The 288,358-nt window shown below is 37.3% G+C and overlaps 3 protein-coding genes and 1 pseudogene across 16 annotated transcripts; all 4 read right to left on the bottom strand.

The window, feature by feature from the left end:
* Positions 1-80,538: 80,538 nt before the first annotated feature.
* On the bottom strand, positions 80,539-82,135 carry LOC100661530 (ATP synthase subunit g, mitochondrial-like). The gene is given in 3 exon segments (XM_064291849.1): positions 80,539-81,340; positions 81,343-81,508; positions 82,124-82,135. Coding segments are annotated over 3 exon segments (333 nt in total). The 3' UTR covers positions 80,539-81,185.
* A 1,764-nt stretch (positions 82,136-83,899) lies between these two features.
* On the bottom strand, positions 83,900-84,105 carry LOC111747591 (guanine nucleotide-binding protein G(I)/G(S)/G(O) subunit gamma-5B-like; annotated as a pseudogene).
* Positions 84,106-106,341: 22,236 nt separating this feature from the next.
* SCFD1 (sec1 family domain containing 1) lies at positions 106,342-196,489 on the bottom strand. Of its 4 annotated transcripts, none has more exons than XM_003408670.4 (25): positions 196,366-196,489; positions 192,168-192,238; positions 189,183-189,271; positions 187,207-187,297; positions 182,839-182,961; positions 181,210-181,297; positions 177,952-178,041; positions 176,184-176,239; positions 175,050-175,135; positions 172,505-172,604; positions 161,121-161,260; positions 157,040-157,130; positions 154,078-154,151; positions 153,313-153,394; positions 141,750-141,846; positions 136,891-136,961; positions 134,840-134,919; positions 130,717-130,779; positions 128,694-128,769; positions 122,069-122,122; positions 118,027-118,079; positions 115,754-115,787; positions 113,027-113,092; positions 111,471-111,539; positions 106,342-108,033 (listed from the first exon to the last, which is right to left on the bottom strand). In XM_003408670.4, exons 1-25 carry the CDS (start codon positions 196,418-196,420, stop codon positions 108,010-108,012), a joined length of 1,923 nt encoding a protein of 640 aa, XP_003408718.2. In that variant the 5' UTR covers positions 196,421-196,489; the 3' UTR covers positions 106,342-108,009. The 4 variants fall into 4 exon arrangements, with proteins under 4 accessions (XP_003408718.2, XP_064148442.1, XP_010586867.2 ...); XM_064292372.1 differs by lacking the exon at positions 196,366-196,489 and adding an exon at positions 190,666-190,901 and having other exon boundaries at positions 192,168-192,229; XM_010588565.3 differs by lacking the exons at positions 111,471-111,539; positions 113,027-113,092.
* A 5,874-nt stretch (positions 196,490-202,363) lies between these two features.
* G2E3 (G2/M-phase specific E3 ubiquitin protein ligase) lies at positions 202,364-286,619 on the bottom strand. Of its 11 annotated transcripts, none has more exons than XM_064292367.1 (19): positions 286,171-286,619; positions 261,062-261,188; positions 260,802-260,924; positions 258,885-258,989; positions 253,755-253,835; positions 252,681-252,721; positions 243,548-243,645; positions 241,077-241,178; positions 240,681-240,805; positions 239,311-239,476; positions 235,368-235,474; positions 234,594-234,710; positions 232,898-233,022; positions 232,661-232,793; positions 229,885-230,192; positions 228,028-228,209; positions 209,919-210,091; positions 204,312-204,502; positions 202,364-203,605 (listed from the first exon to the last, which is right to left on the bottom strand). In XM_064292367.1, the coding sequence occupies exons 6-19, from the start codon at positions 252,715-252,717 to the stop codon at positions 203,349-203,351; spliced, it is 2,121 nt and encodes a 706-aa protein (XP_064148437.1). In that variant the 5' UTR covers positions 252,718-252,721; positions 253,755-253,835; positions 258,885-258,989; positions 260,802-260,924; positions 261,062-261,188; positions 286,171-286,619; the 3' UTR covers positions 202,364-203,348. The 11 variants fall into 11 exon arrangements, with proteins under 11 accessions (XP_064148437.1, XP_064148440.1, XP_023401832.1 ...); XM_064292370.1 differs by having other exon boundaries at positions 260,831-260,924; XM_023546064.2 differs by having other exon boundaries at positions 260,802-261,188.
* Positions 286,620-288,358: the final 1,739 nt, after the last annotated feature.

Below are 288,358 nucleotides of genomic sequence, written 5' to 3'. Positions count from 1 at the left end.
GTATGTGCATATAGATTTCTTTCTTACCAGAACAGTGGAAACACTGCATGCAGCGAACTGCACTATTTTTATTTCACTTCTTGACATGCTCTTGTTCTACTGACATTTTATCTTTAGCTTAATGAGGAGTAAGGAAAGACTGAAAGAAAAGGGAACTATGGGTTGCCCTGTCTTTCCCTTTCCTGCTGGGTCCCCATTTTCAGCATAAGTGGTTGGTTACATAAGGAAGTAACATGAAAAAGAAAGGATATGATAGGTTTCCTTGGTTGGTCTTGTTTCTTAGGATGCCATCGCCTTCTTTTCTGTGTTTGAAGCAAATTCTAGTTCAAACAGAAAATGTGGCCTCTCAGGGCTGTCAGTGCCCCACTTACTCCATTGTAGACATAACACTCTTACCTTTTACTTGTTTTGAGTCTTGCTGAACTCCCATGCATTGTGGTCCACTGGAATTCTGAACTCATGGGGCATTGGAATGATATACGTGAATGGGTTTGCAAGGAACACTGGGCAAGCATATTGTACATATCTCCTCTGCTCACATGTATGTCCCATTGTCCTATCGGACGTTACTTACAAAACACAACTTCAATGATAAAATGATTAAGAATTTCAAGATGACAGCAGAAGAGCATTAAACCAAGTGATGGATTTTCTGAGCCTGGGGCCCTGTGTTACTGCACAGGTCACATGTCCATGAAGCCAGCCCTGCCTCCATAAAAGAGCCACTTCCTTCCGTCTTTATTTACTTATACATTTATTTATTGGTATAGACTAATGCATTCCTTTATTTTTTTGATGGGTTATGCTCTATTAATGTCCTCATTATTTTGATGATCAAATTATCTTAGATTTGCCCAGTGGAAGCCCCTTTAAGCCGACTGCTATGTTGTTTTGAAATGCCTAGATTAAAAAAAAAAAATTTTTTTTAGCATATTGTTACTTTCTGATAGTACAAGATGTTCCAAGCTAATCTTGTACCTTTTCTGTCCCAGTCCTGGTATCAGCCTTTTCTTCAAAGAACCTTTGTTCCTTTTAGTGAGGGATGATGTTTAGGAACCATGACCTGGATCATAGGTTTCCTTATTGTCTCTGAGATATCATTGCTTCTACGCCATTTTACAGAGTGAGCTAGGGAAAAAAAAGAAACATTTTTTTTTCTTGGAAATCATGAGATCACATTGATACTTCCAATCTGCCTCCACAGGGCTCTTCTTTGTCTTTCCCCTTCCATATTTGTTTCTTCCTTCTTTCATAGTAAGAACCCTGGCTTCCAACAACACCAACACATTTACCATTTGTTCAATCCTGCAACATGCTACAGCCATACCACAATGAAAAACAACATTTCAAGGTTAGTTAGCAATTCTTTTTCTGTTCCTTAGACTGAGGGTATATAGTCAAAGTACTGTGTTCAAAAGTTTCTTGGGTTAGCTCTTTCACTGCAGTATGGTTATGTTATTTATTTGAAACACAGTAGGAGTCATTTGTTTTATTTACCAAAGTTATCACTTGTTTACTATCTATTTAATAATTTCCCCTCTCTGGCCCTTTCCTCCCGCATAACTATCAAAGATTGTTTTTTCTTTCGTGTAAACCTTTTCTTGGTTTTTTATAGTAGTGGTCTCATACAATATTTGTCCTTTTGTGATTAACTTTTTTTACTCAGATAATGCCCTCCAGATTCCTCCATGTTGTGAGATGTTTTGAGGATTCATTGTTGTTCTTTTTTTTATGTACTATTCCATTATGTGTATGTACCGTAGTCTGTTTATCCGTTCATCTGTTGATGGACATTTGGGTTGTTTCCATCTTTTTGCTATTGTGAATAATGCTGCAGTGAACAGGATATACATATATCTATTTGTGTGACAGCTCTTATTTCTCTAGGATGTATTCCTAGGAGTGGAATTGCTGGATCGCATGGTACTTCTAACTTTTTAAAGAGGTGCCATATTGTTTTCTATAGTGGTTGTATAACTTTACATTCCCACCAGCAGTGCATAAGAGTTCCAATCTCCTGGCAACCTCTCCAACATTTGGTATTTTCTGTTTTTTTGATTCGTGTCAGTAATGTTGGGGTGAGAGGGTATCTCATTGTATTTTTGATTTGCACTTCTCTAATAGCAATTTAATTTTATTATTTGAATGTGTAGAAAATTTATGTGCTTTCAAAAGTCAAAACTATTCAAGGAGTTATATGTAGAGAAATGGCTTCTTTCCCTTCTCCTTTCTGCTCTGTTGCTCCCCATCCACTCTGTTTCAGTAACCAATTTCATTTTTTTAATCTTTTCTATATTTCTCTTTGCAAAAGTAAGCAGTTATGTGTTCGTTTTCTCATTTCCTCTATTTTCTTATACAAAAGGTACATACTTGACATACATTTTAAAACTTATTCTCACTAAAGACTATCCTGGAAATCTCTCCATATGAGTATACATATTGTCCGTGACTTACAATGGGGCTCTGTTCTGACAATTCCAGTAGTTTTCTTTATTACTGCTTTTTATTATTAGTATCTTTATAAATCTGATCTTTGAACACCCCACGAGTGAATATCTGAGAATGATAGCACCAGCAAATCATGTGCTGCAGCATTGTATGTACATAATACTAACAATAAAGGTACAAAAAAAAAAAAAACAGTCATGAATGTGGTTCATCATAATTCGAATAGGTCATAAGTTGGGGACTACCTTTCTCATTATTCTTTAATAGTTGCACAGTGCATGTAATAAAGTGTGTTTACTATAGCTTATTCAACTGACATCCTTTGTTTAGTCATTTAGATAATTTCCAGTATTTACAACTGCAAATAATGCGTATGTATTTCATATTGCTAGAATTTTTTTTTTTTTTAATTTCGTATTGCTAGAGTTGTGTCTTTAGGATAAAAATCCAGTAAGTAGGATTTCTGGATCTAAGAGTAGATGCATATGTGGTTTTGTTTGATATTCCCAAATTCTCCTTCACAGCCGTTGTACCGTTTTGCAGTCTCACTAGTGCCTGTTCCCCAACAGACTGTATAGTCAAGCTTTTGAACTTTCAACAATCTAATGGGTAAAAATGGTATTTCAGTGTAGTTTTAATTTGCATTTCTTCTGTTATGCTAGACATTGAACATATTTTTAAGGGATGTATATATATTTCTTTATGAATTATCTGTTCATTTCTTTTGCCCATTTTTCTATAGGGTTTTTGGGGTTTTCCCTTGATTTTGAAGTTCTTTTCGTTTAAGTGTGTTAGTCCATTATTTGTGATATATATTGCAAAATTTCCCCCAGTTTGTCATTTGTCTTTTGACTTATGATATTATTGTCATGCAAATTGAAAATTTTTAGGTAGTCAAAATTTTTATCTTTTATTGCACCTAGATTTTGAGTTACAGTTAGAAAGTCTAATTTTTTTCACTCAGTTTTGAAGAAACTCACCTATGTTTTATTTTAGTATTTTTAGCACAGTTTTATTGCCTTATTTTTAGACTTCTGATTCATTTAGAGTTTATTCTTGTGTATGATATGAGGAATGTATCTTATTTTATCTTCTTCCAAGTGGCTATACAATTGTATCAATACTATTTATTGAAAAGTCCATCTTTGTCCCAGTGATTTAATATATACTAGATTTCTATATGTAGTTGAGTTTATTTCTATATTTTTTGTTCTATTCCATTAATCAGTGTGTCTATTCATTTTAATTACAAAGGCTAGTTCCCCTCATAACCCTTCATTTTCAGTATTTTCCTAGGTCTTCTTTCTTTTTTTTTTTAAATTGTTTTAGGTGAAGGTTTCCAGAACGAATTAGTTTCTCATTAAACAATTAATACACATATTGTTTTGTGATGTTGGTTACCAAACCCACAACGTGTCAACATTTGCCTCCTCGACTTTGGGTTCCCCATTTCCATTCGTCCAGCTTTCCTGTCCCCTCCTGTCTTCTCGTCCTTGCCCATGGGCAAGTGTGTCCATTTAGTCTCGGACACATGGCTGACCTATGTATATTATTGTTTTTTTTTTAGGCCTGTCTAATCTTTGGCTGAAGGGTGAACCTCAGCAGTGACTTCAGTACTAAGTTAAAAAGATGTCTGGGGGCCATGCTCTTGGGGTTTCTCCAGTCTCTGTCAGACCAGTTAAGTCTGGTCTTTTTTTGTGAGCTTGAGTTTTATTCTACATTTTTCTCCAGCTCTGTCCAGGAACCTCTGTTCCAATCCCTGTCAGGGCAGTCATGGTAGTAGCCAGGCACCATCTAGTTGTGCTAGACTCAGTCTGGTGGGGGCTGTGGTAGTTGTGGTCCATTATCATAGCTCTTTTCACATGTCTATCTTTTCATATGAATTTTAGTATCAGCTTGTTTAGTTCCAGCTTCTGAGAAAACAAAGCATACACGTTGCATAGCGACCAAATCTCTTGCCTGATGGATTTTGAGCAGAGTTGGAAACAGCAGTGCCCCACTCAAAGATGGTGGCCATCTACGCAGCTTTGAATGTGTGTGTTGCTCTCCATGGTCCTGCCAATAATCCTTTCTCATGTATGAGGCTCCTGAAAGGGTTCATTGTACCTCTTCTGAGTCCCTCATTCCAGGCCTTTGGCCAGTAATTTTTCCTGTTCCGCTTATTGTTCCACATCATCCAAATTGTAAAAGTTTGAGTCTGTTCTGGCTTCACTTCGTCAGCCATGACTGAACTTGTTCAAACCGGTTCAAAGCCCTTGCTTTAAATGTGTCCCATAGACTCCAATATGCAGCACTTTCATCATCATTTTTAAGAAATTCCATAATGTATGTTTGTATTTCCCATTTCACCTAAGAGTGGCATAATAGAAGGCTTATTTATTTCCAACAGAAGTGCCTTTGATTTTATGATTTCATTTTTTAAACTTATTTTATTTCATTGTAATGAAATAGTGTTGTTTATTTCTATTTTGAGATAGAAAGAGACCACTCCTGGTAACCACTAATAAGTTTTGGTCTCTATACATTTGCCTGTTTCTTGTAAGTGGGACCATACAATATTTGTCTTTTTGTGACTAATTTCACTCAGCACAATGTTTTCAAGGTACATCCAAGTTGTAGCATCTATCAAGACTTCATTTCTCTTTATGGTTGAATAATATTCCATTGTATGTGTGCACCATATTTTGTTTATCCATTCATCTGTTGACGGATATCACAGGTGGTTTTATTTGTACTCCTTGTTGGCCTTTTTTTGGGGAGGGTGTGTGGAGAAGTTTGAATTCAGGTTACTACCATTATCCTCCAGTTCATACCTCTGATATGTACATTTTACAAAGATGACTCTTGATGCTGAGTGGCAAATGAATTTTCAGAGTCAATAGTAAAAGCTGTTGTGGTAGTTCAGGTGGGAGATGTTGGCTTAGTCTGGGGGTGTGTCATTGGAGATGAACAGAGTTGACAGACATGGAATATGATGTAGACGTAGAATTAATAGACTCAGTCATGAATCAGATGTGGGATCGAGGGAAAGAACAATCAAGTCTTTACCTCGAGTTGTTGGATGAATAGATGATGAAGATTTGGGGACAAGCACTTTTGGAGAAGAAAGCAAGAATTATGTTTTGGTAAGATACATTTGTGATACTTATTGAATAGCCAAATGTTGATGTCAAAAAGGCAGTTGGCTATATGAGCCTGGAGCGCAGGTGAGAGCTCAGAGTGAAGAGGTCAGTTTGGGAAACATCAGCATTTGAAATCATAGGGATGGAGTGTAACTAGAGAAGAAAAAATTGGTCATAGAACCAAACCTGGGGCCATTTCAATGCCTTTTTCCTAGTGGTGGAGCAGAAAATAAACCAGCAAAGGAGTATGAGAAGAAATGGCCAGTAAAGATGGAGAAAAAGAAGGGCAGGATGATACCATGGAAATCAAAGAGAAGAAAGTGTTTCAAGAAGGAGATAGTCATCAGCTGTGTGAATGCTGCTAAGAGGCTAAGTAAAATGAAGATAGGGAAGTAATGATTGGATTTGGCAACATGAGGTCATTAGTAAACTTTTAAAGACCTGTTTTGATGAATTGGAGGTGCTCTAAACCAGATTAGAGTAAATTGAGGGAGGCAAGATCATGTAGATAATGACTGTAGAAAACTTTTTCAGTACTGGAAAGAGCCTAAATGTTTATGTGTAGGGGATTAGTTAAATGAATTATGGTACATCCATACAATAGAATAGTGTGCGTCAATTAAAAAGGCTGAAAAAGATTTATAGGTGTTGATGTGACAAGATGTTTCAGACATCATTTCATTGTTAAAAAAGCAAGTTGCAGAATAGTAAATGTAGTATAATCCAATTTTTTATGTGTGTGCATGTGTTTTTATATACATACATACACACATGCACATGCACACACAAAACCCCACTCAATTATGGAAACTTTCAAAGATTGATAAAAATAGAGAGTAATATAACCACATCCCATTGTATCCAACATTTTGCCAATATTGTTTTCCTCCCACTTTTTTTGTTTTTGGACTATGTTAAAAAAAAAGTACCAAACATCATATCACTTCACTTGCAAATGCTTTATGCTATATGCTTAACAGGATTCAAGAGAAGTTCATATATTATATTTGGTTGAGGAATTTCTTGTTTCTTTTAATCTACAACTGTTACCCCCCCCCACATTTTTATGCCTTTTATTTATTGAAGAAAGAGGATCTTGTATCCTATAGAGTGTCCACATCCTGTATTTACCTTCATGATATTGCTTATCTCACAAATGTCCTATAAGCTGGTAATTAGATTTAGAGGATTGATTAGGTTCAGGTTCAATTCTTTTATCAAGAACACTTCACAGGTGGTGTTACTACTGCTTAAAATAAGAAGGCATATAATGTCTGGTTTTCCCACTTTCGTTGATGTTAGGATTGGTCAGTGGGTCGAGTGTTACCAGCCTGATCCACCCACAATAAAGTTTCCCATCAACCAGACCCCTAAGGGTTTTAGCATCCATTGATGATAATTGCTTCTAGATCTATTATTTGATTAGGGGTTGCAGAATGCTGATTTTTAAATTCCGTCATTGCTTCTCTGTATATTAGCTGATGTTCTTTTATAAACAATAGTTTCCCTAATCATCTCTTTATTTACCCTGAGGTACAGTTTAAATAGAAGGATAAATACCTGGTTTTCCCCTTTATTTATAGGTTTGTCTAGACTTTGCTTTATGTCTACATTCCTGGCATAATTATTGATAGTACTCTGTATCAGTTGAAGTCCTTCAATATATAAGCACATATATTTATTTTAAGGAAATGGCTCATGTTATTGTGGAGGCTGGCAAGTTTAAAACCTGTGGAGCAGGCTGGCAGGCTGGAAACTCAGGCAGGAATTGATGTTGCGCAGTTTTGAGTCCAAAATTTGTACGGCAGACTGGGAGGCTGGAAAGGTAGGCAGGACTTGATGCTGCAGTCTTTTTGTTTGTTTGTTTGTTTGTTTTTTGATTGTACTTTAGATGAAGGTTTACAGAACAAACTAGTTTCTCATTAAACAGTTAGTACACGTATTGTTTCATGGCATTGGTTAACAATCCCACGATATGTCAACACTCTACTTTCTCAAACTTGGGTTTCCTATTACCAGCTTTCCTGTCCCCTCCTGCCTTCTTGTTTTTGCCCCTGGGCTGGTGTGCTCCTTTAGTCTTGTTTTGTTTTATGGGCCTGTCTAATCTTTGGCTGAAGGGTGAACCTCAGGAATGACTTCATTACTAAGCTAGAAGGGTGCCAGGCAGCCATACTCATGGGGTTTCTCTAGTCTCAGGCCAGCAAATCTGGTCTTTCTGAGTTAGAATTTTGTTCTACATTTTTCTCCAGCTTTGTTGGGGACTCTTTATTATGATCCCTGTCAGAACAATGCTGCAGTCTTGAGGCTGAATTTTTTCTTTTCTGAGAAATCTCAGTTTTTGCTCTTCAGGCCTTCAACTTATTGGATAAGGCCCACCCACAATATCGAGGGTAAATCTCCATTACTTAAAGCCAGCTGATTATAGATGTTAGTTAGCCACATCTACAAAATACCTTTGTAGCAACATCTAGATGGCGTTTGATTAAATAACAGGGTATCAAAGGCTAGCCAGGTTGACACATAATTTAACCATCACATACCACCGATTACTCTCAACAGTGTCCCACTTATGACAATAAATCATGTGGTCATTCTGTTTATCAGTTTTTGGAATAATGAGTTGGTATGCTAGCAACTTTCCTAGGTGTCCAATGAGTTGTTTACTTTTTATTTGTTTTTCATTATGAACTCATGGATTTTATGTTGAATAAAGAAATCATCTTTAACCTCAACATATCCAGCTACTATTTTAATTTTGACATTTTTTTCTGATTTTGTCCATGGGTTTATATATTTTTACCTAACTGTAATTAACAAGAATATTTAGTCTTATATTCTGTCTAGTATTTTGGAATGTGAATTCATTGACAGTGGGAATTTTAGTCTATTTTGTTTACTGATATATCCCCAGTGTCTTGAAATGTGACTGACACATAGTAGGTGCTCAATAAAAGTTTATTGAATGAACAAATGAAAAGTTTTTTGTTTTAAATATTCTTTTAAATTAATCAAATATATTAAAATACTTTGGAATGGTTAAAAAGTACTGTTGTTTTTTCACCACAGTAGTTCTATTAATTCTTCCGAAACTAGCATTTACCAGTCTTTGAAAAGTGACATCCTGGAACATATGCACTCTTACTTGCCTGGAAGTAATTAAAAATGTTTTTGTTTGTGTCATGTCAATCTTGGAGGAACATAGCAAGTGATGTTTGAGAGGTCTTGTTTTTAAACTGTGTTTCTTGATATTTTTTGTGAATGTTTGGAATGATATAATGGAGAGACCAGCATAAGCTGAGTGTGGTCAGGTAGTACCTAGAAGGATATAATTAGAATCCAAAATGAACTTAGTAATTGAAGGAATGTGAGATGTGGTTAGAATAAAATTTAGCGTAGTTAATTGTTGCTAGGAGCTAAAAACCAGACTATCCTAAAATATAAGGGGAACTGATAGACAAATGGAAACCCTGGTAGAGTAGTGGTTAAGTGCTACGGCTGTTAACCAAAAAGGTCGGCAGTTCAAATCCAACAGGTGCTCCTTAGAAACTCTATGGGGCAGTTCTACTTTGTTCTAAGGGTCACTGTGAGTTGGAATCAACTTGACGGCAATGGATTTGGTTTGGTTTTGATGGACAGATATGGCTGAAAAAACGTAAGGGTATGGTAAACATAACTTGAGCAGGTAATGTTAGTAGGATGTGTTAGGAAGAAAAGCACATGATATTAAAAGACATGATGGCAGAATGTCGTGTAAGTGTTACGACCAGATTAGTGTACTAGGTACCGGACTTAAATTCTAAGGCAGAGGTTATAAACTCACAGGTTACAAAAACCCCGATGTGTTTTGTTTGAGCTGCAGAAAAAAATAATGGAATTAGTTTCTAGCACTAAGAAGTGAGAGATTGGATATAAAATCCAGATTTCCAGTGTCTCTTGAAAAGTCATAATTTGGCAATACTGGGTACTCGTTCCTGCTTGTCAACGATATACTGCTGTTGAGTAGTAGCTGCCACCTTAGGTTGGGGCAAACCCAGTCCAGTCCTCCATGGTCCCTGACACTTCCTAGCTCCAGAGCACTAAGGCTGGGTGTCATTGCAGTTCTTCCCCTGGCAGCTGTTTTTCCCATACCAGGTCCATATGCTCTGCCCATGTAGATATTTGCATGGCGCCCCTGTATCTAGGAGGAGGACTTTTTCTGTCAAGTTTATGTGACTTTGAAGTACATCTGCAAGGATAGTTGCATAGTTTCCTTCTCTGTAGATTGAAAAGAAATATGATGAACAAAAACCAAGAAACCTTTTTTTTTAATACACTTCTGTCCAAGAGTGAGTAGCATCTAGGATCTTTTAGGGATTTTCTATACATATGATGGCATTTAAGTTGGTATTAAGAAGAGCTTCCTAACAGAGTTGATAGTGAAATAGGGTACCAAGGAGTTATTTATTTATTCAGCCAATATTTTCCAGTTATTCCAAAATATTTATTAAGCACCTACTGTGTCAAGTGTAAAAAGAGAAAAGCCATAAAAACAGTAAGACTGATTTTCTTCCCTCAAAGAACTTATACTTGCCTCAAGAGCTTGGAAGGTCAGAAGACTAAACTAGCAATTTCTGTTTAGTATGGTAGGTGCTATCAAGGAGTAAGTAAGGAGTTCAAAGAATGGAAAGGATAGCATAATATGCTTGGAGGGATTAAAAAAAAAAGATCATCGAGCATCTGGGATAGCTCAACTGTAGCCTTGGGGTGGGAAAGGTCATGTTTTAGGGTCTTCCCAAGTTCAGTGTTTCTGAAATCTTCAGTTCAAAAATTAGTACTTTAATACCTATTGCAGGTCATAAAATGAAACAATTCAAATAATTCAGTAGCCTTCATGCTCTTTCTCTCTTGTAATTTATCTCTAGTTCATCTATCTTCATCCAGTAAGGGTCTTGTAAGCTATAGAAGTTAAGACTGCATATCTATGATGCCAACCTTCCTTGGCCCTGGAGTTGATGTGTGGGCCAGGCCAGGTGCACAGTGTTATGTGTGTGTCGTGGGAGGGTGACACCACGTGTGCCCTTGCCAGCATCAAGCAAGTGATTGGCCATATTTTATCTGGACATTCTTAGAAATTGTATAGTGGCATACGTGTCTTTCTTCTTCTTCTATTTTTTGGTATAGATCAGAATTTTCGTAAGTGTATTCTGTGGAAACTAGTTTGCCCAGGTGCCCTTAAAAGGGGGTGGGGAGTTCTATGATCTAAAACATCTGGAAAATGCAGCAAACAAGGTATAAATAGCTTATCCTCTTTTATCTAGTGTTTCTAAGATTTTTTTGATAGCTTTTTTTCCTTTTCAAAAATTTCTAATGTATATATTTTAACATTATGTGTTAGTTACCTAGTGCTGATGTAACAACAACAAAAATATCTCAAATGAGTGTTTTTAAGGAACAGGGATTTATTGTCCCACAGTTTTGGAGACTAGAAGTCCAAACTGGGGCATCAGCTCTAGGGTAGGGTACTTCATTTTTGGTAGCCTGGGGAGGGAGTTCCTTGGCATTTCTTGGCGTCTGTTTTCCATGTGTGTATGTGTCTACTCTCTTTTTATAAGATATAACTCAGAAGTGACTAGGTTTAAGAACACCCCCCTCCCCGTGAACTCATTAACATAACAAAAAAACCTCTATTTCAAACATGGTCATATTTAAAGGTACAGGGGTTAGGTCTTCCACATTTCTTTTGGAGGGACATAATTCAATGTATAACACAATAGAATTAGGATTCTGTGGAACCACTTTGAGAAATCAGGACCCTGGTAGGAAACAGATGGGTAATTTTAGGAGAGTTAAATAAAGACATGATTTACAAACGTGTAGGCAGAATTCAGGAAAATCACAAGAGTTTCTTTAAGTAAAATTGAGAGATTTATTGAATGTAAAGAAAAGAGACAGCTTGAGACAGAGACAGTCCGAATTCCATGCGGTGGATCCCAGTAATCCATCACAAGAAATGCTACAGTACTCTGGAGCTGGCCAGCAACTGGAAGACATCACTGCTGTTCTAAAGGGTTAAGAGGAAGAAGAGGTTATCAGAACTTGAAGAGGGAGAGCTGTGTGGAGAGTACCTCCTGATAAGAGTTGTGGCCTTTGAATCAGTGAGGTAGCCAGCCCGTGGTAACCCTTTCTTCACTTTGATCTCCTGCTGGAGTTTTTCTTTGGCTAAACCCAATGGGAAGCCAGAGGGTAAGGGAGCTAATTGATTCAGTCAATATAGTCAGCGTCCTGGGGTACAGAGAAGAATGGAGAGTAGATCTGGAGGGGCAAACAGATGATATTCGACCCACAAATAATTAGGAACTGATTGCTAGTATATTGAAAGAGTAAGCTAGTTTTGAATTCTCATGACTTAAATAGTAACTGGAAGTGATTATGTGAATTCCCTGTGAATAAATAGTTCCCTAGGTATGTTTTCATTATATTTTTTATGCCTAATGTTTCCTTTTTCTTTCTTTTTTTTTTTTTATTGTACTTTAGATGAAGGTTTACATAACAAACTAGTTTCTCATCAAACGGTAGTACACACGTTGTTCTATGACATTGGTTAACAACCTCAGGACATGTCAACATTCTCCCTTCTCTACCCTGGGCTCCCTATTACCAGCTTTCCTGTTCCCTCCTGCCTTGCAGTCCCTGCCCCAGGGCTGGTGCACCCCTTTAGTCTTGTTTTGTTGCATGGGTTCCATGGATCTGCTCAATCTTTGGCTGAAAGGTGAACCTCAGTAGTGACTTCATTACTGAACTAAAAGGGTATCTGGGGACCATACTCTCAGTGTTTCTCCAGTCTCTGTCAGGCCAGCAAGTCTGGTCTTTCTTTTTGAGTTAGAATTTTGTTCTACATTTTTCTTCAGCTCTGTCCCAGACTCTCTATTGTGGTCCCTGTTAGAGTAGTCAGTGGTGGTAGCCAGGTGCCATCTCACTGTACTGGACTCAGTCTGGTGGAGGCCGTGGTAGATGTGGTCCATTAGTCCTTTGGATCTTTAGTTTTCTTCATTCTCCCTTGCTCCCAAAGGGGTAAGACCAGTGGAGTAGTCTAGAAGGCCGCTCACAGGCTTTTAAGACCCCAGATGCTACTCACCAAAGTAGAATGTAGAACATTTTCTTGATAAACTGTTATGTCAGTTGAGCTATGGTTCCCACAGCCCTCAGCCCAGCAATTTAATCCCTCAGGGTGTTTAGATGTGTCTGTGGAGCTACCATGACCTTGCCTTGTACAGGTTGTGCCAGCTTCCCATCCTTTTTCTTTGTATACTTTTTGAGAACATGGATTGAAAAAAGACTTAACTTCCACAACCAAATTATTATGGAACAGAATTGGTACTGTTGCCTCTCATAAAAAAATGGTGAGAGAATTTTTTTTTTTTATTCCTTAGGTGACAACTTACAGAGCAAATTAGTTTCTCATTAAACAATTAATACACATATTTTTCTGTGACATTGGTTCCCAACCTTAACAAGTGTCAACACTCTCCCTTTCTTGACCTCTGTTTCCCTTTTTCCATTCATCCAGGTTTCCTGTCTTCTTGTCTTTGCTTTTGGGCTCATGTGCCCATTTAGTCTCATATACGTGGTTGAACTATATGTGTTATTATTTGTTTTATAGGCTTGTCTAATCTTTGGCTAAAGAGTGAATTTCAGGAGTGACTTCGGTACTGAGCTAAAAGGATGTCCGGAGACCATACTCTCAGGGTTACTCCAGTCTCTGTCAGACCAGTAAGTCTGGTCTTTTTGGGGAGTCTGAGTTGTGTACTATATTTTTCTCCCACTCTGTTGGGGGCCTTCTATTGTGATCCATCTCAGAGCAGTCAGTGGTTGTAGCTGGTCACCATCTAGTTGTGCTGGACTCAGTCTGGTGACTGCTGTGGTACTTGGGGTCTGTTAGTTCTTTGGACTAATCTTTCCCTTGTGTCTTTTGTTTTCTTCATTCAACTTTGCTCCATACAGGGTGAGGCCAGCAGATATAGCTTAGATGGCTGCTCACAAGCTTTAAAGACCCCAGACGCTACTCACCGAAGTAGGATGTAGAATATTTTCCTTATAAACTATGTTATGGCAACTGACCTAGATATCCCCCAAGACCACGGTCCCCAGCCCTCAACTCAGCAACTCAGTCCCTCAGGAAGTTTCAATGAGTCTGTGAAGCTTCTGTGACTTTGCCCTGGTTAAGTTGTGCTGACTTCCCCAGTATTGTGTACTGTCTTACCCTTCACCAAAGTTACCGCTTTTCTATTGTCTGGTTAGTGTTTTAACCTTCCCACCACTCCCCTCCCTCGTAACCATCAAAGATTATTTCTTTTCGTGTGTAAACATTTTCATGAGGTTTTACAATAGTGGTCTCATACAGTGTTGTTTGGATTAACTTATTTCATTCTGCATAATGCCCTCCAGACTCATCCATGCTGTGAGATGTTTTACAGATTCATCATTGTTCTTTAGCATTTCATAGTATTCCATTGTGTGTTTGAATCATAGTTTTTTTTTTTTATGCATGCATCTGTTGATGGGCACCTAGGTTGTTTCCATCTTTTTGCTATTGTGAATAATGCTGTAATGAACATGGGTGTGCATATGTCTATTCGTTCCTAGGAGGGTAAGAGAAAATTTTTTATTGCTATTGAATTATGAGCTAATTTCAACCCAGAGTGTTATTGTTGTTGTTAGGTTCCATCAGGTTGGCTCCGACTCAGAGTGAACAGAACAACAGAATGAAACACTGCCTAGTCCTGGGCATCCTCACAATCATTGCTATGTTTGAACCCATTGTTGCAGCCTCTCTGTCAGTCCATCTTGTTGAGGGTTTTCCTATTTTCCACTGACCTTCTACTTTACCAAGCGAGATATCCTTCTCCAGGGACTGGTCCCTGCTGATAACATGTCCAAAGTAAGTGAGATGAAGTCTCACCATCCTCCCTTTTAAGCATTTTGGGGTTTTTTTTCTTCCAAGACAAATTTGTTCATTCTTTTGACAGTCCATGGTATAGTCAATATTCTTTGCCAGTGCAACAATTCAAAGGCATCAGTAGTTCTTCAGTCTTCCTTATTCATTGTCCAGCTTTTGTATGCGTATGAGGTGGTTGAAAATACCATGGCTTGTGTCAGGTGCACCTTAGTCCTCAAGATGATGTCTTTGCTTTTTAACTTTATAGAGGTCTTTTGCAGCAGATTTCCCCAATGCAATACATCATTTGATTTCTCGACTGCTGCTTCCATGGGTGTTGATTGTGGATCCAAGCAAAATGGAATCCTCGACAACTTCAATCTTTTCTCCATTTATCATGATGTTGCTTATTGGTCCAATTATAAGAATTTCTGTTTTCTTTATGTTGAGGTGTAACCCATACTGAAGGCTGTAGTCTTTGATCTTCACCAGCTATCCATAATTTGTTATGATCCACAGAGTCAAGTGCCTTTGCATAGTCAATAAAACACAGGTAAACATTCTTCTGGTGTTCTCTGCGTTCAGCCACGATCTACCTAACATCAGCAATGATAGTCTTCATTTCATGTCCTCATCTGAATCTGGCTTGAATTCCTGGTCATTCCCTGTTGATACACTGCTGCAATCATTTTTGAATTATTTTTAGCTTAATTTTACTTGCGTGTGATATTAATGATATTATTCAATAATTTCCACATTCTGTTGAATCTCCTTTCTTTGGAATGGACACAAATGTGGATCTCTTCCCTTTGGTTGGCCAGGTAGCTGTCTTCCAAATTTCTTGGCATAGACTAGTGAGTGCTTCCCAGAGTTGCATCTGTTTGTTGAAAATCTCAATTAGTATTCTATAAACTACTGGAACCTTGTTTTCCCCAATGCCTTCAGTGCAGCTTGGACTTCTTCCTTCAGTATCATCGGTTCTTGATTATATGCTGCCTCCTGAAATTGTTGAATGTCAACCAATTCTTTTCGGTACAGTGATTCTGTGTATTTCTTCCATCTTCTTTTGATGATTCGTTCATCGTTCAATTTTTGCCCATAAAATCCTTCAATACTGTAACTTGAGGCTTGAATTTTTTCTTCAGTTCTTTCAGCTTGAGAAATATGAAGCGTGTTTTTCCCTTTTGGTTTTGTTATTATATTTGTAATTGTCACATATTCAAAAAAACACAACAAAATGAAAACAATAAGAAAATCTTGCATTTGGATGATGGCAGCAGAGACCTCTGGCTGCCTGCAAATTCTTTCTTTTCTTCTTATATAGTAACGGGATTGTAGTCAGTCACCGGATGAAGAGAAGTGACGTGTGCCACTTTTGGACTGGGGCTTTTGGAGACTAGGAATTCCTCTTCCACATCCTTCTCTTGTGAAAACCCTGGTGGCATAATGGTTAAGAGCTAACAAAAGGTCGGAGGTTTGAATCCACCAGGTGCTCCTCAGGAACCTATGGGGCAGTCCTACTCTGTCCTATAGGGTTGCTATGAGTTGGAATAGACTCCGTGGCAGTGGGCTTGTTTTTTTTTTTTTTGTTATCCTTCTCTTGTACTGGTTGAATGTAGATGATGACAAGGCCATGGGAAAGTCACAGAGTGGAAGGAACCTGGGTCCCTAAATCACAGCATGGAGAAAAGTTGCCTGCTGACCTGAACATCTGTTCTGAACTATTACATAAAAAATTAAATTCTGTTGTGTTCAAGACACTATATATTTGGCTCTATTTGATTTAATAGATTGTTTAACCTATACCAAAACTAATACAGATGCCATTTTAAACTTTAGTTTCAAACACTTTAATTATTTTTTATGTGTATTTAAAATATATTTTTAAATGTGTATTTAAAGCTCCTATATGGTAAGCACTATCCTATTTTATAGGTGAAACAGTGGCATTTATTTCCAAAAAAGACTTATTGGCCATTAGGAACATTTATTGAAAACAATTTATGAAATTATTATTTTAGAGGTACATTCATATGTTCACTATACAAATATTTCTTCAGGGCTTTCAGTGTGTACCCCAGAAACTCACAGTCTAGTGTGAGAGACAAACACTAAATAAATAATTTTTAAAAATGATAATTGCTACTTTGATTAGTACTTACGATAGTAACATAGTATTATGAAATCGTATAATAGGGGATACGACCTAGTCATAGAAGTTGGAGAAGGCATCTCTGATGAAGTGGTGAGAAAGAGGAAGGAACATTTCTGACAGAACAAAAACCCTGAGGTGGATGGAAGGGGACCTGGTGAGTATGGGGGACTCGAGGGAGGTCATTGTGGTTGGAACTCAGGTGGTGAAGGAGAGATGAACCTTGTGGAGCTCTACATTTAAAGCCAAGGATGAGGAGGCTGAGCCTGTACAGGAGAAAGAAAAAGTGGGCAGAGAGGTGTGAGAAAACTGGGAGAAGGTGAGGGAAGAGAGTGTTCAAGGAGAGAATGATTACCAGTGAGGATGGAGGTAAGAGGTTTGACCGTGAAGAGGAGAGAGCTAGAAAATTAGGAGTGTAATTCGAGGAGAATAGGAGTCAGATTAGTTGTTGTTAACTGGATAGGCTTGAGCATTTGAAAAAACGAATGGGAAGGATCCTGTTTAACGGGAGAGGTTAAATTTATAAGAGTGAGAATGAATAATTAGTAGCAAGAGCATATGGTTCTTGAGAAGATTTGAAGGATGTGATCAAAATATAGGTGGAGGAATTCATTTTGTCCAGGAGGACAGAGAGTTCTGGTGATTTTATGGGTAAGAAGAAGATGTAGGTAAGTTTATATATTTAGGATCAGAACATTAAGAGAGTTCTATTTTCTCTGAAAAGTTATGACAAGTTTACCTGAAGAGAGTGAAGAGGAGTTAAGGGTAGGGTCAGAGTTGAGAGGAGGTTGGAGAACGTTTGAAACAGTATTGAGTCTTTCAGTGCATGAGCATGGTATATCTCTTCATTTATTTAGATCTTCTTTGATGAGTCTCTTATAAATTTTAGTTTTGTCATCTTCTTAGTTCACTGGTTTGGCAAGTCTTTTTCTTAGAGTAAGAATTATTTTTGCAAGAGAAGCTTTGTATCATACAACAATATGGTTATTGATAGTAACTTGTGTGGATATGGATCTGGTGAGACTTGGAGACTGAATAAGTTGGCTTTTCCACATACAGTTAATCACTGATCTTGATCTAAAAATGAAGATTATTACTGTTTTTGAAAATATTGAAATAATGGTAACACACTAACCAAAATACACCAAATAGCAGGATATACTGGAATACTGTTGTAATCTCTAGTATTGTAATTTATATATATAAAAAGATATATGCTTGAGTGTGATGGAGGGAAGGCATGTTGTTCCAGAAGTCAGGGAACCTAGGATCTCATCCCAGCTCTATGACTAACTTGTTTGGTATCAGTTTTGTCATATGTAAAATGCAGAGTTGTGGTGTTGGATTAGATAATCTCTGAAATTTACATAATGACCCATCTCTTCATTCTACCATTTCCCTTCAGTCCCTCTGGCCACTCACCTTGTTATTAGCAGTTCCTTGAACCATCCAGGCCTGTTCTGTGTGGTGCTTCTGGTCTCTCTGTCTGGAGCACTCTTACCCCATGTTGCCACATATCTTGCTCTTTCACTGACTTCAGGTCTTTACTCTGTGCAACCTTTCCAATAACACCTTACCTGGTCACCCTATTTAAAATTAGACCTCCCATTTAGACTTTTTTTTAATGGAAATTTTTATTGGGATAATCATAGATTCACATGTAGTTGTAAGAAGTAATGCAGAGAGATCCTGTGTACTCTTTATCTGGCTTTCCCCAATGGTAGCATCTTTCAAAACTATAGTATAGTATCACAAACTGGGTGCTTGGCGTAGATACAATTCACTGATCTTGTGCAGATTATCCACTTTTTTTTAATTATATTTTTTTATAGCAGTTCTTACTTTCTTACCATTCAGTATATTTTTTATTTTACTTATTGTCTGCTCTTCTTCTCTAGAATGTAAGCTCCAGGAGGGCTTTTTTTTTTTTTTTTTTTCACATCACTATCTCAAAACCTGGAAACCCTGGTGGTGTAGTGGTTAAGTGTTACGGCTGCTAACCAGAGGGTCAGCAGTTCAAATCTGCCAGGCGCTCCTTGGAAACTCTATGGGGCAGTTCTACTCTGTCCTATAGGGTCACTATGAGTCGGAATCGACTCGACAGCACTGGGTTTGGTTTTTTGGTTTTATCTCAAAACCTAGAACAGATTCTGGCATAAACCCCAAAAGCCCAAACCCTGTATTGTCGAGGCAATTGTGACTCATAGCGACCCCGTAGGACAGAGCAGAACTGCCCTAGGGTTTTCAAGGAGCAACTGGTGGATTCAAACTGCCGATCTTTTGGTTTGCAGCCGAGCACTTAACCTCTGTACCACCAGGCTTCATTTAGTAAGTTTTTGTTGAGTTAATGAACTTACAGTAGAGTCTCTTATTGAACTTTACATAAGACATAGATACAGTGCAGCAAACACCTGGTCCTGATTTGACTTGGTGCTGTGATGCTATACATTTGAAGAGGAATAAATGAGTCCCCTTGAGAAATACTGTTTGGGTTTGTGATGAGTTCTGTAGCCAGCAACAATCATCTCAGAAGAATGTAAGCTCTGTATGTAGCCCAGTAAGAGCTTAAGAAGCCATTGCTTCTTTGCACAAGAGGCTCCCTGTCATCTTAAGCCGTTACAAATGGCTAAGCTGGTGGCAATTCTGGGAACCCAGATTCATTTTTACTAACTAGCATTACAGCCTACCCATTGCTGTCAAGTTGATTCCAACTCACATCAACCCTATATGATAGAGTAGAATTGCCCCATAGGGTTTCCAAGGATGTAATCTTTACGGAAGCAAATTGCCACATCATTCTCCCTTGGAGTGGCTGGTGGGTTCAAAGTACTGACCTTTCAGTTAGCAGCTGAATGCTTAACCACTGTGCCACCAGAGCTCCTAACATCGCAGCTTAGAGACGTTGAACAGTACATCAGATCCAAATAGTCAAGCTGGCTTGTCATTAAAAGAAGGAACTAATGACACTGTGCAGTGAGGGCCATCCTTAATTTATATTCTCAGGACCTCCAGATGTTGCTGATGTCCATCCAGGGTCTGACGTCAGTTCCTAGTGAACGTGAGGGAAAGCATAGTGATGGAACTACACTTTCTTCAAACACTTGTTTGGCTAAAAGCAGTGCAGGGAACAACGCTTGACTGACTTCTTAGAATGTTAAGGAAGCAAATAGAAGAGTTGATGCTCTGGATCAAATTCTGACTATAAGTTAACATTTGTTGGTAAAAAGCAAATAATGAGAAACTTTGAGAAGACAGCCAGCACATAAAATCTCCTTGGAGGGTAGTTTGACTGTACTTGCCAATTTGTGCATGTATTCTCTGAATTAGCAATTACACTTCTAGGAATTTAACAGACTTGTTTGTGCATTTGATGTTAGTAGAGCTGTTGACCTTGAGTTCTTTTGGTTGACATCTCTAAATCTGTGACTAGTTTGTCACTGACAGAGATAGATTGCTAAGGAGAAGAAATGTTTATATCAATTTTTTTTTTTCTTATTTCATGGGCTCTGCAGAATTCTGTAACCTGCCTGATGCTTTGTTTAGGCAGCTCTGATACATCCTATCCTCACAAGGTTAGAATCACAATTAATGAAAATGGCATTTTCTCATAACCTCAGAGTTGTTAAGGATGATATGTGTTTTTGCTATATCTGTGATAAGAAAACTGAAAATAAGTTTCCCAAACTTCCAAAATATATGATATGTGGAAACGGGACACTATAAAATTATTGATGCACTGTTGTTTTTTATATACTATGTAAAATATGTATATATGAGGTAAGGGTATTTATTGCAGCATGTTTGTAATAACATAAAAATGCAAATATCTGGTCCCCTGTCTAGACCATAAATGTGGCATTGGTGAAATAAATTAGAATTCAGCCATACAAGGAGAATTATGGAGCTGTGAAAAATATATAGTTATATGTACTGACATGAAAAAAATCTTGAAGGTATATTGCTAAGTAAAAAAGGGATTTGTAGGGCAGTGTGCATGGTATGATCCAATCTGAGTTTAAAAATATGGTATATACACTTGTATATGTATGTGTCTTAGTCATCTAGTGCTGCTGTAAAAGAAATACCACAAGTGGATGGCTGTAAGAAAGAGAAGTTTATTCTCCCACAGTCCAGTAGGCTGGAAGTCTGAATTCAAGGCTCCGGGTCAAGGGGAAGGCTTTCTGTCTCTGTCGACTCTGGAGGAAGGTCCTTGTCATCGGTCTTGCCTTGGTCTGGGAGCATCTCAGCACAGGAACCTCAGGTCCAAAGGATGCACTCTGCTCCCAGCACTGCTTTCTTGGTGGTATGAGGTCCCCATGTCTCTCTGCTCGCTTCTCTCTTTTATATCTCAAAATAGATTGGCTTAGACACTGCCTAATCTTGTAGACCTCATCAATATAACTGCTGCTAATGCATCTTATTACATCATAGTGATAGGATTTACAACATATAGGGAAATTACATCAGAAGATAAAATGGTAGACAATCATACAGTCATACAAGGGAATCATAACCTAGCCAAGTTGACAGATATTTTGGGGGACACAATTCAATCCATGACAGTATGCAAATACAAATGTGCGTGAAAACGCATAGAGTACATCTGAAGGTTACACAAGATATGTAATAATGTTTACCTCTGGGAGAGGAGGGTGGTTTGGTAACTTGTATTTTTATATTCTTGTGTATGTCATGTATGTCTTTATTATTATTATTATTTAGAATGGAATAAAAAGATACAGCTTCATCTTAGTTAAGTATAGCTACAGAGGATGAAGGCTGGAATGGTTCCATAGGAATCTCAGCATGTAGAAAGGTTGGTCTGGAAAAGTTCATACAGAAGATGGGGATGATTCTGTGACATGAGACTCAGAAGAAAACATGGTACAAGCAGGACAGGACTTCTTACGCAGTGTGATTCTGACTTTTTAGTCACAAATGATTCAGATTGAAAAAAAGGAGGAAAAGAGGTGGCTTTTCTAGAAAGCTCCCTGACAAACCCAGATCTAAAAAGGACATGAATAAAAGATGAAAAAAGGGCTCTCCAAGAGTAAGTGTTGAAGAGTGGCCCAGAATTGCATAAATGATGTCAGGAAGAGCTGCACCACCCAGGAGGCAAGGCTAGTAAAAGGGTAGAGGCAACAAATAGCTACCATTGGGTGAGCATGTACCATGGTGAGGCTTTACTGTGCTTTGCATGGATCATCTCATTGAATCTTTATGGCAACCGCAGGAGGCGGGCACAATTACCATCATTCTTATTTTACTGACAAGAAAGGGAAACGCAGAGAAACTTAGGATCTTGTTCAAAATAATGCAACCAGAAGGAAGAAGACCGGCTGTGCTCTTGTTACAGTATTCTTCCTCTAATAGCCAAACATATGCCACCAGACAGAAGTGATGGCCCTCAACTAGGAAATACAAATTTTAATGGGGTTAAATGAAAGGTCCTATATATTTTTTTCATTCACAAAGTAGAAGATAAAATTTTTTGTTTTTACTGAGCTCAGTGAGTGTAACATGGTGACATGTGGCTACTCCTATAGCTCTTGAGATCTTGCACTGCATAAACGGTTGTTGTTGCTCTTGGGTCACTCATAGTGACCCCACGCACAACAGAACGAAACACTGCCTGGTCCTGTACCATTCTCGCAATTGCTGCTATGCTTGAGCCCATTGTTGCAGCCACTATGTCAGTCCATCTCATTGAGGGTCTTCCTCTTTTTTGCTGACCCCCTAATTTACCAAGCATGATGTCCTTCTCCAGAGACTGGTCCCTCCTGATAACATGTCCAAAGTATGTGAGATGTAGTCTCACCATCCTTGCTTCTAAGGAGCATCCTGGTTGTAATTCTTCCAAGACGGCATAAATTGTAGTAGAATACAAAGTATAAGGAAGGTGATGGACTTGCTTAATATGGCAAGTTAGATCACACTTGGAACACTGTATAAAAAATACCAAACTTTAAAAAATGATCCTGTAGTAGTGCTAAAGAACAATTTGAAAAGGAAAACTGCTTTAAATCCCACCACTGCAATAATTCAGCTTGTTTTCAATTATTTTCAGTACAGTTTTAAAAAAACATATGTGTTCTATTGTATGCAATAATTTTGTTTTCTATTTCCACCAAAAAAAAAAAAAAATACCCTACTGTCAAGTCAATTCTGACTCATAGCAACCTTATACCATATATAATCATCTTAATTATGATTTTTAGAGGCTGAATAATTTTCTGTCATGTTGATGCACCATAATTTACTACACCAAATTGTTGGGAACTTAGTCTGTTTACATTTCCTTTCAGTTATAGGAAAAGGTCATTTTGTTCAATTGGGATTCTGTCTTTTGTGGGTAGGATATATTATGGTTGTCCAGACAGAGCTCCAATACAATGATAGAACTTTTCAGAGCCAATAGAATGAAAAAGGCGTGATAGAAAAATATCCCCTCCGGGGAATGAAGAAAACCAAAGATACAAGGGAAAGATTAGTCTAAAGGACTAATGGACCACAACTACCACACCCTCCACCAGACTGCATCCAGCACAACTAGATGGTGCCCAGCTACCGCCACCAACTGTTCTGAGAGGGATCATGATACAGGGTCCTGGACAGAGCTATAGAAAAATGTAGAACAAAATTCTAAGTCACAAAAAAAGACCAGACTTACCAGCCTGACAGAGACTGGAGATACCCCAAGAGTATGGCCTCCAGACACCCTTTTAGCTCAGTAATGAAGTCACTCTTGAGGTTCACCCTTCAGCCAAAGATTAGACAGGCTCATAAAACAAAATGAGACTAAAGGGGCACACCAGCCCAGGGGCAAGGCCTAGAAGGCAGGAGGGGACAGGAAAGCTGGTAATAGGGAACCCAAGGTCGAGAAGGGAAGAGTGTTAACATGCCGTGGGGTTGGTAACCAATGTCACAAAACAATATGTGTACTAGTTGTTTAATGAGAAGCTAGTTTGTTCTGTAAACCTTCATCTAAAGTACAATAATAAAAAAAAATCCCCTTCCTTACTGACAGCCATCCCCAAAGTTGTCTTAATATATGAAGAAGACTAAACTACAGCATTGTCTTTGCTGAAACAGATAAATGCAAGTTTCTTTAGATTAGAGCAACTGCAGCAATAATACAGGAACTGAGTGATCCAGTGATGAACTACCATTATATATTAGATGGATCTATGTAAATCAGTAAGTAGCAAAAACACTTTTTCTCCTGTTACAGCATCTTGCATTCATGTGGCGCATCTGTTAAAATTGATGAACCAATATTAACACTTTATTATTAACTAAAGTCCGTAGCTTACTTTAGGAGTCACTGTGTGTAGTGTAGTCCTATGGATTTTGACAAATGCATGTCATGTGCCCACCATTACAGTATCATACAGAATAGTTTCGCTGCCCTAAAATTATCCTGTGATACGTCTGTTCATCCCTCCCCACTCCCACTTGCCCCTTGGAAATCACTAATCTGTCTGCCTTTTCATGGCTTGATAGTTCCTTTCTTTTTCTTACTGAATAATATTTCACGGTATGAATGTACCACAGTTTGTTTATCATACTGTTTCAAAATAAACGACGAGTTCCTTGGGGTGGGGACTTTGTCTTGCTCATCATTCTAGCTCCATTGCCTACCATACTGTCTGGCACGTAGTAATGTTTTTTTAAAAAGTCTATTTAGTCAGTGCTTGTTGAATGCATTACAGAGTGAACAATAAACATCTATTTCCTCTGTTGTACTTTGTGCAATAACTTAAATGCTGAGGAGCATGTCAGTTCTTAGTCTACAGCAAACACACATACATGCACATGTTCACACACACAGACACACTTGCTCCAAGGGAGGAGTGGAAAGAGATTTTTTGGCTTATACGTCCTCCTCTATAGAAGAGGAATATGGGACGGAGGAGGAGGTATTGACTGGTTATGGGCGTAGGTGGGCCGGTCATCCTGCAGTGTCTGCCATACCTTCTTTCATAAAAGTTCACGCTGGCACCTAAAACAAATCTGGTCACCTCAGGCTTGCTCAGCACCTCTTCTAGAGTATGTTACTTTGTGCATATAGGAGTCTCTTCATTTTTTAAAGCCATGCTTCTCTTCCCACGCTATCTGTACCTTTGTTAAAGCTGAAAAGGATGTTTATTCATTTTACCACTCACAAAGCCAAACTGTTTGAAATTGTTTATCTTCAGAAAGTAATAAGAGATATAAGGGAAGGGATCACCAGGGCCTGTGTATTAAGAGGAAGGAAGTTCCAGACATGCAGGGAAATTCCTAGCCTTAATGCCAGCTTTTTTTTTTTTTTTAAACTCCTTTATTCACTTTTCATTTGACTTTCTAAATCTTCCATCATGTCCAGACATCTATTCTTATACTAAGAAATATGCGTGCCCCAATTCTGCCTTTCCAGCTTTATTTCAGAGTTAGATTCCTTTTTCCTAAATAGTCAGCAGCTTTGGAATCCCTTCTTTTCCAAGTGCACATTTTAATTTCTACTCTGTTACTGTACTAACAAACTCCCGGCCCTTATCATATTAGCTTTTCACTTCTCTGATCTTAACACAAAAACTGCCTGTTGGCAACTGTAATTGTCTCAAGACCATGTAAGACCAAGCTACTAGCAAGTATTGGAGGTGTCAAAACATCTAATTAGAAGTTTTAGGGTTAGGTGTTTCCCAGGGCATCTACTCTTAGAATACTGCTTTATTCATACTGAACCAAGATTTAGCATTCTTGTTGTTTTTAGTTGCGGTTAATTCTGACTCATGGCAACCCCAAGTGTGCAGAGTAGAACTGCTCCATAGGCATTTATCATGGATTGAATTATGTCCCCCCCCAAAACGTATGTCTCCCACATGTCTGTCAGTTTGTCGTACTGTGGAGGTTTGCGTGTTGGTTTGTGGTGACTGGAATGTGAAAGTTGGAAACGAAGGAGGATAGGTAGTTGGAAAATATGGCCTTGGTGATAGAAACGATGCTGGAGATGGCATGACAGAATTTTGTAAGACCAGTGACTTCGTCATAGCAAATACTTTTTTTCACCACCATACACAGTGACTATACACATGGACGTCACCAGGTGGAATACATGGGCCTCAAATCGTCTATATCTGTGCAAAGAGACAGTGGAAAAGCTCAATATCATCAGTCAGAATAAGGCCAGGGGCCAACTGTGAAACAGACCATCAATTGCTCATATGTAAGTTCAAGTTGAAACTGAAGAAAATCAGAGCAAGTCCAGAGAGCTTAAGTATGACCTTGAGTATATCCCACCTGAATTTAGAGACCAACTCAAGAATAGATTTGACGTGTTCAACCCTAATAACTGAAGACCAGATGAGCTGTGGAATGACATCAAGGACATCATACATGAAGATAGCAAGAGGTCATTGAAAAGACAGGAAAGAAAGAAAAGACCAAGATGGATGTCAGAGGAGACTATGAAACTTGTTCTTGAACATCAAGCAACTAAAGCAAAAGGACAAAATGATGAAGTAAAAGAACTGAACAGAAGATTTCAAAGGGCGGCTTGAGAAGACAAAGTATTATAATGACATGTGGGAAGACCTGGAGATAGAAAACTAAAAGGGAAGAACATGCTCAGCATTTCTCAAGTCGAAAGAACTGAAGAAAAAAATTCAGTCCTCGAGTTGCAATAGTGAAGAATTCTATGGGGAAAATATTAAATGATGAAGGAAGCATCAAAAGAAGATGGGAGGAATACACACAGTCACTATACCAAAAAGAATTAGTCGAAGTTCAACCATTTCAAGAGGTAGCATATGATCAGGAACCGATGGTACTGAAGGAAGAAGTCCAAGCTGTTCTGAAGGCACTGGCGAAAAACAAGGCTCCAGGAATTGATGGAATATCAACTGAGATGTTTCAACAAACGAATGCAGCACTGAAAGCACTTATTTTTCTATGCCAAGAAATTTAGAAGACAGCTACCTGGCCAGCCGACTGGAAGACATCCATATTTATGCCTATTCCCAAGAAAGGTGATCCAACTGAATGCAGAAATTATAGAACAATATCATTAATATCATACACAAACAAAATTTTGCTGAAGATCATTCATAAGCGGCTGCAGCAGTATATTGACAGGGAACTGCCAGAAATTCAGGCTGGTTTCAGAAGAGGATGTGGAACCAGGGATACCATTGCTGATGTCAGATGGAACCTGGCTGAAAGCAGAGCATACCAGCAGGATGTTTACCTGTCTTTTATTGATTATGCAAAGGTATTCAACTATGTGGATCAGAACAAATTATGGATAACATTGTGAAGAATGGGAATTCCAGAACACTTAGTTGTGCTCATGAAGAACCTTTACATAGATCAAGAGGCAGTTGTTTGGACAGAATAAGGGGACACTGCATGGTTTAAAGTCAGGATAGATGTGCTTCAGGGTTGTATCCTTTCACTATACCTATTCAATCTGTATGCTGAGCAAGAAATCCGAGAAGCTGGACTATATGAAGAAGAATGGGGCATCAGGATTGGAGGAAGACTCATTAACAACCTGTGTTATATAGATGACACAACCTTGTTTGCTGAAAGTGGAGAGGACTTGAAGCACTTACTGCAGATCAAAGACCACAGCCTTCAATATGGATTACACCTCAACATAAAGAAAACAAAAATCCTCACAACTGGACCAATAAGCCACATCATGATAAACAGAGAAAAGATTGAAGTTGTCAAGGATTTCGTTTTGGCTCCACAATCAACACCCACAGAAGCAGCAGTTAAGAAATCAAAACATGCATTGCATTGGGCAAATCTGCTGCAAAGGACCTCTTTTAAGCATTGAAAAATAAAGGTATCACCTTGAAGACTAAGATGCACTTGAACCCAACCCAAGCCATGGTATTTTCAATAGCATCGTATGCATGTGAAAGCTGAACAATGAGTAAATAAGACTGAAGAAGAATTGATGCCTTTGAATCATGGTATTGGCGAAGAATATTGAATATACCATGGGCTACCAAAAGAACGGAAACCCTGGTGGCATAGTGGTTAAGTGCTACAGCTGCTAACCAAGAGGTCGGTAGTTCAAATCCGCCAGGTGCTCCTTGGAAACTCTGTGGGGCAGTTCTACTCTGTCCTATAGGGTCGCTGTGAGTTGGAATCGACTCGACGGCAGTGGGTAGTGGGTTTGGGTACCAAAAGAACAAACAAATCCGTCTTGGAAGAAGTACAACTAGAGTGTGTCTTACATACTTTGGACATGTTGTCAGGAGGGATCAGTCTCTGGAGAAGGACATCATGCTTGGTCAGCAGAAAAGCAGAAGACCCTTAATGAGATGGATTGACACAGTGGCTGTGATAATGGGCTCAAGCATAACAATGACTGTAAGGATGGCACAGGACCAGGCAGTGTTTTGTTCTGTGGTACATAGGGTCGTTATGAGTCTGAACCTAAGAACAAAAATGTGTTTATTTTGGTTAGGCCATGATTCCCAGTGTTCTGTGGTTGTCCTCCATTTTGTGATTGTAATTTTATGTTAAAGGGGGTTAATGTGGGATTGTAACACCCTTACCAGGTCACATCCCTGATCCAATGCAAAGGGAGTTTCCCTGGAGTGTAGCATGCTCCAACTTTTATCTCTCAAGAGATAAAAGGAAAGGGAAGCTAGCAGAGGGTGGGGACCTCATACCATAAAGAAAGATGCTCCAGGAGCAGATTGCGTCCTTTGGACCCAAGGTTCCTGTGCTGAGATGCTCCCAGACCAAGGGAAGGCTGATGACAAGGACCTTCCTCCAGAGTTGACAGAGAGAAAACCTTCCCCTGGAGCTGGCCCCCTGAATTTGGACTTCTAGTCTACTAGACTGGGAGAGAATAAACTTCCCTCTGTTAAAGCCATCCATTTGTGGTATTTCTGTTATAGCAGTACTAGATGACCAAAACAGCATTTCAAGGCTGTGACCTTTCAGAAGCAGCTTGCTATGCCTTTCTTCCAAGGTGCCTGCGGTGGATTTGAACTGCCAAACTTCCGGTTAGTAATCCAGTGCTTAACCATTTGTACCACCCAGGGACTCCTTTAGGATCCCTAGAGGTCCTAAATAATTTTGTGGGGGGTGGCACCTCTAAGGTAGAAACATTAGTGTGCGATGCCCATCTATCTCCACTAAAGAGAATCATTGCTATCAAACTCATGGCACATATATGTACAAGTTTCCAATGGGATAATGCATAGGGATATACCAGAGTCATCAGAGAAGGGCAAGTAGTAGCCTATAGCTAGAGGAATTCTCTCCCAAACATTGCTGGATTAATAAGCACTCCAGGTTTTGGACAGGGATGAACACTTTCCAAAAGGCAGTTCCTGGTGGGCTTAATGTCAATTCGTGTCAAGATTGTGGAATGATTAATTAAAACAATGGATTTTTTTTCAGCATATAGGAAAGCTGCATGATTTCTAGGAACATATTATGTCAGATTAATTACTATTTTTTAGCTGTGTAAAAACAGTGCAGGGGCAGTTTCTGACCTCCTGTAACTTCACTGGGGGAAAGAGAATCGAGATCGACAGCCCAAGGCTGATTCCTATGAGACAGAGGTCAGACAAGCCTCCTCTCTCCACCATCTTTACTAATTCTGACACCAACTGTCCCTCCCATGGTACTCTCTACTTCTCTGCTGGATTCGATAATTCATTGCAGTGGCCACACAGAATTCACAGATAATACTCATGATTATGGGGTTTATTAGGAAAGTAACAGTTACAACTCAGACTCAGGAACCCTCAGGATACAGTTCTTCCATTAGGACAGCCTCTTCCCAGTGGTACTCACAGGCATGCCTCCTCCTGGCCCTGGGCCTCTGCCCAAAGGCACTCAGCCTTGCCCACTGCACTGTCTCCTGCTGCTGGGTCTCTGTTGCCCCGCTTCTCGCCGTCTTCAGGGTTACAGCTCACTCTGTCCATCTCCTGCTTCCAGGAGCTTCTCAGCTCAGGGATACTAGGTTCAAAGGATGTGCCTGCTGGTCCTGGCTGTTCTTCCTTGGTGACAGTGGATTCTTGTTTTTCCCGCCTCTGAGCATGGCTCATTTCAAGCCCAGAGGGATGTCAAAACTGACCAATCCCCTTGTTGTTTTTGTCGTTAGGTGCCATCAAGTTGGTTCTGACTCATAGCAACCCTATGCACAACAGAACGAAACACTGCCCTGTCCTGTGCCATCCTTACAATTGTTGTTATGCTTGAGCCCATTGTTACAACCACTGTGTCAATCCACCTCATTGAGGGTCTTCCTTTTTTCCGCTGACCCTGTACTTTGCCAAGCATTATATCCTTCTCCAGAGACTGATCCCTCCTGATAATATGTCCAAAGTATGTAAGATGCAGACTCGCCATCCTTGCATCTAAGGAGCATGCTGGTTGTACTTCCAAGACAGATTCGTTCGTTCTTTTGGCAGTTCATGGTATAGTCAATATTCTTCGCCAACACCACAATTCAAAAGCACCAATTCTTCTTTGGTCTTCCTTATTCATTGCCCAGCTTTCACATGAATATGATGTGATTGAAAATACCATGGCTTGGGTCAGGCGCACCTTAGTCTTTAAGGTGACATCTTTGCTCTTCAACACTTTAAAGAGATCCTTTGCAGCAGATTTACCCAATAAAATGCATCTTTTGATTTCTTGACTGCTGATTCCATGGCTGTTAATTGTGGATCCAAGTAAAATGAAATCCTTGACAACTTCAATCTTTTCTCTGTTTATCATGATGTTGCTCATCTGTCCAGTTGTGAGGATTTTTGTTTTCTTTACATTGAAGTGCAACCCATACTGAAGGCGGTGGTCTTTGATCTTCATTAGTAAGTGCTTTAAGTCCTCTTCAATTTCAGCAAGCAAGGTTGTGTTATCTGCTTAACGCAGGTTGTTAATGAGTCTTCCTCCAATCCTGATGCCCCGTTCTTCTTCATATAGTCCAGCTTCTCAGATTATTTGCTCAGCATACAGATTGAATAGGTATGGTGAAAGAATACAACCCTGGCACACATCTTTCTTGACTTTAAACCAATTAGTATACCCTTGTTCTGTCCAAACAACTGCCTCTTGCTCTATGTAAAGGTTCCTCATGAGCACAATTAAGTGTCCTGGAATTCCCATTCTTTGCAATGTTACCCATAATTTGTTATGATCCACACAGTCGAATGTTTTGCATAGTCAATGAAACACAGGTAAACATCCTTCTGGTATTCTCTGCTTTCATCCAGGATCCATCTGACATCAGCAATGACATCCCTGATTCCACGTCCTCTTCTGAAACCGGCCTGAATTCCTGGCAGTTCCCTGTTGATTTACCACTGCAGCCATTTTTGAATGATCTTCAGCAAAATTTTGCTTGCATATGATATTAATGATATTGTTCTATAATTTCCACATTCGGTTGGATCACCTTTCTTGTGAATAGGCATAAATATGGATCTCTTCCAGTCAGTTGGCCAGGAAGCTGTCTTCCATATTTCTTGGCATAGACGAGTGAGCACCTCCAGCACTGTATATGTTTGTTGAAACATCTCAATTGATATTCCATCAATTCCTGGAGGCTTGTTTTTCTCCAATGCCTTCAGAGCAGCTTGGACTTCTTCCTTTAGTACCATCGGTTCCTGATCATATGCTACCTCTTGAAATGGTTGAACATTGACTAATTCTTTTTGGTATAATGACTGTATATTTCTTCCATCTTCTTTTGATGCTTCCTGCATCATATAATATACTCGAGGCTTGAATTTTTTCTTCTGTTCTTTCAGCTCGAGAAACACTGAGTGTGTTCTTCCCTTTTGGTTTTCCACTTCTAGCTCTTTGCACATGTCATTATAATACTTTACTTTGTCTTCTCGAGCTGCCCTTTGAAATCTTCTGTTCAGTTCTTTTACTTCATCAATTCTTCCTTTTGCTTTAGCTGCTCGATGTTTCAGAGCAAGTTTCAGAGTCTCCTCTGACATCCATCTTGGTCTTTTCTTTCTTTCCTGTCTTTTCAATGACCTATTGCTTTCTTCACATATGATGTCCTTCCACAGCTCGTCTGATCTTTGGTCACCAGTGTTCAATCCGTCAAATCTATTCTTCAGATGGTCTCTAAATTCAGGTGAGATATACTGAAGGCCATATTTTGGCTCTCGTGGACTTGCTTTGATTTTCTTCAGTTTCAGCTTGAAGTTGCATATGAGCAATTGATGGTCTGTTTCACAGTTGGCCCCTGGCCTTGTTCTGACTGATGATATTGAGCTTTTCCATCGTCTCTTTCCACAGATGTAGTCAATTTAATTTCTGTGTGTTCCATCTGGCGAGGTCCATGTGTATAGTCGCCATTTATGTTGGTAAAAGAAGGTATTTCCAATCCCCTTGGTGGGCCACAATTATTCTATTGCAAAGTTCTGCCCAATCACCTGGGTGGGAGTTACAAGACCATGGCGAGAAAGGCCACACAAAAGCAATCTGTTACACCACAAACTGCTATAATCTTTTATTTTTTTTTAATTTTATTGTGTTAAAATACATATAACAGGACACTTGCAGTTTTAAGCATTTTTGAATGTACAATTCAGTGACATTAACTACGTTCACCATATTATACAGCCCTCATCACGGTTTCATTTCCTAATGTTTTTATCACTCTAAACAAGAAACTCAGTACCTCGTAAGCAATAGGTCCCCATTCCCTTTCTCCCTGCCCCCTGGTAACTACTAATAAAATTTTGTCTCTATGCATTTGCCTATTTTAAACATTTCATATAAGTGGGATCATACAGTATTCTTTTGTGTCTGACTTACTTCACTCAGCATGTTTTCAAGGTTCATATCTGTCCTTGATACATGATAGCATGCATCAGAATTTCATTTCTCTTTATGGTGAAATATTCCATTACATGTATATAACACATTTTGTTAATCCATTCATCTGTTGATAGATACTTGGGCTGTTTCCACCTTTTGTGAATTATTGTGCATAATTACTGTGAATAATGCTGCACTGAACATTGTGTGCAAGCATCTGAGTCCCTGCTTTCAAGTCTTTAGGGTACATCCCTAGGAGTGGAATTGCTGGATCATATAATAATCCTGGAGCCCTGGTGGTGCAGTGGTTAAGAGCTATGGCTGCTAACCAAAAGGTCGGCAGTTCGAATCCACCAGTTACTCCTTGGAAAGCCTATGGAGTAGTTTCTACTCTGTCCTATAGGTTGCGATGAGTCAGAATCGACTTGACAGCAACAAGTGTGGTTTGGTTTATAGTAATTCTATGTTTAACTTTTTCAGGAACCACCAAAGCGTTTTCCACAGTGGCAGTATCATTTTATTTTTCCACCAGCAATGAATGAGGGTTGCAATTTCTCTATGTCCTTGTCAGCACTTGTTATTTTTTGATAATAGCCATCTTCGTGGGTGTCAAGTGGTTATCTCATTGTGGTTCTTTTCTTTTTTTTTTTTTTACAGATTGCTAGACTGATAGGTAAGAATGGTGCCTTAGATATAGTGCATTCAGGTTTTATCAAGATGTTTAATGGTTTCCTGTGATATTCTTTGAAATAACTTGGAGAAAAATGAGCTAGATAACAGTAAGTTTAATGACTCAAAATTATTGAACAACTTTGCCCCAGAAATGTCTATTAATTGATCCGTTTTAGTTTTGGGGGAGTCCTTTAATGCCAGGTTTCAGGATTCTATACCTGTTCAATTCACTATTTTTCTAAAATGTAACCGCATTATTGGCTGTTCCAATATTCTTCTTTCCACCGTGCTTGCATGGTGACTCATTATCTCTTGGAATTTCACTAAAGAATCTCCTCACCTCAGACATTAGTGAGCAATATAAATTTTGCTGAAGAATTCATAAAGCAGGGGAGATGTTTTACATTATGAAGTTAACAACTCAATTTCTCTGTTAGACTTTTCTGTGTTTTATTGTTCCTTCCTGCTGTGCCACAGCTGAAGATGTTTTTCTTTTCAATTTTTCTGATGCTTTCCCCAGCATTTTTGGTTCTTATGTCTCCTCCTGCCTCAGTTTCCTCAGGTATTTCAAATTCCTTTTTCCTTTATTATGTAGAACAATTCAACTTGTGCCTACATTCTTCTTCCAGTTCCTACCTCCAAATTTATATACTCAAATCCATCAAGGCACTCATTAAAACAAAGAACTCCTCCAGTTTAATGGGATACACCCCTTTTTGGAAGGCAAGCTGGATCATAAATAACAAGAAGAATATTTCTATGACAGCAGTGACTTAGATGACAAAAAACTAGAATACGTATAGAGCAGAACAATGAGTATGGGGAGAGGCTCAAAACCATGTTGTTTCGGTTATTGCTGTGTAACAAACATCCCAAAATTTAGTGGCTTGAAACAATAATTTTTAATTTTCTCCATGGTTCTGAGGGCTGACTGGGCTCAGCTCAACAGTCCTTTCTTGGAGTCTTTCATATAGTTGCAGTCAGATAGTGGCTGGGCCTGGAATCGTCTGAAGTTTCGACAGGGTTGGACAGTCAAGATGCCTTCTTCATGCACATGTCTGGACCTCAGTGCTTTTCCACACACCTATTGCTTCAGAAGACCAGCCTGGACTTCTTACATGGTGGCTCAGGGCTCTAAAAGGGATGTGCTGGGAACAAATATTCTTTTTATATCCTATATTGGGATATCCTAGAGCTTCATTTTCACTGCATTCTACTGGTCAAGTTAAGTCATTAAAGCTATCCCAGATAAACCAAACCTATTGCCGTTGAGTCGTTTCCGGCTCATGGTGACCCTGTGGGATGGAGTAGAACTTCCCCATATGGTTTTCAAGGCTATAATCTTTATGGAAGCAGACTGCCACATCTTTCTCCTGCAGAGCAGCTGGTGGGTTTGAACTGCCGACTTTTCAGTTAGCAGCCAAGCACTTTGACCACTGTACCACCAGGCCTCCTTTCCCAGATTCAAGGGGAGGGGAATTAGACTCCACCTCTTGATATAAGCAACAGCATGGATGTACAAACAGGGAAGGGATTGATGGTGCCATCTTTGATATTCTTTCACAGTCAGCCCACTTGCTACCACAGTTCATAACCTCTCTACATGCAAAATACATTCATTTTCTCCCAGGTCCTTTGTGTGCCACTTCTTGAGCGTGGTTCTCCTTCAGTTGAATACCTCGGCCAAAAGAGACAAGTTTATCTGTCCCCTGCACATCCACAATGCAATGATGATACTTGGGTGTGCAGAAAGGATAACTGTGATATACACTCCTATTCAAGATGGGAAGTGAGTGATAGGTGAAACATAGTAGTCATTGGCCCATAGCAATTCTAAAAGTCAGCTGGGGCACACATCACCTGTTCCTTGAAATAGGCCCAGTCTTACTACCTGGGAATGATTCTCCATGGTTCTTGGCTCTGAAATGATTTATCCTTATCTACAGAAATGGCTCATGTTTGCAACTGAGTTGTTTCCTCAGCCTGCTTCCTCACAGAAATTTGGGTTCCAGTGGCTTATTTTTGCATTTATATGCAGCATAAATGAAATTGTATGGCATATGGTCTCCTGCGACTTGTTCTTTATCATTCCACCACCAGCAATGAGAGTTCTCAATGCTTCATATCCTCATCAATCCTTTATATTGTCAGACCATGAAATTTTTGCCAATCTAAGGATGCAAAATGATATTTCATTGTGGGTTTAGTTTGCAGTTTTCTGATTACCATGGATACTAATGAGTTTGAGCTTTTTTAAAATGTTTTTTTCTTCTGTGAAATGCCCATTTATGTCTTTTGCTCATTTTCCTTTATTGGGTTGATTAATAGATTTGTAGAAGTTCTTTGTATATTCTGGATTAGAGTCCCTTTTAGGGCGTATGTGTTGAAAATACCTTTTCCCGGTTTGTGGCTTAACTTTTCACTTTCTTTATCATGTTGTTTGAACAGAAGTTCTTAATTTTAATGTATTAAAACTTAGCAGATTCTTCCTTTATGGTTGTGCTTTTTTTCTTGTTTAAGAAATTCCTCTTTACTCTGAAATCATAAAGATATTTTCTTTGAAAAGTTTTATAGTTTCGATTTTCATATTAAAGGATAAATTTTAATTTAATATGAGTAAACTGTGTTTCCAGACTCATGTATTTTATGTCTTTTCAACACTAATTTGTAATGTCCGCTCTGCTTTAAATCATATATTCATAGGTTTATTCCTGAGCACTCTATCTGTTAGATCTCTGTGACCGATACTGCACTGGTCTGTGTGATCATTACTGCATTTTGTAAATTACTGTATCTTTATAATACATCTTGATACCTCTCAGGCAGGTCCACCAGCCTGATTCTTCAGGACTGCCCTGGCTCTTCTTGACCCCTTGTTCTTTCATACAAAGTTTAGAATCAACCTGTCAGTTTTCATAAAAACAAAATAAATAACCCCATCCCCATTCACATTTTGATTGAAATTGCAGACTATTACATTTTCACTGTCACTTATCCTCATGTTTTCATTTCCGTCCCTACCCAGCTTGGATTTCATGTATAATTACTTCCTTGCAAATACCCTTAACTCCTTCTCTCTCTTCTTTATACTTCTACTACGTAATTGCTTATTCTGTGCCTATACTCAATCAGCTAAAATTGCTGGAGAAAAACAAATAGTTGTACTGAATGGTTTCATTTAAAGTTCATGGCCTCACATCTTAAATAGACACTCAAAACTGTCTAACCATTCTCTAGAATTACCACTGTCAAACCTTTCCCACTCTCTTCAAACCTTCTCCTCCTTTCCCTCCTTTTCTCACTCTCAGCTGATGACCTTGCCTCACACTTCACTGAGAAAGTCAAAAGTTTTCTAGTTTTAGAGAAACTCTCATATTTTCCTAGCTCCAGATCTGCCTACCACAGTTTTTGGCCTCACTGAAACCCTGGGGGCACAGTGGTTGAAAGCTCACCTGCTAACAAAAAGGTCGGCAGGTCGAATCCACCAGGCGCTTCTTGGAAGCTGTATGGGGCTGTTCTACTCTGTCCTGTAGGGTTGCTATGAGTTGGAATCGACTTGACTGCAATGGGTTTGGTTTGGGGATTTTTTTGTTATTACTAAGAATGAAATTCACAGCTCTTATCAAAGACCACTCCTTCACAATGTTCTGGGTCTCATTCCTTGTCATCTTTTTTTTTATTGTGGTTTAAGTGCAAGTTAACAAATCAAGTCAGCCTCTCATACAAAAACTTATATACGCCTTGCTATATACTCCTGGTTGCTCTCCCCGTAATGAGACAGCACACTCCTCTTCACCCTATATTTCTGTGTCCATTCAGCCAGCTTCTGTCCCCCTCAGCCTTCACATCTCCCCTCTAGACAGGAGCTGCCCACATAGTTTCAAGTGTCTATTTAATCCAAGAGGCTCACTCCTCACCAGTATCATTTTTTTAATAGTCTAGTCTAATCCCTGTCTGAAGAATTGGCTTTTGAAATGATTCCTGTCTTGGACTAACAGAAGGCCTGGGGACCACAACCTCTGGGGTCCCTCTAGTCTCAGTCAGACCATTAAGTCTGGTCTTTTTACGAGAATTTGAGGTCTGTGTCCCACTTTTCCTCCTGTTCCTTCAGGGATTCTCTGTTGTGTTCCGTGTCAGGGCAGTCATCGGTTGTAGCCAGACACTGTCTAGTTCTTCTGGTCTCAGGCTGATGTAGTCTCTGGTTTTTGTGGCCCGTTCTGTCTCTCGGGCTCATAATTACCTTGTGTCTTTGGGGTTCTTCATTCTCCTTTTTTCCAGGTGGGTTGAGACCAATTGATGCATCTTAGATGGCTGCTTGCTAGTGTTTAAGACCCCAGAAATGCATCCATTTCTTCTAGGTTTTCAAATTTATTAGAGTACAATTTTTTGTAGTAATCTGATTTGATTTTTTTAATTTCAGTTGGGTCTGTTGTGATATCACCCATTTCATTTCTTATTTGGGTTATTTGTTTCCTGTTTTTCTTTTGTCGTTTTGGCCAGTGGTTTATCAATTTTGTTAATTTTTTCAAAGAACCAGCTTTTGGTCTTGTTAACTCTTTCAGTTGTTTTCCTGTTCTCTCTTTTGTTTAATTCTACTCTAATTTTTATTATTTGCTTTCTTTTGGTGCCTGAGGGTTTCTTTTGTTGCTCTCTATTTATTCAAGTTGTAGGGATAATTCTTTGATTTTGGCCCTTTCTTCTTTTCTGATGTGTGCATTTACTACTATAAATTGACCTCTGAGCACTGCTTTAGCTGTGTCCCAAAGGTTCTGATAAGAAGTGTTTTCATTCACATTGAATTCTATGAATTTCTTTATTCCATCCTTCATGTCTTCTATAACCCAGTCTTTTTTGAGCAGGGTATTATTCAGTTTCCACATGTTTGATTTCTTTTCCCTGCTTTTACTGTTACTGATTTCTACTTTTATTGCCTAATGGTCAGAGAAGATGCTTTGTAATATTTCAATGTTTTGGATTCTGCTAAGGCTTGCTTTATGACCTAATAAATATGTGGTCTATTCTAGAGAATGTTCCATGTGCACTGGAAAAGAAAGTATACTTGGCTGCTGTTGAGTGGAGTGTTCTGTACACATCTATGAGGTCAAATTGGTTGATTGTGGCATTAAGATCTTCCATGTCTTTATTGAGCTTCTTTCTGGACGTTCTGTCCATCGCTGAAAGTGGCGCGTTGATGTCTCCTACTGTAGTTGTGGAGCTATCTATCTCACTTTTCAATGGTGATGGAGTTTGTTTTATGTATCTTACAGCCCTGTCATTGGTTGCATAAATATCTAATATGGTTATATTCTCCTGGTATATTTTCCCTTTAATCATTATAGAGTATCCTTCCTTATCCTTTGTGGTGGATATAAGTCTATTTTGTCAGAAATTAATATTGCCACTCCTGCTCTTTTTTGGTTGTTGTTTGCTTGATACATTTTTTCCCATCCTTTGAATTTTAGTTCGTTTTTGTCTCTAAGTCTAAGGTTTGTTGCTTGTAGGTAGCATATAGATGGATTATGTTTTTTCATCCATTCTGCCAGTTTCTGTCTCTTTATTGGTGCATTTAGTCCATTTACATTCAGCATAATTTTGGATAGGTATGAGTTTAGTGCCGTCATTTTGATCTTTTTTTGTGTGTTGTTGACAGTTTCTTTTTCCCACTTAATTTTTTTTGCTGAGTAGTTTATATATTGTCTTTTCCTCTTAATTGTTGTTGTTGATTTTATTTCTGCTGAGTCTTTTTCCTTGTATTTTAAATGATGAGTTGGATTGTTAGTCTCCTTTGTGTTTTCCTTAATATTTACCCCTATTTTTCTAAGTTTAAACCTAACTTTTGTATCTTTATATTGCCTTGACTTCCTCTCCACAGGAAAGATCTGTGACTACATTTCTTAGTCCCTCTGTATTGTTTTAATTTTGTCTTCTCTTATGTAATGACATCACTGTTTCCCTGCTTTGGGTGTTTTTTTAAATCTTAATTTACTTTTGTGATTTCCCTATCTGGGTTGACATCTGGTTGCTCTGTCCTGTGTTCTAGTCTTAGGTTGATATCTGATATTATTGACTTTCTAACCAGAGAAGTCCCTTTAGTATTTCTTGTAGTTTTGGTTCAGTTTTTAGTAATTCCCTAAACTTCCATGTATCTGGAAATGTCTTAATTTTGCCTTAATATTTGAGAGACAGTTTTGCTGGATATATGATTCTTGGTTGGCAATTTTTTTCCTCCCATTGCCTTCTTGCCTGCATGGTTTCTGCTGAGTAGTCTGAGTTTATTGTTATTGACTCTCCTTTGTAGGTGACTTTTCATTTATCCCTAGCAGCTCTTCAAGTTCTCTCTTTATCTTTAGTTTTGGCATGTTTGATTATAATATGTCTTTCTTTTAAGATCTACCTTACGTGGAGTTTAATGATCATCTTGGATAGATATCTTCTCACGTTTCACGATATCAGGGAAACTTTCTGCCAACAAATCTTCAACAATTCTCTGTGTATTTTCTGTTATCCTTCCCTACTCTGGTACTCCAAGCACTCATAGGTTATTTCTCTTGATAGAGTCCCACATGATTCTTAGGGTTTCTTCATTTCTTAAAATTTTTTTATCTGATTTTTCTTCAAATATATTGGCGCCAAGTGTTTTATCTTCAATCTCACTAATTTTGGCTTCCAATTCCACAATTCTGCTCCTCTGACTTTCTATTGAGTTGTCTAATTCTGTAATTTTATTGTTAATCTTCTGAATTTCTGATTGCTGCCTCTGTATGGATTCTTGCAGCTTATTCAATTTTTCATTATGTTCCTGAATAACCTTATTAATTTCTTAAACTGCTTTATCTGTGTGTTCCTTGGGTTGTTCAGTGTATTGCCTGATCTCCTTCCTGATCTCGTTCCTGATGTCTTGAAGAGTTCTGTATATTAATCTTTTGTATTCTACATCTGGTAATTCCAGGAACTCACCTTCATCCAGAAGATCCCTTGAGTCTTTGTTTTGAGAGCTTGTTGAAGCGATCATGGTGTGCTTCGTTTTGTGATTTGGTATTGACTGTTGTCTCTGAGCCATCTATAAGTTATTGTATTAGTTTATTTTATGTTTGCTTTGTTTTGTTTTGATATGCCCAAATAGGCTTTTTGAGTGAGCTAGCTTGATTGATTTTTTTCACATTTGAAGCTCAAACATCCTGTCAATAGGTGGCTAGAGCTGTTATCAGGTTTATGAGCCTAGGTGTCCTTTCACTTTTCTTGTATGGATTTAGCTCAGGTGTCCAGGTAGTTGGTCATCAAGTGTGTGGTACAGGCTCTGTCCTACAGTCTTAGAGCGGCAGGGGTGATTGGTATAGGTACGGGTATCTGGTTGCAGCAGGGGGTCACGCTCTGAACAACGCAGGGAGCTAACAACTGTCCCCCAAGTGTCTGTGAGGAAAGCACATCCCTGTTCCCTAGAGTGCACAGGTGGGTGGGTTCTGCAGATGGACCATGGGCACCCAGTGCTTTTGGTTGTAAGGACTGGGAGGTACCAGTTATCCTTGGACCCCTGTCACAGGTGGCTGGGTGATGTGAGTGGAGCCACCAGTCCTTAGGCCCCTGATGTGGGTTGGTGAGGTTCCTTTTTAATAGGCAACACAGTGTTAAACATCAAACTCCCACAGCTGAAACAGTTGGAGTCTCCCAACGAGGGTCTATTCTCCTGAAATAGTCCCACACAGGTCCATGCAGGTGGGAAAGGTATTCAAAGTCCACGGATTGTTTATGCCTGGACAGGAGCTGCTTCTGTCTTGAGCTCCCTAGGTTAGTGGATCTGGCAGATTATCTTTTCCCTCAGTTGTGAATTTATTCCTTCTCCAAGGCTGGGAGAATGGCTCAGGGCACTCAGCAGAGCCTATCTCAGGCCCAGGGAAACTGACAGCCACTGAAGCCAGCTTGGGGGCTGGGGGCATGGTAAAATATACACAAGTACTTAGCTTTTGCTGAGAGTGCCGTTCTTCTCTTGTTTCGGAGGTGTGAGTAGGCTGTGCGGCTGGCTGTTTCTCCCTGAGGAAACAGCTGCCAAACGCTACCTCTACCCTGCCACAGCCACGCTTGAGAATGGTGCCTGAGGGTTCCCAGTGACTCAGGTCCGTCAGTTCTTCTGAATCGTCTCTCCCTTCCCCTGCTGCTCAGTTCATTTTCTAGCTTTGCCATTGTTGTTGAGGGCTCCTAGCTTTTCATGAATATAATTGTTTCACTTGTTATTTCAGTTCTTTGTTGTAAGAGGGATCATTGGAAGCATCTGACTACTCCACCGTCTTGGCTCCCCTTTCATTAGTGTTTTTTGAGAACCTATTTTGTGTGTGTTGTTGTGCTGGGTGTTGGGGATTATAGAGAAGACAAGTAAGACATGGATTTTCCTCCCAGAGTCCTGCTGTCTTTGTTGAGATGATAATACATCCTAACATGAAGTGAGGTAGCATATGATTATATGTTGAAATGAAGAGTAGGATTAAGTCCTATAGAAGCACAGAGATAGAGTATATAGAGTCACTGGAGGAGCTGGAGAAGACCTACCGAAGGAGGGGGAACTTGAAAGGGTGATATATGGATAGACAGAAAGAAGGTTAAATACATTCCAGGCTGGGAAACCATTATTTGCTTAGGTTTGAAAGGGGTCAGTAAAAGTCATCCCTAGAAGTGAAGAGTTTCTTAGGAGAAAAAAATTGAGTAAGTACTGTGGGACCCTGAGATACAGTACCTTAAGGCCAGGTCTAGAAATTTAAATTTTATCTGATAGGTAAGTGGGGGAACCATTGACAGCTAGGAGTAACTGGAGTAACATGATTGATTTGATTTCTTTGAATATTAATATGTGGCACACAGGCTAGAGTGGAATAAGGAAAGACCAGAAGTCAGCTAAGTGGCTGTTTTAGCAGTCTAAGAGCTTGAAGATGAGGGGCTCAAGTGAGGTGGTAGTAATTAAAAAAAAAAAAAAAAAATTTTTTTTTTTTTTTTTTTTTTTATAGGGAGAAGAAAATAAAGAATGACCATTTCTCAGCAGGGTACATATTATTAGCCACATATTACAAAAGAACAGAGAAGGTAATTCGTCCTAAATTTTCATAGCTATGCAGTGTCAGGTTCAGGATTAAACTCCAGTTCTTTTTTTCTCTGAAGTTTGTTTTGAGATTTTGAAAAATAGTTCAAAAGGACTCGAAGGGTAATTGAATTTGGAAGATACAAGGGAAGGAAGGATAAAAGAACAGTAAGCTTTTGTCACCCTTCAGCCAAAGATTAGACAGGCCCATAAAACAAAACGAGACTAAATGGGCACACTAGCCCAGGGGCAAGAACGAGAAGGCAGAAGGGGACAGGAAAGCTGGTAATGGGGAACCCAAAGTTGAGAAGGGGAGAGTGTTGACATGTCATCATGGGGTTGGCAACCAATGTCACAAAACAATATGTGTATTAATTGTTTAATGTGAAGCTAGTTTGCTCGGTAAACATTCATCTAAAGTACAATTAAAAAAAACTAACAGTAAGATTTTGAATGCCAGAAAAGAGGCTGATGGAAACTGGAAATTTGCAAGGGTAAGCTGGTTTGGTGGAGAACAAAATGAGTTCAATATGGAAGATGGAAATTTTGAGTTGATGGTGGGCCATTCCAATGCAGATGGTTTGTAGGCTGTTGGAGCTCTGGTGGTTTAACTTCTCAGATCTCAAGTGTTGAAAATAATCAGCATGGAGGTGGTAATTAAAGTCTGAAGACAGCAGTTCCCAGAAGGAATGAGTGGAAATAAAGAGAAGAACAAAATGTCAAACGCCCACAGTTAGAACTTTTCATTTGTGAAATAGAAGTGGTCAACAAAGAAGGCAGTTGAAGATCAGTGAAGTTGAGGAAGAAAACTAGGTTTGTTTTGTGCCACTGAAGCCTGTTCACTGAGAAGTTTTTAGAAGAAGGAGGTGGTTGAAAATGTCAGACATAATAATGTTTGTTAAAGAGGATGACAACTGGCACAAGGGGATTGTAAAATTCTGTGATTCTGTGAAAAAGCCATAGGATTAAGAAGAAACCTAGAGAGTGTGATTGCTAGAATTTTAGACTTCACAGAAATTCAGTAATTGTTTTAGGGTTTCTCCAGAGAAACAGAACCAATTATATAGATAAAAATGCAGATATAGACTCTGAAGGAGACATTTGTATGTCTATATATATAGAGAGAGAGATAGAGCCCTGGTGGTGCAGTGGTTGAGTGCTTGGCTGCTAACTGAAAGGTCAGCAGTTGGAATCCACCAGCTGCTCTGTGGGAGAAAGGTGTGGCATTCTGGTTCTGTAAAGATTACAACCTTGGGGTAAGACAGTACACAATACTGGGGAAGCCAGCACACCTTGACGAAGGCAAAGTCATAGAAGCTTCATAGACACATCCAAACTCCCATAGGGATTGAGTTACTGGGCTGAGGGCTGGAGACCATTGTCTTGGGGTAGCTAGCTCAACTGACATAACGTAGTTTATAAGGAAAATGTTCTGTATCCTACTTTGGTGAGTAGCGTCTGGGGCCTTAAAAGCTTGTGAGCGGCTGTCTCTGATACGTCTTCTGGTCCCGCTCCATCTGGAGCAAGGGAGAATGAAGAAAAGCAAAGGCACAAGGGAAAGATTAGTCCAAATGGCTAATGAAAGACAACTACCGCAGCCTCCAGCAGACTGAGTCCAGCACAACTAGGTGGTGCCCAGCTAACACCACCAACTGCTCTGACAGGGATCACAACAGAGGATCCCAGACAGAGCTGGAGAAAAATGTAGAACAAAATTCTAACTCACAAAAAAAGACCAGAGTTACTGGTCTGATGGAGACTGGAGAAACTGAGAGTATGGCCCCCAGATGCCCTTTTAACTGAATACTGAAGTCACTCCTGAGGTTTACCCTTCACCCAAAGATTAGAGAGTCCCATAAAACAAACAGTAAATCATGTAGTTCACCCATGTATACGAGGCTAAATGGGCACACCAGCCCAGATGCAAGGATGAGATGGCAGGAGAGGACATGAAAGCTGGATGAATGGAAATGGGAAACCCAAGGTCAAGAAGGGGAGAGTGTTGACGTGTCGCGGGGTTGGCAACCAATGTCACAAAACAATATGCGTATTATTGTTTAATGAGAAACTAATTTGCTCTGTAAACTTCCACCTAAAGCTCAATAAAATTAAAGATTACAGCCTTGGAAACCCTATGGGGCAGGTCTCCTTATTGTAAATAGCTCATAGGAACATCTAGACTAGTGTTTGGCCAAACAACTGGGCACTGTAGCCTAGCCAAGTTGACACATAAGATTAACCATCACAGTAATATTCAAAAAATATGTAAGGCAACTAAATAAAACCATTAAAAACACCAAAATCTGATAGGAAACTTGTCAATGATAGATGATGGTTGCATAACATGATTAATTATGCATCTGAAAAATATTGAATTGGCAAATATTGTGTTTTATATGGAAACCCTAGTGGCGTAGTGATTAAGTGCTATGGCTGCTAACCAAAGGGTCAGCGGTTTAATCCGCCAGGCGCTCCTTGGAAACTCTATGGGGCAGTTCTACTCTGTCCTATAGGGTTGCTATGAGTTGGAAGCGACTCAACAGCACTGTTTTGTTTTTTTTTGGTGTTTTATATATTTATTTATTTATAAATGTATATAAAATATATATATATTACAATGTCTTAGTTATCTAGTGCTATCACAGAAATACCACAAGTGGGTTGCTTTAACAAACAGAAATATATTTTCTCACAGTTTAGGAGGCTGGAGGTCCTAATTCAGGGTTCTGGCTCTGGGGGAAGGCTTTCTCACTCTGTCAGCTCTGGAGGAAGGTCCTTGTCTCTTCTGAGCTTCTGCTGCTGGGTGATCTTCACGTGGTTGGCATGTGTCTTCCCTCATCTCTGTTCTGCTTGCTTGTTTAATCTCTTTTACATCTCGAGAGAGATTGACTCAAAATACACCCTACACTAATCCTGCCTCATTAACATAACAAACACAACCCATTCCCAAATGGGATTACAACCACAGGCATAGAAGTTAGGATTTGCAACATGTACTTTTGGGGGACATAATTCAGTCTATAATACTACAATAATTAAAATAAATTTAAAAAAAACAGCAAAATCTCTGATAAATCTCATTTTCATAAAATAAAAAGATACCTTTTTAACATAAAGTTAGAAGGTCATAATGTTAGATAAAGGATAGTCCATCCTACGAGCAACATTTATGATGTGAGCTTGTGAAACTCCATCCCTGACTGGAGCAGCTCTGAGTACCTGTATTTGAGAATGGCCCCAGTGGAACCATGACTGAAATGTCAATTTGGAATCCTGGTAGTAACCAAAAGGTGGGCAGTTCACATCCACCAGCTACTGCTTGGAAACCCTGTGGGGCAGGGCAGTTCTACTCTATCCTACAGGGTCGCTATGAGTCAGAATCAACTAGACAGCAATGAGTTCAACAGGAGGTGCCTCCTATGACTCACAGTCTCAGTAAATCTGGTGTCTTGTTTTCAAAACAAATTTTTGTTTATTAAGCATCTTCAGAGCACCAAAGAGGAGGTTTCAGGAAGTTTAGTAGATCCCTGTACACATAATAGAGGCAGATTAAAATAACCCAGTGGTAGAGGTTGTTTGGGGAAATAGTCTTCTGTGTGAGAGCAGCCTCTGTGTTGAGGAGAGAATGATGTTGTAGAATAGTTTACTCTATGAACTTGTAGTCAAATTATCACACGTAGACAGGCGGAAAACCATGGACTGTTTATTCTTTGATGTTTCAAGGCATATTCAGTTTCCAAAAGGAATCCAAGAGTCTGTAATTCTCCAGGCCCAATTATCCTAGTTCTGATTTAACCCCCAAGTCAAACAAAAACTGTCAAGTCGATTCCAACTCATGGTGACCCCATGTGTCATAGAGTAGAACTGCTCCATAGCATTTTCTTGGCTGCAATTTTTTAATCTTTATGAATATGATACGGATTGACAATTGCTGCATTCGGTTAGATCACCTTTCTTGGGAATAAGCATAAATATGGATCTCTTCCAGTCAGCTGGCCAGGTAGCTGTCTGCCAGATTTCTTGGCATAGATGAGTGAGCACTTCCAGCTCTGTGTCCGTTTGTTGAAACATCTCAGTTGATATTCCTTCAATTCCTGGAGGCTTGTTTTTCGCCAGTGCCTTCGGTGCAGCTTGGACTTCTTCCTTCAGTACCATTGGTTCCTGATCATGTGCTACCTCTTGAAACGGTTGAACATCAACTAATTCTTTTTGGTATAATGACTGTGTATTACTTCCATCTTTTTTTTTTTTTTTTTTTGATGTTTCCTGCGTCATTTAATACTTTCCCAAATAGAATCCTTCCCTATTGCAACTCGAGGCTTGAACTTGCATCAGTGTTCAAGTATATCCTTTCAAGGTATTCTTTCACCATACCTATTCAATCTGTATGCTGAGCAAATAATCTGAGAAGCTGGACTATATGAAGGACAGGGCATCAGGATTGGAGGAAGACTCATTAACATCCTGCTTTATGCAGATGACACAACCTCACTTGCTGAAAGTGAAGAGGCCTTGAAGCACTGATGAAGATCAAAGACCACAGCCTTCAGTATGGATTACACCTCAACATAAAGAAAACAAAAATCCTCACAACTGGACCAATAAGCCACATCATGATAAACGGAGAAAAGACTGAAGTTGTCAAGGATTTCATTTTACTCGGATCCATAATCAACACCCATGGAAGCAGCAGTCAAGAAATCAAAAGATGCATTGCATTGGGCAAATCTGTCGCAAAAAAAAAGGACCTCTTTAAAGCATTGAAAAGCAAAGATGTCACCTTGAAGACTAAGGTGCGCCTGACCCAAGCCATGGTATTTTCAATCACATCATATGCATGTGACAGCTGGACAATGAATAAGGAAGACCGAAGAAAAATTGACACCTTTGAATTGTGGTGTTGGCGAAGAATATTGAATATACCGTGAACTGCCAAAAGAACGAACAAATCTGCCTTGGAAGAAGTACAACCAGAATGCTCCATAGAAGCAAAGATGGCGAGACTGCGTCTTACATACTTTGAACATGTTGTCAAGAGGGATCAGTCCCTGGAGAAGGACATCACGCTTGGCAGAGTACAGGGTCAGCGGAAAAGAGGAAGACCCTTAACTAGACGGATTGACACAGTGGCTGCAACAATGGGCTGAAGCATAACAACGATTATAAGGATGGCGCAGGACCCGGCAGTGCTTCGTTCTGTTGTATATAGGGTTGCTATGAGTCGGAACCGACTTGGCGGCACCTAACAACAACAACGAATCTTTAGGGAAGCAGATCACCATGGCTTTCTTCCACAGCCTGGCTGGGTGGGTTCAAGCTGCCAACATTTAGGTCAGCAGTCAAGTGCGAACCACTTGTGCCACTTCAAAAAAAGCCTGTTGCCATCAAGTTGATTCCAAGTCAAAGCAACCCTTTCAGGACAGAATAGAACTGCCCCATAGGGTTTCCAAGGCTATAATCTTTATGGTAACCAACTGCCACATCTTTCTCTGTGGAGTGGCTGATGAGTTTGAATTGCCTGGTATTTGATTAGCAGCTGAGTGCTTAACTACTGCCCCACCAGGGCTCCTTTTATACCACTTAGGGACCCTAAATCCGTGAGATAGCTCTTGAAATACAATGATTTTCTACCTTTTCCTTTAAACGTTTGCTGCCATAATGAAAATGGAGTATTGGAAGGAGAGCTTGCCTTGATAGCCAAAGCTAGCCCCAGAACTGGGTAGACCTCATGTTGGGCCTGGCTTGGAGCCAGGTCGGATGCAGAAATAAAGAATAAAAAGGCAGTATGCTTTGATCCACTGCAGCACTGGCTCAAATGGAATATTTACATATAGAACCTGATGGTTTATTATACAAAAACAGTTTTTCTGCTGGTTTAAGAAAGAATAAGAGACTAATTATTCAGGTTCAACTAACAACAAAAAATGTATTATGCATTAAAATCTGTTTTGTTTTTTTAATTAAATTTCTCTTAGGCAGACACTGAAATTAACAGATTTCAGTGCCAAAAAAGATCAAAATTTTGCATCCACTTGCCGCAAAATATTATCATTTATCTATAGTGTATGTTTCTGTTAGTTCTGCAATTATATGTGGTAGTTACTTTTTCACCAACTGTTTTCTTAATTCTGAAAATGCTGTCTTTGGTCAAATTTCTTCATTTATGTGACCTACAAGAAGTGGATATTTCTGAGTTCTGGGAAAATCTTCCACAGGTCAAAATAATACTGTGATGATGCTAATGCAACCACCAAGATGATAAATATTTCACCAGGAAGTACTTTTTGTCATCAAATGGTCTCTGAGGAAAAACGAACAAGTACACTTATAAAACATGTTTTACAAGGCACTACTTATTTTTTCTCCTTTTATTGTAAAATATGAAATCTATACAGAAAAATATATACAACACGTGTATACAATGTAATGAATAATTATAAGGCAACCCCCCCTCAGATTATGAAATTGAACACTGCCAGCACCAAAGATGTCCCTGTGTGTCCCTCCCTGATCATGTCCCCTATTCTCTCTAGATATAAGAGGTATTTTCAATTTTGTGATGATAATTTCTTTGGTTTTCTTTAAATTTATACTACCTAATTATGCATCCCTGCAAGTTCCTGGTTGGCTCAAATGGTTAAGTGCTCAGCTGCTAGCCAAAAGGATGATGGTTCAAGTCCACCTAGTGGCTTCTCAGAAGAAAGGCCTGGTGATCAACTTCTGAAAAATCAGCCATTGAAAACCCCATGAAACCCATTTCTACACTGATACACATAGGGTCTCCTATGTTGGAATCGACTCGACGGCAAGTGGGTTTATGCATCCCTAAGCAATACAGTTTAAGTTTGCCTGTTTCTGAACTTACATCTCTGGCTGCTTTTAAGATTTTCTTTTTGTGTTTGAGTCTCAGCAGTACGGGGGGTTGGTTGCACTTCCTGAATCTCCTCCTGGTTTTGGAAAATTCCCAGCCATTCCCTCTTCAGATATTGCTTCTGTCTTGTTCTCTTTCATCTTATTTTGAGCTACAATTATACGTACATTAGACCTTTGTACTGTTTCCTGTGTGCTCTTATGCTAATTTCTTTAATTTCCATTCTGAGTATTTTTTCCTGACTTATCTTCCAGTTCACTACCTTTTTCTTGAGCTGTATGTAATTTCCTACTAAACTCATCCATTAATTCTTAACTTCTTATGTTGTATTTTTTAATTGTAGAATTTCCATTGACTAATCCTCTGCTGAAATCCTCCATCTTGTCACCTAATTTCTTGAACATATTAATTACAGTTATTTTAATTTCATATTTGAGAACACCAATATCTGGATTTCCTGTTGATCTGTATGTGTTTTCTACCCTTCCGCTCCCCCCCACTCCAGGTTTTTGATCAACTCTTTTTGATTGCATGCTGGGCATTGTATATAAAAAAATTGCAGAGATTATTTCAAGTTTTGGAAGATTTTTTCTTCTAGTGAGAATTTATTGTTGCTTTTGGCAGACTTTTAGGGGCCTTGGTTGTGCAGTGGTTAAGAGCTCAGCTGCAAACCAAAAGGTTGGCAGTTCAAGTCCACCAGCCACTCTTTGAAAACTCTATGGGGCAGTTCTCCTCTGTCCTATAGGGTCACTCAGAGTCAGAATTGACTCAAAGGCCATGAGTGTTTTTGGTTTTGGCAGGCAGGCTAGGGATTGAGCAACCTGATTAACTATTGAGCTGATTCAAAGCTAGGCTTCAGTCCTTGTTAGAAGTCTATTTCTTGTTGATCTTTACTCCTAAATCCTAAAGCGTATATATATATATACAGAGAGAGAGAGAGAGAGAGGGATTTATATCAAGGAAATGGCTCATGTGGTTGTAGAAGTTGGAAAGTCCCAAGTCCATGAATCAGGATAGAGGCTTCTCCTATTCACGTAGCCACAGGGTCTGGCAAACCCAAGATCAGCAGGCAAGACCAAAATACCAGTAACCTGGTAGCTCAAGTCCCAAGAACCGGAGGTCAGATGAACAGGAGCCAGCTGCACGATACAGAATGAGAAAAAGCCCCAAAGCCTTGGCAGAATGTCCGTTTATATTTGTTGCAGACCACATGTCCAAGAAAACTCCTGCTCAACTGATTGGCTCTTCACAGCAGATCCCATCATGGGGGTGATCACATATCAGATCTCAACAGGGAAGTGATCACAACATTATATAACTGCCAAAACACTAAGAATCATGGCCCAGCTAAGTTGACACACAACCTTACCCATCACAGGAGCATTCTGGCTGTACTTCTTCCAAGACAGATTTGCTCATTCTTCTAACAGTCAATGGCATATTCAGTATTCTTCACCAAAACCATAATTCAAAGGCGTCATTTCTTCTTTGGTCTTCCTTATTGTCCAGCTTTCACATGCATATGAGGCAATTGAAAATACCATGGCTTGGGTCAGGTGCATCTTAGTCCTCAAAGTGACGCTTTTGCTTTTTAAAACTTTACAGAGGTCTTTTGTAGCATATTTGCCCAGTGAAATATGTGGTTTGATTTCTTGACTGCTGCTTCCATGGGTGTTGATTGTGGATCCAAGTAAAATGAAATCCTTGACAACTTGAATCTTTTCTCCGTTTATCATAATGTTGCTTACTGGTTCAGTTGTGAGGATTTTTGTTTTTTTTATGTTGAGGTGCAATCCATGCTGAAGGCTGTGGTCTTTGATCTTCATCAGTAAGTGCTTCAAGTCCTCTTTGCTTCAGCAAGCAAGGTTGTGTCATCTGCATATCTCAGATTGTTGATGAGTTTTTGTCCAATCCTGATGCCCTATTCTTCATATAGTCCAGCTTCTTGGATTATTTGCTCAGCATACAGATTGAATAAGTGTGGTGAAAGGATATAGCCCTGACACACAACTTTTCTTGATTTTAAAACACGCAGTAACCCCTTATTCTGTTCTAATGACTGCCTTTTGGTCTATGTACAGGTTCCACATGAGCACAATTAAGTGTTCTGGAAGTCTCATTCTTCACAATGTTATCTATAATTTGTCATAACTCTCACAGTCAGATGCTTTTGCTTAATCAATAAAGCACAGATAAACACCTTTCTGCCATTCTCTACTTTCAGCAAGATCCATTTGATGTCATCAATGATATCCCTAGTTCCACGTCCTCTTTTGAATTCAGCTTGAATTTCTGGTAGTTCCCAGTTAATGTACTGCTGCAACTGTTTTTGAATTATCTTCAGCAAGATTTTACTTGCGTGTGATTATGATATTGTTTGACGATTTTCACATTCTTTTGAATAACCTTTCTTTGGATGGGCACAAATTTGGTTCTCTTCCAGTCGATTGACCAGGTAGCTGTCTTTCACATTTCTTGACATAGACGAGTGAGTTCTTGCAGTATTGCATTTGTTGAAACATCTCAATTGGTATTCCGTCAGTTCCTGGAGCCTTGCTTTTCACCAATGCCTTGGGTGCAGTTTGGACTTCTTCCTTCAGTACCATCAGTTATTGATCATATGCTCGATCATCTCTTTTTGGTAGAGTGATTCTGTGTATTCCTTCCATCTTCTTTTGATGTTTCCTGTATCGTTCAATATTTTGCTCATAGACACCTTCAAGGTTGCAACTCAAGGCTTGAATTTTTTCTTCATTCTTTCAGCCTGAGAAATGCCGAGGATGTTCCTCCCTTTGAGTTTTTTAACTCCAGGTCTTTGCACATTTCATTATAATACTTTACACTTTCTTTTAGAGCTGCCCTTTGAAATCTTCTGTTCAGCTCCTTTAGTTCATCATTTCTTCCATTTGCTATAGCTACTCTACATTCAAAAGCAAGTTTCAGAGTAAAATTCTGATGTCCATTTTGGTCTTTTCTTTCTTTCCTGTCTTTTTAATGATCTTATAGCTTTCTTCATGTATGATGAACAGTTAATAACAATTAAGATTTCTTAATTTGTGTCAGTCTAGTCAGACACAGTTGTGGTTTTAATTTTTCATTTACCTGACAACTAATGAGGTTGAGCATTTTTCCATATGCTTATTGGCCATTTGGATTTCCCCTTTTGTGAAGTGCCAGAGTTTTGGTTAGCGGCTGAGACTTTAATCATTGCACCACCAGGGCTCCTTCTGATGAATAGAGGTAATAATTTCAGTATAGTTGAATTCATTTGTGTTTGCCTTTATGGTTAATTCTTTTGTGTTTTACTTAAGAAATATAATAGCTTTATTCTTTTGCTTCTCATATTTAAGTCTAAATTCACCTGGAATTGGGAGACTTAGGGGTTCAATTTCATTTTTTTCTTTATTATTATTTTTTAGTATGGATAATCAATTGTTCCAGTACCATTTATTGAAAATTCTTCCTTTTCCTCATTGATTAGCAATGTAACATATCTGTTATATAGCACATTTGTCTATCTTTCCCTAGACCAATACTATATTACCTAAATTATTGTGGATTTAAAAATGTTTTTATATTTGGTAGGATCATTTCTCCTATCTATTCCCTGAAGAGTGTTTTGGCCGTTCTTGGCTCTGCACTGCCATATCAATTTTAGAATTAGCTCGCCAAGTTCCCCGAAAACAAAGCAAAGCAAAGCAAACCAAAACAAACATGTTCACATTTTTATTGGTGTTACATTTAATTTAATTGCAACTGTACAATATTGACTATCATATATTCCTCTAATATATAGGTCTCTTTACTATCTTTCAATAAGATTTTATAATTTTCTCCATAAAGGCCTTATATGCCTTTGGTTAGACTTGTTCTTAGGTATTCCATATTTTATGATTCTATTGTAAATTCTATTTAAAATTTTTAAAGTTTTTTGCTGATATGAAGATATAACTGCATTTCGTATATTGATTCCAAACCTCATACGTTTTCTGCACCCCCCACGCCAATAAAATGCTGTATAGATAATTGTTTTATTCCTAATCTCAAGAGAAAAATTTTAAGATTGAGGAAGATCTCTTCTATTCTTAGGTTGCTTAGGGTTCTTTCCTTCTTTTTATCATGAATAGATGTTGTATTTTTTTAAATTTTAAATCAAACTCAGTTTTTTGTTTGTTTTTATTGATATTTTTCTCCTTTAATCTGTTAGTATGGTGAATAACATTATCTGGTTAACTGAAGTTAAATAAATCTTGCATTCCTGAGATAGATCCAACCTGATATTGATGGATTCACTTTGCTAATGTTTTGTTTAGATTTTTTACACCTATGTTCAGAAGTAAGATTGGCTTGTCATTTTCCTTTTTTATCATCCTCAATTTAGGCATCACACAAACTAGTTTAGGCTAGTTTGTAAAATGAGCAGAGTAATATCCCCTGCTTTTCTACTCTCTGGAATAGTATGTGTTAGATTGTTTTTTTTCTTGAATGGCAGAACACCTTATTACAGCCATCCGGGCCTATGTATTTTCTTGTCTATACATTTTTTACTGCTGATTCAATTTCCTTAATGTTTATATGACTATTCAGGTTTTTCTATTTCTTCTTTGAGTTAGTTGTGTTTTATTATTAGAAAGTAAGTTGTTTCATCTAAATTTTCCAATGTAATAGCATAAAGTTGTTTAGGATAGATTTTAATTTTCTTTTATATTTACAGGCTTTATAGTGATTTTCTCTTTTTTAATTCCTGATATTAGTTGTGTGTATCTTCTTTCTTTTTTTGTTCTCATATCAATCTCAGTAGAGGTTTATAAATTTCATTATCCTTTTGGCCTTGTTACTCATACTCTGTGTTGTATGTTTGCTTTCTATTTCATTAATTTCTTTACTTTATTCTTGCCTTTCTTTTATATCCTTTGGGATAATTTTGCTGTTCTTTTTTAAATTTCTTAAAATGCTTATCTCATTCATTTTTACCTTTATTTTTAATATTATTTATTTAATGCTATGAACTTCACTTTAAGCACTATCTTAATTATATCCTGTGGTTTTCATTTATAGAGTTCAAATGCTATAGCAATGTCAAAATTTTTTTCCAAACTGGTTTTGTCAGTTTATTCTGTAGATATAATTCATCTAAGTTTCTATGGCTCTAGCCAGCACTTGAAATTGCTACTCTTTTTAATTTTAGCCATTCGCGTGCATGTTTATTAGTATTTCATTAGTATTTTATAAGTTTATTGGTTATTTGGATATTTTCTTTTATGACGTACTTTTTCAAGTCTTTTGCCTAATTTCCTGTACAGTTGCGTACCTCCTCCTTTTTTTTTTTTTTTTTTATCTCTTTGTAGGCTTTTTTTTGTGTACTCTAGATGCAGTTCTTTTGTCAAGTTCACTCTGCTGTATACTGTTTCACTCTCATAATAGAGACCTTTGATGAACAGAAGTTAATTTCAGTGTACTCCAGTATATTGATTTTTTTTTCTTTCATAGTTAGCACTTTTGTTGTTGTTATTGTTGTTTATCCGCAGGTAATGGAGATATTCTTCTATATTATCTCCTAGATCTCCTACTGTTTTATATTTAACATTTAGATCTGCAATTCATGTGGAACTAATTTTTGTTTACCTTATGAAGTAAGCATAAATCTGTGTTTTCTTTTTGGTTTTCCAATTGAACCAAAACCATTTATTGGAAAACCTTTCTTTCTCTGTTACTCTGTAGTGCCACCTTTCTTGAAAATCAGTTCTTTTCCATTGGTTTTATTTGTTTCTATATTTTTTATACCAATATAATAATGTCCTAATTACTTATATTAAGTTTTGATATCCAGTAGAGTAAGCCTTCCCACCATAATATCTTCTATGAGTTTGTCTTGGCTATTCTTGGACCTTTGTATTTTCATATGAATTTTAGAATCAGCTTGTCAGTTTTCACACACACACACATGCATACACAGCTATTGGGATTTTGACTGGCATGTTACTGAATCTCCAGATAGATTTGGGAAAAGTCAACATATTTACATTATTGAGAATTCTAATCTATGGACATGGTATATACTTTATTTGGGTTTTCTTGAGCTTCTCTCAATAATTGTTTTATGTATTTATTTTTGTTTGTGTATATGTATAGAAGTCTTACATATAGTTCATTAGATTTATTTTTAAACATTTGGTGTTTTAGATGCTATTGTAAATGACATCTTTTTAACTTTTAATTTTCTAGATATTAGTATATGAAAATAAAATTGACTTTTATATATTTACCTTATAACCAGCAACTTCGACTATTTACATATTAACTCTAAAAGTGGGTAGATTGTTTTGATTCCACAGCCTTATAAAATCTACTTATTAATTCTAATAATTTATCTGCAGATACTTTAAGTTTTCTGTAAACACAATTATGGTGTTTGAAAAAAAAAAAAGATTTCTTCCATGCTCATCCTTATGCATTTTATTTCTTTTTTCCTTACATCACTGGATAAGACCTCCAGTGTATTGTCGAATGGAAGTGGTGATAGCAGGCATCCTTGGCTTGCTCCTAATCTTTTAATATTTCACTGTTCTGTATGATGTTTGATGTAGGGATTTGGTAGGTATCTTTTATCATATTAAAGAAGTTCCCTTCTATTCCTTGCTAGGAGCTTCTTTTACTTTGCTAAGAGCTTTTATGTTTGTCTGTTTACATGTTCAAATCATGAATCATTGTTAATGTTTATCACATGATTTTACTGCATCTATTGAGATAATGATTTGTTTCCCCACCTTCCTTTATTCTATAAATATGGTAAATTTCATATATTGATTTTTGGATTTTCAAACCAACTTAGTTAGATCTGTTGTTCTTTTTACATGTTTCTGGCTTTCGTTTGTTAATATTTTTCTTTGGATTTTTGTATCTATGTTAATGACATTGATCTGTAATATATTTGTCAGATTTTAAGTGTCAGAGATAGACTGGCCACACAAAATGAATTGGGAAGAGTTTCTTTTCTATTCTACTGAAAAACTTATGAAAGATTAGTGTCATTTCTTAAGTGCTTGGTAGGATTTGCTTGTGAAGCTCTATGGACTTTGAAGGGTAGGGTTTTTTCCTTTATTTTTGTAAGAATATTTTAGTTATAGATTTGGTTTCTTTAATATTTATAGGACTATTCAGATTCTATGTTTCTTCTTATGTCAGTATTGATAGTCGTGTTTTTCTAAGAATTTGTTTATTTCATGTATATTTTCAGGTCCATTGGTATAAAGCTGCTCATACTATTCTCTTATTATCTCCTTTAATGCCTATAGGATCTATAATGATTTCAGATTTTCAAATTTCTGATACTAGTTTTATTTCTATATTCTCTCTCTCTCTCTTTTTATTAATCTTTCGGGGGAGTTATCAATTTTATTATCTCTTCCAAGGACCATCTTTGGGAGACATTTAGATTGTTTCTACTTTTTTAGCAATTTGAATAATGCTGCCATGAACATTTGTGTACAACTGTTTGTGTAGACATATGTTTTCACTTACCCTGTGTGTATACCTAGGAGTGAAATTGCTAGGTCATGTGTTAATTCTATGTTTAACTTTTTGAGGAACTGCCAGACTGTTTTCCAAAGAAGCTGTACCATTTACAATTCTACCAGTAGCATATGAAGATTCTGATATCTCCATATCCTTGTCAACACTTGTTGTCTGTCATTTTGACTATAACCATTCTAATGGGTGTGAAGTGGTGTGGTACTTCACTGTAGTTTTGATTTGCATTTCTCTAATGAATAATGCCCCCACCCATCTGTCCGTTTGTCATACTGTGGGGGCATGTGTGTTGCTGTGATGCTGGAAGATATGCCAACAGCATTCAAATACCATCAGGGACACCCATGGTGGACAGGTTTCAGCTGAGCTTCCAGACTAAGACAGTCTAGGAAGAAAGACGGTCTTGAATGTCGAGTAGCTAAAGCAAAAGGAAAAAATAATGAAGTAAGAGAGCTGAACAGAAGATTTCAAAGGGCAGCTCAAGAAGACAAAGTAAAGTATTATGATGACATTTGCAAAGACCTGGAGATGGACAACGAGAAGGGAGAACACACTCAGCATTTCTTAAGCTGAAAGAGCTGATGAAATAATTCAAGCCTCGAGTTGCAATATTGAAGGATTCTATGGGGAAAATGTGAAACAATGAAGGAAGCATCTAAAAGAAGATGGAAAGAATACACACAGTCACTATGCCAAAAAGAATTGGTCGACGTTCAAACATTTCAAGAGGTAACATATGATCAGGAATCTATAATACTGAAGGAAGAAGTCCAAGCTACTCTGAAGGCGTTGGCAAAAAACAAGGCTCTGGGAATTGATGGAATACCAATTGAGATATTTCAACAAACAAATGCAGCGCTGGAAGTGCTCACTCTTCTATGCCAAAAAATTTGAAAGACAGCTACCTGGCCAACGGACTGGAAGAGATCCATATTTATGCCTATCCCCAAGAGAGGTGATGCAAGAAAATGCAGAAATTATCAAACAATATCATTAATATCACATGCAAACAAAATTTTGCTAAAATCATTCAAAAGCAGCTGCGGCAGTATATCAACAGGGAACTGCCATAAATTCAGGCCGAATTCAGAAGAGGATGTGGAACCAGGGATATCATTGTTGATGTCAGATGGATCCTGGCTGAAAGCAGAGGATACCAGAAGGATGTCTACCTGTGTTTTATTGACTATGCAAAGGCATTCGACTGTGTGGATCATAACAAATTATGGATAACATGGTGAAGAATGGGAATTCCAGAACAGTTAATTGAGCTCAGGAGAATCTGTACATGGATCAAGAGGCAGTCTTTCAAACAGAACAAGGAGATACCATGTGGTTTAAAGTAGGAAAAGTGTGTGTCAGCATTGTATCCTCTCACCATAGCTATTCAATCTGTACTCTGAGCAGAATAATCTGAGAAGCTGGACTGTATGAAGAAGAACGGGGCATCAGGATTGGAGGAAGACTCATTAACAACCTGCATTATGCAGATGGCACAACCTTGCTTGCTGAAAGTGAAGAAGACTTGAAGTGCTTACTGATGAAGATCAAAGACCACAGCCTTCAGTGTGGATTGCACCTCAACATAAAGAAAAAAAAATTCCTCACAACTGGACCAATAAGCAACATCATGATAAATGGAGAAAAGATCAAGGTTGTTGAGGATTTTCTTTTACTTGGATCCATGATCAACACCCATGGAAGCAGCAGTCAAGAAATCAAAAGATGCATTGCATTGGGCAAATCAGCTGCAAAAGACGTCTTTAAATTGTTGAAAAGCAAAGATGTCACCTTGAGGACTAAGGTGTGCCTGACCCAAGCCATGGTGTTTTCAATCATCTCATATGCATGCGAAAGCTGGACAATGAATAAGGAAGACCAAAGAAGAATTGATGCCCTTGAATTGTGTTGTTGGCTAAGAATACTGAATATACCATGGATTGCCAAAAGAACAAACAAGTCTGTCTCGGAAGAAAAGCAGCCAGGATGCTGCTTAGAAGCAAGGATGGAGAGACTATGTCTCACTTACTTTGGACATGTTATCAGAATGGATCAATCCCTGAAGAAGGACATCAAGAAGACCCTCAAGATGGATTGACACAGTGGCTGCAACAATGGGCTCAAGCATAGCAACAATTGTGAGGATGGCATAGGACTGGGTAGCATTTTTTTCTGTTGTGCATAGGGTTGCAACATCAATGAATAATGATGTTGAACATAACCAGTGCTCCTTTAATCCTAATGAAGTAGAGACAGGAGTTGGGAAATTTACAGGATAGAAAACAATCCAGCAATGGCTTATTAGCATTTTGGAGCCTGTGCTTTGGAACCTGTACATCAAGGGTCTTTTCTGCGGTGAACACAATAGTGAGGCCCATTGATTTACTCACTTCCTCTAGTCCCTGTAATCTCATCAGCTTGAGTTCTAGGGCATTGTTTTTGACCTAATACACATATTATTCACATGTCACTACATATTAAGTCTCTCATACCCTGCCCAAAGTTATGAAAATGAGAAAGGCAAGAGAATTTGGTACCTCAGTAAGAGACTCCATAGAAGTTTAAGACTTGATTTGAAAAAATTAGGTACACACCTTTGTTATTGCAAAAATCCTGGATCTTAGGTTATGAGCCCCTTTTCATGGTCACTAGTGAATAAAATTCTTCTACTTCTGTAGAACAGGGATCAGCAAACTTTTTCTCTCAAGGGTTCGTGTAGTAAATATTTTTGACTTTGCGGGACATGTAGTTTTTGTTGCAACTACTCAACTCTGCAGTTGTAGTGAAAAAGTAGCCATGCTCAATAGATAAATGAATGGGTATGGCTGTGTTCTCATAAAACTTTAGTTACAGAAACAGGTGTTTTTGTAAGATTTGGCCCGCAGGCCCTAGTTTGCTGATCTCTGGTGTAGAAGAAAAGGGAGATTCTTGGGAAGATTTGTCTCTATGGTAACTTTAAAAATGGGCAGAAGAGGATGCTTTTTATTTTCCCCATACATGTGTTTTACAACAAGTCTTGGCTTCTCACTACCCTGGCTGGGTCAACTGATTGATTTTGCAGAGGTTATTTGTCTCTTTCCTTCTCTTGCTTTCTTTTAATCTCTAGGACAGCATCTTTGAGACGTTTAAAACTAGATGAGACAGAATTTCAGAGTCATCTTTGGGAACAACTTATTTTCATCATTGACTTTTTTTTTTAACTCTACAATTTATTTAATTATTCCATTAATTGCATCAATTATTTTCAATCAGCTTAAACCTTTTTTTTTTTTTTTTTTCTACTCTGGTTCCTGTTACAATAAAAAGAGCCCATGGAATGACACTGGTTGATAAGAGCTTTAATAGGACATACAACTAGGAAAAAAATTTTATACCTTATTTTTATGTCTAGATCATTACAATTATTATCTTTAGAAATATTCTTTAAGCAGCTTAACTAAATAAAAATTTAGGATAAAACAGAAGCAGGAAATGAGTAACTCTCTGGGTTGAGAGGCTAGACTAGGGCCTTGAGATAATGCTAAACCACATCTGTGATCTACCCCTCATCCTCGCTAGCTACATAACCCAATAAAATACCCTTTGGAATTAAACTAGTGTAAGATATTTTTTTAAGATATACTTCTGTCACTTGCAACTTAAGAGTCCTAGTTAATACCAAAACAAAAAACCAAATCTGTTGCCGTTGCATTGATTCCGACTTATAGTAACCATATAGGACAGTGTAGAATTGCCCCATATGGTTTCCATGGAGCGGCTGGTGGATGCGAACTACTGACCATTTGTTTACCAGAATGAGCTTTTACCCACTGCACCACCAGGGCTCCCCCTAGTTAATACAGAGAACTTTATATTGGAGTTGAGATTCAAAGAATGATGACTTGATGGACAAGGGAGGGAGTGGGCACCAAAAGGTCAGGCAGTGGGAAGAGTATGAGCAAGGCCCAGAGCATGCAAGTATGTGGGAAAATGGTGTATTCTGAGAGGGGCAAAGGATTTATTATTTCTGGAGACTAAAGTAAGAAGGGGATAGAGGTAGGAGATGAGGCTTTACAGGTAGACCAAATCACAAGTGGCCTTATGTACCCTTCTAAGGTGTTTATAGATTTTATCCTGTAGGTGGTGAGGGACCTTAAAGAGTTTTGAGTAATGGACCATTATGAGCAGATTTGTGAGCTAGGAGAATGTTTCCAATGGTGGCATGAAGGACCCAGAGTAGAGGCAAGATCACCAGTTGTCCAGGTGAGAGCTGATGAAGGCCTGAGCTAGGACACTGACAGTGGGAATGGAGACTAGGGAGAATGAGTGACTGGATGTGGGAAATAAGAGAAAAGGGAGGAATCTGGGATGATTCCCAAGTTTCTGGCTTGGACACCTGTATGGATGGAGGTACCAGTTATCAACATAGGAAATAAGGTACGCATGTATACAGGGGAGTGGAGAGAGGAAAGACAATGGGGAGAAAAAGGATGAGTTTAATTTTGGATATGCTGAGGTAGAACATGGGGGTTATCCAGTTGGATTTTCTGGGAGGCAGTTGGATAATCAGATATAGTCATGGTGGTTGAAGAGAGTGCTCAGAATTTGCATAGTGAGATGAGAGGAGATACTGACCCCAGTGGGATACGACCATTTAAATTGTAGTAAGGAGTTACCAGAGAGGGAAGAGAAAGTACCAGGGGAAATGTGAGCAACCAAAAATCAAGGGATGATATAATTCTAAGGAGGATGGAGAGGTTGAGGGCATCTGATACTCCGGAGAAGTTAAGTTTTAAAAGACTGAAAAGGGACCATTGGATTTGGCCACAAGGGATAACTAGTGGTCAGTACAAAACACAGTTTCAGGTGGCTATATGAAGGTAAGCCCAGACTGCAGAGCTGGGAAGAGGGAATGGAAGATGAAGACCTATAGGCAGCCAGTTTAGACTACTCTTTCTACATGTTTCTGTGAAGGAAAAGAGAAAAATAACCTAGAAGTTGGGAGCACACAGGCCTAGGGATGGTAGTTGGTTTTTCATAGGGAAGAACTGAAACACATTCATATATTATGGGGGAAAGAGTCACTGAAGAAGGAAAGGATGAAAATGAAGGAAAGCTAAAGAACAACTGATGTAGCAAGGACTAATAGGATGGAGTGGAGGACAAGATCCAGGGAACAGATAAATGGATGAGTAATGGATGATGTAACTGTCGTGGTACCTACCTGTTTCTTGTCACATTATTGTGTTTTTGTCCAGTGCCTATTATGTGCCTAGTGCAGTGCTATTCTGTGGGAATGCCAAGTAGGTAGAAAATACATTACTGATGACTGTTAACAAAAGTCACGTTAACTGGAAAGACAAACCTGAAACTGACCAGTGCTAAGCAATCAATAATGCATAATGAAGTACAGGAATGGCAAGACTATGGCAGTCTTATGCTTACTTGTCCCTTCTTGACCCATGACAAAAAATAGCTTATCATATTATCTTTTCTGTGCCCAGTCTTGGACTCAGAATTCATCACAGTGCTTCAGGCAGCCCCCAACAGCTTATGAGAATTGGTGCTTGAGTTGAAAGCTATTTGCCATCCCTGATTTTTGGTAAAAATGGTAAATACTATGAGAACTTGAAGGAAGTTATATTTTCTCCCAGAATAAATTGAATGCTTTTGAAGGAAAAAGACAGTATATTCTATTTCTTTATATGTAGTGCCCATACTCTTACTCTGACTAGAGACTCAACTAGGCCTTGTTGAATTAATTTCATAATTCTTAAGAGATCTAATCATAAGGAAATAAGTCAACTAAATGTGTGTTACCACGTTGTTTATAGCATTTCTGTAAGTGCTAAAGAAATGGCATGGTCTTTTCTAGTGTCCACAGCATTTCCTACCCTTGCCACTTCAACTCGTTTTCTCTGTTCTTATGGAAGATGGAAAACAGCTGGTCAGCATCCTCAGCTCTTTACTTCACAGATGCCTTCTTAAAATAACTCTTTAGGTATATAGAGAGGTATATCTTTCCTTGTGGGGATATCGGAGAAACCATTACATAGCAGCCTCATATTCTATAGGATTCTTTGCTCTATTTCCATTTGGTTTTCATCTCTTTGTGGCCCCTCTTTCCAGTCTTCCAGGAACTTTTGTTGCTTTTCTCTGGACCATCTTCAAGTCTTCCGCAAACCAGATGTGGTTTTGGAAAGATGGCAAAGCGAGGGTTGGGTACTGCGGGGAGGCCTCCTCAGAGGTGCCAGGAGCTTGTGCAGATTTAGGTTGCTGTGTGTGTTGACCACAGCACTCACCGCTTGTGATTTGTGCTAATCCATACATACAACCTCTGTTATTTTTCATCTGTAAAGTCAGGATGGGTGGACTAGATGAACTCTAGTAGAATTTACAGTTCAGCCTTATCTTTAGCTCTTTTCCATGAGAACTTATGTTAATATTGCTATCATTTTGGGCTTTATTTAATGAAATATCAAACATTGCTTTTTTCAAAATGATGACTTCAGTATAAGCTCAAAGCACCGAAATTGTGAATTAATTATGAAAAGAATATTATCAACCACTTCCTCAGAGATGGCCACTATTAACATTTTCATTGTGCCGGTCTTTTTTGTATGTGTACATTTGTATTTGTGTGTGTGTGTATGTATATATATGTATAGTTCCTCCAAGTCTTTTCACTCTGTTGCAGTGTTTTTTGTGATCCATAAGTTTTTTTTTTAGTAATTTTTATTGAGCTTTAAGTGAACGTTTACGAATCAAGTCAGTCTGTCACGTATAAGCTTATATACACCTTACTCCATACTCCCACTTACTCTCCCCCTAATGAGTCAGCCCTTCCGGTCTCTCCTTTCGTAACAATTTTGCCAGTTTCTAACGCTCTCTACCCTCCCATCTCCCCTCCAGACAGGAGATGCCAACACATTCTCAAGTGTCCACCTGATACAAGTAGCTCACTCTTCATCAACATCTCTCTCCAACCCATTGTCCAGTCCCTTCCATGTCTGATGAGTTGTCTTCGGGAATGGTTCCTGTCCTGGGCCAACAGAAGGTTTGGGGACCATGACCGCCGGGATTCCTCTAGTCTCAGTCAGACCATTAAGTCTGGTCTTTTTATGAGAGTTTGGGGTCTGCATCCCACTGATCTCCTGCTCCCTCAGGGGTTCTCTGTTGTGCTCCCTGTCAGGGCAGTCATCAGTTGTGGCCGGACACCATCTAGTTCTTCTGGTCTCAGGATGATGTAGGTCTCTGGTTCATGTGGCCCTTTCTGTCTCTTGGGCTCATAGTTGTCGTGTGACCTTGGTGTTCTTCATTCTCCTTTGCTCCAGGTGGGCTGAGACCAATTGCTGCATCTTAGATGGCCGTTTGTTAGCATTTAAGACCCCAGATGCCACATTTCAAAGTAGGATGCAGAATGTTTTCATAATAGTATTATTTTGCCAATTGACTTAGAATTCACCTTAAGCCATAGTCCCCAAACCCCCGCCCTTGCTTCGCTGACCTTTAAAGCATTCAGTTTATTCCGGAAACTTCTTTGCTTTTGGTCCAGTCCATTTGAGCTGACCTTCCATGTATTGAGTATTGTCCTTCCCTTCACCTAAAGTAGTTCTTATCTACTAATTAATCAGTAAAAAGCCCTCTCCCACCCTCCCTCCCTCCCCTTCTCGTAACCACAAAAGTATGTGTTCTTCTCAGTTTATACTATTTCTCAAGATCTTATAATAGTGGTCTTATACAATATTTGTCCTTTTGCCTCTGACTAATTTTGCTCAGCATAATGCCTTCCAGGTTCCTCCATGTTATGAAATGTTTCAGAGATTCGTCACTGTTCTTTATCGATGCGTAGTATTTCATTGTGTGAATATACCACAATTTATTTACCCATTCATCCGTTGATGGACACCTTGGTTGCTTCCAGCTTTTTGCTATTATAAACAGTGCTGCAATAAACATGGGTGTGCATATATCTGCTTGTGTGAAGGCTCTTATTTCTCTAGGGTATATTCTGAGGAGTGGGATTTCTGGGTTGTATGGTAGTTCTATTTCTAACTGTTTAAGATAACGCCAGATAGATTTCCAAAGTGGTTGTACCATTTTACATTCCCATGTTGCAGTGTTTTTACAAAACAAATTCCTTCACTTCTTGCTTAAGGACTGATTCCCATATAAAGCACCTGAATATAATTGGGCACTAATTAGTATGCTTCTCTCCTACCCCCCAAATTTGAAAGACCTTAATTTCCTGGTTGAAGGTTATAGGCTGTAGGCTTTACTGGGAGTGCCTCATCAGTAAAGTAGTTCAGCCTGATTTAGTTTTAAATCTCTTTCCTTTGCCATTATCTAGCAAAAAGCCTTTGGGTGAAATTGGGGAAAGCTGGATCTAAGTCCTTACTCTGTTTCGGTCAGGAGTGGATTAACCAGTAAGCAAGGTGCACAGGGGCTTACATTAAGCAAAGTATACCCAGGATTATTTGTGTTTACTTACTCATCTGTAGTGCACAATTCACATGGGTTTCACCACATCTTTTAATAATGAAGAATATATAGATAGCACTTAAAGAATTTTTGAATATATAGATAGCAATTCTTCTATAACCACTGGATTCCCTGGGTGGTGCAAACAGTTGATGCAGTTGGCCGGTTCTATTATCCAGAGGTGCCTCAGAAGAAAGGCCTGGCAATCCCCTTCCAAAAAAATCATCCATTGAAAACCCTGTGGAGCACAGTTCTGCTCTGACACACATGGTGTCACCATTAGGTGGAATCGAATCGACTCAATGGCAACTGGTTTTTTTTTTTATGTAACAGCAACTGTTTTTTTCTCAATAACTACCACCCAGAAGGCTCCTTCATGTCCTCTCCCAGTCAATAACCTCCTAAAAGTTATTGCTGGTATGATTTTATGTTGTGGCTGTCCAATCTCTGGACCTGTAGTATAGTAAATGTGTCTTCAAGCTTGGTAGACTGATCACATTCCAGGACTTAAGTGACTTAGGGTCTGTCCTGGTATTTAATCTTCAGGAGTGCTGAAAGGTGATACCAGCAGAACTGCTGAAGAAATCAGATGTGGCATGTGTGGTAAGTCCAAGTTTTCTCCTGCACCAGAAGAGGCTAGATGCTACCACTGATTTATAGAAGTTGACACTGGTCTGGGACTTGATGCCATACTGGCGCCATGCTGTCTGCTGGCCTTTCAAAGGGAATTCTGGCCTTCTTAATTTGGCTTCATATTTCTAGATGACCCATGTGTTTTGGACAGTATACTTACTGCCTGTGTGGCAGGGTTTGGTAGTGCTATTCAGCTCTGCATCACCAGTGAGCACTGCTGGCCAAATCCTCACATGAGCTGGGTGCTGTGTGACCATAGCTAGCTTTAGGCTTCAATCCTTGTTACCAATCTGACTGCAGTGAATGGGTCCCGGTCAGTCCTCTAGTCTGTGTCAACAGAACAGAGCAGTTGCAGAGTGCCTTGATTGTCATAGTAGGCTAAGAAGAAACTGATTTCCCCAGTGTCCAGAAATGTGCAATCAAACTTATACTCCCAAGGGAGATGACATAAACTAAACCAAACTAAACCTGCTGCCGTCATGTTGATTCTGACTCATAGTGACCCTATGCAATGGAGTAGAACTGTCCCATAGGGTTTCCAAGGAGTGGCTGGTGGATTTGAACTGCCAGCCTTTTGGTTAGCAGCCGAGCTCTTAACTACTGTGCCACCTGGGCTCCAGGAGATGACGTAGGGTTTATTAAATAAAATCTATCATACCACAATATTGTACAGAAGAAGTTAGAGGACATACCCTAAATTTCACACATGTAGTGAGCCAACGCTGAGGAAGGCGTTTCTGCTGACAGAAACATCATAGAGACTGTTCTTCCTGCCCCTAACACAGTGTACAGCAATGAATATGCTCTCAGAATATGTATGAAGACATGTGTGAACATGAACAAATTTAATTAGTTGCTCTCAGAGTCTAGTTCCGCAAATTGTGTTAAAACTTTTCCTAAAGCCTTGGGGTTGTTCCTTGCCATTTTACCCTACCTGTTATTAAAAAAAAAAAAAAGTTTTTTTTGTTATGAAGCAAATTTTCTTTCTCCTCAACTATTTTGTGGTCTGAAGCCACAGTATATTTCTCAACCACTGAGAACATTCGTTGAGAAATGAATCCAGGAGCTCTTTGCCTGGGATTTTGGGGAGAAAAGGAACATGGCTTCTAGTGCCTTCTGAGAATTTCACTGAGGTGGAAAGAGGACTACACACCTCGGCACTGCAGAAAATAGCAAAGTAGGTCTTGAGAACTCAAGAGAGTAGAACTCAGCAGGAACACACACATGGAAATCATCAGCCAAGAATTCAGTAGCATATGTGAATTGCTGCTAAATTCTACCCTATTGACATAGCAAGGAGGTTGTGATAGATTTTGAAGCTTTTGGGGAGAAGGGACACGGACAATTTTCTCTCAGTGTGAAAGGGCACAGCCACTTAAACAGTGTCAGAAAGATAATATGTTCGGAAGAGCTGTCCCCGGGGGGACATCCACTGCATTGGTGGCAATGTTGGAAAAAATAACGACCAAAACAAATATGAGAGGGCAGGAAAGAGTCAGACACACGCCTCCTCCCCCAGCAAAATTACTACACGTGAAAGGGACTCAGGGAAAAAACGTTAATCTTGAGCACTAGAGAAAAGAGTGACGCGGGTGATTTCAGATCAGTGTAAAACAGCTTTTCATAACCATGAAAATCTAAAATCCCTCATAGAAGGCACCTCTGCTTTAGACTAGAGGACGGTTATTCTTCTTCCTCCTTTTTTTTTTTTGTCTGTTTTAACCTATGTGATCTCAAAGAGTTAACAGGCTTGATACAGAGAGAAGGCAGTGCAGCCTATTTGTTTTCAGCTATTTCCTCTACAAGGGTAAACAAAACCCTTCCATATGCACATTACTAAGGATCTTATAAAAATCAAAGGGAACAGTGGGAAGTCCAGGTGACATGGAAATAATCAGATATTGTATCTGAAAAGCCTCTGGCCTCAGCAGGCGCATCCTGAGTTTCATGACTCTGGTGTCTCTCTCTGCCTTCCCTGCTTCCCTGTTTGAAGTGGCTGGGCGAGTTGCCTACACCTGGAAGCTGATAAGACACGCTCACTGCACTCTCATAACTTTCCAAGGAAAATAGCAAAGAACGCACTTGTGTTGAGGTACAGGAGTTGCTGACTGGCATGATCTCTAAAGAATCTATCTGCCCACATTTCTGCTTCCTCTCATGTTCCTGAGCTGATTCTCAGCTCAAAACTAATAAAAATTGATGTGTTTTTGTAAATCGACACATACAGATCCTCAGCTCATTCTTCAAATTCTGATGTGCCAGCCAATTTAAAAACATTCCTCTCTGCTCAGAAAATTACTCTGTTAACAGTGTTTGTGGAAGGGCATTGCCCAGAAAGTGTATGTACATAGTTGTAAGGTTATGGTTGTTTACTCATTCAAGTGGTATTCATCAGCCACCATTATATGCCAGGCTCTGTGGCTGGTACTATTATCAGAGCAGTGAGTGTGTCTCTATCCTTGAGAAGCTTCAATATTTAAGGGAAGGACTTGGTTATTTTTGAGGTGGTTTTTTTTTTTTTTATTGCATAGAAAAATGGAACAATGAGAGTGTGGGTTTGAGAACATTGTATGGTATTAAACATTACACATAATGTCTCAAAGATTTGGTTTTCATCTGTTAGGGAAGAACACTTACTATCAAATCACTATTCTGAGTGGCCATAATTAAAGAGAAAGAAAATTCAAACCACAGAGGCTTGTAATGTCAGCAAGAGAATGTTTTTCAGATATCTTCTTCCCGAAGAACATCCGTAGGATGCATCCATATTTGAAGGAAGCTGAGTTTGGTACCCTCTCTTAGAGTTACTTGCTTTGTATTTTTGGATTGAGGAGCATACATTTTTAGGAGGCATTTCTATGCTTATATTTCAAGCAGATTTACATAAACAAAGCATAAGCTTTATGCATTGTTCAAGTTCCCTTCTCACTAGGCTATATCCTATTCTATGTAGTTAGTAGCCAAGGACAGATTACCCAGTAAGTAAGGAAAGCATGTGCTTAGGGCATCAGCAGAACAGGGGCACCATTTGTCCAAAGCAAAGACCTATAGATGCCAAACAGACAGGACACAAGGAAAAGCAAGTGTCACAGTGGAAAGGAACTGACAGGGCACTAAATGAAATTGATACCAGCTCCAGTGTGTGAGAATATGCCAGCAGGAAATAAAGTTCACACAGGGTCATGGGGGTGCCCACATGCAAGGTTGTTTAAGCTATGAGGCCCCTACCACTTCAACACCTTCATCGACACCTGTCTCCTACAGGCCCCTCCAGAGTAATTGAAACTCCTTGTCTTGGCAGGTCTCTTGGGAGTATACTATTTCTTTCTAAAAAACAAGAGGTGGGCCTCTGAGTCTAACTCTTGCTACATTGACCCAATATGCAACTGGATCCAACATGAGTGGTTACTGGAGAAGGACAGATTATATTTAATAGGTAACAGGTCTCTGATCCATTCTGAGAGAACCGTCTTATACATCCATGTTTGCTGATCCAGTAACACCAGCCAGGAGGACCAGCAATGCACTTTACCATGATACAAATACTTGCGCATGTCCTGGTAAACAACCAATGAGAACTCCAGTCCCAGATCATGCACAAAAATGAAGGAACTTGAATAAATTGACCATTGCAATGAATTGCATTAAGTTAATTTTTAAGTATATAGTATTTATGTACAGAGTTATGTCCTAAGTTTTGTAAACAATATTTGTAACTTTAAAATATGTTTGGCATAAATGCAGATGTAATCTAGCATGCATTTAATATAATACTAACATGGGTAATAATTTAATATAATACTAACAGTAAATGTCCAAAAATACTGGAAATATTAATATTTATCTAACATGAAAAGATCTAATTTATATGCCAAGTGAGTTTTGTTTTTTATTTTCTGTTGCTCAGGTCACAGTGCTTGATATTACTTTCTATATGCTAATGAATGAGGTATTAGGTACATTAAGAAGACGCAGAATTCAATATTTATTGTGCAAAATGTGTCTCTGTTTTGCAACAATGTATGTGTTTCTTAATTTGTCTTCCAAGAAAGAAACAAAGGGTGTTTATCAAAACACATTTATATTTTATCAGAATATTTATCTCTGTGTAAGGAAATTGAGCAATTCCTCGAGGAAATAAATGAATATTTAGATAATAAAAATTGTATAAATGTATTTTATTTTTTATTTCCCTCCAGACTGATTTTCTTTTAAGAAATTGATTGATATTGTTATGACTACGAACCAAACTTGCTCAAGGAGAAGTGACTCTATTGTTACATCAATTATGTATGAATCTCCAAGTATGGGAATTCAACAATTACAAAGAAAAAAATGTACATTTTATAAATTTTGCATATGATAACAATTATATTTTCCTTTTCATTTCGGACCGATCAGGTATAACCTCGCATTCAGTTCTCTCTCGTTGATCACATAAGAATGTGACAGCGGCACTATAATCATGTGACTTGTGACGTATCTGGTCCTGTCCTATGCAAAACAAACCAAAATGAATCTTCAGGTTGAGCGTACCCTTGTACTTGCGATCACTCTTGTTCCGTCAGATATTAGCAATAGTCCAATAAACTGTGAAGACACAGCATCAAAAGACAGAATGTGAGTGCACAAGTTTTTACCTATTATGTCAAGACAAACAAACACTCGTGGAGACTTGCAAAGGGTCCACCAAGGAACATTGTATGACAAACAAATGAAATTATTTCCGAATGCCTTGTAAGAACTATTTCTTTTGACTGTCTCAGACCTGAAGAACAAAATCACATGTTCCAAACCAATATTGTTACTTACTAATTTTCAAATATAAATTTTTTTGTTAACACCCAAGTTTGAATGTAAATTTTATTTAATAAATTCTACTTGTTTTATAAATTTTTATTTCTCTGCAATTATTTGAATTTATGTGCTATGGTAGAACCAGATTTAAAAGGTGATATAATTTGTATCCAGGTAAAATGAAATGGCAACTAGTGGAGTGCAAAAAGAAAGCTTGTAGAAGATAAAAGGATTTGGGAATCCCTGAAGACAATTCCAAAATTAACTTCCTTTTTAAAGCATAGTGAATCAAAAGAGGAGACTTCTGTTGAATGCTCAAGTTTAATGGGTACAATTTGTTTTACTAGTACTGCTTGTGCTGAAATTACTGATAACGATAGGAATATAACAGAATTTATTTCAAATTCTGCATCCATTCCTTGCTGAGGTAAAAAAAAAAAACAAAAATTAATGGTGTAGAAAGTGAGGCTATTCTACACCTGAAATTGTCCCATCTGCAGACTCCATAAATACCAGAAATATAGATCCTGCTTTGTGGAATAATTTTTCTTCTGATGATGTAGATTATTGGATCAAAAGAGGGCCAAGTGATTGTCAACATCACGGTGAACCATTTGAAAATTCGTGTCAAAAATTACTGGATGGTAAACAAACACAGTTATGTAGCCAGAATGTATTTCTAGGGTGCAAACTTAATAGTGAAAATTATAAGAGGGAGTGGTTACTGTATTCTCTACCATTCAGCTCTGGATATTGTTTTGTTTACAAACTATTCAGTCCTAAATCATTTAATTCTCGATTTGCTATGGATGGGTTTAGCGAATGGTGCAACACAAATATGATTGACAAAGATCAAAACAGTTTAATTCACAGAGATTGTATGTTGTCATATTTAAACCGAAGACATGGTTTTGGCTTAACTCATGACCTGGAAACACAAATTAATAAAGACCGTGAGTATTGGCAAGCTATTCTGCAACGCATTGTTGCTGTCATAACAACTGCTGTTATGGATTGAATTGTGTCCCCCCAAAATGTGTGTCAAGTTGGCTAGGCCATGATTCCCAGTATTGTGTGATTGTTAACCATTTTGTGATCTGATGTGATTTATCCAACTGTGATGATGTTAATGAGGTGGGATTAGTGGCAGTTATATTAATGAGGCAGGACTCAACCTACAAGATTAGGTTGTGTTTTAAGTCAATCTCTTTTGAGATATAAAAGAGAGACATGAGCAGAGAGACATGGAGATCTCATACCACCAAGAAAGCAGTGCTGGGAGCACAGCATGTTTTTTGGACTTGGGGTCCCTGCGCTGAGAAGTTCTTCAGTCAGGAAGCTTGATGACAAGAACCTTCCTCCAGAGCCAACAGAGAAAGAAAGCCTTCCCCTGGAGCTGGCACCCTGAATTTGGACATCTAGCCTTCTAGACTGTGAGAAAATAAATTTCTGTTTGTTAAAGCCATCCACTTGTGATATTTCTGTTATAACAGCACTAGATATTCAAGACAATTGCAGAACATAGGCTATCTTTTTGAGGAAGAAATGAAGTGTTTTGGTCCCCACAAAATGGAAAACTTGGGGGTTTACTTGAACTTCTTGCTCACTTTGATCCATTTTTAGCAGGTCACATCTCAAAATATGGTAACTCAGGAAAGGGCAACCCATCATATATGTCTAATAACTGGTAAAGTTTGATCAACTATTTTAAGTGAAATAAGTACCACTCAATATTTCAGTTTGTAGAATCCACTCCTGATCTTTCACATACAGATCAGCTAAGTGTTGTTTAAGGTACGTATCTCCAACAGATGGAAAATCTGTCAAGCAATTTATCACATTTATTAGCTTAAAAAGTCATACCAGAGAAGAAATTGCAAATCAAGTACTTTATCATTTATATGAAGTTTGAAAAATTACTTTTTGTACATGCAAAGGCCAGTCCTGTGACAATGCTGCCAATATATCAAGACATTATAAAGGCATGCAACAGGAAATTTTAGAACATAATAAATATGCCATTTTTATACCATTTGCCACACATTCACTTAATCTTGTAGAACCTAGCATAGTAGACTGTTGTCTGGAAGCAGTTGATTTTTTTTTCTACTTGTTCAGTTACTCTCAACGTATTTTGCCACGCCATCTCACCGATGGGCAGTTCTTAAAACATATTTAGGCAATGATTGAGTATTAAAATGTCTTTCTAATATATGCTAGGAAGTGCATACTGTAGTAATGAGTGCAGTCCTGGAATTGTACACTTAGATTCTAGATGCCTTAGAAAATATTGCTGAAGACCAGACATAAAAAAACAAAAAAGAAAAAACCAAACCCGTTACCGTCGAGTCGAATCCGACTCATAGCGATCCTATAGGACAGAGTAGAACTGCCCCATAGAGTTTCCAAGGACCGCCTGGTGGATTCAGACTGCCAACCTTTTGGTTAGCAGCCATAGCACTTAACCACTATGCCACCAGGGTTTCCCAGACATAAAAAAGAAATACCAAAAGAGAAGCTGAAAACATCACCAACAAAACGCAAACACTACAGTATGTATTTATGCTGGTTATGTGGAAAAAAAGGAACTGAAGAAAAAATTCAAGCTTTGAGTTGCATTAGTGAAGGATTCCATCGGGAAAATATTAAACGATGCAGGAAGCATCAGAAGAAGATGGTAGGAATACACACAATCATTATACCAAAAAGAATTAGTCAATATTCAACCATTTCAAGAGGTGGCATATGATCAGGAACCGATGGTACTGAAGGAAGAAGTCCAAGCTGCTCTGAAGGCATTGGCGAAATTGGACTTGGGGTCCCTGCGCTGAGAAGTTCCTTGACCGGGAAGCTTGATGACAAGAACTTTCCTCCAGAGCCGACAGAGAGAAAGCCTTCCCCTGGAGCTGACACCCTGAATTTGGACTTCTAGCCTCCTAGACTGTGAGAAAATAAATTTCTGTTTGTTAAAGTTCCAGGAATTGATGGAATATCAATTGAGATGTTTCAACAAACAGACGCATTGCTGGAGGTGCTCACTCATCTATGCCAAGAAATATGGAAGACAGCTTCCTGGCCAACTGACTGGAAGAGATCCATATTTATGCCTATTCCCAAGAAAGGTGATCCAACCGAATGTGGAAATTATAGAACAATGTCATTAATATTATACGCAAGCAAAATTTTGCTGAAGATCATTCAAAAATGGCTGCAGTAGTATATCGACAGGGAACTGCCAGAAATTCAGGCCGGTTTCAGAAGAGGACATGGAACCAGGGATATCACTGCTGATGTCAGATGGATCCTGGCTGGAAGCAGAGAATACCAGAAGGATGTTTACCTGTGTTTTATGACTATGCAAAGGCATTTGACTGTGTGGATCATATCAAATTACGGGTAACCTTGCAAAGAATGGGAATTCCAGAACACTTAATTGTGCTCATGAGGAACCTTTACATAGATCAAGAGGCGGTTGTTCGGACAGAACAAGGGGAGAAATTAAAAATCTTACTTCTTTTGAAAAGTGGCATATTGCTTGCAGATGTGGGCCATAAGGTCAGTAAGAATGAATCGAGCATTTGTACAATAAAGCAGAAAGAAGCTGAAATTCGTGGAAGTGTTAACGCTGCCCCTATAATGGCAAAAATGGTCTCTGGTTAGTGATAAAGTGTTTGCAAAGACTGAGAAAGTATTAAGTGTAAGTGTTAACAACTACTTACATAGCATCTACATTGTATTAGGTATTATAAAGGTACAAAAGGTATTAAATCTAGAGATGATTTAAAGTACACAAGAGAATGTGCTTACATTATATGCAAATACCACACCGTTTCATGTTAAGGGACTTGAGTGTCTGTGGATTTTGGTATGGGAGGAGTCCTTGAACCAACCCCCGCAGATACTGAGGGATGACTGTAATTTGTTGTAATATTTGTTTTATGATCATTATTTTTTCTTTCTTGACATCTTTTCATTTGTTCATTTATAATTATAGCATTTATTGCATAACGAGCTATCAAAACTGAAGTATGAGCCATTTAAAGCAAAACTGGGGAAAGTCAATTTTTCATTGTGGGAGATCAACAGAATTTTGTGTTGATTGCTGAAACAATTAAGTTCACTGACTCATTTTCTTTGTTGTAGAATGTGTGGACTATTCTTTTTATAGAAAATGCAGTATATAGTAAAAAACCTAGTACCCTGCATCCACTACAAATTTTATAATACAGATCATGTCATTCCGCTAAAGTGGCATACAATATACTACTATAGTATACAGTATATAGAGCCCTGGTAGCACAATGGTTAAAAGCTTAGCTGCTAACTAAAAGATCAGCAGTTCAAATCCACTAGCCATTCACTGGAAACCCTATGGGGGTCACTATGGGTAGGAACCAACTTCACTGTCATATAGGGTCATTATGAGTAGGAACCAACTTGACTCAACACCACTTAAGAACAACAACAGATATATATTATATATTATGATAGCATTTAAAAAACGTTACATCATGGATAGCTAAGACACACACACGTGTGTATTAAACACACACACACGCATATATATATAATGCACATATCCTGTTCAAATGTGTGAGCAAGCAGAGGAGGGGGCACCACAAACTATGAATGTTTAGGGCCCTCACACGGCCTTAATCCGGCCTTGGTAGTAGCCATACCTCAGAGCAGCATTTACTCTGTAGCCATTTCCTCTGGGCTAATGGGAAACATCTCATTTGAGATTAAGTAGGGAATGTAGAAGTAGACCTAACCAGGTTCCTGTGGAATGTGCTTGTTTAAAACCACTGTTCTCACACATCTTTCTTCAGTTCTTTTGTTGGTGTGTCTTTTTACTGGAAATAATAACCTCAAAACAATTAGCTTTATCTTGGCCTGACAGTTTTCTTTTCTCTCATCCTTCCTTTCCTCTTGCCTCCTTGTCTCTCGACATTGTCAGGTTTTGTGTTCCTTTTTAATATATCATTTTCTTGGTCAGCTTACCCGTAAAGCCATTTTTAAGTGCCCCCTCCACCCCCAACCTTTGTATCCTCCTTAAGGGAGAACTTTGAGAAAACCTTGACCAGGCTAGTGCTCCTTGGGAGCCCAGAGCCATGCATCAGCTCCAATAAGCCCCACTCAGGTGGAACCATCTTCAATACCAAGAGCACGGAGGAGCTGATTTTCATGTCCCCAGCAAATGTGCATAATCTTAGGCAAACAAGCCATCCTGCCAAAAGGAGCATCCAACAGCCCCTCAAGACAGCAACAACTCTTGGCTTCCAGATCAGTAAAATTATCTGTTTCCAAAACAATCCTTTTAAAAAAGAAACCAACAAAAGGGATAGTGTTATTTATGTAACTTTTTTGTAAGGTTATAAAAAGTCTTTTCTCTGTGGGTACAAAATGGGTACGGTACGTGTTCCCAAGCCTAGAGAGGGTGTTTGGAAAAGCAATGATATCTCTTGGGATTTTCCTTTGCTAATAACTTCAGCATTTTTCCCTGGTGAAAAAAAATTTTTTTTTAACATTCTACTCTGAAAGTTCTTAGGCACGGTTGTTGGCAGCTGGGTAAATTGGACCATTTCTTTTGCCCCTGAGAGCTGTCTCAGGCCCACAGGGTGGATAGGCAGGGGTGATCTCTAGGCAGCCACCATGTCCATTTGTAGACAATGAAAGGAGGCACAAAGGGTGGTTGGGCAGTTACTCCAGCTCCTGACCTGGTGCTTTTGTCCTCTCTGTGTGCCCACCATGGCTCATTTCATCTGGATGAAACATTTCTCTTTCTGATTTCCCTTTTTATTACTTCTTGGTCATCGGCTTCTACTAGTAAGCTGTCAGTTAGTTGAAATTAGCATTAGTGAAGCCTGCCTCAAAAGAAGGCAACATACAATATGTCTTGAGGAGTGATGGACTTCTTCGCAGACTTCAAGAAGGCTTAAAAATGACACTGAACATTTTTGAAAAATCTAAAAATAAGGGATTCGAAAACCTTATGTGCTCAGAAGGCTAGAGCAGAGGAAAAACAAAGATAAAAGAAAGTAAAGGGCATACTGCCATCTTAAACAAGGAAGGCAGAATAAATTATTGTGAAGGGATCTTTTGTAGAGGAACGAATGTCCAAATAGATGAATACAAGGCAGACTTGAGGTCCAGATTAAGCGGAATTCACCACTGAATTCTCACCTACTAGAAGTAACAGTCACACAGCTTGGGGATGAGAAATGAGGGATAGTGGGATCACAGTGAGGATTCATGGGTTCTGGTAGGTACTATCCCCAGAGTGCTGGACCTCTGTTCCCTGGAACGTCCCCCTATTTGTGTCTCATGTAGTTGCCTGGATCAGTCAATGTGACAGAGATAAGACCAAGGCTTATGTGAGTTTCAGAGGAATGTCCCCCTATTTGTGTCTCACGTAGTTGTGTGGATCAGTCAATACGACAGAGATAAGACCAAGGCTTATGTGAGTTTCAGGTCGCCTGTATCCATTAGCTATATTACGTTTTGCAGGGAGTAATTTAGGATCCTCGGTCTAATTGTTGACCTTGCTAGTAATCAGTGAGAAGCATTTCACAAGTTTCAACTACATGCCATGTTCTCATCTCAGCTTCAGGCTTGGACTGGGTCTGGTTTTGGGCCCCTTTGAGATCTGAGGGTGTTTCATTTCTTTGTGTTTCTTGGCTTAGTGAAATTTTCAGATATGTCTTAATTTTACTCATTTACTCAGGGAGAATCTTCAGGTCACAGTGAGGAATAAGGATATTGGACCAAAGGTCTGTTGGTTCTGAATTTCCGGAAAACATCAAAAATTTTGTCACTACTTTTGGCTGTTTGAAGACATTTTTTGTTGTTGTTTAAGTGCATCTTGCTCTTACGAAGCACCTTTGATTTTGGCGAAGGATAATTCTCATTCAACAAGCATTTATTTATTTAGTACGTACTACATGCCACAGCTGAGCAGAGTCCAAAGAGGGCCTCATTCGTGTTACTGACAGATTTGGGCACAGCTGCACTGAGGTGGACTTTGACAAATGAGTGGGATCTCCCCAGAAGGAGGGGGATAGGAGGACATTTCAAGCATAGCATAGTCCCAGAGTAATGAGAATGAAGGACTTGAGAAGAGGTGGTCACACTTCCTGAGCAATTAGAACTTAGGGTCCAGCCAGGTGATATGGCAAGAGAGAGTCATTGAAGAAGACAGGTTAGGCTTAGGCCTTATATGCCAAGTAGAGTTCCAAAACATTTCATCACCCTAAAATAAAACCCTGTATCATTTAAGCAATCAGTCTTTATTTCCCTGTCCCACCAGTCCTTGGCAACCACCAGTCTACTTTCTGTCTCTGTGGATTTACCTATTCTGGATATTTCATGTAAATAGAATCATATAGTATGTGACATGTGAGAAAGTACATACAACTTTTTAATTGTTTTATGTTCCTTGTTACACTTCCCAGTGTTTTTTTTTTTTAACAGCTTTTTTGAGCTATAATTCTCATACCGTTCACTCTTTTAAATTATACTTTTCAGTGGTTTTAATATAAACCCATTACCACAATCTAATTTTAAACATTTTCATCACCCCAAAAAAGAAATCCCGTAACATTAACAGCCATTCCCTGCCCCTCCACCCTAGACAACCACTCCTCTACTTTCTGTCTCTATAGAATTTTCTTGTGCTGGACATTTCATATAAACGGATCATGTAATATGTGGTCTTTTGTGATTAGCTTTTTTCTCTTAGCATGATGTTTTCAGAGTTCATCCATGTTGTAGCATTCTTTAGTACTTCATTCCTTTTTACAGCTGAATAATACCCCATTGTATGGATGTATCAGGAGTCCCTGGGTGGTGCAAATGGTTTATGTACTCCAAAGGTTGGAGGATTGAGTCCACCCAGGGCCACCTCAAAAGAAAGGCCTAGTGACCTGCTTCCCCAAAACCAGTCATTGAAAGCCTATGGGACACAGTCCTACTCTGACATGCATGGGGTCACCATTAGTCAGAATTGACTCAATGGCAATTTTTTTTTTTTTAATGGACATAATCATAGTGGCTAAGAGCTATGGCTGCTAACCAAAAGGTCAGCAGTTGAAATCCACCAGGTGCTCCTTGGAAACCCTATGGGGCAGTTCTACTGTGTCCTATAGGGCTGCTATGAGTTGGAATTGACTTGATGGCAATTTTATTTTTAAATATCAAATTTTATTTATCCATTCATCAATTGATGGACATTTGGATTATTTCCACTTTTTGGCTATTATGAATAATGCTGCTATGAACATTTGTATACAGGTATTTGTATGGACTTACGTTTTCATTTATCTTGGGTATATACTGAGGAGTAAAATTGCTGGGTCAAATGGTAGCTCTATGTTTAAACTTTTGAGAATCTGCCAGACTGTCTTCCAAAGTAGCTGCTCCATTTTATGTTCCAGCCAGCAATGTATGAATGTTTCATTTTCTCCACATGCTTGTTATTGTCTGTCTTTTTTATTACAGCTATCCTAGTGGATGTGAGTGGTATCTTATTGTGGTTTCGATTTGCATTTCCCTAATAATTAATGATGTTGAGCATGTTTTCATAAGCTTGCTGGCTATTTGCACATCTTCTTTGGAGAAATGGCTACTTAAGTTCTTTGCCCTTTTTAAAATTGGGTTGTCTTTTTCATTGAGTTGTAAAAGTTCTTTATATATTCTGGATACTAGGCTCTTATCCAGATACAAGATTTGCAAATATTTTCTCCTATTCTGTAGATTGTCTTTTCACTTTCTTGATAATGTCCTTTGGTGCACAAAATTTTTTATATTTGATGAAGTCCAATTTATATATATTTTTCTTTTGTTGCTTGTGCTTTCAGTGTCATGTTAAGACTCCTTTGCCAAATCTAAGGTCTTAAAGATTTACCCCTATGTTTTCTTTTAAGAGTTTTATAATTTTAGTTCTTATACTTAGGTCATTGATCCATTTTGAGTTAATTTTTTGTGTATGGTGTGAGGTAGGGGTCCAACTTCATTCTTTTGTATGTGGATATCCAGTTGTCCCAGCACCATTTTTTGAAGAGACTATTTTTTCCCCATTAAGTATGTTCCTTTCTTTGTTGAATAGTATTCAGTAGTAATGTTATACTACAATTTGTTTATGCATTCACCAGTTGATAGTTTTTGGCTATTCGTATAAAACTGCTATAGACATTTACGTATAAGTCTTTGTGTGGACATATTTTTTTTTTCTCTTGAGTAAATACTCAGGATTGTGATCACTGGATCATATGATACATGTATGTTAAACTTTATAAGAAACTATCAAACTGTTTTCCAAAGTGGCTATACCATTTTGCATTCCCATCTGCAATATATGAGGATTCCAGTTGCTCTGTATCCTTGGCAGAACTTGGCATTGTCAATCATATTAATTTTAGCCATTTTCAGGTGAGTTTTGGTATTGCATACTGGTTTTAATTTGCATTTCCCTAAAGACTAGTAATATTGGACATCTTTTTTCATGTGTTTATTTGAGTCCATATTTTACCCCCTTTTTTTGTATGTGTTTTTTAATTATTGAATTAAAAGAGTTCTTTGTATATCATGGATGTAGGTCTTTTATCAGATACTTGCTTTACAAATTTTTTCTCAATCTGTGGCTTATCCATTTTCTTAATAGTATTTTTAGAACAGAAATTTTAGTTTTGATGAAGTGTAATTTATCAATTTTTAAAAAATTTATAGCTCATATTTTTGTGTGTATGTGTCCTAGCTAAGAAATTCTTGCTTAATCTAAGGTCACAAGGATTTTATCCTTTCCCGCCCCCTCTTTTTTTTAAAATAGTGTTACTGTTAGGTCTTATGCTTGGTTATATGGTCATTTTGAGTTCATTTTTGTACATGGTGCAAGATAAAGGTCAAGATTGATTTTTTTTTTTTAATATGGATGTGTGCATGGATTTATTCTGGATTATTTTAGTTTAGGAAAAAAAAACTATTCTTTCGCCATTGAATTACCCTGGCATCTTTGTCAAAATAAATTTAATGTATATATAAGGGGTCTGCTACATTGATTCATAAGTCTATCCTTAAGCCAATATTATACCATCTTGAAACCAGCTAGTGTGAGTTCTTTTTAAAAATAATTGTTTTGGCTATTCTAGATCCTTTGCATTTCCATATAAATTTTAGAATCCACTTGTTAATTTCTACAAAAAAATCCACTGGAATTGCATTGAATGCACAGATCAGTTGGGAAGAAATGTCATCTTAACAATATAGGATCTTCTGACCCATGAATATGATTTATCACTGTTTATGTAGGTCTCTTTAATTTCTCTCAGCATTCTTTTATAGTTTTCAATGTACAGACAGTGCACATATTTTATTGGATTTATTCCTAAGTATTTCAGTTTTTACGATGCACTTATAAATGGTATTGTTTTTCAAATTTCAGTTTCCAACTGTTGATGGCAAGTATATACAATTGATTTTTGTATATTGACCCTGTATTCTGCAACCTTGCTAAACTCACCTATCAATTCTTGTAGCTCTTTTTCATAGATTCTTTAGGATTCTGTATGTGGATGATCACATCATCTAGGAATAGACACAATTATATTTCTTCTTTTCTAGTCCATGCACATTTTTTTTTACACATTATTTTATTCAGATAGCAGCCTCGTCACACGTGGTCCAAGAACACTCAAATGGTCAGTCAAATATAATCAGATGTTAAAGATTGGTCTTCAAACATAATAGTCAATGATACCATGCTTGCCTATGATCTCGTTGATATAAAACCACATCCATACCTCAGTGATCACCAAACTATTCAGCAGAGCTTTCTTCACTGTGACACTGTGAGCTGTTTTGAAGCTGCTAGTTCGAGCACTATTGACTTTTTTTTCAGACTCTAAATAGATGGCAGGATCTCAGCAGGGGTTGAAGGAACCAGCTTCACCTTGGCATAGTGCCAAAATGTGGCCAACAGAGGCCTCAAGTAAGTCAGAGCAATGTTTATCATCACTGAAGCCTTCTCCACAAGGTTATGGACAAATTGTGCATAGCTCTAGAAGGGAAAGTGCATCACCCCCAATGGCTGACTGAAAGTCCTACACTTTTATCCCCATTTCTTACCTTATTCCTCTGACTAGGACCTCCACTTCAAGGGTGGTGGATAGAAGCAGAAACAGCAGACATCTTTCCCCATGTTCCTGATTTTAGAGGGGAAGAATTTAGGCTCTCATCATTAAACATGATGGTAAATGTAGGTTTTAATATGCATCCTTTACAAGTTTCTGGCATGCAATTTATACTGGTTTGTTGAGGGACTTTTTTTATTTTTTTGAAATCATGAATGGATATTGAATGTTATCAAATGTTTTTCCTAAATCTATTGAGATCATCATGTGATTTTTCTCTTTTATTTTCTGTTAATATAGGAAATTAAGTTAATTGACTGTCAAATGTTGAGGCAACCGTGCATCAACCTCATTTGGTCATGATGTATTATCCTGTCTTTATATTGCTGGATTCAATTTGCTAATACTTTGTTGAAGACTTTTCATGTTTAGTTTTCTTATAATATCTTTTCCAGTTTTGGTATCTGGGTAATGCTGGCCTCATATAATGAATTGGAAAGAGTCTGTGAAAACTAGGAATTTAAATGTTTAGTAGAATTTACCAGTGAAATCATCCGTGTCTGGAATTGTCTTTGTGGGGAGTTTTTAAATGAGTAGTTCAATTTTTGTGATAGATACAGAGTTATTCAATGTTAATGGTTAATTTTATGTGTCAACTTGGTTAGGCTATGATGCCCGGTTGGTCAGACACTAATCTAGATGTTGCTGTGAAGATGTTCACATGTGATGTACATTTATATTCAGCTGACTTTAAAGCAGATTGTTGTTGTTGAAACAACAGTTTCAACATGAATATGAATAAATAGATTGGAATAAAGGATTGGAGGGAGACTCATTAATAGCCTGCATTATGCAGATGACATAACCTTGCTTGCTGAAATTGAAGAGGACTTGAAGCACGTACTGATGAAGATCAAAGACCACAGCCTTCAGTATGGATTGCACCTCAACATAAAGAAAACAAAAATCCTCACAACTAGACCAATAAGCAACATCATGATAAACAGACAAAAAGTTGACATTGTCAAGGATTTCATTTCTCTTGGATCCACAATCAACACCTGTGGAAGCCAGCAGTCAAGAAATCAAAAGACTCGTTGCATTGGGCAAATTGGCTGCAAAAGACATCTTTAAAATATTAAAAGCAAAGATGTCACCTTGAAGGCTGAAGTGTGCCTGACACAAGCTGTGGTGTTTTCAGTTGCCTCACATGCATGTGAAAGCTGGACAATGGATAAGGAAGACAAGAACTGACACCTTTGAATTGCAGTGTTGGTGGAGAACACTGAATATACCGTGGACTACCAAAAGAATGAACAAATCTATCTTGGAGGAGGTACAACCAAGAATGCTTCTTTGAAGCAAAGATGGCAAGATTATGTCTTGTATACTTCGGACATGTTATCAGGAGGGATCAGTCCCTGGAGAAGGACATCATGCTTGGTAAAGTGGAGGGTCAGCAAAAAAGAGGAAGCCCTTCAACAAAATGAATTGACACAGTGACTGCCACAATGGGCTCAAGCATAACAACAATTGTGAGGATGGTGCAGGACCGAGCAGTGTTTTGTTCTGTTGTACATAGGGTAGCTGTGACTTGAAACTGATTTGAGGGTACCTAACAACAACAACATGAATAAATGAATATGAATGAATATGAATAAATCATATTCATGAGTCAGAAGATTCTATATTGTTAACATGACATTTCTCCCCAACTGAAAGTAGATTTCAACTCATAATGACCCCATGTGACAGAGTAGAACTGCCCCCTAGGATTTTCTAGGCTATAGTCTTTATGGGAGCAGATTGCCAGGCCTTTCTCCTGCAGCGCTGCTGGGTGGGTTCAAACTGTCAACCTTTCCATTAGCAGCTGAATGCTTAACCATTGTACCACCAGGGGTCCTTTTAAAGCAGATTACCCTCCATAGTGCAGGTGGGCCTCATCTAATCAGTTGAAGGCCTTTTAAAGTTGTTCCTGATTTTTCCTTATTATCTTTTTAATATCTGTAAGACCTGTAATGATGTTATTCTTCGTTTCTGATATCGATACTTTGTATCTTCCTTCTGTTTTCTTGGTCACTCTGGCTAAGAGCTTGTACTTTTTTTTTAATTCTATGTGGCTGCCAGTGTATGTAAAATAATTACCCTTATAAAATAGAAATTCATGAAAATTCAAAGAGGTAGATGTTAAAGGCTGACAAAAGTAGAAATTTGTATAGTATGGCACATGTGTTATAGGGATAAGCTTCTGTACAGTCTTCAAAGTTAGCTGTCTTTTGAATATTCACTGGTTCATGAAAAGTGAAAGATTACTTTTACTACAAAAATGAACAAACTTTCTGGGGTCTAAAGGGATTTGTACTTAAAGAGCCTCAGGTCAGCAGAGGGTCATGTGAGCATTCTGCAGACAGAATTGTTTCAAGTCTGCAGCTGCCTGGGTAACCTCGATGTAGTTGAGGCTGGCCTCCAACTGGAGCTAATGAACTACTTTCTTCATAGTGGCCATGCTGGAGAAGCCAGACATGGCGTGTAAGAGCGTTGAGCCTATACTCTGGTCTCTGGGTCGGTCTGTTGGCGGGTGCCTCGGTGGGGCCAGATGGCAGGAGTGTTTGTAAATTTGAACTGATCTTTTCAAAGAACTAATTTTGGGTTTTGCTTGTTTATTTTTTACTTTTATGTTTTCTATTTCAATGGTTTCTTCTCTTTTATCATTTCCTTCCTTCTGTTTGTTTTGGTTTGAGTTGCTCTTCTTTTCATAATTCTTAAGCGTAGAATTTTAGATCATTGATTTCAGACCTTTTTTATTTTTCTAATGTACATATTTAATGCTATAAATTTCCTTTTAAGTACTGCTCTTGCTGCATTCTACAAAATTTTCTGTTGTGTTTTCACTTTCATTCTGGTAAAAATTTTAGTAATTTATCTTGTGATTCTTCTTTAGTTCAAGGGTTATTTAGTAGTGTGTTTAGTTTCCAAACTTTAGGGATTTTCCAAAAATTTTCTGTAATTGTTTCCTCATTTAATTCCAGTGTATTCAGAGAACATACTTTGTATGATTTCAATCATTTTAAATTTGCTGAGATTTGTTTTATGACCCAAAATATGTTCTATCTTGATGAATGTTACATGTGCACTTGAACAAATGTTTATTCTGCTGGGTTTGGGTACAGTAGTCTATTAAAATCAATTTGGTCAATTTAGTTGATAGTGTTATTTAGATCACATCTGTCCTTGCTAATTTTTTTCAAATATTAAGAAAGGAGTGTTGAAGTCTGAAGGAAAAAACATTTTTTTTCCTACATTTACGTCTATTTTTATCATCTCCAAACAACAACAACCAAAAAAAAAAAAAAAAACCATTGCTGTTGTGTCAACTCATAGTGGCCCTATAGGGTTTCCAAGGCTGTAATCTGTATGGAAGCAGCCTGCCACATGTTTCTCCTGCAGAATGGCTGGTGGGTTCAAACTGCTGATCTCTGGGTTACTAGCCAAGCTCTTAACCACTGCTCCACCAGGGCTCATTTTATCATCTCTAAAAAAAACAAGCCAAAACCAAACAGTGCCATCGAGTCAATTCAGACTCGTAGCGACCCTATAGGACAGAGTAGAACTGCCTCATACAATTTCCAAGGAGCGCCTGGCAGATTCAAACTGCTGACTCTTTGGTTATCATCTGTAGCGCTCTTTAATCCTTTGTATAAATCCAGTTTTTCATTTGGTTTCGTAGTCTTTCTGCCTGAAGAACATTCTTTAACATTCCTATAATGTATCAATGTTTGTAATGAATCTTTTCAACTTTCGTTTGCCTGAGAAAACCTTTTTCATTTTTATTTCTGAAAAGATTTTTACTGGGTATGAAATTCTGGCTTAACTGTTTTCTTTCAGTGCACAAATAATGTCACTTTTATTGTTGTCTTAGTCATCTAGTACTGCCATAACAGAAATACCACAAGTGGATGGCTTCAACAAGGAGAAGTTTATTCTCTCACAGCTGTTAGGCTACAAGTCCAAATTCAGGGCATCGGCTCCAGGGGAAGGCTTTCTCTGTTGACTCTGGAAGAAGGTTCTGGTCATCAGTCTTCCCTTGGACTAGGAGCTTCTCCGTGCAGGAACCTCAGTTCCAAAGGACTCAATCTGCTCCTGACATTTGGTGGTATGAGGTCCCCCTGTCTCTCTGCTCACTTGCCTCTTTTGTATCACAAAAGAGATCGGCTTAAGACACTATCTAATATTGTAGATCTCATCAATGTAACTGCAACTAGTCCATATCATTTATCATAGTGATAGGATTTACAACACATAGGGAAATCACCTCAGATGACAAAATGGTAGACAATCATACAATATTGAGAATCATGACCTAGCCAAGTTGACAGATATTTTGGGGTGATGCAGTTTGATCCATGATAATTGTCTTTTGGCTTTCATGGTTTCTGACAAAAAGTTTGTTGTAAATTGCACATTTCTCCCATCTTATTTCTCCACCTGTTGTCTCTAGATTTTCTCTTTAACATTGGTTTTCAGCAGTTTGAATATGATGTGTCTAGGGGTGTGTGTGTGTATTAAATTTATTCATTCCACTTGGATTCTCTGAGCCTCTTGGGTTTGTGGTTTATTAATTTTTGAAAATTCATGGCTATTATTTTTTGAAATATCTTTTCTGTCCCATTCTATCTCCTCTTGCAACTCTAATTAATCCTGTTTGATATTGTTCCATAGCTCTTGGATGCTCTAGGTTGTCTTGTTTTGTTTTCACTCTTCTTTCTCCTTGTGTTTCAGTTTGGATAATTTCTATTTACCTATCTTCAAGTTCTCTGCTGTGTTTAGTCTTCTGATAGGCTCATTGTAGGCTTCATCTCTGATAGCAAGATTTTATTTCTAGGATTTTCATTTGACTTTTAAAAATTAATTTCCCTCTATCTGCTGAAATACCCCATCTGTTCATGCATGTTGTTCATCTTTTCCACTAGATCTTTTCCAGACTAACCATAAAAAAAAAAAAAAATCATAGGTATTATAAATTCTTTTATGATAGTTTCAACATCTGGTCCAAATATAGGTCTGTTTCCATTGGCTGCTTTATGTCTTGAAGATGGGTTGTATTTTCTTTGTTTTTATAATACTTACTAGTTTTCTCTGGATGTTTGACACTATAGAACAGCAGAGACTGTTTTAGAAGTGAACAAACTTTTTCTTCTGTCAGGCCATTACTATGGAGCATTGAGTCAATCTAGTTGGTAGCTTAGCTGGTGTTGAGTTTTTTGTTGCTATGGTTACCTTCAGTGCACCACAGACTTAAAATTCCTCTAATGGTGGGCTGCTGCTACCTTATGGTTAGTGTGTGGCTCAGGATGCTGGAGGGCTTTTCTGTATCCCCAGATTTTAGCAGGCCCTATACCCATGTGGGAAACCCTTGTGGCATAGTGGTCAAGTGCTACAGCTGCTAACCAAAGGGTAGGCAGTTCTAATCCACCAGGTGCTCCTTGGAAACTCTATAGGGCAGTTATACTCTGTCCTATAGGGTCACTATGAGCCGGAATTCACTCGACGGCAGCAAGTTTGGTTATACCCATATGCCACAGAGAGCATTTCTCTCTGTATTCTACAACCACCCCCTCCCAGTGGTAGATTACTATTGTTTGTTACTTGGTACCAGGATTTGGGGATGGGGTGGAGTTCTTGTTTATCCTGGTCAAGTCTCTGTGTTAGATATGCCCTGTGCCCTTGGAGGTGAGGTTTTCTCAAGGCAGCCAAACTTCACTTTCTATCTGTTCGGTGGGAGGGAGTTCCCTGCCCATCTCCCCATATTAGCCAACTGCTGTGTGGCATTGGTGCAGGATCCTTGTCCCAGGCAGATTTCCTGCTCCTTCCACAGGGGCAGATGGTTTTTGCGTTTACACCTCCCTCAGTGGCATTTTCCCCTCGCCTGGGACCAAGTAACTTGAGCATTTCCGCCCACTTTCTTAGTGGTATATGGCTTTTGCATCTGTTCCACCTCCCGAGGCAGAGGATCTTTGCTCAAGTCCCTGGGGCCCAGTGACTTTTATACAGTTCCCTCAGCAGCATAAGGCTTTTGCTTCATATGAGAGGAAGGTCCTGTAAATGAGCAGCGTGTCTTGCTTGGACAGCATTCAAGGGGGTTCACTCATGTTTCATGCCTTGCCCTCCTTCTTTCTTATGTGCACTCAGTACAGGCCCGCTGAAAAGAATTCATGTGTCAGTGCAGTCTCTTTCTGGGGCTCCAGCAATTCTAATCCACACTTGACCCTTAAGAATTTGTAAAGATTTTAGCTGTTTTTTTCTTGTCTGCTTTCATGGCAGCTGCCTCTTCTTCCCAGAAGTGAAAAAATTCATGTGTCCAGACTTTCCTTGGAGGGGTCTATTGCTTTTGGAATCCAATTTCACCTGATTTCAATGTGTATTAATTATCTATTGCTGCATAATATACTACCTGAAAATCTAGTGGCTCAAAATAACAACATATTATTTTACAGTTGTTGTGGATCAGTTGTTGTGGGTTCTGCAGCTCAGGAGCTGTCACAATGTTGCAGTCGAGGTGTTGACTGGGGCTGCAGTCATCTCAAGGTTCGGCAGAGCCAGTATCTGCTTCCAAGCTCAATCAGTGGTTGTTGGCAGGATTCAGTTTTTCATTGGCTGTTAGACAGAGGGCCTCAGTTCCCCAGACTGTTGGTTGGAGAACACTTTTAGTTCCTTGCCATTTCGGCCTTTCCATAGTACAGATGACAATATGGCATCTTGCTTTATCAGAGCAAGCAAGACAGAATGAGAGAGTGAGAAAAAAGAGAGCATGTGCAAGAGTTAATGGAAAGCAAAGTCTTTTGTAACCTTATCTTGAAAGTGCCATCCCATCATTCTTGCCAGATTCCTATTGTTAGATGCAGGTCATTAGGTCCAGACACGCTCAAGAGAAGATTATGTAAAGGTGTGACTGCCAGAAGGTGAGCATCATTAAAGGTCTGCCTGCTACACCTTGTGATCTCGTAGGCTCAAGAATAGTTAAAATTTTATAAATCAAACTACCCAGCTTTTCCATATTGTTTATATGGAAACAGCGTTCTCTTGTGGCTTTCTACATCCTTTTCTTTTAATAAACCCGTTTTCTGTTTATATCAGTTTTACACAATTAAAAATTTTGGCTAATAAAGGAAGTAATGTGTGGTAGTAGTTAAAGCAGACAAAACAGAGCCCAGACACTGGTTTTGAATCCCATCTCTTCTATTTACCTTATCACTAACTTTACTAGCTGGGTGACCTTGAGCAAATTATTTAACTGTCCTTCAGTTTCCTCATTTGCTAGATAAGGATTTAATGAAATAATATGTGTATACTCATTTGCAAGGTAAGAATTTAATGAATAATGTATGTAAAATGCTTAGCACAGTGCCTGGCCCATAGGAAATGTTCAAGGAGTAGCTGTTATCATCAGACTTGAATTTTATATGAATAAGCCTGGTGCAGAGTAGAAAGTAGACTGTAGGAAGGAGAGACTAGAGGCAGGAGGGCCAGTTAAGAAGTAGACTCAGGATATCAGATGCGAGTCATGATGGCTTGAGATTCAGCTGCAACAATGGAGATAGAAGGAATAGACTCCAAAAGGCCGTAGTACATAGATAACTGTCCTTTCAGGTTGTGTCCATGTACTCGTCATTCCATCTTCTCAGTACTTCTCCACCTTCTACATTAACTTATGTTCAGTCCAGTATCACACTACCTTATAACATTTGTTTAGATACCCTTCTCTCCCTACTGAATGTGAATCCTTTGAGGGATGGGCATTGTCTAACTTGTTAATGTATCCTTAGTGCCTCATACAGTGTCTAGCATGTAGTAGTCATCAACAAGTTGTTGAATTAAACTCAACAGGAAAGTTGTTCTTTTCTCTTTCTTGCTACTTTGGCCTCTGTGAAAATATCTGTAATTGAGTTCACAATTGTTGGAACATTTTGATCCCAGTGGCTGAGAAACCCATCAATTCTGATTCTAGCTAGATCCTAGATCTTGTGCTCTTGTCCTTGGTCTTGGTGTTCTATAGGGAAAGACAAGGACAGTAGAGGGGCTAGCTATGAAATGTGTTGTGGACCTAGACCTCAATCAAACACCTAGACTATCCCACTGCTTTGATTTGTTTGGGAACTTTATACTCTGTTTTCTTCTATTTATATCAGATTTCCAAAAGATAGTTTTCTTGATTTAGATCCCAATTTCATTGACTATTAGTATACAAATAAATTTTAAGTTGGTTACTTAAGGGGCAGAATTTAAGTTACCTGTGTTGCCAGTGTGTGTCTTTTCCCTTATCATAGGAAACCCATGTTAGTGCGTGCTTTCTGGCTTCTTACTTTATCAGCTTATAGCATCTCACCAGTTCTGCAAAGGTCTTATGTAACAAGATGAAGAAAATTATATTCAGCAGAATTCCTTTCACCAAGAGGATTGTTTTTGTTTAGAAGAATTTCCTTGACAGGCCTTCTTGGGGTAAAAAAAAAAAAAAAAAGAGAGAGACCTTAAGGGACCTCATTGGGAAGAGAATGCATCTGAGTGGAAAAGTGGAAAATCTGTCTGTGGCTTCTGCAGGAGACCAAGGCTCTGAAGGCAGAGAGATAATGGAAGGCAGCTCGCTTTGTAATATGACTCCTCTTCACTTCTCTTTATGTCCTCCCACATCATCAGTAAAGTTACCAACCTCATACCATGCACCAAGTGAGTGGCTTTAAAAAAGAAAAGTTAATGTAGAGGCTGGACTCTGAAGGCACATGGGTTGGAGAGGTTAGCCAGGGCAGGTGAGGGAATGTGGAATCAGTGAAAGGAAGTAAACTGCAAGAGCATGTAGAGAGGTAGAGGGCTTTTGACTATCTCAGGCTATGGCACTGGGGTTTCGGTTGAGGTTAACCACATCTCTGACAGTCCTGAGGAAGACCCAAAGGAAGGGATACGATTACAGAGTTTGTTTTTTAAACTGAATCATGTGTAATATAGTAAAACACGAAGTATATAGACCTTTATATTATTGTTGTTAGCTGCCATCAAGTTGGCTCTGATTCGTGGTGACCTAATGTGTAACAGAATGGAACAGTGCCTGGTCCTGTGCAGCCTTGATGATCATTTGTATGTTTGAGGCCATGTTGTGGCTATTATGTCAGTCCGTCTCATTGAGGGTTTCTCTCATTTTCACTGACACTCTGCTTTACCTTTTCTAGCAATTAGTCTTTCTTGATGATGTGTCCAAAGTAAGCAAGCAGAAGCCTTGCCATCCTTGCTTTTAGGAACATTCTGGTTGTGTTTCTTTTAACACTGACATTTATAGACTGTCTGTAAACATATTTTATGATATAGTTTAATATTGTTATAAGTGATTTTTTATAGTGTTGGTTGATTACGTGATCCGCTAACCATTATCAATTTTGGGTATGGTTAAGTCTGTTCACTGGTAAAATTCTCAGATCAAGTTAAATTTTGTGAATGTGAAAATGTCTTGATATCAGTTTTCATTACCATTATTGTAATTTTAACTATGGATACAAAATTTTAATAAGAATTAGCTTAATATAACACTTCCTTTACAATTAACTGTGAAGGATGATGCTGGAGACCCAGAAATACTAGAGAGACAGCCTGGGTAGCACAAAGACAAGGGACTTTGTCATTGGAAGATTTGCTAGGTATTCCCACTGACTAACAGATGTTGCAAAACCACTGATGCAGAACAGGGGTCAGCATCTTGCCCTTACAAAGAGCAGAGAAACGCTAGGATCGTTCACGTTTCTTCTCGGCCTTTAGTTCCAGTGACTCTATTGGAGTCCTGAGGGCCACTTGTTCTATAAACAGAGGCCATAGTGGCATAGCTTAAAAAAATTTTTTTTCAGATGTCGCATAGTATTACTTCAAAGCTTCATTTCTTTTAAGTCTTTGTTCAATTATGACCTTTTCAATGAAGCCTGTTCTGGCCTTTTAATACTGCCCTCATCCTTGACCTTGCAGTGCTTTTTTCCTTTTCCAGTAGAACTTATATGTAATTTATCAACTTTATTGTTTATTTTCTGCCTCCTCTCTCTATGATGTAAACTCCATGAGGGTGATCTGCTTGCCCTTTAGTTGCAAGGAATGGTGTGTTTCCTTTGCAGTGTAGATGATATTGGTCTTCTGACAACTGCGCTCATTAGACAATGAGCTTTTACCTACATGATATCATTCTGCTCTTAGTGATCAGGGCTAGTTAAAGCTCTCATCATTCACCTCACCAAGGTCATCCCTGCTGTAAATCCAGTTCAGAGACACCTGACCTCTGTAGAAACCTCAGTAAACATTCACATTTATTTTGCATGTTAAGGTTGATTTTGAATTTCAGTAAAATAGTTCAAAGTGTAGTGTGTACCGTTTTTCCACCACATTGGAAAAACCAGATAATGACGTTGCTGACTGTTAAAATAGAGCTTGCTTGGCTGGTAACAGTCACTTTTATTTTCTTTAGAAGTTTCAGCTATATAATTTAACATTCAAATTTTAGCTTAAAAGTAATTCATGTGCTTATTATAGTCAGAGTAGCTCTGTTCCAGAGTAACTCTCAACAGGGTGCATTGAAGAAGACACCCAGTAAGAGCACACAGTCCAGTGACACGTCCAAACATTCCCTTCAGAACATGAGTAGAATAGCCACATTGTTACAGCCACCAACAGGTTGGTTCTGGTTCTGCTTGGAGGCTGGGAACTGAACTTTGATGATTTAGAACTTTTTTTTTTTTTTTTTTACATCACAGAATTTACACATAACCTGGATAATTTGACCTGAAAGGTGACTGTGGTGGCCAGGAAAAGTCAAGGGCTAAGATAGGCAGCCTTGTGGCTCATGTCCTTTCACCTGGCTGTAGGTGTGCTTGGGAGATTTTATAGTGGGAAATTTGCAGTTTTGATGTATGGTCCTGTGATTCATTCATTCACCTCTCTCCTCTCTCTCCCTCCATCACTCCATCATTTTTTTAGCCCTTTTCGTGTGTGAGGCATTGTGCTACCTGGTGGGGAGACTAGGATGTATGAAACGTTGACATTATCCTAGAGGAGCTCATAGTTTAGTAATACCTTATGGTTTAATGTGTAGGCAAGTTTGCATACTACAAACATTTATCCTTTACATACTGTAACAGGCAAGGTCTGGTATGGTGGAGAGAGACTCTCTGGAATGATACTTTATTATTTTCTTAGAAACAAGAAGCATTATGCTCTTAAAAATAACATTTTGAATATTTTCAGGCCTTTCTAATAACAGCAACAAATCAGAGTCCAGACTAAGGGGGCACTGAAATTTCCTAGTCCCATAGCCATCCAAAAGCCCAGGAGTGAAGAAAACATAAAAAGATTATTGGTTAAGGTCAGCAGTGTGCCTTGGAAGTGGGAGAGCAGAGTTACGTTTGTTAAAATTCAGAAGAGAGTAAAAGCTTCCGTGACAAGGCTTTGAATAGCACGGGATGTTCTGCAGAGCCTAGACAGGAGGCCAGGCTACTTCTGCCTTCGTTTGATTGTAGATTGGGCCAGGGAAGTAGACAGAAGCCAACAAAGACATGGCAAAGAGATGGGACTAGAAGGCTCCTATGAATGTAATCGTTTTTTATAAGTGCTTTTTGCTGTCCACCTCCCAGGAGTGTCAAAGTCTCATTGTCACTCAAGGTCATGAGTGTGGGTAAATTGATGGCGATATGGAAACTTACAGGAAGTGCTCATGGGATTCAGGATGAGGACCAGGAATACTGATAGGAAAATACAGCATGGAAAAGCCAATCCAGAGGTGTTCCCCATAAACCACTGTGTCTGCAGCTACCATTTGCTTCCTGCTTTGCCATTGCTGAGTCTTGAGGTTGTATTGGAAGAAGTGACCATTCCCAAGACATTTTCATTGAAAACAGAAACTAACCCTGGTTGATTGTTAGTTTAACAGTATAATCCTTTTGATGGTTGTTAGCTGCATGATTAGAGACTGACTCCCTTAGGCCAACTCAAAGTGAGTGGCTTTAACGTGAGGATTCACATAGATCTGGAGTAGAGTCATGTTGCCAGGTCACGGGGATCTGGGAATAGTCCCATAGCCAGGCCTCATGAGTCAGCCCTTTTCAAATAGTTCAGTCACCAAAAGGTCAACCAGGATGCCTTGTGACTGTAGTGGTGAAGTCCTTTCTTCTTCCCTCTCTGCCAGGACTTCACTGAATCAACTCTAGTTCTCTGCTATCACCCAGGATCAGCCTTTGAATGTCATTCTGCTTTTGCTCCTCCTACTAACTGCTCCTTCTTTCTGTACGCCTTGCCTGAAATTCTTAAAAGACTCTATTGGCTCAGCCAATGCTCAATATGGAATTCCTGTATTGCTCTGAGATTTGTTCCAAGCCAGCATATAGATTGAGGTACACTTAGGGTACTCTATCAATAGGGTACTTAGGGTTCACTTGGGGCACTCTACCAGTAGGGTCTGTAGACATGACAGTCTCCCTCAGAAAGGGCAACAAGAGGTAGATATTCAGCGTTCTTACTGGAGCAGTTTCATTGTGGCTGGAAGGCAATCCGCCATGGTCTCATGGGGTGAAGTACATCACATACAAAGGATGGAGGGTAGCCACAAAGTCAGATCCCATCCTGCTATGCATAAATGCACTATGACAGCACAGAGTTTACATTAAAATATCACCTGTCTCCCTACACATCTCTGGACCTTCATTCTGCTGAGTAGATTGGCAGCCAGTGAGATGGAGAGCAGGGACTTGGGGACCACAGGACTTGACTTTCTAGGCCTGTGATGCTGGACAATCTCTTGAAGACTTGGTTTTCCTCACTTGTAAGATGGGTGTGCTAGTGCCTACCTCAAGGAGCCCTGGTGGTACAGTGGTTAAGTGCTCGGGTGCTAAATGAAAGTTCAGCGGTTTGAACCCACAAGCCACTCTGCAGGAGAAAGATATGGCAGTCTGCTCTCGTAAAGATTTACAGCCTTTGAAATCCTATGGAGCAGTTCTGCCCTGTCCTAGAGGGTTGCTATGAGTTGGAATCACCTTGATGGACAACTGGTTAGTATCTACCTCATGAGTTTGTTGTGAAGGCTAGAGGAGATAATGTGTACAAACTGAATGCTTCCAGCTTCTCCAATCCCGTTGTGGTAGAGTCAATTCCGACTCATAGTGACCCTATAGGACAGAGCAGAGCTGCCCCCATAGAGTTTCCAAGCGTGCCTGGTGGATTCGAACTGCCCACCTTTTGGTTAGCAGCTGTAGCACTTAAACCTCTATGCTACCAGGGTAAAACAAAGGTTCTGCTGCTCAATGCCTACTCCCTGTTACCTGGGCAGGCCCTTAGTCCTTCTAAAATTTCTGTGGCACTTTTGGAGTCCCCCAGTAGGAACTGAGGTTGTCTCCTACCTCATTTGGCTACTTCCTGTGACTATTTGTTTTGACATGATAGTTACCTTGGTGTGTTTGTATATGTGTGTTTTTTTTTTTCACCCCCCAGCAGCCTGGCCATCTGCCCACTTACTTCTTTGTCTCCAGTCAGAAGGAAAGACTTTTTTCCCTTAAGACTAGTTCCGTTTGGGGGTGAGGGGACAGAACCCACAGTGGTAACATAGCTTTCATTTTATCTACCTTGCCTCCTTGGAATGGGAATGCTTCCAAAGGGGTGGCTGGGATTTTACCCCCGGACCCAGGCTTCCCAGGAGCCCCAGATATTCCCTAGAGAGCTGGTTTTCTATATTTCTTTCTCAAATTATGGTACTTTTCCTCTTCAAGCAGCTTGTCTTGGCCCCCACACTTGTTCATCAGCCATATCTGAACACAAATTATAGATAGGAATTAAATTCTCTCTCATGTGGCTCTTTGAAATCAGAGGAGGTGTTCAGTACAGGTGAGGAGTTTTGGAGTAGTTTTAAAGAACTGAAATCGATTTTCTTATAGTTCTGGAGGCTAGAAACCTGAACTTAGGGCAGCAGCAGGGCTGTGCTGTCTGGTAGCTCCAGGGGAAGACCCTTCCTTATCTCTTTCAGTTTCTCTAGTTCCAGGTGTCTCTTGGGATTGCTTGGCTTGGAGATGTATCTTGACATGACACCCTCCCTGTCTATGATTCTTCCTGTTTCCCTGTCTGTTCTCTCCCTTAATAAGACACCTCTCAGAGGGACTAGAATTAGGACCCATCCTATTCCAGTATGATTTAGCTGATAATATCTTCAAAGAAAGATTTTATTTTCCCAAACAAGGTCAAATTCACAGATTACAAGTGTTAGGACTTCAACATATCTTTTTGGGGACACAATTCAATCCATAAGAGATGCAGCCTGATGCCTGAGTTTTCCTGTGCTGACAAAGCTTTCCTAGTGTTTGCCTCCTGGTGGTGCTGCATGCCTTTCATCTGGGCAGATTCTAGCAGGACTTCATACATAAGACCTATTTATTATATGAATATTTTTATGAATCCTATTCTTCCTGATATCTGTGTTACTCTACAAATGGAATGTTTTTCAGTAAGTTGATCTCATAGACACTGTGTCAGGGCCCACAGTAGCTCTTGAAGATGAAGACTTTTGGGGAATTAGTAAGACTTCCTTCTGCAGGAAGGCTCCTGCTTTTATATGGCCACCAGCAATTCTAGACAGAGAATAGCCTGCTCTCTGATGGCTGATTGTAAAGTGTTTCCTTCAAGGCAAATCATTATTTTTATGGTAACATGGGGAAAAGAAGCATGGTTTCAGAAGTTTGACTTGCTTGTGCATACGTGTAGGTGGAATTTCCTAAGCTTTCTTACAGTCTGGGGCTCCTGGCGTGGGTGGGGGCCGGGTAGAGGGGTAACAGAGGGAATTTGAGTAGTTAGACTGGGTCATTTGGGGTCCCGTTCAATCCTGAGCTTCTCTAATCCTATAGTTTCAGATGCTTTTACCTAAGAAAAAAGTGAGGGGAGTGCCTCCTAAACCTGCTTTAATGTTACCCCCAATGTGCTCCATTCACTTACTACCATTCTCTCTTTTTCCTTCCTTTCAAAATGAAATAATTTCATCCTAACTTTTGAAAACGAGACACACAGTACCAACAAGCAGAGATGGGGACATAGCCCCCAGGTCAAATGATAAGTTGTTCTGCCTCTTTGATGGGTATACATGGGGATACCCGGATTAGAAGGTAAATTAAATTGGGATACTTAAAAGCAGTTGAGAAAAGCTCCTACAATTTTGCTTTTTCCCTGGGCATCTCTTTTCTGGGTAGTTCTGGGGTGAATTGATCGACCTGTGGAGTACCCTGTCCAGATGAAAGGTGTGTGAGGAGGGAAAGAAATCATTGGGTGACAAGGGCAACTGCCTAAAAGGACAAAGGTCTCTTTGATATGGGAGCTTGTTTTCACTTTTTGAAAAATATCCTTATTTTTACCGGCTCTAGATTCAAAATGTTTTCCTTCACTCTTGCCTTAGGATTGCTTTCCCTCTAAACATGAGCAGTTTTAGAAACCTGAGCATCAAGCATCTGTAGCCAAATGATTGTTTCTGGGGCTGGATCAATTCTTAAGTGAGCCTCAGGGTCACTGACCACCAACATGTCTCTGAATTGGGGGAGCCTGGATGCCAGGGCTCATAAGGCTGAATCCTGGTCTTTGTTGAGACACTGGAGCAGGCTCTTGATGTCATGACAGGACTCAGAGTCCAGGCCAAGGCAGATACACAGGTTGTAGACACTGGCAGATGTGGCCCTGAGGGCAGCCAGGAGACAGCTGGCATGCACTGCCCACATGCAGACCACACGGGGGAGATCACATCAGATGCTGTGCTAAGAGGGAGGCAAGCAAATCATAGATGACACCTAAGGAACGAGAAAATTGGTTGACTTATTTCCTTCCCTTCCTGTGACCACAGCTTGGTGACAACTTGGAGTGTTTTGTGGTACTCAGAGATATTTGAACCACTGCCTGTATAGAGGGAGATCTTGCCTAGCTACTCGGGAGCATAAGATTGTGTACGCATCAGAGGGCTGCACCTTTGACCTGCCAGTTCTTCATTTCAAAGGGAAAAGGATTTGGATTCAGATCTGACTAGTTCAAATTTCACCACTTACCAACTGAATGGCCTGGGATAGGTCAGTTAGCTTTTATTTCCTCATCTGGGAAACAGGGATGTTGTTATTGTTAGTTGCTGTCCAGTCGATTCCTAGTTATGGCAACCCCGTGTGTGCAGAGTGGAACTGCTCCACAGGGTTTCCAAGGCTGTGACCTTTCCGAAGCCGATCTCCAGGCCTGTCTTCCGAAGTCCTCTGGGTGGGTTTGAATAATCATTTTGACTAGTAGTCAGTGCTTAACCATTTGCGATACCTGGGGAGCCTGTGAAACGGGGATAGTGTTACCCATTTTCTTAACAGTTTTTACGGGGACTAATGAGCTAAGGTGTAATGCACCTAACAAAGTCCCTGTCAGATAATGGCAGCTTAAGCTGTTAATCTCTTCTTCTTTGCTCTTCTGCATCTTAGTAAAGTATGACTCATGAAGCTGGTTATTGCTGATTCTTGGTATATGTTAACTTATTTTAAAAAATGGAATATAGGTTTAAAATGCAGTCTTCTGCGGATTTGGCTGGAATATTAGAATATTAATAATAGTAGGGCACTTGAGGATTGTGTAATCAATCCAAGTTTGTTTTTCTTTAAGTAATGGATACATGATTAGAAATTCATTGTGTGTAAACTGCATGATTTTTTAAAAATTACCAGAATTAGCAACTCAAAAACATTTTAGCAGCAAATGTAAAAAATAATCTAAGAATGGTTTAATTAATTTATTCTCACAAAAGTTTATAGTTATAGGCCTAATATAATTGGTCAAATATAATAAAAATTAATGAGAATTTTGGTATCTAAAGGACTAGGGAATTCTTGAACTGTGGCTTGTGTTCTTGGACACATCTCAATTCTCAATCTATGTCTGCATCACTAGTGAGTGTCAGCTTCAGTTTTAGTGGCTCTGTGAAAGAGAATGTATTTTCTCAGAGCTAGTTAGACTGATGTTTTGTCCAGAATTTGGCCATTATTTCATGACTGGTTTTTCGGCAAGTGGCATAAAGTCCTCTCAAATTGTCTTAAGCCAAAAAAGGGAATTTATGTAATCAGGTAATTGAAAAAGAGAGCTTCAGGCATGTCTTGATTCTGTCAGCGTAAGTTTTTTTGGTCATAAAAGAGATTATGTAGGAGCTACTTTTGTTTAAAAGGAGCCCTGGTGGCACAATGGTTAAGTGCTTGGCTGCTAATGGAAAGGTTGGCAGTTTGAGCCGAATGGTTGCTCTGTGGGAGAAAAGACCTGGTGATCTGCTCCCATAAAGATTATGGCCTATAGGCTTGCTGTGAGTCAGAATCGATTTGATGGCCCCCAACAACAACATTTTTGTTTAAAAAGTTAATTTTTGGTTCATTAACCCAGTTCTTAAACTTTAAGTTCAATTTACAAATATTATTATTATACCAATATATCTAGCAAATTTTTCATCTCAGACATTAAATTGTTTCATTTCTGGAAGTTCGGTCTGGGTCTCTTAGCTCTTCTACAGCTTTATTTAACATAGTCAAGCTTTCCTCTCCATTCTTGAATATATGGATTATAGTTATAAAATTGTCTTACGTCCTTGTTTACTAATTCTATCATCTGTGACGCTTCTGGGCCTATTTCAACTGAAGATTTTTCTCTTCGTTATGGACTGCGTGTTTTGTATACGGTAAGTTTTGGCTGGATTCCAGACACTGTGACTTTTACCTTGTTGGGTGCTAGATATTTTTGCATTCCTGTTGGGGTTATACTCTTGAGCTTTATTCTAGGCTGCATCAGTTAAGTTACTTGGAAACAGTTCGGTCCTTTTGGATCTTGCTTTTCAGGTTTGTTAGGTAGGGCCAGAATAGCATTTAGTCTAGGGCTAATATTCCCCACTACTGAGGCAAAACCCTTCTGAGTACTCTGCCCAAAGCATCATGAATTATGAGGGTTTTCACTCTGGTTCATATGAAAAGACACTATTCCCAGTTCCACATGAGCTCAGAGGACTGTTCCCTCTGATGCTTTTGGGTGGGTCTTTCCCTGGAAATAATTTTTAACAATTATTTCCTTACACACGTGCACTGATTAATAATCAGCTGAATACTCAAGAGGGAACCCTTGCAGATCTCCAGAACTCTCTTCCTGTGTAGCTCTCCTCTCTCCAGTTCTCTGCCCTGTGAACTCTAGCTGTCTTGACTCCCCTGTAGCCCTAGCTCTGTCTCCTGAGCTCAGGGAGACCTGTGGGCCAGCCCTGCCTGTGCTGCAGCCTGGAACCCTAGGCAGTAATCTGGGCAATCACTGGGCTCACCTTGTTTCGTTTCTCCTCTCAGAGATCATGGTTCTGTGTTGTCTGATATCCAATATCTGAAATCCATTGCTTCTTATATTTTGTATGGTTTCTTAGTCATTTCAAATGGAAGGGTAAATCCTGCCCCTGTTACTTCATCTTAGCCAAAAGTGGAAGTTCACATCTAGCCAATTTTAACAATTATTTTTTGAGGATTTTAATTAAACTTTCTTTAAAGAATTTAAGCTGCATCTATACATTTAATATATTTCATTTTCTTTAAAAATACATCAGTTGTTTGACTAAAACAAAAAGCTTCTTGGGTATTATTGTATCTTATGAAATGGTAATAAATTAAACTCATAAATATGATGAATTGTAAGTTCTCTTAATATTTGCTACTTTTTACAATGTCATTAAAATAGTTTCACGCCTTTTAGTTAAAAATCATAAATCTAGATCAGTTACACAAGTACATGCTTTAAAAATGGAATCACAAGGATAATTTGTTGATACTTAAGTCAGATTATAACATAACTATGGTACTTAAAGTATCAAGTACACAGTGAATATTTCTTAACCTAACACAAAAATATGAGTTCCCTGGGGTTCAATTTACTCCACTCTATTTCTATACTTTATTCAAAGTCTTCCCAGGGTTAAAAGACACTTAGCCACTAAGAAAACAAATTATTTCAAACAATTTGGGGTTGGCATTCCAGTGTCCGAAAGATACTTATTGACCAGAGAAATCCCTGGCAGGAAACCCAAATTAGATTCTTGCCTACAACATTTTATGGGATTCACTGAGCCCTTCTTACAATTGCTAAGTCACTGGAAACTCCACAGCTGCTCCCTCTAAAAGGATAATGTTCCTTAGAATAAAATTGCATATTATTTAATTCTTTCATTATGTACTTATGGCTGTTGTAACCCATATTAAGTATGTAGTTAACTTCCTTTGCTGCTTAGTTGGTTTTGCATTTCTTTGGCTCTTTTGTTGTTAGGTGCCATCTCGTAGGTTTCACCTCATAGCGACCCTGTGTATAACAGAACAAAACATTGCCCGGCCCTGAGCTATCCTCACAGTCGTTGCTGTCCCGGTCCTGAGCTATCCTCACAGTCGTTGCTGTTTGAGCCCATTGTTGCAGCAGCTGTGGCAATCCATCTCATTGAGGGTCTTCCTCTTTTTCACTGACCCTTTTCTTTACCAAGCATGATGTCCTTCTCCAGGGACTCGTCCCTCCTGATAACATGTCCAAATATGTGAGAAAAAGTCTCGCCATCCTCGCTTCTAAGAAGCATTCTGGGTGGCTCTCAAGATATTTAAATCATCCATTGGATTTTGCATCTCTTCAATGGCTTTGCCTGCCTCTGTGATAGCAACACTCAGGTTATGCTAATGATAGACATGGAGGTTCAAATGATGCCATTAGGATATCTCTGGGCTCTGCATTGCCTTCATTCTCAGACTTCCATGGATGACATCCATAGCCTAGACCTTCTAGTATAAGTCCAGCAGAAAAGAGAGTGGCCCTCTTGTGCCTCTCAGGCACTGACTTCAGGAGTCTAAGTGCCTCTCATTGACTGCGTTTGGCTACTTGTCTATCCCTTAACTAATTATACACACACACATACATACATACATACATAACTCATCAGATATATGGTTTCCCCAAATTTTCTCCCAATCTGTAGGGTATCTTTTTACTTTTTGATAAAGTCTCTTGATGAAGGTATACCCTTTTAATATGCTGTTAGAGTTGGTTTGCTAATATTTCATTGAGGATTTTTGCATCTATATTCATAAAAAATATTGGCTCGTACTTGTGGTTTCCTTGTTTGGCTTTGATATTAGGGTAATGCTGGCTTTATAGAACGAATTAGGAAGTGTTCCCTCCTCTTCTATTTTTTGAAAGAGTTTAAGAAAGATTGGAGCCAGTTCTTTAAATGTTTGATAGAATCCCCAGTGAAGTCACTTGGTCCTGGACTTTTCTTTGTTGGGATATTTTTGATTACTGATTCAATTTCTTTTTATGGAATTGAGATTTTCTGTTTCTTCTTGAGTCAATTTATGTAGTTAATATGTTTCTAGGAATTTGTCTATTTCATCTAGGTTATCTAATTTGTTGGCATACAATTGTTCATAGTGTTTTCTTGTAATTCTTATTTCTGTAGGGTCAGTATAATACCTCCACTTTCATTTCTGATTTTAGCTATTTGCATCATCTTTTTTTTCTTTCAGTCTTGCTTAAAGATTTGTTGATTTTATTGATCTTTTCAAAGAACCACTTCTAGTTTCATTTCTTCTATTGTTTTTCTATACTTCATTTATCTCTGCTCTAATCTCTGTGATTTCCCTCCTTCTGGTAGCTTTTGGCTTAGTTTGTTCTTTTTCTAGCTTCTCAAGTTGTAAAGTTAGGTTACTGATTTGAGACCTTTATTCTTTTTTAATGTAGGCATTTACAGCTATAAATTTCCCTCTAAGCACTGCCTTAACTGCATCCCATAAGTTTTGGTATGTTGTGCTTTTATTTTCATTCATCTCTATTTTCTGATTTTACTTTTTATTCCTTCTTTGACTCATTGGTTGTTTAGTAGTGTGCTAAATTTCCACATTATTTGTGTGATTTCAGTTTTCCTTCTGGTTTCATTCCATGAAGGCTGTAATGTTTATCGGTCCAGCAACCTCCTATTTTTCCAAAAATTTGCATGGACACCAACTCCTACAGCTTGTGCCCAGCTACTATTTTGAAACACTAGCTTGTACTGGGGGGTGGGGGGGGGTGGGGGGGTGGGGGGGGCGGTGAGGGTACCAGAAAAAAGCTTCTCCCACTCTTTAGGGATTGCTGTTGTCACTTAATGAAAGCTGCAGTCAATATTTCTCCTTTATTTTTGAAAAAAGTATTTCCCTGAGTAAAGAATTCTAGTTTGACAGTTTCTTTTGGTTCTTTAAAGATGTTGTTCCACTGTCTTTTTGCCTGTATGGTTTTTGACAAGAGATCTGCTGTTCTTTTTATCTTTGTACCTCTGTACTCAATGTGACTTCTCTGATTCCTTTTAAGATTTTCTTTTATTGATTTTAAGCAATTTGAATGTGTTTGGGGTTCATTCAATGTCTCAAAATTTGTGGATTTATACTTTTCATGAACTATGAAAAATTTTCAGCCATTATTTCTTCAAATATTTTTGTTTCCCTTTTCCTCTCTCCTTTGGCTACTTCAAATACACACATGTGTATTAGGCTCCTTGAAGTTGTTCTACTCCACACTGATACTCTGTTCATCTTTTACTTTTTAGTTTTTTTTTCTGTTTCATTTTGTATAGTTTCTGTTGCTGTTCATTAAATTTATTAATATTTAAATTCATTAATCTTTTCTTCTGTACTGACATTAATCTCATCCAGTTCCCCCCCAACCCCATTAAATCTCAGACATTGGGATAATGGCCCCCCCAAAGATGTCCATGTCCTAGTCCTCAGAATGTGTGACTGTGCTGTGTTAAATGATAAGGGAGAAGATGTTGCAGATAGAATTAAGTCAGCTGAATTTAAGATAAAGACACTGCTCTGGAATATCCAGGTGGGCCCAGTGTCCTTCAGTGTGGGCAAGGGAGGCATAGAAGTTAGTGTCAGAGTGAAATGATCAGAGAAAAACCTGACTAGCTATTGCGGGCTTTAAAAATGGAAAGGTACCACAAGCCAAGGAATGTGGGCAGCCTCTAGAAGCTAGAAAATGTATTCTTCTCCAGAGCCTCGACGAAGAAATGCAGCCCTGCCCATACTTTGATTTTAACCCAGTGAGACCCATTTTGGACTTTAATCTCCAGAATTGTAAGATAATTTGTGTTCTGTTAAGCCACGTTTGTGGTAATGTTATAACCGCAATAGGAAATTTATAGCGATATTGAAGGTTTTGCCTAAGTTTGAGTCTTTTTAATGAAATCTACCATGTCTTAACTTCAGTCTTTCCCTTAGCTTTTTGAATGTATGGAATAGTTATAATAACTAGTTTAATGTCCTTGTCTACTAACTTTATCATTGGTGATATGTTTGGTTTAGTTTAAATAGATTTTTATCCTCATTTTGGGTTGTTTTCCTGCTTCTTTGCATTCCTAGTAAGTTTAGATTGGATACAAAATGTGAATTTTACCTTGTTGGGCGCTGAATATTTTTGTATTCTTATATTCTTGAGCTTTGTTCTGGGATATGATTGTTTTATCTTTTTTTTTAATCTTACTTTTAAGCTTTATTAGGCTGGATCATAGTGGTGTTTAGGGCTAATTTTTCCCAACTACTAAGGCAAAACATGAATTTTTTATGCAGTTCTCTGTAAATTATTTTTTCCCATTTTGGTTGGCTCTTGATACCACATGAGCTCTGAAGATTGTTCCCTCTAATCCTTTTGGATTATTCTTTTTCCAGCCTCATGTAATTGGTTCACTCACTTGCATTGATCAATTAAAAAACCCCAGCGCCACTGAGTCAATTCTGACTCATAGCGACCCTATAGGGCAGAGTAGAACTGCCCAATAGGTTTCCTCGCATTGATTAATAATTGCTGAATAATAGAGAACCCTCTGCAGATATATATATATATGTAAATACTTGCCTACTGTCTGCAGATATTTTCTAACTTATCTTTGATGTCTGGACACCCTGCAGAACCTTTCTCCAGTTAAAGCTTTTTCTTGTAGAAAGCATCTTGGTTTTTAATACTCAGATTTCATAGAATTTACATATTTCTTGAGAGATATTTAGATGACATTTTTGTATGGAAAACTTATATTTATGTGTCCTAAACTCAATACAACCTTTTAGATGAAATAAAATGATGTCCAAATACAGCTGGTAGAATGTCAGAAGCAGTGTAGAAGTTTTGAAATGCATGATGAATGCTGAAATAGAGAATGTGTGTGTTGAATGTTCATGGTACTGAGAGGCAATGGCAGTATCACAGCTGGTGCGAACCATTCTCTGCCATTTTGTACTTGTCCTGGATATATTTCCACTGTGCCTTTTATTTTTAGCCTTTTCCCCCTAATATTGTATGAGTCTCAACAACAGCAGCAGTAACAGCCCTTTCTTAAAAAAAAAAAAATTGAGAATGTACTGAAGAAATTTATGGAGGAAACAAAGCAGTTTGAGAAAAGTGATTACAGTAGATAAAAATTTCACTGCTTACAAAACAGCTGTTAATAGTCACCGTTCAGTGATCAAGACACCATGTATTAAGTATTTCACATCCTAACATGTTAGTTGGAAACCCTGGTGGCGTAGTGGTTAAGTTCTACGGCTGCTATCCAAAGGGTTGGCAGTTCAAATCCGCCAGGTGCTCCTTGGAAACTGTATGGTGCGGTTCTACTCTGTCCTATAGGGCCGCTATGAGTTGGAATCGACTCAGTGGCACTGGGCTTGGTTTTGGAACATGTTAGTTGGTTATGTATGTTCATGCATTTTACTGTATCACTAATTCATGTTTTAGGAAATCTGCTGGGAGTTTTCACTTCACATTTAAGTGACTAATTTTCCCATTTGAAATAATGGGTTAATATTTCTCAGGGCTTAAGAATATTCTATTTTTATAAGCAGATTACTTACATAAAACAGGAGATACTTGTCTTATAATTTGAGATAAGTCTAAAAGCTGAGGTCTTTTAGTTTACTTCTGTTTTCTGATGTTTTAGCTTGTTCTCATTCATGGTATCTTCTTTCCTTGTGTGTTTAGTTTCTCAAGGTGAGCTCATCATTTTCACTTGAAAATCATTTGTGGTAATTTTTTGAGGACTTTGAGTGAAGGAATATTCTTTAGAGAGGATCTCCATTTCCATCTTCTAGGTATCTAGGGTGTCTACTGCTCTGGGATCCTTGATCAAAGCCCACAGCGTAAGGAATCTTGGACCAGTCACTTGATGTCAATCACGTAGCTTTTGAAGGGCCAGTTTTGGCCAACGCACCCTTGCAATTCCCTTGTTGGGAGGAGGAGACAGGTTTAGTTCTGGCTCACTTGTATATTGAGGTATACTGAGGATACAACACTTTGAGGTCCTTGCTTCATGGAAGGAGTATGTTCTATTGGACCCACTTTGGGTGAGTCCAGGTCTGTGTTCTGGAGCACATACTTATGTGCACCAAAACAAAAACACAAAGCACCTACAGTCAAGTTCATAGGCTTGGCAAAAGCAGCTTTAGTTCTTCATTTATTTCTCTGAGTATTTGCCTCCTCATATTGTCCTCACCATTTTGCCAGCTGTTTGATGCTTTTTAGATTTTAATATATGTTTCATCCAGCAATTTTAGTTTTTTTTTAAATTACTGGTAATGTAAAGTCCAGAACTTTTATTTTCGTCTCATTGTTTTCTGTGTAGTGGCCTCCCAAAATTTCCTGTAGAATCTCTGGAATTCAGGTAAACTGGACTGCTTATAGCTAATGTCTCTTGTCTTTTTAAAACACAAATGGGGTAATGCCTTAAAATACTATAAATTCTTAAAATGTTTAATGAGTTTTTTTTTTTTCCCTCCTTGAGGTAGATGTTTAGTTACATTTGATGTAAGAATTTTTCAGGCTTTAATTATTGGTACTATGGAATTTTGGGGTCCCTAAGTGGTGCAAATGTTACTGTGCTTGGCTGCTGATTGAAAGGTTGGAGGTTCTCGTCCACCCAGTGGTACGACTAGAAGAAAGGCCTGGCAGTCTACTAAAAAATCAGCCATTGAAAAACCCTATGGAGCACAGTTCTACTCTGACACACATGGGGTTGCCATAAGTCAGAGCTGACTCACTGGCAACTACTTTCCTAATGAGACTTTAGTACCCTGGTTACACTTTTTGTCTGTATTGAAATGTATTAAAATTTTTGTTTCCTAAAGAAAATCTGAACTCCAACCCCAAATTCCTTCTTTCAACCCATATTCAGGTGGAGGTGGGAGGTTTTCTGTTCTACGACTGTGTTCTTTTTAGGCTTTTCATTTTCCAGGCATATAGTTTTCCTTTTAACTGGCTACATAGGATAGATGTGTTCTACATCACTAAAAAAAAAGACCAAAAAACCAAAAAACCAAACCCAGTGCTGTTGAGTTGATTCCGACTCATAGCGGCCCTCTAGGACAGAGTAGAACTGCCCCATAGAGTTTCCAAGGAGCGCCTGGCAGATTCAAACTGCCGACCCTTTGGTTAGCAGCCGTAGCACTTAACCACTATGCCACCAGGGTTTCCCTCTACATCACTTACAGATACTTTAAATTTTATCCCAGGATTAAGTCAGATTAGCAGAGCACTCTCAAACTAGATTTTTCTTGACCTGTGCTTTGGTAGGTTGGCATTGGCTCACGGAGGGTGAGGCTGAAAGAAACAGTCCTGTGAATCACTGTTGATGTACCTGTTGTTAGCATGTTGTCTATAACAGTACAGATCCTTCTTGAAGGCGCTCATTAGGAGGAAAAGCTCCCTGGCCTGCATAATCAATCGGAATGGTTTTTTCTTTGGAGAAATTGGCTTGCTTTTACCTATTTTCTAGAACTTTATGGTATAAATGCTTTGTATCTGTCCATCCCAGATCTTGTTAGTGTGTGACTGTGACCACTGTATTAAGGAGGGATTTTACATAGGTGTGCCAGGGGAAGGGGGGACATTAAAGTGGCTCTAAAATCCACCTTAAAATCTAGAGAAACCTGGGAAATTAACAAACAATAAGGAGGTGGCCATGCAGTATTGATTAAAATGCATACAGGTAGGTGATCTGTGAACCAGTCGAGTCACCTATGTATTTCTATTCTTAACTTTTCACCAGTTTCAATCATAACCTATTGTTATTATATTGCTATTTCAGCATTATATTCAGATAGAAATTTCCTTCTTTCCAAAGTACTTTCTTACCCTGTTGTCAAACATAACAGGAGAGAAAATGTACAATTTAAGAAATTAATTTCTGAAATGCTTTATTCTTTTAATCAGTATACATTATATTAAGTATAGAATTTCCTGAAAAATTATCAAATAACTAAGTTTCACTGTTAGGACATTATTATGGAGAAGGAAACATCTGGCTCTTTTTACACTTATCCAAGTTCCAAGTAGATTATTCTCATATTTAGGTTCTTCTGTATTATTTCTGTCCAAGTTGGGACAACTAAAACAAAACAAAAAAATACAATCATTCATGTAACTTTTTTTTTGAAATCACAAAATCAGCTTATACACTCAAACACTGGGAACATTTTCCTCATGGTCAGCTTATACATTCAAACACTGTAAACATTTTCATCATGGTGGAACCGAGGTTTCCTATTCTATTTACTGGTTTCTATCATTATTCTAAAAAAAAAAAAAAAAAATTTTTTTTTTTTTTAGAATAATGATAAAAGTTTATTTAACGATCACTAGCTCAAAATCTTTTTATTTTTTAGCTCAAATGTTTAACATTCGTAGGTATTTTGAAACTAAACAGTAATAAACATTGCCATAGCAAAGAAATGTATAAACATCACAGGTGAAAGATACTAAGTCATGAAAACAAAAACCCTGGGAATAAGGTAATTGTTAAAAAGCATAAAGATTGGAAAGAAAGATGTAAAACCATTTCTATTTGTGGATGATATAAGTGTTTACGTAGTGAATCTTAAGGAATCTACAAAACTACTAGACTTAATAAGTGAATTTAGCTAGGTACAAAGATATAAGATTAATATACAAAAATCAATTGTGTTCTTTCTAATTAAAAAAAAAAAAAAAACAAAACCCATTGCTGTAGAGTCGATTCCGACTCATAGTACCCTATAGGACACAGGAGAACTGACCCATAGGGTTTCCAAGGAGCGGCTGGTGGATTTCAACTGTCAACCTTTTGGTTAGCAGCCATAGCCCTTAACCACTATGCCACCAGGATTTCCATATATCTAATAGCAAACTGAAAAATGAAATTAAAAACATTTTAATAATTATGTAAAAATCATAAAATGCTTAAGAATAAAATATTAAAGTACAAAGACCTCTATACTGAAAACTACTATCAAGGATTCTGAAAGGTCTGAGATTGTACCCTGCTTGCTGCAGTTTCATGGGTGCTGGCATAGGACAAGAAACTCCTGGGTCAGGGACACAGGGCTTTGTTACACACAGCAATGGCAGTTACACCAATTCCCTGAGTCCCAGTTCCCATAGGGCAAGATGAAGAGGGCCAGGTGTTGCCTGCACACATAGTGGGATGAATTACAGGAAAAAAATTCTGAGCTTAGAGAACTCAAATTTTTTTATAATAGGCAGTATGCCTGTCTAATCGTTGCCTTTTGCTCTCTTCTAAGGCTGCTTGTGATGTAAACATTCTCAAAAAGACAGTCTAGAACAAAGGCAGTCAGTGCCTAAGCTTGCAAGATGTACAGAAACACAAGATGATGGAAAATTGTCTCCCCCAAAATACAAAACACTGTTGAGAGAAATTAAAGATCTAAATAAATGAAGATATATACCATGTTCACGTACAATTTCAATTTTCCCCAATTGAGCTATACATTTCCTGCAATCCCAACATTAATCTCACTAGACTTTTTTTTGGATAAAAATTAGCCAAGATGATTGTAAAATTTCTGTGGAAATATAAAGGACCTACATACCACACTGTTCAATAAAGCAGTTCCTAATGACATATGGCCGTCTTAAAATGAAGCTAAAAATTCAGTGCCTCAGTCCTACAGTCATGTTTCAAGTGCTCAAAATCCGTACGTGGATAAATAGCTACCGCACTGAACAGTGCAGACATAAACCATTCCATCATCACACAAAGTTGTACTAAACAGTACTAACCTGGACTAGCCAAACAAATCTTGAAAAAGTTGACAAAGCTGAAGAACTTATACTACCTGACTTCAAGACTTAGACTGTATAGGTTTATACATTGTATAGCTTTATAGTGGCACTGGCAAAAGCATGACAAATCAATGGGACATAAAAGAGTTTTGAAATAGATTCACACTTATATTGTAATTTGGTTTTCAACATCACCACCAAAGCCATCCAATGGGGAAAAGAAAGTCTTTTAAATTAATGGTGCTGGAATAACAGGGTATCTGGATATTCATAATAGGATATCTGGATATTCACAGGAGAAGTAAATGAACCTTGACTCCCATTTCAAAGGATACTAAAAAATCAGCTGGATACCAGACCTAAACATAAAAGCTCAATCAACAAAGGTGTTTAGAAGAAAACTTCTCAATCAAAAGACATCATTAAAAAATAAACATATAATCCACAGACTTGGAGAAAATTTCTGCAAAACACGTATCTGACAGAGGGGTGGTATTCAGGATGTATAAAGAACTTCTTATAAACTACGCAATAAAAGAAATGGGCAAAAGATTTGTACAGACATGTCAAAAAAGAAGAAATACAAATGGCCAATTAGTGCATTAGAAAGGGTTTAGCATCATTTAAGTAAATGCAAATTAAAACCAGGATGAGATACCATCAGGCATCTACTAGTATGGCTAAAATTGAAAAGATTAATAGGGGTTTAGGTTACTCAAGTATACATATACATCTGGCAAAACTCAGGGAATGTAAACTTAAGATTTGTATATTTTATTGTTGTAAATTTACATCCAAGGGGGGAAAAAAAACCTGAACAAATAATGAACTCTATGATATTCATGCTGAAATATTAAGGGAGAAATACACTGATGTCTGTGATTTACTCTGAAGTTAATAAAGTTGGATTGATAGATTGATTGAAGGATGGATAAATGGAAAGGTAATTTGTAAAGTACAGTTAAATGTTAACGGGGAATGTACAAATGTTCACTAAAAATCCTCTTCAACTTTTCTGTATATTTGAAATTATAATAAAATGTTGGGGGGAAAGCAAATAAAAAAAAAATCATCTTAATAAGAACATAATGCAAAGTATCAGGACAGAATGCAGTATTCCTTGAAAAACGACTCTAACCCAGAGAAAAACTAAGTACAAATATCACTGGGTCACTAAATTACAAGGTTAAAGATAAAAGAACCCCATAATAGGTGTAAGGAAGTGGTACAAGAGAACGAATGGTCAAAACACTAAAAACAAGGACAGGCTGCAGCTGTGATTTTATGGCAGCCAAGGCAAAGGTGAGTGGACATTACTGGGCAGGCTCCTGGGCATCCCAGTTCGTCAAAACTGAAGAAAGTGAGGGCCAGTATAATTGAGAACATTAGCAGAACAAAACTAAAAGAATAGGTAGACTCTTTGTATGCCCCTCAGCTGCTGCTTTCATTAATTTTCAGGGTAAATGTAATACCACTGTTACCAGCTAAACACTTACCATTCCAAGAAAGTTGCTTAATTTCTCAGCCCCAGTTTGTGACATGCTTGGCAAAGATATACATGTAGACAGTAGATAAGGAAATGCTGAATTGAATTTTAACTAATGGAGTAAAATACTTTCATTTTAACTTTTCTGAAATTACCTTTTTCTGGAGGTTTAGGACATGATGTTATTCTTAAGAGTTTTCTTTACAGTTGTACAGGAAAAATATCGACAGCAACGTGAAGTACATCAAGAGAAACAAACTAAAAAAGGTACACTTCACCTGTTTTATGAACTGTGTAGCATTAAAAAGCTCACTGCAGCCATATAAAACATGTTTGCCTTGTTTCCCCTGTAAATCAGAGACAGAATTCAGAGACAAGTAATATTTTCAATATTCCCAAGAAGGTGCATTATACATAACAGGAATTTTTTGTTATTCACACAAAAAAATTTTTTTGGTGGGTGGGGAGTGGCTACTGGATTTTCAGTGTACATATGTCTATCCTAATTGCATGTCATAAAGGGGAGTAAAGTAGTGACATGGGCATAGGATTTTTTTTTTTTTAATAGCACACTCCATGGTGCTATTTCCTATTACACTAAAGGTAGAAATTATAGTAAAGAAGGGAAAGAAAGCATAGGAAAACATCAGGGGTGCAGCTCCTGGTTTCCCATCTCAGTCCACAGGACATGCTTCATCTTCTGATCCTGAACCACCAAGATCTATACAAGATACTGCAGCCTCAGGGGAGTCTAGTTATCCAATGAGGGGTCTTTTATATCCCTCTGGTCACACAGCCAAAACCAGCTCCATGACCGAGTCCTATAGCAGAAACCAAGAGGATAAAACAGAAACCAGGTGCAAACTAGCAATCTGCACATTTTCTATGCACAACACTGGTAAGCTAGTACAAGCTCTTCCCTGCTGTACCATGCCTCTTCCTTTATTAAAGCCTTATGCGAGTCCACCTTCTTCAGGCTCGAAGTCCTTGAAAGTATCTGACTGTATAACTGCTGCAGTTCATTTGCCTTCCGTTTACTGTACTTTAAACATAATTCAGCTGTTCTGATGATCCAAGATCGTTAACTTCAGTGATGTTTATAGAAACTAGTAAGTACCAGGAGACTGCCCCTACATTTTTATGGTGCATCATTCAATGTTAAAATAGTAGTTGTAATTTATTAAATTCTGAATGCCATAATGCTCATTAATGTAAAGTGGAAAAACAAGGATTACAAAATGTCATTCTAACAGCTAATTCTGCTGCCCCTACATTTTAAATGACCTCTTTGCTCTTCAAGCTACACTTTTTCCTTCACTATCAGTTTACTTAGCTGTCTGTCATTCCTGTCAGCTTGAATAGCACCCCACGTTTAACAAGCTACACCTCTAATGCTCCCATTTCTGAAAAAAGACATGCTAAGTTTGCGAGAAGTATGTTGTTGCTTTAAGTAAACAGAATAGGAATAAAGTATGTATTTTTCAGGTAAATGAGTTCTATAAATCATTTCATCGTGGAGACTTTTTTGGAAGAGGAGCTTATCTAATGTCTCTAAGTGTTTAAGTAAAAGCTAGATAACTGCAAAGTACATTCCAATAATATGTTATTTTCCAGATCAGGTGCAATTTTAGGTCAGAAATGACTGATCGGAGTAGGAAAAACAATGAACATGTGGGCATTTCCCTAGATGCAGAATTTTTTTTTAACTGCTTCTTACAAAAGAGGCTGGTTATATATAAGAACCAGGACAGCCACCAGAGAAGGCTAATATTCTAAAGACATAGAGCCACTGTGACACATCACATGATAGAAGAATAAAAAGGCCAAAATATACCTTTATGTAGTCAACAAGATTTTGATACTCAATGTAGTTGCCTCCTCCTACCACAAAAACAATTGCCTAAAAATTCAAATGGTAAAAACAAAAAAGGAAGGTTGAATCAGACAGTTAGATTGAAACAGTACTTTTACCTTTCATACAGGTCCCTATGAGTTGGAACTGACTCAACAGCAATGCATTGGGTTTTTAGTCTTGCCTGTTCTACATATGAGGTAGTAAGATACTAGCTAGTAAAAGGTGCCTGGTGCTACTTCAATTAAGAAATCTGTTTGCAAAAGAAGTCTATAATTTTTAATTTCTAACATCTACTCAGTGGTAAGGAACCCCTGGTGACATAGTGGTTAAGGGCTACAGCTGCTAACTAAAACGTCGGCAGTTCAAATCCACCAGGCGCTCCCTGGAAACCCTATGGGGCAGTTCTACTCTGTCCTATGGGGTCGCTATGAGTCGGAATCGACTCGACGGCAGTGGGTTTTTTACTGGGTGGTAAAAGGAGCTCTGGTGGTGCAGTGATTAAAGCGTTCAGCTGCCAACAGGAAGGTCTCGTCGGTCAGAATCCATCAGCCTCTCTGTAGGAGAAAGAGGTGTGGCAGTCTACTTCCATAAAGATTTATAGCCTTGGAAATCCTACGGGGCAGTTCTACTCTGTCTTATAGTATTGCTGTGAGTCAAAATCAACTCACTGGCAGCGGGTTTGGTTTTTGGTATTGAGCTATAAAGAGTAATTACATTCTTTGATTAATAGCAAATCCGAACGGCTTTCTCAAAAGGGCATTTCTGATTCGAGTTATTTTGAAGGCAGGAAAAATAGAAATCTAGCAATAATATAATTTCCAATGTATGTTATTTACTGTATTAATTTTCACTGAGAAATGTCTTTGCATTTCAAATGAAAACGAGTCATGATAACTTCAAAGGTATTTGGAATCCAATTTTACAAAGAGGTCTCATACATATAAAGCTCTTCCATTATATGGATACACCACACTTTGTTTATACATTTGTCAGTAGAGGGGCATTTGGGTTGTTTCCACCTTTTGGCTATTATGAATAATACTGCTATAAAAATTCATAAATAAGAGTTTGTGGACATATGTTTCATTACCCTTAGGTATATACCTAAGTGGAACTGCTGGGTCATATGGTAAAGTCATTAACACTCTGATATATGCAGATGACACAACCTTGCTTGCTGAAAGTGACGAGAACTTGAAGCACTTACTGATGAAGATCAAAAGACCACAGCCTTCAGTATGGGTTATACCTCAACATAAAGAAAACAAAAATCCTCACAACTGGACCAAAAAGCAACATCATGATAAAGGGAGAAAATATTGAAGTTGTCAAGGATTTCATTTTACTTGGATCCACAATCAACACCCATGGAAACAGGAGTCAAGAAATCGAAGGATATATATTGTATTGGGCAGATCTGCTGCAAAAGACCTCTTTCAAGTGTTAAAAAGCAAAGATGTCACTTTGAGAAATAAGGTGGGCCTGACCTAAGCCATGTTATTTTCAATCACTTCATATGCATGTGAAAGCTAGTCTATGAGTAAGGAAGACTGAAGAAGAATTGATGCCTTTGAATTATGGTACTGGTGAATACTGAATATACCATGGACTGCCAGAAGAATGAGCAAATCTGTCTTGGAAGAAGCACAGCCAGAAAGCTCCTTAGAAGCGAGGATGGGGAGACTTCATCTTACACACTTTGGACATGTTATCAGGAGGACCAGTCCCTGGAGAAGGGTATCATGCTTGGTAAGGTAGAGGGTCAGCGAAAAAGGGGAAGACCCTCAACGAGATGGACTGACATGGTGGCTGCAACAATGGGCTCAAAACATAGCCATGATTGCGAGGATGGTGCAGGACAGGGTCACTATAAGTTGGAACTGACTTGAAGGCACCTAACAATATCCTAGTGTGTGTGAAGCAGTGTCTCATTATGGTTTTGATTTGCATATCCTTGATGACAAATATGTTGAGCATCTTTTCATGTGCTTATTGGCCATTTGTCTTCCTTTGAGAAATGTCTATTTAAATCTTTTGCCCATTTTTAAATTGGGTTGTAACAGCTCTTATAAATTCTAGGTTCAAGTCCCTTATCAGATAGATGGATGATCTACAAATATTCCATTTATGGGTTGTCTTTTGACTCTCTTGATAGCATCTTTTGATGCATAGAAGTTTTACATTTTGATCAACTCTAGTTCATCTATTTTTTTCTTTTTTTTTACTTATACTTTTGGTGTCTTATCTAAGAAACCACTGCCAAATCCAAGGTCGTGAAGATTTCTACCTACGTTTTTTCTAAGGGTTTTATAGTTTTAGCTCTTACATTTAGGTCTTTGGTACATATTGAGTTAATATTTGTGTATGATGTAGGGTAGGGGTCCAAATCTATTCTTGTAAGCCTAAGTAATTTTATAAATCAGGAAAATACAGTTGCTAAGAATAATTTTTTGAAAAGAATCTTGGATGCATTCAAGATTCATCAAGGACCTTGACAAATTCAAGATTACCAAATACTAATTATAAAAAATTAATTATAAAAAAACCATGATTCATCAAGGACCTTGACAAATTCAAGATTACCAAATACTAATTATAAAAAATTAATTATAAAAAAACCATGTTTAAGCAAAAATATTCCTAAAGACTGCTTGGTCATCTTTTCTTCTTTCCTTTCTAGAGACAGAATTTCCAGATGGTACTTACCTCTTGGAATGGATTTTTGTTCCTTGGCACTGAGCTGTAACAAAGAAAAAATGCACTGAAAATTTCACCCATGGCTTTTCTTATGGATAGAACAGGTATGGGAAATACAAACACATAGACTTGTATTAGATAGGTATTTACAATTCTGCCTCCTTTACCTTCTTAGGAGGATGGATCCTTTTGTTTTGCTGAGCAAGGTAGTAAACTCGATGCAGAGGAAGAAGCTACAAGAGTTAGATGTTTTAGTGTCTAAAAGGGAATGGAGTTACCTATTGACTTTAAAATAAAATTCTAGAAGACAGAGAAGGATAGGGAAAGATGGAGCCGCAGCTCCCATTAGAAGTAGAACTCTGGGTATAGACGAGTTCAGAATAATACATGTATGGGAAGGATAACATCAACTTAGGAAGGGAAAGGGGAAACGAGAAGAGGGATTTGCATTTTGCTGTAGCTTGTTATTTAATATGTATCTATCATTTTATATTGATATTACATGTTATACATAATAAACATAATATGTAATATACATACTTAAAAAAAACCTCCTCAGCATCCGAGAAATATTTCCAATAAAGGCATTTTTCAAAGCTTTTGCAAGTCAGATTTATATTTATTTTGAGTGCTAGGATAGGCTGTACAGCGTGACTTACAAGGACAACTTAGATTTTTCCTCACAAGTAATTTTTGAAAATCTCAACCAAGAGGAGAGAGCTATTGTAACCTCCCTTAATTATTCATAAGCTGATTACATAGTTTTATCACCTTTTCCTCATTTCTGTGGCCTGTCTGCTTATTTCATATAAAAGGCTTTCGAAGCCCAACTGATTAAAATACCTCATTAGCATTTAACACCCCTCTAGAATGCTTTAAGTTCCTGTAAAAGTAGACATGGAACGAGGAAAGGTGAGACTTAAAAAATAGTATGGTATTACTAGTTATTAATAACTACGATTTAATTGTGATATTATAGCTCAGGAGAAGGCTGAGTTTGTTACAAATGAAACTCCAAGCTCATTTGTTGTCAATACTAATGTTCCTCATTATCATACATAAACTACATATACGATTCAAAGAGTTTTTAAGTTACCAAGAAGCAAAATATATTTATTTGTTAGTTATATGTAAACACAAGGAAGGAAGAAAGTGTAAGCTGGAGAATATCAATATAGGACAAGATAAGAGTTGTTATATTACATAAGAAGAAAAGAGTAGAAGCAAGGAAGAGGAAAACCTAGGAGATTAAATTAACCAAAAGCTTTGCTGACATCTATATTCTTTTTAAATAGCTTTATTGAGATAACGCATATACCACAAAATTCACTGTTTTAACAGAGTCGTACTACCATCACCACTGCATTTTCAAAGCATTTTTATCACCCCGCAAAGAAACCCTGTACTCATCAGCAGTCTCTCCCTATCCCTCCCTTCTGTAATTTATTCTTGCCAGTTTCCTGCCAGTGCAGCTGCTGTTCCAACTTTGGTAGTATTTCTGGTAAGTTCAGAAAAGAGGATAATCTTGTTATATTACTAAAAAACAACCTAATAATCAACTGTCTAGTGGTTGGATGCTTGGTCCTGACTACATACAATGATGTGAAAGCTTGGAATCGAGCAAAGACAAAGTTCTAAAGATTCTAAACATAACGTATAGACAGGAAACCAGCTGTATCCAAGTTTTAGTGCTAGAAACAATCATTCAAGAAGTTTTTTGTTGTAAGCTATTTTTCTGTATCACTATTAATTAAATCTTGAGAAATAATATGCATGATAACGTTAACAAAGAACACCTTACCATACCATGTTTGTCATTAAATACAGAAATTATAGAATGTTTCAATGCTATAAACTGTTGTTTACAGTAATGGTTCCCAGGGTCTTAGATTTTATGGACCAGTTAAAATAAAAAAAACCAGTCCAACAGAAAGCTCTCTCATCTTTTCATTTGGTCAATAAGAATATTCAAGTAAAAATATACATATTATTCAATCCCTCTACCTCCCACTTAGTTTGTAATACATTATTTCCCCCGTCTGAGAGAGATAAACATAATATTTATAGATAAATAATAAACCTAAAGGTATTTTTGCATTTCTGTACCTACTTGGAAGGACAAATACCAAAATGTTAAGTATAATTACCACAGTTTTCTATATAATTTGAATTTTTAATAATGAGCAGTTACTGTTTTATACTAAAAACAAATTATTTTCATTCCTGGGTTTGGGGAGAGAAACCCATAGCAGATTACATTACAAAAGATAAAAGCTGCTTACCTGTCATTGCCCCGTAGCATTTTAGGATCAAAATATCTGTAGTCATCTGTTTCCTATTTAAAAAAAAAAAAAAAAAAATTTACCATGGCTATGGAATTTCCTCCTTAGAAAGTCACAATTTACCTTAAAAACCCATTGCCGTCGGGTCGATTCCGACTCATAGCAACCCTATAGGACAGAGTAGAACTGCCCCATAGAGTTTCCAAGGAGTGCCTGGTGGATTTGAACTGCGGACCTTTTTGGTTAGCAGCTGTAACTCTTAACCACTATGCCACCAGGGTTTCCAAAATTTAGAGTATATTATTTTAATAAATCTATCAACTTTGTACAATGTACAACCACCATTTACTGAAAGCATTATTCTAAGTGCTTTATGTGGATTAACTCAAGTAATCCCAATAACACTCCTATGAGGTAGTTCCTATTGTTGTCCTCATTTTTCAGATGGACAATTTGGAGTACAGAAAGGTTATGTAACTCCACCAAGGTCACTTAACTAGTAAGTGGGGGGACTGTAAGACTTGAACCCAGGCAGTCTAGTTTCAGTGCCCAAGCTCTTAACTACTATGCTAAAATGCTTCTTGAAAACATACCTGTTTTATAAGCCTGAAAATAGCCAAAGTACAATGTAACAAATTTTTTTTAGAATTTTATCTTTTTATGTCTATGATTTTACTGAATATACAGGGGTTCACAATCTTTCCTATCTAAAACCTTTGGAGTTAGATATATTTTGGAATTAAAAAAAAAATTTTAGATAGGCAATGTCATGCATATACTGTATATAAGGTAACACTCCTAGTGGGCAGCACCCCATCACCTAACGGGTTAATATTTCTGCAGGTAAATATATGAATATTACCAACATAGAGCAGGATAAATTAACATAGAGCAGGATAAATAAAAATTATAAAGAGCCTCAACTTGAGTTCAGGTCAGGTTTTGCCACCAACTATGCTTTAAAAAATCTTTTAGGTCTCAGAGTCCTTTGTATTTCACCAGTTGTGGGTAATACACTATACATGTCTTGCCACTGTCCTGTACCCAATGATGGACACTGCCAATCAATCACAGCACTCTCAGTGAGCCCAAATTAGTACCAGAATCCTTCAACACACTGCTACAGAAAACTGCTACCTGCCACACTGAGAAGGCAAGATGAAACCATGAAACTTATCTCCTGTCTTGCCTTAATCCCTTTCTTTCAGCTTATTCAATTGGAGAAAAGTGGTAAGAATGCATTGAGAATTAGGTTATAACATTTTTAAAACCTCTGAGACAAGATAAGGTCAAGATTACTAACTAGTCTAACCTAGAACTTAGTATACTTTACTAATGTATTTTCCTAACCTCTTTAGAGCCTCCAAATCAACTTGTTCATCTGGGGACACGATGGGGTAAGGGAGAGAGCAAGCAGCTTGCCTCACCAAAGAGGCAGATGAAGAAATGCTGTCAAAGCAGAAAAAATCTACTTTTCCTAATTAAAAAAAAAAATATATATATATATATATAGCAATGCACTTTCAGTTATAAAGTGAAAGTCAATTCAGTAGAGTTGATAAGTGAACTTTCACAATTCAGAGAAACATAGTGATCTTAGTAAGACTCACAATTTAACCATCCGTCTGTTCATGACAGAGAAATGCTGTGGAAGGAATGTGTATGTTAAAATGAGCACTAGGTAGAAATACAGGAGTAGCAGGTTTTAGTGCCAATTCTGTTACCAAAAATAGTGTGACTTGGTAAAAGTCACTTAACATCTCTTGGTTTCATCTCCTTCATTGTCAAAATGATTGTTTCTTTAAGCCTGGGCTTTGAACCAGTTCGAACTGGTTCTCTCATGGCCAACTAAGCAAAACTGGAACTGACCTGAATTTTTAAAATTTGGGTGAACAGGAAAAATTACAGGTTGAAGTCCTGGAATGGGAGACTTGGAAGGAGGCATAGTGGGCACTTTCAGGAGCCTGATATGGAAGGTTGGATTTTTGGTAGGTCTGTGGAGAGCAACACACAGTCAAAGCCGGGCAGTTGGCCACCATCTTTGAGCACAGCACAGCAATTATTGACTGTGCTGGTCAAGAGATTTGGTTACTATGCAACATGCATGCTGCCTTTGTTTTCTAAGAGGGATTTTAGGTTTCTAGCAGGGCTCTGACCTATAATTTTTCTGGCTCCAGTTATCACTGCAGTTCACCATTTTAAAAATTTGGGTCTGTTCTGGTTTCACTTTGCTGATCATGCCTGAACCGGGAAGAACTGGTTCGAAACCCTGCTTTAAGCTTCTTTTTATGATTCCATGAAGGGTATGGATTTTGCCCTAATCAATATAGCATAAACCAAAAAACCAAACCCAGTGCCGTCAAGTTGATTCCAACTCATAGAGACCCTATAGGGCAGAGTAGAACTGCCCCACAGAGTTTCCAAGGAGTGCCTGGCGGATTCGAACTGCCGACACTTTGGTTATCTGCCATAGCACTTAACCGCTACACCACCAGGGTTTCCTCAATATAGCATAGTGGTTAAAAATGTGGCCTGTGGTAAAAATCGTAGCTCTGACATTTAAGTAGCTATGTGCCCTTAGGCAAATTAATTGACCTCATTGTGCCAGTTTCCTCAACTATAAAATAATAATAGTAATAATACCTTTCTCAGGGGGCTCTAATGAGGACTAATGAGATACTGTGTGGAAATGTTCTGATTAAGTATCTGGCACATAGGAGGTACGCAGTAGCTGGTAGCTACTATCATTATTATTGTTGTTACTACTTTTCATCTCAACTTCCAAAGACTAGGAACAGTAACGAAATATTCTAAACTTCCTTACCCCTGTAAATTTGGTATCACTCCGTCCAAAATTTTGCATTTATTGGTATTTTCAACCTTTATTATTGTTAGGGATACTATATTACTGTCAGGGATGCTATATTCCACAAGTTTACTGCCTATTCGAAGCACTATTCTTTAAGACATTAGCCATAAATGCACACCTCTCTCAAGCTTTTTAAGAAAATCTCCCTTGTTCAAATATTCAAAGAGGTAGTCACAAAATGTAACACTACTACATTGTATATACCACCTTCTTTATATCACTTTCCAGATGGAGGAATCCTAATCCTTTTTAGCTTATCATCGTAAACAATTTTCCCATTCTCCGTATAATTATCATTATCCTTTTGGGGATGTTTTATTACATTATATATTTTCACATGGGCAAAAAAAAAAAAAATTGTTTTTGTTTATTTCCTTTCATGTTATTATAATCATGTATTAACAATTACAGAAAATGTTACATTAATCTGAAGATTCTCTTCTCTTTCTTAGCCTGGAATCTTAAGGTGCACTGAAAGTCTATAGTGATACAATCAACCTAAACTAGGGTTTGGATGTGGGCAGGATCTTGGTGCCTTTCTCGATTCCAGACTCTTGTGACACTAACCACCCTCTAGTTGCCACAGTAACACAGTGGCCTGTTTTCTGAAACGGATTGTAACGATTTTTACATTTCTTTCTTAAATTGTGAACAGATAACTTGGAAATCCACTCTTTAAGTAACTGCTAACAATATTTTCCCATTCATCTAACAATTTGTCTCAATTTACTTTTTTTAGCGCAAAAGAATTTAGTGCCATCTGAACATATTCACTTAAAAACTGCACCTATGCACTGACTTCCTAATTTGATTTTCATAAAATCAAGTTGGTCTGGTGCTTTTTTTTCTAATAAAAAACAACTGATGTTCACTGGTTCCCTTTCATTTACAGAAACTTGCTCCTTAGGATATACTTTAAATTATACATACAGGATATTCTACATTTAATTTAGATGACATCTGGCCAGAATCGTTGTAGCAGCTGAGAAAACCAAGCCAGTATCAGTGATAATGGCTAAAAAAAGGCTCTTGGAGAAAATGGATTCTTTCCTTTCTCTCATGTATTCTGCTATGATTATGCTCACAACAAACCAAATCTGCTTTTACTGCCTCTCATATGAGTCAGTTTTATATGTTCAAGAACTTACAAGTACATTGTTTTAAGTTACTCACAGGGTTTGACTTCATCTCCATGAGGTTGTCTAAGATACGAGTAACAGGTAGATTCTGTGGAAGAGATTAGTATTTTGTCAAATATTAGAACAATAATAAACCAAAGTTCTATTAATAAAAGAACCTAATCATGTTCACTGTATTTCCATTTGTGGCTAAATTTTTAATCTAATCATAAAATATACATAAGCACATAAACCATTTTACAGTTAAGTATACTTACTTTTTAATTAAACATATTCTAATAATAAATATTCTGTGATATAAGTATCACTTGGCACTACTCATAATTCCATAGAAAGAAATATAATTCTAAATCAAAAGCTCTCTTTAATGTGCAGGTGTATTTAGGTTTTAGTACAAATACATGTTTTGGCTTTTTATTTTGTTTGATGTTTGTTTTTTCAGTACTAGGGACTACAAGCTTTTGTTGTGAAAAAATAAGCATCTCATTTTTTTTTTCATTTTCTTTCTGCTGCTTGTAAAAGTTTTCTTTTAAAAATAGTTACTTTTGAAGTTTGTGAAAATGTATGAGAGATTAAATGACCTAACAGAGTTCATTTCTCATGTATGTTCTTCTCAACCAAAATGATACGTGTGCTCTTTGAAATATGGGGAAATGGATATATATACTACTTCCCTGACCATTTTCATTTGCCTGTAAATCCCAAAATATTCAATAACATACTGCACTGTCTACTTATAGAACAAATTACACTTTGAGCTTGAGATGTACAACACTTTGATGTTGGTAGAAAATTGCCTCCTGACATGTTTACATGCTTTGGAATATGAAATACTATTGTTACATTTAATCTGATGATTTTTGTCACTGTTTGAACATAATGACACAGAATACAGGAAAGTTTACTAAGTGACTGCTATGTCCATTTAGACTACATTCCTACTGGCATGGTATTCTGCCCGCTTTTAACTGATATTTTCTTTGTGAGCTGTACAGCGTGTTCTGGAAAGAACAGTTTTGTATCTTAGAGACTTCTTACAAGAAAGATGACATTAAATCTGATGATTCAAAAACTGTAGATAACGTATTACCATTTTACAAACAGACTGAAAGAAATTTTAGTTTTCTTAGGTCATAACACATTGTTACTAAAATGGACTATCATTAGGGAAATTCTGCTTTGCTGAGACAAAAATATGCATTTTTTTCTCTTTTTCTCTAGATCAGTAAGTCAAAACCTTTTGATTCTATCAGGCAAGTAAAATTAAAGCTATATTTCACTCTGATATTTGTGTTGGTCAGCAATTTTTTAATATAAACATGAGCACCAAATGTTCAAGCTGACTGAATGTATTCCCTGTATTCTATTTAGAATTTAAAGAAAAAAAACCTATGCAACAATAAAGAACCATGATGAATCCGCAAAGCATTTCACAACATGGATGAATCTGGAGGACATTATGCTGAGTGAAATATGTTAATCATAAAAAAACAAATATTTTATGAGACCACTATCATAAAAACCCAAGAAAAGGTTTACACACAGAAAAAAACAATCTTAGATGGTTACAAGGGAGGGGAAATCACTAACTACAGAGTGGACAAGTGGTAACTCTGGTGAAGTGAAAGACAACACATGATATAGGGGAAGTCAGCAAAACTTGACCAAAGCAAAGTCACAGAAGCTTCCTAGACACATCCGGACACCTTGAGGGACTGAGTTACTGGGGCTGAGGGTTGGGGATCACGGTCTTGGGGGATATCTAGGTCAACCTGCATAACATACTTCATAAAGAAAATATTCTATTTTGCACTTTGGTGAGTAGTGTCTGGGGTCTTAAAAGCTTGTGAGCGGCCATCTAAGGTACATCTATTGGTCCCATCCCATCCGGAGCAAATGAGAATGAAGAAAACCAAAGAGAAGGCAAATACTAGTCCAAAGGACTAATGGACTACATGAACCACAGCCTCCACCAGCCTAAGCCCAGAAGAATTAGATGGTGCCCAGCTACCACCACTGACCACTCTGACAGGGATCACAATAGAGGGTCCCAAACAGACCTGGAGAAAAATGTAGGACAAAATTCAAATTCACAGAACACAAAAAAAGACCAGACTTGCTGGTCTGACAGACTGGAGGAACCCCCAAGAATATGGCCCCTGGATACCCTGCTAACTCAGAACTGAAGCCACTCCTGAAGTCCACTTTTCAGGCAAAGATTAGGCAGGCCTATAAAACAAACAATAACACACGTGAAGAACATGCTTCTTAGTTTAATCAAGTATAGGAGACTAAATGGACAACACTTCCCCAAAAGCAAAGAGGAAACAGCAGGAACGGACAGAAAAACTAGACAAATGAACACGGGGAACACGGGATGAAACGGGAAAGACGGAGGGTACTGACACATTGCAGGGATTGCAACTAATATCACAAAACAATTTGTGTATAAATTTTTGAATGAGAAACTAATTTGTACTGTAAACTTTCACCTGAAACACAATTATAAAAAAAAAAGCATCTCAAATTTTTACCTTTTGGGTTTTGTTTCAAATAAAATTGAGTTTCATTATTTAAGTCTAAACCATAAATTCCTCTGAAGAATAAATGAGTGCAAATTTAAATATACAGAAATGTTTTCCAAAGGCAAAAAGTACAATCATATATTTGTTCCAAGTAATACCAACAAAAGATGATGAAGTAATTTGCAACATAACAGGAAGAAGTAATTTTAAAAAATTCTGGAGCAAGGAAACATTATAAATTATTTTATAAGAGTTTACTAAAATTGAGAGTTGTCTATTTCTCTATACTGAATTCTCTGTTTAGCGCCCTGAATTGCACTATTAGACTGATACAATGGAAATTCAGAAAAGATTTTATGTAGTGGTAAAAACCACAGGGTCATATTTATTATACTTCTGAATATATTGGAAAATTGAATATTTATGATTCAAATAAATCTCATGTTAAATCTTCATTTAGTATAAAAATGAGATTTTTCTAAGAGGTACAATTAATTAAATTGTACTTTGTATTTTTATAGCTCTTCTATCTACTTCTGAAAGATCGTAGCCATTGAAAACCCTATGGAACACAGTTCTACTCTGAAACACATAGGATTGTCATGAGTCGGAATCGACTAAGACAGCAACTAGTTTGGTTTTTGTTTCATATCTGAAGACTAGCCTGCTAGTCAATATAACATGAAAAAAATTTAGTTCTAGCGTAACAGTCTAAATAACTCAAGAGACATGTCCAGAGATAATTCATTCTTACGTTTTTGTCTCGTCTTTACAACCACATAACAGCAAACCAATAATCTACCACTGCTGCACCAATATTCACATGCTGTCATAGATTAGGAAACCCTGGTGGTGTAGTGGTTAACAGCTACGACCGCTAACCAAAAGGTTAGCAGTTTGAATCCACCAGGCGTTCCTTAAGAGAGAGATTATTTCAGCAAATAAAGCAAACAAAGTCAAACAGAAGACTTAAATTATGCAACTCTGTGCTACATTATTCATCATCATATTCTTCTAGGAGGCACTAGGAGGCACAAATTACTGAGAATTTTACAAGGGTGAAACAGAACTAATCTCTGGCAGTCTCTTCTTCTCTGCTATCTCTCACCTCTCAGTTCCAAGACTGCCCCAGATCTCCCACTGCAGTACTTTTAACTTCAGTCCTTAGGAAAAGGTAGCTTTAAAATACGGTACTATGACTATGACTTTAAATACAGACACAGACACAGGCACAGACACAGACACAGGCACACACACGAAATAATGTCCAGGTTTGGGAAGGATGCAGAGGAACAGACATTCAAACACTGTCGTAGTACTGTAAGTCAGTACAATTTCTTGGGAGGGAGATTTGGTGATATTTATCAGGAACAATTAAAAATATTCACACATCTTGATTTCATAATCCAATTCTAGGAATTTATCATACAGAATTAATCAAGGGATGAATACCGACCCAGAAAAAAAGCTAACATTTAAAACCGGGGTGTGCATTGTTCAATACCCTTTTTTTTTAAACAACAAAAAAGGTCATATCAGACTTAATATTTTGTAGTATGACTTTCATTTTTACTTCATGATATAAAATGAACCACCTTTCCAAGTCAATAAATATTTATTTTAATATTGAACCTACAAATTCTTATTAATGTCCACTTTTTTTTCTTCTTGAAGACATCACTGGTGGTAGTGGCAGAAATGTTATACAGATAGGACTAAGTGCTGATCATTTCAAATTTTACTTTTGTAAGTGAGAAACTACAGCAAAGCTGTATGTTATTTACAATACTGAGAAAAGCAAAAGGATTTGAGGTCATAAGGTATATGATTTCTTTTTATATTTTAAGAACTTAACTCAGGATAAAAAACTTGTGTTGGCACAACTAAAATATTTTGCCGATGATTAGTTTAGACATCTCTTACAGCGATCATTAGGGAGCATAATGGTACTGTGTGGCTATAAAGTAATAAGCTCAAAAAGTAATTATGATCATCCTAAAGTCTGTAATTTCTCAATGGTATGAGGTGTTTGTTATAAGGATTACTTTCTGTTAAAAGAATCTTACTATTTAGATTGTTTTTGAACAGTGACATGTTAAGATAAATATGTAATTTTCTTTAAAAATGAATTAAAGTACATGTGATTATCCAATAACCAGTCTTGCTAGCAAAAGGCAGACATTACCTTTGGAAACAGTGGTCCCCTTTTGTCTCATAAGACAAAATCATCTTGTTCAGAGTTGATAACAAATAGTGTGGTGCTAGGCTAAGCTGTGAAGTATAGTATGCTGGTCTCCAAGATGCCCAACTTCCTATTTTTGTGTCTTTTCACCTTTTGCAATCAAAGGGGGTGAAGATAAGCTGGCACAGGGCAGTACTGTGAACCAATAAAGTGCAGATTAAGTATTTAGTAGTAGCTCATTACCACAGAGAGGCAGAATGGGAGGAACTGAAAATAATTCCAGAGAAGGGTAATAAGGATAAAAAAGTATTCCCAAGTACTTAGGAAATAAGGCAATCTGGAATGTAACTGAAGGGAAAGTTTGGAAAGTAATCCGCCTTTTAATGAAATAATGCAAATTAGGATTTTTCACTGTTCTTCATTAACATTACAGTTTTTATAATAAAATGCTATTCATTTACCAAATAAAGAATTGAACACCTACTTTATTTAAGGTGCTATGGAAAATCTGGAAACACTGGTGGCACAGTAGTTAAGTGCTATGGCTGCTAACCAAAGGGTCAGCAGTTCGAATCCACCAGGCACTCCTTGGAAACTCTACGGGGCAATTCTACTCTGTCCTATAGCGTCACTATGAGTCGGAATTGACTCGGTGGCAATGGGTTCGGGTTATGAAAAATCTAAAGATGGAAAAGACAAATTCCTTGCCCTCAAGGAACACATATAATCAAAAAGAATCAAACCAAACTCATTGCTGTTGAGTGGATTCCAACTCGTGGCAACCCCATGTGCAGAGCAGGACTATACTCTGTTGGGGTTTCAAGGCTATGACCGTTTGGAAGCAGATCACCAGGCCTTTCTTCTGACGCACCTCTGGGTGGGTTCAAACTGCCCTGGCCACCTTTCAATTAGTAGTCGGACACTTAGCCATTTGCACCATGCAGGGACTCCTTATAAATAAGTCCATACAAAGCACCATAGGTAAACATCACTAGAAAGATAAAAAGTGTGGAGGAAGTTCAGAGAAAGAAAAGATCATCTTTTAGTTTTTTTTTTTCCTGAAACGACTAAACAATATTCAGATCTAAACAACTGATTATTAACTTCTCTTATTCTGGCCTTCAAAATCCTTCTCATTACAAACTTAAGCATGAAATATGTCATCTCATATTTGTCTTAAAATATTCCAGTAAAAATAAAAAACGTAAGTGGGGTAGATGAAACAAGAATGGAAGAATGTTGAGTACTGAAACTTGGCGAAGGGTTCAGAAGGGCTTAACGTATTTTTTATTTACGTAATAAAAAGTAAAAAAAAAAAAATCTGGCTTAAACCAAACCAGTCCTAATACATATTTTACTTCAGAATATAGATAAACCACTATAGAAAACCCATAGAGACACAAAATCATTAAAAGATGTTCTATTTATAAAACTAAGACTGTCATTCCAAAATGAAGTGTGAAATCAAGCTCTAGCTTCATTACCCTAAAACATTTATTTCCTACTTTAAGTGATATTTTATTTATTCGAATTTAGAGAGGCAGTAGTCTTTACACTATTAAGTTCACTGGCTTATTAATATTCTTTTAATATATGTTAAAACTTAAATGATATTCATTATGTTATAAGCAGTTCATTACTCTAAATAGGTTAAATTCATTCTTTCAATTAATGTACTTTCACAAAACCAAATGGTAGTTATGGGGAAATCAAAACATCAGGAAAGTCCAAATGAGCAAATCTTTTAAAAAAGGAAGCATGAAATTACAGAGCTCTGAGCCACCCATGTAGAAATACCCTAATATCCTTAAAGTACCGATAAAGGAGCCTTGGATTTTACTTTATTCTTAATATATGTAACTTGAATAAAACCAGAAGTTGCTCTGACTAAGCAATCAACTTGTCAAAATTTATCTAATTTTACTAGTATGTTTTCTAACAACTGTACTTACTTGCTGTTTCAATACCAGGTTCTTCACTCCTTCCATCACAAACTGTGATCCTGTATTCATGACTCGTGATAAAAGACTAGGAGCGAAAGAGAGAAGACCACACTAAGTAAAAACTACCTCTCCAATTTATTACATGAAAATATTTGCCTGATTACACACCACAAAACACATGCCAATGCTTAGTGCAACACCTGGGTTTTCACTGAACAGAAGGGCCTGGGGAACTTCTGTATCCGTGGAAACCACGGCTGCAGTTTTACTTGACAACAAGACAGTAATAAAATACTCTGATTAGTACTCGTTACTAATAAAATGTGAAAAATACCTGCCTTTAAAATGAACAATTTAAGTGCTTAGCCTTTGCTACAGGTTTAGCTGAATTATAATTTGGAGAGGATTCCTTACCTTCCAGGTTGCCTTAATGCTAAAATAATAATATTCAAATGACTTGCTTTAGGAGTTCAAAACGCACTAACATATTGGGAATATATATGTCTGTATTAGGAGTTGGTCAAATTTTACTAGGCATATTGTATGCTCTCTCCCGCCCTCTATACATAAAATCATATAAAAATGTAAAGCACAACACACTTAGCAAATCTGACCTCAACTCTGAAAAATGTTTATTGTCTGAATTTTTAACAAATGCAGTGGAACAAATGACCTGCCGTATTGGTTTATATTTGTGGTTCAAAGAGTCTTTCACATGGGGTCAGAGGATGCTTCGTGGAACAGAACAGTAATCTTGCATCCTGATATCAGAAGGCGAGGGATATCCTTCAAAAGCATCCAAGATTTTCTTATAACACATTTTATTAAAATCCCCAACTAAAAAATCCATAAGGAAACTAACAGGCTTTCAATATTCAGTAAGATTTTAAGATATGAAATTAGAGGACTAATGTGTTCCTGACCTGAGCCATGGTATTTTCAATCACCTCATATGCATGTGAAAGCTGGACAACGAATAAGGAAGAAAGAAGAGTTGATGCATGTAAATTATGGTGTTGATGAAGAATACTGAATATACCATGGACTGCCAGAAGAATGAACAGGTCTGTCTTGGAAGAAGTACAGCCAGAATGCTCCTTAGAAGCGAGGATGTTGAAACTTCATCTCACGTACTGTGGACCTGTTATCAGGAGGAACTATTCCCTGGAGAAGGACATCATGCTTGGTAAAGCAGAGGGTCAGCGAAAGAGAGCAAGATCCTCAATAAGATGGATCGACACAGTGGCTGCAACAATGGGCTCAAACATAGCAATGATTGTGGGGATGGTGCAGGTCTAGGCAGTGTTGTGTTCTGTTGCACATAGGGTCACTATGAGTCGGAACCAAATAGATAGCACCAAACAACAACAATGATTTTCAAAAAAATATTTTTCTTTTGCCTATCTTGTCCTTACTTCCCTCTGAAATCAAGAGATGTACAGGAAAAAATATTTTCATTAATAGAAACGAGAAAAAGTAATCTTTGTTAGGATAAATGCTACTGAGGTAATTCCTGGAACAAGGCAACTCTGAGGAGGTACGCTAACCTACACAGCAGTGTCTGAAGGTGAGGCCGACCTAGATTCATTCTGCTAAGCGCTACAGGTCCTGACTTACGCCAAGCATTTTTGTTTTGAATACTGTTTCATTAAAACCAGTAGTGTGTGGTGGGGCTGGGATAAACTTGCTTTTTCTGGACCTCATGCTTTTATTCTAGCTCTGAAAAATAAGCTAAGAATTTGGAACTAGTGTGGTATGGAAAAGTGTAGACAAAGTTACCTTCTTTAGCTTCTTTGAAAATTACATATATTTTATAGAATTCTCTGGAGTCAGAGTCATATGCACCTCTGGGGACTTCCTACCTATTATTTAGCAGTATGCCCAGATCTATCTTGAAGCTAGGCATGTTGACATTTATTCTGTATCGTAATGAAAACATGCTGCATTCAAAATGTCAGAGATTGTGTTTTTAAAGCATGAAGTCTAATTACGATTTAGAGTACAAACATTCAGTCAGAATTATTAAACTTACCCCATTGATTTAGCTGTAGTGTTGCCATAGCTGGCAGGAGTTGAGGCCATCTTTGCAAAAGCCCTATAAGATAAGAAAGTTATGTTTAAAAGCTGCCATTTATCAAAGTTGACATTCAGTGTCATGGTATTAAACTATTGACCAACTCACTATGCAGGCATTTTCTGAAGAGAAATAATTTTTCAAGTAGTATAACTACATCACAATTAGTACTGAAAAACTGAGATTCTTTAAAAAGCACAAATGCATTAGTTCCCCAAACGTCAATGACTTTTCTTACTCTTTTTTTCTTTTTTATATTTGATCATTAAAGACTGAGACAAGGGCTTGCTGACTTAAAATAACAACTATGTAATGATGAAGTTTAGTCTCTTTGTTGTGCCCCACAATCCATACTTCCTCATTCCGAGAGGAATACAGGCCTTTGCTCATGCTGTCCTCTGGGGGTAGAAACTCATAGCCCTCTTTTCCAACAGCAATTGTACATTTTAAGATTCAGCTTAAAACCACTTCCTTTATGAACACTTTCTTAATTCTACTACCCAAATGATTTTTCGTTTTAGTTATGCTCTATATCACACACTTTTACACTTGTTCCAAACAGTCATTTATTTAATCATTTAAAATTTTTTCATGTGTGTGAAAATATACACAGCAAAGGATATGCCATTTATTTTTAACTCTTTCTAAACGGCCAGAATCTCTTTAAACTACAGGATTTTTGAAGACTGGGCAAAAGATGACCCTTAAATTTGTTTTTTAAAATAATATTTTCTTCTGGGAATATTTTCACCATAGATAATCCAGAAAATATAGGATGCTCCCGGAAGAATCCTACCACTTTGTGGTAACCACTGTTAGGATTTTGCTATGTATTCTTCTAGTCTTTTCACATATGCATGTATACTTAATTTTAAAATCAAAGCTAGTATATTGTTTGTACTGTTCTGTAACACATTTTCATTAATAGCATATCATATTTTTATGTCATTCAGTATTCTTTTATAATATGATTCTTAATTATTTAAACATTTCTGTAAATAAATGGTGGCCACCTATGTACAAGAAAGCTTTAGGAGAGTAAATACAACGAGAATTACTAAGATGTGGTCATTGAAATGCTAACAATATTCAATCTCAATCTTGACAAAATCTGCCAGTGATACAACTAGAAAATCCCAAACACAAGAATTTCAGTCTTGCTCAGATTTTCAGAGAGCAGAACACGAATCAACTGTTCTCAGCACCGATTCCGATATCTGCTCTTAACAAAAAAAAAAAAAATTTTTTTTCTTCCTACCAGAAACAATTACACCTAAACCAAAACCAAAAAAACCAAACCCACTGCCACTGAGTCAATTCCAACTCATGGCGACCCTATATGACAAAGCAGATCTGCCCCCATGGGGTTTCCAAGGAATGCCTGGTAGATCTGAACGGCCCACCTTTTGGTTAGCAGCCATGGGTCTTAACCACTACCCCACCAGGGTAAAAGTTAAATAGTAGTACATTTATATGGCTGAATATTATGTCACTAAATATTACCAACAGAGATTTAAAGACAATGAGAGACTAGCATGATAAAAATTAATGGAAAAATAGAATACAGAACTGTATAATGACTTCTCAATTTTTAGAAACATACTATCTGTAATATGCATACAGAAATGGAAAGATGTACAGTAACATTTACCTGTAGTCTCTGGACAATGAGATTACAGGTAAATTTTTATCTTCTTCATACCTTTCTGAGTTTTCTAAATTTTCGATAAACTGGTATAATTCTTGTAATTAAAAGAAAAATACACCTTACAAATTAGGGATTATATAATTTGCAACCACATGAAAAGATGCCCAAGAATGCCTTCCCACTAAACCAGGTGCCACTGAACTGATTCTGACTCACGTTGACCCATGTGTGTCAGAGTAGAACTGTGCTCCACAGGGTTTTCCAGGAATGATTTTTTGGAAGTGGATCACCAGGCCTTTGTTCTGAGGCACTTCTGATGGGCTCGAACCACCAACCTTTCGGTTAGCAGCTGAAGGCACTGACTGTTGTGCCACTGTGGGACTTCTTAATATTTTATTAAGGAATTTTACATAACTCATAACCTAAATTTACATAACGCATAACACTGATGTATGCCACACGGCCAAATGTGTAAGTGTATACATTACAAAAACCGGAAAAGAGAGTTTTAGCTTTTCTTTTTAAACAAAGACTTTTTGTGTATTTTTTTCTTAACACAACAATGAAACGGTGAAAAGGGAATTTGGAAAAAAACAAACAGAAGTATAGTCAATAAAAAGCACTCATAAACCCACCACCCAGAGATAACCACTGTTAACAACTTGGTATATTTCTTTTGCTATGTGTATTTTTGACACAACTGAGATCAGAAAGCATATTCAATGTTACAGTCTTTAAATTTTTTATTATTTTAAAACATTTTGAATGTAATGTTCACTGTACAAAGTTTGGAAAATAAAGGAAAGCACCCAAAAGGAAAAAAATTCTACCACTTGGAGTTATCTACCATTAACATTTAGGTGTGTGTCATTTCAGTTACATAATTATACGTATATATGTGCATATTCACACACATAGACAAATATAGATGGACAAATGGATACAGAATAGGAATCATACTGTAAAAAATGTCACCTAAATCTTGGCTCAAGTGTCACCTATCCGAAGGCTTTCCGTGATCTTAATAAATTTAGTCATCACCCCCAAGAAGGTACTATCATATCACTTAGTTTTATTTTCTTTACATCACTTAACCCTTTGGTGATCTAATTATTTTCTGCTTTGAATTTTTTGTTGATACCATTATGTTTTCATTAATGGAAGCATGCTGAATCACTGAGTGTCATGTCTGAATTTTTGGTAGGTAGCGTGGATTTTTTTTTTCTTGCCCTCTCCCACAAGCCTACCCTAAATATTTAGTGGTACATATGAAGTACCACTAATTATACTCTAGAATCCCCACCAGGGTCTACTGGTACATATATGTAACATATAAAAATTTTCCAAAATTTCTGTTTTTTTTTTACCAAAAATTCAGACACCTCATACAATACCCTGTAAAAACAGTCATTTGTGGCACATGCCTGTTTCTTCAGTTTCAGTCACAACGGTCCCTGCCTTGTGGCTCCATGCACTGTCGGTGGTACAGCAGTTTCCCATTAAACCCCAGAAGCCGAAAAAGTTCATGGTCGCTATATGTACCACTGGGCACAAAAGGGCTAATACGATTTAACATTATTCTGTTGATTGATTTGCTTATTTGTTGACTTTTTTTGTACTCCCAACAGAAATGTAAGTTCAATGAGAGCAGGGGCATTGCTTATTATCTTCACTATTCTATTTCCAATGTCTAGAAGAATCCCTGAGACAAGGGACATATTTAACATACAAACCAACGGATAGTGCTGTAATCTGTTTTTTTTACTTAATAATATGAAAATTTCTCAATGTCATTACATAGTCTTCTACAACATGATTTTTAATGATTCAATTGCCTTCTATCTATGGAAATGCCATAATTTATTAATCCTATTGCTGGGCATTTAGGTTGGTTTTCAAAATTTCATTATTTAATTGCTTCTAAGATTATACAATTCCACTGATTTCTCTGGGATAAATCCTTCCAAGGAGAAGTGCTAGGTCTGAGCTTCTCTTTGAAACATTTTTGTACCATCCAGAAAAATCATGTTAATTTATAGTCTTGCTAGCAGAGTGTGAATGTACCAATTAATTTTCCTGTAATCTTGGCACAATATTTTCTAAACCTCCGCATTATGTTAATCTGCATTTCTACTGAAATGCATTGCTAATGAAATTAAATTTTTCTTCTAATGTTTTTAAGGCATTTTAGTCTTTGCCTTTCCCACCTTCTCAGTAGAGAATATACAAAGCTTGTCTAGGAAAGCAAGGCATCACTGTTTCATGTAATTTTAAGTTGTGGATAAGGTGGGCCGGATTGGAAATACTTATGTCAACGACTAAGAAACACCAAGGATTGTTCAACTGTCTTAGTAGCATTTCAATTTACTTGGAAACTCAATCTCAATTGTGTTCTCTAAAAGGATAAGAATTAAAGAAGAAAAAAATACTTACTTCCACTGTTTGATATATTGTAAGGGATTAAGGTTACACCCTGCATCAGTCAAAGCTTTTTTGTATTGTTCCAAATCAGCCTGAAATAAGCAAACAAGTGTATGACAAAAAAATTTTACTTTCAGAACAAGAAGACCGTTTTGTTTGTCATCTGAATCATCAAAAAGTTACATCAAAGGTATGAGTTTAAATTCTAAGCACACAAGTACAGTGGAGTCACATCTTAAATGAGTTCCCAAGTCAGCACCTAAGACAAAAATCACATATAATAAAAATTACCTCTGACCATCTCCTAAGTCACCTATTCTTTGTCATCCCTCAATAAGTCTAACAAAGTCAGTTTTCCTTCACTGTTGAAATAGATTGCTTTTCCCTGAGATAAACACTAGATAAAGTATTTGGCTTGACAAAGAATATTTCACAAATGGAAAGCAAAATCAAAATGTGAGATGGTCACACTTTTAAGAGACACAAGGGGAAATGACATCAAATGAAAGGAGCTGCAGATTCAGGTTTCCTATCTCACATTCATTTTAGGGGTCCAGACTCATCAACTGTAGTTTTTAAATTGTTCTTTTTTGCTTGTTTTATTTCCTGATGAGCAAGTCTAGTTGAATTCATGTAAGTTAAATTTAACAATTTCAAAGGAAAGAACCTTTAACCTGACAATCCGCCACAGATTTTTAATCTGACATCAGTAGTCATAATTTGCTTCAAACCTCTAAACGGTCACTTAAAAACTTATGAAAAGACCTCATCTTTACTGAAAATAAATGATATAGTCAAATTAAGGAAATCTTGAATAAAGTTTGAAAATCATATATTCTTAAGAAAATATTATAAATAGGCTACTAGTATTCTCTAATAAATAGGTAAGCTTCCATTATTGAGAGAAAGATCTCTGAAAAGAAAACCACTTTCTTATACTGATTTAAAAGTCATGAGATGTATTCCCAGGGTAAAAAAGAATTGGCCTAATGCCAACTGCTGTTTTAACACATCAAAGATTTTTGACCAAGAAAAGCCTTACAGTCTATCAGGTATTAAAAAAATAATTGTTACCAGCAAAGGAAAAGTGGTTCCAATAGCCATACTACTCCAGATGCCATCTCTGAATTTCCTAATGCTTACTGCTCATCCATTAAAACCATACGGTTAACTACACAGAGCTAACATCAGAAAAAAGCCAACAGGTCTCTGACCCAATAAGAAGTCTGACACCAAAATCACTGCTTTCCTTTACCCTAAGTCAGTTACCTGTACATACTTAAGAAATTGGTTTTTTTACAAAAGCAATTCATGGTTCATTACAGAAAAAGGAAAAAAAAAAAAATTATCCACAATCCATTCACTCAGCTTTTTTAAAATCTGCTTTTAGAAAGGAAAATTTGTCATTTTCTAATCATTTTTAGAAAGTTATTCTGGTATTAAACACTATCTACATCATTGCATTATACAGCATCTCAACTTTATTTTTATATGAACCTGCCATGTGACAAATATCTGAAGTTTAGTCTTAGTAAATTATAATAGTATTTATATAACTTTTTATACTTTTGATATTTTCCTCCAAATTACTCCTCTATTTTGGACATTGGTTTTAAAACAAGCATAAAATATTATTAAATATTTACTTTAGCTTAAAGATAAATTCTTCAGAGGGCAAGTAACGATTAGTGGGTACAGCTTAAAGAAATGAAACTTCTAAGGCCACATGAATAAGAGCCATCTTTCAAAGCTTGTTAACTTAGTTTAAAAATAGTTATTTTCCAAAAATAAGAATTTTGGCCACTAGAATTTAGTTCATATTACAATTTAAAAGCAGTCCGACATTTCATGAGTGCATAGTTTCCCCAGTGACAATAAATACTGCTATAAAACTCAGCAGTAAATAGAACTAGCATTGACAAATTGTTTTTCTTTTAAAGAAAAGAATGAAGCAGTTACTTGGCCATGATGCTTTTTGCTTCTATTTTTGAAATTCTAACTGTAGCAGTTACTCTGCAAACAAGCATTCCCCCTCCCTCCCAATATGAATACAGAGGACATACCTCAGAAGGTGCCTGCTGTGTGCTTATGTAATAGATAAGAAACAGCCTCATTTTATCTTCTGGAGTACCTGCTACATAGGGGAAAACAGATTTTTAAAAAATTTCATAATTCTGGTTATCATGTGTTATGATACATTAGACATTTATAAAAACCGAAAAACCTAAACCCGTTGCCATCAAGTCAATTCCAACTCACAGCAAACCTACAGGACAGAGCAGAACTGCCCCATAGGGTTTCCAAGGAGCTGCTGGTGGATTTGAACAGCTGACATTTTGGTTAGCAGCCGAGCTCTTAATCACTATGCTACATTTATTCCTGTAATTATTTTACTTCTGGAACAAGCTATTTTAAATGGTATTGTTTTTTAAAATTTTCATTTTCAATTGTTCACCATTAGAATGCAGGAATTTGATTGATTTTTATGTGTTGACACGGTACCTTGTAGACTTGCTAAATTCACTAAAAGTTCTAAGAGTTTTTTTTGTAGATCCCTTGGGATTTTCTACGTAGCTATTTTAATATCTTTGTCAGATAATTCCATTTGTGACATCTCAGCTTTGGCATCTGTTCATAGTCTTTTCTCATGTGGGTTGAGTTTCCCAGTACTTAGAATGTTGAGGAATTTTGGATTGTATCTAGACATTTTAAAATCTAAATTATAAGATTCTGGGTCTTGTTTAAATTCCAGGAGAGTATGCTGATATTTTCATTTTAGCAGGTAATTGTTCTGATTGCGTTGAGGCTGCAAGTTCTGACCAGCTGTTTCTGGGCTGTGATTCCACCATCAGTTCTGTTTTCAAAACACACTGCAGTGCTATGGAACCTGTCCCGTCACCCACTGACCAGTCTGGGAACTGGGAGGTAGTCTAGCTCTTAGTTCACTTCTCAATGTTCGGAATACTGTTGAGGATTAGATCTACACAAGTACAGTTCGGAGGTAAGCCCAGGAATTGACAACTTTATGGGGTTGTTTTCCTGTGCTCCTTCCTCTCTGCAACCCCCTTGGTACTTTGTGATTCCCTTGACCTTCCCTTTTTTTGGTGCTGCAGCTAAAAAATTTTGGTTTCAGTTTATCTGTTTCGCTGTACATTTCCTGCAACTATGAATGCAACTGTGACGAAGTGCTAGAGGATAAATGAGAAAAAAAGCAATGGGGCTCACACTACACTCTTGGAGCCACAGCTCCTAAGACAGAAGAGGAAGGTTCCCTTTCTCTGTTTAGGGGTCTCTGGGGCCTTGCTGTTGCTTTCAATATCCTTAGCCTCTAGCATAGCCTTTTCTAATAGCTGGTACTTAACTTTGTTTAAAGAAGGAACAGTTCCCACCGTTCTTCAAGGAGAAACATATTTACTTATTTCTAGTATTAATAAAGGCCCCACCTCAGCTGAGATTTTAAGTTTCATATGATGGTAAGGGCTGGGGTGTATCCTGATATCTATAATGACAGTAATCACTAGGGAGCCAAATGGATATTATACACATGTATCTTTTACAACTATGAGTATTCTACAGCCTGTAGCCACAGTCTAGAACCTTTTGTCACACTTAAGGCTCTCCTGTGACCACTCTCCATTTTAAAGTCTGAGTTCCCTCACTGAGCAATCTATCTTAGAGAAAAATTTCAAGCATATTCCAGAGAACTTTTTTCCTCTCTGAATAATCTAGAATAATTTGAGAATGTCAAAGACATTCTCCAGTATAACCTCAATATAACAACTATCAAAATCAGAAAATGACCATTAATACATTACTACCATCTAATCTTTAGATCTCAATGAAGTTTTACCACTATCTCTGTAATACCCTTTATTGCAAAAAGGACCAATTTCAGAATCATGTGTTGCATACAGCTGTCAGGCCTCTTTAGTCTTCTTCTGTATGAAGCAGTTCCTCAGTCTTTCCTGGACTTCCGTGGCCTTGATGCTTTGGAAGATCACAGGGTATTTTTGCAGAATATCCCACAATTAAGGTTTGTCTGATTAAGGATTCTTCATGACTATATTCAAGTTATGCCTCCTTGGCATGAATATGACAAAAGTGATGCTGTGGTCTTCACAATGCATCCTATTGGGTGGTGCACTATTTTGTTATGTCTCATTACTGACGATGTTTACTGTGATTACCTGATAGGGTGTCTCGGTTATCTAATGCTGCTATAACAAAAATATCACAAGTGGGTGGCTTTAACAAAGAGAAATTTATTCTCTCACAGTCTAGTAGGCTACAAGTCCAAATCCAGGGTGTCAGCTTTAGGGGAAGACTTTCTCTCTCTGTCAGCTCTGGAGGAAGGTCCTTGTTATCAATCTTTCCTTGGTTGAGGAGCTTCTCAGTGCAGGAACCCTGGGTTCAAAGACACACTATTCTCTTGGCTCTTGTTTCTTGGTGGTATGAGGTCCCAGCTCTCTGTTCACTTCTCTCTCCTTTTATCTCTTGTAAGATAAAAGGTGGTGCAGGCCACACCCCAGGGAAACTTTCTTTACATTGGTCAGGGGTGTGACTTGTGAATGGGTATTACATCCACCTCAATCCTCTTCAGCATAACCCAATCCTGCCTCATTAACCACAAGCAGAGATTAAGATTTACAACACATAGGAAAATTTCATCAATCACGAAATGGAGGACAACCACACAATACTGGGTATCATAGCCTAGCCATACTGACACACATATATTTGGGGGACACAATTCAATCCGTGACATAGGGTATCCATTAGGATTCTCCACTGTAAAGTTATTCTTTCTTTATTTGTAATTAGTATTTTCTGTGGAGAGGTACTTTGAAAGTATAAATATTCTGTAGATATTCAATTTATTTATTATATCTGTATGGACTCATGGTCTCCTATTTCATTCAGTCGGCTATAATCCAGTACAATTATTATTTATGTTGATGCTCAAATTGTCATGATGTGGCTGCTGGGAGTTTCTTCAGGCAGACTTTTGGGTCATTTTGATTGTCGTGTCATTTTTTGAGTGCTTCCCTTGCTTTTTGGCACAACAAAACTTCTGGCTTATTTTGTACTTTCCCTCCCTGAGTCCTCAAATCAGCCATTTCTCCAATGAGTCCTAGTGGAAAATCTATCATTAGAAGCCAAAATCTTTACTATTGACATATGGCTGCTTCCAGGTCCTTTCAGTTGACAGAACTACAGAATACACATATGTGTGTACGTGCATGCACACATGTGCACACACACACCTGTATTTATTTCTGTATCTCTCAAATCTGTCAAATATATACTGAAACAAGTAAGTTCACACCTCCAGTTCCAACCCAGCACTACAGGATTCATTCCAGTTTTCTATCTTTTCATATTTGTAACTCCCTCCTCTGACAATGGGAAGCCTGGCTCCCTTTATATTGCCCTATATATTTACTTATTTAATCACTCTCCTGTACATAGCAAATCTCTCTTCTCTACTGCCATCCCCTCACCTGCATGTATGCCCCTCTCAGTGTACTATAATGGACCTACTCACATGCTTCTCACCTGACATGGCCCACAATGGGTTGCCTCTGTGTAGGGCTACCCTTTTCAGTATGTTTGGGCTCTTTCACGCAATGTTGGACTGCCCCTAATGTGGACACCCTGCACAGCTTTCCTGGACTTTGACACCTCATACCAGATTACTCATCTGCCTTCCCTCCCACATAAATGCCCTCCTACCTACTCCTGCTCAGGTTCCAATACCCTGTTGTGGGCTAAAATGGCAACAGGAGACTGCCATTTTGCATGACTGGTATTCTGGTGCCACTTGCCCTGCCCCACCTAATGTCTTAAGGAATAAACTGTATAAGAAAGGAGGAGGAAAGGAAAGAGAAGGGTTCTGATTTTTTATCAAGACACTTATTTGTCTCAACTTTACTCAAAACTTATTGTATATAACAAAGAATAGTTCTTAAGTGACAGACATATATAACCCTGTTCACTGTAAAGTATATATACTTTCAAAATGTTAGGTTCACATGACAGATCTAGCTTTTTAAAAGGGTAATTAAGCAGTACTTAAGGGTTCTCAGAGGTTTTTATGTATGAAACCTTTAATTACAATACAATCTAGATTTTTTTGTTACTTTCCAATTGGGAATAAAATCTAAAACTCATACCAAAACTGTAACTCAAAAACCATCATCATTAGCCAAATAGCTTATATGCACAATGGGTCTTAGGCTGTTCATCCATTTTGGAAAACAAATGAAATTTGAATTGTAAACTACTCTGAATTGATCAACAAGTCTCTAAAGTTTAGAAAATTTCAGAAACTAAAACACTTTATAGATAGACCCTATGATTACTATAATTGACAGGAATTGTTAGATTACCTTTTCTAAGCACAAATAGTTACAGCTTGTTTTAAGAAAATCAAGCATGCAAATATTTCGATAAATATCCACATAAAAGGACTGGCCACTGAGTTCCTTTAAAAAGTGAATTCCCTAAACATTTATAATAGAACTCATATTAGATACATTTTCTTGGAAAACTGTTTAAGGGTAAACCAAAGTATACCTGTAATCAAAATACATCACTTAGAGATATCAATTTTGAATCTAAATGTTATACCTTCTTCCTGGAACTAGCAGAAATTGAGGTTTGGATATATGACTTTAAACAAATGAATAAAAAGAACATTTAAATACTATCAAGGAAAAGTTCGATAAAATAAAATGAAAACCATTTTTCCACTTTAAGAGCTGCTGTGCTGCAAACCTGTCAGTAAATCTCTCATTTAATTACCTCATTATTGGCACCAACTGCTGGAAAAACAATAATTCTATTCAGATTTTACTCAAATAGAAAATGCTGGATTCATCAGACGTGAAACTTGTATTAACCTCAAATTTATGATACATACCATCAGGGTCTGATATTATATCCAGAAGAGATTTATCCAGAGTAGTTTTGCTCATTATTTTTTCTTCATATTCAAAATATACATCTAGTTTTCTTGTCTGTTCCAAAATAAATACTTGATTAGAATACATTAAGTAATAAAAATATACTAAGGGTCTTTAGCTTACAAGTTTCTATAGTCCATCATCAATCTTAAAAGCAAATGTTCACTTCCTAATAGAACCTATTTTAAAGTTTCTTACTTTTTTTTTTATCATACACTTAGTGTAGAAAAAAATAGATTGACTATTTTGTTCACCACATTTTACTTATAAATTCAGAATTACCGCTTTGTGACACACATACATTAGCAAAGATAAAAATCACATAAATCTCTATTATTGTACTTATTAGTAACTAGCATACAAATCATATTACATTCCATGCAAATTAATGTCAGGTAGTCATGGTATGTTTACTTTTTTAGTGTACAAATCCACATATTTCCACTCTAACTGGACAGAAAGCTATACCAGTTGAACTATATTTCATGATTATTTTTTATAACACTCTTTTTCCTCATCAATTCTTCTACTTAATACTCTGAAGCTTTAGACAATGGGAAAGCAGTCAAATCTATCTTTTCTGTATGATACCTTTTAAAATTCTGTTGATTAAAATTATCCAAACAAAATTAACAAATTAGTATCCTCCGAAGTAAATTAAAACGATTATTATCAAGCAGCTATTATATTATACTTCAGAGAATACAAAAGAGAGAAATGAACATGTTTTCTATTTGAAGGCACATATAATCTAAGTGGGAGTAGAAACCATTCATGAGATATATTAGAACACTTAGAAACAGCATCAAAGAACAAAATCTAAATATAGAACATAACTATATTATGCTAAGACAACAGAATGAAATAATTAGCCAATTGAGGAGGAAGTGATGACTTTTTAGCTGAGTTGTGAAAGTGATCTGGAGACATGGGGAGGCAGCGAGTTCATTCCAGTTAAAGGGATCATACTGATGCACATAGTCAGAGTGGTAGACTAAGGAATGCGTTTCACATATGGAGCAGGAAGAACAACATAAAAAAGCATACACTGGGAAGTCTCATTTCCCACCCCTGTCCTCCACCACCCCATTTCTACTTGTTTCTATAAGTATTTACTCAATTATTTCTTCTAAATTTTTTCAGTTTCTTTATACAAATATCAACAAATAAAGCCTATATTTTAATATCTCTCCCCTTTCTAACACAAAGGGCAATGTACTATATATACACTTCTTACCTTTGCTTTCATTCAACAATATATTCTGGAGACTTTTCTCTATCAGTGCACAGAGAACTTCCTAATCCGTGAGCTCTTGATTGGGAGTATAATAAGGAAACTCCTAGTATAGTTTTCCTTATTATAAAATTTCTGGCCCTTCATATTCTTCACTTACTGATAGAAGAACTATTTCTAGCTACTCTATAAAGCTATTTTAAACAGTAAAATAGATCAGAGGTAAAGTCTTAGGAATAAAAAAGTATGAAACTAAAAATAGACAAAAAAACATAAAGGCGATCCTAGGAAGAAGACCATGGTAGTGGCCGGAATGGAAAGGAAGAGGCAGATATTTAATAATCAACCTGAGATTGGATATAGAAAGCAACATAGTCAAAAAAGTCAAAGAAAACCTCTACAGAGCTAGGATGATGGCAGCAGAAATTATGTTATGTGAACCTTAGATTGGGAAACACTAACTATCTGTAGATTGAAGCCAGGGGGAAGGAAGGAGGAAGGTGATAAATTAAGTTGCCTTTTAGGCCCTTCACGATCTGACCCAGTCAACCTTTCTGTCTTACCACTATTCATTAGGTTCGGTTTCCTCTAATCACATCAAATAACTCACTGTTCATTAAACATCGTGTGTGCTTTTAATCCCCAAGTTTAGGCTCAAGTTATTCTCTAAGCACTTTTAGAATATATTCTTCCTCCATCATCTATTCAGTGAATTCTACTCATTCTTCAAGGTACAGCTGAAATCTCCTCTTTGTAGCTTCCCTGCCACTCTTTCTTTGCTCAATCTGCTCTCTCTACTTTCTGCTCCTCCCCCCTCAATCTCCTCCTTGGCTGGAAGACTATTACTTTACTTCTTTATATATTTGTCTATGATAACACTGATCACACTCTATTCTGTTCTTTGCTTAGATGTCATCCTTCTAAAACTGTAAACTCCCTGGTGTGTGTGTAATTACTTAACCCTAGGGAATCTTACACAGCATCTGGCGCATAACAAGTACTTGATAAAACGTCTGCTGGATGTCTAAGCTAAGAGCAGGACATACACAGACCCAGGAGTCATCTTTAAAGTCATGGAATTAGATGAATGAACTTCTAGAAGTAAAAAACAGCAAGCAAAAAAAATGAAGAATCAAGTCTTTAGTGATTTAATATATAAAATTAAGTATGTTAAATGTCATAATGGAAAGGGAAGGGTACTTTATCTTACAGAAAAAACTGAAATAGCTAAGGTGAATGCTAGTCCTTAAAAATAAACATCAGACCTGAATACACTACTGAACTATGCTTCTTAACTGAGTTCATTTTGTTGTTCTCGATGTATTAATTTACTCACACTTCAACATCTGATGAGCACAGCAAATATAGTCTGAAAATAATTTGGTCTGACTGCTAGTGAGTAAGGGGTTCCTTTATGAGGTGAAGAAAACGTTCTCACGTTAGACTGTAGTAATGGTTATATAACTGTAAATATACTAAAAACCATTCAATTAGAGTAAATTTGTATCGTATGTGAATTACATCACAATAAAGCTATGAAGAAAAATGAAACTTAGAATTTAAATTTATGGATGGTGATGGAGCACCACCATCTAATAACAACAGGGGTGAAATACAGATTTTCTAACCTGCATAGAAAAACTAGTATTTACTCAGCACCTATTATGTGCTAGGCACTTTACATGCAGGTATGGCTTTCAAATGTTTTTAAACAGTAAACCTCAGAACCCACTTTCTCAAACCAAATCTGTAGAAACTTAAATATAATAGATAAAAGTGACCCCATTAAATATCTCCATAGAGCTCTAGGGTTCCAGAGAACCTGCTGATGTTTAAAAACTGACTTGGGTTATCTCATTTAATTTTCTAAATAACAACATGAACTAGGAATTATTAGTCCCATTTAAAAGAATAGAAACAGACACACAGAAACATAAATTTGTTCAAGGTTACCAGAGTAGTAGTAGTAGAGAGTTGAGATTCAAATCCAGGTCAGACTCCAATGTACACCACAGATAAAGAGTAGGGGAAATTATATTTTCCTCAAGAACAATTTTATTCCTTCCTTTGTATATGCTTTATGAAAGAAAGTATATTTGTTAATTAGTATATATATTTTTTTGTAATACACAGTTTATGTATTATGTGGTAGAGTCATTTTGACCAGAGATTTAATATCTATAGATACTTTCTCAATTTCTTGAAATAAGGGACCTTTATAACTCCTCAAAGATTGATTATTATTATACAATATGGGTTCAAAGGAGAATATAATTTGGATGATAAGAACGATACAGATTATACACAAATTAGTCAAATAAAAACAAAAAGGTCAAGATGATAGATAAATTGAGATTGTTAGTAGCTTCAATAAAAATGAAGAATAAATGAGTAAAAAAAGGGAATATTATAAAAAACCAAAAGTACTATGCATGGAGTACAAATTACACCTAGTAAATATAAACTCTGAGACCCATGAATTTCTCAAAAATCTCTTTTGGAAGGATTTTCAGGGAGGTATGTGATAAAAAATATTCTAGTGCTTTTCTCCAAATTTTAGGGCTGTTATCAGTAAGCAATCAGAATGTTTCTTTCACTTTTCAGTACACAACCTTAATATTTATATCAAATTAATGTAACAGATATACTAGTTGTACTGGACATTTGACTGGTTATACTGTACTGGATCTGAAAAGGACAAAGTAAAGAAGCACTTCCTAAAACTAGCTCATCTCTTCTCTCACCCTAATGAACAATTAAGTCATCTGGGATGTACAGGTAGTATGTATCTCTTGCCTTCTGAAAATCCATTACCTGGAAATATTTGCCAGATGACCCACACAGGACACAAAAGGAAGTCTCTTTTCCTTCTTATAATTGCTGGGGACTTTTCCTTCTCTTTACCATTCCTCTTCCTATCTGTTATGGTTTGAATTTTGTCCCCGCAAAATGTGTGTCAATTTTGCTAGGCCACGATTCCAGTATTGTGTGATTAGATACCATTTTGTCATCTGATGTGATTTTCCTGTGTTATAAATCCTGCCTCTATGATGTTAATGAGGCAGGATTAGAGGCAGTTATGTTAATAAGGCAGGACTCAATCTACAAGATTATGCTGTATCTTGAGTCAATCTCCTTTGAGATAAAAAAGAGAAAAGCCAGCACAGAGGCAGGGGAACCTCCTACCACCAAGAAAACAGAGCCGGGAGCAGAGCACATCCTTTGGACCCAGGGTCCCTGCACTGAGAAGCTCCTAAACCAGGGGAAGATTGATGACAAGGACCTTCCTCCAGAACTGCCAGAGAGAAAAAGCATTACCTGGGAGTTGGTGCCTTGAATTCAGATTTCTAACCCTGAATTCTTCTTTCTTTTTGTCAAAGTCATCTTGTGGTATTTCTGTCAGGCCACACTAGTTAAATAACACACCATCCTAGCTACAGACATTACCATTCTGGACTCCCTATTCACTACTAGCTACAATTCTGATTTCTTACCTCAGCCTGTGACTGGTTGACAGCAAAGTCTAGAGTGATATTTCTTCTCCTTACTCTTGTCCAATCCCCACATCTATCCCCTAGCACCAGTCTTCAGTGAGCAGAGAATCAAAGGAATCAGAAACAGTTATACCTCCTTTCTACCACTAAGACTGCCAATACTCCCCTCTCCCTACTTCTCAGAAGGGAGAGGGAATCACGAACCCTTCTTTGTTGCTACACAATATTTAATCCGTGTTGTGAATTAAATAGGGCTGTGGGACAGGAACCTATCTATCACATAATACCTTAGGACTGTATATCCTAAGCTATAATGAACTTAGAAATAGACTTTTAGAATATAACCTACACTTAAGTTGAACCCTTTATACCCTACCTAGCCTTTTGTTCTTTCTTCTTTATATGTGTAATTCCTACCATCTTCCAGGATTATATTTCGATATCCGTTCCTCCAGATGTGACCTGGTAAATACTTAGGAGTGGAATAGCTGGCTCACATGGTATACACGTGTTTAATGTTTTAAGAAACTGCCAGACCGTATTCCCAAGGTGGATGTACCGTCTTACATTTCTACCAGCAGTATTTGAGAGTTTTAGCTCCTCCACATACTTGACAACACTTGGTATGGTCGGTCTTTTTAATTTTAGGCATGTTAATAAATGTATAACAGTATCTCATTGTGGTTTTAACTTGTACTTCCCTAGTGACTAATGATGTTAAGCTTATTTGTTATTTGTGTATCTTCCTTAGCAAAGGGTCTGTTCAAATCTTTTGTCCATTTTTAAGTTGGGTTTTTCTCTTTCTTATTTTTGAGTTTAGAGAGCTCTTTACTTCTCTAAATTTTAACTTTTATGAATCTATTAAACAGGGTCTTGCTAAATGACAATGCTTCAACTTCACAAAAGCAGAGAAGTGAGAGAAAAGAGCTAGAGAAAGTTAATTTCACACTTTTTTTTTTTGAAATGTATAAGTAGTCTCTAGAAGTACAGAGTGAGTAAGCAACTGAAGGGGATACTCCACTCGAGCTATCTTTGGTCAGACTTGAAGAAAACTTCAGGTTCTGATAGTGACTAATCTTATTTGGGAGGAGAAGGGGTAAAAAGAGTATTGCTTTTCTACTGGGAATTTTCTGCTACAAAAGATACTTTCCTCTTATCTTGAAGAAAAGACACCAAGCTCATATGAACATTTACTTGGTATGTATACTGACAAGAGATCATTTTAGACAGGTTGGCACAAAATCCAGCCGAGAAATGTTCTGATTTCTAGTACAGTAAATGAAACAGAGCCAAAAATCCTACAGACAACTGCAAAGCAACATAAGTATATTTTTTGAGACTTTCCAAAGTTTTGTAGTTTTTTAACCTACAACTAGTTAAAACAATTTTAAAGTCATCTATCTTCATCAAGTCTCTCCAAGACATGCAACTTAGTTTAAAAAAAAAAAAAAAAAAAAACCTTTTCATACTCATACAACGAACATAAATAGATTGGAAATAAATATAACTGACTCCTCTGTAAACAAAACAATCAACCTGTGCAGAAAAGGGCACGGATGTAACAATGGAGTACCCTAGCTGCCAGCAGCGAGCATGTCAATAATGTGGCCATTAGCCGCTATGTTTTACTAGGGAATGAAGCACATCTCTTAATTTGGTGTGCTGGTGAAGTACAGACGAGGGAGCTTCCACTTTTTTCTGAAAGCTTTTTATCCCCTAAGAAGGATCAGGCAGTTGAGCCAAAGAAAAATAAGCGCCCTGGAGGAGGAGCTACTGAGGGCTAAGCCTCCTTGAGGCTGTAAACCTAAGGCAGTAAATGTTTGCTTGATCAGATGATGCCTTCAGATATCATTCAGCCCTCTCAATTTTCACCATAAGCAGCAGCAAAACAAAAACGGGCAGGTCTAGTGACAATCAAACCTTGATCCACAACAGCTTATTAGCAGCTAGTCTTTGGCCAGACACATCCGGATGATCATTCAGACGTCAGAGCGCTTCCTTTTAGGTAAGAGCATTAGAGGGAAGAGTACATGATGCCATTTCTCTCTCTCATTTACTATGCGTTACAAGTAGGTTTCTTTCCCTTTTCATAGGTATCTGGTGCTAAAGAGTACTTAATTCAGTTTGACTATGCAAGTGGGCTAAGAATAATTCAAATAGGTTGTCTACAAATTATTTAAGCAATGCTAGAAGCTATCCTCAATACCAACAAGTGGGAAAAGTCATATTTGTATTCGAAATGAAAGAAATGCTAAAGAAGCAGCTAAAAAAATACAGACTATTCAAGACAGATAAGGATTCTACAATTTACTTTTTAATCTATTAGACCGTGGTGAATTACCTGAGCCACACAAATCCTCAAATAGCAAAAAACTGAAGTGATACTACTTCCCAAATTTGTGGTGAACTGGTGGGCCCTTTCTAACTTTCAACTAAATCACTGACTGCCAGACAACTGTCAGTACTTCTAAAGAGATTATCCCGCTTCAGAAAATGATCTAAGGAAATGTAAGAAACAGGAACAATCTCAACATTCCAAAAGGAAAAATATGTAAATTTGCAATAGAGACAAAAACCAAGCGAAGTGCTCTGAGATGTCTGAATAAGTAGTCGTCATATTCTTGCTAATACAGCAAAACCTGTGAGAGCCAGAACTCAACGGAATTGCCTTTTTTTCCTAGGTCTCCCAAGTTTTCTGCCTTTGACAGGGTGCAGTCTTAGCACTTTCCTATCATTCTCTATTAGTGGAAAATATTTGACCTTTCCTTCTCTGACAGGTTTCTTGCCTTACATAAGGTTCCAGCTTTTTTAGGTTTTACTGACATAATAAAAAATATTCACTGCTTAGGTGACTAAATGTGTACAATGAAGTGAAGCTCAGATGGTGAAGAAATTCTGGTGAAGAGAAAAAGAGATCATGGAGAAAAATCCTTCTCTAATTAACATTAACATCATAGCCAGAAGGTAGAAAGTATAAACACGTATGATACAAATAAACATGCCACTTAAAAATAAATATTATAAAGTTTGAAATTTAAGAGTTAGGGAAAACTTTAAGAAGAAATTTTGTAAGTAGACCTAACAGGAAGTAAGGGAAACAATAGTGTTTTGTGTTAGTTTTGACAAAGGAGAAGAGGAACTTAAACAAAAAAAGAGATGGTCAACATTAGTAAGAGGACTCCAACTTTTCTATACTAACAGAATTTCTTAAATTAGGATAACTCTTACAGTATGTGACTGATTAAGTACATCCATAATTTATATGTAAATATTTAAAATAAAGACTCCCCCTTATCTATTAGAAAAAAAAAAACCTGATATTAATTGGGTTTCCTAGATTGATCCAACTAGGAATAGTGTGTCCTATACATGCCACTATTTCCCCTCAGCCAAGTGAATGTCCTCTATAGTACAGTTTCTTTCAATCGGATTGTTAGAACACTGTCTTCCTTGAGTTATAGCAAAACAATTATTCCAAAATGTGTAGCTTTAACATAAACTCACTTAACATCTTGAATGACAAATTAGTTTGTCGGCATAAGATGTTCTGCTAGAGAATTAGCAGCCCTGGAAGAAACAACTTCTTTCATAAAAAGAGCCAAGTGACCAGTTATCAAACCAGAATGGTTTAGGTCAGGCATACTGTCATATCAAATCTCTCAGACATATGGCCTCTATTAACACGAAACAATTTTGAAAAATTCACATAACTCCATTAGTATAAAATCACAAATAAGCATCATAAAGGATTTCATAAATTTCTCTTACAAACCACCATTTCTCATCTAGACAGCTGTAACAGCTATCTTCCAGTTATACATTTGTTCCTATAACCCACCCAACCTTCACCCTACTCAGTCCATTCTCCGCTTAAAACACAGATCATTTCATCACCCTCCAATGACTCCTCATCACAATTAAAATAACTTGTTGGTTCTCTTGATCCCATGTTCTTCATTCTTTCCCTCCTCACTCTAAGTACACTAGTCTTCTTCTAGGTCCTTAAATATACCAAATTTGTTCCTGTCTTGAGGCTTCTGCACTCACTACTCCCTCTGCCTAGAATGCTTGGCCCTGAGATCCTTACTAACTGGTTCCTACTTTTGATTCAGGTCTCAACTCAAACACTGCCTTATTAAAGATGATCTTCTTAACTACTTACTCTTACAGTAGCCTTTTCAGCCATTCTCTATCACCTCACATCACCCTGAAGTTATCTTGTTTTCTAAGTGTTTACTTTGTCTCTCATCCTTGTGACAACATAAACTCCAAGAGAACAGAGTACTTGTCTGTTTTGTTTACCTCAGTATCTCCAAGGCCTGCAATAATACACACACAGACACTCAATAAATATGACTGAATAAGTAAATTACTTTAACCAAAATTTTCTCAAACAATATGCTATAATCTCTGACCTATGCCTGCAGAGTACATTTGTGTAAATCTGTGGCAGGATATGTTTGTTAAGTTTTATGAATGAGAATAAACTGTGAGCTTTCCCTAATTACAAGAATTAGTTCCTTTGGGTCCCAGGCTCAGCTGAAAGCATGAGCTGTGCTTGGTATTTTCCTGGTTTTATAGCTGTGACAACTGAGGTCAGAAAGAAATGTAAGAATTAACTTTTAATAATGGGCAAAATAAACAAAAAAACTGTTAAGTCAATGGGACTCCACAAAACAGCTTGAATCTCAAAGCACACGCTGGATTACTAACAACTACAGCTTCTCAGAGATTTGTTTATAATTGTCTATTTACATGCACAAAGCACCTAGCATACTGCCTGGTACACAGCAAGTACTCAAAAAATGCTGAATGAATCACAAGAACCTAATTACAAAAATATATTTCAATACATATAAACTAGAGCCTGTATTTTGTTTGCTTTAGAGTAATATATTTTTGTTTAGCTTTTTATATTAGGTTTAGTCCTGTAAGCAAAGCTTTTCCCCCTTACTGAGGGGAATTCTCAATACAGCTCTTTGTTGTATTCCACCTGGTTATATTATCTCCATAGGAGACAAATACTTCAGCTAAAAAAATCTACCCAAACAGCCCTTTTCCATTTTAGATGCTACATATGGAAAGAAAATATCTCGAGCAGAATCACCTATAAGACTACGTACTATGTTTCTATTCTCTACATACGATGTGAATAAAAGAGCAGCAAGAAAAAAATTAATAATAACTTGCTTTATTTTATAACCAGTACTATCTTCCTGGTAAAATTTCTCCCACTACACATTCCTAACTAGCGAAAGAAGCAAATGATCTTAAAAAAACTTAGATTGTCGGCTCAATAGAAATTATGCAGGTTTAAATTCTAATAATTCTAATAATGCCCATTACCTATCTATATTAGCTCCTCTCTAATGCTCTATGACTTTTTAAATTATTAAAAAAGAAAAAGGTTTAAGTCCCTTCTCTAAAAATTCAAGGTGTTATCACCATCTCTGATAGGCAGCAAGCATATTCAGCTTTTGAAGCAGTTTCAAAAGCATCATATCAAACAGAAAGTATGGGTCAGTAACAATAAGTCCTAGAGCATGGTAAATTTGCCACTAGAATTCAACTCCACGTCCAGAGAATAAGTGACAGTAAAATACTGAAGAACTGATCAAGTCAAGCTGATGTGGGGTACTTGTGAATAATGTAATGAGAAAAAAATTATGATAACAGCATAAAGAAACCCCAATATATTTGTTTCAAATATATTCAAATATTTTAATGCTAACTAACTCCCCCCCACAAAAAAACCCATTGGCATCAATTCATAGCAACCCTAGAAGACCGAGTAGAATTGCTTCATAGGGTTTCCAAGGCTATACATCTTTATGGAAGTAGACTGCTACATCTTTCTCCCACAGAGCGGCTGGTGGGTTCAAATCACAGGCCTTCTGGCTAGCAGCCGAGCACTTAACCACTGCACCACCAAGGATCCTTAACAGATTCATCTAAAACTACAGAAGTTCAGAACCAATTTACATAATGAAAGCGGTATCATTAACGGATGTCTGAGTTAGTACTACATAAGAGGGATGCCTACCTCCATATTGCAGTCCCTGGATGGTACAAATGGTTAATGCACTTGGCTGTTAACAGAAAAGTTGGACGTCTGAGTCTACCCAGCGGTGCCATGGAAGAATGGCCTGGCAATCCACGTTAAAAAAATCAGCCATTGAAAATCCTAAGGCATACAGTTTTACTCTGACACACATGCCGTTGCCATGAGTCGGAACTGACTCAACGGCAACTGTTTTTTTCTAACTCAGTATTTCTGATGGTACATACAGGTCTACCGTTAAAAAACCCATTGCCATCGAGTCGATTCCAACTCATAGAGACCCTATAGGACAGAGGAGAACTGCCTCGTAGGGTTTTCCATGGCTGTAATCTTACGGAAGCATAGTGCCACATCTTTCTTCCACGGAGCAGCTGGTGGGTTCAAATCATGAACTTCTTGGCTAGCAGCCGAGCACTTATCCACTGTGCCACCAGCGCTCCCTGGTCTATGCTTAGCAGAATAGTATGACAAAGGCAATACTGAGGCAGTGCAATATAACAGAAGTACCACAGATCCTGACTTTATTAACTAAACCTGTGATCTTGGGAAAATTGCTAATCTTTATTTTTGGATTCTTAAGTTTCCTCATTTGCAAAAAGTGAAGGTAATACTGCTGCTTTTCGCACTTATACCTCACAGGGTTCCAGTGAGGGCTGAATGAGATGATGACTATGAGAACATAAAACCCTCTACAAATTCAAGTTTGTATCATGGGAAAAAAGTAAATTTACCTTTATATGTTCTAAAACAGCAGTGGCAACATTTGTATGGAGATCAATAAGTCTTTTTTTTTCAAGGAGTTCTGGCAAAGAACTACAAGCATCAAAAAATTGAAAATTAGCCATTAAATTTTCTAAGAAAGTGACACAAACTTTAATAAAATCCACCATGAGTGTTTCCTCAGAGGAAACTCAGAACAGTGAAACAGTGACAAAATGACAAGTTAAACTTTCTATCAACTGCATTTAATCTCCATGCTTGAAAATATACAGCATTTATTACTTTAAAAAAGATGAAATGCTTCTTAGTTTAAAATATCCCAAATAATATCATTTGCACTATTTCACGCTCTGATTTTAAAGTTTGGAGATAGCAAATGAAATTTGCTTTTACCTATATTTCTAAAACATTCTTTCCTTTCTCCTCCATGATGACATTCAAAGTATCCAAAAAACTGCTTCATCTTCAGTTAAGAAAATAACAGCAGCAATGATAAAATTAATAACAACTTCCCTTATGTTATAACCAATACAATCTTCTTGGTAAAATTCCTCCCACTATTCATGTCTCACTAGTGAAAGAGGCAAATAATTTGTTATATCTAAGAAGGAAATAATATCAGCCTGAACATGTTAAAAACACAGTTTAGTGTTTTAGAATCAAAGGTATACTTGCTATTACCTAATGTTTTTCATTTCTAAAAATATTAACCATTTTTTAAATCTCAAAATAAATACTAACAGAAAGGTTTCAAAGAGGATATAGTGCTTACTTACCTAACAGCCGAGGTTAGCTTAGCAGTATTGTCAGAAAGCATACTTATAGCTCCTTCATCTTCCCCTTCTAGGCCCTTGGAAGGAAAAAAAAAAAAGGTCCCAGTTACTTTTCAAAAATCCCAGGCCCATGCATAAAAATCAATACATTCCTAAAATTGCTAAGAAACAATAAGATTTAGGTCACTTAAAATAACAACACTTTTCCTCCAAGGAGCCAAGTATATGCATTTTTGACAGTTAAAGAAAACACTTATATACCACTAGTGTAAGTGGTTGGAATGGAAGCCTGGTAGTGTAGTGGTTAACTTCTATGGCTGCTAACCAAAAGATCAGCAGTTCGAATCTACCAGGCGCTCCTTGGAAAATCTATGGGGCAGCTCTACTCTGTCCTATAGGGTAGCTATGAGTCGGAATCGACTCGATGGCAATGGGTTTATTTTTTAAGTGGTTGGATGACCTAACAAAGGATCGGCTGGACATATTCAGATAAGGAAACAGGCCTAGAGACTTGCCACAGGTCACACGATTATAAAGTTGTTGTTGTTAGCTGCCATCGAGTTGGTTCCAACTCACAGCGACCCTGTGTACAACAGAACGAAACACTGCCTGGTCCTGTGCTATCCTCGCAATTGTTGTTATGCTTGAGCCCATCGTTGCAGCCACTATGTCAATCCATCTCATTGAGGGTCTTCCTTTTTTCTGCTCTCCATTTTACCAAGCATTATGTCCTTCTCCAGGGACTGATTCCTTCTGATAACATGTCCAAAGTATGTGAGACATAGTCTTGTCATCCTTGATTCTAACGAGCACTCTGGTTGTATTTCTTCCAAGACAGACTTGTTCATTCTTCTGGCAGCCCATGGTATACTCAATATTCTTCGCCAACACCACAATTCAAAGGCCTCAATTCTTTCATCTGCCTTATTCATCATCCAGCTTTCGGATGCATATGAGGCAACTGAAAATACCATGGCTTGGGTCAGGCGCACCTTAGTCCTCAAGGTGACATCTTCGCTTTTTAACACTTTTGCAGATTTGTCCAACGCAATGCATCTTTTGATTTCTTGACTGCTGCTTCCATGGGTGTTGATTGTGGATCCAAGTAAAACGAAATCCCTGACAACTTCAATCTTTTCTCCGTTCATCATGATGTTGTTTACTGGTCCAGTTGTGAGGATTTTTGTTTTCTTTATGTTGAGGTGTAATCTATAGTGAAGAGTGCAGCCTTTCATCTTCATCAGTAAGTGCTTCAAGTCCTCTTCACATTCAGCAAGCAAGGTTGTGTCATCTACATATCACAGGTTGTTAATGAGTCTTCCTCTAATCCTGATGCCCTGTTCTTCTTCATATAGTCCCACTTCTTGGATTATTTGCTCAGCATACAGATTAAGTAAGTATGCTGAAAGGACACAACCCTGACGCACAACTTTCCTGACTTTAAAACAAGTAGTATCCCCTTGTTCTGCTCAAATGATGGCCTCTTGATCTATGTACAGGTTCCTCATGAGCACACTTAAGCGTTCTGGAATCCCCAGTCGCTGTTTATGTTGTTGAAAAAGGTACTTGCAATGAAGTCATTAATCTTGCAAAATTGTGTCATGCGAACTCTGGCATCGTTTCTATCACCAAGGCCATATTTTTCAACTACCGATCCTTCTTCTTTGTTTCCAACTTTCACATTCCAATCACCAGTAATTTTCAATGCATCCTGACTGCACGTTTGATCAATTTCAGACTGCAGAAATTGGTAAAAATCTTCAATGTATTCATCTTTAGCCTTGGTGGTTAGTGAGTGAATTTGAATAATAGTCTTATCAACTGGTCTTCCCTGCAGGTGTATATTACCCTATCTGTGACAGTGTTGTACTTCAGGATAGATCTTGAAATGTTCTTTCTGATGATGAATGCAACGCCATTCCTTTTCAAGTTATCATTCTCTGCATAGTAGACCATGAAATTATCTGATTCGAAATGGCTAATACCAGTCCATTCCAGCTCACTAATGCCTAGGATATTGATGTTTATGCATTCTATTTCATTTTTGTCAATTTTCCATTTTTCCTAGATTCATACTTAGTACATTCCATATTCTGATTATTAATGGATGTTTGCAGTTGTTTCTTCTCATTTTGAGTTGTGCTACATCAGCCAATGAAGGTCCTGAAAGCATGGCTCTATCCATGTCATTAAGGTCAATTGTACTTTGAGAAGGCAGCTCTTCTCCAGTCATATTTTAAGTGCCTTCCAATCTGATGGGCTCATGTTCCGGCACTATTATCAGACAATGTTCCACTGCTATGCATATGGTTTTTACTGGCTAATTCTTTTCAGTAGACTGCTAGGTCCTTTTTGCTAGACTGTCTTAGTCTGGAAGCTCAGCTGAAACCTGTATGCCAATGGTGACCCTGTTGGTATTGGAGCACTGATGGCGTTGCTTCTAGCATGACAGCAACACACAAGTTCCCAAAGGATGACAAACTGACAGACGTGACGATTATAAAGAGTAGAGCTGAACTCTGAAGTTAGATTATAATAGAATAAGCATTGCTGGAACATCTATTTCTAAAATTAAGTCACATTTTTTATATACTATATACTTTCTTAAATCATAAATTCATATTATTCTTTTATAAATTTTTGCTCTTCTCCACATTTAGATTTTTTTTTAAATAAACTGATGCTTATTTTCCATCAACCTTATTTCTGATTTCTGTCTAAAAGACCATGGAAGACCAGCTTAAGACCACTCAGTGGTTGTTCCTACCCACTCAGTGGCCTAAGCAGTGGGAGTTGCTTCTATTTAAAAAAAGTTTTTTTTTTAAATATAAATTGAGAATATTTTTGTTGTTACTAAAGCAATAAATGGCCTTGAACTTTTCGGAGAGAGAAAAAAAAAATCTCTTTCTCCCTATAGAGGTACTTCTATTTCCCTGTAATTCTTAGAAAGCAAACAGAATCTTACCATGATGCTTTTAAGTCGTTTGACCTCATCTTCTTGTGCTCTGTAAGATTCTAGTTCTTGCTGAACTGATTCTGCAACTTCTGGGAATGGACTAAAACAATGTTGCACAAGACAAACGATGAGTATGACATTAAAAGATTGATTTTTGTAAGAAATTTGACATATATATAAAATGAGGATTTACTATTATCTTAAATGCACTTATTTGGATTTGAATATATTTTATGTAATATAGACAAAACTATTTAGTATCAATACATCCATGCATCTAACACCTATTTACATTATAAGTACTATTTCTTTAAAATGCACGTCATAATACTTGCTAATTTTATTTCTATTCCTTTTCAATAAACATAATAAATTTTCTTTCCACCCATATGTTGTTAAAAGAAAAACTAAAATATTTAAGTCACTGAAAAACGGGAAGAGAAGTCATAAGTATAACAAACATCAATTAAATACTATCACCAAAATTAACATAATCAAAGGGTCCATGCAACTACAAAGACGGAATTTTAACAATAATTTTTTGCAACTAATTGTGGAAAAAAAAATCTTGTGAACTCTGTATCCTTAATATCCCAAAACACTCCTGGTAAAAGTAAAACTCGAGCTACAGTTCTGGAGGGTCTAATGTCTGTCAGGAGCCCTGGTGGTGCAGTCGTTAAGAGCTGTGGCATGTCACAGCTGCTGATCAAAAGGCTGGCAGTTTGAATTCACCTGACGCTCCTTGGAAACCCATGGGGCAGTTCTACTATGTCCTATAGAGTCCTACGAGCTGGAACTGACCCAATGGCAAAGGTTTGGGTTTTTTTTAAATGTCCGTTAACTTCTTCTAGAGGACTATAGTTTGCAGCAATTTACCATAGACTTCAGACATGACTGACCTGCAATCACTGAGCAGTTAAGGTAAGAAAAGTGTCACACAGTACTATTCTTGAATAATTCTAGATGACTATATGTTGACAGGAAATGGTTTTTAACAAGTATATTTCATCTATGCTCTTAAGGGAGGCCAGAAGCTTCTTCTCCTTTAAAAAAGAAAACGTCTTCTCTTATCAGCAGGGAAACGAAAACCTCCTTCCTACCTCCAGCCCTGACACTTGAAAACTCTTCACTAATGATCAGCACATGTCAACTAATGGAGTCTGGCAGAAATGACTGCAGCTGCTGCTGCTGAATTCTGAGGAACATAGTCCAGTTCGATATAACAACCTCAGGCACTTATCCCCTGCTCCAGCACAGTCTGTGTTGGCAAAAAATAGCACTAAGGCCTTCTTAGGACTGCACCGGGGAGTCAAAGCCTTTGCTCCATCTAATCACAATGGAAACTACCTGTATAGGCAAAGACTTACCCTCTCGGGGCCCCCAGCTTCATCTGTGAAGGGCACTGGTCATGCTAGATGATCCTTAAAATCTCTGGTATCTTCAGGTCTCAGAATTAACAATGAATAACTGCTAACATTTACTGTGTACTTACTGAATGTCAAAAATTCTACTAAGGATTTATCTTTACTATCTAATATAATCCTTACCACAGTCCTGCTGAGGTAGGTACTTTTAATAGTTAAGACTAGGGCCTTTGGGATCTGCTAGAAATGGGTTCCATTTCTGGCTCTGTCAATGAAAGCTGGGTGACTTTGGGCAAGTTACTTCTTTATTTTCACTACCTCGCTTAATCTGAAAAAGGGCAATAGAATTATCATCCCCATATTTTAGTGATGAGGAAACTGAAGCTCCGAAAGGCCGAAGTCACTTATTTAACTTTACACTATCTCTGTGCCCACGTTACTATTTGTGGGGCAAAGAACTAGATTTGGCTTTTTATATATCTGTTGTCTGAAAATTGTCCAAGCAATTAAGGTGCTTTTTGTTTTTCTAAAATAGCCAGTAGGAGCTATACAAGCCCCACACTTCAAGAAGGGAGGGAGGCATGATGCAGCATGCAAATTCATTGACTGGATTGATTATAACTAAGCGTTAAGGCTCCAGTCATGCATATCTACTGAGGCCCCAATGACTAAGGGACCCTGGACTCTGGAGCTTCCTTTTTAGGCCTCCTGGAGTGGTGAAAACATCCAAGCACGTATGTCACCTCCCTGGTGACAAAGGAAGTCTCATGCTGAAACCTCTCCCAGATCTTGCCTGATATATTTCTTCGGTTGTATCCTTTCTGGTTGTAATAAATGCGTAACTTTAAGTGTAGATAGTTGCCGTGAGTTTTGTGAGTCACTCTAGCGAATTATCAAGCCCACTGGGGCTAGAAAAAGCCAGCAGGGTCTGGTACCTGTCTATTTGGCAGTTATTAGAAGGACAGAGTCGTACCTTGTGTGGAACCAGCCTTGGGTGGCTGGTGGGCAGAAAAGGGCTGTGCAGGCAATTGTTTTGTAAAGACCTAACTCTGGGTGGCTAGGGTAGAAGAGAGAGAAAATGCTGCATGTGTGGTTGGTGTCAGAGTTGGAGAAGTGGGACAGTGGGGATGTGAATTTATCTTTACGTTTTGCGGATCAGCCTTGTGCAGATTTTTATTTGTGCACCACTGTAGTACAATATTCAAAATAAGAGGTCTATGCCTACCTACAAACAAAACATCATAGCTCTTACCGCTCAGCTGACCTCTTAGATTATCCCTAAATCATAGGATCTAAAGAAAATATTAAAAATTTCCACATTTGAATAAAGAGACTTTTTTCCTTAAGCTTTACTCTCTTAGGGAACGTCAACTGTAAAATTAACCTGAAAACATCCTCCATCTCTATAAATAAATGTCTTTCTAATGAAATGCAATTCCTTGTACTTCATCATTCTGGAAGGAAATGTTAGATATGGACTACAAAGGGAAGAAAATTATTTAAGATAAAGTAGATAACAGTACCTAAAAATTGCCCTAGTCAGAAAGACAGTGACTTTTGTCTGCAGAGTGTCCAATTCTGTTATAGTAATGTGATTTTCCAGTGTTTAAAAAAAAAGACATAGAAAAAAACAGCACGTTGAGCCAAGACTATTCTACGTCTCTTTAAGCATAAATGCAAACTGAGAACAAAAGGAAGAGATACATCAGGATACCAAAAAACCAACCAGTTGCCGCTTAGCCGATTTCTGACTCATGGCGACCCCAGGTGTTTCAGAGTAGAAATGCACTCCTTAGGGTTATGAATGGCTGTGACCTTTCAGAAGCAGATTACCAGGCCGGTCTTCCAAGATGCCTCTGGGTGGATTCAAACTGCCAACCTTATGATTAGCAGCCAGATGCTTAACTGTTTGTGCCACCCAGGAACTGGTTGTTTCTGACTCTCTCTCTCTCTAACAGTTACCAAGTCCATGAAGTAAGTACTCTATATGTTAAGGGAACACAGCAACAGATGGCATATGTGTATCTGCCTATAATAAATCACACAGGAAATTAGCACAATTTTTTCACATATTACTTGCAACATACTTTGAATAAATCTCTGAGTTCAGGCTTAGGTACCCTCTCCACAGATATCTAAAAACTGGGTTTGTATGATGGCAAGGAAGACCCTCAATGAGATGGATTGACAGTGGCTGCAACAACGGGCTAAAACATAGCCATGACTGTGAGGATGCTACAGGACCAGGCAGTGTTTTGTTCTGTTGTACACAGTGTTGCTGTGAGTTGGAGCTGACTCAACAGCACCTAACAACAACATCATGATGGCAAACGTAGAAACAGAACGAAAAACTCCCATCCCAATGTTTCCCCATCGCAAAAACCTATTTCAACTGAAGACACAGATGGTCCTGTAGAGGGTAGTAAGGATAGCAACAAATTTCAGAAAGACTGTGTATAAAATCGCATGGTATGAGCTTATTGAAAAGGGAAATGGTCCCTATAAAACAGCAGAAACCTAGCCTAGTTACATAAAAAAAACAGAAACCTAGCCTAGTTACATTAAAAAAAAAAAATAAAAGTTCCATATCTGTGTTTAATTCTAACTCCCACTCACGGTGTGGATAAACCACCATAATCATTTTGATTTTTATCTAATTAAGTCAGATAACCTTCATTTCTCTTTAATGGGTGAATCTTTTAGTTCCTGATGTTTTTCTTACTTACCTTCCCTTATGTTTCTGCCAAAATTTATCAACTGGAGTTAAATCATAAGACTTCTTGTTTTTTCTCTTTGGCCTGGCACCAGCTGGAGAATTTTCTGCTCCTGAAGATTCTTCCAAATTAACTCTGTTTAAGTGGAAATCCTAGAAGAAAGTAATTTTGTTTTAAATAACTTTCCTGAGTTTAAGAGCCATAAAATTTCTTCAACAAGGAAAACCATCAAGATGGACTCGTCCTGTCTTCTCTAATGTTTCCAAGTACAAAATACAGATCTGAAATGCAAAAGATCTCCTTCCAATGATTTGTTACACACAAATGTATCTTCAAGTCTTTACATATTTTAACTAAAGTAACACAGGTTTAAAATTTCAACCAATACATAAAGAGTAAAGCCACGTTAAGATTCTTGTGTATCCTAGAAAAATATTTATGCATAATAGCATAAATTTACTGAGGGAAAAAAAAGGGGTGGGGTCTTTTTTAATTTACTGGGAAAAAATGGGATTATATATATTCTGTGCATTATTTTTCTCATCTAATAATGTATCTCAGAGCTCCTTCCATATCTGTTCATATATATCTAGCTATCTCATCTTCATCATGACTGTATAGTAGTCCAATGCTCAGCTGTATCAATTTATTTGACCAGACCTCTTGATGTCTGGTTGTTTCCAGTAACAAATATAATCTTAAGTATAATTTTTAAACTCTTGGAGAGTCTTAGGCTACAATAAATGCAGTACTCCCTTTACATAAATTCTAATAACGAGTCAGACCAGTAATTGCTGAACCTCTCTGCTTAGGATTAATCTTACGCATTTGAAGCTTGTTTTCCTTGCCCTTTCTCAAAAAACAAATATATAAAAGACAAAAATAAAAAGAAGTATCTTTTCTATTCTTTTTCCCCTTCTTGAATCAGACCTGTGGGTTCCTTCACTTAACAGGAGTATTTTACAGTTCAACTATACTCTGAAGAACAGCAAGCTGGAGATAAAACATGGCTATCAACAAATGAGTATAAGTTAAGGATGAGCAAGAAAAAAATTATAAGGAGCAATTATCCAGCATGACTGTGATATAATCACCTTCAGTTCTAAGGTATCTGTATAAGTTTTAATTAATGATTAAGTTTCTAGGCGTTAGCAAATATATAGAATATAATCTCTTCTTCATAAAACAAGACCATTGACACTGACCTTTCTCAAATAATCCCTCACAATAGCTTACATCCTTGCCATTTTCCCCTTAAAAATAAAAAACTAAAATACAAACCCATTGCCATCGAGTCAATTCCAACTCACAGCAACTCTTTAGGGCAGAGTAGAACTGCCCAATTGGGTTTCCAAGGCTGTAAATCTTCATGGAAGCAGACTGCCACATCCTTCTCCCACGGAACGGCTGGTGGATTTAAACCACCAACATTTCAGTTACAAAAAAGACTGCAAAATATATCAATGTCTAATTGCCACAGTGGAGTAAGTACCTTTGTTTTATTTATATGTTCAGCCCATAAAAGAGAAAATCACAAATAAGTAGTAATAAAACTTCCATATCAAAAGTGAAAAAACTGAGGCATAGAGAAATAAGTAAATTGAACAAGGTAATACAGAAATAAGTGGTAGAACCAAAATTAAAACCCACAAAGTCTGACTTTGAGGAGCCCTGGTGGCACAATGGTTAAGCATTCAGCTGCTAACGAAACAGTTGGCTCTCTGCAGGAGTAAGACCTGGTGATCTGCTTCTGTAAAGATACAACCAAGAAAACTCTGTGGGGAAGTTCTCCTCTGTCACATGGGGTCACACTATGAGTTGAAAATTGACTACTAGGCACCTAACAACAACAGTCTGACTTTAGAGGTAGTGCTTTTAAACATTAAGCTAATTCCACAGTAGAAAGAATAGGGCTACTGGAATCAGATCTTATGACTTGAAATCCCATGTAGTGTAGAACACATAAGCCACAGTCACACAGCATGGGTAGCCATAAGTGGCATCATTAAGCAACTTAACGACTAGAGAGAGTTGCAATGAATGGTCAGGACGACAAAGAAGAGTATAGTATGTTACATTTCAGCCAGTTAATATTATGTTTTTCCTACAGACGCCTCATATTATCATAAAACAAGCATAGCACTAACCTTATTTAATTCTGCTTACTTTCCCATCCCTGTATCTTAACTTCATTTTGCATAACAAATCATCCATATAAGAAGAAAATAAAAATAGAACAATTGTCCAAAACCATTTTAAGCGATATATAGCTATTAACAGCTACAACTGAGAACTCCTGCTTTTAAAAATTATGTAATAAAACAAAGTAAACTAAAGAAGGGAAATATCTTTCAAGTTAAGTTTTGTTAACTAGAATTTTTAGTAAAGAACTATTTCCATGGTGATGACAGAGTTCATTTAAAATGAAAGTTACTTGCTAGTAAAATTAAAAAAAAATTACCACGCTATAAATAGGAAAGCATATTATTACTGAAGTACTGATGAAATATTTAAAAGGAAACACAAAATGATAAAGGAGTAAAAGACGTTAAGAGTTCCAAGAAATAATGTAATAGTGACAAGAACGTTTCCACTGTTCGCATGACAGCAAAGCAAATATGGAAAAGTAATTTTCAATCTTGAAAATTGGGAACTTAGGACATTTAGTGCTATACACATTCATGTTAAAGAAATTCAAGGCTGTGACTTCTCAAAAGCAGATTGCCAGGCCTTACCTCTGATGTGCCTCCGGGTGGGTCTGACATACCAACCTTTCAGTTAGTAGTCCAGTGCTTAAGCATCTGCGCCACCCAAAACACAAATATCAAATCCATTGCCGCTAAGTCGATTCCAACTCATAGTGACCCTACAGGACCACAGCAGAACTGCCCCATAAGGTTTCTAAGGCTGTAATCTTTACGGATGCACACTGCCATATCTTTCTCTGTAGAGTGGCTGGTGGATTCAAACCACCTGCCTTTTGATTAGCAGCCAGCACTTAACCACTGTACCACCAGGGCTTTTGCACCACCCAGGGACTATAGTAGTATGTGGAGTCCCCGGGTGGTGCAAATGGTTAACATGTTTGGTTATTAACTGAAAAGGTGGAGGTTCAAGTCTACCCAGAGATACCTTGGAAGAAAGACCTGGTGATTTTCTTCCAAAAAAATCAGCCACTGAAAGCCCCAAAGAGCACAGTTCTACTCTGACACACATGGGGTCATCGTGAGTTGAAATCACTGAATGGCAACCAGTTTATACTGTGTGTGTATAAAACCAAAAAGCCAAATCCACTGCTGTCAAGTCATTCCGACTCAGAGCAGCCCTACAGGACAGGGTAGAATGGACCCACAGGGTTTCCAAGGAGCGACTGGTGTATTCAAACTGCCAACCTTTCAGTTAGCAGTCCAAGCTTCTAAATCACTGCACCACCAAGGCTATGTATAAATATATATATATTACACACACACACACATACAGTTTATATATATACTCATGCGCCACATAACGTCCGTTCCAGCAATGTCTGACCACATGTATGTCTGTGGTCCTCAGGGTTACGAATGTCTAACTTATGTACAACGAATAGTTAGGAACCAACCCCCATGAAGCCAATATTAAAAATTTGAGGTACATATGATGGTTAATAATAACAAACATGTGCTACTTTGCGACATGGGTCAAAACATTATTATTACTACCATATTACTATGTTGAAGATGTTTTAGTGCATCTGGAAGTGTTTCTTCAATGGTTTTTATGCATAGAAAGGTACATTATATGCTATACACTTAGACAAACATTTGACTAATGTTAGATACGAATTGTTTGTACCTACAGTTCCAATTTACATACAAATCTGACTTAAAGGCGGGAATGGAATTCATCCATAATCCAAGGACTGCCTAAATATAATATGGTATTCACACAACGTCCGAATTACATAACGTCCTATTTCACAGAATGTATCGTGGATGTTAAGCCACACATGACAGTACTAAAAAGGAGCCCTGATGGCATAGCAGTTAAGCACTCAGCTGCTAACCGAAAGGTCGGCAGTTCGGACCCACCAGCTGCTCTATGGGAGGAAGATGTGGCAGTCTTCTTCTATAAAGATCTCAGCCTTGGAAACCCTATGGGGCAGTTCTACTCTGTCCTATAGGGTCACTATGAGCTGGAATTGACTTTATGGCCACAGGTTTGATTTGGTTTATATATTATTTTAATACTACTATAGCATTTCTAATGAGCTGGAGAAATCCCACAGATAAATTGCTAGCAATATGGAAACATTTTCTACCAATCTTCATATGATAATGTGAACTCATAAGCAATGTATTCTGATTCTAGAAAAGCTAGTAAAAAATTTGAGCCTTAATGATTTAGAACTGCACTGCCTAATAGTTGCCACTAGTCACATGTGATTCTTGAGTACCTGAAATGTGACTAGTCTAAATTGGGATGTGATATATGTATACGTATAAAATACATACTAGATTTCTAAGACTTAGTATAAAAAGAAAATATAAAATATTTAATTAATGTTTTAATCGATTATATGTCGAAATACTAATATTTTGGATTACTCAGTTATATAAAATATATTATTAAAATAAATTTCACCTGTTTCTTTTTACTTCTTTAATGTGGCTACTATAAAATGTAAAATTCCATCTCTAGCTTGCATTGTATTTCTATTAGACAGCATTGATTCTGAACCGCTAAACTGACCAATGATTACAAGAAGCAAGAAGAAAGTAAATGAATACACGGAAGACAACAAAGGGAAGAAAAATCTAATTTGGAGTATTTGTAAGAATAATTTAATTGAAAAAGAAAATCCTTTGTAATGTGCCCCATTATAAACATAAATGTTACACTTCTAAGGAAGTAAGATATAAGGGGAAAATGGTGGCACCTAATGCTAGATTGGAGCCCTGGTGGGGCAGTGGTTAAGAGACTGGCTGCTAACAAAAAGGTCGGCAGTTCGAATCCACCAGCCACTCCTTGGAAGTCATTATGAGTTGAAATCAACTAGATGGCAAAGGTTTGGTTTTTTTTTTAATGTTAGATTATTGATATCACCTGAATAGTACAAATTCATCTTTCTCGTAAATAAAAATTTAATCCAAGTTCAGATAATAGCTACAAATATGGAGGAATACTGAAAAGCCACCATTAAAAAAAAAATGAATGGAATCAAGGCTGTCTTCTGACCTTTAATATAGCCAACACACGTTCAGAAGGAACTTCTATGAACAAGTACAGTAAAATCTGTGTTTGAATTAAATCAGTACAAAATTATATTACACTTTTGACTTCCAGGCAAATGCCTGAAACTAGGCTAACACAGTGCTGCCCAATAAATGTTTTGCTTTAATAAAGACCTGAGGGTCAATACAGTTAACTGGTCAAAGCGTCAACCCTGAACTATATACTTAGACATCCATTTTACTGTACTCATACATCTTTAAGAAAATGAGTACTTTCAAAATGCTTCTATGATAACTTTTTAAAAAAATATACATTAATTTGGAAACTACTTTTTTTTTTTGAGTGGCTAAAAAAAGGTAAGCTTTATTACAGGTTCTATGTATATTAGTATAAGTTCTGATTGACTGTTTCAAATAATAAGAGTCAGTACCCCAGCCAGTCAGTAGCAGGGGCCAAAGCATAACAAGAGAATCTAAGATTTGAAAAAAAAAAAAAAAAAACCAAAAAAACAAAGGCCAGATAAAGGACAAAATACTGAAATAATGTTGAGATAAAGTCCAACCCTTTGACTAAAAACCACTCTTTCCAGTTGAACAATCAAATCCACTCTTACCTCAACCAAAATACAATAAAAAGGAATCGCAATTTTCTAATGACTAATTTTGTTACATCCTGATAAAAGGAAAAGAGCACCACAAAGTTTGTCACCAGAAGAGTATATTTCCCACTTTAAATGACAACAATTGTCTTTCTGGCACACACTGAAGTTACGTAAATTTTCACTGATATCTAAATGACTATCAATGTCCCAGATTATCAGAGGAATATAAAAATATAAGAAGCAAACTGCAATTTCAAGTTAACATTGTCTATCTAGAACTTTAACTCCACCTTGTGGAGGTAAAGAATATAATTATTAAGAATTGAATTTTTAAAGCTCTGAAAAAACATCAAAAGCCCCAGGTTCACTAACAAAAAATGGCATGGTTACAACATCTCAGTTATAGTTTGTTCACATCTAGAAACTTCATTAAAATTAATGAACAGGATTAGGTCAATCTAAGTTGTGCAATTTATAAGTTGTGCAATTTATTACAAGCAATCTTTTCAAAGTGGCTAGTTTCATAAGATCTAAATATCCTAATAACAATGTTAAGAAAAGACTGCTTAAAGAGTAACATGGAATCTCAGAAGCTAGCCTAATAAAGTAACTAGAAATGTACATTGCCCTTTTATTTGTAACAACAAGAAGCAAAAGCAACAAAATAATAACCCACATGTCCAACAACAGGGGATCTACTACTATAAGCTCCACGAAAGCAAGAGTATGTCTGCTTTGTTTACCTTCTATGCCCAGTGTCTAGCACAGTGCCTGGTACATAGTAGGAACTTAATAAATATTTGTTGAACTGAATATGTGTGGGGGGCGAGGGGGCACAAGGTTTCCAACTTTTTATCTTCTGAAATGAAGATTAAAACAAAAACAAAAAACCTCTTACCTCCTACTACTTACTTTCACCATCTTTTATTTTTAAAAAGACATTTCAGCATCAAAGATTCAAAAGAAAAATTAACGTAAAAGTCAGTCATAAAAACTCAATTCATAGTCCTTATTATTCTCATTTCACTCTGGACTAGTGAAAACTTCATCAAGGACCAGATTTAGCCTTTCTGTTTTGGGTAATCGCTGCCCTAGGACATGTTTCTTGATTTTCTCTTCTGACAAAAGGGACTCAGAGCATTATTTCTTTATACCGTGATTACCTGTGCATGTGTCCTTTTCTCCACTGGGGAGTCCAGAGGGAGCCCAGGAACTCTTCAATTTCGAGAATTAGAAAGGATCCTTAGGTATCTCAGTGCTCTGAAAGCCTCCACTGGCCTCTACAACACAACTAACTGGCAGGAGTGAAGTTAGGTAACCCCTGATATGTAGGTTCTTACTAAGATCTTCAGCTCTTGCTCCTATCCAGCAATCAAGGCCTCACCAATCCAATCTGACCTGAGGCCATCAACGCTATCTCATTATGCCCATTAATCCCCCTTTAAGATCCCATCTCTCATTCTTATCCAACTCCTGAAACCCTTCTGTCACAACCTCTGGATCTCATACTCGGTCATCAGCAAAGTCTCCTATTCTCAATTTCTTTTTTAGACTTCTCTTATACTTTCGTCCTCCAACTCAACTCCAATTGGCTATGTCTTACATACAGCCTTCTCAGATGGCAACTAGTTTTTTTTTCCCTCTCAAACATCTTACGCCACTGGGCCTGGGGTTGGAGTCTTCTTTGTGATCCCCACACCATTTACTTGCTGTCTTCCCTAAAACAACCTTAGCTTTGAATCTTGTGTCATCAGTCTATACCACTGGTTCTCAATCTCATTTTTGCCTCCTCCCCCAGGGTATATTTTGCAATGTCTGCAGTCATTCTGGTTGTCACAACTGAAGGAGTGCCAATGGCAACTACAGGGTAGGTGCCAGGGATGCTGGTAAACATCCTACAATGTCCCAGAAAACAAAGCATTATCAGATTCAAAATGTCAACAGTGCCATGGTTGAGAAATCCTGGTCTATACTACTCATATACACCTTCTACAGACCTGTAGGACACTTTCATCTCCTGTGTCATCAACATATCTCTTGATCATTCCCATTTGTACACAAACATGCTGTAATTTCTCCTATTTAAAAGTCTTTTCTGACCTTACATCCCTTTCCAGCAATCACTACTCTTCTCAGCTCTGCTACACAACAAAACTCTTCTAGAGTTGTCTATATAGCATTCCTCTCCTGTCAATCTCTCTTGAAAATCCAGTTAACTTCGGTTAGTATTTTGCCCCTACACTATGGAACCTGCTCTTAAGTCACTAATGACCTTTACGTTGCATCCGTTGCATACAACCATGACTACTTCTTGTTGTTTACTGTTGAGTCAGTTCCAACTCAGAGTGACCCTATAGGACAGAGCAGAACTGCCCCACAGGATTTCCAAGAAGCTGCTAGTGGATTTGAACTGCTGATCTTTTGGATAGCAGCCGAGCTCTTAACCACTATGCCACCATGACTTCTCAGTCCTCAGTATTTGTCCAAGTTGATCCCTCCTTCCTCTCTGAAATAGTTAATTCACTGGCTTTTAAAAATAACACAGATCTAGTTCTCATACCTTATTGGCTGTTGCTTCCCATGCCACATTCCTGGTGGCACAGTGGTTGCAAACTACAGCTGCTAACCAAAAGGTCAGCAGTTCAAGTCCACCAGGCGTTCCTTGGAAACTCTATGGGGCAGTTCTGCTCTGTCCTGCAGGGTCGCTATGAGTTGGAATCGACTTGACAGCAACAGGTTTGGGTTTTTTTCGGGTATTCATCTCCCTGTCCTCTCAATGTTGAAATGCCTGAGGGTTCACTTCTTGAAATTCTTCTCTTTTCTATCTATAGTCATTCTCTTTGTGATGTCATCTTGTCTCCTAGCTTTAAAACCAACTATACATGGACCACCTGTAAATTTATTTCTCTAGCCCCAACCTGTCTCCTGAACTCCGGACTCCTATACCTAACTACCTACTCAATATGTCCACTTGGATATCTTAACAGGCATCTCACGCTTACCTTACTCAAAACTAAACATCTGATCTTCCCCTCAAACCTGCTTCTTCCATGTCTTCCCCATCTCAGTAAAAAACAATTACGTCTTTCCATCTGCAAAAGCCAAAACCTTGGAGTCATCTTTGACTACTCTCTTTCTCTTAGATCCCCCGTCTAATACATCCGTAAACCCTATACTGTACATTCAAGAGATAATCAAAACCTTCACCATTTCCATCCTAGTGTAAGCCATTACCATCTCGTGCTACGATAGTTCCCACAGTCTCCTAACTGGTCTCATTTCTTCTCTTCTCCCCCCAAATCTCCTCTCAACATAGCAGTTGGAGCAATACTCTTAAAATGTCCCCATTTCCCTTAAATCAAAAGCCAAGGTCCTTACAATGGCCTATGTCCTATAATATCCTGCTTCCCATGCTCTCTTTAGCCTCATCTCCTGCCTCACTTCACTCTAGCCACACTGGCTGCCTTGTCATCTTTCAAATCTATCAGGCAACCTTCTGCCTTGTATTTCTCCTGTTATTATTATTATTTTTATCCCATAGCGTTGATTCCCACTCATCGTGACCCCATGTGTCAGATTAGAACTGTGTTCCACAGGGTTTTCAATGGCTGATTTTAAGTAGATTGCCAGGACATTCTTCAGAGGCACCTTTGGGGGGACCTGACCCTCCAATCTGTCAGTTAGCAGCTGAGTGCATCAACCGTTTGCACCACCCATAGGCTCTATTTCTCCTATATAGCTACATAATCTCTACCTTACCTCCTTCAGGTCTTTCTTCAAACGTCACCTTATCAGTGAGGTCCTTCCTATATAAAATATAATGCTTCTCATCATTTTCTACTTTATTTTCCACCTTCTGACATGTTGTATTTTATTTATTGCCCATCTTTTCTACTAAAATATAAGATCCAGAAAAACAGGAGTATTTCTGTCTGCTTTGTTTGTTGATGAAACCAGTGTCTAGAACAGTGCTCGTCAAAGACGAGGAACTCAAATACTGGTTGAATTGAATTCTTCTTCTCTGGCCTCTTCCTCGACCTCCTAAAATCAGCTTCTATATTGTCTTACTCATAAGATTAATTCAGTGGTTCCTTGATTCTTTTTGCCCTCTCCACTGAATCTGAGTTGACTGCTATTTCCTTGATACTCATCCTAGAGTCAGAACGTAGGACTCTAGGATAGAGAAGTATGTTATAAGAAGGGAAAGATTAGTCCAAAGGACTAATGGACCACAACTACCATGGCCTCCACGAGACTGAGTCCAGTACAAGTTGATGGTGCCCAGCTACCACCACCAACTGCTCTGACAGGGATCACAGTAGAGGGTCCTGGACAGAGCCAGAGAAAAATGTAGAATAAAATTCAAAGTCACACAAAAAAGACCAGACTTACTGGCCTGACAGAGACGGAAGAAACCCTGAGAGTGTGGCCTCCAGATACCCTTTCAGCTCAGTAATGACGTCACTCCTGAGGTTCATCCTTCAGCCAAAGACTGGACAGGCCCATAAAACGAGACTAAAGGGGCACACCAGCCCAGGGGCAAGGACTAAAAGGCAGGAGGGGACAGGGAAGCTGGTAATAAGAGGACCCGAGGCGGAGAAAGGAGAGTGTCGACATGTCGTGGGGATGGCAACCAATGTCACAAAACAACGTGTATTGTTTAATGAGAAACTAATTTGCTCTGTAAACCTTTATCTAATGTACAATAAAAAAAAAGTATAACAGAGCTGCCAATTTCTATCTCTAATTCTGAAATCGAATTTATTAAATATATATTTTAGAGCTAACATCTGAGTTTTAAAGAAGTAAACTATTAAACCTAAGCCATTTATTGCATGTCTTTTATTTCCTTTCTATAGGATATTTCAAGCAGTCTTTGCAATAATGACACATAATTCTTAGAGGACTGGGCTAGGTTTAGTAAACTAGAGTTCTAGTCTTGGTAAGCCAATGATTTGAGTTCAAATCCTTTTATTTCTGTCTCTCAGTTTTTCTATCATTAAATGGGGCCTATTCTGGTCCTATTAAATAGCACCTTACAGAGAAAGTACTTGTGCAGCGATTTTCTTCCCACTGCCTTTGAAGATTGGGGCTGTGCTACATTCATCTGTGCATATCACATTCTCTACACAATCAACACTAAGTAGATGAACGTATGCATGGATAAATACAAATTTTTGTTTTAAGGATAAAATTAGATAGTTGGAAGTACTTCAAAAACATGGTGTTAACATTTTAAAAAAACAGAAACACTATTTCTAGGGGAAACATTTATTTACTTTCTGAATAATAAAAAATAATCTAAAAACAGGCACTCATTTTCCTCTGTTCCTTTTTTCTACATCATTGCCAAAAATACCGCTAATTTATCTTATCATTTAAAGATCATAAATTTAGATCTTTAAACTTCACTGCTTTACTATTCTTTAGCATCTACATTCACTGAGAGCAAATTTCAACACTTTTTTGTATGTCTCTCTCAGTTCTATCCTTCTCATCTTTGTTTCTATAGCTATGATATTAATTTTAAATGTAAATATTACTACATTTCAGTAAACAAGTGCTATATTTAGCTTCTTACCAGTACATCATGCACCAAAGCTTGATATGTCCAAGTATGGTGTAAAGGAGTTGCCAAATCTATGTTTCTGTCAACAAGGACCAATAAAGGCCTTTGGAAGCTGTAAATATATTTAAGAAAAATTATGTAACTGTTCATACCAGTGCATACATCTACAATTACCTAATACTTTCTAGTATATGTCATTTTGATATGAACAATGGTTATGCTAACATGGAAACTCCACAATTCTGTTTTAAAAAAAAATTTCTAGTACAGCTAGTCAAGTAAAGAAATGCTTTGGACTACTTATCGCCATTGTGTAATGCTAGATTATAAGTTTTTAGAGAAGTTTCACAGAAGCAATGTGTACAAATACTTTTACAGAATAATTTTTGCAGTTATCAAAGTAAGTTGCATCTGCTTAGAGATATACTTCACATTCTAGAAAAAAAGGCAAAATCAATAATCATTGTCAGCTCAAGGGAAAACATAATTAAAGAGAATAGAATCTTACAAATATACACATTTGATAGTTTTATAAATCACAAGTTACAATTTTTTGCTGTAAACACAAATTCAAAACACCAGACCCTAGGGAAGTACTTCAATGATAAAGTACAAAACCAGAGCATCCTGGCACAAAAATACCTAATTATATGAATAATTATACTCACTTAACAAACAAGGGATATGACCCTTCGTGCACCGTTTAATCATTATTACAAGACGGATGTGAAATGAACTGCACTGAAAGCAGACTGAGGCAGGAAGTTATTTCTTTGCCATGTGTCCACAGTAGTTTCAGAGATGTGCTTTAGAGGCACTATTGGAGTACATACCACTTTTTAAAAACCACTGCTGATTATATTAACTACACATATTTTCTGCTACAAACATCTAACCATTTTAGTGACTCTGCTAGGTATAGGGGAGTGGATTCTTCCAGTTGCACTACTTATAAGACTACGGGGTAAAAAAAATGGGAGTGGTACCATTACCACAATCATTTATTATTCCGGAGCAAGGTGGAACACAAGGGAGGATGGCCTACGGCAGAATTTCTCAACCTTAGCCCTACTGACATTTTGCGCTAGATAATTCTTCCTTATGATGGTTGTCCTGTGAGTTGCAAGATGTTTAGCAGCATACTACGAGGCATCCTATTAGACTATGGTTAGCATCTCCCCAGCTGTGACAACCAAAGTTGTCTCCAGACATTGCCAAATGGCCCCTGGGTGGGCAAAATTGCCTCTGGTTGAAAATCACTGTTGTTTGTTGTCAAGTTGCTTACAGTTATTTTCAAATGTATTTAACAATAGTCAGATAAGGTTACTTACCCCTAGTTATAATAATTTTAAAATGCACCAAACAACTGTATTATAATAAGAACAAATTTTTAAAAAATTATACAAATAATGTCTTTATATAGGTTTCTAAGGCCTGTACCAGAACACCATAAAAAAAAAAAAAAACTATTAAGTAAGGTATGACCTAGGAGTTGCTCTTGTTAAAAATAAGCTGAGAATCGACTTTCAGATACATTGTGAAGAACATTTAAGACGAGCAGTGAAATTATTCAATACTTTAGAAAAACACAGGAGCTGAAGCAGTTGCCCAAACAATTGAAACACAATGTTAGATTTAACCCCAAATTTTAAGAGTAGTACACAGGCCTTAGGAGCCACAAAAATTGACTTGAAATGAAGAAGTCTATAGAAGGTTATCAAGAAATTCTTATTCCTGAAGGGCAGTTGATGCTGTAGGCATCAATTTGTTTTCACAGGGTTTGTTAATTCACCTAAAACTGAATATAAGAATTAATTTTCCAAAATACGTCTCTTCTCCCTTAAATAAAATTCTCAGCCATTTGTATGGTTTTCTTTACTTCTTCATCCCAATATTCTGACCATTATTAATTATCAAAAGATAAATGCATAGTTTTTTTTCTTTTTAGTATTTCTATTAAAAAAACTGAGCTGCCAGTAACTTTGGCATTACTTCCTCATGCCAGAAATGCTAACAAAGACAAAAATGCTTGGCAAGTTTACGCTAAGAGTATTTTAATGTAAAAATGGAAATCAGATAGGTAGAAAGAGATGTTAAGTATTATGAGTTTTTCACTGATTTTTCTTCATTACCAAGGTGTTTAATGATAATTCAAAGGAAATGACTTCTGACTTCCAAAGCCATATAGACAGGAAGTTCTTCGGTGGTCTTACATGTTATTCAAAATGTATCTCAAAAGGTTTAAAACTGAAACATCAAATTCTCAGCTTATTTATTTTTAACAGAAGCAACCAGTATGTCATACATTCTCCTTCAGATGATAAAATACAACAGAAATTTCTATCCAGAGAAGGCAAACTAAATAAAATATTCCATTTGTATTTCAAGAACAATTTGAGTTAAAATCCTGATAGTAATCACTTCATTAAAAAGGAATAAACATGTTTCAATGATAAGGATAAGAGTATTATATTCCTATCAGACAAGAAAGACAACCAAAAAGTTCTACAAATGTTTTATTTTTAAGTCCCTATAAGTACATTAACTAACATAATACCTGAACTGGCCGGCTCCAAGTGTGTCACCTGTGAAGAGACTGTTTCTTGCATCTCTTAGATTTTCCCGGAGTTTCTTATCTAGTTTCTGAAAAATCAAATTTGCAAGTAACTCTTAATAATTTCATAGAACTTTATATAAGGTAATACATAATGTGTTCCTAGCTTCATAAACAAGAAAATCACAATTTTTTTTTTTTTACAAAATAGCAATTCTAAGATCTTCTAAATGTTTTAGCTTCATTTCTATTTCAATACTACCATAACTAGGACTTGAAAAAGACCAATGCCTTCTCTGCTGTGACTCAGGCTTGATTTCACTAATGAGAACTTTTAGTTTTCTAATTTTACCTTAGGTCCAGGAAATGCTTTGCAGTAACAACCCACCCTCTCTGCTCAAGCATGATTCTGTTGTACCAAGGTAGATGTATATATAGGGAAAAGGTCCACTTAGATGGGTGGATATGAAGTGACAAGTAGAGGCTGCAGGAGAGCCCAGAAGAGAAATGGAATATGTCAAGGAGAACAGCCTTCCAGCAGTCAGTGATTCATTTAGGCTAATAAAAACTTCAAAACATTAACGTTTCTCCCTCTGACTTTCCCTGCCTCCTATCCTCTCTCCCTTTCAGTAATCCTCTGATTTCTCTAAGAGTATTAATTTCTTTAATACATTTTTTTAAATCTTCCTAGCCAATTTTTGAATGCTCAGTCTACACTGAATATTTTACTCCAATATAGTGGGATAACAAAATACACATCACCATTTTAAAAATGTTTTGACTGTTAATGAATATTTGTTAAATGAAATTAAATATTAAATGACTTGGGGGATCGAATAAGTATAAAATACTATTGGATAGACAAGGCTGAATGAGGAACACATGTTTGAGTAGGAAAGAAAATGCTAGAAGAGCATACTGAAATAATTTTACTCTAGCACACAGAATTATATAATGATTAGTTTTTATCTTTGGTAGAATCCCAATGTTAAGAAATGAAAATACTTGCCGCTGATACTTAATCTATAACCAACAGCAACCATACACTTAACATTAATGAAAACACTGAGGTAGTTACAGAAAATAACTCACACCAATATTGCTTATGCCCAAAACCTATTATTTGCATGAACTTACCACTGCTACCATTTCTGCTGCGGTTCCTCTTGAGCATCTGATTATAGGTACAGCACCTATTTTAACAATAGATTTAGCACTGATCTCAGCCTTTGATAATTAAAATGCATATTTACAAAATACATCAATGTAAAACAACATACAATTTTAGGCTACAAAGGTAAAAGGTTTTATAATCTCAAGAGTAAAAGCAAAGTTCAGAAATGAACCTTTTCCTTTAAAAAGAACCTTAGGGAGTAAGAAAAGGCACTGGAGTTAAACAATCAGTGTGACAAGGTTTTTTCCAATGAATCTACTGAGTCAGCATTTTGAGTCCCTATACGCAGTTTCAAAGTTTCAACGTTTACTCTCTACTTTAATCTGACTGCATCTTTCTAAAAAATACTAGTTTAAAGGTTTACAGAAAGCACATTCTTCATATTACGTGAAATGCTCATAAAATATGGCTTCAATCACTATCTAATCAACTTAATTTCTCCCTCCCATTACTTCAATAAACTTTTTCAAAGACGAAAAGCCTAAACTAATAGAAAAATATCCAACTGCATTGAAAATCTCATGAAACGAAATGAAACATTGTAATCTACCTTATGCTACAGTTTTTGCATTTTATATTCTATAGGAAAGCACATTCAGTCAATTGCAAAAAGTAAAAATATAGACTTTTCATGAAGTTTTCTCCTGTTAGCAAAAGTTATAGATGCTTGTCATAAAAAATTCAAATAAACCAAACCAATCCCATTGCTGTTGAGTTGATTCTGATTCATAGTGACCCTACAGGACAGAGTAGAACTGGCCCATATAGTTTCCAAGGAGTGGCTGGTGGATTTGAACTGCTGACCTTTTGGCTTTTGGTTAATAGCCGAACTCTTAACTGCTGCTCCGCCAGAGCTCCACAAAGCCATACGCGCACAAACACGCACACACACACAGGAAACCCCAAACCTGTTGCCACTGATTTGATTCCAACTCATAGCGACCTTCCAGGACAGAGTAGAACTGCCCCATAGGGTTTCCAAGGTGCGGCTGGGGGATCAAGCTATCAACTTTTTGGTTAGCGGCCAAACACTTAACCACTGCACCACATAAGTAAATTCAGATGATCCAAACAATGTTTTAAATTTTGAAAGTCTAGATGGATTAGCATTATATGCAAATGCCATGTTTTATGGAGCACTAGGACTTTGTCTTAATAGTTACCAAGCATATGTCTCTACTCTGAAGTATATTTGAAATTTTTTACAAAATATTGAGAAATTAGCTGGTATATAGGTGAAGTCACCGCTAAACCATTCAAATGATGTATTTGAAAGTTACAACTGCCAAAGAGGTAATTCACTTGGTCTGCTAAATGTTAACTCAAGAGGAATAAAAACCAAAACCAAACCCACTGCCGTTGAGTCGATTCCGACTCATAGCGACCCTACAGAACAGAGTGTAACTGCCCCATAGAGTTTCCAAGGAGCGCCTGGTGGATTAGAACTGCCGACCTCTTGGTTAGCAGCCATAGCACTTAACCACTACACCACCAGGGTTTCCGAAGAGGAATAACCAACATCAAATTATTAGAATTACGGTTTTACCCCAACTCTGGTAAAACCATAATTCTAATAATTTGACGTTGGTCTCTATAGAGAGTCTGGAGAGATCCAGAAAGCCTGTAGAGATCCAGACAGATAAAAAGGAATCACATCACAGTATAACAAATTAAAATTAGTTATTAAATAATTTGCTTTGAAGATGCAACCAGAAGGATTTGAAAACTTACCCAGTGTAACAAAAAAGCAGAAGAGGCTGTCAACAATAGTGTCCATAACAGTCTCCATTTCTGTGTCTGTGATATCTGGCCTGTTAATGGCTAAAATGACATAGGTAAAGGGAAAAAAAAGGACCAAAATTCACATTTTTGTCTTTCATTAAAATCTTTAAATTATTCATTAAAATTTTAATCAATATCTGATAACATTTCTAGTACTCAAATTCTTTATGCTTTAAAATTTTTTGAAGTGAATAAGTTTTCATTAAAAATTAAACTACTTCATCCCAGAGGCCACTTTTCAGCCAAACAATACACTGGCCCATAAAATAAACAATAAAATGTGTGAGGAATACGTTCCTTTTAACAATCAACTGTACAAGACCAAACGGTCAACATTTACCCAGAAGCAAAGATGAGAAGGCAAAGAGGGGCAGGGTAACTGGATGGATGGAAATGGGGCAGGTGGGGTGGAAAAGTGCGAGTGCTGACATATTGCAGGGATTGTAATCAATGTCATAGAACAATCTATGTATGAATTGTTGAATGGGAATCTAGTTTGCTGTGTAAACTTTCACCTAAAACACACACATATACCCAAAATTAAACTACCTCAAAACAAAATACAACGTCAGTACCAGGAGTTTAATATTAAGGGGAAAAAACATACATACACATATAAACTATAACTTTTGCAAGAGTAAATTGGAAAATAAATATCCTATTTATTTATTCACAAACAGCAGATGGTCTCAAGAAACTACTGATCCTGTTATCTAGCTACCACCAAAAAAAGACAATGGAAATCAATTATGCCAAGACCAACATCACTCATCATTTTCTTTGCACTGTAAGTTAAATGAATTTTTCTTCTCTATCACACTGAACAGCAGTGGTTTCCAAACTTTATTGGGTATGAGAATCACTCTGAGAACGTGGGGGACCTCCTGCCTCCTAAAATACGAGAAAATAAATTTTTGTTCTTCAAAGCGACCCACTGGTGTCATTTCTCTTACGGCAACACTAGGTAACTAGGATAACATGTAATATTTGAGAGAATTTGGAATATAACTGCATAACGTTTAAGTGCTCTATCTCTGGACTGAGACTACCTAGGCTTAGTAGCCTGGCTCTGCTGCTTCCTCATCAAGTTACTTAATATCTATGCCTCAGTTTTCTCATCTAGAAAATGGAAATAATAATAGTACCTACTTCACAAAGTTATTCTAAGGAGTAGAGGAGCTGATACATAAAGTACTTAGTACACTGATTCAGAGCAAGCTATTACTATTATTACTGAGAATCTGGGAGCTCAATTATGTGATTCTACCCTAAAATGAGTAATTTCAGACTCGTGACTTTAAGTTGAGAAGTATAAGAAAATCTAATTGAAATTTTTAAGCATGAGAATGTTTAATAAACTTTTGATTCATTATATATTTTAAAAATTTATTTTAAGAATTTGGGAAGATTTTACTAGTTAAGATTTACAAATTTGCCTGGTCTGGTATTTGAAGGGCTTAAAAAAAAGAAAGTTTAATATAATGACTATAAATGCAATTAACCACGGTGCCCAGTTGTTTGGCCAAGCACCAGACTAGAGGTTGCTGTGAGGGTATTCTGTAGATGTAACATTTACAATCAGCTGACTTAAGTCCTAGTCCCTGGTCACTAAATGTTAGTAGCAGCCTTGGTAACTGTGGCAACCAAAAACTCCCTTACATATTTCCAAATGCTCCTTAGGGGGCCATACTTCCCATTTAAGAACCATGGAAATTCTAATCATCCCCAAAACATCTCAATCCTTAAGTAGCAATTACTGATTATTTCACTGAATTGGCTAACAACATCTACTGCATCTTGAATTTCCTTTAAGTTATTCAGCACAGACAATGTAATGCACTGGTAGTGCTGGTGTGTTAATTTTAATCTAAGATCCCAGGAACGATCCGTTACCAAAATTGAGAATAGAAGATTCCAGGACAGTTAGACAGCATCTGATTAAATGCCAATTCTCAGTAGTGAGATTGAGATGCCACTCAATCCTAGTACTATACGAACAGGATGTAAGAGTTTAATAGTCTATACTTTTTTGAATGGCACTTACACTTTATTCCAAAACATTACTGTAGTAGCTGATGACTCCAGAGACTTACTGTTTTTTGACCTTGACAAAGAGCATTAGCTATTTTTTAAGTGATTTACTTTGTGTTCTCTATGTGTCAGAAACTTTTCTAGACATTGTATATACGCTAATCCATTTAATTCTCCACAAAAAACTCTACGAGACAGATACTGTTATTATCTCCATTTTACGGATGAGAAAACTAAAGCAGAGAGAAGTAACCTGTTCTTGTCCAACGTCGACAAACTAGAAGAGTAACAGAATTCTGCTGCTAAAACACTGCGGTATTTGCCACAAGTAAACCTTGAGTATAAGTTGCTGTTGGGGCACCTAAAAGGTCAGAGAATTGGTACTTAAGCAAGCTCATAAAACAGATCTATTAGATTACAATTACTGAACATTTTGATCAATTCTATAGAATAATCCTGATCAAAAGGGGGAACATACAGACCAGAATTTCAAATTCTCATGGACTCCAGACTTTCTGGAGCCATGGGGGCTGAATGAACTCCTGAAACTACTCACCTGACATAATCTTTAAAACTTAAACTAAAAATATTTTCTAAAGTCTTCTTAAAACCAAACAGTAGTTTAGCTTAACTAGTTAAAAGAAAAGTCTGCCTTAAGCATTATGCTGTTTTATGAACTATGTACATGGGATCAAAGTAAGAACAGCAACTCGAAAGATTAAATAGGAATCTTAGGGGACAGTGAGTTTATGTTAATGAGGGAGAACAACTCAGAAAAGGAGGGTGAGAATGGTTGCACAACTCGAAGAATGTAATCAGTGTCACTGAATTATACATGTAGAAACTGTTGAACTGATGCATGTTTTGCTGTATATATTCTTAACAAAATAAATTAAAAAAAAAAATAGATCTATTAGCGTTCCTGCCACCAAATGTTATTTTTATGTGACAGAATTCAGTCTGAGAGTTGTTTTCTTTGTTTTTAAAAATCTTTTACTGTTATTCATAAAGCTACTCTACATTTAAATACATACTAGTTTTACAGATGATTTTACAGTTTTACTGCTGTAAACAAAACTAGTTTTCGAGTGCATTAAACATGTTCACTATTTTTTTCTTATAGAACACCACTCATTTTGTTAACCACTTAACTCCAACATTCCTATTTTTACCTACCGCGATATGAAACAAGCTCTTTATTTTGATTACATAATACAAACATATCATCTTCCAAAGTAATAAAATTGAGATACTGGTCAAAAACCTAAAAACAAAAGAAAAGGTTTACAAATCAATTTTAAAATATAACCATGTTCAAAGTAAATTTAATTTGATTTATTCTACCAATGGTAATTGGTAGTTACAGTGTTAAAATAGTTACATTCGCTAACTAAAAATTGTGCTCTCTAGCAGATTACCTAAATGGGCAGGAATAAAGAGTTAAGAATATTGAAAAGCAATAAAAACAAACTTTCATATAAATATTAAGGATGAGAGGAATGTTTTCAGAGAACAAAATTTAAACAGATACAAAATTAAAAAAAAAAAATTTTTTTTAATAAAATTAAAGCTTGTTGACTGTGACAGGAATGGACATCAATTTTGAAGAAAAACCACAATTTAAAAATATTATATCCACTTTAATCACACTTGCCTAAGAAAGTCACAGTAACTTTTTCTACCAAGAATTTTTATAGACTATAAATAAAGTGGGAAAAAGTTCTACCACTTTTTTAGAAGTGCAAATTAAAAAGTAAGAAAACGATTTGAAATAAACAAATTGAAAGCTGTCCTTATAATTTTATGTAAAATTAATGATAAATTTTGGAAGAGCAAGAACATTAAGGCATGAGCCTCAAAAAATCAGAGGTAGTAGTTGACCACCTATATCTAAGAATGAAAAATCTATCAGTGGGGAACAAATGGAAGTAAATGCACAGCTGTTCAGTATTTAATTTGCCCTACATAAAAAATCAAACCCACTACCGTTGAGTCGAATTTCAACTCATAGCGACCCTACAGGACAGAGTAGGATTGCCCCACAGGGTTTCTGAGGCTGTAAATCTTTACGGAAGCAGACTGCCATATCTTTCTCTTGTAAGGGTGACTGGCGGGTTCAAGTCGTCGACCTTTTGGTTAGCAGCTAAGCAATTAATCACTGCGCCATCAGGGCTCCCTTGCCCCACACGGTTCCCTTGAATTTTTATTTATGTCTTGTCCAAATTCAAATGGACAAGAACAGGGCTAAAATTGGGACTATGTTTGATATTTTTATTTATAACTGAAAGTGAACCTAACTGAAAAGTCACTATGATGCAGAATTACTAGTCTGTTGTGAATTCCTTCTCCCTTATAACATGCAATATAGATTCTTTGGCTCCTATCTCCTAAAGTAAGGAAAGATCTAGAGACAGTACGCTGACTATAGTGAGTACAGTTAAAACAACACCCAGATATTTTTGATGGACAGCTTATGACAACACAACTGTCAAACTATTTTTGAATTGAGCTAAAAAGATTATACAAAACCCCGGCCCAAAGCAAAACTGATTCTGCTGATCAGTTGTGGGGTTTTTTGTTTTTTCCTTTCAGATCTGTAGAACGGTGGGTTCCTTTAGATTGGTTTCTTTCGCCAAGTTCACGTTGTAGATGGTTTACATTATCGGAACTCTTTCTAAAAGTACCGAGTCTAAATATTTCATCCTGCTCATCTGAATTTTATGTTTATGTCAATTAACAGGTTTCAGAGTACCGTTAAATTCTAGAACATTAACAGAAGGTTGTCAGCCAAACAAAAGCTCTTACCTTGGCTACCTGTGTCACTGCACTAGCCGCTAATGCTGCATTTGCAATATCTTCCAGTTTACTTCTTGAAATAGCAGAAATAAAATTTAAATAATAGGATTCATAGAGTTGATTTCGAAGATCCTAAAAATACAATGAATACTTTATTCTATTTTAGGTTAGTATAAAAGACGACGGCCAATAAAAACGTTTTCAGCAAGATTTGGGAGGATAAGATACATACTTAAAAGACAGGAATATAAATGACAATCAATAAAAGTAGCTCAAGAAGACAAGGTCATGAAGAAACACCAGTTATATGGTTACCAGATGTGACTGAAATATATTTTAATATTTAAAGTTAGAATACAGCACTTTGAAATAGTGTACCTACAGTTTTCTTAAAAAGATCCTGATGTGGGTCTCTAATATGGTGAAAAGCTTATTGTATCTGACAAATGATGACACAACAAATACAAAACCAAAATTGCTCCCTTCACAGACAAGTTTTAATTCAGAAATGATCAATTCCAGAAGTATTTCTTTTCAATTATCTAAAATTAATGGAATTTGCTGTAGTGAATGACTCAGTTATGCAAACTCTTAAATCTTCTTTAAATCTAAACAAATAAACAAATTACCATAACACCTTAAATCTAAGATGTCACTGATTCTAACAGGTACCATTATTTTATATACCACCAAGAATTAATTGTACCAATAAAATTTTACGACATACCATCAATTCTAAGATACGTCTGATTTCAGAGATATTAAAACGTGAAAAACTGAGGGACTGAAGCCTGTATGAAGAAGGTGGCCAAGCAGAGTGGTGACATAATAAAGAGAGAACTGAGTAAATAAGTAAATATATTGAGGATAATGGGGTCTATGTTTCTCATTGTCAGAAAAAGGAGTTAGAAATCTGCAAAGGGTAACAACAGAATAAACCCTATGCTGTTGAACTGAAATTGGAATTGGAGGTGTAGGCTGGTATGTGGGTGTGTGTGTACATGTGTAACAAAGAGAAGGGGGAAAGGATATTTATAGTCAGTAGAGGGAGGGATATTTATAGAAATAAACACAGATATAAAGTGTATGTGTGTTGGTTCTCTGAAAAGACAAACAAAATTAACAAATATTTAGTTAGACTGACCAAGAAAAAAGGGAAGATTTAAATTGTTAGAATCAGAAATGAAAGGACACTCCTACCAATCTCATACTATGAACAACTGCGTGCCAATAAATTAGATAACTTAGATGAAATGGAAAAATTCCTAGAAAGGCGCAAATTATCAAAACTAACTTAAGAAGAAATAGAAAATGTGAACAGACCTATAATGAATAAACAAAAACTACCCACAAAGAAAAGCTTAGGCCTAGATGGTTTCGTAGGTGAATTCTACCACCCATTTAAAGAAGAATTAATACAAATCCTTCACAGATTCTTCCAAGAAATAGAAGAGGGAACACTTCCCAGTCCATTCTTTGAGGCTAGCATTACCCTGACAACAAAAACAGACAAACATATCACAAGAAACTAAAGACCAATATTTCTTAGAAACAGAGATGCAGTAACACTCAACTAAATACTAGCAAATTGAACCCATCAACATGTACAAGGAATTATACACCAAACCAAGTGGATTCATCCCAGGATTATGAGGTGTGTTTAACATTCAAAAATCAATTAATGTAATATATCAATAGAATAAAAAACAAAAACCACATGATCATTTCAGAAGACATAGAAAGCACATTTGGAAAAAAACACATTTTCAGGATAAAAACACTCAACATTTCTTAGATATGACACCAAAATCACAAGCAACAAAAGAAAAAAATAGATAAATTGGAATTCATCAAAATTTTAAAACTTCCTACTTCGAAGACATAATTAATGGAGTGAAAAGGCCACCCATAAAATGAGAGAAAATATTTGCAAATCATGTATCTGATAACGGTCTAGTCAAACAATATATAAAGAATTCTTATGACTCAACAATAAAAAGACAAATAACCAATTAAAAAGTGGGCAAAGAGGGTTGAGAAGGGAGAAAGTTGACATGTCGTGGGGCTGTTAAGTGACGTCACAGAACAATTTGTGTATTATTTGATGAGAAACTAGTTTGTTCTGTAAACCTTCATCTAAAGTGCAATTAAAAAAAAAGCAGGCAAAGTACTCGAACAGATTTTCTCCAAAGAAGATACATAAATGGCCAATAAGCATAGGAAACAATATTTAGTATCATTAGTCATCAGAAAAATGAAAATCAAAACCATAATCAGATACCACTTCACAGCCACATGGTTAAAACCAAAATGACAGAAAATAACAAGTGTTGACAAACATGTGAAGAGACTGGAACCCTCAATATACAATTGGTAGGAACATAAAATGTGCTGTCACTTAGGAAAACAATCTACCAGTTTCTCAAAAAGTTAAATGTAAGAGTTACCGTTTGACCCAGCAATTCCACTCCTAGGTGTAAACCCAAAAGAATTAAAAAAAACATGTGCCCACACAAAAACTTGTACATGAATGTTCATAGCACCATTATTCATGAGAGTCAAGAGGTGGAAACAACCTAAATGTTCAACTGATGAATGTATATGCAAAATGTGGTTTACCCATACAATCGAATATTACTGAGTCATAAAAAGGAATTCAACCAGTAAGTACTGATAAATGTTGCAACATGGATAAACCTTGAGAACATTATGGTAAGTGAAAAGCCAGATACAAAAAAGTCAAATATTTCATGATTCCATTTATCTGTAATGTCCCAAATAGGCAAAGCTACAGACAGAAAAGTAGATTAATGGGTTGCTCAGGGCTGGGCAGGATGTGAGATTTGTGGGGTCACAGCTAACGAGTCTGAGGTTTCTTCTGAGGTGATGAAAATGTTCTAAGATTGACTGTGGTCATGGTTGCACAAGTCTGTTAATATACTAAAAATCACTGAATTGTACACTTCAAATGGGTGAACTGTATGGATGTGAATTATATCTCAATAAAGCTGTTACCAAAAAAAGGAAGGAGGAACAGAACAGTAGGTGCTATCTCTTTAAAAAGGGGCATAATGGTGTCTATGCAGGGTGAAAAAGGAAACTAGTGATCATTAAGCTGACTTAGAACACAAAATATGTGACTTTCATTAACGATTTATGCAGCAATTTCATTCAACAGTGATTCACAAGTAAAGATGCTTATGACTTGTGGCAGACACTTAGCTGGCTGTCCAGTATCAGGTCTTTCCTTTTTTTGTTTGGGATGGTGATACACTCAGCTATATTTAATTTTCTCAGCCTCCCTTGCACTTAATTCTACCCAGTGCAACATAAATGGAAATATTCTGGGAAAGCTTTAGAGCTTTCTTGACAAAAAAGAACAGTCAAGGCTGGGAATGTCTTTTTTTCCCATTCTTTTTGCCTTGAACATAGGTGTAATAGCTACAGCTGCAGTCACCATGAAGCAACAAACCAAGAAAATGAAAAGCAAGAAATTAAAGATGGTGGATCAAAAAGGCAGAAGGAGCCTTTGTCTTTGATAACATTATAGAGCTGCTGCACCAGCTCGGACTTCCTACTACCAGACTTTGTTATTTCCGAAAAACAAAACTGTTATTTTTATTATTATTTTGTTTTTTGCCTTAAAAAAATTTTTTTTTATTGTACTTTAGATGAAGGTTTACAGAACAAACTAGTTTCTCATTAAACAGTACACATACTATTTTATGACACTGGTTAACAACCCCATGACGTGTCAACACTCTCCCTTCTCAACCTAAGGTTTCCTGTTACCAGCTTTTTTGTCCGCTCCTGCCTTGTAGTACTTGACCCAGGCCTGGTGTGCCCCATTAGTCTCAATTTGCAAAACTCTTAATTTTAAAGCTAATATAGTTAAATTTTCTGTTTTTTATAGCCAGACTCAGTCTTAATACAACACTTCTTCAGCCAGAAAATTTTAAATTTTCCAGGTTATCTGAGGTTTAAAGATATCTCAAAAATCAAAGTGGGAAACTGGATAATTTACGATTCTTAACAACACTGATATCTCAGGTTTTATTATTTTTTTTAATTTTTATTATGCTTTAAGTGAAAGTTTACAAACCAAGTCAGTCTCTCACACAAAAGCTTATATACACCTTGCTACACACTCCCAGTTACTCTCCCCCTAATGAGACAGCCTGCTCTCTCCCTCCACTCTCTCTTTTCATGTCCACTTCGCCAGCTTCTAAACCCTCTACCCTCTCATCTCCCCTCCAGGCAGGAGATGCCAACACAGTCTCAAGTGTCCACCTGATCCAAGAAGCTCACTCCTCACCAGTATCTCAGGTTTAAAAAAAAAAAATGTTTTCATGTTCAAGAAAATAAGACTTCACATACCTGGCACATCCTATCAATATTTTCCTCAGTGGGCATTACAAAGTACACGGCAGGAACGTCTGGAATGGGATCTCGATCACTGTGCAAAAGCCTAGAAGACACAAGGAACTAAAAACTCACTTTTTTCTTAGTCTCTTACCTAAAAACATCACTTGAAACAGCATTTCTCAAAATGGGAGTTTACCAGCTCAAGGACAGTGACCAATGCTCTAAAAGTTTTTGCTACAATTCATTACAGTTAGTTCAGTCAGTTTCCCCTTATATCAGCATTAATATTATTTATTAGTTAGATCCCAGGCTCTTAGTCTTCATGTGTTCTACTCCACTCATCTTCTTTTCTAATACATTTTATGGTCAGACATTCTCTTCTATAAACATTTCCCCTGAATGGGAACTAAAAAAAAAAAAAAAAGCATACTCAAAATCAATTTTATTCCTATTTTTCATAGAAATATGAGCTGGGGAGAAGATGCAGCTCTCCAAGAGAAGGAAAACAGAAAGTTGCAGGAATTTTCCTTGAAATGAAAGAATTTAAATGATATAAAATAAAATATATATTTTTAAATGAAAGATATATGCACGTTACCGTAAAACTTTAAGACAATGTATTTTTGTGTATTTATTACTTCCATCTTTTCATTAGTAAAATAATGAAACTTAATAAGATGCCAATAGCAATCTATGCTTATTAATAAACTACCTTTTCCATGGATGGCATCAAACTAAACTTCGGTTCAACTCATATGAATTAGCATGTTATCAACAAAAATTTTGTTTTATGTCTGACATAATAAAAGAAAAAAATCTGTCAAATACCATATTTCATCAAACCCAAGATGTTACTCATTTTAAAACATACTGTTATTTTACATACCACTGAAGAAAAATGTTGCCAATTAAACTATGACACACCATCAATTATAAGATACACCCTCATTTCAGAGACATAAAAAAATAATTTTAGAATTGAATACTCTATTAATTTTAAACACATACACATTATAAAACTGAAGAACATAAACTAATCAAATCACATTCTGATACTTTCTGCACTGAAAATCTAAAACCACTATTATCAATACAAGAGTAGATTTCAAATCAATGTTACAGCCACAGATAAAAATTGGTGCTAACCATAAATAGAATAGGATGCAAATAGGTTTTAACACCACATAATTAGACTCTTTCAGTATGTAAAAATATTAATATCTATTCATGAACATAGCCCCTCTCCAAATGTTCCACTAGGCAAGTCTACAAAGTAATTTTATATTTATCAAACCTATCAGAAGCAATATAATCAAACAAACTCAACCGTTAGGAAGACAAGTTAGATAGCCTCCTATGGTGATTACTTTACCAGTGATATCTTTGTAGTCACTTATATTTTTCATACTAATGATAAACTAAAAAATTTTTAGAGCTGGAGGAGACCCTGAGATTATTTGGTATTTTCCTTCATACAGACAGTAAACCAAGTGTATAGGAAAAGAACAAGTAAGGAAATTTATTTTTAGAAGTTGTAAACCTGGGGGTTATTTTTAACTTCAGAAGTAAAAGACTGAACAAAAGAAGATGGGGGGGGTTGTTGTTTTATATAGGGCTTCGAACTGGTTCATTCTGGTTTGACCCCTGCTGAGAATTTGCATTTCTACCCCAGATATACTGAAACAGAAGCTACATTTTAATAAGATTCCCAAGTGATTCTTATGTAAACATGTAAACCTAAGAATCATCTGAGGGATCTTGTTAAAATGTACATTCTGCTCAGTATATCAGGGTAGAAATGCAAATTTTCAGCATGGGGTCCAACTGGAATGAACAGGCTTGAAGCTCTGGTTTTATAGTATATAAGTTCTGTAACCCAGTATTTTTCTCCATAAATGTCCCTTTATCACTTGATTTCACAGTGGCCAAAAATTTTAAAAAATACATTTCAAAATAAATGCCATTACTAAAAATGTGTTAAAACTCACAGATGCAGGGTGATTCCCATGTCTCTTAGCTCCTTCACAGATAGCAGAGGGGAAATTATATCTTGGCCAAATCTATCATAAATGAGTACCTAATTAAAAAAAAACCATGTGTTTTTTAAGCATTATCAGTGAACAGCTAATACGGAACCCACATTAAGAAAATATTGATATAAATTTTTATTTTAGTAAATCACATATGTTGAATTCTTATCCTTATCTCAAGTTAATATTTTCCACTATTACTTACCAAATGTACACTCACACAGCAATACATTCTTAAAACCATTACTACTGAGGCTAAAATAAATAATTATGCCAACTTATTTTTATAAAATACTTTTTCCAGGTTAAAAAAAAATAGTAGAGATTATCAAATCTTCATCTTAAGCTATAACAAAGGACTCTGAACACACAGCAAACTCAAATGTATTATTCCCCCACTTTTTCTAGTTCACATATATCCTTTCTAAAAACAGAGGAGTAAAATATAGTCACTTTCAAAACTAGTAAGAAGCTCCATGACTGTAAAGGACTGTAAATTCAACATCTCAGGTTAATAGGATATGTCTTTTAAAAATCAAGTCCATAAAGAGTACTTACTAGCCTTATTCTAACAAATGTATTCCCCCTCATTCTAAAAGGATTAAAACTGACATCTTTGAAGAACAGTAAGAACTCCAATAATTTTTCTAACTCAAAATTAGTTTTGGAGTCAAGGCAAACAGGAGACTATTCAACTAGTGTTTTTCACAACTACCTCAATGACTCTTTATGCAGTAAGAAACTGCTAATTAAGAAATAAAAATGCACCATCTTAAGAATTTTCTTGAATGCCAAGACTTCCTTTTACAAACCAAAAAACCAAACCTGTTGCCATCAAGTCGATTCCCACTCATAGTGACCCTACAGGACAGAGTAGAACAGCCCCATATAGTTTCCAAGCAGCAGCTTGTGGATTCAAACCGCTTATCTTTTGATTAGCAGCTGAGCTCTTAACCACTGCACCACCAGGGCTCCTAAAAATCTTTCTGCTCTAGTTATAAGACAGTAGATGTTGCATCTCTCAAAAATCTTGCCTCTTTAAATCTCAATACCTGTATTATTAATCTTGTGATATAAAAATGGCTGGTAAGCAAAGTATCTGACACAAATCTGTACCCAAGAAATCCTCAAGTTATTTAATTCAAAAGTTCAATATATATATATATAAAAAAAAAACTAGTATCTGACACAAATCTGTACCCAAGAAATCCTCAAGTTATTTAATTCAAAAGTTCAATATAGGCCTTAAGAAATAAACAAGTATAGTTTATGCAAGAGGCAACAAAAAGATGCCTGCAAAGAAACAGGTAGAGAAAAATCAGGGGGCCCTCTGAAACTTAAGTGGGGGGCATGGTGGTTCAGTGGTAGAATTCTAGCCTTCCAGGTAGGAAACCTGTGTGTGATGCCCCGACAACACACCTCAAGCACAGCCTCCACCTACCTGTCTGACAGTGGAGGCTTGTAGGCTGCTATACTGCTGGACAGGTCTCAGCGGCACTTCCAGCCTAAGATGGACTTGGAGAAAGGCCTGCTGATCTACTTCTGAAATTCAGCTAATGAGAACTCTACGGATCACAACGGTCTGATCCACAACCGGTCATAGGGATGGTGCACACCAAAGCAGCATTTCACGCCATGACGTGGAGGGGCTGTCTTGATGGCAGCTAACAATTTAAGCTTAAATTATAAATTCAAAATAGATTAACTACCACCGGAGTTAACCCAAAGGATTTATAAGGACTCATTAAGAGTTTCCAAAACACCCAAAATTCTAACCAAGATGACTTGGTTGTAAGCTAAAATGAGTGTAAGCTAATGAAGTTTAAACCTAAGCAACTGTATTGTCTCTTCAAAAAAGACAATCACTGTGAAGTTCAGAATGAAGGCACCCAAAAATCAGAATTTTTTAAGGCTCTCCAGTATTTCTCAAAGGAGAATGTCTATAGCTTTCTGGCCCAAATAAGTTTTACTGATAGTTTTACATCTCATAAATTAATAAATTGGTGTTCTAGTTCACAGATCACCCTCTCATAAGCTGGTTAATGCCTTCTTGCTGTAATACAAATACCATAAGTGAGTGGCTTTAAAGAATAAAATTTTTTTTCTCACAGTTTTGGAGGCTAAAAGTTGAAATCATGGTCTTGGTGGTGGTGATTCCTTCCTTATCAGGAGCACCAATGTTCCTTGGTTCCTTATAGATGATCCTCACATGGCATCTGTCTTCTGTGTGTGTGTGTTTGTCTGTATTCTCGTTTTTTTATAACTCAGAAGTGATTATGTTTAGTATCTATCCTACACTGGCATAGCCTAATTAGCATAACAAAAGAAAATCCTATTTCCAAACAGGATCACATCAACAAACACTAAAAAAAACCAAACCTACTGCCGTTGATTCTGACTCACAGCGAACTTACAGGACAAAGCAGAACTGCCCCGTAGAGTTTCCAAGGGAATGCCAGGGGATTTCACTGCCAACCTTTTGGTTAGCAGCCATAGCTCTTAACCACTATGCCACCAGGGTTCAACAGGTACTACGCCAGAAATTCAACATATATTGGGGGTGGGGGGGGGGCACAATTCAATCCATAACAGTTAAAATGAACCAGTTCCCCAGTGTGACTAACCCTGAGAAAGACTGCAAGATCTAGAGTCAATACTTGAAAACCTAAAGAACAAAACATCAAACTAGGTAAAGACCTACCAGGGAGACCCTGCCTGAGATTGGCTGGATTCCCTAGATGAATATTACTATCTCATTGACTATCTTACTCCATAAAATGTTTATCAAAAAAATTCACATTAAGATGCCATGTGAAACAGAAATATTCATGCATTATAACTAAAATATGCTACTAGGTCAGTATTAACAAGAAATTCCCAACTACCACAAATAAGGGCTGAAGAAAAGAAAATACAGCCCCTTAAATTAAATTTCTCTCTTACCTTCCATACCGGTTCTCCAGTGCTGTTTTTAACATGAGGCACATTGAAATTCAACATGCGCTTCAAAGCCACTGAAAATTAAAATAGTTTTTTTGTATCAAATATTACCATTTTTTAAAGAATTTCATTTCACATTTCTTATTTACTACCTCAAAACAAAATGCACAAATCAACTCTACTCATACTGACTAATCAAATCACCGGATGTATGGAGCTAGGGGTCAGACCTTGTAAGACTGTTCCCTCAACAGCTAACTGGGAGTTTTTTAAAAAACACAACAGGCATCTGTCCCCAGAGAAAACAGTGTGAAAAATGTTCAAGAAGAAGACTTTTGTATTTCTCCTGACTATTCGACGGCAACGGGTTTTTGGGTATCCAACACTGAATTTTATATAGACGCAAAAAGAAATTTCTTCAATCATGAACATGCAATGACTTCAACGGTTATCCTGTCTACTTATTGTTGGGTTGAGAAAGAACAGATTAAAACAATCTTCCTAAAAATGAAAATTATCTGACATATTTAATTGGTTTGCATACAAAACCTTAATACAGCACTTCTAATGTTTAGTTTTACCTACGAGTACATTTTCCAACCAATTTATCCCCTCAAATTCACTGAAGTTATATTGCTTAAAATTCTGTTTTCCATGGGGAAAAAAACAGACTTTCCCAGAGATATGGTAGGTTTAAATGACAACTCCTGGTAAGCAGCCATACTCTAGATGGTGTAGTATTTTGTGGGTTTTATTCCTCATATGTTCATGTGTTACAACAGACTCAGAAATACTTTGTAAGGGAAATCAAAATCCTTTAATATATTTCTATGTGAAGTTGAGATAGCCAAATATTCAAGGGAGTGTATTAGGTGATTTCATTTTTTAAAAAAGATTGGTAACCTCAAAATCCACTTGATTAATTTGTAAAAGCATTTGCATTAGGTTTTATTAAGTAACACAGAATAGCTCATATTCCAAAGCCCTCCCAGAGAACCAGGGAGTATTTAAATTACTTAGGTGTCAATGTATAACATTCATTCATTCACTCACTAGAAAAGCTTCTATTAAATGTTTGTTGAAGCAGGTATAATGCTGTAACACTTCTACTAATGAAAAAATTGCACTTCAACGACATATTTGTATATTTATGTGTGTGTATATAGAGACACGACTTTTTGTCAAAACTTTCATACCTAATGCTCAGCCAATAATGACACATTCCCAAAAACTTACATTTACTTAGGGTTCACAGGTGTTATGCTATTAAAAAGAGCATAAACAAACAATCAAAACCTTTAATACTTACAAGAGGAGGCACAGAGAGGTGTTCCAGGGTCAGCTCTCTCATTGCTTTAGCAGAGCTCTTCCTCCCACCTCTAAACAATACAGACACCACCACCCTGGCACTCATGGCCCAAGACAGGGAAGAGTCTTGCTTCTAGAACAGTTGTTTACACTCTTGACACATGATGACTAGAAAGAACCATAGTCTGTGCTGCACCTAGGTGTGAAGTGTTCTCCACAGTTAGGCCAGTATCAGCAAATAATCCCACACTTGTCTTCTCAGCCCCATCTAAGAGAAGACTAGAATTTCTCCAGCTGTGAGCTTTAGCTAACTTGTTAAACAGGGATTTTGATACAGTGGATTTGTTAATAAAATACAAGGCTGGTCTTCAAAGAGTGTGTAAGAATGTAATTTTCCTTTCATCAGGGCAAATTCTCAAGGTTTAAATCATTGCTTTTTACTGAAATGGTGAGCTAGTTTTCTTTATTGACCCTAAACATACTATTCACATTCCTACACTTGGTTAATGTAGTTTCAGTCTTACCTGGAATGTTTTCTTCACTCATTTACTGAACAAATACTGTCAACTACATTTACTATTTGTTTATTCATTAATTCAACAAATATTTAGTGAGCATTTACCATGTGCCCAATACTGCCCTAGCTGCTGGGGATATAAACTGAACATTGCATAAAAACTCCCTGTCCTCAAGAACCTTTCATTCCAGTTGGAGGACACAGCCGATAAAGAAAATAAGAAAAACATGTGGTATGTGAAATGTTGATAAGTGCTACGGAGAAGAAAAAGGTAGAGAAGGGGGACAGGGAGTTGGTCAGTGAAGGCCTTACTGAGAAGGTAACGTCTGAGTAAAAATCTAAATGAGGTTTGGGAACAAGCCTTGCAGATATTCATGTAAGAACACTGCAAAAAGAGGAAACAACAAATACAAATGCTCTGAGGCTCGGGTATGCTTGGTGTGTTCAAGGAAAGAGGGAGAGAAACAAGAAATGAAGTCAGAAAGACAACTGGGGAACATATTACATAGGGTCTTGTAGATCACTGTAAGATCTCTTTGGCTTCTGTCATGAATGAAATGGAAAAGTGCTGGATGGTTTTGAGCAAAAATGTGACATAATCACTTTGGGTATTGAGTGGAGAAGACGGAAGGGGAATATGGTTGTAAACGCAGGTAGACCAAATAGGAGGTTATTGCAGAAGCTCAAATAGAAACACACGGTGACTTGTATCTGGGTGATAACAGCAACGATGGTCAGATCCTGAATATATTGTTAGGGTACAGCTTACAAGATTTACTGATAGATCTAATGTGGGGTATGAAAAAGAGAAGTCAAGAAAACAAAACTTCAAGATTTTAGACCTGAGCAACTATAAGGATGAAGCTGCCATTAACTGATATAGGGAAGACTGGGTTCAGAGAAGAGGTCCAGGCTGGGGATATAAACTTGAGAAACAGCATATAAATGGTATTTAAAGCCAAGAGGCTAGAGGAGACAAATCAGTTGATCTGGGCTCTTTAATGTTGAGAAACAGGGGAGATGAGCAAGAACTCGCAAAGGAAAGCATGCATGAAGAACAATGGTAACTGAGACGGAAACTATAGATTCGGTCTACTGAATAGGAACAGGGATAGATAGGTTCAGGACAGAGAGGAAGCTTTCACAAAGGAGTAAACTTTTGAGGTGACCTTTAAAAGATGAATAAAAATTTCTCAGGCAGGCAAAGTGAGAAACTGACATGCTAGTTAACTGGGGCAGTTCTGTTCTGTCCTATAGGGTCACCATAAGTCGGAATCGACTCAACGGCAGTGGGTTTTTTTTTTTTTTTTAGTTAACCTCTCTATACTTTGGTTTCCTCATATGCAAAGTGGAGATAATAATACATTTAAAATCTCTGAGAATAGTGCCTGGCAACAGTAAATGCTCAGTAAAGGTCAGCTGTTTTCTATCCAAACTGATTGCACGTTCCTTTGTATTGATCACACACAACATCTTGTATGTAGCAGGCTTCAATAAATATGAGAGTTGACTGTGAGTTATTTCCCAAAACACTTCCAATAGGCACCAAGAAAATTTTTACCTCTGCTACTACAGTACCTACAAAGGGATTTACTTTTTTCTGAAAGAAAACAGAACTCAACTATGGTACTAATTTGATAAATGATTGATCTGGCATGACCTATCTAATAATGAGTAAGTGTACACGTGGAATCTTGCTATATTTGGGTATTCCCTCAAATATCTGGAGTCTCATATATTTAAGTTATACCTGACTGATAATTTATACAGTAAGTTATCTATTGGGAAGAGCAGAACACAAGTCAATATGCACTACGTGTCATTACCAGGTTTAAGTCTACCATTCACCTGGCATTTCTCTTCGGGTACACCTAAAAGACTGGTCCAAGGGGGAGAAACGGCAGAAAGCAGGCCGCTCTGAAAAACAGAATACCTAAGTTTTTTAACTGTGGTGGAAGTGCCGAAAAATGGAGTTCTTACAACATTAAAACTGGGAGAGGGCTGCACCGCACGGAAACAAACCTGGAGATTCCATAGGTAACAACACATGAACGAAAATGCCAGCGGCCAGACCCCATCGTGATGGCCTTTCTAAGGCCCAGCAGAGAAGAAGACAACCAGCCCACCCCTGAAGCCCCTTCTCCTGCACCACAGGCGAGGGGCCGAGTCCTCCAGCTAAACGCATCTCTTCCCAAAAAACTCAAAGGGGAGGGGCTCCTGATGCTCTGGGGACTGGATTAAATTCCTGGAGGTCTGTCTCCGAGCCGCACGCACTACGACCGAGTGAAGGCGACAAGGTGAGGGCGGGGACAAGCAGAGGTAGGGGAAGTCGCCGCGATAGGCACGAAAAAGCAAGGAGAAGGGTTAGGTTGGTACCTGTCTGTCTTTCCCGAATACCGGCTGCCACTGCCGCCATCTTGGCTCCCACCATCCACTGCCCGGCTGGCGAGCGGAGCTCGGGATGACGTGGGCGCCCCGACGGTACCGGAAGCAAAGCCCGGCGGGGCGGAGCCAACGCTTGCACCCGGAGGCTGCGTTCCGCCTCACCCACAGAGATGTTGCCACGTTCCCGTCGATCCTGAGGAACTTGGTGACCTGGCGTTAGTGCCTGAATGGTTTAGCAGTGTAGTTGTTAGATGCAGACTATTAGGGATTTTTATCCTACACAACAAAGCTACGCAGCCCGGGTAGCACAGTGGTTACGAGCTCAGGCTGCTAGCCAAGAGGTGCGCTGTTCGAATCCACCCGCCGCTTTTTGGAAGCTCCATGGGACAGTTCAACTCTGTCCTATAGAGTCGCTATGAGTCGGGACGGGCTTATTGGCAATGGTTTTTTTTTTTTTTTTAAATCAAGCTACACTCTCAAATGATAGCAGCGTGATGTAGCGCTCAGAACCTAATTAAAAACTTAACTGGTGGCTTGGTGTTTCCAGGTCATTTAAGTGCTGCCAATACTCTAAGTGTGTAAGGTTCACAGAACTAAAGTAAATGAAGCTCCTGAAAGAAAGTATGCGCTTATGATAGGTCCTTCTGCCCAGGGGCGGATTATCCAACAGGCAAAGTAAGCAGGACGCTTACCTTGCTTACCAGATCATCTGTACTGAACAATTTAACATTTTTTTAGCCACATCTAAGATTCTGCTGCTAGGTATGGCTGGCATCTGGCTCTTTCTCAACCCCACAGCACCTTCCTAGAGAATCAAAGCCTCTTTTCAAACTTAGAATCCCCGACAGGGACGGATGACCTAGCAAGCAAGGTAATCACAGGCTTACATGTGCTTACTTACTAATCTGCAGTGAACAATTACACATGGGTTTCACTACATCTTCGATGTAGAAAGCAAGTGAAATTGTTCACTACAGATTAGTAAGTACAGGTAAGCCTATATTTATCTTGCTTATTGATTGAGCACTCTGTCCCTGCCTCTGCTCTTTTCCCTGTGCAGCTGGAGGTGTCTCCCATTTGTTCCCTTTTTCCAGGAATCAGGTGGTTTGGGAGCACTGTTGTAAATTTGGCTGATATTTCAGATTCATCTGTTAGGGAGAATGGTCTGGCTTTTATGGTGTTGTTTTCCCTGCATGGGCCACAGGAGCCAGGCTGGTGCAAAATGTAAAACTGATAGTTTTTTTTTTTTTTTGGAACTCCAGAATTACAAAGCATTTTATTACTTGGGCGTGATGTAAGGGTAGTAGAGATAGCACTGGTGTTCTAATATACACTTGAAGCCATGTGATCACAAGAATATGCAATATTAATGGTTTTAACTCATTTTATTGCACATCAAAAATGGGTACACAATAACAACTTATTTTCCATATGTCCAATAAATCGTTCATTGATGACATTGCATTAGCTGTTGAATATATTAATTCTGAAGTTGCACCAAATTCTGAAATGATTCTGTGCCTCAAAAATTTAATGTTCTAAATTGAGTTAATTAAAAAAATTACATTCTATAATAAAACACTACTTTCTCAAGTTCACAAATCAGAACCATTTATTTTTATAAAACTGAAGGAATCTTCAATGAACTAGGCATGTTATAATTAAACAAAAATGACAGTCTCTGCCATACAGAAAAGTTCTACTTCATTCTAGTCTCCATAGAATTTTAAATATATAGGCTTTCCCACCTCCCAATATCTGAGAGCCCAATCTTGGTCATTTGTGTACTTTTACTTTCAAATGCAAATCTATCATTGAACCATTTTCGCTCCATCATAGACTCCTTTCCAAGACTATATGGGTTGTATTAATATAAAGCACAAAAATAATGATTAACATTTATATACAGTATATACATACGAAAGGATAAAAAGTCCTGGCCAAGGAGTGCGCACAGCATGGGCAAGAAATTTATAGAAAAATATATCCAACAGAGGAGCCCTGTTGGCACAGTGGTTAAGAACTTGGCCGCTAACCAAAAGGTGGGGGGTTTGAATCCACCAGTTGCTCCTTGGAGATCCTATGGGGCAGTTCTGCTCTGTCCTACAGGGTCACTGAGTCAGAACCAACTCAACAGCAGCAGGTTTTTGGTTTCAATATACCCAACAGAACAGTGACAGCAGATATAATCCCCATAAGGCTGAGACAGATTAAGGTATTTATCATGCATTATTAGAACGCAAAAAAACAACCTATGCCTTCAGAGTGTTAGTTAACTAAGTTAGTGTAGCCTTTTACTTGACTTATGCAAATCTCTGGTTTTAATTTACTCTGGTAAGCTATTTTACATTAGGGGGTAATTTTAACATCTCATTCTAGAGAGGTTCCTGGATGTGAGCCAACAACTACTAACAGGACTTCTCAAACGTGGAGAGGAAAGGATCTTTTATCTACTCAGTTTTGTAAGAATCCTGAGCTTGTTCAGTACAGACAAGTTAGTTAATTTAGTTTATATAAATAAGCACTTCACATTTAGTAGCATAAACACATTTAGAAAACTTCACTGTGTTAAAAGTGCCATGCTCTTTGGTTACATCTGGCAGTCTTTCAGAAAGTAGAAGATAGATTGACCTATCACCTAGCATATCTGGCATACAGTAGGTACTGGAATAAGTTTGGGAACTGGAAAAAACCCATTGACATTGAGCTGATTCTGACTCATAATGATCCTAAGGAATTAGAAAACTGCTTCTCTTCAAACGAAACCTGTGGCCCTCAAGTCGATTCCGACTCTTAATGACCCTACAGGACAGAGCAGAACTGCCCCATAGGGTTTCCAAGGCTGTAATCTTTATGGAAGCAGACTGCCACATCTTTCTCCTATGGAACAGCTAGTGGGTTTGAACCACCAACCTTTAGGTTAGCAGCCAAGGGCTTTAACCACTGTACTGCCAGGGCTCCTTGATTCTTTTCCAGGCAATCCAAATTTTCCTAAACTACAGGGAAAATATATTCAAGCACTCCATCATTAAATGTGTTCTTATGCTTTGTACTGAATTATAACGAGCATAAAAACTAGTTGAACAGATTATAAAACAATAAAGTACTAAATAAAATTTAAAAGTGAGTTACTATATTCCATAATGACTGAACTAAGTATTTATAAATAAGATCTCTTTCTGACCATTTTCTTGTAATAAATGATTGAATGCTAAAGGCAAAATCAAGAAAACTTATCTACTGTACTCCTCTTGGAGCCCTGGTGGTACAGTGGTTAAGAACTCTGCTGCTAACCAAAAGGACAGCAGTTCTAATCCACCAACGCTCCTTGGAAACCCTATGGGGCAGTTGTACTTTGTCCTATAGGGTTGCTAAGAGTTGGAATCGACACGGCAGCAACGCGTTTGGTTTCGGTTTTATATTTCCCTTTGTTTAGCATTTAGCACCGAGTAGTTTCAATTTTAGTTTCAATTAAAAGAAGTCCGGGTGGTGCAATGGCTAATATAGCTCAGCAGCTAACCAAAAGGTCGGCAGTTCCAAACCAGTAGCGGGTCCAAGGGAGAAAAGACCTGGCGGCCTAGGAAGCCCTATGGGGTCGTTCTACTCAGTCCCAGAGGGCCCTAAGAGTCAGAATCAACTTAACGTTACAAAAAACCCAATTTATGTATAGGCATCCGCCGCGTTCAGGAAGTTTGCTTTACGCCACTTCGCTTTTATGAAAGACCTACATTAGTGCCTGTTTTCACTAACCGAAACCTGAAGAGGATTTTCATTTTTATGAAAGAAGGCGAAAAGTGGCAACAGTGTTCAGCATTTGTTTTGTGGCAAGGTGTCACAGAGACAGCGCACACTCCAAACAGCGAGGGTGGCTTTGCCGAACTCCTTCCCCAGGAACCACACTCGGCATCTCAACATCAAGCTGCCATAGCTTTGAACTGTCTGCAAACATGTGCTTTAACTTGATTTATTTTGTGCATCCTTTAGCAAGCTGTGTCCTAAGGTATCAGAACAACCTAAGAGCTCTAAGGGCGTTTCCTGTAGCCTTCCCATGTGCTCGCTGTCTTTCCCATTCTGGGAAGTGAAACTACAACTCTACAGTCATTATTTCTACTTCATATAGGCTGTGTATATCATTTCTGCTTTTACTATATGTTAGTGTTATTTTAGACTTTGTGTGTTATTTGGGCTGATTTGGTAGGTTATTTTGGGGGCCTGGGAACGCTGAAAAAATTTTCCCATATAAAAATTAATGATAATTGCTTCTCTGTGCCATTTTGGCTTACAAAAGTTTTCACAGGAACACCCTCCTTTTGGATAGCACAGAAACCCATATATATACACATACATATATATAAACTAGAAGCCAAAGTGGATTCTCAGACTGGTAATCAAATAAAGTCTTGTTACTTAGCCCAAGCTAAAAAATGGCTTATATATATATATATATATACACACACACACACAAAATATTACAAAGTATAAAAGCATAAATTAGTTTCTGGTGAGACATTTTAAAGAATCTTTACCTTAACAAATACTAAAAAGGAAAATGACTAAGTACAAAAATAGTAGAGAACTGTAAAAATGGTCTTCAGATGAAGCTCCCACACTAAAAACCTTTTGAAAACAACAAATATAAACCGAAAACCATAAACAGTAGAAATGTATTATAGGTCAATTTATGGTTTTGAGAGGAATAGAAAAACAAGCTTAAAATATATGGCATTTAGGCGATTAAAATATTTAAGAAATACATATACACATTATAAAGGTTTATAACAATTTGTAAAATTCAGCATCAGTAAGAATTGTGCACTGGCTAAAACAAAGAACAATCATAACAGTATTTAACATAGTAACACTGCAGAAAATAACACGCAGGTTTCTCTGATAATGTCTTGACTATACAATCTAAAAATTATATTAATGGAGCATTCTTCAATCAGAACTCATTTTGCACTATCAATATTTCTGCTTATCTTTACAATGTGAGCATCCTAAAGTATTATTTACACCATCTTATCCCTAAGGCCCTGTCTACAAATAAATGAAACAAAGAGTTGAAATACTGTCTTTAGGTGTAGCCAAGCCAAGCACACCTCCCCCTCCACCAAAAAAAAAGTATGTGTGATTGTATTATCAGCTTTAATTACCACACTAAAGGAAAGCTATGAATAATCAAAAAATAGCTTTAATTAGGCTTTTTGGTTTGCATTGGCTAAATGGCTTTTTAAGGCTTACAAAAACAAGGTAGGTTAAGAAATAAAATATTCAGCTTATCAACATGTTTGGGATAAAAATTTGTATGACAAGTCTGAAGTTTATATTTGATATTTAAACTTTTTTGATAATCCTTTTCTTACTTTCAATAATCTGACAAAATTTATCACAAAGAAATTCCTTGTTTAATGTTCTTAAAAACTTCAAGATAAAGTTTAATTTTAATTTGATAGCTCTGTTAGTAAGCAAAACTTGGAAAAGATATGAGGTAATAAAAAAATTACACTAGGGTTCTGTTGTTTCAGTTTTCCTTTTGTGTTAAGGTATGTATCATCTATATGAAATCACTCCTATCTTTTTCTTTAAAAATATCATTAAAGATGTTTCTTGGAAAAAAAAAAGGATAAAAATATGACAATTCATAAGTATTTTGTGTACTAATAAAAATGTGGTTAAAACATTTTACCTTTCAAATCTCCAAATTCATGACTGACTGATGAAAAACTGGCTTTGTCTCATATATATTTGGTAATATATTAGGGTTTTCTCTACTTTTTTCTTTTGCAAGTGGGACATAACTTTGATACTGGAATGTTTTCAAATTGTTATTACATGTTCCTGTTAAAATTAGGTATTCTTTGGTTTTTAGTAGCTTTAATAAAAAAAAAATAAAGGAAACCTAAGTATTTTATTAAAGAGTTTGGAAAGGAAATGTAAGTATTAAAAAGAGTTTGTAGAAAGACATACATAAACACAGTAGCTATCTCTGTGTGGTGAGATTAGAATGGGTTTTTTTTTTTTTAACTTTATTTCTACTGTATAGAAATAGTATTAACAGATATCTTTCGAGAGCAAAGAAAATGACTATATGATGCTATGGTGCCGGCTTACCTATCACACAATCATCTTGATAATAAATGTCAAATAGGCAAACCTACCACATGGCAACCTACAGATCATTCAGATACCTAAAATGATTGTGTATCAGATATACTCTGATTTAGTATCACATGTGGGATACAGAAAGGAAAAAAAAAATCCTATGGTTAAAGCCAAGGTTTTACGAACTCACCTAGGTATTTTCAACTATGCCATCTACTGCAGAAGTGTTTTTAAGCCTATGCAATGCTCACAGATTCCAGAAGATTTGTACAATTCTACTTTTTACATAATAATACTTTCCATTTGGTATAAACCTAACTGCAGTGAGGGTTATTGTAATATAAATCAGTAATATTCAAACATTTTTAACAACCAACTTGGTGCCTTCCTGAAAAGCATACATAACAGGACTTAACCAATTAAGCTTTTCTATTTAATGCTTTAAGATAAGGAAAATAAAGATTGATTTGAAAATTGTTTAAAACTAGAAAAACCACTGTGGGATCCTATAGTTGTTTATAAAAATAATGAATAAAACAGTTTTTTTCTAATTATACTACATACTTTTTCTAATTATACTATACTTGAATAAAGTCTGTACGACCATTCTACAAGTATTTATATAGACGTTTATAAAGCACGTATATAAGGAAAACAAAAATATCACCACCAATTTTGAATAGTATACCAAAAAAAAAAATTTTTTTTTTTTTTTTTAGCTTAAACAGCCAAAACATTCCTTTATGTTCATATTATAAATTTTATTGGTCCAAGAAGTTTGTTCAAAAGTGATGATATGGCCAGATTTCTGAAACAAAAGAAAGTATCAACAGTGGCTTTTAAAGAAGCATTGCTTGGTTCAAAGAAATATTTTAATGTTCAGTGTAGTGAGAACTTTCTTCCTTTTCTAGTCTTAGAGTGTTTCGTATGGCAAAGTCCATATTTTCTTGAAATTCTTTATATGTATTGGTTATTGGAAGAGCTAAACAGTTATTACATTTGTTTCCAATAGGAAAATCCATATGCAGGCACTCAATAGAAGGAGTGGGTTTAAATCCAGTAGGTGGAATGGAACTACAACCAGTTGCAAAAATAAGAATGTCTTCCATTGTTGTCGCAGATTTACCACCTGAAAAGTTTACCAAAAGAAGAGAAAAATAAAAATAAATCCATGTTATATTTGCTACTGTCATAGACTCTTCCCCAGCTAGACTGGGAATTTTGGAAAGCTAGACTCCTTTTTTTTTTTAGACTCCCACATTCATCTTTGGCAAGCAAAATAAGTCAAGTGCAGTAACAGGCAAATAGTATATCTGATAAATGTTTATTTGAATCTGAAGTAGAAGGACCCTTAAAATTATTTCTCCCAACTACTCACTGTTTTGTGAATGCCAGTCCAAGAGGTTAATAGAATTTTAAAACTCCATCTTTGGGGATACAATACTTAAAATAATGTGAAGCCACTTTTAGATCATGACTATTTGATAAACTTTTTCAGTGAATGTAAAGAGAAAAACCAAATGGCGTCAAAAGTAAAAAAAAAAATTAGGTAAATAAAATTTCACCTAAAAGTTAAATTTTTTTCACTGTATTTAACAGTATTCTTTTAATATTATCATAGTTCTAACCAACAGATAAAGAATAATTCAATTTAACTTAAATTTGAGAAAGAAAAAATAGATGATTAGATGTAAGACTGTTCTATGCTATGTTTTAAATCTGGAGTTGGCAGATCAAAGTCTTACTAATATGAAAAGACAAAATTCAAAGAAATAAATACCCTGAAACAAACATTCTGGGACAGTTAAATAAAAAATAATAAAATATTCACATACCCTCAATGGTCTGTAAGTAAGTGTTCCAAAATCCCAAAGTTTGTACATCAGATAAGGTGTGGACTGCAAAAAGATCACTAAGGACTTTTGCAGAAAGAGTCTCAGGTTTATGACAGAGGATGCTACAAAATGCTTCTGGATAAGTCTGAATTTTCTCTAATACACCAAGAGTTTTCAGACCCTGTTTAAAACTTAACAGAAGAACAGTAATGAGCAAACATTCACACATGTGTGCTTGGTATTACAATAACATTCTCAGCTAATTTACTTGACGTTTTTCAAAATAGCTAATGATTTAAAAAAAACACCTATTGTATTTACTTAGATGTAAAAATACATACATATGGATAGACTATATATGATTTGATACTATCAAATCTGCAACAAGCAAATACATTAATATAAAATATTTTATGATCCTTCTGCCTATATTAATTTGATTTTCTAGAGTAGCATTTAAATTAAGCTAACAATTTTTTTATTGAGAGGAAAGTAGTAGACATCTGAAGTATTCTACGTCTCAATGTTAAAAACAAAAAAAAAAAACCAAACCCAGTGCTGTCGAGTCGATTCTGACTCATAGCAACCCTATTTAGAAGTTAGACGTTATAAAAATAAAGTCGTCTAGAGATTACAAAGAAAAGAGTGATGACTCTTAACCACATAAAAATTTAAAACTTATGTACTAATAACAAAACAAAACAAATGGGGGAAATGTCATGTATATTAAAAATACATGACAAAACTAATTTAATATAAATCATTTTCCTAAAAGATTAACAATCCAATTTTTAAAATGATAAAAAAATACAAATGCATAATTCACAAAAGAAATACAAGAAACTAATTTTTTAAATGCACAGTCTCATGAATGAGCAAGAAACAGAACTACCAGTTTTGCTTATCGGATTGGCAAACAAGAGAACCAAGAATATGAAGCATTGGCTCTACCCCTTGATTAAGCCCCACATGTGCCCTGGATCCCCTACCTGCCTCCTCAGGTACCTTGCTACATTGATTAATATCCCCTTCTACTTACTTTCTTAAGAGCACTTAAACATGCCTAATTTTCCCATCTTTGAATAAGAGAAAAAACAAAACAAAAACTTTACTCAATCCCATCTCCCTAAGCAGCCACCGCTTTTTCTTTCCTAGACAACCTACTTAAAAGTTTATCTATATTCACTGTCTCTATTTCTTTATCCCTATTCACTTCTTTTTCACTCCTACGCACATTTCAAGAGAAACTACCATAAGGTCATGAAAGATCTCACCATTAAACCCAATAGTCCTTATTTTGCTCGAATTTTAAGTTATTCCACTGTTTACAACCTCCCTCTTAAAACGGTATTGGATTCTGTGATACCAGTCTCCTGGTTTAACCACTCTTTTCTGGCCAGTCCTTTCCAGTTTCTCTTACAGGTTTCTTGTTTCTGTACCTTGCCTTTTGATATTTGCCCCTCATGACTCTGTCCAGTGCCATCTTCTCTTCTCCCTTTACAGACATAGCTCAGGCAACTTCACCCTCTTACCTAGTAGGTATATGCTCGTCACGAAAAAATCTATTACCTCCAGCCCAGAAATAGAGTCAGTAGACTACTGGGCACCATACAGAGGATTTTCAAAAGTCCAAACTCATTAAGTCCAAAAGAAAGCTCACCAGTTACCACCAAAATCTGAACCTTAGGTGACAGTAAATGGCCCCATTATCCATTAAATTTTTATGGCTAAAAATCTAAAAGTCATTCTTAACTCTTGCCTCTTCCTTTCCTAATTATGAAGTCCTATGAATTTTCTAGTCTTTGCTCATTTATCTATGTAATTCTGCTACCACCCTAATATGAATCACCTGCAGATATCTTTTAAGAGCAAAGAAAATAACTGTATAATGCTATGGTACCATCTTACGTTATCACACAACTATCTTGATAATAAATAACTTTCAAATACGTAAACGTATTACACTGACAGTCACCAACTTTTCATTCCATGGTCATTTTTTTGTTTTGTTTTTGCTGTATTCCTGTGAGCTACCTGTGTATTTTTTTAATTCCGTTTTTACTAACAGTATTTTTGAGTGTATCTCTTTGTATAGATTTTATTAATAGTTGCTCTGAGTATTACGTTATACATACATAACTAATACAGTATACAGGTGTTAACATTTTAACAGTTTGAGTAAAATGTAGAAACCTTACCCTCTCCATCTATACAGTAATTTCCAAAACATTTCCTCTACATACACTGAGAATCATGGTATAATTTTTGCTTCAATCATCAAGCTTATTTTAGAAAACTCAAAAGAAGAAAACATTTTTATTATTCTTTCTGTTGTTCTTTACTCCTTCCTGATATTCCAGGATTCCATCTTTTAAAATGTGCTTTATGTTTCAAAAACTTCCTATACCCATTCTTTTAGGGTAAGTCTGCTGGCCACAAATTGTCTTGCTTTCTTTCATGTAAGAAAGTCTAGATTTCCTCTTAATTTTATTTTGCCATGTCATTTTTTAGGTCCCAAGAACTCTACCTGGTCTGTCTTCTCTCTACCTTTCAGAGCCCCTATATGTTTTTTTTTTTTTTTTGTATACAATGCCAGAGTTTTTCATTGTACTTAGTGGGAGGAATAGAGAAAAGTGTGTCTACTCTACTTTACCTGAAATCAGAAGACCATGATCATTTTTCAATTTTGAATTACTATTTGATTCACTTCACATTTTGTTTTGCTTTTTCAATTCCTTGTTTATCTTTTAAATCACTGTAACAATACTTTCTTGTCTTATTCAGTTTATTCTGTTATGTAAATCCCTGGTATTCTACTCGTCCCAATTCTTGGCTCTTTTGTGTTTTGTCATTTTTATTAGGAACTCATCTTCAGTAAGGACTGCTTTATCTTTAGCATTCCCATTACTCTAGGGCTGTAGAAAGTTCCCTACACAGTAGCTATATATTTGCTTTTGCCTGGTACTGTATTCATAGCTATGAGTTGAAATCAACTTGATGGCAACAGGTTTTTTTTTTTTTTTTGTACTCTACTAGTATTATCAGTACCAAAACCAATTACTTTATTAATTTCCTTGCTTTGGGTTGGGGTCCACACAGGACTCCAAACCCAAGTGTGGGGCAAGCTAAGGGTTTTGATTTTACATGATAAGGCCCTTTCGGTTTTGGTTTCCTTCTTACGTCTGACATCTGCAGGACTCTCTTCTTATAAGCTCAGGTATTTAATTTAAAAGACTGTTTTTGCTATATAGTTTTTGTTTGTTTACACAGAAGGAGGGGTTACTCTTTAGCTGCTTTTTTCTCTTGCCTTCTTCATCTTGATCTGCCTAATTCCTATTTATAATGCTGGTTTTAATTTAAACTTCACTTCTACAGCAAAGCTTTCCCTGACCTTTAGACTACTTGTATCTATAAACACAAAAAACAGAATTGAATAACAATAAATTCTCACATACCTACCATCTGTAGGTATGTGAACGATTTGGCAGAAAAAAATTAAAAAAAACTCTGTATATCTCACTAAGAGATGCATTTCAAATAATTTTTTAAATATAAAAAAATGTCTATTTGGACTGTTTTATATACTAGTCATAATTATAATGGTAATTCTATCCATAAGAAAATTTTACTACTTAAGAGTCTTACAGTAGGAAACTTTTCTATATATTTAAAAATTATATAACAGTGTTACTTTAAATTACAATATTAAAAATACACTGGAAATTGTATCCTTTGCAACTATTTAAGCTTATGATGTAACATTATATTTCAATTTAGAAGAGTACAGAGGAACATCCCAAATGTCCATCAACAGGGAATTGGTTGAATGAACAATGATATATCCAAACAATGGAGTTTTGTATAGCTCTAAAAAGAAACAAAGAATATGTCTATTTAATACTATGGAGCCATCTCCAGGATATATTGTCAAATGAAAAAGAAGTTTTTTTTTTTTTTTTTTAAAAAGGTGGACAATATGTTATCATTTAGTTAATAAAAGTAAATTTACACATGTATACACACACACACATATATTTATCTGTTAGCATTAAAAAGAAAAACCATGACAAATATAAAATGGTTATTTCATCAGAGATAGAAGGTGGAAGGGATAAGGATGAAAGATACACTTCTTTGAATACACTCTGTATCATACAGCTGAATTCTTTCAATATACATTATAGATTTGACTTTGGAACCACACATATATTTTACATAATTTTAACAAAAAAACAACTTTTAATAAAACCAATTGGGTTAAAAACAGAAAATAAAATAACTATTCCAAATGACTTTAAAACACAGTAATTTGATTGAACAGCTTTAAAACAAAAAGTCAAAAATAATTTAAATCTAGTTTTAGTAATAATATGTCATTGATGATAATGTTGGTATTGTTACTCTGAGACTATTGTTTATGAAATCTGAAATAAGTCAACTGGATAGTGGGTACTCTAATTTGTCAGTGTCCTTGAGAACTGGGATTCTCTACAGATGAAAGAAGAAAGTAAAAAATCTTGAAGTGAATTTGAAATAAAAGTGTCAGTTTAAACTCATGATGTATTTTATATTAATAAATCGAAGCCAAAAACTAAATAGTTCCCAATTCTGGATCCACTGAAAAGGCCTAGAAGCAATGACCATACTGGTGAAAATGAACATCCCTACAATCTACATTGTGGTTTTGAAATACCATTTCCCATTCAAAGAAACAAGCATTCCATAGGCCAGAATATACAAAATGAGCCTGAAACACCTTGCCATGCCAGACAGTAAGAAAGCTATCAAAGACCACTCAGGGTCATATTGAAAGAACTAAAAAAAAAAAAAAAAAAGGCTTATACTTGCCAAAGATGAGACAATTTGAATTTCAATAAGGGTAATAACTACAATGGTTTTGAATACATCAAGTATATTTAAATCTAGGGGTTAATGATACTTATATTAAAAACAACAACAATGTATTGATCATTTCTGAGATGATGTATGTCTGATATTTGCTTGAATAACAACTTCATAAATCTTAGATCTGGGTGGTGATTACATGGTTATATTATTCTGTCTACTTCCATATATATTTGATTTTTCCATTATTTAAAAAAATAGGAGAGTACAAGTAAATAAAAGAACTTTGAAAACTCATGTGGTACTGGAAAATAGTTTGAAGACTACTATTCTCAGCTAAAGAAAGCAAGAACGACATCTACCCTGTTAATCAAAGAATCCTCAGTACCCCAGTAGACAACAGGTATTCAATAAATAATTATTAAATGAATGGAGATGGAAATATATAGTTAGCTCAAGAGGTAAAATTTTTAAAATAATTTTCTACTTAGAAAAATAATTATAAGCTTACAAAAAAAAAAAAAAACTGAAGGAAAGATTACTTTCCCATTTAGCATCATACATTTACACAATTCTGTATACTAAGGCCAGAAAAGTAATCATTCATAAGAGGTTAATTTTAAAGCATTATTTTAAAATAGCATTTAAGTTTTCTTCTAAGACAAACATTTACATTCACTACCAAGTGTATCTCACATTAAAAATCAACTAACCACTTAAAGCACGTAATTTGAGAGAATCTTTCACACATAAATAACTTACCTTTCAAAGGGTGCTTGGACTCTCTTAATGACATGGTAGAAAAGTATGTCATTTACCAGGTGATATTTGTCGCTTAAAGTCCTTATAAGTTTTAGACAACCTGTAAGTTTTAGGTAGTTATAGCATTCATTTATTACTGAGTTTAAGTCATCCATATTTGTTGCTGTATTTATCTGTAATCAAAGAGAAAATACACCTACTTTACCCATTTACTAGTGAGTGGTATTTACATTTCAAATGACATTATTACTTTCTATTCAATTCTTCAGTACAGCAGGGTGGAGTGAAAAGTATACGAAGAAGTATTTTTCTAGAATAAATGCATGAAAACCCAGCTCAACAAATATTGTATACATCTGTAATACCACTATATATGTCTGCCTTCCAAAAACTGAGAGTATAATGTATACATGCCACTTTAATAAAGGAAATTATTTACATAAAAGGAAATAATTGACACAATAAGGTTATATTGCACTGGAGAGGCAAGAGAGATGAGCTGGGATTTCATGGAAAATATCAGCTGACACTTAAAAGAAACTTATAGGTTAGCTCATAAACAAAGGTAAAAAAGGAGACAGAAAAAAAACAGGAGTAAGTCAACAGTCCATTCGAATGGAAAATTTACTTGTTATTCCTTCATTCTAAAATACTCTTCTCAGATTGAAAAGGTAATTAAAAAAAAAAAAAAAATCAACTCCCTCCCCCCTCAAAAGCCCTGGCCCAGATGGCTTCAATGGCTTATTCTACCAAACATTCAGAGAAGAGCTTACACCACTACTACTCAAACTATTTCACAACACAGAAAAGGAAGGGATACTTCCAAATTCATTCTATAAAGTCAGCATAACACTGATATCAAAACCAGGCAAAGATACCACAAAAAAAGAAAAGCACAGACCAATTTCTCTCACGAATATAGATGCAAAAATTCTCAACAAAATTCTAGCTAATAGAATTCAGTATCATATCAAAAAAATAATACACCATGACTAAGCCTTGAGTTGCAATAGTGAAGGACTCTATGGGGAAAATAACAAATGACACAGGAAGCATCAAAAGAAGATGGAATGAATACACACAGTCATTATACCAAAAAGAATTAGTTGATGTTCAGCCATTTCAAGAGGTGGCATATGATCAGGAATCAATGGTACCGAAGGAAGAAGTCCAAGCTGCTCTGAAGGCACTGGCAAAAAACAAGGCTCCAGGAATTGATGGAATACCAATTGAGATGTTTCAATAAACAGATGCAGCACTGGAGGTGATCACTCGTCTATGCCAAGAAATATAGAAGACAGCTTCCTGGCCAACTGACTGGAAGAGATCCATATTTATGCCTATTCCCAAGACAGGTGATCCAACTGAATGTGGAAATTATAGAACAATATCATTAATATCACACGCAAGCAAAATTTTGCTGAAGGTCATTCAAAAACGGCTGCAGCAGTATATCGACAGGGACTGCCAGAAATTCAGGCCAGTTTCAGAAGAGGACGTGGAATCAGGGATATCATTGCTGATGTCAGATGGATCTTGGCTGAAAGCAGAGAATACAAGAAAGATGTTTACCTTTTATTGACTATGCAAAGGCATTTGACTGTGTGGATCATAACAAGCTACGGATAACATTGCAAAGAATGGGAATTCCAGAACACTTAACTGTGCTCATGAGGAACCTTTACATAGGTCAAGAGGCAGTTGTTCAGAGAGAACAAGGGGATACTGATTGGTTTAAAGTCAGGAAAAGTGTGCGTCAGGGTTGTATTCTTTCACCATACCTATTCAATCTGTATGCTGAGCAAATAATACGAGAAGCTGGACTATATGAAGAAGAACGGGGCATCAGGATTGGAGGAAGACTCATTAACAACCTGTGTTATGCAGATGACACAACCTTGCGTGCTGAAAGTGAAGATGACTTGAAGCACTTACTGATGAAGATCAAAGACCACAACCTTCAGTATGGACTGCACCTCGACATAAAGAAAACAAAACTCCTCACAACTGGACCAATGAGCAACATCATGATAAATGGAGAAAAGATAGAAGTTGTCAAGGATTTCATTTTACGTGGATTTACAATCAACAGCCATGGTAGCAGCAGTCAAGAAATCAAAAGATGCATTGCATTGGGAAAATCTGCTGCAAGGACCTCTTTAAAGTGTTGAAGAGCAAAGATGTCACCTTGAAGACTAAGGTGTGCCTGACCCAAGCCATGGTATTTTCAATCGCATCATACACATATGAAAGCTGGACAGTGAATAAGGAAGACTGAAGAATTGACGCCTTTGAATTGTGGTGTTGGTGAAGAATATTGAATACACCATGGACTGCCAAGAGAATGAACCAATATGTCTTAGAAGTACAACCAGAATGCTCCATAGAAGCAAGGATGGCGAGATTGCATCTTACATACTTTGGACATGTTGTCAGGAGGGATCAGTTCCTGGAGAAGGACATCGTGCTTGGCAGAGTATGGGGTCAGCGGAAAAGAGGAAGACCCTCAACGAGGTGGACTGGCACACTGGCTGCAACAATAAGCTCAAGCATAATAATGATTTTAAGGATGGTGCAGGACCAGGCAGCATTTTGTTCTGTTGTGCATAGGGTTGCTATGAATCGCAACCGACTTGACGGCATCTGACAACAACATACAAAACCAATGGCCAGCATCATTCTGAATGCAGAGGCTGAAATCATTCTTCTTGAGAACAGGAACAAGACAAGGATGCCCTTTATCACCATTCCTATTTAACATCGTGCTGGAAGTCCTAGCTAGAGCAACAAGGCAAGAAAAAGAAAGGGCATCCAAATTGGTAAGAAAGAAGTAAAACTGTCCCTATTTGTGGGTGATATGATACTATACATAGAAAACCCAAAAGACTCCACAAGAAAACTACTGGAACTGATAGATTCAGCAGAGCAGCAGGATACAAGATAAACATACAAAAACCAGTTGAATTCCTATACACCAATAAAGAGAATTACAAAAAGGAAATCAGGAAAAAAAAACACCATTTATAATACTCCTAAAAAAAGAAAAAAAAAAACTTAGGAATAAATCTAACCAGAGATGTAAAAGACCTATACAAAGAAAACTACAAAACACTATTGCAAGAAACCAAAAGGGACCTACATAAATGGAAAAACATACCATGCTCATGGATAGGTAGACTCAACATTGTGAAAATCTCAATTTCATCCAAAGCAATCTACAAATACAATGCAATGCTGATCCAAATACCAACAACATTCTTCAAAGAGACGGAAAAGCTAATCATTAACTTTATATGGAGAGGAAAGAGGTCCCAGGTAAGTAAAGCACTATTAAAGAAGAAGAATAAAGCAGGAGGACTCGTATTACCTGACCTCAGAACCTACTATACAGCCAAGGTAGTCAGAGTAGCCTGGTACTGGTACAATGACAGACACATGAACCAATGGAATAGAACCCAGATATAAATCCCTCCACCTACGGTCACCTGATCTTTGACAAAGGCACAAAGTCCATTAAATGGGGAAAAGACAGTCTTTTTAACAAATGGTGCTGGCAAAACTGAATGACAATTGGCAAAAAAATGAAACAGGACCCATACCTCACACCATACACAAAAACTAATTCAAAATGACTCAAAGACTTAAATATAAAACCAAAAACTATGACGGTCATACAAGAAAAAATAAGGTCAACACTAGAGGCCCTACTACATGGCATCAACAGGATACAAACCATAAGTAACAATACACAAACACCAGAAGATAAGCTAGATAACTGGGATCTTCTAAAAATTAAACACTTACGCTTATCAAAAGACTTCACCAAAAGAGTAAAAAGAGAACCTACAGACTGGGAAAAAAAATTTGGCTATGACAAATCCAACAAAGGTCTAATCCCTGAAATCTACAGAAGAATCCAACACCTCTACAACAAAAAGACAAACAACCCAATTAAAAAGTGGGCAAAGGATATGACCTGACACGTAACCAAAGAAGACATTTAAACAGCTAACAGATACATAAGGAAATGCTCAAGATCATTGGCCATTAGAGAAATGCAAATCAAAACTATAATGAGATACCATTGCACCCTGGCATTACTGAAACGAATTAAAAAAAAAAAAAAAAACAGAAAATAACAAATGTTGGAGAGGCTGCGGGGAGAATGGAACTCTTACGCACTGTTGGTGGGAATGCAAAATGGTACAACCATTTTGGAAAACAATATGGTGCTTCCTTAAAAAGCTAGAAATAGAAATACCACATGATCCAGCAATCCCACTTCTAGGAATATATCCTAGAAAAATAAGAGCCATCACACGAATAGACATATGCATACTCACGTTCATTGCAGCATTGTTCACAATAGCCAGAAGAAACAACCTAGGTGCCCATCAACAGATGAATGGATAAACAAACTATGGTACATACACACAATGGAGTATAAAACAATGAAAAAGAACAATGATGAATCTGCGAAGCATCTCACAACATGAATGAATCTGGAGGGCATTATGCTGACTGAAATAAGTGAATCACAAAAGGACAAATATTGTATGAGACCACTACTATAAAAACTCATTACGAAGTTTACGCTAAAAAAAGAAACAATCCTTGATGGTACGAGAGAGGGGAGGGGTGAGTTGGGAGAGAAAAATACTAGACGATAAATAAGTGATAACTTTGGTGAAGGGTAAGACAGTACACAGTACTGGAGAAGCCAGCACAACTTGTACAAGGCAAGGTCATGGAAGGTCCACAGACACATCCAAACTCCCTAAGGGACCAAATTACTGGGCTGAGGGCTGTGGGGACCATGGCCTTGGGGAGCATCTAGCTCAACTGGCATAACATAGTTTACAAAGAAAATGTTCTACGTTCCACTTTGGTGAGTAGCGTCTGGGGTCTTAAAAGTTTGTGAGCAGCCATATAAGATACTCCACTGGTCCCACCCCGTCTGGAGCAAGGGAGAAAGAAGAAACCAAAGACACAAAGGAAGATTAGCCCAAAGGATTAATGGACCACAACTACCACAGTCTCCACCAGACTGACTCCAGCACAACTAGATGGTGCCTGGCTACCACCACCGCCTGCCCTGACAGGGATCACAACAGAAGGTTCCAGACAGAGCTGGAAAAAAATGTAGAACAAAATTCTAAATCACCAAACAAACACAAACTTATTGGTCTGACAGAGGCAGAAGAAACCCCAAGAGTACGGCCCCCAGACACCCTTACAGCTCAGTAATGAAGTCACTCCTGAGGTCTGCCCTTTGGCCAAAGATTAGACAGGCCTATGAAACAAAACAAGACTAAATGAACACTTCAGCCCAAGGGCAAGGATAAGAAGGCAGGAGGAGACAGGAAAGCTAGAAACGGGGAATCCAAGGTCTAGAAAGGGAGAGTGTTGACATGTCATGGGGTTGGCAACCAATGTCACAAAACAAGCGTATTAACTGTTTAATAAGAAACTTCTGTGCTCTGTAAACCTTCATCTAAAGTACAATGAAAAATTAAATAATAATAATAAAATACTCTTCTCCTAGATATTTACATGACCCCCTCATTATTTCAGATCTCTGCTGCAATTTCAGAGGTTTTTCCTGGCTATGCTGTTCAAAATAACACCTTCACACTCTATCAGAAGCTAATAATTTTATGTTATCTCAACCTCTCCAAAAGCACTCCCTCCCTCCATGCCTGAGTTTTAGCTGGGTACATAGTCAAACTTTCCTCGCAGCTAGGTGTGATCATACCAAAAAAACAAACCTAGTGCCGTCGAGTTGATTCCGACTCACAGTGACCCTATAGGACAGAACAGAACTGCCCCATAGAGTTTCCAAGGAGTGCCCGGGGGATTTGAACTGCTGACCCTTTGGTTAAAACCTGTAGCACTTAACTACTATGCCACCAATGTTTCCAGGTGTGATCATATGACTAAGATTTGTCCAATAGTAGTAAGTGAAAATTGTGTGAAATATCCATGCTCCTGAATTCCACTTTCTCCTGTAAGTAAAGAGTAAGATGCAACCATGTGGATAAAGACAATATCCTAAGTGATTACACAATGAGAGGAACTCAGTTGCCTAGATGACATTGTGTTTCACAACAGGGGCCATTTCTGTAAAGGGCCAGATAGTATCTTACACATCGCAGGAGAAATGGTCTGATTAAACTACCCAACTCTGCCACTGTGGTGTGAGAGCAGTCACAGACATATAACAACTGAACACGGCTATTTATAAAAGGAGGGAGTGAGCCAGAATTGGTCTGCAGGCCATAATTTGCTAACCCCATTCTAAAATCTAGATTTAAAGAGAAATAAGCATCTGTCTTTTTTGAACCACCATATTTTTGGGTCTCTTTGTTATAGAATCTTAGTCTAAGCCCTAACTTATATATACCCCAATCATTATCTATCTTCCTTCTCTTATTCTATTGTATTTATAACACACTTTATTATCTGAAAGCATTATTACATATTTATTTAACTTCTGTCTTCCTTTTAAAATGTAAATTCCAAGAAGGCAGGGACTTTGGTTTACTACTATCTTCAGTGATAATACAGTGGAGGATGCACAGAATTTGTTGACTAAATGAATGAAAACAAATTGGACAGCGGTAGAGAAAGTAGAGTAGATAAAGCTAGGAGGAGAATTGGAGGTCTTGAATGCCCCAATGAAGAGCCTGAACTCTGTTCAGAGGCAATGGAAAGACATTCAGGGATCCTGAAAAAAGAAAGTAACATGGTCAAAAAGGTACTTTTGGAAGAATCACACTAAATAAAGAACATTAGAGTAATATAACTATCGAAGCCAAGACATAATGATAGTCTGCTATATACTAGGTACCGTTTTTTAGAAATAAGATGGAAAGGCTGAAATAGAAGCCATTCATAGAGAGATGACTTGAAACAGAACTGCAAGATGAAGTCCAGAAAGATGAAAATGCCCCCTTCTCCAGGATGATTTGGAATAAAAAAAATCTCTTGAAATGAAAAAGTCAGGCACAAACGCAAATTGTGTGTGTGGGGGGGGCGGAATTAGTTCTGTTTTAAACATATGGGGCTCGAGTTGCTAGCAAGAACCAGGTCTTATCTGAATATAAAAATATAGCCCAAAAACATAGCTCTGAGAATCATTCAGAAAAGTTAAGGAAGAGAAAAGGCTTTCCAAGGAAGAATATAGAATGAGGACTGTTAAGACAACACTGAAAAATTCCTGTATTTCAAGGGTAGGAAGAAGAAGCATTAAAGACAGAAATAGTTAAAAGCAGAAGAGAATACAATATTATGGAAACCAGTAGAATGGAATTCTAAGAAAGTAGTGACTGCAGAAGTAAGAGAAGATGAAAAGCTAAAAAAGAAAGGTCTTTGGATGTGGCAATTTAGAACCCTGGATATAAGCTATGAAATAGCTAAGCTGGCAGAGTGGTGGTGAGAAAAGAGCCTGATTTTAAAAGTTAAGAAATGAATAGGAAATAGAAAGTGGAGACAAGGAAATTAAATTACAGTAGATTTTTAGTAAAGAGGACAAAAGGAAAAATAAGTTCAAGAGTTAAAGGGTCAATTTAAAAGATGTTTTCAAGACAAGGAGTCTTGGGCCATGTTAATGGGATTGTTACAACACAGTGTAACAACTCACACTTATATACTGCTTACTTTGTGTCAAGCACTATTCTTAGTCCTTCACATATAGTAAATAATTCCATCCTCAAAACAACCCAGTAAGGTGAGGCCAAGACCGTGGAGTAATCAGATGCTTCCTGTGGTCCCTCTTACAACAAAGACCTGAAAAAACAACTGAATCAATTACATATGACAATCTAGGAGCCCTGAACATCAAAGTTGAGGAATCAGACTGAGCAGCAGGGGGAGGGAGAGACGATTCAGAAACAGTAAGAAGTTGCCAGACCTGACCTAGCCAGCATCACGTAGGTGGGATCAGCTGGCGTGTGTGGCGAGACAAGCAGTGGCACTTGGGACTCATTTTCCACATCACAAGAGACCGAGTGGCAGACAGTCTGCTCAAACCTCCAGAACCAGCGGAAAACGGTGCTCAGTCAGCAAAAAGTAAGTACAAATGTCTAACCTACCACGTGGATCAAAAAAAAAAGAACTTTTGAGAAGTACCTCTCTCTCATTTACCTGGCCCCTCACTACTCTGCTCTGGTCCTGGTCCAGCTTCAGCAACTGCTGGGATCTCCAGGCCAGAAGTAAGACCTGTCAGGTGCCCTGCACCATCTTCCCAGCTTTGGAGAGGGAACAAATTAACAAAAAAGAAAAAATAATTTGCCAGCTCCACTAACCCGGGAACTCAGGGCAGGCACTGTCCCTTTGCCTAGACACAGGAATAATGGGTCCACGGACTTTGAATGCTTCATCCCTGCATAGACCTGTGTGGGTCCATTTCAACAGCGCAGGCCCTCATTTGCGCAGTATAACAGGGTATATACCTGAAGCCTATTTTAGTCTTTATCTGCTATAACGGGGAATGGCAGATTCGTAACACTTGACACCGCTCTGCCCATTAAGCAGGGTCCTCACCTACCCACATCAGGGGCCTAAGGACTAGTTGCTCCACCTGCTCCACCCAGCCACCCACAACAGGGGTCCAAGAATAAGTGCTGATTCCCGGTATTACAGCCAACAACATTGGGTGCCCATAGTCTGCCTGCAAAACCTACCTACCAACACGCTCTAGGGAACAGGGACACACCTTCCACCTAGACACGCAGGGGCAGCAGTCAGCCCCCTGCTTTGAACAGTGTATAACTCCCTACTGCAGCCAGATACCTGTGCCTAGTCTAATTACCCATGCCTGTCTAGGACTATAGGTGAGAGCCTACACCACACACTTGGAGACCATGACATGGACACCTGAGCTGAATCCACTCTAGAAAAGTAAATGGACTCCTGGGATCACATACCTAGTAACAGCTCTAACCACCTGGTGACAGGATGTGAGAGCTTCAAAGATGCTAATAATTAAAATAGCTCACACAACCAGCCTATTTGGGCATATCAAAACAAATCAAGCTAGGACACGGTAAGCAAACATAAAATGTGTATATGTAATAACTTATTGATGACTTGGAGACAATGGTCAATATCAAATCACATAAAGTGGCAGACCACGATGGCTTCAGCAAGCCTCAGAAACAAAGAATCAAGAAACCCTGTGGAGGAAAAAAACTTCTTGGAATTACCAGAGGTAGAATTCAAAACACTAACAGAACTCTTCAGATCAGGCAAAACACAAAACAAGGCAAGGAACAGACAGTGCCATAGAGGAAGTTAAGAAGGTTATTCAAGAGCATAATGACAAATTTAACAGGTTGCAAGAATCCACAGACAGCAAAAAGAAATCCAAAAGATAAACAGTAAAATTTCAGAATTAGACAACTCAATAGAAAGTCATAGTAGCAGAATTGAGGCAGTGGAAGTTAGAATTAGTGAGACTGAAGATAAAGCACTTGACACCAACTTACCTGAAGAAAAATGAGATAAAAAAAAAATGAAGAAACCCTAAGAATTATGTGGTGCTTTTTCAAGAGGAATAACCTCCAAGTGACTGGAGTACCAGAACGGGGGGGCTGGATATCAGAGAATACAGAGAGGACTATTAAAGGGTTGTTGGCAGGAAACTTCCCCAGTATTGTAAAAGATGAGAAGATATAAATACAAGAAGCTCATTGAACCCTACGCAAGGTAGATCCCAAAAGAAAGTCACCAAGACATATTATAGTCAAACTTGCTAAAACCAAAGGTAAAGAGAGAATTTTAAGAGCAGCTAGGGATAAACGAAAAGTCACCTACAAAGAAGAGTCAATAAGACTAAGCTCTGATTACTATGCAAGCAAGAATGCAACAGGATGACATATATAAAACCATGAAGGAAAAAAATTGCCAGCCAAGAATTATATATCCAGTAATACTACCTCTCAAATATAATGGTGAAATTAGGGCATTTGCAGACAACAAGAAGTTTAGAGAATTTGCAAAAACCAGGCCAAAATTACGAGAAATAATAAAGGGAGTCCTCTGGTTAGAAAATCAATAACATCAGATAACAACCCAAGACAAGAACACAGGACAGAACAACCAGATATCAACCCAGACAAGGAAATCACAAAAATAAATCAAAGCTAAAACACTGAAAATAGGAAAACAGAGATGTCAGTACATAAAAAATGACAACACTGAAAAAAAAAATTAGGGACAAAAAAATGTAACCATGTATCTTCACATGGAGAGGAAATCAGGGGTATCAATAAGTAAAAAATTGGTTTAAACTTAGAAAAATAGGGGTAAATATTAAGGTAACCACAAAGGAAACAAATAATCCTACACATCAATTAAAAAACATAAGGACTCAGCAAATACAAAATCAAAATAATGAAAAACAAAATATACCAAGAAAATGACTCAGTACAGAAACTTAAGTGGAACAAAGATACTGTCAATAACACAAAAAAAGACAACAAAATGACAGCACTAAAGTCACATAGATCAATAATTATGCTGAATGTAAATGGACTAAATGCACCAGTAAAAAGACAGAGAATGGCAGAATGGATAAAAAAACATGATCAGTCTATATGCTGCCTACAAGAGACACACTTTAGACTTAAAGACACAAACTAAACTCAAAGGATGGAAAAAAATACATCAAATAAACAACAATCAAAAAAGAGCAGGAATGGCAATATTAATCTCTGACAAAATAGACTTTAAAACAAAATCCAAATATTTTAGGTGAAGGAAAAGACAATACACAATATAGAAGAGGTCACCACAACTGGACTAAACCAAAAGCAAAGAAGTTTCCTGAATAAACCGAATGCTTCGAAGGCCAGAAGAGCAGGGACCGGGGTTTGGGGACCATGGTTTCAGGGGACATCTAGGTCAATTAGCATAATAAAATCTACTGAGAAAACATTCTGCATCCCACTTTGGTGAGTGGTATCTGGGGTCTTAAATGCTAGCAAGCATCCATCTAAGATGCATCAAGTGGTCTCAAACCACCTGGAGCAAAGAAGAATGAAGAACACCAAAGACACAAGGTAATTATGAGCCCAAGAGACAGAAAGGGCCACAAAAACCAGAGACAACATCAGCCTGAAACCAGAAAAACTAGATGGTACCCGGCTACAACTGACGACTACCCTGACAGGGAACACAACAGTGAATCCCTGAGGGAGCAGGTGAGTAGTGGGATGCAGACCTCAAATTCTCGTAAAAAGACCAGACTTACTGGTCTGACTGAGGCTAGAAGGACCCAGGAGATCATAGTTCCCAGACCTTCTGTTAGCCCAAGTCAGGAACTATTCCCAAAGCCAACTCTTCAGATAGGGTTTGGACTGGATTATAAGATAGAAAATGATACTGGTGAGGAGTGAGCTTCTTGGCTTAAGTAGACACATAAGACTATGTGGACAGCTTCTGTCTGGAGGGGAGATGAGAAGGCAGAGGGATACAGAAGCTGGCTGAATGGACACAAGAATACAGGGTGGAGAGAAGGAGTGTGCTGTCTCATTCGGGGAGAGCAACTAGGAGTATATAGCCAGGTGTATATAAATTTTTGTATGAAAGACTGACTTGATTTGTAAACTTTCACTTAAAGCACCAAAAAAAAAATAAATAAAAGCAAAATCCGCCACAAAGGATAAGGAAGGACACTATATAATGATTAAAGGGTTAATACACCAGGAGAATATAACTATAATAAATATTCACACACCCAATGACAGGGCTCCAAAATACATAAAACAAACTCTAAAAGCACTGAAAAGAGAAATGGACAGCTCCACAATAATAGTAGGAGACTTCAACACACCACTTTCGGTGAAGGACAGAACATCCAGAAAGAAACCTAATAAAGACATGGAGGATCTAAATGCCACAATCAACCAACTAGATCTCATTGACTTATATAGAACACTCCACTCAACAGCAGCCAAGTATACTTTCTTTTCCAACACACATGGAACATTCACCAGAATAGACCACATATTAGGCCACAAAGCAAGCCTTAACAGAATCCAAAACATCAAAATATTACAAAGCCTCTTTTCTGAACATAAAGCCATTTTTTTCCTTGCTTTTTAGAAATCAATAACAGAAAAAGCAAAAAAAAAAAAAAAAAAATCTAATAATGGAAACTGAAGGATACCTTGCTCAAAAACTACTGGGTTATAGAAGAAATTACAGATGGGATAAAGAAAACTCAGAGAATCAAATGAGAATGAAAACACATCCTACGAGAATCTCTGGGACACAGCAAAAACACGGCTCAGAGGTCAATTTACAGTGATAAATGCACATCCAAAAAGAAGAAAGGGCCAAAATCACAACATTAACCTTACAACTTGAAAAACTAGAAAGACTGCAGCAAAAGAGGCCCTCAAGCACCAGAAGAAAGCAAGTAATAAAAATTAGAACAGAATTAAATGGAATAGAGAACAGAAAAACAACTGAAAGAGTTAACAGGACCAAAAGCTGGTTCTTTGAAAAGATCAACAAAATTGATAAACCACTGGCAAAACTGACAAAAGAAAAACAGGAGACAAGGTAAATAACATGAATAAGAAATGAGATGGGCACTATCACAACAGACCCAACTGAAATCAAAAGAATCATATCAGATTACTATGAAAAAGTGTACTCTAACAAATTGGAAAACCTAGAGGAAATGGATGAATTTCTATAAACACACTACTTACATAAACTAACACAAACAGGTAGAACACCTAAATAAATGTATAACATAAGAAAATATTGAAAAGGTAATTAAAATACTCCCAAAAAAAAAAAAAAAAAAAGCCCTGACCCTGACATCTTCACTGGAGAATTCTACCAAACTTTCAGAGAAGAGTTAATACCACTACTACTAAAGCTATTTCAGAGCACATAAAAAGACTGAATAGTCCTAAACTCATTCTATGAAGCCAGCATAACCCTGATGACAAAACCAGGTAAAGACACCACAGAAAAAGAAAATTATAGACTAATATCCCTCATGAACACAGATGCAAAAATCCTCAACAAAATTCTAGCCAATAGAATTCAACAACATACCAAAAAAATAACTCACCACGACCAAGTGAGATTCCTAACAGGTATGCAGGGATGGTTCAACATTAGAAAAACAATCAATGTAATCCATCACATAAATAAAAAAAAAAAGACAAGGGCCACACAATCTTATCAACTGATGCAGAAAAGGCATTTCGACACCCATTTATGATAAAAACTCTAAGCAAAATAAGAATAGAAGGAAAATTCCTCAACACAATAAAGGGCATTTATACAAAGCCAACAGCCAGCATTATCCTAAATGGAGACAGTCTGAAAGCATTCCATTTGAGAACAGGAGACAGACGAGGATGCCCTTTATTACCACTCTCATTCAACACTGTGCTGGAGGTACTAGCCAGAGTAATTACGCTAGAAAAAGAAATAAAGGGCATCCACATTGGTAATGAAGAAGGAAAGTACCTCTATTTGCAGACGATATGATCTTATACACAGAAAACCCTGAAGAATCCTCAAGAAAACTACTGGAACTAACAGAAGAGTTCAGCAGAGTATCACAATACAAGATAAACATACAAAAATCAGCTGGATTCCTCTACACCAACAAAAAGAACTTCAAAGAGGAAATCACCAAACCAATACCATTTACAATAGCCCCCAAGAAGATAAGATACTTAGTAATAAATTTAACCAGAGACATAAAAGGGCTACTGCGAGAAACCAAAAGAGACCGACCTAAGTGGAAAAACATTCCTTCCTCATGGATAGGAAGACTCCACATTGTGAAAATGTCAATTTTACCCAAAGCGGTCTACAGATACAGTGCAATCCCGATCCAAATTCCAGTGACATTTTTTAACGAGATGGAGAAACAAATCGCCACCTTCATATGGAAAGGGAAGAGGCCATGGATAAGTAAAGTGTTACGGAAGAAGAAAACAAAGTGGAAGACCTCACACTACCTGATTTTAGAACCAATTATACTGCCACAGTAGTCTAAACAGCCTGGTACTGGTGTAACAACAGATACATAAACCAGTGCAACAGAATTGAGAATCCAGATATAAATTTATCCACCTATGAGCAGTTGATATTTGACAAAGGCCCAAAGTCCGTTAAAAGGGGAAAAGACTCTTTAACAAATGGTGCTGACACAATTGGCTATCCATCTTCAAAAAAATGAAACAAGACCCATACCTCACACCATGTGCAAAAACTAATTCAAAGTGGATCAAAGGCCTAAACACAAAATCTAAAAAGAAAAAGATCATGGGAGAAAAAACAGGGACAACGCTAGAAGCCCTAATACATGGCATGAACAGAATACAAAACATAACTAACAATGCACAAACACCAGAAGAGAAACTAGATAATCAAGAGCTGCTAAAAATTAAATACTTATGCTCATCAAAAGACTTCACCAAAAGAGTAAAAAGACAACCTACAGACTAAGAAAACACTTGGCTATGACATATCTGATCAGGGTCTAATCTCTAAAATCTACAAGATACTGTAAAACTGCAACCACAAAAAGACAACCCATTTAAAAAATGGGCAAAGGATATGAACAGGCACTTCACTAAAGAAGACATTCAGGCAGTTAACAGACACAAATGCTCACGATCATTAGCCAGTAGAGAAATGCAAATCAAAACTACAATGAGACTCCATCTCACTCCATCAAGGCTGGCATTAATCCAAAAAACACAAAATAATAAATGTTGCAGAGGTTGTGGAGCCTGGAACACTTATACACTGATGGTGGGAATGTAAAATGGTATAAGCACTTTGAAAATCAACTTGGCGCTTCCTTAAAAACCTAGAAATAGAAGTACCACATGATCTAGCAATCCCACTCCTTGGAATACATCCTAGAGAGATTAAGGGCCATCACACGAATAGATATATGCACACCCATGTTCACTGCAGCACTGTCCACAATAGCAAAAAGATGAAAACAACCTAGGTGCCCATCAAGAGAGGAATGGACAAATTATGGTATATTCACACAACGGAATACTACTCAATGATAAAGAATAACGATGAATCCACAAAGCATCTCATAACATGGATGAATCTGGCAGGCATTATGCTGAGTGAAATTAGTGAGTTGCAAAAGGACAAATATTGTATGGGACCACTATTGTAAGAACTTAAGAAAAGGTCTAAACACAGAAGAAAACATTCTTTGATGGTTATGAGAGTGGGGAGAGAGGGAGATGGAAATTTACAGACTAGATAGTAGACAGGCATTATCTTAGGTGAAAGGAATACAGGGGAAGTCAGCACCACTGGACTAAACCAAAAGCTAAGAAGTTTCCTGAACACAACCAAAAACTTCGAGGGACAGTATAGCGGGTGTGGGGGTCTGGAGACCATGGTTTCAGGGGATATCTAGGTCAACTGGCATAACAAAGTTTATTAAGAAAACGTTCCGCATCCCACTTTGATGAGTGGCATCTGGGGGTCTTAAAAGCTAGTGAGCAGCCATCTAAGATGCATCAATTGGTCCAAACCCACCTTGGGCGAAAGAGAATGAAGAACACCAAAGACACAAGGAAAATATTAGCCAAAGAGACAGAAAGTGCCACATAAACCAGCGACTCCATCAGCCTGAGTCCAGAATAACCAGACGGTGCCTGGCTGCCACCAATGACTGCCCTGACAGGGAACACAACAGAGTTGCTGATGGAGCAGAAGAAAAGTGGGTGCAGAACTCAAATTCTAGTAAAAAGACCAGACTTAACAGTCTGACTGAGACTGGAGGAACCCCAGAAGACATGGCCCTGGACTCTCCGTTAACCCAGAAGTAAAACCATTCCTGAAGCCAACTCTTCAGACAAAGAACACATTGGACTATAAGACATAAAATGATACTTGTGAAGAGTGTGCTTCTTCACTAGAAGCAGATCATATCCTTTGGACTCAGGGTCCCTGCGCTGAGAAGCTCTTAGACCAGGGGAAGATAGATGACAAGGGCCTTCCCCCAGAATCAAGAGAGAGAGAAAGCCTTCCCTAGGAGCTGGCGCCCTAATTTCGGACTTTTGTCCTCTCAGACTGTTAGAGAATACATTTGTTTGTTAAAGCCAAAATTAAAAAAAAAAAAAAAAAGAATGTGCTTCTTATTTCTAGTAGATACACAAGACTAAATGGGCAGCTCCTGTTTGGAGGCCAGATGAGAAGGCTGAAAGGGATAGGAGCTGGTTGAATGGACACGGGAAATCCAGGGTGACAAAGAGGAATGTGCGGTTGTATTACAGGGATAACAAGAAGGGTCACATAAAAATATATATATAAATTTTTATGTAAGAAGCTAATTTGAGCTGTGAACTTTTACCTAAAGCACGCACACACACAAAACCAGCCTATAAAGTAGGTACCATCATGGAGCACTCTCACTCTATGATGATGAAACTGAGGCACAGGGGGGGTCAAGTAACTTGCTCAATGTAACACATTGGTTAAGTAGAAGGGCTTGGATTTAAAATGCAAGCAGCTCAACTTCCAACTCTGTGCTCTTATACGAAGCAACTAAAGATAGAAAAAAAAGGTGTATAACTGATTACATTTGGTACCAAAGAAGACTGGATAACATGAGTTCAAAACAAAAAACCCAGATTTACTTGGAATGAGTGGAAGACTTTGTTGTTTGAAATAGGGAAAAAGAGGTAGAGTATGTTTAAATGGTAGGGAGGTCATGGGAGGAAAATTTAAATGGATCTTCTTGTCTTACTTAAACAGGCAGTAGAGTCCAGTGGTTAAAAGCATAGGCTCAGAAGTCAGACTTCAGTTGAATGTCAACTCTGATTAACTATTACAGCTGTGTGAACTTGGGCATGATAGTTACATTTGTTAAGCCCTCAGTTTCCAAATCAGTAACTAATCAGTAGGTATAATACTTATAGTGTATTATAATTAAATGAGTTTGTACATATAACATGTAATATAAAGTCTGCCATAATTTTTTAATAAATGGTAACTATTTTTAAGTGATAATACTGAGTCCCCACACTTCTTTCCATAGGAAAGAAATTGAGCCAGGTCCTTCTCTCCACCCACCACTTATTCCTGCCTAGAGGAGGAAGCATATTATCTGACTGGTGAGCCAAGTCCTTCCTCTCTTCAGATCCATCTACCTGCAAGCAAGTGCTCTTTCATTTGCTCTCTAGCACGCAGTGAGGAATCTGGCTCACACTGTCTCCAGCAGAGTCAATAAATCCATCTCGTTCAACACCCATGGAAGCAGCAGTCAAGAAATCCAAGGACATATGGCATTTGTCAAATCTGCTGCAAATGACCTCTTTAAAGTTTTGAAAAGCAAACGTGTCACCTTGAAGACTAAGGTGCGCCTGACCCAAGCCATGTTATTTTCAATCGCCTCATACGCATGCGAAAGCTGGACAACGAATGAAGAAGATCGAAGAGGAAGTGATGTCTTTGAATTGTGGTGTTGGCGAAGAATATTGAACATGCCTTGGACTATCAGAAGAATGAACATCTGTCTTGGCAAAAGTTCAACCAGAATGCTCTTTATAAGTAAGGATTGCAGCACTATATCTCACATACTTTGGAAATGTTATCAGGAGGGACCAATCCCTGGAGAAGGAGATCATGCTTGGTAAAGTAGATTAACAAAAAAGAGGAAAATTCTTAACAAGATGGACTGACACAGTGGCTGCAACATAACAACGATTGTGAGGATGGCACAGGACCAGGCAGTGTTTCATTCTGTTGTACACAGGGTCACTGTGAGTTGGAACTGACTCAATGGCACCTAAGAACAACAACAATAACAAGTTCTGGGGACAGTTAGCTAGCTTTTTAAACACAGAACTAGGCAACATTGTCCAACTGATTTTATCAACATTAAACCTGTTACTTTGATCTTCAGCTGTCTGACTTTCATATCTATTTCTTAACTGGTTCTGAATTCTGCTGGTAAACAGAAATATTATTATACATTCATTACCCCTAAAAACTCCAAGTAAAGTATTATTCTATTGCAGACCAGTCATTTATTTTCAAATGTACCTAGAATGTAGTCTACATTTTAATAAACAGGTATATTTCTTACCCTGATTATAATTTGTGCGACATCAAAGTCTGAAACATCGTCTAAAATTGGTTGGGTTTTCTCTGGTCCATAAGCAAGGCAATTAAATAAGGTTTTAGAAAAGAAACCAGGTGAAGGACCACCATGAACCAAAGAAATGGCAAGCATTTTGCCAGCTTCATAGTAAAGATTCTCTTTCAGAGCTGTAAATACAGATAAAAATATATCAAAAACACTTATTATAATAAGATCTTAATTTTTAATGAATATGTAATTTAAAATTTTAAAAATCAAAGCATTACGTGTAAAATAACTTAATTCTCAGAGGGTATTACCATGCACAAAATATAATCTCTCCAAAATATACAAAAAATGTATTTTTTCTAAATATAAAATAATTATCCTAACATAGAAAAAATATAAATACAGAAAACCTTTAAAAATCACCTATAATTCTACCACCTTAGTAACCAATGTACACACTTTGGCATATATGTATCTATGTGTACATATACACAAATAGTTTCACTTCAGCTTTTTCCCACTTACTATACTGTAAAGTTTTTCTTAAATTATTCAAAAGTATTCAAGTTCACAATTAACAAATGCATTACGGCTGAGTCATACACGTAATTTAAGCCGTTCCCCTATTTCGCTTATCCTGATTGAGTAAATTTTCAGCTATGTAATATATAATGTTACAGTAGATTCCTATATATGGTACTAATGTGTCAAAGTATATGAACATTAAGGTTGTTGATACATATTGCTTAAATTATCATCCCAAAAAAGCATAAATTTACTATCTTACAACTTTGAATATTTAAATAGTTATTTAAAATTCTTTGCTACAGGTCTAAAAATTATTTAAATTCTTCTTTACTTTGCTAATAATTAATCAAAAGCAATTTATTTTAAGATCTCTGCAACAATAACTTTATTAGCTACATACTTATTGTCACATTTTACAGATGAAGAAACTGAGATCCAGAGACGTTAAATGCATAATTTAAAGACAGAAAGCTACTGATGTATATGTATACAAACTTGGATTCAGATTTTCTAACTTAAGTTCTTGTGCTCTCCACTGTACCAAAGCTGCCTTGAGTTAACACTATAGGAGGACTTCTGAAAGGGAGTTTGGAATTCAATTGTGCGTATGGTACCTAGTATGCATAATCCTTGATAATTTCTCAATTATTTCAATGATGCTTCAAGTATTAAGGAAGTTCTAGGGAATAAATAAAGGAAATTCAAATGGAATGAAATAAGCTTTCTTTTCTTACACTCTTCCAAATTTCCCGTTGCAGTAAAGGTGGTATAAAAGTTACCAGAAAAGAATGCTAGAATTACCACTGTTTTGAAATGCCTGTTTTAATTACATAATTCCTCACCAGTAATAAATATAGAAAAGTATCATATACATAATTGTGTAGACAATATTCTTGAAAGCAAAAGCACACTGAAAAATCTGTCCTGTGTGAACTGGAACTCTATGTTATCAAAATGCTATGTTGTGAAGGAACACACCAACTGCAAATTTCAAATACACGAACAAAAAGAATTCAAATAATCATCCATCCCATTTAGCCACTCCATTCAAATGAAATTAGAGTGAAAATAAAGTCCATTTAAATAAAGTTACACTTCATTATGGAAACATTTTAAAAAGGATATTGTATAAAGAAATTATGAATGTTCTTAATGTTTTACCACAAAGTTTACTTTATTACAAAATCATTTTCCCTTTTCTGCAACAGTATTCTAGTAATAAAATGATAGATTTGGACCAGACGTACTGAACATCAATTCTAACCAGGTATTTCTTTCTTTACACATGCTATATTCAGTAAGTACAATAATAAATGAAATAATTACCTTGAGAATTAAGAGATAAGTTCTTTGACAAGGACCCTTCAAACAATGATGAGTTCTCAAGATGTTGCATTAAGAGACTTAGGAATTCTTGCTTTGATCCAGGATGCTCTCTTCCAAACTTATCATTTTCATTTATATATGCTACTTCAAGTGCACATGAAGGATTAAAGTTCTGATTTTTTAATCCATCTAAGGCACTATTCCAGATATTGGCTTTGTTGATATATAGTGTTTTAGATTTTTTTTTTATTTGAAAACCTATCTCTATTAATATAGTTGAAATGTCTCTTCTAAATTTGCTGCCTTGCCTATAAAACATGAATTTAAACATACAGGTAAGTACTCTAAAGTACTCTATGTGGAAAAAAAAAAAAAAAAAAAAAGCAGTATAAGCCAATAAAAAAGAGAAAAAAAGATTAAAAAGAAGTTCTTCCCTGACGCCCACCCAAAAACAGAACAATGGCTGCCACTGGAACCAAAAAGTTATCTAATAACCTTAGTTTTAAATTCTTCATTCCCTCTCTCCAAACTTCTACCAAATTAGGATCACCAAATGTCATAAAGAAGGAGCCCTGGTGGCACAGTGGTTAAGCACTTGGTTGGTAATTCAAAGGTCAGCAGTTCAAACCCACCAGCTAGCTGCTCCATGGGAGAAAGATCTAGCAGTCTTCTGTAAAGATTACATACAGTCTTGGAAACCCTATGAGGCAGCTCTACTCTGTCCTATAGGGTTGCTATGAGTACGAACTCACTCAATGGCAACAGGTTTGGTTTTTTGGTTAATGTCATAAATCGTTTATGAGAATGCTTACAATGATTATCTCAAATTCAATCAATTCAGTAGACTCAGGTTTAAGAGTCAGAAACACAAACTCTCACCTTTCTGGCCAATGACCATACCAAACTTGCTTAATTGTATCTTATTATCACATTCACTGGATCTTTTAGCAATAGAGCCAATGTAATCTGTGCTTACTACATACGAGTGCCATGGTGTTGAGAGACTATGCACTGTATTTTTATTCATAAAGTTAATTAAAAGTAGAACCAATATTGTAAGCAGAATTAACAATTTCTTATAATAACGAATACTTTATTATAAAGAGTACTTTTTATTCTAGATGACTAATTCTCAAAGAGTGGACCCCAAACCAGAAGCAGTAGAAGCAGCACCACCTTGGAACTTGTTGCTGATGCAAATTCTTGAGCCCCACCACAGATTTACAGAATTAGAATCTCTCAGTCCAAGGCTTGGCAATCTGTTTTACTAAGACCTCCAAGTGATTGTACGGACTAGCGCAATTGCTCCCTGTCTCAGTTTCTCCATCTGTAATTGGAACTAAAGTGCTCAAAATAATCCTATTTTCGGTAAAAGCCCATGGATCACCTTTCTATATCAAGTATAAATTTGTCTCATCCCAAAATACACAATCCCTCGGTGCGAGTCAGGTTTTTCCTTTTCTTTTTTCCCATGACCCCCTATTCACGGACCCAAACAAAAGTCCTTTGGAAGTAAGATAATCTCTCAGAAATATACTTTCTTCTGGCAGGTGGATTCTGTCTTCCTGCCTGGATCAGTAAGAACTCCGACGCTACTCTTAAGAATATGATGGCATGTTACCGTAGGTGCAAAGGTCAGGCTTTACTGGTGTAACATCTTTGGAAAGCTAAACACGAACGTTTTTAAAAATGTGAACATTTCTTTTTTTGATACTAAAATATTATAAAAATAACAAAATTTTCAGTTCTGAGTTACACGAACGTTTTTAAAAATGTGAACATTTCTTTTTTTGATACTAAAATATTATAAAAATAACAAAATTTTCAGTTCTGAGTTACAGAAGGTAGCACTTTAAAAAAGAAATTCTTCACTTTTTAAAGTTCCTAATATTCTACTTCTGTCTGAAAATCCAGTTGTCAAATGTTTTCATAAAAATTCACTTTTCCTTCTTCTAAGTTTTTTAATTTGATATTATTAATAAGAATACTTAAACATGCTTCTACTACTAATGCTACTTTTGTCCTTTTTTCCCCTATTGAGTAAAGCAAGGCTCCTAAAAACTCTTTTGCAAACCCACATATACTTAAAAATCATAACTCCACCTCAATGAATACTGACACTGTACAAAGATGTAATTCCAGTCTCATTTAAATGTTTAATTATAAATGATTTCAAACATTACTTATTTTGCTCTCTTATGGAAACAGTTAGAAATTAATGTGGTAATACTTATAAAAATACCTTAAAAACCTTCTAAAAGACAGAGCTGACATTTGGATCTGACATCAAAAGTAAATATATTTAATGATTAGAACATTAAGAAATAAACTATCTCTTTCAAATATGATTTCTTCCTTTTAACAAAGTGACATGGATTACTTGATACTTTAATTTCCTGTCCTACTCTATAATCAAATAACCATTTAAACACATTTTTCAGATCAGTGTTTTTCAAACTATCTTGAAAATGGTCTATAATAGAAACCTCTATTTTACATCACAACTCAGTACACAATAAAATAACTAACACAAATTTCACATTCATACACACAAATATACAATCCTATGTGTACTGGAATCTGATATTCTGTCTTCTATCTCATTTCACTTCATTTTTGAAATGCTGGTTGCACTGATTTCATAATTAATGCTGGGTCCTAAAGTTTGAAGAACACTACTCCGGACAACTGTAGGATCAGCTAATGCTGTAAGTAATTTTGTGTCTTCATTTTCTCTAAAAAGATTTTTGTATTTTTCTCCAACTCAAATACATACCTCAGTAGATCTTTACTCTGGGCTCCAGGTGACTGTCTTAGTAATTTAGGGGATGACTCTTCCAATAAACAATCATTAATGCCCATGCTATTTGAATTGGGTAGAGTGTGTTTTTTGGGTTTTTGGAAATCTCCTGCAGATTTAAACCCTAATGTTAGTGTAACAGAAATACAGGTAGAAATTTTTAAATAATGCATTTGAATAAAAACATCCTTTTTCAAAATTATGAAGGATTACCTGAATTGTAGATAATACCTCTACATTCCAAACACTCCCAATTCTGTTCCCATGATTGCAGTGATGAACAGGCCAAGTGTGTTCCACTAGAACCACAGCACTGACAGCGCTTTATTTCCCATTTGCTGAGGAAATGAGGAAAAGCAGGTGTTTACAGTTTAGCATCAACTTAGTCTAATACCAACCATAGTACCACCACAGACCCTGTTCCCCACCATACACACAACCAACTCTTTTACCAAAGGAGGGACAAGAGATTATATGCTTTAAAACTGTATTATTTTTTCCTAAAAGTCTAAACTAACTTAATATTAACATGTATATGCACAAGGACAAACACAGATATAAACATCTGAAAGAGTATGATTAAGAGGGAGAAAAAAATTTCCTTTGTATTTGGAGATGACTCTGCTCACAGGGAGATTATTGTGTCAGTGTGTCTGATATAGAAGAAGCATTTACTAAATATATTATCATACCTAAAATATTCCCATTCAAGGTAAGGAATATTTCCTAAAACAAGCTTGGTCACACAGCTTAGGTTTTGTACAGCTCAATAGGATCCGGACTTCCTGTCTGGCTCATATACATATTCTCTCATCCGTTCTCTCTCTCCATGTTTCCCCACTGTGTTGTAGGTACCAGTCCATACTCACATTTTCTGTTTGGGGATGGGTGTGGGCTGTGGTGTGGGGCCCCCTCTTAGTGTGCATATTAGTCCACCCTTTGTATATAGGAATGGATCTAGTTCTTTCAGAGTGGGAATATGTAAGCGGGGAGAAAAGCAGCTAGATGCCCCACCTCTGGAAGGGGTAGGTGTATCCTTCTCCCTGTGTGGGTATGGGTAGGTAGGTATGTATCCCTATGTACAGCCTTCTGTGTGTATGTCACCCCCTCTTCTGCACACAGTTCCGTCCAATGAAGAGAGGAGTAAGATGACAGCTAACATGACTCCTTATTATGCACGAGGCCCAGCTGTCATTCTTTTCATGAATAGTTTAATCCTCATAATTTTAGTAGGTAGGAAGAACCACTGTTACCCTCATTTTAAAGAAGACGAAACCAAGGAACAGAGGGGTAAACATCTTGCCCAATCAAGTTCACAACCTTAGAGTGTGGGTTCCAACCCAGACTGTCTAGCTTCAAACCCTCACTCCTAACAACTATGTCATGTTGCCACTCACTGAAATTGCCTTCCTGTCACTAGGGTGGAGCCCTGGTGGCACAGTGGTTAAGAGCTCAGCTGCTAACTGAAAGGACAGCAGTTCAAAGCCACCAGCTGCTCCTTGGAAACCCTATAGGATGGTTCTACTCTGTCCTATAGGGTCGCTACAGTTGGAATTGACTCAATGGCAAAGGATTTGGTTTTGAGCCCAGACTGGGCAACCAGGAGTTGAAAGATCTGCATAGTGGAAACTTCTCAAAAGCAGGCAAAATCTCAGCTGAGTCTTCACAGATGACCCAGCTAAATCATTCTCCATGTGAAACAAGGCTCCCAATATTCTGCTGGAGGTTCGTGTCCACCCTGGGGTGCCTCAGAAGAAAGGCCTGGTTATCTACTTCTGAAAAGTCAGCCACTGAAAACCCTGTGGAGCACAGTTCTACTCTGATACACACAGGGTCACCACGAGTCAAAATTAATTTGATAGCAACTGGCTTGTTTTTTTGGTAAGGAAAACTGAATTTCCAGAAATACCTATTAGGCGCATTATATTCTCGTCCTTCTTTGCAACGACATCGCCGGATATCGCAACGTTCATAGTGCTGCAAAAGTTCTTGGTAAGCATTTTCCTCTAATTCCCAAGATGCATCTCTGTAAATGAATCAATATACTAAAATACACTTTGACCTAAAATTTCACCTACAATGACAGATAATGAATCTAAAAGTAAAAACATTTCACATAGTTAGGAACAAAGACGAAACCTATTCTTTTTAAGATCACTTGTTCCCTTCAAGATATAAATCCATTAGTGTCATTCCACCCTAGAGTTACTCTCATAGTGAATTTTCAAATGCTAAATGAAAAGTTACGTAGAAATTTTCTAAAAGGTCTATTTTCCCTAATATTTCACTCCCTTTTTTTTTTTTATTTCGAGTGCCATTATTCCTTGATTCCTCATTTTTGAGCGTTAAAAAAATTCTTCTCATACATTTAAAACCGTATCTTGATTATCTTAGATAATCTTACATACTATTTTGAAGCCTATCATAATTGTGTACAAGTCAATTAAAATTATGCACAGCTGAAGTACTTATTAAGAGACTCTAAATCAACTCATGAGACATTGAAGTCACAGTTCCTGCTCTCAAAAAACTAGTAATCTGGGGGTAAGGGGAGACTTCGCATTTCACCATTTCAAACAGTTACTTGGTCATGATCATTTAATCAAACATAAATGATTATTTTCTCTGTTACCAAAGCCTACATTTAAAATACATGTTAGGCAGAAGGCTAAAGGTTACTTACTTTTCAGGAATATGAATTCCCATTCTCAACATCTCTTCCTGAAATATATCACTATTGTTGCATACTGTGCACCGAAAGAAAAACACACCTGCATTTATTGCTTGAACCTATGGTGGAAAATAGAAAGGTCACGGGTAAAATTTTAAATTTTTAATCAGATTATGGATTAAATAACTAACAAAACGTGCTATCGCTTAACATATTATGTAAACTTATTTTCAATGCCAGTAGTTCTCAAACTTTGTTCTTATAGATTTATCCCACTGCTAAAATTTAGAGATTTTTTTTTCCCTAAGGGCAAAAAAATAAAAATAACCTAATGAATAGACTGTTCTAAACTTCGTATGTATCACCCATATTTCTTTCTCAATCTTTGGCACCTGATGTCATCTGTTGCCAAATATTGTGTTGCCCACCATATGGTGTAAGTAAAACAATAAAAATTTTCAGTTCATTCGTTTGGAAGGATGCTTAAATAATTGTTAAATATAAAGCATCCCTGTTTCTATTTTTAACTTGATCTATACGATAGTTTTCTACCCATAAGGACAGAAGTATAAAATTTAGTCTCACTGTTACAGCAAATATAAATATAGAAGCAGAAGGCAGCGGTATTCAGAAGGAAACAAACGAATGTTAGTCTAGTAGAAAGAGTAGCCTAGTAGAAAGAGTAGCTACTCCCCCCCCCCAAAAAAAAACCTGCAGCATACACTTGCTCATTTAACAGATATTTAACCCTACTAGGTCACTATGGAGAAGCCCTGGTGGCACAGTGGTTAAGTGCTCAGCTGCTAACCAAAAGGTGGGTGGTTCTTCCCACCAGCCACACTGCGTGAGAAAAGTGTGGTAGTCTGCTTCCGTAAAGATTTACAGCCTCAGAAACCCCACGGGACAGCTCTGCTCTGTCCTATAGGGTCACTATGAGTTGAAATCAACTTGACTGCAACAGGTTTGGTTTTAGGGCTTAGGTCACTATGAGTCAGAATTAACTCGATGGTACCCAACAACATTTACAGTGGCAAACACTAAGACACATAAAATGACTTACATCCTACCTCAAAGGCATTTCAGTGAGTAGGCATGGCATTATACACACAATTATAATATGCTGGTACAAGTGTTTCTCAAAAATGTATATACATGAAAGAAAGAAGAACATCTACATGAGAGCCTGACAAAATGGCTTTGGTAAGGTCAAAACGAAGTTTGGAAGAAGAAATAGGGGTTTTCCAGGAAAATAGGACAAAAGACATTTCATGGAGAAGGAATAACATGTATAAAAGAACTTAGTGGCAAGAGAGGGCACATATGATTAGGGAGCTAAAATTAGTAGTGTACTTAGGGATTACATTCTAATAATACTGAACTAAGTAATGAAGGCTAGATAGGTAAATCAAAGACAGTATGAAAAACGAATTGAAAAATCAGTAGGTAGGCTCTTGCAAAAGTCAAAGAATAAGTGTCTGAAGTTAAGCAGCAAGAGTAGGATAAAACTAAAAAGGATACACACAAAATATTTATCAGGTAGAACTGGCTTGGTGAATGATTTGTAGATGGTGAACAGAGAGGTGACCAAACAGTATTACAGGTTCAAACAACTAGGAAGTAGCACATTCATACAGCGTATGGGAGGAAAGCAAAAAGTTACTGAAATCTCTGAGCCTAAAGAGATGTCTGAGCAATTGCTGATAGACACCGAGATCTTAATGAATAGAGGACATGACAGAAGTGTCTAGAAGGGGGTAAAAAAAAAGCCTAAAACACATGGAAGATACAATAAGATGATGGAGAAATCCAAATTGAACAAGAATAGTGACCTAGATACACAGAACAAAACATTTTCATCAGTTTCTTTGATATTAATTTCCAGTCTGTCATGGGTTGAATTATGTCCCCCTAAAAATGTGTGTATCAATTTAGCTGGACCATGATTCTCAGTATTGTGTGACTGTCCACAATTTTATGTGATTTTCCTATATGTTGTAAATCCTATCACTATGATGTAATAAGATGGATTAGCGGCAGTTATACTGATGAGGTCTACAAGATTAGGTAGTGTCGTAAGCCTATCTCTTTTGAGATATAAAAGAGAGAAGCGAACAGAGAGACATGGGAACCTCCCACCACCAAGAAAGCAGCACCGGGAGCAGAGCGCATCCTTTGGACCTGAGGTTCCTGTGCTGAAATGCTCCCAGACCAAGGGAAGACTGGTGACAAGGACCTTCCTCCTGAGCTGACAGAGACAGAAAGCCTTCCCATGGAGCTGGGGCTCTGAATTCAGGCTTCTAGCCTACTAGATTGTGAGAGCATAAACTTCTCTTTGTTAAAGCCATCCACTTGTGGCATTTCTGTTATAATAGCACTAGATGACTAAGACATGGTCTCTCCTCACATAATTCCACTATTTGTAGTAGTTTCAAAGAATCACATTTCACATAACCATATCACATAGTTTTTTCTATCACATGGGTTCATTCTTTCTTTAACTCTATATTAATGAAGCTTAGAGCTTTATAAAAATTAAAAATAAACAAACACAAAACATTTGAGGGTATTGTTACAGCTATCTAGATTGGGTAGACTCCATTTACTCTTTCACTTAAGACTCTGGTATCAGAGTGAAAAAAAAAAACCGAAGAACTCCTTTAGAGAAACTGACTCAACAAGAATGACTTTCATGCCTTGCTGTGCTCTAATCAACTAACAATTGTTTACTAATATTTATATCATAGATAGGTATCAACATGACTACGATTTTATATTACATTTGCATGAAACAGACTTACTTTTTGTTAGTAATATTATTTTTACTTTAAAAAAAAAAGTAAAATAAAAATTCACTATTTTCAGAGTTGGAAACCTTGGTGGCGTAGTGGTTAAGTGCTATGGCTGCTGACCAAGAGGTTGGCAGTTCAAATCCACCAGGGGATCCTTGGAAACTCTATGGGGCAATTCTACTCTGCCCTATAGGGTCGCTATGAGTTGGAATTGACTCGATGGCAGTGGGTTTGGGTTTTTTTTTTCCAGACTGTTAAAAAAAAGCCCTACGAATACTAGGTTAAATTTGAGAACCTCTGGTTCATCAAAGTTCTATCACGCTCCTATATATAAAAGCCCAATGGCCATACAAAAAAATAGAAAATAACCAATCAAACTTTACTTCTTTGACTATTAGCAAGACTTTAATGAAATCTAAAAGGATTTATACTTCATAACTTCAAAATAAATGTTTGATATAATTTGTAATGAATAAAACAATTTATTTTGCTAAGCAATAATAAAACATGCTTTTAAATACAGTATTAAACTCAATCCTTTAACATTCGATTAACTGTCTATTAGTTGGCACTTTCACATGTGTTACTATATATTTGATGTTATTAATAGCTAGAACCCTTTTAAATTTCTCAAAAGAATTTTCAAAATAAAAAAAATTAAATTGTGTTTAATGTCATATGTATTCTGTTTATTTGAAAACTAGGCATCAGGTTTGGCATACAAAGTGACTCTCAAAAAATACCTTCAATTCTTTAGACAGTAATCAGTTCCCTATCAAGAAGTTGTAACAACCTGTTCAGAATAGGAAAAAAAAAAGAAGAACAAAAGAAAAACTGGCCTCTTTTAATATTTAAATATCTTAACTTATAGTCAAATTATCTTTTCATATGTCCTGGTATTCTACCTTAAATCTGTAAGTAGAACTTAGGAATTAAAATCTGTGTTTTGTTCATTTTGAAATAAAAACAAAATAACTTTATAAATATAAATACACATTAGAAGACAGTACTTTAAGTATTAAAACGTGCATTATATATTTGAAGAGAGTAAATTTTATGATATAAATATGCTTCAATAAAGCTTTAAAAAATTACAAATAGTAACAAAATGCAGATTTCAATTCTCTCCAGTTTAAACTCTAACCAAGTAAGAAACTATATCTTACCTGTAAGCAATCTCTATGAAACCAAGCATTCTTACAACAAGGACTTCGTAATATGTTGTAAGTTGGAATAGGCTCAATAAATTCCAGGCAAATGGTGCATGGTAAGGAGTCTCTATACGTATTAGGTGGAGTTATTTGAACAGGTCGATGTTTCCAACAGAATGACCTAAAAAGGCAAATGATTTAAAAACAATGTCTAATGAATTAAAAATCGCAACTAGGCTGAAGAATTTTCAACTTGTATAGGTAAGGGAAAAATACACTCACATCTCTCTCATAATTGGTTTACAGTGAACAGGAGTCTTATCACTAATAAATTAGGCCCACAATTCGGTATCAAGGAGAGCTGGGCTTTCAAAATGGGACAGAATTTCAGTAGCATGGTATTATGTTCAGAATCCTATGTAACACTGCTAGCAACTGAGCGTACATACTACTGTATTCAATGCTGTATAAAATTAAACAAGATGGCAACTTACACTTAAAATAATATTTTAATCATATAATAAAATGCAAATAAGAATCTCCTAATATACTAAATCGATTTCAATTTGCATTTTCAAAATGCATTTTTATCACATGGCACCAATCCTCCTTTGTGTCAAGAACACAAACGCTAGAAGAAAAAGAACACTGATAACACCCAAATGCCAAAATTCAAAGAATCTTGATGTTTATAGTTAGACTATGGAAGCAAATGTTTTCAGGGGCATCCCAGGGGCATAGCATTTATTTTGGGTGCTCATTCAAATTCTTATGCCTTCAATTTACTCAGTAGGAAATACATAAAGAACCAAAAACCAAACCCGTTGCCACTGAGTCGATTCTGCCTCACAGCGACCCTACAGGACAGAGTACAACTGCCCCATAGAGTTTCCAAGGAGTGCCTCATGGATGAGAACTGCTGACCTTTTGGTTAGCAGCCGTGGTTCTTAACCACTACACCACCAGGGTTTCCAGGAAATACATAGGCCCTCTGAAAGAAAACTGTACTATTAATTCTAAAGAGTGACATAAAAATCTAGATTTATATAAGGTATAAATTTTTGCTGAATATGAGTAAATTAACAGTTTCACATTATATCCTAGAGCTGAAAGCTGAAGGTAAATATTAATCATTAGGCCCATTCCAGACATGGTACTTCTCAAGACTTGGCAGATAGAAATAACTACATAAAGTAATGAACATAATAATGAATATACTCCTAATTTACTAAATACAAATTATTTCCATTTGCATTGTATGTATGTATAAACTCAGTGCAATTTTAAAAAGAAATTTCAAAAGGGAATTATATCACTGTAATACACATTTTCCACTGTTCCTTAATACTCATTCATCCTTCATATTCAGTAATTAAATAACTCACTCAAAATTGCCAGTAAATTGGAAAATACATTCTCTCTGCAGTCCACATGGATAATGATAACTTCGTTTACATCGGGGTGCAACACATCCAATAGAAGCACCATTTCTCTTGCAAATACAGCATTTCTAAAAAAAAAAAAAAAGATTAGAAGTAAAATGATGACTACTTTGGAATATGAATAAGGAAGGAAGTGAAGTCAGTATTGTCACGAGGGTCAGTTCTCTTTCATTTGTAAAAATATAAAATATTCTTCTAAAGCTTTTCATATTTGATAAAAATAAGCACTGGAACATAAAATCAAAGTCTTACAAATTTCTAGTAGAGAAGCCAAAAGAGAAGATTTCCCTGTATTGATTATATTTATGGTATTTAGTTAAACAAGTAAAATCTTCTTACCAGTTTAGAGGCTCTATTCACTTCCTTCCTGATGTCTTCTATTAGAAAACCATAAACTCCTTCTTCTTCTTTACCTCTCTGCCAAATTCCACTTGACATCAACTATGAATATATTCTCAATTAGAAAATAAACTCTAAGATACTGGTTTGGAATAAAATTATATACCTATAATAATCATTCTAAGAAAAAAAAAAAACAGACAAAACAACTCAAATTTCAAGTACCTCTTATCTATAAAGGTTATTTTTCATGGTCAAAGTAAATGGATACACATATTCTTTGATTTGAAAGACACTGTAAATTAACATTCCATATAACCAGATTGGTTTCTAAAAGTATTCTAAGAAGTAAAAGAGAAAGAAAGGAAAGATGGAAAGGGAGAAGAAAGAAAGGCAGGATAGACATCTGTAATTAATTAAATTAAATTTGTCGATATTCCTTCCTTTTAGAAAAAAGGAGTGGTAAATACACAAAGGTATAAATGTAATAATATAGAGAACAGTCAGATCGCTACTGTCATTTTATGCTAACTTTGAATCTAGCTGTATTCATAATCAAAAAGGCATATTTACAAAGAAATCTACTGAATTATATTTAGCATAAATGTTTCATTCAAGTTAATCTGATTTTAACGTCATCACGTAAATATGTCAAGGGAGCATCAATCAAGGAAAAAAAAAGCACTGGACTGTGAATAACAGATCCTGGCCTGAAGACCAGGCTCTATGCCTAACCTTTTGGAACCCTAGGCAAGTAATACTCACTTGACCTTAAACATGAAAATAAGGGCATTGAACTAGATTGTCACTGTCTCCTTCAGTCCTAGCATGAAAGAGACTTACAGTTTATAACACTCTACTATACATTCCTGTTCATAATGAAATAGAATTTTAAAGGGGTGAGACTGGGGTCAGTATTTTTTAAATGTATTATACTCAGTAATAATATAAGCCATAACATAAAATAAATTTGGACATGATCAACTTAAACATATTAATTCAAAAATACATCCACAGACAAAATTTGTGATTAAAGAGGTTTAATTTTAATCAGTGTAATACATTCCAAAGAAACACAAAAGCAATACAAATTACTTGAAAATTAGCTATGAAAAAATACCCTGCTGACTAAAAAGAAATCTCTAATTCTACTGTATAAAAAGTAAAATAAACTCTTAGAAAAATGAAAATATTTTCTTAGTACTATAAAATATAACAGACCCATTTACAAACATATTTGAAACGCCAACTTCACGTTCCCTTCAAGTCATGTTACAAAGTAATTAAGTTCCTAGACCAGGATACATGTCTATTTAACCCATAGGGTATCTGAAGCACAAAACCTTAGTCTTAGAGAACTACCAAGAAAGGCTTTTGATGGTTTCTCAAAGAAGCACGTATTGTTTTAACATGAATGCTGTGGTGGGTTTAAAAATATGCCCACAAATTTGTTGATATTCCTTCCTTCAAAGGTGGAGCCTAAACTCCTCCCCTTGAGTGTAGGCTAGACTTAACACGTGACTTGGAAGACTAGTTCATAAGGTTCCATCCTGGAGTGCCTGTGTGTGTGTATGTCTCCATCTCTGATCACTTGCTCCAGGAAGCCACCTGCTATGTTATGAGCAGCCCAATGGAGAGGTTCAAGATGTGAGGAACCAAAGCTTCCTGTCAACAGCTGGGAAGAACTGAGGCCAGAAGTCATGTGAATGAGTTATCTTAGAAGTGGATCCTCCAGCCCAGTAAAGCCTTCAAATGACTGCACCCTAGCTGACACCTCAATTATAACCTCATGAAATTCTGGCCCAAAAACCATGTGAAATAAAAAATACTTGTTGTTTTAAACTGCTATGTTTAAGGATAATTTGTTAAGCAGCAATGCATAACTAATAGAGATGCCAAGAAATATTGCCTGTACGAATGTAACTCTGGCACCAATATCCTGAGGCAGAGACTCAGTGAGAAGTTGGAAGAATGACGGAAAGAGGGCAAACACATGAGGGGTTGTGTTTCTCAGTCTGAAATCACTCTTCTTTCTTCTGAGTGTCTCATTAACTTGTTTCCCTTTCCACAAATATTTATTACCTTTAGCCTGAATTTTTCTTTCCTGATTCTCTGTGAAATAAAATACTTTTCCTCTACTCTCAACCTTCAAACAAGTCTTTTTTGAGATTTATCACTAGTAACAAGGAAACAAAGTGGTAAAATGTACAACTCCTATACCTAACCATTTTCTTTTTTTCCTGTTTTCTTGAGAACACAGGATAATGATGAGATAACGATGAGTAGAATGTTCTGAATAATTTTAGAATCTTAGAATTTGATACTTAAAAGACCTCATTTTCACATAAAGGTAAAATAAGATCTAGAGAAGTTAAATGGCTTATGCAATTCTCAAAAATCAGTGTCAAGATACAATTAATTTCTTTAGAAGAGTATCAAATTTCTAGAATTTATTTATAAATTATACTCACCAAACAATAGTAATGTACAGTGAGCTTCCATTTCTCATTAGTTTTCTTTTCTCCATATTTATTAGGGGAGTCATCATTTTTTCGACAGAAAACACAAGCTAACAGTAAAAAAAATAATAATAAAATAAATAAATAACATTTAAAAAACAGAGAGAACTGGCCCTTCTTTTAATTGATGTGTAACTTCTTTCAGAGAGAGCAAATCATATTATACTACTATGAGTAATTTTAAAATTTAAAAATATCTACTTCTAAAACATCAATGTGACATTTTTTCATCAATCTTCAATGATAAATTCTAGTGTGTAATTAAAATGGCAACTTACAGAATGATGTCACTGAAAATGGTGGAGTAGGAAACTCTAAAACTTGACAGAGATAATGCCACTAAAGCAACAATTAAGTTGCAAAACTGTCAGAATCAACTTTTTCAAAACTCTGAAATTTAATAAAAAAACAGAGAACCACCAGGGAAATGCTTAGTGAAGAAAGAAGCTGGTAAATTTTACTAAGAAAACGTTGTGGCATTTTAACTTATTTTGCCTACCTCCATCTATTTCTCAGTTTGACTGAGGCCAGCGGCAGCCCATTCTCTTGGTGTGCTTGCTGATCCAAGAGGGGGCAATAAAGACCTTGTTCTCAAAAGATTATGACTGCGTGATTGTGTGTTCTGAGCTGTCTTATGGTTCCCTTAGAGCTATCAGATCAGAGGCTTGCCTTTGTTTCACCTGTGGCAGAACTTTTTCAAGGTTGGAGCAGTGAAAGCATTTAAAGACAAACATACTAGCTGCAGCCACCTGGGACAAAAAATAACAGGCAGGGCAAATAGCAGACAAATCGAAAAGTCAGAGGGAAGAGGCAATGGAAGATGATACATGGAGAAGCATGGGCATTGGCACATGCCGACGGCAGGAAGCATGCTCACATAATAACTGAGAAGATCTAAAGCTTATGCCTCTGACTGACCTTGAGGCTTGTGCAAGCAGAAAGGGAAAACTAAGGCCAAGTTAAACCGGCTTGCTTTAACTTTAAGTAATGCCCTCACACAAAGACCGGGAGAGTTTTTTTATTTATGTTTTTGGGTTTTTTTTTTTTTTATTGGCTCCAAGAGTTTAAGAAAACTGTCAAAATACTGACAACTAAGCTAACAGACACAGACTTCAAAAGCCACATGATAGCAATTACAGATACTACAAAAATAGTTTTGAAAAGTGACTAAAGAAGCAAACAACACAACAAGCAACAACAACAGGGAGAATCTGATTTCCAGTGTTGCTGCATCACAATATTCAAAATGTCCAGTTTTCAACAAAAAATTACATGGCATGTAAAGAAATAAGCAAGTATGCTCACTCACAGGAAAAAAAAGCAGTAAAAAGAAAATTCTGGTAAATGCTATAACATATACAATTTTGCAACAGCAGAAAAACAACCAAAAAATATGTATGTGGTTACAAAGGTAGATATGGATGCATATATGTGTATAGAAAGGCACATATAAGTAAATGCATGTGCAAGTATAGGTGTATCTGTAGGTATATGTATATACACATTTCTGTGTATATACATATATAGCAAACCACAAAGGGGGCACGGATATGGAGACTTCCTAGACATACCCAAATAACTCACAGGATTGGTTTACTGGATCAAAAGGCTTGGGACCATAGTTTCGGGGAACTACCTAGTCAGTTGGCATAATATAATTCACGAAGGTAATGTTCTACATCCTAGTTTGGTGAGTAGCATTGGGGATCTTAAAAGCTTGCGAGCGGCCATCTGGCATAAAACTACTAGTCTCTACCTGTCTGGAACAAAAGAGAATGAAGTAAACCAATGACTCCAAGAAGAAACTATTTCACAGGACTAACAGCCCAGATGAGCCATGGCCTTTTCTAGCCTGAGACCAGGAGAACCAGATTGTACCGAGCTACCACTACTAACCAGTCTGACCAGGAACACAGTAGAAGGTCCCACATAGCATGTAAGAAAAGTGTAGAACAAAATTCAAATTCCTAAGAAAGGCAGACTTACTGGACTGATAGAGACTACAGGAATCCCCATGATTTCAACTCCAAGATATTCTTTGAACTTGGAACTCAAGTTATTACTTCAGGTCACCTTTCAGCCAAATAATAGACTGGTTTCTAAAATAAACAATATTGACCAATGGAAGAGAATTGAGAATCCAGACATAAATCCATCCACATATGAGCACCTGATATTTGACAAAAGCCCAAAGTCTGTTAAATGGGGAAAAGACTGCCTCTTTAACAAATGCTGCTGGGATAACTGGATATCCATCTGTAAAAAAATGAAACAAGACCCATACTTCATACCACGTACAAAAACTAACTCAAAATGGATCAAAGACCTAAATATAAAATCTAAAACAAGAAAGATCATGGAAGAAAAACTAGGGACAATGCTAGGAGCCCAAATAATGGCATAAACAATATATAAAACATTACTAACAATGCAGAAGAGAACCTAGATAACCGGGAGCTCCTAAAAAATAAACACCTATGCTCATCCAAAGACTTCACCAAAACAGTGAAAAGATTACCTACAGACTGGGAAAAAATTTTTAGCTAAGACATTTCCGATCAGCATCTGATCTCTAAAATCTACATGATACTGCAAATATTCAACTACAAAAAGACAAATAACCCAATTAAAAAATGGGCAAAGGATATGACCAGGCACTTCACTAAAGAAGACATTCAGGTAGCAAAAGGATACATGAGGAAAAGCTCAGGATCATTAGCCATTAGAGAAATGCAGATCAAAACTACAATGAGATTCCATCTCACTCCAATAAGGCTGGCATTAATCCAAAAAACACAAAATAATAAATGTTGGAGAGGTTGTGGAGAGAATGGAAAACTTACATACTGCTGGTGGGAATGTAAAATGGTATAACCACTTTGGAAATTGATTTGGCACTTCTTTAAAAAATTAGAAATAGAACTACCATACGATCCAGCAATCCCACTCCTTGGAATATATCCTAGAGAAATAAGGGGCTTTACACAAACAGATATATGCACACCCATGTTCACTGCAGCACTGTTTACAAGAGCAAAGAGATGGAAGCAACCAAGGTGCCCATCAACAGATGAATGGATAAATAAATTATGCTATATTCACAAAATGGAATACTACGCATCAATAAAAAACAATGACGAATCCGTGAAACATTTCATAATATGGAGGAATCTGGAAGCCATCACACTGAGTGAAATTCATCAGTTGCAACAGGACAAATACTGCATGAGACCACTATTATAAGAACTTGAAAAACAGTTTAAACAGAGAAGAAACTATTCTTTGATGGTAACGAGAGGGGGGAGGAAAAGAGACAGGGAGAGGGGTTTTTACTAATTAGACAGTAGATACAAACCATTTTAGGTGAAGGGAAAGCCAACACACAATACAGGAGAGGTCACCACAACTGGAATAAACTAAAAGCAAAGAAGTTTCCTGAATAAACTGAATGCTTCGAAGGCCATAATAGCAGGGGCAGGGGTTTGGGGACCATGGTTTCAGGGGACATCTAGGTCAATTGGCATAATAAAATCTATTAAGAAAACATTCTGCATTCCACTTTGGAGAGTGGCGTCTGGGGTCTTAAACACTAGCAAGCGGCCATCTAAGATGCATCAACTGGTCTCAGCCCGCCTGGATCAAAGGGGAATGAAGAACACAAAAGACCCAAGGGAATTATGAGCCCAAGAAACAGAAAGGGCCACATAAACCAGAGACTACATCAGCCTGAGACCAGAAGAACTAGATGGTACCCAGCTACAACTGATGACTGCTATAACCGATGACAGGGAACACAACAGAGAACACCCTGAGGGTGCAGAAGAGCAGTGGGATGCAGACCTTAAATTCTCGTAAAAAGACCAGACTTAGTGTCTGACTGAGACTAGAAGGACCCCGGAGGTCATGGTCCCCAGACCTTCGGTTAGCCCAAAACAGGAACCATTCCCAAATCCAACTCTTCAGACAGGGGTTGGACTGGACTATGGGATAGAAAATGATACCAATGAAGAGTGAGCTTCTTGGATCAAGTAGACACATGAGACTATGTGGGTAGCTCCTGTCTGGAGAAGCGATGAGAGGGCAGAGAGGGTCAGAAGCTGGTCGAATGGACACGAAAACAGAGAGTGGAAGGAAGGAGTGTGCTGTCTTATTAGAGGGAGGGCAACTAGGAGTATATAGTAAGGTGTATATAGGTTTTTGTATGAGAGAATGACTTGGTTTGTAAACTTTCACTTAAAGGACAATAAAAATTTTTTAAAATAAATAAATAAACAATACCATCTGTGAGTATGTGCTCCCTTCAACAATTAACTATATGAGACCAAACGGTCAACATTTACCCAAAAGCAAAGATGAGAAGACAAGGAGGGGAAGAGAAGCTAAATCAATGGAAACAGAACAAACGGAATGTAGATAATGAGAATGCTAACACATTGTAAAAATTGTACCCAATGGCACAGAAGAGTATGTATAAAAATTGTTAAAGGGGAGCTTAGTCTGCTGTGTAACCGTTCACCTAAGACACATTATTTAAAAAAAAAAAAAAAAACTGTCCCTAAGGAAATCTGAGTATTGCAATTATTAGCCAAAAATACGCCCATAGAGCTAATTAAAGGAAACCAGGAGAATGACATCTTGACAGAGAATATCAATAAAAAGATAGAAATTACAAAAAGAAACCAAGCAAATTCTGGATCTGAAATACAATAACTAAAGTGAAAAACACAGCAGAGGGGTTCAACAGCAGATATGAGTAGGTAGAAGAATGAACTAGCAAACTTGAAGATAGGTAAATTGAGATAATCCAGTCTGGAAAGCCGAAAGAAGAATCAAGAAAAATAAACACAGCCTAAGAGATTTATGGGACACCATCAGGTATAACATCCACACAATAACAGTCCCAAAGGAAGAAGACAGAAAAAGGCAGAAAGAATACCTGAAGAAATAATGGCCAAAAACTTCCCAAATTTGATGAGAGACATGAAGCTACATATCCAAGAAACTCAACAAACACCAAACAGGACAAACTTGAAATTAAGAGATCCACACTGAGACATAGTATAATCAAACTGATGAAAGCCAAATACAAAGAATCTTGAACGCAGCAAAAGAAAAGCAACTTGTTATGTTCAAGGAATCCACAATAAAATTAAAAACCAATTTTGCATCAGAATCTATAAAACTCTAGAAGAAAAAAAAAAAAAAGACAGGAGTAAATCTTTATGACACTGGTTTTGGCAGTGGTTTCTTACATATGACACCAAGAGCACAAGCAACAAGATATAAACTAGGTAAGCTGGACTTCATTAAGAATAGTTTCCATATGTTGAAGCACCCTTGTATCAAAAGATACTACCAAGGGAGTGTAAAGACAACCCACAGAATTGGAAGAAATATTTGCAAATCATTTATATCATAAGCGTCTAGTATTCAGAATACATAACGAACTTTACAACTCAACAACAAAAGGCAAACAACACAATTAATAATCGGGTATAGGATGTGAATAGGCATTTCTCCTAGGAAGATATATAAGTAACCAATAAGTACATGAAAAGATGCTCAACACCATTAGCCATTAGAGAAATGCAAACGAAAACCACTAACTAAAACCAAACTCCCAGAACCCAAACTAGTTGCTGTCAAGTTGATTCCGACTCACAGCAACCCTATAGGGCAGAGCAGAACTGTCCCTCAGGGTTTCCAAGGCTGTAAATCTTTATAGAGGCAGACTGTCACATCTTTCTCCCATGGAATCACTGGTGGGTTCGAATCACTGACATTTTGGTTAGCGGCTGAGTGCTTAACCACTGCCAACGGGGATCCCCCACCTTCATTAGGATGACTATAATCAAGAAGTTTTGGTGAGGGTGTGAAGAACCTGGAACCCTCATATATTATTCATGGGATGAAAATGGTGTAGCTGTTGCGGAAAAAGTTTGGTGGTTCTTCAGTAAGTTAAACATAGAACTACTATATGACTCAAGCCATGATCTTTTCAATCACCTCGTACGCATGAAAAAGCTAGACAATGAAAAAGGAAGACAAAAGAAGAATTGACACATTTGAATTATGGTGTTGCCGAGGAATACTGAATATACTATGGATTTCCAGAAGAATGAACAAACTGTCTTGGAAGAAGTACAGCCAGAATGCTCCTTAGAAGTGAGGATGGTGAGACTTTGTCTCACTTGCTTTGGACATGGTATCAGGAGGGACTAATCCATGGAGGACATCATGCTTGATAAAGTAGAGGGTCAGTGAGAAGAGGAAGACGCCCAACAAGATGGACTGACACAGTGGCTGCAACAATGGGCTCAAACATACCTACCACTGTGAGGATGGCAGAGGACCAAGCAACATTTCATTATGTTATTTAGAGTGGATATGAGTTGGAACCGACACGACAGCACCTAACAACACCATCACCATAGTAAAAAGAACCAAACCCACTGCCGTTGAGTCAATTCCGACTCATAGCCACCCTATACCATATGACCCAGCAATTCCATTCCTGGGCATATACCCAAAAGAACTGAGAACAGGTGTTCACACAAAAACTTGTACGCAAATGTTCGAAAGAGCACTATTCATAATAGCCAAAAAGTAGAAACAACCCCAAATGTTCATCAACTATGATTGCATACACAAAATGTGGTATAGCCATACAATGGAATATTATTCAGCCATAAAAAGAATGAAGTACTAACATATGCTACAACATGGATGAAACTTGGAAGCATTGTGTTAGTTGAAAGAAACAAGACACAAAAAAATCACATATTGTATGATTCCATTTATATGAAATATCCAGAACAGGCAAATCCATAGAGACAGAAAGCAGAATAGTGGTTGCCATGAGCTCGGAAGTAGAGTGAATGGGAATGACTGCTTAATGGGTATGCAGTTACCTTTTGGGGTCATGAAAATATTTTGGAACTAGATAGTGGTGACGGTTGCACAGTAAATATACTAAATGCTACTGAATTATATACTTTAATTCAGTTAAAATAATAAAGTTTATGTTACGTGTATTTAACACCACAATATAAAAAAAGACAACTTGTGGAGTTAGGGAGAGCTGAGTTAGAAACTCAACTCCACATTCTAGCTGCAGAACCTGGAACGGATCACATAATCACTTTATGTCTCTGTTTTTTCCTCTTAAAAATGAAGATAACAGCAATACCTATCTCAAGCTATGCTGTAATGAGGATTAAATGAGACAGTATATATAAATATCAGGGTGCGGCACATTAAATTAAACATTATTGATTACAGTTACTAATCTTTTATCTCACTTACCCATAAGATTTCTAATAATATTCTAAAGAAAGAAGTAGAAATTCATTAGCTGAAGAGAAAAGACTCTTGAGGACCTGAAGGTGGGCAGATTCTTCATACAAGAGAGAAAGAATCTGAATCTCTAAATAACTGCATGGAGCAGAGACTTCCCATCTGTCCCACCTCCCACAACAAACCCATACTGCATTGTGACATGAACAAGAATAAACTAGGATTTCAGGTTTTTCCTATTACAGTAGCTAGTGTTGTTTACCTTAACTAATACATAAAATTAGAAATGGACGTTACAGGTTGAAAAGGTATCGTATTTGTTAGCAGGCTTCTCGCAAAACAGATTCCAAGACTGGATAGAAACAGCATGAGCTTATATTTAATACTGTGAAATATTCCCATTACATTGCCTTTCCTCACTCCAGTTTAATGAGATCAACTACTAACTGAAAGTCTCTCCCCCAGTCCTTGAAACTGCCCATATTAAATTCCGTAAATTGCTGTTTGTTAATATTGGACATTTCACACCATCAGCTCCCATTTTCACTCCTTCATCCTCAGTGCCTATGCTTATTAGCTTTGAGGTTACATGCAGCTACCAAGAGGAAGAGCAATACATGGAATTAGTGGAGACTACAGAAGAGGAGTCCTCATGGTTGGCCCTGAATGGAATTAGATCTGCTATATACTGTGGGCCTGTAGCTTTTCAATTCTTCGCCTCTTCCCTTTAAGCAATATGGAGGCCTTGGACGCAGAATGGACTAGTTTTCATAAATACTTGTGTTTTTATTTGTAGTCTGCTGATTTTTAATTTTAAGTTTGAAAATTCAATAAAATTGGTCTAATTTTATTGTGATTCCCTTCTACTTATAGCATGATACTGGCTTCTATTAGAACAATGAAATGAAGTTTCCTCCTTAAACACATTCATGTAAGCAAAAAACTGAGTCAATCTTGGGAAAATTAAGTAAAACAGTACAGGTGGTCTTTGCATTTGGCCAAAGCTTAAAGGTAGTCCACAAATTCTCAACTTTCAGAACTATTAGCATAGCTGATAGAAGTATAGAGGTAGAAGCAGGAAAAGCAAGTGGAGGAGATTTAGGAACACAAATTTCCTTATCCAACATAATGTGGAGTCAGCAGATACTCTCTAAAAGTGAGGGTTAGGTGTAATACTTTAGCTTTAGAAGGTAATCACAGTCTTAAAAAAGGGTAGATAAGGGAGAAGTAGTGGCGGCAGAGTATAAAGAAACTAAATGTAAATTCTTCAACTTTCAGGACAGCAAGTCAATTGATACCTTTATGATAATAAATGGAGAAAAAAAGATCTAAAAGCAGAGGTCAAAGGTAACTATTTGAGGAGATGGTCACGAGCAGGTAGAGGAAAAGTCATCTCTTTCATGATAAACTCTTGTGTATTTGAATTGTTCTCACCTACGTTTTCCGTTTTATAAGAAAAAGTCATGAAAAATGAAAGGTGAAAAACCATATTAAAGGTTTTATTCAGATACGAACCATATCTGATAAATACAAATACAGAATACAAATAAAATTTGGTAAACGAATAATTGTCCTCTTACAGCAGTATTTTTTTACAGCAGATTTTTATTGAAATGCATACATACATAATTATACTTTCATTATTATATTTACATATTTACATTATTTTACTTTCCTTATTTATGAACTAAATATGGATCAGGGAATTCATTTCCATTTGAATAGCATTCTAAAAAGATTTATTGTAATAACAAAAGCAAGAGTAAAATACCTTAATATATTTACTTACCAAGGTTCTGTGAGTCATCAGATTTATTTTCATTCATTTTACTAGGAAAAATAAGAATGTATTAATACAGACTTTTTTTAAAAAAAAAGTCTCAAATTATCCACTTTAATTAAATAGAGTCAATATATTATTACAAATAAATCACTAAATCATTCCTACTCTGGGACTTAACTTCCTCACCTCTCATATACCTAAGGCTGGTAGTTCTCAACGAGGGTGGTAAAGTCTGGGCAGGTTTTCAAATTGGGAGGAAATGTATTCTACTTGTCAAAATGATTAAGATGACTACTGGTATTCAGTGCAAAAAGGTCAGGATTGCAGAACATCCTTCAATGCACTGAACAGGTATACAAAACAAAGGTAAGTCTATACCTTCAAATTTCCAGATGGACATTCAAACAGATGAAAAATCTATCTATAATTACATAAATCTAGAACCTAACCCTATTTTACATATCACCATCAAGTCTTTTTTGTCTTTTATTTTAGGATAGTTTTTTACTATTGTAGAATAAAATCAATTTTCTCAGAACTATAATTCCTATATAAGTCAAGGAAATTTACGATTTTTTTGGTCAAAATTTACTTAGATTTGTTCACTGTTTAGGTAAATCACATCAATAGCAACTACATTCATATTTGAATAGCCTATGCCACAATTCTTTATTAGTTTATATTTGTAGCTGTTGCGTTCACAGGGATTGTACATAGAGTAGCAAGCATCCAACTGTCCCATTGCATCTGCTGGTAGTGTTCAACTGCTTACACACTGAAAATTTATTATAAATTATTTTATGCTATATATCCTTTATATTTAAGGTAAGACATTATATTCTTGACACATACAGATATGCTGTATTACCATATATTACAAAATATTTGTTACAAAAGGGGGGAACTGGCTAAGAACCACTAATTAGACGATCCTCAATACAAATGAACTGCTCCCAGTCTCTTAAGCAAATAAAACTGTATAATCATTATTTATAGTCTGACTTTTTTCTAATTGTTCTCTAGTGCCAGAAGATCAAATAGAGGAGGAATGATATTTTAATAACATCAAGCTCATTTTACCAAGAGTGTATGAACAGCCTACTTGAAAGATTGTTATGAGATTCAAGTATGATGATGCGTTGTGTAAGCTCCTGAATCGAACTGAAAAAACAATAAACATAACAACACTATTAAGTAAATACAATCTCATTTTATATTTGGAAAACCCAATTCTCAGAAAGGTTAAATGTACTTATGCACTGCTGGTGGGAATGTAAAATGGCACAACCACTTCGGAAATCAATTTGGCGCTTTCTTAAAAAGCTAGAAATAGAAGTACCATAAAATCTAGCAATCCCACTCCTTGGAATATTTCCTAGAGAAATAAGAGCCGTCACACAAATAGATATATGCACACCCATGTTCACTGCAGCACTGTTCACAATAGCAAAAAAATGGAAACAACCTAGGTGCCCAAGAACAAACGAATGGACAAATTATGGTACACACACACAATGGAATACTATTCAACAATAAAGAACAACGATGAATCCACGAAACATCTCACAACATGGATGAACCTGGACAGCATTTTGCTGACTGAAATTAAGCAGTCGCAAAAGGACAAATATTGTATAAGACCACTATTATAAGAACTCAAGAAAAGGTTTACCAGGGTGGGGAGTGGGGGAGAGGGGAACTCATCAACTAGAGAGTAGACAAGAATCATCTTAGGTGAAAGGAAGGACAACACACAATGCAGAGGAAGTCAGCACAACTGGACTAAACCAAAAGCTAAGAAGTTTCATGAACACAATCAAACACTTTGAGGGACAGAGTAGGTGGGGCTGGGGTCTAGGGACCATGGTTTCGGGGGACATTTAGGTAAATTGGCATAACAAAGTTTATTAAAAAAAAATGTTCTGCATCCCATTTTGGTGAGTGGCATCTGGGGTCTTAAAAGTTTCTGAGTGGCCATCTAAGACGCATCAATTTGTCCCAATCCACTTGGAGCAAAGGAGAATGAAGAACACCCAAGACACAGGAAAATATTAGCCCAGGAGACAAAAGGGCCACATAAACGAGAGACTCCATCAGCCTGAGAACAGAAGAACTAGATGGTGCCCTGTTATCACCAGCGACCACCCTGACAGAGAACACAACAGAGTCCCTGACGGAGTGGGAGAGAAGCGTGAAGCAGAACTCAAATTCACATAAAAAGACCGGACTTAACGGCCTGATTGAGACTGGAGAAACTTCCAAAGCCACGGCCCCCAGATGCTCTGTTAAGCCAGAATGAAAACCATTCCTGAAGCCCACTCTTCAGACAGAGATTAGACTGGACTATAAAACATACGAGAATACTCATGCAGAGTGTGCTTCTTAATTCAAGCAGATACACAAGACCAAATGGGCAGCTCCTGTCCAGAAGCATGATAAGAAAGCAGGAAGGGACAGGTGCTGTTGAACGGACATGGAAAACCCAGGGTAAAAAGGGGGAGTGTGCTGTTTGTTACATTATAGGATTGCAACTAGTGTCACATAACAATATGTGTATAAATTTTTGCATGAGAAATTAACTTGAGCTGTAAACTTTCACCTAAAGCACAATAAAAAAAAAAAAAAAGGTTAAATGTTTGTTCTAGATTACTGGACAAGTGGGAAACAGACTAACCCACTTCTGCTTTTTCACACAAAAATAATGAACTAGCACAATACATAATATAGAAAATTAAGTCTCAAAAGAAGGACTAATAACCACAAAGATAAAGATTACTCTCAAACTTTATCCAACCTAACATGCCAGGGAATGTAGGACACTATTTTATGAAGGTTAACTAATCCAATTAAACTGATACAATCCTTTCTTACAATTTAGGATTTTCGGATTTTCCCATATTATCTCTTTTATGCTTTCATAAAAAGCATCATACTCTTTTGAATCATTTCACTTCAAGCCTTCAATATGTTCTAGTTTTTCTTATAAAATCATGTTCTATGCCCTCAAGATTGTTATTTCTAATAACCCATGAAATAACCTTAAATTTCACTTCAAGTATGTGCTGAACATATATAATTCACCATCTCTACCATCCCTTCCCCACAACCACTTATGTAAAGTTAAAGGAGCCTGCCTTCATTGTTTCCTGAATTTTTTTTTTTTTTTTGGCATTGATACATACCCTACAGGCATATAATGGCTTTATACATGTTCATGCAATAACAGACGGCCCTAACTGGCCAAAGGTGACTGAGAATCACCATAATCTGATTTCATACACATTAAAAATGTATTTGGGGGGAGGGGCGTAAATCTTAAAACTGATGAAATTCAATAAATAGAATGATAAAATGTCTTTTAGCCTTTTATTAGAACTTCTCTACAATGCAACCTCTGATGATGAATTCAGCATATCACAAATCCGTTCATACACAAGAATTTACTGCAAAAAGCTCCACAGACACATAAGTAGTACTTCACCGAAACGAACTATATTTGAGATCCCTCCATCTTATAATTCCTTACTCTTGCTCCACTCTGTGAGTAAACAGCAGCTATCTAATGCTTTCTTGTAGGCTTACTGTAATTCGGGATGATTGAGGGTCACGATGTAATTTACTTTAATATACGTTTTAAATTTCTCATTGTCTTTAATGTAAATGTCATCACATGTTACTTTGTATTACATATATTCCACTTTTGGCATTGCCTCAGCTAAACTGGTAAATAACAAGAGGTAAATCCCCATACTAAAAACCAAAAAAAACCCAAACCCACTGCTGTCGAGTCGATTCCAACTCATAGTGACCCTATAGGGCAGAGCAGAACTGCCCAACAGAGTTTCCAAGGAGTGCCTGGCGGATTCGAACTGCCGACCTCTTGGTTAGCAGCCATAGCACTTAACCAATATGCCACCAGGTTTTCCAAATCCCCATATTAGCAGTGCTAATATTTGCTGAATTTGATACGTATGTGTTAGTATTGTTGGGTGCCCTTGTGTCCACTTTCGACTTATATCAACCCCAATATGATATGGGGCAGAACTGCCCCATAAGGTTTTCTAGGCTGTAATCTTTATGGGAGATTGCCAGGTCTTTCTCCTGTGAAGCCACTGGGTTTGAAGCACAAACCTTTCAGGTCTGTAACAGAACGCACAAATGTGCACCATCAGGGCTCCTGATACATATGTTAGAGATACTGATATCAATGGGCTGTTCCTTTATAAAGATCACAATTTCTATCTGGTTACATCTTCCTCTCCTCTTCCCCTTCCCAATGCCAGGATCAAAGGCATCTCTCTTGGTAGACATGTGGAAGGTCTGATAGATCATTATAATACATGTATAGACAACTTTAAGGTGCATTGGTGGTGCAATGGTTAAGTGCTTGACTGATAACCGAGGAGTTGGCAGTTTGAACCCACCAGCAGCTCCATGGAAGAAAACACCCGGTGATCTTCTCCCTTAAAGATTACAGCTTAGGAAACCCTATGGGTAGTTCTATCCTGTCCTATGGGGTTGCTATGAGTCCAAGTTGACTTGATGATACACACAACAACATAAACAACTTTGTTGTTTAGAAAAGGTAACAGAAGTTTCTTGTTAATCATCATCTTCAGTAGTCTGTGCTAGGGTTGTGTGACTAAGGTTGTGTGTCAACTTGGCTGGGTCATGATTCTCAGTGGTTTGGCAGTTACAATGTACTTTGGTAGTCATATAAAGATGTAATCACCTCCATGATGAGATCTGATATAATATGATCACCTCCATGAGGGGATCTGCTGTAACCAGTCAATCAGTTGAACGGGAGTTTCCTTTGGGGTGTGGCTGCATCCAATATATTCAGACTTTCTGACAAAAGCTCGCTGGCTTCTGCTCTGCTCTGGGTCTTGCATTTAGCTTGTCAGCATCTGACCTCCAGTTCTTGGGACCTGGGCCAGCAGCCTATCATTGTGTCTGCCAATCCTGGACGCATCAGCCTTCGCAGCTATGAGCCAGCAGCCTGCCATCTGACCTATGAATCTCGGGTTTATCAGCTCCTGCAGCTACATGAGGCAGGAGAAGCCTCCAGCCTGATGCCTGACCCATAAACTTGGGACTTGCCAGCCTCTATAACAGCATGAGTCATTTCCTTGAAACAAATCTCTCTCTCTCTCTCTCTCTATATATTTATATATGTGTGTATATACATACATATACACACACACACATATATATACTTCACTGGTTTGGCTTCTCTAGAGAATACAGCGTAAGATGCTGATAAATATAAAAGAACAAAAAACGTGAGCAGAAAATGGACATTAGACAAAAAGCAGCATAGAAGTATGTGAAGAACTATACTTAAAAGCCTCTAAATATTACTGGTTACAAGCTCATCATACAAAAGATCATTGACACTATCAGTATATAAATGGTAAAGGTTTTCTCCTGTGTACATCAACAACCAATAAAGAACTTTATTTATTTTTTCAAAGTGTATTAAGGTACACTATTTCACAAAGACCAATGGAACAGAATTAGAGTCCAGAAGAAGATGTACACTTTACCAGGCATTTGACTTTCAACAAAAGCACCAAAAGCAATTCAGTGGAAAAAGTAAAGTCTTCTCAACAAATGGTGCCAGAAAAACTGAATATGCATATGGAAAATAAATGAACCTTGACCCATGCTTTACATGCTAAAGAAAAATTAATTTCAGATGGATCACAGACCTAAACGTAAAAGCTAAAACTACAATGGTTTTAGAAGAAAACAGAGTATCTTCATTATTCAGGGATAGGCAAGAGGTCCTTCAGAACATAAAAGATAGTCACTTTAAAAACTAATAAATTATACTTCATCAAAATTAAAAACTTCCACTCATCAAAAAGGAGCCCTGGTGCTGTAATGTGGCTCTGTGGGAGAAAAGATCTATAGGACAGAGTAGAACTGAGCCATAAGATACAGCCTAGGAAATCCTATGGGGCAGTTCTACTCTGTCCTATAGGGCCACTATGAGTTGGAATTGACTCAACAGTATACAACAACAACTCATCAAAAGACATCATAAAAAAGTAAATAGGCAAGTCACAGACTGGGAAGATATTTGTAGAAGATGTACCCAAGAAAGTATTGTATCCAGGATACATAAAGAACTCTTACAGCTCAACAATAAAAAGGCAAACAACCCAATAAAGAAATGTGCAAAAGACATGAACAGATACTTACAAAGTTCTAGCACTTGGTTCCAGCAGCAATACACACAGTTTGATACTCCTCCCTTCAAAAGGTGGCACTTAACTCCCCTCTGCTTGGTGTGGCTATAATTAGTGACTGGAAAATATATGAATGGCCAGAAAACACATGAAAAGGCCCTCAACATCATTTATAAAAGTACAACCATTACGAAAGACCACTTCACTTCCACTAGAATGGCTAAGGTTAAAAATACTACCAACACCAACAATTTTAAGGATGGTACAGGATCAGGCAGTGTTTCATTCTGTTGTATTTAAGGTTGTTATGAGTCAGAATCAACTTGACAGCACCTAAGAACACCACCACCAAATGCTGGAAAGGATATAAAGCAACTGGGAACTCTCAAAATTTGTTGAAGGGACTGTAAGATGGAAAAATCACTTTGGAACATCTCAGCAGTTTCTTATAAAGTTAAACACACGCCCAAGCACCTACCCTTTAATGTAGGAATTTCATGCCTAGGTATTTATCCAAGAGAAATAAAAACGTATGTCCACAGAAAGCTTTATATAAGAATATTCACAGCAGCCTTCTTCACGATACCCGAAAACTGGAAACCCGCAAGTCCATCAGCGAGAAAACAGATGAATTTTAGTATATGCATACAATGCACTACTACTCAGCAATAAAAAGGAACAGAACACTGAAACACGCAACAACATGGATGAACCTCACAGACATGCTGAGTAAAAGAAACTACATGCTAATTTACATATATGTATGATTCTACTTATATGATGTAGGACAGGCAATCTGTCATGAAAAAATATGAGAAGGCTGCTTGCCCTTCAGGCAGGAAAATGACTGGAAAAGGACATGAGGAAACTTTCTGAAAGTTCTGAGAGTTCCCAGTTGCTTTATATCCTTTCCAGCATTTGGTGGTGGTGTTCTTAGGTGCTGTCAAGTTGATTGACTCATAACAACCTTAAGTAGAGAATATAAGCAACTGTGACACAGGGAAGTACTCTTTCCAGTGCAGACGTGGGGCATCAGACAAGGGTCCCTGAACACAATACTCCTCACTTAATTTTATACCTTCCAAGGAAATAAGATTCTGGGTCCACTTGGCAGTTGAGACCTAACAGTGACTCCTTTACATACAGCCTCGGCTTCACTTAGAGCCTATCAAAACACTGCTTCATTTAAATTTCACTTAAATGCCACTCTCCTCCAAAATCCTATAGCACTCTATTTTATTCTTTGTTTGGTAAAAAGCCCGCTGGCTCTTCTAGTACGTAATCTCCTTCACTGCAGTGAGTTAATAACCTAATTTTGCCCTGGTGGGCTTAGGCTCATTGGGCTAGGATAAGAGAATGACAAGGCAAATGGCACAAAACATGAATAACTGGTGAATCTGGACAAAGGGAACATAGGAGTTCCTTGCAATTTTTCTGTAAGTTTGAAATTATATCAAAACCATATCAAAATTAAGTTACCTGAAAGTTGGATGTTCTAAAGACAGTCTGTAACTCATACTTCTGATCAGATCACATTAGCCTCCCCCTAATCCCCAGCTCCTAAAATAGAAACTTTTGTTTCTAACTACCCACTGCTGACTACTTTATTACAAATAGTCTCCAAAACAGAACTTCAGAAAAATAAGGGCTATGAATCGACTGGACGGCACTGGGTCTGGGTTTTTATATGTACCTGAGTTGGATTTTATAATTTGCTTTATATGTTTTCCTTCCAGTACATAGATTTTAAGATGTCTTGAGTGGAATAAGAAAAACAATGTTTGTTATATAAGTATACATGACTTAACAACAAACTGAAACTTCAAAAACATATCAAAGTGTTCCCTTTCTTGGGGAAATCACTAACAATTTATGCAGAGTTCCAGGAAGCCACTGTCAAGAGGTATTCTAAGTCTCTTTCACTGCTTACCTTCACTTGGTTCCAGTAGTGATACTCACAGTTTGATACTCGTCCCTTCAAAAGGTAGAGCTTAACTCCCCTCTGCTTGAGTGTGGCTATACTTAGTGACTGTTCCCACCAAAAACACTGTGGCTGAAATGACAATGAGTGGCTATGTCACAGGATGCACTGTGACTTCCCCTTGCTCTCTCTTAGGGATCATGCTGTGGAGGAAGCCAGCTGCCATGTCAAAAGGACTTTCAAGGTACTCCATGAAGAGGCCCACTTGCCAAGGAACTGAAGCTTCCTATTCACAGCCGTTTTAGTGAGCCATCTTAGGAATGGATCCTCCAGTCCCAGTCAAGCCTTCATGATTGCAGCCTGGGTGACAGCCTGACAGCTAACTCACAGGAGCACCTAGGTCAGAACCATCCAGCTAAAAGTTAGGGTCCTAAATATCTGACCCACAGAAATTGTCAGAAAATAAATATTTATTGTTTTAAGCCACTAAGTTTTGGAGTGATTTGTTACACAGCAATAGGTAACTAATACAAAAAAAGTAACATCCCAGCTAGGCTGGTAACGTTTGAATAAATATATAACCAATGTTCTGCCCATCCAAAAATTCCTAAAGTTCCTAATCTTGCTGCTAATAGCATATTTGAAATAAAAGGTGAAACCTAATATACATAAAACATGCTGGAATCATATGCATACCTTTAAAGAAGTATATAAAGCACCAATAAGATCCTGGATACTTCTGTAACTGTGAATTATTACAAAAAGGGAGCATGGCACAGTAGAAAGAGTACCAGGGGCTTTGAAGATGTAAAATTCAGGCTCTCCTATTATGTTCTTACCTGAGACCTGAGTCTCGATTTTATCATCTTTCAAACTAGGACAATAGCTAATTATTCGATTGTAAGCTAACTATCCCTGTTTTAGGAATTAGAAATAACACACATAAAATGCCTTAGCAGAGTACCTGGCACACTTAAATGCTCAATCGATGATAGTCATTTTTTCTAATTTAAAAGAAATTAACAATAAAAAGGATAAAACATCAAAACAATAGGATTTAGCTCAAGAATGCAAGGCTAGATAAGACTGGAAAATCAGTTAAGGTAATATACCATATTAACAGAATATAGGAGGAAAAAAATGATCACCTCAATGGATGCAGAAAGTACATTTGACAAAATTCAACAACAAACCTTGATTAAAAAACTGTAAAGCGAACTAGGAATAGAAGGAAATTTTCTCAACCTAGCAAAGAGCATCTACAAATGTTCACTCTAAACAGCTCAATTCAACATTGTAGGGCAAGGCAATCTCAACAGACACAGAAAAAGTATTTGACAAAATTCAATACCAATCGTGATTAAAACTATAAAGTAAATTAGAAATAGAAGGGAATTTTCTCAACCTAACAAAGGGTAAGGAGCCCTGGTGGTGCAGTGGTTAAGAGCTATGCTACAGGTGCTAACCAAAAGGTCAGCAGTTTGAATCCACCAGCCGCTCCCTGGAAACCCTACGTATGCGGCAGTTCTACTCTGACCCATAGGGTTGCTATGAGTCGGAATCGACTCGACAGCAACGGGTTTTCGTTTTTTTTTTTTTTTTCTTTCGGTAACAAAGGGTATCTACAAATATTTACTCCAAAGGCTTCAATTTCATATTGTACTCCAAGAACAGAATAAATACAAATTAAAAGCCTGACAAAAATCACAAAAATTAACACGAAATGGATCACGGCTCTAAAATATAAAACTATAAAACTTCTAGAAAAATACATGGGAGAAAATCATTGTGACTTCAGGTTAGGTAAGATTTCTCAGATACAACATCAAAAGCATAACCTATAAAAGAAAAAAATTGATAAATTGCATTTCATCAAAATTAAAATTTCTACTCTTCAAAGGACTCTGTTAAGAGAATAAGAAAACGCAAAAGCTGGGAGAAAATACTTGCAAATAATGATCAGATAAAGAACCTGAATCCACAATTTAAAAAACTTTCCAAACGTAGTAATAAGGGTGTCAGTAAAAATAGCAGAGTAGGGAGCTATGGGAGTCTGTACCTCTCTGGAAAGACAAAAGAGCAACAAAAGAGCAAAAACTGTCAAAATCAATGTTTAAGGAACTCTGGGAGAAAATCAACAGGTTTACAGCAACCAAGCAAATATTTAACCAGGACAAAGGCCCCTGAAACACAGTAGGACCTCTTTGTGGCATTTTAACTTATCCTAGCCTGAACCCTGCACAGAAAAGACCTTGAACTGTGCAACCCATATTCCCCATGTGGGTACCTGGTTCCAAAGTGAGCAGAGCAGACATTGCTTCCAAAGAATTGTGTTTTGTCTGTTTTGACCTGACTGTTGTTTCCCAGAAGGACTGATGCAAGGGATTTCCTTCTGTTGCACCTAACTTGAACTCTCTCAGGATGGAGATGCTAACTGGAAAACATTCTTCTCAAAACAGAGAAAGACAAGTGAACAAGCTCCTGCCACTACTTAGAGTAAAAACTAGCAGTTGGGGCACACAACAGACATGATGAAAGCTTGAGAAAAAAAGTTGGTAAATCAGATTTTGGGGGGAATGAGGAAACTCAAAAGCTAGCAAATATACCAGGGAATGCATAAAGCCACATGATGCCCAGGACAGGCCTTATGCTCAGAAAAGACTTTAGAAGATCATAAAGCTTTCACTTCTGGCTGATTTTTGGGCTCAGCGTAAGTGTGAAGCGAAGGCTAAGGCAGGGTTGTAAATGGTCTGGCTAAATGTAGAAAGATTGACCCAACACACAGCCAATATACAAAAAGACCTGAAAAAATATTCTTTTCTTCCCATCCTCTCTCCCCCACCCCTTTTGTTTTCTGGCTTCAGAAGTTTAAGAAAACATCAAACCACTAGCTGAGCACTGAGCTAAAAGAACATAGGCTTCAGAGACCTCACGCTACAAAGATCACAATTTTTGTAAATGGTCTTTACAAAAATAGTTTAGCAGAGTCACTAAACAAGCAGACATGAGCAACCAGCAACAAGCAGCAACAACATCCCCTGGGGCTGGCAAAGAATCTAATTTCCAAACTTACCGTATCATAATACTCAAAATGTCCAGTTTTCAAAGAAAAATGATGAAGCACTCAAAGAAACAACATGGTCCACTCACAGGAAAAAAAGAAATTAACAGATACTGCCCCTGAGGAAGCACAGATATTGGACTTTCTAGGCAAAGAGTTTAAATCAACTATCTTAAATATGCTGAAAGAGTTAAAGGAAATGGTCTTATTTATCTAGTACTACTACAACAGAAAGGAGCCCTGGTGGTACAGTGGTTAAGTGCTTGGCTGCTAACCAAAACGTCGGTGGTTCAAACCTACCAGCCACTCCAAGGGAGAAAGACATGGCAGACTGCTTCTGTAAAGATTACAGCCTTGGAAACCCTATGGGGCAGTTCAACTCTGTCCTATAGGGTTACTATGAGTCAGAAATCGACTCAATGGCAACTGGTTTGGTTTGGATTTTTTTTTTTTTTTTTGCTAACAGAAGTACCACAGGTGGGTAGCTTTAAGGAACAGAAATTTATTTTCTCACAATTTGGGAGACTAGAAATCCAAATTCATTACACCAGCTCTAGGGGAAGGTGCTTTTTGTCCACTCTTAGGGAAAATCTTTCTCTCAGCTTCTCTAGTGTTCTTCGAAAATCTCCATACAGCATGTATCCTACCCTCCATTTGTGCTTACTTTTCTGTGCATAATCTGCTGTTTTGTATCTCAAAAGTGAATAGGTTTTGGCACCAATTCCTAAGCCTAGCCATCTGAGCCTGGGCCCGCAGACCAGGGCACTCCCTCTTTTGCCCAGCCAACTGTGCTGGGGGTCCTGAAAACCAGTGGCACCCACTCCTACACCCCAGCTGCCTGCACTGGATCCCACAGACCAGCAGTGCCTCTGCTCTGCCCAGCCACAGATGCCGGGAGCCCATGAACCAGAAGTGAACCGCTCCTATGCCCAGCCACTCATGCCGGGGGCCCACAGACCAGCAGCGCCTCCTACTCTCTCCAGCCACTTGGGCTGGGGGCCCGAGGACCAGCAGCACACCCTCTACTGCATCTCACTATAGCAGACAGGGGCATGCCCTCCTAGCAGGCACCCAAGGACTGGGAGCTTGACCCCTGCCTTGCCCTGTGTACCACCTCCTCCTTGCAACCAGAGGTTTATGCCCACTCCAGCCACCCCTATGCAGCACTGCCCACTCAGAATCATCAGTGAGAGTTTCTGCACCACCAACCAGGTGACTCTCACCATGACTGCCCAGCAACCAGTAGTTTGTACACACAACACCCCAACCTAGCAACCAGTGATAATGCTCCCTGCACCCACACCCAGATGACTGACCAGACAGACACATCACCTCACCAACAATGCCAGCTACATCCTCAGCTGCCCTACAAGACCAGCGAACAGAGACCACCACTCACACACCAAATAGCTGCTATACCCACCCAGAGACTGGTGGTGAGAGCTCCAGTGTGGCCAGAATAGTGGTCAGGACAGCACACACACCTTACCTACTTGGATATATCAAAACAAAACAAAACGAAAAACTGGTACACAGCAAACGAATATACAATAAGTAAATAAATACAATAACATCTTAACGCATCAAAGACAATATCAAACCACATAAAGAGGTAGGACAAGGTGGCTCCAGCAAGTGACCAAAATAAAGAACCAGAAAACCTTCCAGAGGAACGAATGTTAATGGAACTACCTGATAAGGAATTCAAAAGACTAATATATAGGGTTCTCCAAGAGATTAAGGAAAAAACTCAAGCAAAACACAGACAAAACCAAGGAGAACACAGACAAAGCAACAGAAGAATTTAGGAAAATAATAAAAGAACAAAACGAAAAATGAATAGACAACTAGAAACCATATAAAAATAGCAACCAGAAATCCAAAAGAATAACAATATTTAAAATTTAAATATTAAACAATATTTAATATTGTTTAGATAATATTAAACAATACTTAATATTTAAAATTTCAGAAAAGACAACTCAATAGAAAAACACTGGAGCAGAACTGAATCAATGGAAGACAGAATCAGTGATATACAAGACAAATCCCTTGACAGCAATTTGTTTGAGAAAAAAAGAAGAAAAATGAAGAAAGTCTTAAGAATTATGAGTGACACTAACAAGTGGAAAAATTTACACATGATTGGAATTTCAGAACAGGAGGCCAAAAAAATGAAAACGGAATTTGTGAAGATTTGCTGACAGAAAACCTCTCAAGTACCAAAAAAGACAAGGAGATATTCATCTAAGAAGCGAATGAGCTCCATACAGGCTACATCCCAAAAGAAAGTGATCAAGACGTGTCATAATCAAACTTGCCAAAACCAAAGACAAAGGAAGAATACTGAGAAAAGCTTGGGAAACACAAAAAGTCACCTATAAAGGGAAGCCAGTACAACTAAGCTCTGATTACTGGCAGAAACCATGCAGGCAAGAAGCCAATGGGATGATATATAAAACTTTGAAAGAAAAAAACAGCCAACCAAGAATTAAATATCCTGCAAAACTCTCTTCAAATACAATGGCAAAATTAGGACATTTCCAAATGAACAGAAATTAAAGGAATTTATCAAAACCACACCCACCTTATGAGAAATATTAAAGGGAGTCCTTCAGACAGAAAGCCAGCATCAGATAACAACCTGAGATTAGGACACTGGACAGCCTGGCCAGATACCAGCCCAGATAAAGAATTCTCAAGAATAAAACAAAGCTGGAAGGAGATATCAATATGTAAATGACAAAAGAAACAAAATAGGGACATAAATGATGTAGTTATACACTGCTTTAAACTTAGGAAGTTAAAGGTGAATTTCAAGGAAACCATAAGAAATTTAACAAACCTAGTCACCAAAATAAAAAAGAAGAAAAACATAATGACTCAGTAAACACAAAATCAGCAAAGATGAAAGACATGAAAAGAAATTCCACAAACAAAAAGAACTCACCACAGAAAATGAAACAAAGAAACCGTCAACATCACACACACACAAAAAAAGGCACAACAAAATGACAGCAGTAAACTCATACCTACTGATATTCGCACTGAAACAAAATGGCTTAAGTGCACCAGTAACAGTGGTGGAACAAATGAAAAAAACACAATACATCTATATGCTGTCTACAAGAGACAAATCTTAGACACAAAGACACGAATAACCTAAAATTGAAGGGATGAAAAAAAGACATCAAGTAAACAATAACCAAAAAAGAGCAGGAGTGGGAATAGTGTTGTTGTTCTTAGGTGCCAACGAGTCAATTCTGACTCACAGTGACCATATGTACAACAGAATGAAATATTGCCCGATCCTGCACCATCCTCACAATCGTTGCTATGCTTGAGCCCATTGTTGCAGCCACTGTGTCAATCCATCTTGTTGAGGGTCTTCCTCTTTTTCCTGACCCCGTACTCTACCAAACATGATGTCCTTCTCCAGGGACTGGGCCCTCCTGATAATATATCCAAAGTACATGAGATGAAGTCTCGCCTTCCTTGCTTCTAAGGAGCATTGTGGTTGTACTTCCTCTAAGACAGATTTGTTTGTTCTTCTGGCAGTCCATGGTACATTCAATATTCTTCACCAACACCATAATTTGAAGGCATCAATCCTTCTTCCGTCTTTCTTATTCACCGTCCAGCTGTCCCATACATATGAGGCAACTGAAAACACCATGGCTTGGTTCAGGCCACCTTAGTCCTTAAGGCGACATCTTTGCTTTTTATCATTTTAAAAGAGATCTTTTGCAGCAGATTTGCTCAGCACAATGTGTTGTTTGATTTTGTTACTGCTGCTTCCATTGGTATTGACTGCGGATCCATGCAAAATGAAATCCTTTACAACTTCAATATTTTCTCTGTTAATCATGATGTTGCTTATTAGTCCCGTTGTAAGGATTTTTGTTTTCTTTATGTTGAGGTGTAATCCATACTGAAGACTGTGGCCTTTGATCTTTATCAGCAAGTGCTTCAAATCCTCTTCGCTTTCAGCAGGCAAGGTTGTGTCATCTGTATTGCAGATTGTTAATGAGTCTTCCTTCAGTCCTGATGGCATGTTCTTCATATTGCTCACGTGCAGGTTCAAGCTGAAGTTGAATAAAATTAGAATAAGTTTGCAAGAGCTGAAGTACAACCTTGAGCATATCCCATCTGAATTTAGAGATCATCTCCAGAATAGATTTGATGCACTGAACATTAATGACTGATGATCAGACAAGTTATGGAAGGCCATTATACCTGAAGAAAACAAAAGGTCATTTAAAAGACAAGAAAGAAAGATCAAACTGATGTCAGAAGAGACTCTGAAACTTGCTCTTGAATGCAGAGTAGCTAAAGTGAATAGAAGAAGTGATGAAGTAAAAAAGTTAAGCAGAAGATCTCAAAGGACAGCTTGAGAAGACAAAGTATCAAACTGAAATGTGCAAAGACCTGGAGATAGAAAAACAAAGGAAAGAACACACTCAGCATTTCTCAAACTGAAAGAGCTGAAGAAAAAATTGAAGCCTCAAGTTGCAATACTGAAGGATTCTATGGGGAAAATACTAAACAATGCAGGAAGCATCAAAAAAGACGGAAGGAATACAGAGTCACTGTACCAAAAAGAACTGGTCAACATTCAAACACTTCAGGAAGCAGCATATGATCAAGAACTGATGATACTGAAGGAAGAGGTCCAAGCTGCACTAAAAAAAAAAAAAAAAAAAAAATTTTTTTTTTTTCCGAAAGCATAGGTGAAAAACAAGGCTCCAGGAATTGACGGAATCCCAACTGAGCTGTTTCAACAAACAGATGCAGCGCTAGAAGTGCTCACTCGTCTATGCCAAGAAATCTGGAAGATAGCTACCTGGCCAACCAGCTGGGAAAGATCCATATTTGTATGCATTCCAAGGAAAGGTGATCCAACAGAATGTAGAAATTATCAAGCGATATCACTAATATCACCCAAAAGTAAAATTCCGCTGAAGATCATTCAAAAGTGGTTGCAGCAGTATATCAACAGGGAACTGCCAGAAATTCAAGCAGAATTCAGAAGAGGATGTACAGCAAGGGATATCACTGCTGATGTCAGATGGATCCTGGCTGAAAGCAGAGAATACTAGAATGATGTTTGCTTTTGTTTTATTGACTTTGCGAAGGAGTGTGACTATGTGGCAATATTAATCTCTGATAAAATAGACTTGAAGGTCAAATCCACCATAAAAGATAAGAAAGGGCATTATATAATGATTAATATGTCAATCCACCAAGACCATATAACCATAATAAATATATACACACCCAATGACGGGGCTCCAAAATACATAAAACAAACTCTAACACCAATGAAAAGAGAAATAGTGTCATAAGGGCAAGAGACTTCAACATACCACTTTTGGTGTAGGAAAGAACAATTAGAAAGAAATTCAGCAAATATACTTAAGATCTGAGTGCCACAATCAATCAACTCAATCTCACAGACATATACAGAACACCCAAACCAACAGTAGCAAAGTATACATTCTAATCCAATGCACAGGGATCATTCTCCAGCATAGTCCACACTGTAGACCACAAAGCAAGTCTCAATAAATTTAAAAATACTGAGAAAATACAAAGCATTTTCTCTGATTACAATGCTATAAAAGTAGAAATCAGTTACAGGAAGAGCAAAGAAAAAAAAAATACAAGGATACTGAGTAACACCTTGCTTTAAAACCACTGGGTAACACAAGAAATCAAAGATGAAATACAAAACTTCCTAGACTCAACCATTAATAAAAACACAACATATCAAAACCTTTCAGACACATCAAAAGCAGTGCTCAGAGGACAATTTATAACAATAAAGACATACCCCCAAAAAAGAAGGGCCGAAATCAAAACATTACCCCTACATCTTGAACAAATAGAGAGAGGCAAACGAAGTCAACGGTTATGAGAAGAAGAAAGGAAATAACAAAGATTAGAGCAGAAATAAATGAAACAGAGAACAGAAAAACAATAGAAAGAATCAGCAAGAGCAAAAGTTGGCTCTCTGAAAAAGATCAATACAATCAACAAACCACTGGCCAAACTGAGAAAAGAAAAGCAGGAAAAGCAGCAAATAAAATTGAAATAAGGAAGAATCATAATAACATATGATGAAAAATTTTACTCCAACAAATTTGAGAACCTAGAGGAAATGGACAAATATCTAGAAACACACTACCCGCCTGAACTAACAGATACTGAGGTAGAAAAACTGAACAGACCCATAACAAAAGAAGAGATTAATGAGGAAATTAAAAAAAAAAAAAATCCCAACAAAAACAAAGCCCTGATCTAGGTGGCTTCACTGGAAATTCTACCAAACATTCAGAGAAGAGATAGTGCCAGTACTATCCAAACTATTTTAGAGCATAGAAAAGGAAGGAATACTCCCAAATTCATTCTATGAAACCAGCACAACCCTGACACCAAAGCCAGGCAAAGACACCAAAAAAAGAAAATTACAGACCAGTATCTCACATGAATATAGATGTAAAAATTCTCAACAAAATTTTAGCCAATAGAATTCAACAACTTATCAAAAAAAATAGTATATTATGACCAAGAGATTCATACCAGAATGCAAGGACAGCTTAACTTTAAAAAATCAATCAACATAATCCAACACATAAATAAAAGAATTACGTGGTCATCTCAATCAACACAGAAAAGGCATTTGATAAAGTCCAACACCCATTCTTCATAAAATCTCTCAGCAAAATAGAAATAGAAGGGAAATTTCTCAACATAACAAAGGGCATCTACGCAAAACCAACAGCCAACATTATTCTCAATGGAGAGAGACTGAAAGCATTCAGAGAACAGGAACTAGACAAGGATGCCCTTTATCAACACTCTTATTCAACTTGTACTAGAAGTCCTAACGAGAGCAGTAAGTCAAGAAAAGGAAATAAAGGCATTCAGATTGATAAGGAAGATGTAAAACTATCCCTATTTAGAGATGATATGATCCTGTACATAGAAAATCCCAAATATCTCACAAGAAAGCTACTGGAACTAACAGAAGGGTTCAGCCAAGTGCCAGGATACAAGATCAATTTACAAAAATCAGATGGTTTCCTATACACCAACAAAGAGAACATCGAAAAGGTAATCAGAGAAATAATGCCATTTATAAGAGCCTTCCAAAAGATGACATACTTAGGAATAAACCTAACCAGGGATGTAAAAGACTTACACACAGAAAACTACAAAACACTTCCGTAAGAAACCAAAAGAAACCTACATAAACAGGAAAACCAACTACACTCATGGATAGGAAGACTTAACATTGTGAAAATGTCAATACTACTCAAAGCGATCTATAAATATAACGCAATTATGATCCAAATTCCAACAACATTCTTTAACAAGATGGAGAAACTAACCAACAATTTTATATGGAAAGAGGTCCCAGATAAGGAAAGCATTACTGAAGAAGAAGAACAAAGTAGGCGGTGATAACACTACCCAATCTCAGAAGCTATTATACAGCCACAGTAGTCAAAACAGCTGGTACTGGTACAAGACACACAAACCAATGGAACAGAATTGAGAACCTAGATGTAAATCCATCCACCTATAAACGGCTGATCTTCAACAAAGGGCCAAAGTCCATTAAATGGGGACGAGACAGTCTCTTTAAAAAAAAATGGTACTGGCAAAATTGGATGTCTAACTGTAGAAAAATGAAACAGGACCCATATCTCAAACCAGACACAAAAACGAACTCAACATGGATCAAAGACCTAGATATGAAACCGAAAACTATAAAGACCATGGACCAAAAACTAGGGACAATGCTAGGGTCCCAGGTACATGGCATAAACAGAATACCAATATAACTAAAAACACCAGAAGATGAACAAGATAAATGAGACCTCCTCAAAATTTAACACCTATGCTTATCAAAGGACTCCTCCAAAAGAGTGAAAAAGAACCTTCAGGATAGAAAAAAAATCTTGGCTATGACATATCCAACAAGGGTCTCAGACTATCTTTAAAATTTATAGAAAACTTCAATACCTCAGCAACAAAAAGACAATCCATCAAAGAAGACATTCAGGTGGCTAACAAATACATGATGAAATGCTCACAATTATTAATCATTAAAAAAAAAAAAAGTTGCCATTGAGTCAATGTTGACTCCTAGTGACCCTACAGGAAAGAGCAGAATTGCCCCACAGGGTTTCCAAGGAGTAGCTGGTGGATTTGAATTGCCGACCTTTTGGTTAGCAGATGTAGCACTTAACTTAACTACTGTGCCATCAGGGCTCTTCATTAATCATTAAACTAAAAAAACCAAACCCACTGCCGTCAAGTCGATTCCAATTCATAGCAACCCTACAGGACAGAGTAGAATTGCCCCATACAGTTTCCAAGGAGTGCCTGGTGGATTCAAACTGCCTACCTAAGCTGTAGCTCTTAACCACTAGGCCACCAGAGTCATTAGAGATGCAAATCAAACCTACAACGAGATACCATCTCACCCCGACAACAATGGTACTAATCAAAAAACAGAAGATAACAAATGTTGTTGAGGTTGTGGGGAGATCAGAACCCTTATACATTGTTGGTGGGAATGTAAAATGGTACAACCACTATGGAAAATGATATGGTGCTTCCTTAAAATCTGGAAATAAAAATACCATATGATCCACCAATCCCACTTGTACGAATATACTCTAATGAAATAAGAGTCATGACATGAAAAGAAATATGCACATCCATGTTCACTGCAGCATTATTCACTATAGCAAAAAGATGGAAACAATCTAAGTACCCATCAACAGATAAATGGATAAACAAACCGTGGTACATACACACAATGGGATGCTACACAACAGTAAAGAATAACGATGAATCCATAAAACATCTCAGAACATTGATGAATTGGAGGACATTATGCTGAGTGAAATAAGTCAATCACGAAAGAATAAATATTGTATGAGACCACTATCACAGAAAAACAAGAAAATGTTTACAAACAGGAAAAAAAAATCTTTGATGAGATTACCAGAGACGGAAGGGAAAAGGACGAAAAATTACTAACTGGATAGAAAACACATGTTAATATTGGTGAAGGGAAAGGCAATACACAATATGGTGGACGTCAGCACATGACCAAGTCAAAGGAAGACACTGAGAGGGTGGCAAGAATAAAGGGCAAACTACAGTAATTACTATAACACAGATAATCCTGCAAAAATAGTATCAATAAACAATAATTTATGAGTGGATATATAGGTAGATGGGTATGCTAAAGAGGTTTGGCAGGGTGTAAGGGAACACATTCACCTGCAGAAATAGATTTGATTGTGGATACACAATTGTAGGTGCTGCATTTATATTAACACAGACAGTAGAGCACACAAGGGGCAGTCATGGAAACTTCTTAGACCTAATATAATACCTCGCATGACAAAGTTTCTAGGCTTGAAGGCAAAGGATCGTAGACTCGGGGGACATCTACATCAATTGGTGCAACATAATTCATAAAGATAATGTTCAGCATCCTGCTTTGGTTAGTAGCATTTGGGGTCTTAGAGGCTTGCGAACAGCCATCTAAGATACAACTATTGGTCTCTTCCCATCCAGAGCAAAAGAGTAAAGAAAACATAAGATGCAAGAGAGCAGTTAGTCCAAAGGACTAACGGACCACATGAAGCACAGCCTACATGACCCTGAGACCAGAAGAACTAAATGGTGCTCAGCTACCACTATCAGACTGGGATCACAAGAGAGGGTTCTGGACAGAATGGGAGACAAATGTAGAAAAGAAAATCAACTTTACAGAAAAGGCCAGATTTACTGGTCTCACAAGAATGGAAGAACCCCTGGGACTAAGGTGAGAGACCTTTCTGACCTGGAAATGAAACCATTCCCAGAGACCACCTTTCAGCCAAAAAGTAGACAGGCCCATAAAATAAACACCCAAGAGGAACATGTTCCTTAGAACAATCAATTATATTAGGACAACATTTGCCCAAAAGCAAAGATGAGAAGACAGGAAGGGGTATAAAGTCCAGAGGAAAGGAAATGGGCCATCCAAGGCAGAAATGGGGAGAGTACTGACACATTGTGGGGAATGTAGCCAATGTCATGGAACACTATGTACAAAGTATTGAATGGGAAACCAATGTGGTCTATAAGCTTTCATCTAACACACAATAAAAGTTAAAAAAAAAAAAAAAAGAGTAGTCTTAAGACACATCCTACACTGATATATATGGGCTCATTAATACCTATATTTGGGGGGAAAAATTCAATCCATAACAAAAACATGAGCTATTAACAAAAGAAAACCAGGAGAACAATGCCTCGACAAACAGAGACTATCAACAAAGAGAGAAAATACAAGAGAAAGGGAACAGACATTTGGAGCTGAAAAGCACTAAAATTGAAATAAAAAATATACTAGAAGGGTTAAACAGGTTTGAGCAGGCAAAAGAAATAGGACGGTATGTTAACTGAGAGTATCCAGTGTGAGAAGCAGAAAGAAAAAAGAATCACGGAAAATAAACAGAGCCTGAGAGATGAGAGCCCTAGCAGCACAAGGGTTAAGGGCTACGGCTATTAACCAAAAGGTGGGGAGTACAAATCCACCAGCTGCTTCTTGGAAACTCTATGGGGCAGTTCTATCCTGTCCCATAGGGGTACTATGAGTCAGAATCAACTTAACGGCAACTTTTTTGACTTTAAGAGATCTATGGGATGCTATCAAAAATATTAACATACAGATCATGAAAATCCCAGAGGAAGAAGAGAGAAAGAGAAAGGGACAGAAAGAATATTTGAAGAAATACGGTGAAAAGTTCACAAATTTGATGAAAGACACGAATTTACATATTCAAGAAGTTTAACTATCTCCAAGCAGGATAAACTTAAGAAGATCCATACTGAAAAATACCACAGTCAAAATGACAAAAGTAATGACAAAAAGAATCTTGAAAGCAGCAAGAAGTAATTCATCACATAAAAGGGATTCCAATGAGATTAACAGCCAATTTACCATCACAAACCATGGAGTTTCAGAAGGCAATAGGATGACACATTTAAAGTCCTTGGAGGAAAACAAACAAACAAAAAACCCAAAAAACTATCACCCAAGAATTCTATACCCAGCAAAACTACTATTCACTTAGGAAAGAGAAATCAACACATTTGTAAATAAACAAAATCTGAGAGTTCACTGCTAGCACACCTGTCCTACAGTTCTACAGAGTAGAACTGCCCCATCAGGTTTCTAAGGAACAGCTGGTAGATTTGAACTGCCGACCATTTGGTTAGCAGCTGAAGGCTTAACTATCATGCCAAAACAAACTCTAACAGCACTGAAAAGAGAAATAGACCGTTCCACAATAATAGTAGGAGGCTTCAACACACCACTCTTGGAAAAGGGCAGAACATCTAGAAAGAAACTCAACAAATATACAGAAGATCTAACAGCCAAAATCAACCAACTTGACTACACAGACATATACAGAACACTCCACCCAATAGCAGTGAAGTATGTGTTCTTTTACAACACACATGGAACATTCTCCAGAAGAGACCATATTTTAGGCCACAGAGCAGTCCTCAATAAAATCCAACCCCAGAAGAACTAGATAGATATCACCAGTGACCCCTCAGACAGGGATCACAACAGAGGGTCGCAGGCAGAGCAGAAGAAAAAAGTAGAACAAAATTCAAATTCACAAAAAAAGACCACGCTTACTGGTCTGAAAGAGACTGAGGAACTCCCGAGCCTATGGCCCTTGGACACCCTGCTAACTCAATACGGAAGCCACTCTGGAAGTCCACCTTCAAGGTTAGACAGACCTATAAAACAAATAATTACACACGTGAGGAACATGCTTCTTAGTTCAGTCAAATATACTAGGCCAAATGGGCAACTTCTGCCCAAAAACAAAGACCAGAAGGCAGGAAGGGACAGGAAAACTTGACGAATGAACACAGAGGATCTAGGGTGAAAAAGGAAAGGGGAGGGTGCTGACACATTGGGGGGAGGGCTGCAACCAGCATCACAAAACAACTTGTTTATAAATTTCTGAATGAAAAACTAATTTGTACTCTAAACTTTCATCTAAAACACAATAAAATTAAAAAAGAAAAAAGAAATTTAAAAAATCAGTTTCTTTAAAAAAAAAAAAAAATTCATTTATATGCTGTCTATAAGAGGCTCAATTTAGATCCAAAGACACATAGGTTGGCAGTAAAGGAACAGAGTAAGACACTCCACACAAACAGTAACCTAAAGTAAATTGGACTGTTCCTTAAAGTCTAAAATAAGACAAAATAAACTTTAAGTAAAAAATTGTTACAAGAGACTAAGGACATTACATATTACTAGAAGGGTTAATCTCATTAAGAAGATATTATAATTATAAACGTATATGCACCTAATAACAGACACCCAAAATGTATGAAGCAAAAGTTGAAAGAAATGAAGGGAGAAATGGGCACTTCTACAATAAGAGTCAGGGACTTCAATATTCCACTTTCAGTAACAGAACAAACAACAGAATGACTAGCAACCATCAAAGAGGAGACTTGAACAGCACTGCAAACACCTCAACTTAACAGACATACATAGAACACTCCACTCAACAACAAAACACAATTCGACTCCAGTGCACATGGAAGATTCTCAAGGATAAACCTTAAGTCAGCCCAAATAACAAGTTTAAATAAATTTTAAGAGAGAGAAATCACACAAAGTATCTTCTCCAATCACAAGAGAATGAAATTAGAAATCAATAGCAGAAGGAAAACTCATAAATGCACGGAATTTAAACAACACGCTATTAAACAACCAATAGATCAGAGAAGAAATCACAAGGAAAATTAGAAAATTACTTTGAGACAACTAAAAACAAAAATACATTATCAAAATCTATGGAATGCAACAAAAGCAATACTCAGAGGGAAATTTATAGCTATAGACACCTACACTAAAAAGAAGATTCCAAATAATCTAACTTTACACCTTAAGGAACTAAAAGCAAAGCTTTTAGCTAAAAGAAAACTAAACTCAAAGTTGGCAAAATAAATAAACACCAGAGCAGAGATAAGCAAAATAGAGAAGAGAAAAATAGAGAATTGATGAAATCAAATGTAACTTCTTTGAAAAAAAGATCATCAAAATTAACAAAGCTTTAGCTACAATTACCAAGAACAAAGGACTTAAATTATTAAAGTCACAAATGAAAAGTGCTGACATTACTGCAGACCTTATAGAAAAACAAAGATTTATAAGAGAATACTATGATTTGTATATCAACAAATTAGATAATCTAGATGAAACAAATTCCTAGAAACACACAAACGGCCAAAATTGATTCAAGAATACAAAATCTGAAGTGACCTATTACAAGAGATTGAATCAGTAATTGAAAACCTCCCAAAAAAGAAAATCCAGGACGAGCTGGTTTGACTGATGAATTCTACCAAACATTCTAAAGAAAAATTAACAGTAACACTTCTCAAATTCTTCCCAAAATTAGATGAGAGGGGAATATTTCCTAACTCATTCTATGAGACCAGCAGTACCCTGATACCTAATACAACTACAGACCAATACCACTTATGAATATAATGCTAAAACTTGCAACAAAATACTAACAAACTGAATCCACATTAAGATTATACACCATGACCAAGTGGGATTTATTTCAGCAATGCAAGGATGGTTCAACATACGAAAATCAATTGAAGTAGGACACCACATTAACAGAAAGAAAAAAGCCACACGATCATCTCTATTGATACAGAAAAAACACTTGACAAAATCCAATACTTTTTCATGATAAAAACACTAAACAAACTAGGAATAGAAGGGAACTTCCTCAGCAGCAATCATGAAATCAAACGATGCACTGCATTGGGCAAATCTGCTATAAAAGATCTCTTCAAAGTGTTAAAAACAAAAAAGATGTCACTTTAGTGACCAGGGTCCACCTGACCCATGCCATGGTGTTTTCAATCACCTCATACGCACGCAAAAGCTGGACAATGAATAAGAAAGACCTAAGAAGAATCGATGCCTTTCAATTATGGTGTTGGCAAAGAATTTTAATATACCATGGACTGCCAGAAGAACAAACAAATCTGTCTTGGAAGAAGTACAGCCAGAATGCTACTCAGAAGCAGGATGGCAAGACTTCTCCTCATGTACTTTGGACACGTTATCAGGAGGGACCAGTCCCTGGAGAAGGGCATTATGCTTAGTAGAGTACAGGGTCAGCGAAAAAGAGGAAGGCCCTCAACAAGATGGACTGACACAGTGGTTACAACAACAGGCTCAAGCACAGCAATGACTGTGAGGATGGCATAGGACCAGGCAGTGTCTCGTTCCATTGTATATAGGGTTGATATGAGTCGGAACCAACTTGACAGCACCTAACAACAACAACATGGAGAACCTCACAGGTAATAGGCAAGGGTGAAAGACTAGAAAAACTTCCAAACTAAGATCAGGAACAAGACGAAGATGCCCACTCTTGCCACTTCAGGATCCCTGGTGGTGCAGTGGTTTAAAGTGCTCAGCTGCTAACCAGAAGGTTGACAGTTCGAACCCACCAGCCGTTCCAGAGGAAAAGATGTGGCAGTCTGCTTCTATAAAGATTTACAGCCTTGGAAAACCTACGGAGTTGCTATGAGTCGAAATCAACTTGATGGCAATGGGCTCTTGTCACTCCTAGTCAACAATGTATTGGAAGTGCTACCCTGAGCAATTAGGCAGGACAAAAAAAAATAAAAGGCATCCAAACTGGAAAGGAAGAAGTAAAAATATCTCTATTTGCAGATGATGTAACCTCATATAAAATCTAAAAGAACCCAAAAAATAACACTTAGGGCTAAAAGGTTCAGCAAAACTGCCAGATAAGATCAAAACGCAAAATCAATGCTATTTCCATATACAACAAATGAACAATCCAAAAAGTAAATTAAGAAAACAATTCCATTTACAATAGCATCCAAAAGAATAAAACAGGAATAAATTTAACCCAGGAGGTGAAAAGACTTGTAAGTGAAAACTACAAAACATTACTGAAAGAAAGAAGACTTACTAAATAAATGGAAAAAGCCAAATTCATTGATTGGAAGACTTAATATTGTTGGATTGGCAATACTCCCCAAAGTGAGCTACAGGTTCATTGCAATCCCTATCAAAATTCCAACAGCCTTTTTTTCAGAAATGGAAAAGATGATCCTAAAATTCATATGGAATTGCAAGAGATCCCAAACAGCCAAAGTAATCCTGAAAAAAGAACAAAGTTGGAGGGCTTACATTTCCCAATTTCAAAACTACAAAGCTACGTAATCCAAACAGTGTGCTAGTGGCATAAGAACAAATATACAGATCTCTGAAATATAAGTGAGAGTCTAGACACATCCCATATATCTATGGTCAAGTGATTTTCAGTAGGTGCCAAGACCGTTTAATGGAAAAAGAACCATCTAACAAATGGAGCTGAGACAAATGGATTTTCACATGCAAAAGAATGAAGTTGGATCCCCTCCACATACCATACAGAAAAACTAACTCAAAAATAGGCTGGAGAGTTAAATGTAAGAGGTGAAACTATAAAACTCTTAGAAGAAGACTTCAGGGTAAATTTTCTTGACCTTGGATTTGGCACTGATTTCTTATATTCGATACTCAAAGCACAAGCAACAAAAGAAAAAAACAGATAAACTGGACTTAAAAACTTTTGTGCATCAAAGAATACAGTTAAAAACATGTGGAAAATTAAAAAAACAACCCATAGAACGGGAGAAGTTATTTGCAAATTATATATCAGATTTGCAAATACGATCCAGAATACAACACAACAACAAAAAGACAACCCAATTTTTAAAACGGGCAAAGGACTTCAATAGACATTTCTCCAAAGTAGACATACAAGTGGACTAGTACATGAACAAATGCTCAATGTCATTAGTCATTCCAAACCAAACCCACTGCTGTCGAATCAACTCTGACTCACAGCGACCCTATAAGTGACAGTAGAAGTGCCTCACAGTTTCCAAGGCTGCAAATCTTTATAGAAGGAGACTGTCACATCTTTCTCCCACAGAGCAGCTGGTGGGTTTGAACTGCTGACCTTTCTGTTAGCAGTCAGGCACTTAACGACTGCACCACCAGGGCTCCCTCATTAGTAGTTGTTGTCGTTAGGTGCTGTTGAGGCAGTTACAACTCACAGTGACTCTTTCTACAACAGAACAAGATACCGCCCAGACCTGCACCACCCTCATAATTATGGCTATGTTTGAGCCCACTGCTGCAGCGACCGTGTCAATCCATCTCGTTGAGGGTCTTCCTCTTTTTCGCTGACCCTCTACTTTATACCAAGCGTGATGTCCTTCCCCAAGGACTGGTCCCTCCTGATAACATGTCCAAAGTACGTTAGATAAAGTTTCACCATCCTCACTTCTTACTAAGGAGCATTCTGGTTGTACTTCTTCCAAGACAGATTGGTTTGTTCTTCTGGCAGTCCGTGATATATTCAATAATCTTCACCAACACCACAATTCAAAGGCCATCAATTCTTCTTCAGTCTTCCTTATTCATTGTCCAGCTTTAAGATACATATGAAATGACTGAAAATACCACATCTTAGTCCTTAACGTGACATCTGTCTGTCCAGCCTTAGCGCTCAGTGTGTGGTGGCTAGCCGGAATATTGATACCACTAAGGAAATGCAAATAAAATCCATGAAAGAGATGAGGTTATACGTTCACTGTACACAAATGTCCATAGCAGCTTTATTTGTAATACAAATAACCTAAATGTCCATCAATAGACAAATAGGCAAACTGTGGTCTATCCATACAATGGAATACTTTATTTAATACTTAGTGAATACCATCCCTAAAATAGGTGAATTTTACTGTATGCAAATTATACCACCAAAGATGTTAATAAAGTTCACAACTTCCACCTAAAACAACATCAACAAAAAACCAACAGATGTCTTTTTAGATTAAAAGGAAAATCCATTGAAAGTTACAAGTTTCCATCAGGCTATGTAAATCCAGGCAGTCCCCATATTTACATCCAACTTATGGACAACTCTTACTTGCCCTGTAATGATATGTAAACACGGCCTCACTCTGAAAGGACCGAACCACCCCCTACTCCTACTGCAACAAATTCTTCATCGCAATCACCTTCACTTGCTGCACATGCAGCTTCTAAATCACTGAAAAGGCTTCGAGCCTTTTCTTGCACTAAAAAACCAAAACCAAGCCCACTGTCATCAAGTGGATTCCAACTCATAGCAATCCCATGGGATTTCCAAGGCTGTAACTCTCTACCGAAGCTGACTGCCACATCTTTCTTCTATGGAGCCGCTGGTGGTTTCGAGCCACTGGTGGTTTCGAACCGCCGACCTTCAGTTAACAGCACCAAAAAACGACCTTCGGTTAACAGTAGACCACTTTAATCGCTGTGCCACCAGAGCTCCTTTTTCTTGCACTACAAAAGTAAGGCTCAATAAGTACCATATGCACCTGTTCCCACTTACCTACAAATTCTTAAAAGAAACACATACAGGCAGTCCCCGGGTGACCTTGTTCATAACCCAGGGACTGTCTGTATATAACCAGTCCTCAGGAACTAGGTTTTCTTTCTCCTTTCTCTGAATACTGACTACCTATACCCACTGTTCATATTTCTTCATGATTCCAATATTATCCCAGTACATAAAGGCTTTTCCAGCTTGGCTCCCAATAGTCTTCCGTGTTCCATCTCCAAAATTCAGGAAGAAATACTGTGACTGATCTAGCCTGCATTAGATATCCAGATCTGATTCAAATACCTGTACTGCATTGACTCAAGAAGGGGTGTGGGATGGCAACATATTAGGAAGGCACACCACTTGGAGCAAATCCTAAGGACTGGCTCTTAGAACGATGTGCCTACATCGTTGGACACATTTTTAATGAAAAGTTTGTGGGCAAACAGGTTGGGTAACAGTTTTAACTGTTCGAATGCAAAAGGAAAGGCAAACTTTTCTGTTTTATTAATTCCCCAACGTTTTCTTAATTTAGAACTGGAATCAATCTAGAAGAGAACCCTCTACAGTGCAAAAATGGCTATTTTAAAGATATTTTTATCACACTTAACATATATTACTTTTTTGACTTAAAACAAATTGCACAAGGAGTAAATTAAATGTATAAAATTATACATTCTTTAAAAGTTACTCTATCTTTTGGAGCCTCAGTTTTTTCATCTTAATATGGGGATAATAATAAAATAGTTGTGATGATAGAGCGAGACAGTATGTGTAAAGCATTTAGAGGTCCATGAATCTTAGCAAATATTGCTCTTGATTTTTTCCAACTGAATTGTCTTCTGAGACTGATTCCAATACTTACTTTTCTGTATTTGTGAAACTTACAAACCATAGATCACTAAAACCTCTCTACTAAGCTACACAAATTGTTTTCTATCACCTTTGCAAATAAGCAAAAGAAAAATTCTTTTTAACCTTCTCAGTCATTAACACAAGACAAACTATAAAATGAAAAAACAAGCATTCAGTGGATATATATATTTTAAGAGAGTAAAGACACTGTTCTGTACCAGCTGTTACAAATATAAAGATGAAGAAAACAAGAGCTCTTTGTCTAGTGGTATAATACGGTTATAACCAAGTTACACTGAGGAAGAAGTACTCTGGCTTGGTAAAGTCAAGGAAAGTGTCCGAAACCCATTTGGGTAAAACCTTAAGGGGAAATAAAAAGGTCAAAGGCAAAGTACGCATAAAAAACAACATAGAATGTATTTGGAAATTGCACTAGTATGGATGGAACATCAGCTCGTTGGGAAAGAGTTGCGGAATATGACGAAGATGATGACTGCAAAGGGAGGCTGGAACCAAATTGAGAGGGCTTTGTAAAAATACAAAAAAAGCTAAGAAAACTGAATTACATATTGGAGGCAATGAGGAGCCATCTGAGATTTTTATGGAGCAACATTTGGAAGGAGAGACTGCAGAGAGTGGCAGGAAGCATTAGTTTTAAAAAGGGGAGGCATAGACTTTTGAGTTAAATCTGGTTTCTAACCCTAGTTCAAACATTTTACTAATGTGTGAGAAGAAATCACTGAACTCTTTAGCCTCAGTATTCTTATGTGAAAATAATAGCTACCTCAGTGTCACTGTGAAGATTAATGAGACAATACGGTTTGTACAATGCTTAGTAACTCAATACAGGCAAGTAAATCATAATAGGAGACACACTTATCACTTACTGTGTGCTACACTATTCTAAGGTCTTTATATGTATTAACTCATTTAATTATCAAATAACCCTGTTGTTGTTGAGTCGACTCCAAGTCATGGCAACCTCATGGATGCTGAGTAGAACTGCTCCATAGGGTTTTCTGGCTGTGACCTTTCAGAAGCTGACTGCCAGGCCTGTCTTCCAAGGCACGTCTACGTGGGTTCAAACTGCCAACCTTTTGGCTAGTAGCCAAGCTCTTAACTGTTTGCACCACCCAGGGGCTCTACTACAACCTTTTGAGGAAGGTGTTGCTAATATCCCCATTATACAATTGAGAGAACTAAAGCCCAGAAAGGTTAAATACATTGCCTAGGGTCAGTCACACACCTTGACCACATACCAAGTGGTCAAGATAGGATCTGGACCCTAGCAATCTGGCTCTAGTTCCCTTAACCAATATGTTACAACGCCTCTCTAGGAAAGAGCAGGAGCCCTGGTGGCAAAGTGGTTAAGCATTTGGCTGCTAACCAAAAGGTCAGCGGTTCAAGTCTACCAGCTGCTCCTTGGAAACACCATGGGGCAGTTCTACTCTGTCCTATAGGGTCGCTATGAGTTGTAATCAACTCAATGACAATGGGTTAGGAAAGATTAAGTCAGTGTTTTTAAAACTCGGGTCTAATTTTTTAACCTTCTAGTTAAATACGAGAGATTCCTCAGTCCCATCCTTCAGACCTAGTAGATCAGTCTCTGAGATCTGAAATGTAGGAGTCAGCACTTAACAAGTTCTTCAAGGTAATGAACACACGATCAAGTTTGAAAATCACTGAATTAGGTGGATAGTGAAAAACTCAAATGAGAAGAGTCCAGGCAGGAAAAAAGACAGATTAAAATGTAAAGATCAAACTCCTTCAAGTATTTTGGAAATACAAAATATCAAAACATATTTAACACATTCACTTTAAATGACCCAAAATGGCAATCACACTTAAAAAAAAAAAAATTACCACTTTCAGGTAGCATATACGAAATGGAACAGCTCTCTGAAGTCCTTAGAGAAGCATCCCTAACATCTTTGTTGCAATCCTAAGCAAAATGTTTACATTTCAACAATCATTAAACACTGACTATTTTAATCTATTTTTCCTGGCTAATACTGAAAAAAAAAAAAAAAAATTTTTTTTTTTTTTTTTTAATACTGAAAACTAACGGTCACTAGCTAGGATGGGAACAGGACTTCAAAACCGGTTCATTTTGGTTCGGCCCCCTGCTAAGAATTTGCCTTTCTACCCCAGATATACTGAATCAGAATCTACAGTTTAACCAGATCCCCGGGTAATTATGTATACATAAGAATCACCTAGGGATCCAAAAGAATTACTGGGGAATCTTATTAAACTGTATATTATGGATTCAGTGTATCTGGGGTAGAAATGGAAACCCTGGTGGCAGTGGTTAAGTGCTACAGCTGCTAACCAAAGGGTCGGCAGTTGGAATCCGCCAGGCGCTCCTTGGAAGCTCTATGAGGCAGTTCTGTTCTGTCCTATAGGGTAGCTATGAGTCAGAATGGAATTGAAGGCACTAGGTTGGGTTCTAGGGGTAGAAATGTAAATGCTGAGCAGAGGGTGGAACCAGGAAGGCCTGGATAGGGGAATGGATGAAGGAATGTCTTTATTCTAAGTAGTATTAAGTCCTACTTTTTAAAACAATATTTATACAGTTATATGATTTGATACCCTACTGTTAGGACCTTAAACGGAACATAAAATATCTGTTCTTACAAATTAACACAAAACTAGTCTGACAATTTTCAATGAGGCAAAATATAATTTTTCACACATTTCAAGTACTCATTTGTAGTTTGGAAACTTTGGTGGCATAGTGGTTAGGAGCTACAGCTGCTAACCAAAAGGTCAGCAGTTCGAATCCACCAGGCGCTCCTCGGAAACAATATGGGGGCAGTTCTACTCTGTCCTATAGGGTCGCTATGAGTCAGAATCCACTCGACAGCAACGCGTTTGGTTTGCTTTTGTAGTTTACACTTAGGGTACACATTTAAACTATTCCAGAAGGCATGCGTACTGGTCAAAATGTCACGCAGTTCGAATCCACCAGCCGCTCCTTGGAAACCCTATAGAGCAGTTCTACTCTGTCCGATTGAGTAGCTATGAGTCGGAATTGACTCGACGGCAATGGGCTTGGGGTATTTTTTTTTTTAATCATCAAAAACAAACAACCAAAAAAAAAAAAAAGCAAAGAAAACCCGTTTCTGGAAGCGTTAAAAGAGTACTTCCAAAATGACTCCAATAATAATCCAGGTTGCCAACGAATGAAGGGAGTGAAAAAGCAGGGCAGTGGAACTAAACCTTATCCCTACTGTAAGCAAACTAAAGATCCTTGTGAATCACTGCTGTACTGTAGCCGGTTTAAATGAGCAGAAAGGGTCCCGGGTTTTTGCGGTACATGAAAAATGTCAACCGTGAAAGAAAAATATCCGGGTTTTAAATACAAAGGATACTCGGATTTCAGTTTAAATCCCCACCAGGCATTACAAAGGCTGTCACTTCCTGCGATCCACGGTAATAAAGACTACTCCGGGCATCCCTCTTATGGGGGAACTTTGGAGCCACGTACAGCATCTCTTCATTCTAAACCTGCCCCCAGCCTTCCATCTTTAATAATAGAAAATTCTTTCACCTGTGACAACGCTTTCGCAATTAGATTTAAATAATGTTGACGCTTCAGGATTCAAGACAAATTAGTGGAAATCTTAAACTGCAATTACGATGAAGTCACAAAACGTATAAACGAGGCTTTAATTTCGGTGGCCGACTGAACCTCCGAATCCTCAACACTCCATTTAGAGTTGTGTGAGCAACCGTCAGGATAGGAAGCCTGGGAGGCGCTTCCCAGAGCCCCCACTTCCCAAGTTCCCACCCAACACTCCCAAGGGCACCCTAAGGCCCCCGCTACACCTCGGGGAACTTCTGTCAGGCCTCTCGATCCCAGTTTCATCCGCCCGTCCCGCTTCTCTCCCTGGAATACCCCGTTTCTTCCCGTTTCCCATCTACTCACCACAGAGCGCTGGGCAGAAGTTCCAGAGTCGCCTGTATCACTTTTCCCGTCTCGCGCTGTGCCCCAAGCTAGCTGCGAGCTGCCCATCCAACGGCCAGCACGATTCAAATTCGCCCACTTCCGCCTGAAACCCGGAAGGAGTCCTCGGCCCCGCCCATAGGAGGGCGTGGCCAGTGGCGGCGCTGGTGGTGTGGAAACAGCGAAAGTGCACACGTTTTTCTCCTGCGCGCTGCTGTCACTCCTGCGTTCCCTTCGCTTAAATTTCTTTTGTCCGGTCTCTCTCCCTACCTAGGTCCACACAGGAGCGCGGATCGGTGTTTTTGGCCGGTGGTCCTTGAGAGAATCCTCCTGTTTCCGAGATGGGCTGAGACGTGCTGAAGTTTTCTGACATTCAAGGAATGGGGAAAATAAAACCACTAGCGGAGCCAGGAAGTTTTTACGGCTCCCCTCGCCCTCGCGTCAACAGCAGGAACAGCAAACTTAGTGTGGGGTTGGCCTGCGCTTCCGTAGTCCTAGCCCGGCACAGCCAGAACTTAACCTCTCGCCCTCCTCAGAGGAAGAGAAAAAGCCGAGCGCACCAAATTACCCTTTTTCAGTCACAAACTTAAGATTAGTGGTCGGACCTCTTCCTAGTCACAAATTAAACATTTGAGGACAGGTGCTAGAAAATGACAATTTTTTTTTTTTTAAATAATCTCCGGTAATGGATCTTGCTGCAAGGTAATTACGCAGTGGGACCACAGTGTCATTTTTCTTTACCGAGGACCACACAAATACCTTTGATTCAAAATGTCCTCAGCTTCTGAAAACTTGATCTGGAAGCTTTAGGAAAGGAAAGGAAGGACAGGATATCTTAGAAGGACAGGACAAAACCTAAACCGTGACTGACCTTTAGGGCTGTGACGATGATTGATGTTGTCCCCAGATATCTTCATCTCTAACAGCATTGATTAACCTAAAACTGACCAGTTCAAGCCAAGCCTCCTTCAAACTGCAACTGAAAGATTCACTCTCTCCATTTCTAGGAGTTTATCTGAGATATAACCTGACACAGGATGTAAAGCTATTCGCAAGTGTACTGTTTTTAGCAGTGGAAAATAGAAAATAACCTAAGTGTCCACCAATAGGAATGATATGATACCTCAAGGTGTGCTAAACTGGCACTGTGTAAGCACACAAAATAATGAAGTAAATCTGTAGGTATTAAATATTACAAAAAGTCAGTGTCTTAGTAATCTAGCGCTGCTATAAGAAAAATACCACAAGTGGTTGGCTTTAACAAACAAATTTATTGTCAGAAGCTAGGAGGCTAGAAGTTGGAATTCTCGAAGCCAGTTCCAGGAGAAGGCTTTCCATCTCTGTTAACTCTGGAGGAAGGTCCTTGTCATCAATTTTGCCCTGGGTCTAGGAGTTTCTCAGCCCAGGGACCCAGGGCCGAAGGACATGCTTTACCACCGGCTATTCTTTCTTGGTGGTAGGAGGTCCACCCCTCTCTCTCTGTTGGCTTTTCTCCTTTATATCTCAAAAGAGATTGACTCAAACTACAACCTAGTCCTATAGATTGTGTCCTGCGTTTTTAACAACTGCCTCTAATCCTGCCTCAATACCGTGTTGTTGTTAAGTGCCATCCAGTCAATTCTGACTTATGGTGACCCTATGCACAACAGAAAAAACACTGCCTGGTCCTGCACCATCCTCACAATCGTTGGCTGTGTTTGAGCCTATTGTTGCAGCCACTGTGTCAATCAGTCTCCACAAGGGTCTTTCTCTTTTTCCCTGACCTTCTTCTTTCCAAAGCATGATGTCCTTCTTCAGGGACTGATCCCTCCTGATAACTTGCCCAAAGTACATAGATCGAATTCTCACCATCCTCACATCCATTGAGAACTCTGGTTGTACTTCTTCCCAGACAGACTTGTTTGTTCTTCTGGCAGTCCATGGTATATTCAATACTTTTTGCCAACACCATAATTCAAAGGCGTTGATTCTTCTTTAGCGTTCCGTATTCATTGTCCAGTTTTCTCACACAGATGAGGCGATTGAAAATATCATGGCTTGGGACAAGAGCACCTTAATCTTCAAAGTGACATCTTTGCTTTCTAACACTTTTAAAAGGTGTTTTGCTGCAGATTTGCCAAATGCAATAATACATCCTTTGATTTCTTAACCGCTGCTTCCAAGGGCATTG

Source organism: Loxodonta africana, chromosome 10, assembly GCF_030014295.1.
Source record: "Loxodonta africana isolate mLoxAfr1 chromosome 10, mLoxAfr1.hap2, whole genome shotgun sequence".
Lineage (NCBI taxonomy): Eukaryota > Metazoa > Chordata > Mammalia > Proboscidea > Elephantidae > Loxodonta > Loxodonta africana.
Note: the sequence above shows the minus strand (reverse complement) of the source record. Positions and strands in the feature narration are given on the sequence as shown.

Bases quoted from the DNA above. Each gene is read 5' to 3' on its own strand.
- SCFD1 (XM_003408670.4), bottom strand. From the start codon at position 196,420: ATGGTGGGAGCCAAGATGGCGGCAGTGGCAGCCGGTATTCGGGAAAGA. The intron at 178,042-181,209 runs GTAGGTAAAAAT...ATGTCATTTTAG, and splicing joins AGAGCTTGTTTCATATCGCG to CCATTAACAGGCCAGATATC. The intron at 141,847-153,312 runs GTAAATTTACTT...ATTTTGGAACAG, and splicing joins CTGTTTTAGAACATATAAAG to ACAAGAAAACTAGATGTATA.
- G2E3 (XM_023546064.2), bottom strand. From the start codon at position 252,717: ATGAATGAAAATAAATCTGATGACTCACAGAACCTTG. The intron at 241,179-243,547 runs GTGAGTATAATT...ATATATTCATAG, and splicing joins CTGTACATTACTATTGTTTG to TTGATGTCAAGTGGAATTTG. The intron at 230,193-232,660 runs GTATGTATTTGA...CATGTTTTATAG, and splicing joins CAGAGTAAAGATCTACTGAG to GCAAGGCAGCAAATTTAGAA.